At 35.4% G+C, this 230,479-nt stretch overlaps 8 protein-coding genes across 10 annotated transcripts; 7 read left to right on the top strand and 1 right to left on the bottom strand.

Moving 5' to 3' along the window:
* The first annotated feature begins 25,630 nt into the window (after positions 1–25,630).
* Positions 25,631–29,809, top strand: LOC121422957. The gene is made up of 4 exons (XM_041618206.1): positions 25,631–25,977; positions 26,114–26,329; positions 27,003–27,647; positions 28,331–29,809. Exons 1-4 carry the CDS (start codon positions 25,875–25,877, stop codon positions 28,441–28,443), a joined length of 1,077 nt encoding a protein of 358 aa, XP_041474140.1. The 5' UTR covers positions 25,631–25,874; the 3' UTR covers positions 28,444–29,809.
* A 462-nt stretch (positions 29,810–30,271) lies between these two features.
* Positions 30,272–32,405, top strand: LOC121423181. The gene has a single exon (XM_041618497.1). It carries the CDS (start codon positions 30,586–30,588, stop codon positions 32,398–32,400), a length of 1,815 nt encoding a protein of 604 aa, XP_041474431.1. The 5' UTR covers positions 30,272–30,585; the 3' UTR covers positions 32,401–32,405.
* A 4,146-nt stretch (positions 32,406–36,551) lies between these two features.
* Positions 36,552–42,312, top strand: LOC121423360. Its single transcript, XM_041618715.1, has 3 exons — positions 36,552–37,239; positions 40,093–40,401; positions 40,934–42,312. Exons 1-3 carry the CDS (start codon positions 37,056–37,058, stop codon positions 41,008–41,010), a joined length of 570 nt encoding a protein of 189 aa, XP_041474649.1. The 5' UTR covers positions 36,552–37,055; the 3' UTR covers positions 41,011–42,312.
* Positions 42,313–51,742: 9,430 nt separating this feature from the next.
* Positions 51,743–57,442, top strand: LOC121423273. Of its 2 annotated transcripts, XR_005971255.1 has the most exons (4): positions 51,743–52,045; positions 55,229–55,430; positions 56,076–56,441; positions 57,162–57,442. XR_005971255.1 is itself a non-coding variant. In XM_041618602.1 (3 exons), exons 2-3 carry the CDS (start codon positions 55,244–55,246, stop codon positions 56,369–56,371), a joined length of 483 nt encoding a protein of 160 aa, XP_041474536.1. In that variant the 5' UTR covers positions 51,743–52,045; positions 55,229–55,243; the 3' UTR covers positions 56,372–56,442. The 2 variants fall into 2 exon arrangements, 1 of the variants encoding a protein (XP_041474536.1); XM_041618602.1 differs by lacking the exon at positions 57,162–57,442 and having other exon boundaries at positions 56,076–56,442.
* Positions 57,443–64,308: 6,866 nt separating this feature from the next.
* On the bottom strand, positions 64,309–84,226 carry LOC121422347 (tetratricopeptide repeat protein 30A-like). 2 transcript variants are annotated; one of them, XM_041617335.1, is made up of 16 exons: positions 84,049–84,226; positions 82,432–82,497; positions 79,534–79,743; positions 78,651–78,707; positions 77,978–78,113; positions 77,256–77,264; positions 76,020–76,124; positions 75,197–75,325; positions 74,596–74,645; positions 73,580–73,732; positions 72,455–72,717; positions 71,594–71,801; positions 70,411–70,482; positions 67,451–67,633; positions 66,747–66,876; positions 64,309–66,034 (listed from the first exon to the last, which is right to left on the bottom strand). In XM_041617335.1, the coding sequence occupies exons 1-16, from the start codon at positions 84,100–84,102 to the stop codon at positions 65,910–65,912; spliced, it is 1,950 nt and encodes a 649-aa protein (XP_041473269.1). In that variant the 5' UTR covers positions 84,103–84,226; the 3' UTR covers positions 64,309–65,909. The 2 variants fall into 2 exon arrangements, with proteins under 2 accessions (XP_041473269.1, XP_041473270.1); XM_041617336.1 differs by lacking the exon at positions 77,256–77,264.
* A 5,441-nt stretch (positions 84,227–89,667) lies between these two features.
* Positions 89,668–105,229, top strand: LOC121422900 (glutathione hydrolase-like YwrD proenzyme). The gene is made up of 9 exons (XM_041618139.1): positions 89,668–89,834; positions 90,380–90,533; positions 92,892–93,045; positions 94,548–94,754; positions 96,516–96,756; positions 99,765–99,936; positions 100,736–100,898; positions 101,459–101,632; positions 104,484–105,229. Exons 1-9 carry the CDS (start codon positions 89,729–89,731, stop codon positions 104,814–104,816), a joined length of 1,704 nt encoding a protein of 567 aa, XP_041474073.1. The 5' UTR covers positions 89,668–89,728; the 3' UTR covers positions 104,817–105,229.
* A 10,227-nt stretch (positions 105,230–115,456) lies between these two features.
* Positions 115,457–136,287, top strand: LOC121422531 (eukaryotic translation initiation factor 3 subunit D-like). Its single transcript, XM_041617665.1, has 15 exons — positions 115,457–115,651; positions 122,589–122,634; positions 122,985–123,121; positions 123,930–124,079; positions 124,668–124,789; positions 125,861–125,993; positions 126,806–126,901; positions 128,649–128,697; positions 128,964–129,094; positions 130,699–130,781; positions 131,275–131,404; positions 131,958–132,100; positions 132,978–133,170; positions 134,192–134,282; positions 134,992–136,287. Exons 1-15 carry the CDS (start codon positions 115,526–115,528, stop codon positions 135,009–135,011), a joined length of 1,650 nt encoding a protein of 549 aa, XP_041473599.1. The 5' UTR covers positions 115,457–115,525; the 3' UTR covers positions 135,012–136,287.
* Positions 136,288–138,156: 1,869 nt separating this feature from the next.
* LOC121422362 (RAD50-interacting protein 1-like) lies at positions 138,157–196,544 on the top strand. Its single transcript, XM_041617354.1, has 13 exons — positions 138,157–138,377; positions 151,080–151,321; positions 154,279–154,509; positions 155,378–155,512; positions 172,735–172,891; positions 175,891–176,004; positions 176,714–176,939; positions 179,751–179,888; positions 180,502–180,701; positions 182,050–182,145; positions 184,458–184,612; positions 195,039–195,219; positions 196,393–196,544. Exons 1-13 carry the CDS (start codon positions 138,162–138,164, stop codon positions 196,513–196,515), a joined length of 2,214 nt encoding a protein of 737 aa, XP_041473288.1. The 5' UTR covers positions 138,157–138,161; the 3' UTR covers positions 196,516–196,544.
* Positions 196,545–230,479: the final 33,935 nt, after the last annotated feature.

Here is a 230,479-nt window from a genome sequence, read left to right as displayed (position 1 = left end):
TATTTTGTGAAAATAGTTATCTGCACGTTTAATATTCATTAGGTGGGCTGATGATGTCACATCCCCATTGTCTTTTTTTAAATGTTATTACATTAAATCAATACGTGTAAATGATGTGTTTCCCTTTTAATGAAATCAGTTGAAGCAATGAATATCTGATGCACTTAATATGTTGTCAATGCATTTTTTTCAGTTCTTGCTTGAAAAAGAATGTATAAAGCTAATTTCATATAATTAAATACAAAAGAACAAGTGGAGATATGACTTCACCTTGCTCACTGAATATTCATAAAGACATGCCTAGAACTGTTTCACCAAAATAATTCAAATCTTTAAAATGCCGAAACTATTCCTTATCCCATTCGGATCCAATGTATTGTTTGCCTGATTTTTATTTATCTCTTTAAATTATATTATTTTCAGCCCGGCTGGAGTACCCCTTTAATTGAATTGAATAAGTGGCATAATGAGCCATTTTTTTGTAAGGGCTGGATATTATACTATAGTAAAGTATTTATTTTCCGTATATTAAAAAAATGCAAAACGGATGGATAGCCCATTTTCAGTTTAGTCTACATGACTATACTGTTCTTTCATGGGTCCATATATACAAAGAAAAAAGTAAACACATATGGAACATAGACGGTAAATCAAACAGAATAACAAAAGTGACATGACATATGTTGTTCTAAGAAAAGATCATAAAATTAAATAGTTTGGCAAGAATTTACACTAAATATTTTATAAAATTGAATGAATTAGGCTGATACCACGTTATTGAAAAGGCTTTCACAAGGAGCAAGGAATAATAAAATAGGTACAATGATTCAAAATGAATATGTAATTATTGGAAACTGTCATCATAACACACAATTCTGGTGCACGCATACAATTTTAAGAGGACAAACAATATAAGAGTGTAAAAATATTGAAAGGAATTCAGGATAAAACTACAGATTGCATTGAGACAACATCAATATAAATATATAAAAACATGTATATACACTAATTGGAATCATATGAGGGGTAAAAAATAAAAAGTGAAAAGGATCATGGCTTATTAGACAACATTTATGAAAAGTTGTCAGCGTGCAAGCAAAAATTCTGACATAAGTATTATGATAAATTTTGACATATTCAGAAAATGTATTTCACCTTTCTCTCTTTTCAATTTCTTTTTTTCTTGGTCGTGATTTTTTTAGTCAGGAGCAAGCGCCCCAAGGCCAAGTTCTCCATATGCACGCCACTGAGTTGAATAAAGTTTATGTTGACTCCCCCCCCCCCCCCCGCCTTCATGGAAAAGGGACCAACGCTCAAAAACATCAAAATGATGAATCCTCCTGATATCATACTGCTCGCGCATATTCATTCATTCATTCATTCAATTGTATTTACTCTTATTTACAATGGCAATTTACAGGATTTATTAGGCAACAGGCCTAATAAACGAGCTGCTTTAATTTATGAGACGCCAATCATGTGAAAATTACATTATTATGTTGACGTATGTTTCGAAAACATATATTGTATGTGGTTATAATATTAAAATTTACTTTTCCTTCGGGACGAATACAATTTATAGGGAAAAGGTATACTCACAAACATCCACGTGTTCTGCTGGTCATTCATGCTACTGGTGGACAATTCGTCGCCATGATATATATCACAATATTAATGTACAGAAGCCTGCGCGAAAGCATATTCCCTCAGAGTTTCCCAGTGAGATAGTTCCCGCCACCACTGACAGTCACGTTACGCGCGAAAGTTATATCCGCGCATTCCGGGGTTATATCCCTGGGTGAACCCAGCTGGGTTCACCGTATAAAATACACACATACATGTGTTTAGAGGATGGAGAGCCAGAGAGAGAGAAAGCATGATGGATTGTTCAATGAAAATATTAATCCATATACTGTTCACATTATTGTAAGTTTGTGCCAGATGATCCAACCATCTTGGAGGATGGCAATATCCATATAGAGGAAAGTCATTCGTCTATAGATCTGGACGTCTTTATTTTGTCCAATATATGGTCCACGGTATGACCATAGACCAATAAATCATAATACAAATGTTCATTTCATCTACTTCAGACCTTGTAGTTTGAGCTAGGGGTTAAACCCTTGACCCATGGAGCTATTAGCCCCATTCTCAACCACTGCCAGGAGGACTGGACATGACTTGTGTCATGCAGAACATGGATATATAACTTCCACATCCAAGTAGGCAATATATGCAAGCATTGCCCGCCAGTAATAGTATTTTCATTAGAGATAATCAATACGCACCTTGTGAAGAGAAATGTACTTAAAAGAAAAAATATTAATTGATTAATGTTCAAATAATAACGCGTGAATTCATAATTTAATGCACTCAAAATGTTTTATTTTGCCTATTATTTTGCATTCTAAAAACGAAAAGTTCCTCTGCGGTCTTTTCGCTTTTGCAGTCAATCATGATATAATATTTTTTTGTTTCTATTTCATTTTATCTCGATTTTTAAGTATACATATTTTTTTTTATTTATTGTGAATATCAATCATTTCAGATTCTCATTATTCATATGTTACTGTGTACATAATATTGTGCACAATTAAGTCTATGACCGCAATCATGTTTCTTATTATCATTAACGGCTCCGTATATGAACTGTATGATTTCATTAACTTTAATAATATAACTTTGATCATGAACCGAACCATCCTGACATTCACTGGCGTGGATGTTAGCGGTGTGTGTGGAAGCGAGTGACATATTCTATTCTTCTTTTTTTTAATACTTCAAAACAGTTAAGTGTATATATATGATCAATGTCATTAATGAAACACTTATACGATAGGACAACAACATTTCCGACATATCTCTACAATTTTATTCATTTTATAGGGTAATTACATCATCTCTGCATAGTTTTAAAGATTGTTCAAACTCTGTCCTTTTCGCAATATTTTCCTTTTCATTTTAATCATCGTGATATTTCCAAGTTTTTTGTTTGAAGTTGTGGCCTGTAATGGCATAATCATTTCATAAGACATCCCTATACCCGATAACCATCGTCTAAATATCTCACCTCTAAAAAGTTAGGAAACTAGTTTTCATTTCAATTTTAGTTTTATTTTATTGTTCACATGGAAATTTGTTCTGCTCATTATATTAACATTTGTAATAATTACCTAATACTTAAATGATTCGACTTCAAAGAGCAATTTGTTTTTGTTTTTTATCCTTATTTGCCAACTGTGATGTAACAACTAATTTATATTTCGTTTTCCTATTCTTATTAGAGTTCAAGTCCACCTCAGAGCAATGTTGATTTGAATCAATAGAGAAAGATCAGACAAGCACAATGCTGAAAATGTTATCAAAATCTGATGTAAAATAAGAAAGTAATGACATTTCAAAGTTTCGCTTATTTTTAACAAAATAGTTATATGAACGAGCCAGTTACATCCAAATGAGAGAGTCGATGATGTCACTCACCCACTATTTATTTATTTTGTTTTATTGTTTGAATTATACAATATTTCACTTTTTACGAATTTGACGATTAGGACCTCCTTACCTGACGCACACAATGTTAAAATAATGGAACTCCACGTGTTCAGATAGGAATAAAACTTCATTCACATGACAATGATGAGAAAATAAAAAATATTTCATATTTCATATAACAAAATACAAAAGAAATAGTGAGTGAGTGATGTAATCAGTTCTTTATTTGCTTACCGACCGAGATGTGCATATAGGCCTAACTGATTTGTAAAATGAAGCGTAACTTTAAAATGTCATAACTTTCTTATTACATCCGATTTTGATCAAATATTCAGTGTTATGTTTGTTGAATTTTTTCTCTTTTTATTCAAATCAAGTTTTTGTTGGGGTGGACTTGTCCTTTAAGTTTTCGTTCTTCTTGCACTTACTTTCTTCTGTAATAATATGCACATTACTTTCTAAGCAATCTTCAAGGCTCACTCACTACGCTCGCTTACATACCCCTTGAACGACGTTTTAGATACTATTCTGCCTTTAGCTGCTAAAGATCTAATTTCCATAGCAATAGCCATCTGGAAAAAAAATCGAGAGAGGCCTTATCTGTTCACACGATATTAAATTCAGAAATGGTAGTATTATTGTTCACGGAGCCCCATATGCGTGTGATAAATACTGTAAACTACACATTACTTGAAATATGGTTTGGACAACATAGTTCTGTCCTTTGATGTAGTAATAATTGAAAACTGTTTCACTCGCCTAGTTCCCACATTGATTTATATCATTTACGCCATCAAATAAATAAAGGCACAATCTATCTGGGTCGAGGGGGGGGGGGGGAACTTTCCATCTCCTGCGATCAAACGAAGTAGGGAAACTCTTTCATGAAATTTGTAGACGTGTTTCGTAAACAATAAAATCTTGCTAGAAGTCAGTGCTAACAATAATGGAACCCCGCCTTGACCCCCTGACCCATGGTCTGCACGCTTTATGGTAGGTCTAGTATTAATAGCTCTATGGTCTGAGGCATTTATACTTTCTGGCAGGAGACGATTTTTTTACATGCTATACATGCATGGAGGGAAGGAGAGGGGGTGCAAATGGAGCTTCAAAGCTTACCACTTAATATTATACATCTCTTTCGGAACATAGCCTCTTGATTGTTATACCAGTGAGAAGAAAACAAAATAAAAAGAAAGTTGCATAACATACGAGAGAGGCAAAATAATTTTTCTATTAAAAAAATACTCCCTGCTAACATAAATAATTGTTTATAGCCTAAATGATTCGTAAAAAATATTTTTAGCCAACACGCCAAAAAAAGCAAATAAATTGTAATAACATTTGATGCAAATTTTATTAACATTACATCCAATAAAATCTTAGCGTTCAAAGTAGTGGTAATGAAATCGAAATTCTATCTTGTTCGAGCCTTTGTGTACGAGAACAAATTTATTTTGATAATGAAATTCATCCCTATAACCTCTAAATTATTGATTGTCCTACATAGTAAAAAAAATATATACAATGCTGTTTACTATACGAACCTTACAGTAATTGTGTAAAATGATCAAACAAGGGTTAGTGTTTTACTCTTAAGCAACAAAGTTTAATTTTCAATATCTTATCTTCAATAAATTAAACAGGATTGTTTAAATGGTTAAACAAATACTGCAAGGTTCATATAGTAAACAGCGTTGCATAAAGTCTTAAAACATACCCTTGTTTACTTTTGATAAATTTTCAATTTGATAATGTTCTAATAGCGTCCCTTTTCCTTTTGCACAAGTTTTCCTACTACATGTACAGTGCGACCCAGAAAAAACGAAACCGAGATTTAGCGATCATTTATCATTACTTAATCATAAATAAAATAGACAAATGACCTACCAATTTAAAGCTTAGAATCTCCTCTTTCATCTGATATTACTTAGATTATTTCTCAATCACGCATGAGTGAGCAAAAACAATTTGAAAAAAGGATACCAAAAACTCATTTGGCGGGGGGTATCTGGGTTTCAAAAAGAAAACCACATTTTTGAAAAGTTCAATATCTCCTCTTTAATTTGATACCTAAATTACAGAAAATGGTCAAGAAATAACAAAGTTCTGGTCATTTAAAATAAGGCTTGAATTTCAATAATTTCATAAAATGAAGAAGTTCTCCAGGCTGGCTTTCAAACTCACTCGACACTCTGTTTTGTTGAAGCTCAGTCATGCATTAAATCTTTTGTTCACCATGCGAAAGCTTCTGTGGGAAACCGGTGAAAACACGTTTATCTCATGAAATTATGGAAATACAAGCCTTATTTCAAATGACCAGAACTTTTTTATTTCTTGACCATTTTCTGTAATTTAGGCACCAAATTGAAGAGCAGATATTGAACTTTTCAGAAATGTGGTTTTCCTTTTGAAACCCAGATACCCCCGCCAAATGAGTTTTTGGTATCCTTTCTTCAAATTGTTTTTGCTCACTCATGCGTGAATAAGAAATAACCTAAGTAATATCAGATGAAAGAGGAGATTCTCAGCTTTAAATTGGTAGGTCATTTGTCTATTCTATTTATGATTAAGTTATGATAAATGATCGCTAAATCTCGGTTTCGTTTATTCTGGGACGCACTGTATAAAGATTCTGGAAACACACATTTTAAATTACTAAATATTATATCGAGCCTCGAGGAAAACGAGGCTGTTGCTAAAATCAAATGATAAGCTATGTACATTAGTTTCATGTCAAAGCTTTGTGAGTGCAGTGAGTGCCATTTCGGGAAAAAAATGTGCCCTTAACCCTCCCCCTTTTCAACTTCGCTCCACCACCCCTGGAATTCTGTGAGCTCTTATTAAGCCATACGGGCCAAATATGACTTTCCTTGTCTGATGACAGTTCACCGTTGATTTCCTTCAATTTAAAGGTACACATATGCAAAATGTTAGGAAAAATACTGTCCACACAAAAATTGATTTGAAATTTTTATCCAACTCTGGGTAGTTTTCAAACAAAGCACACATTATTGGTTTAAAACTACCCAGAATTTGATAAAGTTTTAACCAATTGTTGTGTGGACTGTATGTTGCCAAACAGTTTTGAGAGTGGGTTTTACAACACTTCTCAAACGCATGGTTTGACCGATGTAGATTACTGAAATTAAATTGTTAAATGCTGTAATTTGAATTAAATCATCTTGATCCATATCCCGTTATTGTATACCAATGCAGATTTTCTCTTGAATATGATCGACTGTATTTTGTTTAAATAATAATAATAACACATTGATATAAAGTCATTTTATATATACATGTACTATTTAATTTGTATTCAACTTTGATCCTGCCTCATTTAAACTATGGTATAACAGCATGGGGGAATTGTGCTGACTGCCTCCTGAACAGAATTTTACTTTTGCAGAAAAAGGCTATTCGTATTATTTGTCATGCTGATTTTCGTTCACACACTGACGAACTTTTCTATAAATATAATATTTTAAAGATTGGTGACTTGTATACAATCTCGGAAAACTCATGTATAGTTTAGATAAAAATGAACTTCCAAATATTTTTTATTCCATGTTTACTAAAAATGTCGATATTCATCATTATCCTACTAGGTCTGCCGGGCTCTTTCATCCACCAAGAGCTAGAACAATCCTCTTGAATAAAACATTTATTTTTACAGGTATCAAACTATGGAACTCCCTTATAGAATCATTACGTAACAAACCAACACATTTAAGTTTCGGTCGAGGGTTGAAGAAAATTTTTATCCTTCAGTATAAACCCCAGAACTCAAACATTTCTGTGTAAGCAGCTACCACCTCTTTTGTTCTTCTTCCCTTCTTATTTTCTTCCTTCTTATCTTTCTCCCTCTCCTCTCACATTTCTTTTTTCTCTCTCTCTTCCTGTCATCTTTATGTCTAGTTCTATTGCTTTTATAATCTTTCTGTCCGTCTATGTTTTGTAGTGTGTTTTGTTATGTTTCTTTTCCTTTTTTCTGCTGTCTTGTCCTGTTCTGTTTTGTTTTTTGTTTGTGTGTGTGCCGTTTTTGTTTTTGTCTTTGTTTTGTTTTTAGTATTCGTCCTCTCTTGTCCAAGTGATTGTCTGTTCAAACACTCCTGAACTTAGGTTTTTTTATTTATACAGCAGGGGCACGATATAACATTTTTTTCTGTTAATTGTAACTTATTTAGTAAACATAAAAAGCTTGACCCCACTGGTATTCTTTTTCATTGTACAAACCTTTTTAATTTACGAATTGAATTTCATCGATCAAATATATACTTTAACTATTTATTGCAGGGAACCCATACTAACAAGCTTTGCTTAAGCTTTGCTTTCCAGTGGGTTCCCTTTTTTCATTTCTGTATATGATATTTTTGTGTTATGCTTTACATTGTAACTTTTGTTAAATTTGGAATGAAAAAGAATAAATGCAATCAATCAATCATTTTTCGGTGCTCTTCCCACCAATTATTACCACTGCAACTTGGCTGTTATAGAGCTGTGGGATAACTTTGTATTCTTGATATTAAACAGATCATACTGGTGGAATTTTTTTTTAAATATATCTTACCAACCACAAACAAATACAAATTTCACAAATACAAATTCAATTTAAAAGGCTTCGGTTCATAAATAACTCCATCTGTATGGTGATGTGTTGTTCTAATAGGGAATACACGACTATGTTTGTGTTCTCTTTAATCCGTTTCAATTATGCAAATTAACTTTTAATGGATGTCATGTAAATTGTATAATATCCAGTTATCTCTATAATTCATATAAACAATCTTCACTTGATTTTTCTGTAAAATGTGCAAAGAATTCTAAATCATGTCAAGCCTGGCAATTCCAGCCTGCTGCTTCTACGGCTACGCCTGACACATCCCGCCTTGAGTTCCGGGGGAATTACAGTCCGGGTCGGGCATCATTCCTGCTGGATATTTTGAAAGATTTTATGCCATACGTAATATTTATGTTTTCTCCTTGTTTTCGATAAGATCCGTATAATTGTCCCGTTAACAATATAATCAAATGTCATTTCAACAGAGTTTTCGTTAAATTTGCTCCTCTGAAATTACATGCAACATGTTTGGGCCTATAAAATGAGGTCATTTTGAAAGCTGTAAAGAAAATCAACCTTTCTTCATGCAGCTTCTTAATCAAAGCACTCGCTATTCGATAAAAAGAAATTTTACAAGGCTGATTTTTTTATGCTGACTAATTAGACATATCAATAATTTATTTCATTATTTGCATGATTTTATTTGCATTTGATGATTTTTAAACAAATATTTCTGTTTTGAAATTTTACGCCCTCTATGGTTGAACATTGATTCAGTATGAATATTATAGAATTATTGTAACAGTTTTCTTTCTTAAAATAGTTTAAAAGTAACATGATTTTATACCATAATACAATGATATTATAGTGCATTCCTTTCCCATCTTTTTAAGACTGGATTCAATGTATAAAAACTTCTGAAATATGGTCATTTTGTGATGTTTGAAGTCAAAAGGCCTACTTTTTTCCATTACATTATGCATGTACTGGTAAAAGGGCGAATGGGATGTTTTTCCTTGTCTGATTATACTTCACTGTTGCTTTCTTTAAATTTACAGGTTCACACATGTACTGTAGTATAAACTTCTCAAACACACCCATGCATCAAACCAAAGTTTGACAGACTTCCCAAATGAAATTGTAAAATGCTATCATTATTTTGAATAAAAGTTAATAATCTTGATCCATATCCCCGTTATGGCATCGACCAGATCTTCTTTTGAATAGGACTGTATTTTTTATAATAATAACTAAAAATACACTCTTAAACTGTTGGGTAACAAACTGTCCACACAACAATTATTAAAAAAAATCAAATTCTGGGTAATTTTCAACCAGTACTGTAGTTTCACCCAAAGCACACATTATTGGTTTAAAACTACACAAAATTGATTTTTTTTAAACCAATTATCGTTGTGTGGACAGCATGTTGCCAAACATTCTAGGAGTGTGGGAAACATTCTAAATATCATATATTGCCAACCACCAACTATGTTTGACAACTGTTCGCTATTCAGGAACACCTTTCACAAATACAAATTTAATTTAAAAGACTTTGGTTCATTTAAAATAACTCCATCTGTATGACTGAATCTCTGATATATCGAGATCTTACATCAATACATTAATATATTATATACATTATATAGACATCTGCTTTATTTCTTAGATAGCCCTTAGCCTACACTTTGAGAACCACCTAAATGGAAGGGTCATGGTGATGTGTTGTTCTGATAGGGAATTACACGACTATGTTTGTGTTCTCTTGAATCTGTTTCAATGAATATGCAAATTAACTTTTAATGGATGTCATGTAAATTGTATAATATCCAGTTATCTCTATAATTCATATAAACAATCTTCACTTGATTTTTCTGTAAAATGTGCAAAGAATTCTAAATCATGTCAAGCCTGGCAATTCCAGCCTGCTGCTTCTACGGCTACGCCTGACACATCCCGCCTTGAGTTCCGGGGGAATTACAGTCCGGGTCGGGCATCATTCCTGCTGGATATTTTGAAAGATTTTATGCCATACGTAATATTTATGTTTTCTCCTTGTTTTCGATAAGATCCGTATGATTGTCCCGTTTAACAATATAATCAAATGTCATTTCAACAGGGTTTTCGTTAAATTTGCTCCTCTGAAATTACATGCAACATATCCAGGCCTGTATGAAAATGAGGTTATTTGAAAGCTGTAAGAAAATTAACCTTTCTCCAGCTTCTTATAACAAAGTATTCGCTATTCGATAAAAACAAATCGTGCAAGGTTGATTTGTTATTCTTATTGATTAGACAAATCAATAAATTATTTCATAATTTGTATGATTTTATTTGCATTTACTGATTTTTAAACAAATATGTCTGTTTTGAAATTTTACACATTCTATGGTTAAACATTGATTCAGTATGAATAAAATTGAAAGTAATATGCCTTTATACCATAATGCAATGATATTATAGTGTATTCCTTTTCCATCTTTTTAAGACCGAATACAATATATAAGAACTTCTGAAATATGGTCATTTTGTGATGTTTGAAGTCAAAGGCCTATACATTTTTCATTATAATTATGCATGTACTGGTAAAAGAGCGAATATGATGTTTTTCCTTGTCTAATTATACTTCACTAGTGCCTTCGTTCAATTTACAAGTTCACACATGTATATACACTTCTCAAACACGTAAAATGCATGCATTCAATCCAAAGTTTGACAGACTTCCCAAATGAAATTGTAAATTGCTATAATTTGAATAAAAGTTAATAATCTTGATCCATATCCCCATTATACAGCAGTATCAACCATATCTTCTTTTGAATAAGATTATTGTATTTTTTGTAATAATAACTAAAAATACGCTCGTAAAATGTTGGGTAACAAACTGTCCACACAATTGGCCAATAATAGTTTTCAACCGGTACTGTAGTTTTCACCCCAAAACTACACAATATTTAATACAGTTTTAACCAATTGTTGTGTTGCCAAACATTTTAGGAGTGTGGGAAACATTCTAGAATAACATGTCTTGCCAACCACCAACAATGTTTGCCGACTGTTTGCTATTCAGGCCCACCTTTCGCAAATTTGAATTCATTTAAAAGGCTTTCCGTTCAATTGAAATAACACCATCTGTATGACTGAATCTCTGAATTTATCGAGATCTACACATCCATCTCCTGTCTGTTTTGAAGTTTTTTAACCAAGTTATATAGAGGTTATTTCCAAGCCTCGCCTACACTCTAAATTACAGGGATTTAAAATAAGTCCACATGGACTGTAGTTAGGGACCAATCGAATTCCGGATTTAGTTTGAATCCTTAAGATTCATTTCTAAATCTCGAAAGATTTAAATTTAAATCATTTGAGATTTAAATTTAAATCATTTGAGATTTAAATTTAAGTCTTTGTGATTAAAACTAAGTCCAAAAATCGATTGGTCCCTAACTACAGTCCATCTGGACTTAATATTTTAAATCCCTGTAATTTAGAGTGTACATGGAAAAGTAAAAGTCCCGCATCTAGCTTGCAGCATGTATATGCCTTTCATAATCATGTTGAGCTCTTTTTTCTTCGTACTCGAGTTATATAAAGAATATCAAAACTAGAGCAGGTTAAAGTTTCAGAAAAAGTTCTAAAATTCAGAGCTTCAACGCCATTCGCGGGAAGGAGTATTTGCTCCCTTTGCACATTTTACAGACAGATCAAGTGAATGTTATTTATATGAATCACTGAGATATAAACTGGATACAATTTGCATAACATCCATTAAAAGTTAAATTTTTTTGCGTATTTGAAACGGATTAAAGAAAAAAGTGAACACAGTCGTTCACCCAAAGCACACATTATTGGTTTAAAACTACACAAAATTGAAAAAAAAAGTTTTAACCAGTTATTGTTGTGTGGACAGCATGTTGCCAAACATTTTAGGATTGTGGGAAACATTCTATATATCATATCTTGCCAACAACCAACAATGTTTGACAACTGTTTGCTATTCAGGCCCACCTTTCACAAATGTGAATTCATTTAAAAGGCTTTCGGTTCAATAATTAAAATAACTCCAAGCATCTGCATGATCTGTATATCACTGAATCTCTGAATTTATCGAGATCTTACATTTGAGAAACCCTATACGTTTGGAAGTGTGTCACGGTGATGTGTTGTTCTGATAGGGAATTACACGACTTTGATTGTTTCCTATTTTAATCCGTTTCAAATATGCAAATTAACTTTTAATGGATGTCATGCAAATTGCATAATATCCAGTTATCTCTGTAATTCATGTAGATAATCTTCACTTGATCTGTCTGTAAAATGTGCAGTGGGAGCAAATACTCCTTCCCGCGAATGGCGTTGAAGCTCTGAATTTTAGAACTTTCTCTGAAACTCTAACCTGCTCTATAGTTTTGATATTTTTATAAATTTATAACTCGATTACGAAGAAAAAAAAGAGCTCAACATAATAATGAACGGCATGATGCAAGCTAGATGCTGGACTTTTACTTTTCCATGCAGGCGAGGCATGGAAACCTCTGTAACTATAATTAAAACACTATTCAAAACAGACAGGAGATGGATGTGCAGCGATATAAAAAGTTTCATCACATATACATTTTCATGTAGCATGACTCGAATTAAATGCCTCCGCCCCTGTGAGCAGATACTTTGCTCAAAAATTGCTTGCTGAAAAGCGGAAGAAATAGTATTTTGGAACTCGGGGAGTGACGGAAGTGTTAATCCGCTCCGAACAGAAGAGCCGAAATTTTGTGTATTTATGTGCAATGAAAAAAATACTTTTCATACCCTTACATCGTGTATACTTTACAATTTCTGGCAAGATAGGGGAAAACTGAGTAGAAAAAAGGTGTGGGAACTAATGGAAACCAAAATTTATATGGAGAGAGAGAAGAATATAGGTTTTATTCTTTGGACAGAAAGAAAAAACACAAAGCCATATAGAGGACTGTGTATTAAACGTTTGTTCTATCATGTGCAAAGGGACCGTGTTCATTATTAGCTGCCATGGCATTTGAAGCTTCATATCCCAGAGCAACAAATAGACAAGGTTCTTATTCCCCGGTCTTATTCGCGTTTCACTGTTCATTTGAAATCATGATCATGTTCACAACTTTTACTATACATGGTGATCGGTCCAAACACACCCATCTTTCGAGACGGTGGCACCTTAGTCTACATGCAGACCCACATCTGCACCTCAGCTGATTCAACGAGTCTGCACAGCAGACTAGGTCTACTGAGGCTGCAGAAGATGGATGAGGCTGCAGAAGATGGATGAGGCTGCAGAAGATGGATGAAATGGCTCGCTTCGCTCGCCCTTTCAGGCTGGTTTGCTTCGCAAACCAGTAGCAGATCCCACCTCACGAGCCATTAGCTGCCATTCAGAGTCTGCATAGCAGACTAGTGGCACCTTTGTTTTCCCTCTGAAGTACCCATAAAAAGGCTAAGGGTTAAGGTCGAGAATAGTTTACCTACATCATGGACCCTACCACGTAATAGGTCCATGATGTGACCATAGAGCAATACATCGGGAACAACTTAAAGGTCTAGTCCACCTAAAAAATAGTGTAATTTGAATCAAAGAAAAATCAGACAAGAATAATGCTGACAATTACATCAAAATCGGATGTAGAATGAGAAAGTGGGGACATTTTAAAGTTTCGTTTATTTTTCACAAAATATAGTTATAGGGCCTATGCACAATTTAGTCACATGCAAATGACAAAATCGATGATGTCCCTCACCCTCACTCACCACTTCTATTGTGTTTTATTGTTTGAAATCTACAATATTTCAATCTTTACAGATTTGACAATAGCTCTATGCTGTGACTAACAATTATTTACCATGTCATTACCGAGTCATAAAAGGTTTATTGTTTGAACATGTTTCTTAATAAGAATAAACAAATCAATCACTCATTTCATCATTTGGATAATTTTATTTCCATTTATTGAAAGACGTTCAAGTGCTAATTGATGCCTCTCCATAGCCATAAGACACAATATGAACAGGCGCGATTCTAGACGAAAGTGTTTTTTTTATTTGGTGAGGGGGGGGGGGCGCTTAGTTGGGAAAATTTTGACGTTGGTTTACTCATTACACTGAAAATGACCTATTGCTGCTAGCCTTATACTGACCAAGAAGCTGTACACCCCCTCCATTAAAATATTTGTAATATGCGAGGGAGCGTAGCGACCGACAGACGAAAAAAAATCAAACTTTCAAAATGCTTGAGAACACCCTAATGGGTGTTAGGGCATTTAACGATAGGGGGGGGGGGGGCTGTGATTCATGGGACTGGTACGTTCATGATTTTTTTTAAGAGCGATATTCTCATATTTTAGAGCCCTTAAATGCAAAAAAATGTATTATACAGAATAAAGAAAGATATTGGGTTTTAATGTCAATGACACCCTTTTATTACGAGGGAATGTGGCAGGGTGACCAGATTTCACAACATGAAATACGGGACAATCGACAAAAAAGATAAAATAAAAGAAGGCTACACAGTTGTTAGACTTGTAACAAAATATAAAGGAGAAAAGAAAAAACGAAAGAAAGCGATAAATTGAGAAGAAAGAAAGAAAAAATGAAGGGGGAAATGAAGAAAAAAAATAAAGAAAAAGAACAAAAGAACGTTCGAATGAAAGAAGGCTGAAAGAAAGATTAAAAGAATGAAAAAAGGTTTCCGTCATTCTTTGATTTGAATATAGATTTGAATATAGAAAAAAAAGAAAAATAAAGGGAAGATGAATTAGAGTGTGAAAGAATAAATGAAAGAGCAAAAGAAAAAAAAAGAAAGTAAGAAAAAAGGAGGAGGAAAGAAAGAATTAAGGAAAGAAAAATGTTTCCTTCATTCTTTGAAAGAAAGAAACACACAAAGAAAGAAGATAAACAGGAAGGGGGAAGGAAGGAAGAAAGGAAGGAAGGTAAAGAAAGAATAAGGGAAAATAATTAAAAGGAAAAATAAAATAAAGAATGAAAGATAGAAAGGAGGAAAGAGAGGGAGGAAAGAATGAAGAGATAAGAAATTGAAAAAAGGAAGAAAATAATGGAAGGAGAAAAGAACGAAAAGAAAAAGAAGAGGAAGGGAGTAGGAAGCAAATAAAATTTTTAGGAATGAAAGAATAAGGATCTAAAACCCAACCCTAACCCAAGGGAAATTTAATAAAGAAGGCAGGAGGAAAGAAAGAAAAATGAACAGAGAGAAAGAGAGAGAAAGGATCAGGAAGAAAGATAGAGAATAGATGGAACAAAAAAGGGGCAGGCAGAAAGGATAGAAGGATGAAGAAAGAAGGATAGAAAATGAAGATAGAGTAAAATGTTCAAACTTCAAGCAAACAATGAAACAATCCAATCATCTTACAAAAATCATAGTGATATTTGATGTTTTAGAAATGAATAAAATTTCAAAGGGAAACATTGTCAAATTAAAAATTAAATGAAACATCGCGGTATCATACACAACAAGACTCAAAACGAACCTGAAACAATTAGATCTAATTAAAATGAAAACTCGATAAGTTTTTCCCCCGATTACATCTCCAAATCAGTAATCTGAGAATCCATTATACAATTATACAAAACTTCCGTCGATTTTGTGATTATTTTGGTATAGAAAATTGTTTATCATGTCATTGTTTGCACCATTGAGAATCTGCTCTGATCCTAAATGCCTATAACTAGTAGTTATCGATTTTATTGTTGTCTCTGCTTTGTCATCTGTTGGTTATTTCATGAAAATTCGTCACTTTCAAATGTTTAACTATATTTTGTTCAATATTCTGAAATACGGGACAAATAGATGTCCCGGGAAGGGTTTGTCGGGACGCCGGGACAAAGGAGCAAAATACGGGACGATCCCGGGAAATACGGGACGTCTGGTCACCCTGGAATGTGGTGACCAGGTAGAAACATTTTGAAGTGAAACCTTAATTGCATTTGGAGCACTTTATGAACATCCGAATACATCTGCAACATCGTTAAGTTACTTTAAATTGGATACTCAGCATGTATACAGGCTGCAAATGAATGCACCCCAATAATCACTGCCTTGTATACATAAGTCAACACGATCGAGTATTGTAGAAAATAGAATCAAATCATTCTACATGTTATGATGTTGCTTCTATCAGGAGGCCGCGCGATCTCATGAGACCGCGACGTTTGTAGAACGAGCTGACAAAGGTGTGAACATATAGGTATATTACAGGCAAAAATAAGTATGTCCCACTGTTTTTTCGCATGTTCTTACAATAACAAACCATGGTTTTTCATTTGCTTTCCTCGGATGAATAAAAGTTTTGGCATTGAAGATTATAGCTCTTTATTTTCAATTAGTCTCAAGCCAATTGCCAACTCGTCTATCATAACTATGATTTACCATCAGCCTTTCCACTATCCACATGGTCTAACTGCCAATGTTTCCACTCACCATATTAACCAGTTGGTTAAAAAGCCTGTAGTATTTTCAAAATCTTATCGCTTTCCATTTCTCAAATTTGCCCATCATCTTCGAGAGGACATCACCCTTGGATACAGGTTACCTCCACTCCTTAGCAATAAACATGCCAACAAGTGGTGACTCTCAAACACCGCTTACTCACCTGTGACTCATAAATTCTCTGAATTGGTACCCTCTCTCTCTCTCTCTCTCTCTCTTTGTTTACATTCTCCATCTCATTTGGGATGAAAAGTATTCCATGTACATGTACTTTCTTTTCTGGCACACTTCTCAAGGTTTCCTACTTTCGTAAACACGTGTTTTGAGAACGTCGTCAAATTACTTTATACCCCAGGCTTTATATTATGTGGATTTCCATCATCTCACTTGGAGCAAACTTCATCCACTTCATCTCACATACCAGTTATCGTACTACCCTTTTTCTCCGTCATTTCACTCAGAGAAAAATCCCAAATACCGCTTGTGCTAGTGAAGTTATTTTTTGGTAATCTGTGTGATCTTGTGTATATTTTATACACGTATAAATACAAATACTGGGATCGTGCAATAATAATTCGACACATTGAAGAATTGTCTGTCGGATTTCTCTACACGACGCATAAAGTCGGTAAGTGGAGATTGGCTTCCATTTCCGCTTCAAGCCAATTACTCCATATAGCACTTGGACTAAATAGTCATCGGCTTGGCCTTTAAAAGTCAAGGACACTTTCCCCTCAGTACACCGTTATTCAAAAGCAGAACTGAACCAAAGAAATATCAAGATTGCTTTCGTGATTCCGACCATGTTCCAACCACATACATTAAAAATTGTGCCACGCCCATCCACACCCTTTCGATCGGTCACTCTGCCAGCAGCCACTGCCCTGCAAATATGGTCAGTCCAGCATTCAGTGACTACTAAGTACTGAAGCTAATGAAATATGGAGAATAATACCAACCACGTTCCGCCAAAAGAGGCAAAAACAGTGCAATGCCCTGCCAAAGGAAAACTTATCCGGCACGGTAAGTGGATCAGTTATCATATTTTATGTTTGGGTGTGCGTATGGGTGTATGTGCGCGGGTGGTATGCCTTTAAAAGAAAACTTGCAAATTAACTACAAATAACAAAGCAGGAACTAGGGACATGTACATAATGGTGTCAAAAGACATAAAATATTGGAGAAGTGGATGATTGTAACAGAGTAGTTCTCCCGGAGACGCTACACATAAATTGTTATATTCCTTTACTGGCATACCTTGGGTTGCGGCATTGAAGGGGGGGGGGGGGGACCGGCAAAAATTCCAGGTATTTACTTTGACTGACCTATTAGGGACAGTGCCATTGAACGGATATGTATCTCACTCATCAAATAATGCGAGCGTGATGCGCAATCTCAAGTTTTGATATTCAGACCTAAAAAGGGACATTACAGCAATTTTTGTAATCACGATACGTACCTGTTTAGCTAAACAAATAATGCAAGCGCGAAGCGCGACCTGACATTTTCGTGTATGACCCCAAACAGAGACATTTGAGGAATACAGTTTAGGAATCCATTAAGAATATATAGGCCTACTGTATATCTAACCATAGCCATCTTATGCAAGTGCCAAGACCAAAAAAGGAAAGAGATAAGGGTGAAGTATGATATTTTATTTTCTGAATATTATGTCAAAATCTATCACAAAATTTGATCTTTTTTGTTTGCTCGCTTTGCTCCATCGCAACTTTTTTTAAAGATAATTTCTTTCCGATACGCCATATCTGACCCCCTCAAAAATTTTGCCTCATTAAAGGGGAAGTTCACCCTGAAGAAAACTTTGTTGTAAAAATAGTAAAAAATATTGGTGAAGGTTTGAGGAAAATCCGTTAAATAGTATAAGAAAGTTATTAGATTTCACAATTTTGGATTTGTGACGTCATAAACGAGCAGCTACCCCATGTGTTATATAATATAAAATGTATGAATTTCAAATTTTGTATGGTTCATGATGACTTAATTTTGTTTTCTTTTCATGATCGGGTGTGAAATGATTTGTCTATTGATATACAAAAGTTACAGTGAAAACCATTTTAAATTTTCTGAGAAAATGGCATTTCATTGATTTTTTACCATTCGCTATGTAGGAATGCTGCTGGCATATGACGTCACAAATCAAATAATTGAAATTCTAATAACTTTTTAATTATTTGATGATTTTTTCTCAAACCTTCGGCAATATTTTTTATCATTTTTTCTGCTATTTTTACAATAAACTTTTTGTCAGGGTGAACTTCCCCTTTAAACCACTGCCCGTTCATACCATGATATGACTGGTAAATTTTTGCCCCCCCCCCCCTCCACCAACGACGCCTGTTACGCCCCTGCACACAATGACCTAAATAGTTTGCAGGCACAGACCCTGATTGAAACTGATCAACAGGTGTGTCTCCACGCACAGACTAGCAAATACAAAACTTTCTGTTTCACACAAGGCATATAGGCTGCAAGTCATACCCTTTTATACTCGAGTAAGGGTTTGCACAGCAGACTATGTCGTAAAGGGCTTACACGTGATGAGATTTATCTTTACCTGTTTTTTTTTTGTAGAATCTGATCTAAAGTGGGCATGTTGAAGGTCGCACGCGCCCGATGATGTCGCTAATCACGGACCCTACTAGTATTTCAGGGGAATCCAACCCAAATACAAACGGTTTTGACTTAAAGAAAAAGAAAAATCAGACAAGTTGAAAGGGGAAAGTTGAATAGCGGACAAAGTGCTTCTCTAACTCCTTTACACCATTCTGTTTTATTTATTTTGCCCTTTCTACCACGACATTTTATGATCAACGCTGGATTCCCCTGTCCCTATTCAGGGGGGGGGGATATAGTCCCTCCATACTTACAAATGTTGGTGTATATGTAATAAACACACTCACACAAATCACACACTCAAATGGACCCCGCCCCCACATACAAATTATTTGACCCTGGGATTTGACCTATATTCATCGTCAGTTCTGCTCAAATCTCATCGCGTAATATTCGTAATATTAGTGCAACATAATGTTGAATTATTAATTTTTACCATGGATCCTATAGAACCATGATTTTACAAAAAGAAACCTCTGCAGATTATAAGTATGTTTAATTTTAGACATTCCCTAGACAGTCTCTTTTATTCAAACATCCTTTATCGATCGAATCTTGCCATATATACTCGGGTATAACGACCAAGAATTACCCTACTTAAAGGAATGGTCCGGGCTGAAAATATTTATATCTAACTAAATAAAGTGAAATTTTCAGTGCAATATGCTGAATATTTCATCAAAATCGGATAACAAATAACGAAGTTATTGAATTTTGAAGTTTATCAATATTTTGTGAAAACAGTTATATGCACATCGTCATGGGGTGGCCGATGATGTCACATCCCCACTTTCCCTTTTCCTTGTGTTATGACATGAGATCATAAGTGTTTCATTTTCCATGCATGTGTAAATGATGCATGTCTCTCATTTATGATAAAATAAGTTGCGGCAGTAAATAACTACATGTAATGAATTTAATCGGTTGTCCATCCAATTGTTTTAGTTCATGTTAGAAAATTTTTGAATAAACCTGATTTCATATAATAAAATTCAAAAGAAGAAGTGGGGATATGACATCATCAGCTTACCGAATGTTATAAAGACATGCCTAGAACTGTTTCACTGGAATAATGCAAATCTTTAAAATTCAATAACTTCGTTATTGTTATCCGATTTTGATGAAATTTTCAGCATTTTGCTTTGTGAATTTTACTTTATTTTTCAAGATATAAATATCTCCAGTCTGGATCATCCCTTTCACAATTTATTTTGAGAAAAAGTGTCGCCTGCCTGCAAAGAACTCTTACAACATTTACGTAGGACCCGTTTATACTCACTACGCCCCAATGCTTCCTGTCAATAGAACTAGCTTGTAGCTTGATCGTGCCCCCTTGATTAGATGCCTCCATTATTGTTGTTTCCTTCTTCTGTTGTATCATTTTCTCTCTTTTATTGAAGCCCCACCCCATTTATCCATGGCCATCTGCTAAAAAATTTCGTCCGTTTTATATTTGCGTTCATTTTGAGTGTTATAAGCCTCTCGCTCCTTTGCTGTTGATCTCATTTTAAACGCATTCATTCAATATGTCATATATGCCTAATTTCAGAATTGTTTAGTTTATCTTATGAAAATGTCGATATGAGATTATTGTATTGAGTTTGCTTTGCTATAACACGATGATTTGCATCTGTACGCTCATTAACTTTGTTGACTTTGTTTAAAATTGAAAATAAAACGAATAGGTGAAAACTGGGAGTAATAATTCTTTAGGGTGTTGTCTGAGCTAATGTTTCCTTTATTTTTTTATTCGCTGCGAATAATGATTGTTCAGCCACAGATGCGATGAACGCATGCAGTATGTACTTTACAAAGCAAAAATATACTTGGGTATACTTTGTATTTTTTTTGCATCTATTTTTTCAATTTACAAGAACTGAAGAAAAATCAACTGTAACTTTTAACCCTTTTTTGCCATTACGCTTTCTACAGGGATCTGTGGAAAATAGCACAGAACAGTAATTGATTTAAAATGTGATAAAGTTATAATAACATTTACAAATTCATGAAATATTATTGAAGTCATGCTGTGATATGATACTATTCGAAGACAATTATGATGAAGAGTTTTCCTAGTAAATTTCAGATATGAGAACAGCCACTATCTAACAGCACAATTTTCTTTCCTGTTCGACGGTGCCACAAAATTCTGGGCCTTTCAGATCCGTAGAAGTATAAAACAACACAAACGTGATACTGCCAAAGGATGCTGCAGAGCACCGTCTATCAAAAGCTCTTTTCAATTTGAAACTTATTCTAATAATTTTTTTATATCGGTTTTTATGTACAGTTCACTGCATAAGCCTGCACTTTTTTTTTAATTTCATGAAAGCCTGGGACTGAGATTAAGCGCACTAGTGGCCACGATCGAGAGGGAACGGATACTCCCTGTAGGATCGTAAATCCCATCAGCGAAGTGATTCGCTTGGGCCATTCAGGGCCAAACGGCCATTAAATTCTAGGTGTGGCCTTCGAGAGGATCATGAAAACTAACTTTTCTCTCGAAAATTTTGAGAGGAAAATCCGTTAAAAATGGTTCAAAATGAGACACTTTTTCGGGAGAAGTGGCTCTCGTTTTGTTGAGAGTAAAACGAGAGCAATTCCTGCTCGTGTTCATAGTGGGATAAAGTGAGAAAGAGAAAGGAAGGGGGATAGATAAAGAGGAGAGAGAGAGATAGAGAAAGAACGCGATACAGCTTCAGAAGTATTATCGGCCATATTTGTTGCTTCTGTTGAAGCATGGGCCTACTACTACATGTTTGAAGTTAGCCTATATACCGGTGAATCATTTCAGTGATTAGTTGTCACTTTGCGCATACACTTTCTTGTTCAGACACCTTATAATAATCGTCAGTGTGGATCAATTATTAGGGCAGTTCATTTTACAGGTTTACCATGGTTACAAGTGAGTTTTGACTTCAGTTTCGGTTTCGATTTGAGAGGCAAAGCAAAGTTCATATAAAATGCACAAGAACATTGCTAATTCATTATCATTTTAAAAGAGATGGATCCACGAGAAAGTACTATTTGTATAATGTAGGTCCATAAAAATGATGACTAAAATAAATTTTGAATATTACATCATTCCAAAAGGAAAAAAATTATATGAATAAAAATCATCCGAATTGCAAACGAAAGTTGCGTTTGGAGTCAGGGAAAGCAACCCTATTGTTTCCTTTCGGTCATGCATATAAAAGCCTACCCCCCTCCCCGATTTGTTTTTTTCCCTCCATTGCAGTTCATTCTACTTTTGCTTTATCAAGAGAAATGATTCATGAGCCGTACACAAGAACTATACTGACAATATTACAAAGACAAAAATAAATGTTCATGACGAGTTCGTACTTACTGAATCAGGCCTTCGATGGTTTCCCCCATCTTCAGTTTCCAACAATGATCAATATCTTCTGACCATTGAAAGACCCTGAGGTGCCCTAGTATAAGACATTTTCAGATGGAAGTAATGATCTTTTAAGTAGATATCACTGCTTTTTAAGTTAGTCCAGTGATCTGGAAATGGAAGAAAAATAAGATAAGACAAAATAAAAGGGATTATTTAAAATAACACAGCATTTTTTTTTTTTTTTACAAATTGTGTGTATTAAATCACTATGGTATTGATTAATTCTTTGTAATAGGCATCATCTTAGGTATTTAAAAAAAAACATTTGCAAAGACGTTCGCTCTCCTGTTTTATGTGCAAACGAGAGGTAACATGGAAACCATGAAATTGATAAAAAAGGACTTCGTGACGTCAAAAGCAAAAACTTGTTATTCAATCGAAAGATACAAATAAAGATACATACAGTAATCATATATGATAATTACCAAAACAAAAAATAGTTCCGTAATTATACAATAATATATTATATGAATCTACCTTTCTACCCTATACATTAGCGGACCGTGACCCGAGGAGACAAATGATTAGAGGGGCACTGTATTCAATGTGAACCCCCTTAGCTTCCCCAATAATGCGCTGCATATAGCTTTGCTCGCAATCTTTGTCGTGACTAGGGTTGGGGATCGAACCCACTACTTCCCGTTTAGAGGGCGGACACCTTACAGGCGCGGATCCAGGAGGGGGCCGAGCCGGCCCCGGCCCCCCTATTTTTTGACAACGTGCAGAAAAAGTGTACACTTTATCTCGATAGAACCTACGAAAAACAGAAAGAAAAGTAAGAAAGGGGTATTATACCCATGATGTGTAATTTACAGCCTCGTAACGGCCGGCCCGACCCCGAAAGTAAACAAGAAAAAGGTGAGGGAAAAATTGGAAAATAGACTATGTATAAATATTTTCGCTCGCGCTTCGCGCTCGCATTGCCCCTGTAATGAATCCCATTCAAGAGGATTAAATCACACTTCATATATCCAGTTCTGAAATCAATTTGCACACAATATTTTAGCTCGCACATCAAGCTTTCAATCTTTTGTTTGATTAACACACTTGTTATATCAAAATTTTTAGCTTGCGCTGCGCGCTCGCATTGTTTGATTTGTGAGATACATATCCTCTTTGGAAATTCTTTCCAAAATTTGTCAAAATTCTCCTTTATCATGTCAGTATATCAACATATTAAGCTCGTGCTTCGCGCTCGCATTTAATTGTTTGAGACACACAGCTTGTTCTTTATTAAATGAAAATGCGCTCAGACTGTCCAGTTTTTAGGTCGGAAGATTAAAACTTTTGAGCTCGCGCTTCGCATTCTCATTTAATTGGTGATCATGTATCCTATTCATTAATCACTAAAAACAGTCCCAATAGAGTCCCTTTCACATTACTATAATAAAATTTCGGCTCGCGCTTCGCGCTCGCATTGTTAGATACTTATCTTTATTCATGATTATTAAAACTGCTCAGAATCTTCAGTTCTAAGGACATAAAATATCAAAGAATTTTTAGCTTGCGCTTCCCGCTTGCATTATATATTAAGACCACATGAGATACATTTTCTTGTTTATAACAATAAAAGCTAACATATACTTAAAACTTCAGTCTTTAGTTATAGGTAGTTTAGTAATAGGACTACCCCCTGAAAAACCAACAAAAAAAATCAGATTATAGCGGCCAATCGAGAAAAATGTTGAAAATATTTTCGGCCCCCCCCCCCCCCATTGGCAAAAGCTGGATCCGCCCCTGCCTTACCACTGAGCCACCATGCACGGCTCAGGAGAATTTCCTCTCTATTGGACTTGTAAAATGTTTTTGATTAATACGTAACGAAGAAAGAACAAGTTAAATGTCTCTCCCAGTTCCATTGTCCACTGGAAATTCCATTGTCTACTGGAAATGAAGCGATCTCCCAAAGTGTATTTATTTTCACCATCTTTTATGGACAATGAAGTTATTTCAGCCTAAAGCCCCTTTTACACCTTCACGGATGCAACACGGATCATCACGGATCTCAGTCCGTGATGATCCGGGGTGCCAAATTTGTATTTTCCTAGCATTCCCGGAGTGAGTACGGAGTTAACTGGTTATTAACACGGATATGTACGGAAAAGTACGGAGTCTAGAAGGATAGACAAGGTAGCAATAGGGATCCTGTTTGATATGCTCCCGGAGCCAACACGGAATACCCGGATGATCACGGATGTTACTGGGTCTTCACACGGACCTTCACGGTTGCTCACATTCTGTACTGGGATATATCTTTCTAGAATGAAGTTTCGTTCCTTTTTTGCAGCATCTGGAGCATGCTCGTGCTTGGTTATGAATACGGACTATTGTTCATGTACGCAAACAATACAAATATTTGACCCCGGATAAAGCCGGTATCAACAAGGATCGCCCGGTTCTTACAAGGAGCCTCCCGGATGCATTCGGTAGCTACACGGATGTACAAGGAGGCTACAAGGATGAACACGGATGATTATCAGTCCGTGTACTCCGGGATGAAAAATTGAACATGTTCAGTTTTCTCCCGGACATGCCGGTACATCAAGGATTGCGCCGGATGAGTAGCCGGAGTGTACACGGTAGTCCCGGACTGTACACGGACGACCCCGGATTGACAATCCGGGATGATCCGTGTTGCTTCCGTGAAGGTGTGAAAGGGGCTTAACGCATAATCTGAATTTGTCTTATTCAAATCGTGAAGAGTGATCTCAACTGAAACTAAGATTGCTCAGCCAATTTAAAATAAAATGAATTGTATTTCATAACTTATAAGAATGTTCGTTCCAATTCCAAGCCGGTTTTTTTTTGGACGGTGTGTGTGGGTGTGTGCGTGAAGGAAGTGATTGTGTGTGTGGTGGTGGACCACTGGTTGTATGACCACACAATGAACAAAATACAAAATACACAATGAACATTTGGGGGCGAAAAGTCCCTTCCTGTCGGTATACGAATGTTTGCTTTGTTCTTAGAAATAAGTGTGTTAGCTACAGTAGACATCATAGATGTCTCACGTTTCTGTGTGTGAATTCCCTTCCCGTACTCTGTACTTTCCCTCATATCCAACGTTCGTGTAAACGGGTACAGGCGTGCATACTCGATTGTGATTGGTTGATACTGGTGCAAAGAAAATTTGTGTACTTAAGCTCGCCTGTACTTTGACTTCCCGCGTTTGTTTAATCATCCTTGTGTAATAGTGGTTGATTGGCTTAATCTGTGACAAGTTCGCTTTACGTCCGCTCGGTGAAATTCATTACTTATTTATGATTGGCTGAGATTCTTCATTGGATTGGAATGCATCGCACTGAAGCACGCCATTAATGTCTATTTCTCAATTGAGCTTGCATGGTCATACGAATTATCAGGTGTTTATAGTTCTGCTCGGTGCGTGCACGTGTCTCTGTAAAATGTTTATTATGCTAGGTATGTCCTTCTTGTTTTTAATAATTAACTGCATTTTTCACATGATAATTAAATAGGTTATTAAGCACCCTTTTCGCCTTCAATTTTCTAATTTGCCGACATTTTGTTTCCATTATTTTGTGTTTATTTCATGCAGGTGAAAAAGTACCATTCAAAATGGCCGTAATATCGTTCAAGCAACTCCTACCGGGCATGTTGATTTTCTTTAGTTTCTTGAAAATGTGTTCGTCAGCAGTGGAGAATTGTGAACAAGGAGAGTTCTTCAGCAATTTCTTTGGGGTGTGCTTTCCATGCTCAGAGTTCTGCCCAGGCGCAGAAGAGTGCCTAACATCATGTCCTAATACGCTTACTGGTGAGTTTCAAATTATTGGTTATTGATAAACACACACACACACACTCACACACAGCAAAAGCAGATGGTCTTGGGATGTGACACTTTGTGTTAAGAGGGTTATCTTCCGCTGTGCAAATATCTATGATCAAGCATGACGAAAATCTAATGGTAATTATTTCTCAAAAATGGCATAAACCTTCATAAGGCTATCAAAATTACTTTATAATTCCTATATGGGAATATGGGGGGGGGGTATGATTTGATTAACAGAATATATTTCCTTTGAATAAATTGTCTTAAATACACCTTTACTCTCATTCATTGACGTTTCATATAGAAAACATGGAGATCAAACTTTAATTAACATGATTAATCAAATCCAGTTCAGGGGATATTTTGATATGCCTTTCCTTGTTAAAAAAAAATAATCGCTTCACTGTTTTGCTCCACTAAAAATGTACTTTTACCACACAAAATTCTGAAGAGGCCAGTGGATAAATAAATATAATCAAAGACCATTAAAAATAAGATGGCCCTTCAAGATTTTGTTTCAACTGTTCCACAGACATGACAGATATAACAATTTTCAGCTTGTACCACAGCAACAACAGTTAAAAAGAAATGTCACCAGCATGTTTCATGGAGAGATGCTGAATCGCAATTTCCTTTCTTTTATTGTATTCTTATCCAGAATCGGACGTTTCGTCACCGGCGTTAACATTGGCTGTTAACACGACCCCTCAACCACAGTCCAGTGAGACAGTCCTACCTTCTACCAATTCAGTTCAACAATCCAGTAACTCAAAGGCAACACCAGGAATGGACATCACTTTCCCAAAGAGAGGCAAAGAACATAACGAACTTCCTTTCTGGCTTGTTCTAGGTATCTTCATTATTCTAACTGTCTTGAGTATTTTACTCTACTTTTGTCTACGTTATCATAAGGCAATGAAGATGCCGGAATTGTGCTGCTTCCGGTCTTCTAGTAGGTCAGCTGATATAGATATAGAGCTAGGTGAAATGACCATTACGACCAACCCCTTGGACATGTTGGACTTAGTCCAGCAATCCAACCCTGACGAGAATGGCCTTGTCCAAGTGCATTACGTGGATGAAGCAGGACCCTCAAGACAAAGCCTTATTTCCACAGAAGGTACTCAAGAGGTTGGCACTGGCTGTCCTGAGGTCCGCCCCTTCCAGTCGGCAACCGTGCAACCATCCGGTATAACTCCGGTACGGGAATGCGAAACACACAGAGGAGCACGTCCATCTGATCAGGGGTCTCATCAACAATCATCCTCCCAGAAAACTCCGGAGACCCACAGGAAAATAACCGGTGAGCAAATAGAGATACACATTTCACATTCAAATATACCAAAAATAGCACGAAATAAAAGGTATTCATGGTACTTGGGGAAATAAACTGACTTACATGTACCTCTCCATATTTCAAGTAATGCGATGTATTCTACATGATCATGATCGAAAGAGAAGCGACAATATCCCTGATAATAGTGCTACAAATTTCTATTTCAAACAGACGAAAAAGAATTTGATTTCAGTGCTCTTCAGAACGACATTTTTAAAAATATTATCCGATAGAAAACAGCAAAATTATGTTAGGTCTGAGAAAATGGCATTTTGTGGAACTTAAGACATGTTGAGGGGCTGTTCGTCACTCTCTAACTTCACATAGTCAATAAAAAAACATAACTCCATTATTCTTTGATGGATTTTCGTAACCTTCATTCTATTTTCGCATTTTTTTTCTTTTTATTAAACCAACTAATCATCAGGGTGAATTTCCCTTTTCGATACCGTCAAAACACATTGGCACGTGTAGGCATTTACACTCCAGGCAAAATGTGAAGATGTGTGTTTGTTGGGCTATAAAGCGTGTTATTTTGATACATGTGCTTCATAACAAAAGAAAATGTGATCAAGCTAGTGTTCACCTTTGTCATTATCGATAGACTATTATATGTTGAGTAAATGTTATTTTTCATCTTCCTGTTCCAGATGGTACAGATGGGGTGGTTACTATTGGAGCCTCTTGTTTCCATCCACCATGCAATATGGTTCAATATATCCAACGGAATCACCAATCGGAACATGCCAAAGACGGGGACTGACAGCATCCTAAAATGAGATGGCTTCTTGCGAGTTAGAAGCTGATAGTAGCACGTCGATGCTGAAGATGACCACGATGAAGACCGTGAAGAAGAATACAAGTGTTCAGGACATCGATCGAAAGAAAGAATTGTGTAATGAATAGCAACTATATATGGTATATCAATGGATAGTGATAAGCGAGTAATCAAAAGAAGGAGAGCGGCAAAGTATGCTTTTATTATAGATTATAATGATCAAATGAACAGAATCTGAACGTTTCTGTTTGGATAGATCTTATGTCCTTTCCTCTGAATGAAATAGGGGAATTTGGTAATCGAAAAGGACAATTGGTTACTGTACTATTGCTACTTTTGAAAAAAAAATCTGCATTGTTGTGTTGTGCACTGAAAGTCAACACGGTGGAAAGAATTTATCTGACCTACGAGCTGTCAAAGTCTGCTACATACGCCACATTTTTTTTTGTTAAAGAAGCTGTAAGACGTTATTATACCATTCATATTTGGGTGAGTTTTTGTGTTTTAAATGTTCTGTGCTCTGATGAGTAGAAATCACAATTATCTACCATTATAACGCAACATTACCCACAATCATGACAATGTCACTTTTACACCGTCGTCATGGTCGTAGCCGAGACGAAATCGACCAAATCTAGTTTCAGTTCACATTGTTCAAGAGACGGTGTTACCCAGTGATTACGATTTAGAAAAGGGAGAAAGGTGTTTGTGTGTGTGTGGGGGGGGGGGGGGATTTCATTCAATTCACTGAAGTTGGTAGGAGATTTAATTTGTAAATTGTGTACATAATGTTATTATTGTTATTATACAGAGAAATGTTTTGTATATTGTTGATTTACTGTCATCACGAATTTCCAGTGTGAATTTAATATTTTATTACGTTTTATTTGCTCATTAACATGTATTTTCAGTGTTCCCACATGAAAGTAATTACTATATGGCAAATTCGAAGGCAAGATAAATTAGTGGGCAGAAGCAGTCTGTATGACAATGTAAATAATTATTAATCAAGTGTGTTACAGAATTAGTGGAAAGTAATCCATAACTATGGGATCATCTACCAGCTGCAGCCAAGGCTGCCTCCTCTGTTGACCAGTTCAAGAAAACCAATAAATCCCATCTACTGTAAATTACTTAGATGAAAGTGCATTAAATTGACTAAGCTGTTCATTCTGAGGTGTTGAATTATTGTTTCAGTGGCCCAAACATGGAGTGGTGTGTGTGTAATGCTTTAAACCGAAAGGAAAATGCACTATATCAAAATAAAAATGTCTATTGGATTGTATAAGCTTAATGATTTATCTCTACATTACAACAATTACAATATTGCTAAAATATATGAATAAAAACATTAAGAATGCATTTATGGTATTCTGTTCGAGTTAAAGTATATTTTTGCTGGTGTGTAAACTGTAAACAGAAAAACAAGAGAAAAAAAGAGTTTGTTCATTAATATCTTTGCCTCTATTACGTAAAGAGAAGACATTGCCATTGTATCGAATCTGTGCTTGAAATGCCTTTAAATATCTTTAAAGGAGTATTCCGGGCTGAAATGTTTATATGTAAGCAAATGAAGAGCTCGCTTACGAAAGGGGTTAGGTCCATTTTTCATCAAATTTGATTTTTTTTTTCTCAATGTATAGATTTTTAGTAGCTCTATAAGATGATACCGTAGAAAAGTTGAAATTCCAATTAAAAATTGAACTAAATTGGCAAAGGAAATTCACTTTTTTTTCAAAAGGGGTTAGGTCCATTTCAGTTTAGTTGCAAAAGGGGATACTTCCACACAGATTTTTTTTTACTGCTGCTGAGAGCGCATGATTGCAGCACTCCTCCAGAGCTCTTAGAATTCTATTTCATTTTGTCAGTTATACTGCATCCTATGTTTTAAGATTGCAACCAACTGATAGAGACATATGCCAGGACTTTGGTAGACAATTTCTGGAACAAATCAGCGAAGTTGAAGTGAGTTATTTCATTGGAATATTTTTGATGACATTGACTTATCTTGTGACTGAGTCAGGAGGCCATGCTTGGATCATTTTATGCATGTATATACTCCTTACTTGAACTTAAATACAACAGAGGACTTGAATAGAGGACTAATCCTATTGCTCCTCCCACACAATGAGCTGCATTCATCTCCTCTTACTGGTAATAATAGGTCTTCCAGTTTATCTGAATGAACCCTGGACTTACAATGTTCAATCATTAAATCCTAACTTTGTTCAGCAGCCCCTCATTAGGAAGCACTTTCTTAAGAGAAGAATTCTGTACAATTCCAATAGCTATGCTTCCTTCCAGATTGAAGTACTGAAAGCTGGAGATATTCATAGGAACCCTGGGCCAACTGCTAATGTTAGTGAGGAATCTGTACACACTCATGCACAGCCTAAGTACAGTCGTGAGAGTCTAATTACTATCCAGAAGGACTGTAATAGACGGCTACCGCGTGATGTTTATTCTATCATTAAGTCCCTTGGACTTAATCGTCGGAGGGCAGCTCAGCAGACAAAGGCGCGAACTCAACTTAGAGTAACATGTACATCACCTCTTCAGACATCACATTATGACCATGATACACAACAGTCACTTGCTCTTTCTGCAACAGAAGCAGGCATTGCAGAATACCATATTCCTGTTGTCGAATTTATGCCGAGGCATAACCAGCCTATCGAACACTCAGGATGTCATAGCAGAGGTATCAGCAATCTTGTACAGATACCGCGATCCCACATCAATTCTGCTGGACAGGAGTCACTCACACTTTGCACTGCCAATTTCAGGTCATTAAGAAATAAGTCAGCAGCAGTTCTGGACTATGTTCGTGACAGTAAAGCCGATCTATACGCGATAACCGAAACATGGCTTACCGAGAATGACGCAGCAGTCATTAATGACATCGTCCCTCCAGGTTACAAATTCCTGCATCATCCACGGGCTTGTCGTCGAGGGGGAGGAACAGGTCTCCTTTACAAAGATACCATCGATGTTCATGAGGTAAAGGCTGGTGAAACGAAGTCATTTGAATTTGCTGTAAATAACATCACCTTTGGTTCATGCCAACTCAGAATTGTTAATCTCTACAGACCACCATACTCTGAGAATCACCGCATCCCAATTTCTACGTTCTTATCTGAATTCAGCGAGTTTATTCAACCACACCTGATGTCTAACATTCCAATAATTTTGACTGGGGACTATAACATTCATGTTGATGTTATTGATAATTATGACTCAAGATTGTTTCGAGATTTGTTAGAATCTCTTGGATGTGTTCAACGTGTTAAAGTAGCTACTCATGTATCAGGTCATACCTTAGATTTGATCATTACTCGACAGTCTGATGACATTGTTTTAGAGCCACCTTGGTCGGACTCCTTAGTGTCTGATCATATGTCCATTTTCTGTACCCTTAATGTTTGTAGAACTCCTTTGCCGGTGAATAAGGTGTCATATAGGAAGCTATCCAATGTTAGATTAGATGCACTTAATAATGACCTTGCCTCATCTGAACTTGGTTTAAATCCACCCGATTCTCTTGATGACCTAGCCTCATCATATGATTCTACCTTACGGTCTATCCTAGATAAACATGCCCCTATGTGCTTAAAGAGTGTTAATAGTCGTCCTAGAGTTCCATGGTTTACTGATGATATAAGGATGGAAAAGAAGAAGAAAAGAAAGGCTGAAAGGAAATGGAGAAAATCCAAATCTGTCTCTGACCTTAATGCTTTTAAGACAGCTAGAAATAGGACATTATACGTAATGAATAAGGCCCGTTCTAAGTATTACACTGATTGTATCACTGATAATAGCTCAAACCAAAAGAAACTCTTTGGCATAACAAAGTCCTTACTGAACATGACAAAGAGTGATCTTGTCATACCTCCTAGTGTTGACAACTATGATTTTGTTAATGGACTAGGAGACTTTTTTTAACAAAAAGTAGTAAAAATTCACTGTGATATTGAATCATTGTTACATGAAGAGCAGATTGGTGTTGATGGGCTGCAGAGATGCTTTTCTGCTTCTAACCAGCACGTACTCTCGAGCTTCAAGTTACTATCACTAAGTGATGTTAGGAAAATTGTTATGAACCTCAGCAAAAAATCATGTTCCCTCGATCCAATGCCAACAAGATTGGTTGTTGAGTGTCTAGATACCTTACTACCTGTGCTTACGAAAATCATAAATCTCTCATTACATGATGCCAAGTGTTATTCGGGTTGGAAGCTAGCGTTAGTTAGGCCTGTGCCAAAGAAACCTAATTCAGAAGTAAACTTCAATAACTTCAGGCCAATAAGTAACCTTCAATATGTGTCAAAGTTTGTTGAAGGGGCAGTCACTGCTCAAATTCAGGAACATCTCGATCGTAACAACCTCTTCCCCTTAACACAGTCAGCTTACAGGAAGTTTCACAGTACAGAAACAGCCCTACTAAAAGTCAAGAATGATTTACTAATGGCTATGAACCAACAGAAAGTTACCTTTTTAGTACTATTAGACCTTAGTGCTGCGTTCGACACTATTGACCATAGTTTACTTGCTGAAATATTGGAAACTGATTTTGGGATAACAGACTCTGCTTTGTCTTGGTTGCAGTCTTACCTTTCCGATAGGCAGCAACAAATATCAATTGGTGACATTACCTCAAAGAAATTTGATGTTAGATGGGGCATTCCCCAAGGGTCCAGGCTCGGACCTCTCCTTTTTTCCCTTTATTCTAGTAGGCTTTTTTCGGTTATCAAAGCATACTCTGAAAAAATATCTTATCACTGTTATGCAGATGACACTCAATTATACATTTCCTTCAGCCCAGTCAGGGAACAAGAACAGTCCTGTGTTTTGTCTCTTGAACACTGTCTACAGGAACTTCGTAGATGGATGTTGAGCAGTAAGTTGAAACTCAATGATAGCAAAACTGAGTTTCTTATTATTGGAACACCTAGACAAGTGTCTAAACTAAATATAGATTGCATAACAGTTGGAAATACTGTAGTAAAGCAGACCATGGTTGCAAAAAACCTTGGTGTCTGGTTTGACTCGCAGCTAAACATGGAAACCCACATATCCAAAACATGCAAAACTGCCTTTTATCATCTCTACAACTTACGTCATATCCGAAAATATTTAAGCAGCACATGTATTGATACACTGGTCCATGCATTTGTAACAAGCAAGTTGGATTATTGTAATGGACTACTTTTTGGCTTACCAGATTCTCAGATAAACAAATTACAGCGTGTTCAAAATGCATGTGCCAGACTCATTTGTAATTCGCCCAAATTTTCCCATGTAAGGCCCCTACTCATCCATCTACATTGGCTTCCAGTACGTCAGCGAATCAAATTCAAAATAATGCTCCTAACATATAAGATACTACATGACATGGCCCCCACCTATCTCAGTGAACTCCTTAAATTAAAATCACCCACCCAGTCTTACAGGCTTCGTAGTTCCCATGACACAATGCTCCTCAGTCTCCCAACATGTAAAACAAAGATCACACTAGGTGACCGTGCCTTTATCAGTGCTGCACCCAAACTCTGGAATAGTCTCCCTTCCTCAATAAGAAATGCATCCTCTGTCAACTTATTTAAAACCAAACTGAAATCCCACCTCTTTCAAGATAGTTTTTTAATAAGAAGTCACTTTTTCATGTTTTTGATTATGTATTTTGTAGAAATAATTAATCTTTACTTATTTTTCTTCGATTAATTTAGTGATCTAAATTTTTGCGTATCCTGTTAATAATTGTTTTTCTGCTTATCTGTTATGTATTGTAATGCGCAGTTGAGTATATCCAAATAGAAATTGCGCAATATAAATTTACAATTATTATTATTATTATCATTTTTTTTTTTTTGGAAAAGAATATTTAAAATATATGAAGACAGGTAGTTTTCTTTTATACCCAATTTATATTCTCATGGTAGAGCATTATGAAAATTTAGTTTCGCTTAAGAGAATTGCAATATGGGAGAATTTGAAGAAAAAATGAATTTCGTGGAGTGGACCTGACCCCTTTTGCAACCAAACCCTTCTGAAGAGCTCATTTGTCAAAAAGGGGTTGAGTCAATTTTTCATAAATTTTATTGTTTTCTGTCTCAAATCCTCTAAACTTTTAGTCACTCTGATGATACCAAAGAAAATTTGATATTCAAATGAAAACGTGAATAAAAGTTGCAAAGAAAAATCACTTATCTAATCAAAAGAGATTGGATTAATTTCAGTTTGCTTGCAAAAGGGGTTAGGTCCACAATGATATATTTTTTTAATATGTTGAAAAAAAAATGAAGACATGTAGATTTCTTTTATACCCAATTTTATGTTCACATATTAGGGTAGTACATTACGAAATTTAGTTTCTCATAAGAATATTGCAATAAGTGAGAATAAAAAATGTTTTTTTTTCTCGAAATGATCAAAAGCGGATCTTACCCATTTTCCAACCGAACTCGTCAAATAGAGTAAACTTTACCGAGCAAAATTCTGAGAATCTTTATCGAAATCTTATAAGAATAACAAAGACATTTAATTTTTTTTCAGTTAAAAAAAACAAAGTGCTAAATTCAGCCTTATTCTCGACGTTCTAGCAGAAGTATAGTAGTAATAACAGAATTAAAAAAAAGAGTAATAGCAGTAGTCGTATAGCTTTTTATTCAAATCAAGTTTGGTTTTTTTTGTGTGTGTGGATATGGCCGTTAGACTAATCCACATTTGAATAAGGTCAGTTTTATATTCAGATGAATAGAAAAGATTGGGAGGAAAAAATAATCCAAAAGGATAATAAATAAACCATCACACACACACACATACATCTTCATATACAACCTTAGACATTCCCCTTCAATCTGTTTCCCCTTTTTATTTAGCTTCATTGTCTTATATTAACAAAAGAAAACTTATTCTCTTCTTATAACATGTATAACGACTACTTATTTCGATCATTAACAAAAAAAAGAAACCAATGAAAAAAAAAACCCTGCACAATACATTTTCTTTTTCTTTTTTTTCTTTCTCTTCTTGCTTGCGGTTTGTTCTCTTTCTTTCTCTCTCTCTCTTGTCTTATGTGTCCCAACGTCATGCACAAATTTCATTTTAACACACGATGCGTAGTCAATAACATTAAAGGAAACCAAACCCCAAGAAGAGAAGTAATCTTATTGGAAAGAGTAAAATGAGAGGAACAATTTAAAAAAAGTTTCATCAAAATCGGTTATGAAATAAGCAAGTTATGGGAGTTTGAAAACTCTTGTTTTACTGTCTATGGGCATCCTCAAATTGGCAAACGTGCTTCAAAGTGGCTGATTTTGTGGACAACTCTCCATTTGTTTTGTACACAAATTTTCAGATTTTCGTCATTATGTTTCAAATTGCATCTTGCCTCCTTCTGAGCACAACATATGTCATGGGAAAATATAATCCACACCATATATGTTAAGGTCAGGAGGAGATAATATGAAATATGTAAAATAAAGGGGAAAATCTGAAAATATGTGTACAAAACAAATGGAGAGTTGTCCACAAAATCAGCCATTTTGAAGCATGTTTGCCAATTTGAGGATCCACATAGTAAGTACAACAAGACTTTTTAATCGTCCATAACTTACTTATTTCGTAACCAATTTTGATGAAACTTTTTTTAAATTGTTCATCTCATTTTAGTCTTTCCAATAAGATTACTTCTCTTCTTGGGGTTTGGTTTCCTTTAACGTCACGGAAAATTACTGATCTATGTGTGTCTGCATAGTACAGCATCGTTTTTTTTTATCCACGGCTGTTTCATTTTCTCAATGCCCCTGTGTCTTTTTTCCGCTTCCTTTCTTTCCCTCTCTCTCTCTCTCTCTCTTGTTCCCTTCCACTTTTTGATTTTATTTTATTCCGTCTCTGTTCTCATCTCCTTTTTACACCCCTATTAATTTTATGACATGTGCATTTTAAAATGAATGCAGTACTTTTCCATGGGAGATCACTTCATCTTCGTGAAAAGTTGTATATCATTGCGGGCTAGACGCCTCTATTCTACAATTTGGTTTGTCACTAACAAAGCCATTTTGGTCTTTCCGCCCCTTGCCCAGTTCCCCCTTTCCCTCACTTATCACATCGTACATGGATAATTGTAACGTTGTTACACAAAATTAAATATTAAGAATGTGAAAAATAAGCGAAACTTTAAAATGCCTTAACTTACTACTTAAACCCTGAATTTAACACTGATGTAAACAGCTTGATGTGAACTCTAAAGTAACAACTAGGAAAAAAGTAATATAACCAGTTGTCAGTGTATTATTTGGTTATATTACTTTTTCCCTTGATGTTGCTTTAGAGTTGTAACTCAAACGCGGTTTCAAGAGTAAAAATTGATGTAAAAAAACAAACACTTAAAATTCTTGGCACGATTCCAAATTAATATGCATGTACATTGAAATGCATAACGTAATGACTGAATAACTTGTAAATAGAGAACCAAAAAAAAAATGAAACTACGATACCTATTGTGTCCTTAAGCTCTGACAAAAGATCGGTTTTGTTTCAGTGATTTTAAGTGTCATGCATTATAACTAACACTTAGAAACATCACACGATATAAAATGGCGGTAGGAACTACACTATATTTTGTTCTCATCATTCTCATGGTGGGCGTTGTAAGTTCCTTGCCGGAAAACGAGCACGAAGTCGGTGTCCGTGGCTGTGGAAACAAGACGTGTGACGTCAATGAAATCTGCGATGAGGACAAAGGGGTCTGTTTGGATTGCGCAATCCATGATTGTCAAGGTAATTTTCCATAACTGTGTGTCTATTAAATGTGTATTTCTTTTGGGTTGGGTGGTATGTTTGTGTACAGCCTAACATTGCTGTGTTTTTTCGTACCTAAGTTCTCAACGTGATTTTGTTGAATTTTTGAGACCTTGTTTGTACTGTTGGTCAAAATCTAATGGCAAACTTTTACATTAATCCAGTCTATACATCCACCCTTTATGATAATTATGGCATAATTATAACTAACATAAAGAATGCATTTTACCCTTTGTTTGTGGAAAACATTTCTATTCACATCGGAATTTGTTACGACTAAGTTTATTAAGATATTTCTCTATATACGATATGGGAATATTGATGATTGGGTGTGTCATACGCATGCAATCAGCAAGGCGCAGAAAAAACACCATCAACCTCCACACAAACCACCCAACATAAACCGCCTCGCACTAAGATAAAGGGGAAGTTCACCCTGAAAATTAAGTTCATTGGAAAAATAGCAGAAAAAAAATATTGGTGAAGGTTTGAGAAAAAGTTATTCGAATTTTACTTTTTGGATTTGTGACTTCATAAGCGAGCAGCTGCCCTTAGGTTATGTAACATAAAATGCATAAATTTCAATTTTTCATGGTTCATGATGACTTATTATTTATTTTATTTTTTTAGCAACGGGTGTGAAATGATTTGTCTATTAATATACTGAAGGTACAGAAAAAACATTTTCATTTTTCTGAGAAATTGACATTTCATTGACTTTTTATTACCATATAATAATGTAGGAAAGCTGCTCGCAAATGACGTCACAAATCAAGCTTTTACTATTTGAATAACTTTTTTATTCTTTGATGGCTTTTTCTCAAACTTTCAGCAATATTAAAAAAAAATCACCTATTTTTACAACAAACTTTTCTTCAGGGTGAACTTTTCCTTTAAGAGTAAGTTTATCCTGACCAAAAGTTTATAGTGAAAAAACAGAAAAAGAAAGATTTAAAAAATATTGGTAAAGGTTAGAGGAAAATCCATACAAGTTTTAAAAATGTTTTTAGAACTGAAATGTGTTTGATTCGTGACGTTATCAGATAGAAGCTTCCCCATATTATATCACGTAGTAAAAATCAAACTGTCATTTTCTAAAAAAAAAGATATGTATATCTAATGGTTTTTATAGCCCCTTCAGTATATCAACACTGAGACAAATTATTTCACCCTTCTTCCTGAAGGATTTTTGAGTCATTACAAACAATTAATTTTTTTTTTTTGGGGGGGGGTCAGCACGTATATGACGTCACAAATCAACAATTTGATGTTCTTATAACTTTATAAATATTTGACGGTTTTTAATTTTCACAATTATATTTAATGCTTTTTCTGGTATTTTTACAAGAAACGTTTCTTCTTGGTGAACTTCCTTTAAGATTCACCACAAAACATGTAGAGTTCTTTTCAACTCTCATTTTACACGATGTTTGAACAATGCATTGTATTTGCCAGCAATGCAGACATGCCCCTGGATATCTTCTTTTTGGCATTAATTTTATGCTATAAATAATAATCAAATTATGGAATTTTCATTTCAAAATCACTTATTTCAAAATCTTGCTTTTGTGATGGAATATTCACAGCATAAGCATAGTAACACAAACCCAAAGCTCTACCCACATCTGTATCTAATCCAGTGTTTGATCCAGGGTGTCAACGTGCCCCCCCTTGAGAGTCGTAATGAAAAAAATTACCCAATTGTGCCCCCTTTTGAATGAAAGTCAGGACCCTTATTTTGCTTGTATTTTTAAGGTGAAAACCCTTCTTGTCTATTGTCAATAAATTGTCGAAATAAAGTTAAGAACGAAGTGACCATATTTTCTTGTTTTATTTTATTCGGGAAAATGTAGAAATATTAAATAAACCTGTTTTATTGTATAAGAAGTAAAAAGTCCCAGAAAATCATGGTATCGGAATAGCAGAAGACTGTGCCTATGTTTTTAAATGTTACACTGCCTGATTTATGTTGTAAAGTCATCGGATTATTATCAAATTACAGTTCGATTTGTCATGGATGAACAAAGTTTCGAAATTTGTTGAGATAATTCATGTTCATGTTGTGAAGGGACTCACTGTGAGACTACATTTTCTATAAAAAGCTGTTATGGGAGGTGCAGGATATTTTAAAGCAAAATTATAATGAAGGTTGAATAAAACCATACCAAAATGATGGTTAAAAGGAAATATGTTTCGTAGGCAAAGTATTGGGTAGAAAACATGTTTTATATTTTAAATTTGTATACAACGTTGTGTAAAAATTCATGCAACACTTGGCGTCATTTCATCTTACGGAAATGTATGTACTGTCTTGTGGGTAATACTGTTTGATAGGATATAAGGACCGGTATAAAAGAAAATGAATTAAAGAACGTATGGAAGTGAGAGTGTTGATTAAAAGAGACGTTTCTAATTACAACACTTTATGTGTTGATATTTGTTTTCCTCTTTTCCAGCCAACTGTCACATTTAAGGTCTACATGTTGTCTATGAATCAAAATCTGTACCAAGATGAATATCAAATGAAAACAAAATCAGGATTGACCTATCAGGTTCATATAAATCAAACTCGTTATTACATACACAGTTCAAAATGCAGTTTAAGGGTTTTTTTACAACGCTGTTTACTATATGAACCTTACAGTACAGTAGTTTCTTTAAAGGGTTAGAACAAGAGTATGCTATTTTTAACTACAAAGTTTAATTTTCATTATTTAATTCTCAATAAATTAAGTATGGTTGTTTAAACGACTACTGAAAGGTTCCTGCAGTAAAGAGCATTGTGTAAACAGATGTAAGTTTTGCAGATAAAAGTTATGTTTCTTTCCACAGGAAACAACGGTTTGAGCAATACTGATACAACTAGCGAACTTGATCAGACACCAATGGCCACCGAGATATCCGAAACACGGTGGCCATCCACTTCCCGCAAAATCGACAATACAACAAACATGACAAAGGAGCCGGAACTGAAGAAGGATGTTCATCTTCCCGCAACCCTTGCTCTATGTGGAGGCATCTTGGTGATCTGTGCGGGGGCGTACATCTACGTCTGCCATCCGCTCGGCTGTCGATCACAGAGGATCATGAGAGAACGAGAGGAGATGGCAGGAATTTATTCAAAAGGAATATACCAAAAAGGTAATTTTTTTTTCAAAATTAAAAAAGTATGAGCAGTCTCGGATATAAGCTGTCAAGGGGGGGTTGGACGATTTTTTCTTAAATTTTTTTAATGATTCGACGATGAAAAAAAATCAGTTTATCTTATTCCCAGAAAGACGCAATTTGCCTCCCCCTAAAAAGTATGAGAAGAAGTTTAAAGAAGAAGATGGTAATAGCAGAATAAACGCAGTCATATATGAGTAGGTTCGGATGTATAGATGGGGGGGGGGGTGGAGGAATTTTATCAATTTCTTAATAATCTTCTGACAATAAAAAAATATAAAAAAAGAAACCCAGATGATCATACTGTCATATAAAAAGGACGCAATTTACCTCACCAAAATGTGAGAACATAGACGAACAAAAGATGTTTGTTAGAAACATTACTTTGTTAAATAATATATTTTCCTTGTGTATTTCACCTGCGGTTTCTAAATATAGACATTTTGAAGATAAAAGTAAAATCTTAACGATATTCATTTTTCTTTTTCATATTATTTGATCTCTGCAGAAAACGATGAACCAGTGATGAAGGTCCCGCTACAGTATACCATGCAAACAGATGCCTACACAAAGTCAACAGTGTAATTAAACACAATGAATTTTCGATTACTCCCAAGACTACTTCTAACCTAGACAGGAATAAGACGTCTTTTTCTGGGATTTATTAACAATCTCTGACATTTTTAAGTGAGTGTAGCCAACGTAGTTCAGCGGAACAACTGTTGTTAAAGATACACAAGCTTTTGGTCTATTTTCAACTCACCCCAAAATTTTCCAGGAACGCTCACTCTTTGGGTGAATGTTCGAATGTCTTTGATTTCGATCGATATAGACCCCAGTTTATGAGCCATATTTTTTATGATTATGATACGGATTTCAAATATGAAATGAACATCGGTCTATCATTACAAATCACATGATCATTTTGAACATGTATATGCGGGTAGAGCAGATTAGTTTACATTCATTTCCTTTTACAAATGCAAGGAACTTTTGGAATTTTACATTGCAAGTAATAACTACCATGCAATCTTTTAATACAAATATAAATTTCAAACAATCTTAAATTTCCGTCTTTTCGCATCCAAAACTAAGATATGAAATGTAAAATGACAAAGTTCACTATGGTCCTTTCAGAGCCCTAGGAACGATTTTTGGTTGGGAGTGCTGGCTTGGAATGCAAATTTTACAAGCAAAAAGAGAAGTCTTCATTACAAATAAAGGTGATTTAGGTTAGATTAATACTTTTTAGCATACCTTAGATATTTTTATTGATTGATTGATTGATAACGAATTTTCAATTTCAGTTGTCAACAAAATTGCACAAAGTAAAGCAAGTCATGATTCATTATAATGAAATAGAATAAAATATATTGTATTATAAACCCAGTACAAAGAAATAAAACAGTTATTTTCTTTGGCGAACAAATCGTACACATAACAAGCACAAAGGACAAAAAAAAAGAAAAATAAAATCCCAACATGTTATTGGTGACCTTGATTTGCTACCCTTGTATTTGAACATACAGGCATCCATAGATATTTTCATTTTTTTTATTTCTGTATCCTTACTGGATAGAACACACGTGTACCACAGTGTGGAACACAATGTGATATCACCTTCACACTGATGAATTAAAGCATTTTAACAGTGTGAATCAGATACTCACAAAGTCAACCATGTGAACACACTGAACAGTCACACTGTCGAGGTGTCCACAGTGTGGAAATATCTTCACACTGTTGAATTTGAGCATTTTAACAGTGTGAATAATTTCACATAATACACTGTGTCAACACATTGTGTCACACTGTGTTTTTTCTCCAGCAGGGATATTTCAACCGTGCACGTATTGAATTCAAATTAAATCTTGATGTATAATATCATTCTTTTTCATTTTGTTCTTTTTCTACGTCTGTGGGCCTATGGAGGCCAGCATATATAAAGTTCGCACAAATAAAATAACGAGAGTTAGGTCTTATCCATATCATTCACCATGTTCATGAGCCTTTGGCGTCTAGTTTTACTCTAGACCTGTAAGCCAGTTCGTAGTTCCTTTCTGCGCATGAATGATCAAAAGATTCTACGCATGATCAGAAGAAGGTAATTTTGTACTAAAGTAACATGGTGCTTTAAAATCTAATGAGGTAAGCACCAACTTTGATGACTTGATTATTTATATATTCTTTTGAATTGTCGTTTTCATTTATATCCACAAAAAACAACAATGCTTCCACGAACGACTGGTATTTCACAGCTTGTCAAGTACATTGTGCAACATGCTAAGATATACATTCAAAGTAGGAATGCAACAAATACCTTCATTAAGTGTTTATTGGTGTGCTATTCTAGTCACCTGGTCTATTCAATTTCTTCATCCTGCTATGTAAGGCAAGCTTACGTAATATCTTGCTTTGAAATCTGCCTATCATGATGAAAGAAATGAAAGATCATTTGACCAAAATTGCCCATGAAGTAACTACGAACTGGTCTATTATTGGTTTAAATGTCAAATATGAGTCTGTTCTTGAAGACTATTATTCTATTGTGCCACCCGCCATACCATGCATTGTACGGTGGGTGGCAACGCCCAAACTCTTTATTGCAAAGAATTCTTTACAGAGAAATACAAATATCTAAAAAAAAAATGGGTCAACAGGACTGTAATGATATAGGGTAAAATGCATAATACAAAATATGTTTCAACAAAGGGTATTTTTTGAAACACCGCGGGCTTGTTAATGATGATAACAACAACAGCAGCAACAACAAGCAGTTGGATCTACCATGGACGTCCATGGATCTACATAGTGCATTTTGCAAGACGATACAAATCGCAGCTAATATTACCCTAGCCTCTTGTTGAGGCCCTGGCGGCTGCTTCCCAAGCGAAGCAGAGCACTACTAGAGTTTGACCACATAGAGCTGCAGATCTATTATGATCAGGCCACGGAGATTAATTGCACGATCAAACACCACTTTTCGGATCGGGGTGGCATGTACAATCACCCCCACACACTTTTCAAGAAAGAAACGATATTTCTTGAATCATCAAAGTTATTAATACTTCTTTTAATGAGTAGATTCATCTTTAAATGCAGTAAAAGTGCTTAAATTGGCGAGGTTTCCGTATTCTAAATACGCAAAATTTTTCACGCAATCGCTCGGCTCTCGCGTTCAATTTATTCTTACAAGAATTTGGCCGTGACAAATCCTTACGTTTAGGCCTAATTTAGACGTTGAAATATAACTTTGATCATAAAGCAATCAAAACATTCCTTAAATTTCATATCATTTCATTTATTTTCACTTCTAATAACTATTTATAATATGTTTTGCTCCATACATCTTCATACATATAAAAGAAGAAAAACATGTATATAAAATAATCAAGATAAATTCACCACGGGGGGGGGGGGTAGTCTTATACCCTATGCATTAAGTTTGGTGTACAATGAGTTACTGATGACATTGATCATAATAATCAATATCGTTAATGTAACACTTAGGCATGTATAAATATAGGACAGAAATATTTCCCACATATTTTTTATATGAATGACTTTAATATTGCAGTTTTCATGTTTTTAGTTTTTAATAAAATTATACCATCTAGTCTTTCAACATTTTTCAAATTGAATTCTGATGTTTAATATGCGAAAGCCATTAGATTTTCACTTGCCATTTGAGAGAACCAATACTGGTATCAATTCTATATTCTTTAAGGGTCCTAAAATTTGGAATGCATTACCTGATGACATTAAATTAAGTGTATCACTCAATTCTTTCAAACAATTATTTAAACAAAAATATTACTTATAAGATTATCAGGCTTTGTTTGTTCAAGTATCGTGTAGGGTTTGTCTTGGAATATTAATGATATATCATCTTTATTTTCTAGTTATTATGTTAAAATGTTCATTTTAGAATGTGTTTGTGCTTGCATTTTGGTGGCAGCACTGTATAAGACTTGATTCTTCTAAGCTGTCTCCACATTCTTATTTTGATATTTTGTTTATTACTGCATATTTATGTGTTTTTTATGAATGAAATAAATTGAAATTGAATTGAATATCTTTACAATTTTATTTATTTTTATAGGATACTTCCAATTACATTAATTAACGCGATAATGTAATACATACTTCAAATACGAATTTTGCTAAAAACTTTGAAAGTTGCATCAGCCCCTAATATAATCTTAATATCATGTTCTTCTTTTATATAATCTTTTCCTTTTCATTTGCGTTATTGTGCCATTTTTGCATTTTTGGAGCAGCATTATATTGTGGGATGTGATGGCCTTAAATCATTTATAAGACATTATCTCCGATAACCATGATCTCATTTTTTTTTTAAAATTCTCATCTCACCACTAACCATGAGTAAATGAGATTTCATTAAATATATCTCGACTGTTTAATCATTTTTGCTCTCTTTGATGAAAATTATATTTCTTTTCCCTTTTCTTTTTTTTTCTTGATTTCTTGATAAGTTGCCCTTGATATCCTCTGATTTATATGCAAATTATTTAAAAGCAACTTTGTCCAGGCTCTCTCATTCTCACTTGCCACATTTCTCCCCGAATTCCACACCCCTTGAATCACTTTTGTCATGTTTTTGGGCATCATTATGTCTTCCTTATACTGAAAATTTGCTCACTCGTTTCGTTTGCTCAGTAGTTTATATCACAACAAAACCATTGCAATAAAAGTCGTATTAGACCTGCACAGCAAAAACTGATATTAACCGGTGTACATAGAGGACCACACCATTTATTTTACACCGGTGTTAAATTGGTGGTGTTAGTTTAACACCTATAGGTGTTATTGCAACACCTTTGTTGTTACATTTACACTCTTTGGTGTTATGTTTAATCTCTAGGGTGTAATTTTAACACCTCAGTGTGTGGTCCTCCATTAACACCAATTGGTGTCAGTTTTAACACCGCAGTTTTTACAGTGTGTAATTGTCATCACCATAAGCATGATAAGTGATGAATGGCAATATATTACGTAAACGGTTATACACCCCCGTATACATACAGCCCGTTTATCATGTTTATGTGATAACTGCAGACTTAAAATACGTTTCTGGACACCATTATGTCTTCTATTTCCTGAAAATGTGCTCGCTCGCACGCGATACAAACTGCATCCATAGTTTATAATTATAGCCATCGAAAAAAAAGTCATAGGCCTTTAATGTAAAGATGATAGTATTATATACACGGTCAGTGGCGTACCGTGGGTCACGGCATTGGGTGGGGGGGGGGCACCAGCAAAAATTTCGGGTCACTTACGGAGCGCGCGAAGTGCGCTCAGTTGTCAGGTAATAGAGATATTTTAAGGACATGCAGTGCCATCGAACGAATGTGTATCTCACTGATTAAATAATGCGAGCGCGAAGCGCGAGCTTAAAATTTTTTATATTGAGGGCTAAAAATTGACATTATAAGCAAATTGTTTTGTAATCATGATACTTAACTGTCTCGTTAAACAAACAATGCGAGCGCGAAGCGCGAGCTAAAATTTTTGTATATACTGACCCTAAACAAGGAAATTTTAAGGATTATATTTTAGAATCCATTAAGAGTATAAATATCTCACCATAGTCATCTAATGCTAGTGCCATCCTTTGCTGATTTTGTAAGAATTACATCTAAACACAGTCATGAAGCGCCTTTTGTAGTCATGTAATCATGATTATCATACGTATCTTACTAATCAAATACTGCAAGCGCAAAAGCGCGAGCTGAACATTTAGGAAATATAGACCTGAAGAGGGGCATTCTAAGGGTTGTTTGTAGGAATTCTCTAAGACCCTACGTATTTGACTAACCAAATGATGCGAGTGCGAAGTGCGAGCTGAAATTTTTGTATATATTGACCCCAAAACATGGATATTTTAAGGACTAGTTACGAATCCATTAAGTCAGAGTATACATATCTCACCATAGTCATCTAATGCGAGTGCCAAGCGCTTGCTGATTTTGTTAGAATTACATCTTAACACATGGAGCACTTTTTGAAGTCATTGTAATCATGATTATCATACGCATCTCATTAATGAAATATACTGCGAGCGCGAAGTGCGAGCTGAAAATCTAGGAAATTCAGACATGGAGAGGGGCATTCCAAGGGTTGTTTGTAGGACTTCACTTAGACCCCACGTATTTCACTAACCAAATGATGCGAGCGCGAAGTGCGAGCTAAAATTTTTTGATATTCAGATCAGAAAAATTGACATTTTAAGGACTGATTTTAGGAGTTCATGAAGAGCAGAAATCTCACCAATCCACTCATGCGAACGTTAGCACGGACAGGAAATGTTTTATATTAAGACCTTAAAATAGGGCAATAACTTTCAGTAGTCATCAAAAAGAAGAATATATCACTACTCAAAACAATAATAACTCTAATTGCGAGGAAATATATTGTTTTGTTGTATATTGATTTGAAAACGGGAGGCTTTAGTACATCAGTTTTAATTGTCTCGTTAAAAAGTCTATGCGAGCACCACGAACAATGAAGACACAATTAAGCAAATAATGTTTCATAAAGTTGAGAAAATGCTTCTTATGTTATATAACATAATATAACACTATGATAAACAATTTCTTCTTTCCCCCACTACGTTTCTCTTCCCTTTTCCCCGATTTTTTTTTTGGCCAGCCGATTGGGGGGGGGGGCACGTGCCCCCCATGCCCCCCCCCCGTAGTTACGCCACTGTACACGGTTCTACCCCATGTTTTAGGTGTTCTCAAAAATTTGAAATTTCATGTCAACTTTGCTATTATCCGCCCACCCATGCACCCGATCGGACCGGATTTACGCCAGTGAGTTATATACAGAGCCCCAACGAGTGCTTCTGAGAGAGAACCACCTCTGTGTTTTTGTGTGGACTCTGTACACCGTGCTAACAAAAATGACATTTCGCAACGGCGCCAAAAACATTCCCCAAATATATTGCGAAATATCATACCTGTGCATTCCCTTGAGTTATTTAAAACACGGTAACTCTTTTTCTATACTTTAGATATGTTCACAAACTTACTTTACATGGTGTGGTCACGAACCTGCCGGCAGGGACAGAAGTCAAAACGCAGTGAAATTAATAATCCAAGAAGTAGTATAGGAATCCGCATATAATTATGCCTGTACCTGTACATTAGTATCAAACCGTACATAATGCACACCTCATTGAACATGTTTAAAATATCTATAAAAATGGCGTTCGGAATTTGATCATGTTAAAAGTCTACCCTTTAAAGGGATGATGTTTAATTAAAGCACAGTGTCATCGCCAATAACAAGCACTGTAAAAACGTTGTTTAACATTTCAAACACGTTGTTTAAGCCCGTCACTCAATCAGCTGTTGTGTAAATGTTTTCTAAACAAGTTGTTAAAAAGTTTAAACCGTTAAAAAAAGTTAAACCAATTTGTTGTTAGAGTGACGGCCAGGCTTAAACAACTTGCAGTTTGTTTTTGTTTTTTGTTTTTTCTACTATGAATGTGACAGTTGCTGTAATATATATTGCAACCTGTTTTACTGTATGTAAAAAAACCCAAACACGATGGATGAAATGAGTGTGTTTACGTTTGAGGATTATATATATATATACATTCAATGTTTATCAGTTATCTGACGAGGTATTGGTAAATTTTAATGCAATATTTTTGCCAATATAGGGTGAAACCTTGTAGAAATGAATTGTGCACTTGGTTCCTTTCCCCCACGACTTTTAATCAGATCAATAGCTTGAAAATATAGGCTATATATTAAACTGAAAGGAAAGGAATATCAGAGGGTGCGGAATGTTGTTACTACCGTCGCTGATATACAGTCCTTTTTCCTTAAATAGTTGCAAAAGGATAAGAAATATACAAATGTGTAATAATGTATTCAAATGTGTTGCAATTTCTCGTACAGACGAGTCATTTTTAGGCAGTAGTTTCTAAGTAAAATGATTTAAAGGTTAATAACAATTGGGTAATATTATATGACCAATAGAAAGAAGGGTCCTCAAATGAGACATACTCAGGTTAGAACTTTTTCAAAATAATGCCTACTATAGCAGGATGTGCAAAAGGAAATTTATAGACCCCTGTATAATAAAAAATGAAACAAAATAAAACAAAACAAAATCTCCGTATTAAAGTATGGCACATTCTCGGGCAAATGGAAATGCAAATAGAAAATAGCTTTAATTATTTGCAAAGTTTCATACCCCTTTGTTGTGTACTCACAAACGTAAAATGAACAATTCCGATATCGAGACAATTAAAAAATACTCACATTTTCATTTGTTAGAAACTTTTTTTTAATGTCTCTTACGAATGAGTTTCCAAATCTTATTCCACTAAGAAATAATTCTCAATTTCTCAGCGCACGCTGTGGATGAAATTTGTTATTTTTCCTACATGAATACAATTAATTAATTTTTATAGGTGTAGTCCGTGGATACATAAATGCTGGACGTGTTTCTTCCTCAAAATATGAACGAAACGTACCATTGTATCGATCCGAGAAAATATGAAAACGTTTAAGTCTTTTGATATGTTGTTGAATATACATTACAAAAATGAAATGAAACAAAATTAAATTATGGGGGATTATTTGACAAATGCTATAAATATATTTTCGTAAATTCAGGCTTTCTGCATCGCAATTTTTTATATATTGTTTGCAGCATACTGGTTGTTTTACATTTATGGTGTATATTTAGTTCAATCTGTGTCACTGGCAGGGTTAGCACGTTTTAAACGGTGTGTTTTAACAGACCCTTAAAAAACCCACACGTTTAAAACACCGCATAGACATGTGTGTTGTAAATATTCATGGATGTGAATTTTGATGTTTTTTTTTAATATTTTTATTTTTTAAGTGGTGTTTTATTTTCTTCTAACTAAAACTCTTTCTCAATACCACACATATTCACCTCTCATATACCCCCCCCCCCCTTTATTCTCTCCTCCATTGCTTTGTCATGTTCCTTTCCTCCCTGTTCAATTTTGTGCACATCAATCCATAAGAATATTCTCATTTCAACAAGCTTATCTGAATGTTCTGCTCACTTTTGGACAGGGAAAGAAACATTATTCAAAATTAGCTCAAATACATGTATTAGTTGTACCTGAATGACATTAAAGTGTTGCACAAGCATCATAATATTTTACAAATAGACTCAATCTTTAAAATTTACATTGTACTCTTGTTGTACACATGAAAGCAGATAAAACTTTGCACTTCGTAAAGATGAAAAAAGTACTTTAAACAGTTTAAGATAATCGCGAGCAAACCTTAACCCTATATTCTCAGGGGACCTTTACGACCCCCTCAAATATTTCTATGATAAATCTATAATACGACAGGGCCATGTCATATCGTTCATGACTATTTTGGGGATGTGTCTTTGGGTATGCAGTCATGATATAACAAATGTGCGTCTTAGACACTGAATTGCTCAAAAACATGATTTCATTTACAAATCCAATGTGAATTCTCGCCAAAAATTATCTGTTATTATTATTTGTATTTTTTTGGTAATGATTGGAAAAATTATTGACAGTAATTCCATTGAAAATAATCACAAAAAAATAAAGAAACGTACATAAGAAATATTTTAAGAAGGTTAAAAATATTTTTATACTGACTTTTTTCTAATATGCGTTTGATCAGACTTCCTCAATGAAAAAAATAATCAAAAATTTTATATATAGATTTGAACCTAAATTTGTATTTCATGCACTAAAATTGGCGTTATTAAATCAAATGGAATAAAGCATCAGTTTAATTAAACCCCAATGATTATGTCATTTTCTATACCATTGTGCAAATTTTTGCCCCCATTCCCCGGTTGATAAGACTAAAAAATATCCCAGGACTACTTGTAGATCTACATGTATGAGGATTTAACTTGTAAAGTTTTAACTAGGTGTTCTTTTTTTTAAGCATTCAATTTCCATGATTTAGTCATTTTGGGGAAAAATATTACCTTTCTATCGGAAATGCAGTTAAAAAGATTGAAGCCATCTCTTACTTACTCAAAAAATGTATTTAAGACATCAAGAGGTTAGATCATACTGTATATGATTTACAGGAAATTGTATAATTCGTTGGAAAAAAGCGTTAAAAACGTTTAAAAAGATAAAAAAAAACGTTTAATTTTTTTTTTTTTTTAATAAAAAACGTTTTTTTTCATCATAACCCTGGTCACTGGACTGAAAATTATTTTACTCTTTTTTGGGTTAGTAGTGTTATCAAAAACTTATTTATTTTTAATTTCATTGATTTATGAGGCATAAATTCACCCTCTTATCTTTTCTAATTTTCCTATAGGGGTTCAATTTTTTAATGTATTTTTTGTCTGTCTATGTGTCACGGTACACTCGTCACAACTCCATTGTATTGCTACATTTTTGAAATTGTATTAATGCTTTTATATTTCGAAATAAATTTTGAATTGAATTGAGTTAAAATGCTGTGTTCTGTCAATTGCTTATTTTTCGGAGAGGACTCTTTTGGACAGAAATTGATGTGACAACAGTGGAACGTAAAATTTGCTGCATTGTATGAGTGACCTACTACACAAAGACATCATTAATAAAGAGTTAAGTAGTAACAAAATACCGAATTAGGAGACAACAATTTTGGACCGAATTATTGGCACCCATATTTTGGGTCGAGTGATTAAAAAAACAACAACATAAAGATATCTGTAGCCTCTGGGATTTTCAGTTTTTACAAAATTGTATTTCAATATTTTGTAGAGATGGGATATAGAGAGAAGGGGTGGCATGATCAAACAAACACAAAACAAACAAAAAATAAAGGTGGATACAAGTAAGGCAAAAAATACAGCCTATATTTTGCATAAAGTACATTGTATAGTGGATTTTTTTTTCATTCACGCCATTACCATGATTACCGTGGATTAAAGCCAAGGTCACAGTGAAAAAGTTGTTCCCCGAATCAGTTATTGTTATTTTGCAATATAATAGTCTTTTCTACAAGAAAGATCGATATATTCCCGCGATTGCATTGATAATCTTTACAAGATTTAGATATGCAACCTAGTAATTCGCAATGATAAAGCGCTAGCCATTATTCTATATCTGAACAATATTTGGTAACCGCCACATAACATGGTATGCAACGATAGAAAGGAAACAATTCGTACGTGCAGGTTGCTGGTATAAAATGTTTACATTCGTTATATTACTTGTTTTATTCAAGGACAACATTTACTAAAAAGCTATATATTTCGAAATATTCTTGGGTTTGAATACAATTAAGAAAAAATTGCGAAATTGCAAGGATCCATGGCAGGATCAAAGCAAACATAAGCCAAACCGTAATGAATATTCATTATCGGCATCGAAGCCAGCCAAATACGTCACTCTACTCCACGTGAGCGAGACAGATATTTGTATACATATATCGATGCTGGGTGTATAGCGAAATCATTTGGGATGTACCCTTCTGCCTTATCATTACCTACTTATAGATACGGCACGACATTGTCCAAGTTTCCTTTCCAAGCTTCAAATGCAACGTGAATGTTCATCGTTTTACAAAGTTTATTCTTCAGGATTAGGCTAACAGTTTACAATTAGGTGAGTTGATTTTAAAATGATTTCTATATATAACGAGACAACGCGTTACAATTTCAAGCACAAATAGTGATGTGCAAAAATCATAAAGTCAATGATGTCACTCAGGACCAACCTGCATGATTGAACCATGAAAGCTTAAAATGGTGCACTCTTAAAAGGGTTGGGCAAAAAAGGCCCTATTGTTTTTTTTAACCATCACTGGACATCATACTGTCCACACAACTATTGGTTAAAATCTGTCCAAATTGGGTAATAAAAACTAATAATTGGGTAATAAATTTGCTCAATTTGATATATTGTGTATATTTACCAACATGAAACACAGTGTACAGTATTTGCCCAACATTTTAAGTGTGTGGTAATTCTACACAGTCAGGAAAGAATTACAAAACTTTGTTTCATTGGACATTGAGAAGAAAATTTGTATAGGCCTATCATATATATTTTTTAATTCATATAATAAAATACGACAGAAAAATAGTAGGTAGGTGTGGGGTCATCAGTCCCCACATTTGCATACCTTTTCAGCGAAAGTATAAAATGCCATAACTTCTTCAGGCCTTCATCTGATTTTGATGAAGTCATTGTAATGCATGTTAAATTTCTCTCTTTTTATTCAAATCATTTTTTTTATTGGGGTGGAATTTTTCCTATACTGTTGTATCGACCATCCATGGGGCTGCCCCTGGCCAAACTAAATCATCTTACTGGTCGATCGTATTTCAAGAAATGATTCCCATCCCATCATGGCATGGGCGGATATCCAAGGGGGGACAGGGGGACGCGTCCCCCTACCAAAAATAGTAGAGGGGACACAATATCGATTGTCCCCCCTAGTATTTCTTTCTTTTATAAATGTATTTTGGACTAAATGACCTTATATTTTGGGTGAAAACCTTTTTTATCCTTTTTTTTTTGCTTGTCAAATTTTCCAGAGTGAATAAAATAAGATGAGGTGGAGACTTGGAAATAAAAAGAATATTTTTTCATGTCAAATTTTCGCTCGCGATTCGCGCTCGCATTGCCTGTTTAATAGGTGATTGTTCAATATGGAGCTTAAATATCAAGTTTTTAAATCAATATACTTTACACATTTCACCTCGGAAATCGAACTTTCATTATTTTGTGTGATTTACAAACTGATTTTTAAAAAGTGCTCTGTACAAATGACAGCTTTATGGTCTGAATATTGACATTTTCTGCTCGCGCTGAGCGATCGCAAATTTCGATTTATGAAGTACCTATTTTCGTGCATTCCATTTAGTTTGAAAAAATATCCCCCTTTTTCAAGTCTGATTGTCAGAACGTATAAGATAGCGCTACTCGCTCGCATTTTGATCGGCGAGTTATATAATATGTCTTTATATGTCTCAATTGATTTTATGACAGTTTATCAAAGATTTTGGCTCGCGATTTGCGCTCGCATTAATGGTTGGAAAATATTTTAACTGATGCATTCTATTCATAATTAAAAATGTGCTTCAAATATCCAGTTTTCAGGCCAAAAGGCATTAATGAATAAGATATTGATCTAATGATGTCCCATTAGGCATTAATAAATAAGATATTAATTTAATGATGTCCCTTTTGTTTCATCTCGCGCGTAGCAAGAGGAATAGGAAGATAGTCATCATTTTCATATGGCATGTCCTAAGGATGTCCCGATCCTATGTAAAAACTCAAATAATAATGAAAAATATCAGCTCTTTATTAAGTGCGATCCATATACCTCACAATTTTCTCCAAAGTGCTTGAAATATACAGCTGAAATTGACTCTTTTTTTCCAGATCGGAATATCAAATAGTTTAAGCTCGCGCTTCGCGCTCGCTTTGATTTTTCATTATAAAAGATGTGTAGAATGCCTAGTTTCTAGGTCTAAATCTGAAACACGTGCATATTTATTCAGACATCTAACTTGTTCTCTATTTAAATCATTATCCAGTTTCAGATCACATTATCAAAAATTTTCTGCTCGCGCTTTGTGCTCGCATTATTAATGTAGAAAGATTCCCTATTACTCATCCTTTTTATGATTTACAAAACATGATATAGAGTGTCCCGCTTTTAGGTCTATATCTCGAATTTTTCTGCTTCCGCTTCGCTTGCATCAATCGTTTAGTTATATAACTACCCTGTTCACGATAACAAAATTGATTAAAATTTTCGATCCTTTTTGTAGAAATGTCAAAAATTTTCAGCTCGCGATTCGCGCTAGCATTACTTGATTGTTAAAATATGTAGCGCCTTCATGGCTAAGTGCAAGCGGTCCTTAACAAGTACCTTTTCGATCAGTGCAAATTAAACGTATATAAACATTTTCTGGCTGCACTTTGCACTCGCATTATTAACGCGAGGAAGACCCCCAATTACTCATCCTTTTCATGATTTACAAAACATGAATAGAGTGTCTCGTTCTTAGGTCTAAATCTCAAAATTTTCCGCTCGCGCTTCGCGTTCGCATTATATATACATATGTTTAATTTACAAAAAGTACTTACAATTTCCATTAATTCTTTAGGCAAAAATTTCCAAAAAAATTTCAGCTCGCGCTACGCGCTCGCATTATTTGATTGTTGAAATATGCAACATCTTCATGCCTATCTGCAGGCAGTCTTTAACAGGTACCTTTTCCATCAGTTCATTTCTGCTTGCACATTGCGTTCGTAGCAATTATTTAGCTGCATACACATATTTTGCAGAATAACAAACATTGCCGAAAATGTTCAAATGTTAGGAAAAATACATAAAATTTCCATACAAAAAAATTGCTCGCGCTTCGCGCTCGCATTATATCAATAAGAATTATGATGATGTTATATGTTTATGTTGATTTATAAGAATAAAGGTAAGAAGGGACCATGGGGACTACCCCTTCAATGACCAAACAAAAATCATCTTCGAGCTGCCGATCGGGGATTAATATATAGCTGGAATCTGCCCCTATGGTCCCCCTACCTTTCGGGACAGATTTCCGCCCATGCATCATGGTTTGAAATGTGTGCAGTAAAGAATGGATGAATCCTTTGCTGAACTGAAATAACAACCAGTTGTGGGGCAAGTACCGGAGGGGGGGGGGGCAACATCATTTTATTTTTTCTTGCCCAATTTGCAGTTTGATCAAACTGCAGAAGACCTACTGCAGATCTTTTTAACCTTAACACATATCTTCTAATTACGCACAGAGCAGAGCACACGAAATGCCGAAATTGGGATTGTTCGACTTAAGATTGGTGGTCGTGATCTCCATTGGTTTGGCGACGATCGCGAGTGCTCAGGTTGACAATTGCCTGGGCAAATGTGACGCCCATCCAACCTATTACTGCGACGCTTTCACTGGTGTTTGTAACCCATGCCATTCGGCGAACGACAGCCCAAAGTGCAAAGGTAATTCTAATGTTCTCTCTATGCCTCTCGTCTCAGTCACACCATCAAGGACTCGATATCGAGTAATATAGGCGATTCAAAATAACTCACAATGGTTATATCGGACTGACCGTTTTAATCGTGTGACTGTGACTGCAGAAATAAGCCGATCTAAACCCCAAAAGCAAAATGGCTGGCATTCATTCACTCTAAATTCTAAGCTCCAATGAACTCATTTCTCTTATTAAACAAAGTAGGCCATACACACGGCCTTTTAATTTTGGCGTTCTCTTGATTTATTATGTTCAAGCCAGGGGCGTCGATCCTGGGGGGGGGGGGCAGGGAGGGGGCGATCGCCCCACCAATAAAAATATTGGGGGAGGGGCAAAAATATCGTTTTGCCCCCCCCCCATAATTCCGCTGATGTGTAAAAATAAAACAAGATTGTAATGTTACACAGAAATCAGCAAGCGAGATTGAGATACCAACTTCTTCACCTATATATATATATATATATATATATATATATATAGGTGAAGAGAACAATGCCGAAATGCAGCATGACACCCATATCAATGATTCATAACTTGGGAGAAGAAAATAGATCATAGAATGACATGACTTTGTTACGAAAATGATTGTATGCCATGTGTTGTCTAAATCCAGGTCTTTTCAGGCCTTCGAAAACAACGACAGAAGAGGCCCTCAAAACCCGATCAGAGAGAGAGCGTGTGACAGTCAATCCAATAAGATCTATTAGGCCCAGGCCTGATAGCAAAGTGGATATAAATGATCCCGGAGAACATCGCCAAAACAACATCGATATCGACCTACCAGACCCTTCTCGCAAGGAGGAAAACCACACCAATATCCTAATCATAGTCGCCTCGGTAACGGTGGTCACACTCGGAGTAGGCGTGGTCATCGGGATGCATCGTCGGTCCCGTACACCGACTGCATAGCTGCGGCCGGGGACGACTACCACAGACTCTCAAGATGGCATGGAATTAAAAGAGCTTGCATGCGAGCAAGGTAATGGTAGGCCTATATGTATTGATGCTTATTATAGTTAATATAGTAAAAGACGACTAGACATTTAAACTCGGATGTAATAGGTTGGTTTGGATAAAAACAAGATTTTAATAGTGATTACGCCTCTAAAACAACAATGAAAACCATGCAATATAGCATATCACATTACAGAGGGGAGCTATGTGTTCGCATGCACCTTCACAATATACTTGCTGAAATCATGAATTTTGTTATTCGTTGATGGATTTTAGCTACAAGTTCATCAATGTTTCTTTCTTTATCTACTTTTATCAAAACAAACTTGACATGATGATAATTGGACTTACCCTTTAACACCCGTTGTGATTTATGCATTCCTATCTTGTATAACTAAAGTATTGCTTTGCGGTATCCATTCTTGTCAGTTTGTTCTCATGGCAGGCTGTCAGCCATGCACGACACGCTATACATTAATGATTTTATTGTTTTTCTTATTCATATATAGAAGAGATATCTTTGTTCATGTTGGATATGTTTCTTGATACACAATTTGCTGTCCCTGGCTTCAGAGAGAGAAAAAATAAGAAAATTTAAGGAGCATATATTCTGGTTAAAAAAAACACGGTATATGAATGACCACAAGGCCTTCAAAGATTCAAAATCAATCGACCTTTAAAGTAGAAGTTTTATTATGTTTTACATTTGATTAATATTTTATTTCTTTTCTGTATATTCTTGCAGGAGAAATCGGAGAAAAGGGAGGAGACATTCCAGAATGACCACTCTTTTTCTGCTCAAGAATATAAAGTACATCGGATCACCCCTCTCTTTTATATGTTATTATTAATTTCCCTTTTGAATGTAATATAAAGTACGTGTGTCCCAGAAAACAAAGAAACAGGATTCCCACAACTTATTTCGTCAAAGGCAAATTGATTATGATATTCCATTTACATCATCATACAGATTTTTTGTTCCTACACTTTTTGATAGCTAGTATGTGACGAACACTTCTCTCATTAACGAGCAAACGAGTTTGAAATGTTAATGTCAGAAACAGAATGCGCTGAAAAAATTGAATATTGGTTCGTGACACGACAACAGTGCTTATTCGACGATTGGCTCTTAAACATTTCTATTGTATTTTTTTGTTAAGCTTCTGTCACTGATCCCTGAAATGAGAGTAGATTCAGATTAACACGTGAGTTTCTAAAGCCAGCCTGACACTTGCACGATTTTGTGTCACGCATTGGCACGACTCAAGTCGTGCCAGTGCGCAAACTAGTCGTGAACTAGCGTGAAGTGTGCGTAAACACGTCGTGACTATGCGTGCCATGTCGGGACGAGAATTTTGAAATGTTCAAAATTTTGGTCACAACAGAATTTAGCGACCGGGTCGTGAACTATGCGCAAACTGTTCGTGAACTCGTCGGGACTATGCGGGAGGATGCGTACCAGTGCGTGGCAGTGCGCGTCATGCCACGACTGTCACGAATAGTTCACGAACAGCTCACGTCGTGTTCACGAATAGTTCAGCACGACACCGTCCGAATTGCGCAAACTCGTCGTGCCAATGCGGGAAGTGCGTAAACTATGCGCAAACTATGCATGAACTCGTCGTGCCAGTTCGTGTCAATGTGGACACTGACGGGCACGCATTCGTGAACTTGTCGTGAACAAGTCGTAAACAGTGCGGAAGCCTCCCAGTTCGTGCCCCAAAATGGCACGACTTGCCACGACAAAATCGTGACCAAAAGTCGTACAAGTGTCAGCCTGGCATCAGCAAATCGTTTCTGATTGGCCTCGATATTTATGTAATCTGCCATGCGTAAATGATTTACCAAACTGTTGGTCTCTTAAACATGAGATTCCAACCGGATTCCACTCTTTCTTCCCTTTTCTGTGGGACGCACTGTATCCTTTCGTTTGGTTGGTTAACCGTATCATTAATTGTTTTGTAATTGCTAATGTCGCAGTATCTATGTGTCGGTTATGTGTATGCGCTTCAAAACGTGTAATAATGTATTACCCCCCCCCCATGACTGGGTTTCCCAAAGGCGGTAAAAAATGAAGGGAAACATCCAACTGGATACCCGTTTGCTTCACCTGGGTAATTGAGTGCAGCACATTTTGGATGAAATTCTTGATGAATGAGACAAAGTATTTAAAGTTCCTACAATTCGATTTTGTTTCTGCTAGGAAGGGGCTGGACACGGGGGTACGAGTCCCCTCCCAAACGAGATTATTCAAGGTCGGAATAAAGTTCATGGTGAAAAGAAAAATAAACCCAGAAACCCCACGAGGAACTTCATCAATTAGCCTACATGTATGCCCATAGGCCCCCCAAAATTTATATATATATATATATATATATATATATATATATATATATATATATATATATATATATATATATATATATATATATATATATATATATATATACGTATATATTGAAAAGACTCATCTGATCTCAGCTCTGGTTACGGTTCTGTAATAAGCACTACGTCGGGGGCGTTTATATAGTAACTGCTTCTTAATTCATTCACCTTATCATATACATTTTGCAAATAAAAAATGAGGTGTTGTGTTTGCTACATTGCATTGAATTTGTAAAATAAGGCATTCATAAGGCATCGATTATAATATATAGTCCAATGTGCCGATTAGGCAATGCCGGAAATCCCGGGGGGCAGGGGGACGTGTCCCCTTCTCAAAATAATAGGGAGGAAAAATATCCCCCTACTATTTTGGGTCTTTTCTGATGGAAAGAAATACATCATTCAAAATCAAAATAAAACAATTTTTTGGACGAGATGACCTTACTTTTGGGGTGAAAACCACCTTTTTTTGCTTGTCAAATTTATTTAGGTCGAAATGACCTTACATTTGGGGTTTTGCTTGTCTGATTTTCCAGCTCCTTTACCTTTTGGGGAGATTTCCGCCCCTGCTATCAGGACGGCGTCGCACTGTATTACTTAAGCTCCAGCTGCATCCTACACTCTAAAAGCTGCGGTGTTAAACTGACACCAATTTGTGTTAATAGAGGACCACACCCTGAGGTGTTAAAATTACACCCTAGAGATTAAACATAACACCGAAGAGTGTAAATGTAACAACAAAAGGTGTTGTAATAACACCTATAGGTGTAAAACTAACACCACCAATTTAACACCGGTGTAAAATAACTGGTGTGGTCCTCTATGTACACCGGTTAACACCACAGTTTTTGCTGTGTATGTGTTCGTTGCATTCAAGGAATTAATCATGCTGGGTATCCATTCCATCTGACTTGAGTGCAGCAAAATGTGGATTGATTTCTTGCTAAAGGAAATTACGCCTTGGCAGGCCTGGGATTCGAACCCATGACTCCCTTTCAAAGGCAATAGTCAAAACCACCAGTACACACGGAGACTACAGAAAAAAATGCCATTAAAAATAAATGCATCGAGGCCTAGGCCTTGATATTCGCTTTCAAATCTAATGATAAAATCTGCCAAAAAATGCTGCCGGAGTTTTTATCTTTTTTTAAACCATGTCCACTTCTCTATCAATCCACTGAGCCTCAATGGCAAGTAACGATAAATGAAAAAAAAACAAAGCGTAAAGTATAGTACTTACATCGAATGATTCCCTTGACATGCCAACGTACGTGAACTTGGAATAACGAAGCTGAAAAAACCCCAAACCGTTTATAAATCTAGCGCCTTTTTAACCACGTGATCACCCCCTGAGAACATTCGGGATGGGTCACAGGTGACGAGTCACAATAGGCCGCTCAATATCAATGAATAAAAGCATGCATCCATGCTTTAGTTGGTATTGAGTCATGTGATTCCATTACAAAGTCCGGTGTTTTGTTTTATTTTTTTGTAATAATCTTTATCATTCACTTCAAATGAAATTCATACATATCATACGAAATAATATAACAAAATAATTGCATCTATGAATACACAAATCAAATGGCATTTATATAGACAAATTGAAAAATAAACATATCAGATAAATTGTTTCAGGACAGAGACATAATCCAAAATCATACAAAAATAACATTTTCAACGACTACTGTATGCAGCTAAAGCAATTGGACAATATGACATAACGTAACACCTAAGCAAACTGAATTAATGAATGTATTAATAATTCTCCCGTCTACGAGTCCACACACCCCTCCCCCATCCAACCGCTATATAAAAAACACCGAAGCTGAACAACTAACACACAAACAACAAACAGGAGAATTAAGATTAAAAAATACAAATAAAGGAGAGAGAGCGAGAAAGAAAAAAAAAACAGAAAAAGACTTCCCTCTCCCTTGATATACTGAATAATTGATTATTAAATTGATATGATTAAGTAATTGTTTTTTATCAGTTGTTTCCGTGAGACCAATAAGAATTTAATCCAAATTAGTTTTTTTTTTTAGAATTACGATGATAATACAAATTCATCGATGTCTTCAATAGTACATGCACCCGGAACATGCACTCGTGTCAAAACTAGGGTTATAATTTTCACATCTGCTTTTATATGCCCAAATGCTTAGTTTCTCTTTCTCTTTCCCTATAACAAATGCAGATCCGAGAAGGCATATAATAAGCTGTGATCACAGGGGAGGTCGAGGGAACGGGTGGATGTTAAACCCCCTTGGAAATTTGAATATTGTACTCCGGCCAATGAAAAAGATTGCCTCGAGAAAAAAATAATAAAAATGAAAAAAAAAGATATATAAACACAAATAGATATCCGTGATGAAACAATTTCAAGAAATATCCGTACTCTGCTTCAAATATTACACTCGGACACGATTATCCCCCTTATACTGTAATCTGATTTGCTGAATACATGGAATGGGTAGACCTACTTCCCTACTCTGTTATCTGAGTATGTAGGCCTATGAATATTGTTTTATCATAATGACCTACATCCATTCATGAAATTTCAATTCAATCCCGCAAGTTAATGTTTACGAAACTACAGATTGATACGTAAAGATTCATGCAACGATAAAAGAAGTTAATCGTGGTTTTTTTGGTCCATATCGGTCAGTGGGCCCGATGTCGTATTTTCCTAAAATAAGTACATTCTTCTTTCCTTGTCTCTGTTTCTTTTTTTTTAAATTAATTTTATGTTTTTCCTATCATTTCGTACAGTGTTTTATAACTTCTTAGTATAATTTCATTTTAAATGGGATATTTCATTTTGATGGGACTGCACTCAACACGGCTTTTCACCCAGCCCACATTACACACCTTACTTATACCTTGGTCACATTTGATTTATGGCGGCCGTACGGCGAGTCGACAACAGCCGTTTTATCAATTTCAATTCAAATCACCTATATGCAGTTGGTACAAAAAATGTTGAAACGGCTGTTTTCGACTCGCCGTACGGCCGCCCTAGAGAAAATGTGACCATGGTATTACTCTTTGTTCAGTACTTTGTTGCATCCAATAATTCTGTGTCAAGGTTATTCATTTGTATCTTATGATAAACAATCCACTGAGGACGTATGTATTTCTTTATGGAAATAAGGGTAATGAAAGGTTTTCTCCTTACAAGCAGATATAAGGTATTATAATTGAGGCGCTTCCCGCTGCATGGTGCTATTTTCTTTTTTTCATTTTTCAATCAATGTTTTGTATTCTTCAGAGGTGTAAACTATGCACATTAATATACAATTTAATAAGTACTACTTTTAAAACAATAAGAACTCAAGAAATTACTTAGCATTTATTGATTTTTATTAGCATGGTTTTGTTTATCATTTTGGTTTTTTTTTACATCTCTACTATACTTTGAAATTGTGTTACGTTAGTTTGATTTTGTTATCTGCTTTAATCAATGATTTTTATTTACTCTTTGGTATTCTTTGTCACATCCACAATTATAAATACTAAATATTTTTTAACGATCAATTTTTCTTAGGTATGCACGTTTCAACATGCCTAATGGCTTTTGGGTGAATGCCCCATTATCATTATTTTTTTCTCCATTGTCTATTGTCAAAACTATGTGCCGTTTTTTTTTATTAATAACACTGTGTTGCTGATGTTCTGTGGAATATATATAATATAGGTTTTTATTTAAAAACAATGTGCCAACTTTGTATGTATCTTGATGTATATATCACCACATGATATCTGATATGAATAAGGTATCAAAACATTACACATTTGTATGCATGAGTTTATGCTATTTTGATTTATGTACACGTTGTCACTTGTATAAAACTTGGACTTATTTATTATTGCAAATGTATGAAAAAGCAAATCAACGGAAGAGAATGAGGGCAGCGTTTGATTAACAGGATATTTACAGATCTTGTAGATTTACCAGAGCTCCATAACACAAAGCTTTGCGATAAATTGCAAGTATGAAAGAACCGCACTGATTGGTCCCTGGTCATTATTTAAAACTTAACGAGCATGTATCATTGATATTGATTGGTCATTTCATTTAGCGATTGATCGCTAGTCTTTGTGTTACGGAGCCCTGATGAAGAATAATACATAATTGTATCCTGACAATTTCCAATTACTTTTTAATTTTTAAATAGTTATTAACATTATTATATGAAATAAAAATGATTTTATGATTATGTATTCTTTGTTGGCTTTTACCGAGTTTAATATTTCTCCACCGAAATGGTATTATTTGGAGAAAGTCAGGGACGGATTTAAAAACTTGAAGCTCGGTTTGATCTATTAATGAAAGTATGAAACCTGTATACGTGTATAATCATAAGATATCCGAAATAAACAAGGTATCAAAGCATCAATGATTTCGTATTATATGATTCTTTCAGGCATTTCTGTCCTACTGGTGATTGTATGAAAATTTGATTGAAATAAAAATGCTTTAATGAACATAATCAGTACTATAAAAATTCCGTGAAAACGATTTAAAATAAGCTTCATTATCAAGATGGTGTTGCAGATGTGCCTTTCTATATTTTACCGAATTTTATTACCTACTTCTCAGCAAGTATTGATTTCCAAATCAAGTTTATTTATTTCCACAATCCAATAAAATGTTTTGGAGTAAGCTAGTGGAAAGTGATAAGAATCTCGTTTTTGAAATATCATCAAATAGTAGAAATTACGAGCTAGGTATTAAACAAAGGTGAATCATGTTTCTGTGTTGTTTTTCGCATACACTTATGAAAAATAAAGACGTGCAACCATGTCAATACCAATATTACATATAATACTGTGAGCGTTGTATCCCTCACGAAGATGTGAGGTTTGCATTAAAAATTTGTAGAACACTTGGAAATAAACTTTGTTGGAACTGCAATGCATTACCTCTGTCTCTTTTATTATATAATATATGTAAATACATGTTTCAACATTTTTCAAAATGAAATTATCCATGTATGATTTACATCTAACTTAGAATACAAGTATGTTTTCATGTAATCATTATGTTTATTGTCATGAAATGCAGAAAACTGATAGTACTTGTACTTTGTCACTGACATGTGGAAATAAAATCAATTCAAACTGTGTACTGCATCAAGTACAATGTTATTCTGCATAGACTAATGAACGCAGAACAGACAAATATAATGTTAATAATGAATTCAATTATTATTATGTCCGTTTTATATCAACAATTGAGGTCAGTGAACTTCTTACAGTGATAAATTATTTTACATGCTTCCAAATATTCTGGTTACTATTTGAATAAAATGATTGAATAATCCCTTAAACCTCTCTATATCTCCTGCTGCCATTATTTCTCCTTCTCTTTTACACCCCCCCCTACATTGACAATATCATTTATCAGTTTTGTTTCAAATTTTCTTATGATGTAGTATTTTTAACCATTCATGTATTGACTCAGACAAACTGAAATGAAACTGCTACCTGTATTGCATTGTGGCTTTTCGTATTTATTCCATATATCCATAATATATCGATAATATAACGATTCAAGGTAGTGTATTTAAAGCTCTTGAAAATAAATGGATTAAAAATATCTTTTTCTTTTGTTTTGTATTTTTCTAATCCACTAAGACAAAATTTACAAAATTGGTGAAAATTTTTCTGCGATTGATGTACAATTAATCACGAAAATCAAACTTATGATTAATTGCTAACCTTTGTATCACGGGACCCTGATCACTAATTTAGTCCATCGACACACGCTAAACATACTTTAAAAGAATTTCATTAAAATATAACCTCAAAATAAGTGAGGAATAACCCCATTTGATAGAACACATTCCAACTGCTATAAAACATATTGATGTCTAATTACATATCAGGGTTATGATTGAATTGTTCACAATGGAAATTATTTTGGTCAAAATATAAAGATGTACGCTGCAAACACAAAACATATAAGATGCACTAATATATCAGTCCATTAGTGAATGTGCATTGAAAAGTCCCAAATATTAAATTTTGGATATCAATTAATAATTCTTTACCTTCTTTAATGGCTGTTTGTCCAATTACAATAATACATTCAAATGACCTTTTTCATCCATATCAAAATCAGCCAGACCTCTGTGAGCTTTTATCATCAAACCTGTGATTTATGGTAACATTTCAAAAGCATGTTTATCTTATATCAATAATCATACACTCAATTATAATAACAGAAATCATTCACTACATGTACAATATAACCAAGTGAACATTACTGACTTTATATGCTGTTAGTATAATGCAAGAATTGAAGAATATCAGTTAACCTCTCTTTACAGATAAAATTTTAGGATAATTTATTTTCTGTATTAATACTTACATCAAAGGGTATAGTTTAAGAGTAGCTATTCATAACAAACAAGTTGATGAGAGACCATACACAATATTGGTCAGTTTGATTCCCTTTTAACTACTATCTCGTGAACGACATCCCTAGATTCTCCTGGACCCCGTCTTACAAAGTGTTACGGTTGATCCAATCAATCGTAACTATATGGAATCCAACAGTGTCATATTATTTTACAGGAAATTTGCAAAATGTCCTTTGTAAACAAAGGAGAACACACCAAGTTGTCAAGAAGCAAAGGAGAACACACCAAGTTGTCAAGAAGCAAATGAATTTAGGGATATACATTCATAACTAGAAAACTTTTGAACATGCATTTGATATGTTGACTTTGCTGGCTTTCCACAGTTGCGATTGATCGGATCAATCACAACTCATCGTAAGATGGGCCCCTAGTGTTTCAACAAAGAATAAATTCCTGGTCATTTTAATCAGTCAAATCACTCTTTTACAAGCAGGGAAATCCCTCTTATCAGGTTCAATTTGTTCCACCAGGCCCCAGAAGGGTGCATTGCGCTCTTTGACAGGTAAATTTTGCTGCATTCACATGTTTGCTGACAACGATCTGAATTCTGGGAATATAGGTTTTCAACTGAAGATTGCAATCAAAACAATAATCTGATTCAGCACCCGAGGTCGTTCATAAAGTCATTCGTATTTCATAAATAGCTTTATGAAACACCACGTTGACATCATTCTAATCTAAATGACCTCTTGAAGTAAGTGCTTGAGAAGCCTTGCCTCATACGTGACCGTGTTCTTTCCTTCATGTAGAGGGTCTTCCTCAAGGGGCTGCTCAACAATTGCCACTACATCTCTTCCATACACTGGTTAAATGAAAAATATAAAAGAAACAAGAAATTTTTCATTTAAAATTGATTCTTCAATGCAAAACATAAACAGATTAATCTCAGCATTGGTTCATGAATATGCAGCATATATAAGATAAAGGACATAAAACAAAGAAGTAATTCAATCCGCATGATAATTACACATTACTGGTAAATGTAAAGTTCTGTTACCAGGGCAACACAGTTCCCAACACATGGCCAAACCAATGTGTGAACCAAATTTCATGAGGATTGGTTGAAAACTGATGAAGTAGTTCGAACCGCAAGACCTAATTTTCGCCAAATGCTATGTTATTAACATGGCGACGCGATTTCCGACACATGGAAAAATATGTTTAGCAAATCTTTAGCAGAAGACCAAAGTGTGAGCCAAATTTCATAAAAATTGATTCAAAACTGAGGAAGTAGTTCAACCTGCAAGATTTGCAACGGACTGACCTCTTGACCAACCAGAAGCTGATTCTTATATACCCCTTTCGATCTTCGTTTGGCGGGGTCAATAAAACCAAATGAACTTGGCGCAGTCAAAATATTAGCTTCTGCCAATGTCAGCTCTGAAAGAAATTACACTTAACTTCTAAAATATTACAAAATTTCATGATCCAATAAGATCAGTCTCGTAATTATGCCTTCATGAACACAAAGCCAAGTTATAATTTATTTATTTTTGGAATGGGAATGTTCTTACCTTCACAGTGCTCCAGGAAGTGAATACATTCCTCGATGACAGCATCCCTCAACATGATCATATGCTTGGCCATGTTCTCTAGGAGACTCAGGAAACAACGCTTGGCATAGAACCAGGTGTCTGTACCCAACTGCAAAAGAAAGTAGATAGATAGTACAAATAATTAAGGAAATATCCTTCATCTTTAATACAGTATCTCACTAGGAGAGTACTTTTCATGTGGCTTTTTTTAATCTCACCATAACAAAAAAAAGATATGCCTTGATGTCAGACCTCAGTACATTTTTGGCCTCTCAAGATTTTTGATGAAATTATTTAACAAGTACAAGCTTGATCCTATTAGCTGTTCGTGAAATAGTAGGTCAATGTGGAATCAAGCTTACACCAATTTTTATACCAAGAAAGATTTAAATTACAAATTTTGATGTTTCGGATATTTTCAATGAGTAAATGTCACATTGCACAGCCAAGCTATGGCTGTGGACCGACTAGAGCTCTAAAAACCATAAAAATAAAAGCTATCATAGTAGATGTCTCTCTATAGAGAAAACCTTTCTTAAGTGGCAACAAACATGTATCCCATTTGAAAGGAATATGTGTTAAAGAACATGTCTGTACTGCCACCTATCAATAGTTGCTAAGTTTCCTTGGGTGGCCTCGATAGAGAAGTTTTTGATTGTCTCAAAGATGTCTTGCTTCCCTACCTTCTTCTGGTAAGGTTCCAAGCTCTTCATAACCCTTGAGATGCCAAACTCATAGTTTCCCTTGGCACAGTACAGGGTTCCTATCACAAGGTTTACGATACAAAGATGGTAGATCTTCTTATCAGGTTCATCATAAGCTATCTGCTCTTCCTCTTTCTCTATCTTTCTCATCAGCTCTTCAGCCTGTAAGAGAGTAAGCAAAAGGTTGTAATGGTCAGTCATACCTGCCAATCATGAAAACCCAACAGGGATGCCATTTAGAATTCATTTTTTTTTAAATTCTGAAAATAAACTGGAAGTTACCAATTTCATACACAAAAAGTGCTTTCTATGACTGGAAATAAGTCTGAAAATTCTGAATTCACACTTGAGTCTGAAAAGTGGCATCCCTAACCCAAGTAAGCGGGACACATGGGAAGGCAGCGGCTGAAAATTGAGATATTGCAGGGTTTTCTATACACTAGTACAGACAGATCAATTCTGTTTTAGAAAGAAAGAGATACAATTTTATGGTTGAAGCAGCTCTCATTTTACCAAAAAATTTCATGGATAAGAATGTTCTTCATTCAAAATACTACCAGGAAACCTTAAACAAAATCCAATGTATTTCACATAGTCAACAGAAAGTATGCTCACTAGTATTTCATTTTGCAATCAATAACACATTTGCAGATAAGATTTGATTGTTAAGAGTTTATTAAATGAAACACCCTCTGCTACAGAGGGGAAGTTTTCCCTAATAGGGCAATAACAAATACATGTATAACAAAAAAATAATTGCACACGGGATGGGAGAACCAAATATTTGCTTTAGTGTTCCTTGAATAGAGAAAGCATTTTGATTTCATAATAGTCTTGCTGAGTTAGGGTAACATTAAAGCAGTTTTGAGTACCATACTCGAGTGACATAAAGATCTGCACTCAATTGCAAACAACTCTGATTGGTTCAAGGTGAAAGTGATACACAACATATTGATGCAACAGCAATCTTGATTGGCCAGTGTCATTATGCAATTGATTACAAACCATCTAAGTGTTACAGGGCTGTTTCTTGATAAACAATCATTTTTTTGTGTGTGCACCATTCCTTATTTGGAAAGAGAGTTTTGTGGTTCAGAACTCTAACCAGAAAGATAAACAAAAAGTCCTTTTCAGGACTAAGCTACATGGTGTAACGGCAAAACTCTCTATTCAGTCTTAAGCCCCAGTCACATATAAACACGGATCCTCACGGATCAACACGGCAATACCGGCATGATCCGGGGAGGTCCGGGATAGTTTTGCCCCGGATGACTGTAAACACGGCATCAACACGGCAGCTTCACACGGATCTACACGGACCATGCCGGCAGAGCACGTCGTCAACACGGACCAACGCGTCAGCAACACGGACCAACCCGTCAGCTACACGGACCAACACGTCAGCAACACGGACCAACACGTCAGCGACAAGGACCAACACGGACCAACACGTCAGCTACACGGACCAACACGTCAGCTACACGGACCAACACGTCAGCTACACGGACCAACACGTCAGCTACACGGACCAACACGTCAGCAACACGGACCAACACGTCAGCTACAAGGACCAACACGTCAGCTACACGGACCAACACGTCAGCTCAAGGACCAACACGGCAGCTATATTGACCAGCACGGCAAATGAAAATCTGTTCATAACAATGAGCTGATATCTAATTATTTATTTATTTATCTATTTGTTCATTTTTTTCTCATCCTTGTCGCAAAATTATCATGTTGTGTTTAAAAATATATCAAAACTTCCTTAACCAGTAAAAACGCAGTTTTTTTTATACAACACAGTTTACTGTTTTAACAGTAGTTGTTAAATGTTAAGTACTTTAAATCTTGAACGACAAATGTAATTTCGATTTGATTTGATATCACTTCATTGAAATCACAATAAAGGAAAGAAATTTACAAAGTCTATACAAAACATAATAACAATTAAGATAGGCCCATGTTATGACGCATATTACTGTCGATGCAGGGCAGTAGTATAAAACTTAATGTACAATTTCGATGTAACAGGTGCATAACATATAACATATACATATTAAAAAAAATTAAAATGAAATGTGAAATAATAATAACAGACAAAGTAGTGGGTAAATATTAGGAAAAAAAGAGAAAAAAAATATTCATACATGCACTAAGTTTACAAATATTAGGTTGGGGCCAATCTCCAAAGCGTAAGAAAATATCCTGAATCATTTAATCATCCACTTGAATAAATTAAGCATGTTTGTGTCAACTGTTTAATAACTACTGAAAAGTTCATAAAGTAAATAGCGCTGTAATGATTTTGATGGGCAAAAAAAGAACACGGACTGCCAAGGATACTCCAGGCAGCCACACGGACCTACACGGCAGCTACACGGACCTACACGGACCATCCCGGATGGCTTTGCCAACACGGCAGTCCACGGATGACGCCGGATGTTTTTGACAGTCAAAAACTGCCGTGTTGGCCTCCCGGACGTTCAAGGACCAACACGGACCACCCCGGACCTCCAAGGATGCCCAAGGCGCCAACACGGATCTCTCCCCGGACCACCCCGGATCAGATCCGGGATGGTCCGGGGTGGTCCGGGCTCTATATGTGACTGGGGCTTTACCACCATGCAAACCTTCAAAGGTCACATAATTCCTTATTCAAGTAGTAAAAATCAAATATCTGAGAAAAGCAACAGACTTACAGGATGCTGCAAGAAAATGTTTCCAATCAAATTCAAATTACTGTTGGAATTTTACAATTGAGAGAATAATTAGAGCTCCAGCAAATCAGTTTACACTTCTTGTTGAAAAATGCAGATGAGTAATCAGTCACAAATTTGCAATTAGTTTCAAGATATGATAGGTTTGAGGACCCCAAATAGATTTGCAATCGATCATGAGTTTCCTGCAACACCCGACTAGACATTGTTAAAACTAACCTCTTCATTTGTTGTGTTCATGATGTAGGAGACACAGATGTTGGCGAGAACAATTGCACTCACACTCAATATCTAAAACAATGAAAGAAAATGCACATATCAATGACAGACAAAAAAAACAAGAGCATCATTGTATATAATAGTAAACCATATGTACAGTTGTGCTCAAAAGTTAGTGAATCCCACCACAAAAAGCAATGCCTTCATGCCGAGTGTTGAATGTGGACAACAACACTGCAATGTCTAGTGAGTCCAGAGAAAGAAACTTTATCGAATGTAATATCTAATCACCACTTTTCATTATGAAATATCTCAAACATGGCAGAACTTTAAATATGCTCATTTTCGGATGGGGTTCATTAACTTTGGAATACCACTGTTTGTACATCCTGATAGATGCATTACAAAATGTTGCCCATACAAAGGACATTCCATTTTTAATTTCATTTTATTGATTCATACCTCTGGCTGCTCAATAGATTTCCCTCTTCTTTGAATGTCAACCCCCCCCCCTAAAATAGTTCTATGAAATGAACATTTATATATTATTGATTTTTTCTACATCATAATAAAAAATCACAATAGTCAAACAAAATCCGGGCCATACATGAATGACAAGTTACATTTACCAGTGTAACTTAACGTATCTATGAATGTTCAGTTCTTTTATATATATATATATATATATATATATGTAACACTTCTTTATTTGTAATTTTTCTGTAATTATTCGCTATGGTTTAAATGAGAAATAAATGGAATGAAATTTGAATTGCTCGGAGCAAAGCTGTTGTAAACTTCCTAAACTTTGATACTGATGTCATAAATTATGAGACAGGTCCCGAAAATGAAAATCTTTGCATTGTTCGGTGTTCAAGGTCCTTTCATCGAAAACAAATCACACAAAACAAATACTCTCATGCTACTGCTATTACATGTACTTCATTTGCTGACTCAAGCCAGCCTTCTCTCATCTTCTCAAGCCTTGCCTACTCTTTAACTTTCCACTCCTGGTTTGCAGTCTTTTTAAGGACTACACTCATTTCGAAAAAAGAATACTCTACTTCGAAACCTCTACTCTCTTGCCTTTCCATTTCATATCCATTTCTATCCACTCTTATCTCAGTCCCTTCTGGACTTTACACATGGTGTATACGGTAAACCACTTCTGATAAATACTCACATTGTCGTAGTTCTTCTTGACGATTGGCTCGTAGAATCCAATGGCCTCCTTGTACTTGCCTTGCATGAAGAGAACATGGGAGACATTGAGCTTCCAGATCTCGTGCTCATTGCAGAACTCCACAGACTTGCGGAAGATCTTCTCCACCTGAGTGTAGTTCTCCATATCCCAGTAGATCTTAGCTTGCTGCATTAGAACAGGGATGTATCTGACAGGAAGAGATGAAATAGTTTAGTTCTTGAGTAGGGTCGTCACCAGGCACTTTTTAATGGTGGAAATTCTACTGCCTAACACCTTGCAAAAAGGGTTCAGGGGCACTCTAAGTCTGGTTGGTTTTTAGGACTAAACATCGGAAATAACACTTTCATCACAGTCTTTTCAGTGGGGAAATCAGTAACAGACACCCGGTGCAAGATTGCTCAAGCAATGGTTGTAAAGTTTGAGTGATGGAAGGTTGCAACCGCCACCGACTACCGAAGTGAAACATTTTTTCAAGAGTTATGGAGGGTTCCAACTGGAACCAAACACCATAGTGAAACACTTTACAAGATTGAAAAACTATACAATGAGGGACGATGCAAGTTACAAAAAATATACAAATCTAGGACACTTAATTGCTCTGTGGAGAAAATGCAGATTAAACTAAATAAATGTAAAAAACCTTTCACTATCCTTGATTTGTCTTTAGATGAATGGAGGTGAGAGCAATTAAAGCTTAATGAATCTTAATTGTTTTCAAATTCATTACAAAAATTACTTGTCTTTTGTAATCCAATATTTTTTCTTTAGTGTCCCATAAATTGCAAAGTAGTATTACCATGATCGCTACCAAGCTAGAAAACGCATTGAAAAACTACCTACCTCTCCAACCCTTCATCATACTCTATGACAGTCTTCTTGACGGAATCATCATCCCTGACCTGGCGAGATTCCTGAACCTGTTTGGTGAGCTTACGCAGCTGTTCGGTGTGTTTCGTCGCCATCTCGTCCAGCTTGCGATACGCCTCTTCCTTGGATGTTTGCATGGTGATGACAGCGTCCAGGAAATCATAGAGGTATTGAGTGAGGTATTTGAAGGTCAGATGAGCGTTCTCGGCTAGTACATCAGCAGCCAGGTCATAGTACTGCATGAATGGAGAAAGTCAAGAAAAATAACAATATATAATTACAGTAATGATAGCATGCTTTTATACAGTGCCTATAAATACATCACTTAATGAATAAATTCTAACAATACATGTGAAGAATTACAAACACATCCTTTTATTTCTGTCATTTTATTCAATGAAATGTGGTAAAAATGGATTCTGAAGTGTACAACTCTTTTGTTCTTTTCATGGTTTACTGTTTGCATGACATTTGCTCGGGGCTCAAATTTACTGTTGACTTTCAACATTCCTAAAACATCTCTGATTGAATTTTATATGCAATAGTTATCTCTATAGGAAAAGATTTTGTATAAATCATAATTGCCTATTAAAGTCAACATTAGGTGGAATAGTAAAATTGATTCACAATAAATAGTGTGTGTGTGTGGTATATAAAAGTCTTGAAGTATATTCCACAAGCCACCATATCAAACTACAACAGTTCACTGCAACTGTTGTTTGAAATTCTGTGTTCAATCATTGAGTCACAAGATGTAGAATCATCAGTTTGTGCATTTTGTGTCTGATACATCTTATAAAATTTCACTTTTTTGACAAGTATGGATAGTGTAAGGTTACACGACAATTGCTGCGATAGAAAACCTGAACATAAAGCCAAACATAAAACCGATCCTCCAAACCTAAATAAACCCTAATGCGTATCTTTACATTATTCTGAACCACTAATTCTATTACAATCCTAACTCTAACCCTATGCCCTATGCATACAGTATGTCGTGTCATCGAGTGTAGAGCAAAGTTTAAATTACTTGTCAGCGCTTGAACAAGTTTCATCCATCAGATATTGAATTATGAAAAAATTGAATGAATTTATTACCTCATATTTCACATAAAGTAGAAGCAAGTTGCCAAATGTCTCCGGTGGGAATGGATTTTGCTGAAGAAGGAATTGAAGTTTTTCAAATCCTTGTGTTGGTTGAGCTTCCATGTTCATGAGGGCCTGGTTGTGTAAGGTTACAGGGTCAAGCTCCTATTTTGAGGGAAAAAATAGTAATACAATACATATTGGATCAACTTTGTGTTCATCTTGGAAGTAAGTAGATTTAGGCATTATTTGCAGCTATTGTCCTTTTTAATGACCCTTTTAATGAATAAAATGAAAATGGCAAACAGGAAAAGAAATATATTTCAGATTGGATGAAGAGTTCAAATTGATTCCCATCCTGAATAAAATTGGATGAATTTCAGATGACGTACACTTTATTCATCTCGCATATTATGGCATTTGTTAAGATCAGAAGACGTACATGTGAATGAGCTCCAGAGTCTTGTGATATACTCAATTAGAAACAGCTTGTTCTCACTGCTAAATGGTGTGCACGAAGGCAATCCACTTGCACAATCACAGGTCATGTTTTAACTGAAAGGAGACTGCACTCTGCTGAAGCAATCTCTTCCAGGGTGGCCTTATTACCAGAATCCAATTCTAAGAAGTCAAACCCCCTTAGAGCTAAATAATCATACAAAACTCCAAAATGATCATGGGCAATTGATTTAGAATATACCTTCAATGTTGCAAGATACACCCAGTGAGCTCTACAGGAGAAAGCGCAGAGTAGTTTTTTTTTAAACAGATCTCAGTATCAGTGATGTGCCAAAAATAGATTGTTAAGACACACTAATAGTCATATGGGGAGCATTACATGAAGCTTAATAGTCAGTGACTTTTATTGACAATTGTTATAAGCTACAGAAATCCATGCATCTGTTTGGCTCAGAACAAATTAGTCACTGAAAATCACCTACTATTTGCTTCATGAAACAATCTATAGATGGAACAATATCAACTGCATTTAAAATAACTTTAAAGAGTGCTATTGTCATGATAAATACCTCTTCTGCTCTCGGCGGCATATCTGTCAGTGCTTCTTGGGATGCATCCACTGTAAATGAAGCAATAAATCATTAAAAACAGGAGTCTAACATCAACTGAAAATGATCGTAGATCACTTTATCATTTTGATCGTCACCATAAGTCTAACTGTGGGATTCCAATACATACCGAGCGTAACATAGAACAATCTTGCAGCGTACAGAAAGAGGTGAACATTCTTCATTTTTGGAGTAGTTTCCAACTAAATAAAAACAATCTCATGCAAATATGGAAAATAGATTCCATTAACTGAATATAAAAGATGTAAAATTTGAAATTTCAGCAACCCTTTGAGAGGTTTTTCCCCCTAGGTAGATGGTTGTCAAAATAGGAAAACATCTCCGATTTTAACATTCGTTTGAACAGCATTTAAATGTTTTGACTCAGCCCTAGTATGATGATTATTTGACTTTTTAAAACATGTTTTTCAGCAGGCTGTATTATACTTGTGGATGTGAAATACTTAGGACATGCACTTTGCAGCTCACTGTCTATATGCAGACGTTACACGACAACATGTAACAGAGCCTTTCCAAGAAATAGTCTGATAAGTATACTCACGGTTCTTAAGTTGGTACTCTATAGCAGCCTTGAGATTGAAAGCTTCTATGAGAGCAGTCTCGTGTAGGACCAGGGTGTTGCCAACACTACGCACATCAATGCCTTCAGTGGTCATTCCCACACTTAACTCTGTACCAATGAACAAATCAAACAAAATCCATTTCATTGAAAGGGATACGTTGACTTACTAAATGCTTGAAATAATGAATTTTCATGTTGTCTCATCATCATGTTCAGATAGATGAAAAAAAAATTAAGGACAGTAAAAATTTCAAAGCAAATATTTTAAACATTATGGCCCGTATTCTAAAGTCCGGTTTAACTTAAACTCAGGTTTAAAGTTGTGGTTTATGTATTGACAGCTAATTGTTACATAATCACTAACAGTAGAGACATACTTTCAGCTCATTCGGCTCTCAAATCATTCATAATTGTGTAGGAAGTATAAATAGATGTCTTCACCATCAATGAATACGGAAAGAGCACAGTAAACATAAGATACAACTTAATAAAAATGTTGATACTTTTGGCTTCCCATACTTAAACCACAACATTAAACCTGAGTTTAAGTTAAACCCGACTTCAGAATGTGGGCCTATTATTTTTAACTTAAAAGGCTGCTTATAAACAGTTCCTGAGGTAACCTAAATGGAGGGGAATAGGAATGGAGGTAAGGGGATGGGTCAGAAATATAAAGGTATAAAAATGCTGATTATTAGATAGATTTTTACTTTTCCATAATATGCTTTGTTTGCAAAACACATGTCTTACACAATTATCTAATTTCTTTATCTTTCCCGAGCTTTTTAAACATTTCCCTTACCTGGATGTTCTCGTATACCACGTTCAATGATCTCTGCAATGTTACGGAGAGCTGGGGCATACTGCTTCATACTGTAGTAACATAAGGCAATGTTGTATGCCAAATCTGGTTATCAAGAAACAAAAGGGGGAAAAATAATCATTATATCCATTCATGTATATTCACAGGGGCAAAGCCAATGGCACCAGAAAAGTGTAAGTATAGTGATGATGATTAAAATATTACCCCCCCCCTATAAAAATATTCTGACCAGCTCAGTGTGAAAATAAGTTGAATAAAAAAAGAGCAAAAAGAGAAACAAATTCATAATGGTTGGGCAGCAATCTATAAAAGATCAGCATGGTGGACATTTTCTTTAATAATTACTTAAGCATATAGTTACATATTATTTAGTGCATTATTACTGGTTGAACAGGTACACATAGTTGATCCACAGTTGAATCACCTATGCTGGCTGTTTCATGAAGGTTAGCTAATCAAATAGTTTTTAGAATCTACATTACATTCGCTTGTAAAAATAGCCATTGAAATGTCATTGATAGTCACGGGATGTAATAAACCCGTGAAAACAGCTTTCATTGCATCAAGAAAGGTGCACACTTCAAAAAGGTCAATAAGTCATCAAACCATTGATAATATACTATTTTTTGCATAATGTTTACATGTACATAAGAAAGGTACATGTACTACGCATATTGTCTAGACCTCTTTACTTTGATACCTTCTTAAATTACATCTTAATAGGAAAAAGAAGAATTTTGTTCAGATAACTTGTAACACATGACCTAATACGACCTTTGACCTTAACTAGCACCATCACAGATTCCCTCAGTCCACTAATATATCTCTATGCAATCTTAGTGCAATCTTAATACAATCAGAGCTTGGCAAGTCCAAGCTTTTTACATTGGTGACATCCCTGAAATTAGTCAACCAAAATAACTGCAAGATCAATTCACCAAATTCCTTTATGAATCAAAGAAGGAAGAAAGCATTCCCAGGTAGAGAAATAAATATCTTATAGTATGTAACCACATCAGGGGCAACTTTCACATAGAACTTATCATAATGTATTTTTGCCACTATGGTGACTAGCCTTCATTCTGATTGGCTGCTGAGCCCTTTTATCATGGTGATGTCTTTGTGAAACAGACCCCTGTTAAATGATCCACTCAAGTAACTACCAAGTGTATAATGAAAAGGATGCAAAGAAGTTTAAGTCATTAAAGAACTTACCAATACTCTCTATCCAATTAAAAATGAAAGAAGTTAAAGATTAAACACTTGATAAAAACAAAATCAATCTTATCAAAATATAGGATACGGTAATACCAAAACCTTGCAGTTTCACATATTTTAATGTAGGCATGAACACAGATTTTCTTTGCTTGAAAAAGATACATACATACATGTAAAACTGAGAAAAGCAAATATTCTACAAAGTCCTGCAATTCTGGTGCAACCTGGCCATTTCATGACATTAAATATCACCATCACATTAACAATTTGTCTAATATCTACTTGGTCTAATACATTTTAATCTACATGTACATGATAAAACAAACAGTTAATCACATCGTTTGGTAAAATACAAATTATTAGGAAAGTGCAAATATGAACATTTGGGCATAACACTAAAGTTGAATTACACTATGAGCAAGGATGTCACTGAGAATGGATTAAAAAGTCTGAAAATCATCTATAAATAATTATACGTTTGCTGCATGGAAAAGTTGCAAAGTTCTCTATGGAAAAAGTCTCAATTCAGACTTCAGTCTGAAAAGTGGAATCCCAGTGGGTATTTGACTAAAACAAGTGAAGTGTAGACCAAATGACAATGAGACAATATTGATAGTAGGCTGAATGGGTTTAGACCATGTAGTATTAGACCAACTGAAAGTAGACCAACTGCTTGTAAAGCATCTCTGGACCAATAAAAGCCGATGCGATAAACTCACCAGCTCTATAACCAAGTATCTGCATGGCTGCGGTGAACTTCTGACATGCTTGCTCGTAGCGACCTTCTTTGAAGAGTAGACATCCAAGGTTGACCTCTGTGTCGGGGTCATCGCTGGGACACTGCTCAACAAGACTCTGATGTCACCAAGAAAACAAATGCATGTGAAATATAGTTAACTACAGCTAAACCAATATCTAAACAAGTATAGGTCTACCTATCAATACTTAACAGTAAATACAACATAGATGTAATGTAAAGGAATTTAAATAATGTAATGTACGGTAGCCTATTAAATGAGGCAGTAGTTAACTTTTCAATTATAAATCTTGACTGAAATGATTTTCTGTTGGTGATGCTCAAAGAGACCCAGTTTATCTTTGGCTATATAGGTTTAGGTACATATAATTCACTGCCATATATAACAGTTACCATTACCTACAGTCCTTCTAAAAAGTTAGTGAGTGTATTCTTGATGGGAAAAGAACTGACATCTGACTGGAATGCTATGTTTATTTGCTAATTTCTCAGCAATGTCACAATTTCTTCCAGAATCCTTTGGCACACATTTTTATTCATACATGCAGACCCTTAAGTAAACATTCTATTGGATTGTGTAATAACTCAATTTGAAATTGTTACCATTGCTTCATTTAAGTTATCATGAACTATACCTTAGCTCCTGGCAGATCTTCTTCTCCATACTTTATAGCAGCTTGTAGCTTGGTGATCTGGTCAAATCAAAGGAATACAATCCAAGATAAAAATATAAATAACAAAAACACAAATTTACAAGAAAAAAAAAAGGAATCACTTCAGAAAGTATTTAAAAAGAGTATAATTTAATCACATTTTCTGTAGCTCTAGAATAAAATATCACTTGCAAATTTCAATAGAAATTCACTTCTGCATCATAACAACCATGTTAGTTTTGACAGCACAGATGAAAAGGATTTTTTTTTTTGGGGGGGGGAGGTAGGAAATAATTTTTTCAAAACTCCTCACAAAAGTAATCTCTAAAAGTTTGATATACATGTATATTCTTTTAAGTTAGAATTATGGTAGGAAAATTAATTGTAACAATTAGCTGACGAGACATGACATTTGCTCTGGGCTTAATTTTGTCCATGATATAACAGGGTAAGGGTTAGGGTTGCAATAGTGCTTTATGTTAGGTGTAGGGTTATGTTCAGGGTAGGGTATAGGCCTAGTGTTAAACCCAGGGTTGAAGGTGGTCGTCCGATTAGTGTGTGGAAGTTAGAGCGGAGCAACTGTCACCAGAGCAAATATCATGGAACCATTACAAGAAAATATTTGCAATCAATTGTAAGTTTGAGATGCATATTTCAGATGCAAATTCATAAGCGATATATTAACTTTAACTAAATCAAATCAATTGATACTTGTTTATGCATGCAAGTAATAGACAATCCATTGTGAATTTGCAATGACTCTTGATTTCTTGTGGGACCTAAAATTGATATGTGATCAATTGCAAATTTCTTGGGATCATTTGAGCTTTTTTTTTTGCAACACACAGTTATTCCCTAAAATCACCTTAGGCTGGTACTCCTGGTTTTCTACTTGAAACGTGGCCTTCATGGCCTCCGGATAGGCACAGGCATGGTAGAGGGCCTGGGCGTAGTACAGCCGGTAGTTATCAACCTCAGGAAAAAACTGACTCAGCTGCTCATAACACTCAGCTGCATTGGCATAGTCTTGGACATGAAAATAGCAATAGCCCAGCAGAGACAGAGCTGCACGGGACTGCAAACAAAGAATGACAAAATTGAGGATAAGTTTCATAGTTTTTTCCATTTCCTTATAAGCATTGTCTTTGAGGCACAGTTATGTCAGTAAATACTATGTGAACCAAAAAGTAAAACTGATTGTCCTTTGTACAGATCAAGGAATAATTTTCCTGATATTGCGTAGCAATTTGCTCCACATTTTTTCATACTGTCCTATGTAAAAAAAAAAAAAAAAATAAATATATATATATATATATGTATATGCAAAACATTACACTTTTTGTGTAGCACACTTTGTTTTACATAGGACAGTAAATAGCTTTCAGTTGAGAGCAGGAGCTGTAAAAACAACCAGAAGGGGAGGAGCCCCCTTTATTTTCCAAATCCGTGTATAAAAACTAAAAATTGGCCGTATGATTGTGATTTTTGCATTGTCAGCCTCCCCTTTCAAACCTATTCTGTGGCCACTGGAGAGTTTTTATCTTTTAACAAAAAGAAAACAATGTGAATCATATCAAATTTGTTAAGCAACATTATTCCCTGCAGATAATATATTTATAATAACTACAATGTATTCTAGGTGAGATTGGAATGAATAATTCTTAGTTACTTGGACCTTGGGCATACATGCATAGGCGGATCCAGCTTTTGGCGAAAGGGGGGGCGCACTGCCGAGCGGCGCACATATTTTTGCACTTCACCGGCGCCATAAAAGAAAATGTTGAAAAAGAAAAAGGGGTAATGCCTGACCCTGTCAAATCACGCACACGCACACACACACACATGCATATATATATATATATATGACTCATATCATATAGATATACATGACTCATGAGATAGAGACACATATTTCACCGACAAATTAATGCGAGCGCGAAGCGCGAGCTGAAATTTTTAAAGTATACTGACCTGAAAACAGGAAAAAGGTGCCTGTTTAGGACTGTTTGTAGTAACTCATGAGGAGGATACATATCTCACTACACAGATAATGCGAGTGCCGAGGGCGAGCTGAAATTTACTTATATTCTGACCAGAAAGCTTGATATTCTAAGCATTCTTGGTACCAATGATTAAGATGGGTATCTAAAAAAAATGCGAGCGCGAAGCGCGAGCTTAAAATTTTGATATTTCGATCTGAAAACATTACAGTTTAATGTACGTTTTAATTAAGAACAAGATTATATCCAACAAAAGATTATTGCAAATCGAAGCGGGAGTTCTTTTGAGGTTCAGAACTAAAAACGGGACATTCTATTCACCTATTTAATCATGAAAAGTATGGGGTTTTGCTACAGAAATGATGCGAGCGCGAAGCGCGAGCTGAAAATTTTTATGTTCCAATCTGATAATTTGAGCACGATTTTTAATAAAGAACGAGTTGTGTAGCTCAATCTCGTTTGCTGATTTCTGTGTAACATTACCATCTTATTGTTTTTGCACATGCGGAATTATTGGGGGAGGGCAAAACGATCATTCTTGACCGCGGCGCCGATCTAGATTTGGTTAGCAATAGGCCCTTCTTCATTATTCTACCGGCGCTTATTTATTGAAATCAGGGGACGCTGATCATTCTTGACCGGCGCCGATTTAAATTTAGGTGGCGCCGGTTAAGACAAAGGCAGCGCCGATTTGTCTTGACCGGCGCCGATTTAAACAAGTAGTACTGATTATTTTTACCGACGTTACGTAAGATTCAGGCAGCGGCAATCCATAATCGACTGGCGCCGATCTAGAACCAGGAGGCGCCGATTATTCTTGACTGGCGCCGATTTTTAACCAGGTGGTGCTGATTATTCTTGACCAGCCCCGATTTAGATATAGGTGGCGCTGATTATCCTTGATCGGCGCCGGTTAAGAACTCAGGCAGCGCCGATTTTTCTTTACCGGCGCCGATTTATAACCAGATGACGCCGATTGTTCTTGTCCAGCGTCGATTTAGATTTAGGTGGCTCTAATTATCCTTGATCGGCGCCGGTTAAGACTCTGGCAGTGCCGATTTTTATTGACTGGCGCCGATTTATAACTAAATAGCGCTGATTATTCTTGTCCGGCGCCGATTTAGATTAAGGTGGCGCTGATTATTCTTGATTGGCGCCAGAAAAAAATAAGGAAGATGATATGATTACGCTTTGCTGGGGATAGTCTTTCCTTTACTGTTGCTAATGTTATATCAGTGTATAATTTTTTTTAAGCAGCGCCTTTTCCCTTTCTTTCCTTTATTTTTAATTTTTCAAGCGGCGCCTTTTCTTTCTTTTACTTTTTTTTATTTTCTTTATTTTGAGCGGCGCCTTCGGCGCCGCTCAAATATTAGGGGGGGCGCGCGCACCCTGCGCACCCCCCCTGGATCCGCCGGTATACATGTGTAAATATCAAACTGAACAAACCTCCGAGATGGGAAGGGGGGAGGTAGGAGGAACAAACAAAAGGGGAATTTCTAAATAGAAAGGGAAAGAGACAAAGAAAGATGGAAAGGAACTAGGAAAATAAGAGGCAGAGGTAAGGTAAAAGAATAAGAACAGGGAATAGGAATGGACAAAAGGAAACAAAGATTTTTTTTTGAAAGAAAATTAAAGTATAAGATGAATGGAGAAGAAAATTGATAAGCAAAAAGATGAAAAGTGAACATAATAAGGAGAAAGGGGAATAGAATATAAGTGGAAGATGAAAAGGGATGAAGAAAAATAAAAGGATAAATTCTTACCCTTGGATGATTCTGTAATTCCTGAGAGAGGATGTGGATAGCATCTATATACTTCCCTTCTTTTATCTGAAAAGATATTAATCAAAATATATCGACTAAAGTTCTAAAGTTGGGTTTTACTTAGACCATGGGTTCATTACCATCCTGCCTGTGGGGAACCTACTGGTACATGTAAGACTATGGTATGACAGTGCTGTACACAGCACACAATTAAAAAAAACATTAAAATATCACTTTTGTGACCAAAAATACTAATTTCCATACAGTTGCAATTTATTTTTCACTAGTAACTTGGGAGTAATTTTTGTATTCACCAGAGCGCTCGAAAACTTGAAGTTTGGGCATGTTTTTTGTGTATCAGCAGTAGAGGCGCACGGCCAATATGGGAGACTCTCTCCAATAGGGGAGACAATCTCCCACATTGGAGACTTGCTTTGCAAAAGGACAAAAGAAACAACACCAACAAAAGCATGATTTTTTCCACCCAAAATTTTGTCTCACTGAGGTCAGAAGCCCATTTGTTTTGTGTGTGATTGACAACAAAAATCCTTATCAAAACAAAATTAGACGGTGAATTTTTAAAGTAGATGGTGAAAAGGTGTCATTTTTCATGAGGAATCTGCTTATCACATTTTTATTTGCCGCCAAGGTAATCCTTTTGCCGCAGATGTAAACAAAGGAAATTGGTCTCCAAAACTGGAGACTGTCTCTGAAATTGGATACCCAAATTCTTCACAAAAGTCTCTGATATTGGAGATAATCTCCCACGTTGGAGACAGTCTCCAATATTGGCCGTGCGCCTCTACTGATCAGTATGCCCTCTATTGGTGGAAAACAATATGGCAAGACAATTGTCATTTTTCAATCTCTATCTTTAATTAAGAAAAAATAATTTAACAAATTAAATTTATTTAACCAAGTTACTTATATGATGAATAGCTGTAATGGAAACTGACAGCGTCAAAAAAATCAAGAATTTTTCCCAAAGAAAAAGAGAAAATAAGCCAAACACTGCCTAAAACTTCAGAAAGAGCACTGTAGGAGTGTAGACTGGACATTCGCAGCAAGTCTTTTAGCAGAAGAGTGATTGATTGGAATATAGCCTCCCTGAAACTGAAAGTCTTGCCAACAACAGAATCATTTAGGCCCTAGATAAATATTGGTGGGATCATCGCTTTGATCTACCATGACTCCCACTCCATGTGTACAGAAATTAAATTCATCAGACTAAAATAGTAAGCCATTATAGGCCTGGCCCTAGACTAGTCTAGATTGAGTGAGTGACCGGGATTCCGGGAATACAGGCCACCGCCTTCTTCCTGTACCAGATGATGATGATTAGATCTAACAAGCATCATCAATCAGCAGCAGCATCATCAGCATGCGCATGATCAGTGAGTGACTCGAGTCTTGACCCCACTCATTCAATGAACAGGACCCTTTTGACTTTGTCTTTAGTTTAGGGCGGCTATTAATGCAGCGGTGCCCGAGCTGCGCTCAATCCCGCCGACCCGGGGCAGCTCGACAGCGACCTTCTCAACTCAACTTTCTCGCGTAGACTCTACCGAAGTCAGCTGTCGTGCTCTTCACTCCAGACTACACATTTGCAGTTCTTACCATCGTATATACTGTTGCTGTATACTCTCCATCTTTTATGTTTTGTGCTGCCATCTTCACAAAGAATGCGCAATGTTATTTTCCCTTTTAAAATGAAAGAAACGACAAAATTCGATAGCAGACGTCGCACGGTAACAGCGTTCTTTCACCAAGACGACGACGGAGATATGGAGGAATTTTTAAACTGCGCATGCGTCAGAAGTAAAGATAGAGGGCGTTTCTAATTCTCAGTTCTTATGCTAAAGTGTCTTAGATTTAGACTGAAATAGGAAACAAATATACATTTTTTTTGTTTATTTCTTTGATGTACAATGGCTTGAAGTATTACTTGGTGATATAGACAATATAAAACACAATGCTCTATTAAACCATGTAAAATGTGAAAAGGCAAAGAGAAAGGATACAATTGACTTGGGAGCTCAAAAAGGAAAAGGATTAGGAAAAGTTTAAAGGGATGGTCCATGCCGAAAGTATTTACAGTTTAATAAATAGAGTAAATTCACTGAGCAAAATGCCAAAAATTTCATCAAATCGGATAACAAATAACAAAGTTATTGAATTTTACGTTTAGCAATATTTTGTGAAAACAGTCGTCATGAATATTCATTAGGTTGGCTGATGATGTCACATCTCCACTTGTTCTTTAGTGTTTTGTCTTTTTTATATGAAAATAGGTTTGTTCATTTTTTTTCCTCCAAGAACTAAAAAAAAATTGGATGGACAACTGATTTAGTGTCTTAAATATTTATTGCTGCAACTTATTTCATTATAAGGAAGACATATTCATACAAGTATGAAATTATGAAAAAAAATATGATTTTATTTCATGTAATAAAATAAGAAAACGGAAAGTGGACATGTGACATCACGTTCGTTTTTATGCGCCACTCCAAGGCGCGGGGGGATCGGAAAGTTGTTTTGAGTGTTCACCCCCCAAAAAAATCATAATAATGATAATAAAACAAAATAAAAAAATAAACAAACAAATGAATAAGTAAATAAACAAACAAATAAATAAATAAATAAATTAAAATAAAATGATCAAATAAATTAATGTATGAATATATAAATATATATACTAGTAAACAAATAGACAAAAACAAAGCATCGCACCGTAAAAAGCATTACTTCGCAATAAAGCCCACACATAAATTGTATGTTTGTTTGTTTTTAGTTGTAAGATACACAGGCTAAAACTGGGATTTTTTCAGTTATACATTTCGTTGCTTCTACAATGCAATTTTTTAATTTTCCACACCAGTAAGGGCCTATATGCATTTTGATTTTTACTAACATGTTTTTGGAAATTCTTCCATCGAACATTAGTCATCACACAGTAAAAACGCTGATATATACAAGTTACAACATGCTGTTTACTACATAAGCCTTACAATAGTTGTTAAATGTGTTAAACAAGACTGATTAAAGTCTTACACAACAAAGTTTATGTTTTTGATATCTGATTCTCAATGAATTGATTGTTTAAGCTGTTTAGAAACTACTGTAAAGTAAACAGTGCAGTGTCAAATTACTGTGCATAACCCAAACATTCCTTGAAATAATTTTAGTAAGTGCATGATGTGTTGAAGAATGGACAAAATTAATTTAATCCATGACGCAATAATTGGGTTGACACTCTTTCGGTCTCTCTCAATATTGTAAAATATGCAGTGGCGTAGCTAGGATTTTTTTCCTGGGGGGGGGGGGCACTGGGGGATCCTTGCTTTTTCAGGGGGGCACCATTTTTTCTGATGTGTGTGTATGTGTCACAACGGGGCGGATTCGACTTTCCGGGGGCCCGAAATTATCTTCATTTATATTTTCCCTGATCAGTGACTTCTTAGTCTTATTCTTATACATAAACATGAAATAATCTAATAAGCCCTATAAAAAGTGCGAGCGCGAAGCGCGAGCGATTTTTTTTTTACTTTCATGTATTTTGTCCAGAAATTTAATATTCTGGGCAATGTTATGTGTGATCCTGAACAAGATTCTTATGTAACTAGGTGGTTACTGCGAACGCCAAGCTCGAGCAGAAATTTTAATCAACTGTTCTAGCATCATCGAAAAGGGACCTATGAAGACGGTTTATATTTCAATAATGCTAGCGCGAAGCGCGAGCAAATTTTTTTGGCATTCCGACCTAAGAAATGGTCATTCTAAGCACTTTTTGTATTAATAAATGGGATAGGTATATAACTAAACAATTGATGCGAGCGCGAAGCGCGAGAGGAAGAAAATTGAGATTTTAGACCTAAAAGCGGGACACTCTATTCATATTTTGTAAATCATAAATAGGTTATAGTTATGGGTAGATGTGAAACTTGATAATTTATCGCGCACGTTTTAAATTTAGACCTAGAATCTGGGCATTGTGAATACATTTGATTAATGGAACATTATGGAATACACGTAGACAATAGGAACTTGGCAAATCAAACGATTTGACCACGCAGCGTGAGCTTAAAATGCTGATGTAGACCATAAAACGGGCATATTACAAAGCACTTAATTTTGTAAATTAAAAATAATGAAAGCTCGATGTCCGAGCTAAAATATGTTTTGTATATTGACTTCAAAACTTGCTCCATGTATCAGCCTATTAGCAAGATATGACTCTCTCATCGAACAGGCAATTCTGGCGCGAAGCGCAAGCAAAAATTTTATATAGCAGCATGAAAGATTTGGTTTTGTTTTGCAAGTCTTCCCCTCACTTTATTTCATTCACTCGTCTTCCTCCTTATATTTTCCTCTCCTTTTTGCTTTTTCCTTTGTCTTCCTTCTTCTTTTCATTTTTTCTTTTCTTCTTTCTCCCTTTTTGCCTTTTTTTTCTCTGCCAATTTTTTCAGGGGGGCACCTGGGGGGAAACACCAAATCTCAGGAGGGGGAGCACGTGCCCCCAGGCCCCCCGTAGCTACGCCACTGAAAATATGAAATAAAAAAATAAGAAATGAAAAATAAAACAACCACCCTGTCCAGTGGCGTAGACAGGTCCTTAGACCTGGGGGGGATGATCCCTAGCTGGGTCATACTTTATATATATATATATATATATATATATATATATATATATATATATATATATATATACATATATATATATATATATATATATATATATATATATATATATATATATATATATATATACATATATGTATATATATATATATATATATATATATATACTTACAATATATATATTACAATATATACAATTATATATACTTACAATTACTTATATATATATATATATATATATATAATTAATATATAAATATAAAGAATGAAGGAGATAACGTACTCGATAAAAACAAAATATCATGGGCCAAAGCAGACGAGTTAAAGATAACAAAATAACACGATCTGCCTCATGGATTATCTCGTGTGTCTTTTAATCACTTTGCTTTCAGCAATAAACAGGGCATCCAGTAATAAACAAACTTCCTTGCACATTTTTCATGGCAGTAATCTTTTGTTTGATTAATGACAATGAGTAAAGATGATCATAAGAGAAATGTCATTTGTCGGATGTCTAGTTATCATCTTGGTCATGACAGTCCTGCTAAACATGATCTAGAATAACTAGTATTCCTTATTTTACTCTTTTAAAAGTAGCGATATTGTTAATGATCAAACGAATGAATCAACAACTAAAGGAATAAACAGCCAAATAACTAAAAAAATATCAATTACAATTATAGTAATAGGGGTAAAATAAAAAAAGCTCAACATTATATTTCTTATCCACGTGCAGATATGCGGACACTAAAATGATAAGCACACTCTGTTTAAAATTACCATGATTACAAAGGCTTGATTGAATTAAGTATGGAAATGAAATAAACCTCACCGGGTTGTCGGAAGTAAACTGTATAGATAGTAACTTGTTATAATTTCGATTCATTTCTTATTATGTACCTTGTAATGATGATTATGATAAAAACATAGGTAAGGAAATGTAACAGTTTATAACCTTCAAACCTAGAAGACTGCGCACGTACAGAAAGGGTTAAGTATAAAGTCCGTGGCCATGGAAGCCATATTGACTGGACTTGATACACCTTTAAGTAATTCCAAAATACATTGCGCCTCGACTTACTTCTTCTTGAAACTGGAAGACGTTTATTTTCACCCAATATAGTTATGCAAAACAGTCCTTAACAGTAAAGGATTATAATGCCCAACATGAAGGAAAAACAGGCATACTAATGCTTCATATGGCAGTATCAGGTAACACGCTCGAAAGGAACATACTTGCTAAGTTCCTATTCTCTTGAACGATTCAATAATCAGTACATAATATGTATAAGTACAAAAGTATGAACGCTAACTTAGACCATAAATTAATCTTATCCATGGATTGATTCAATCTGCCTTCGTGAATTAAGGCATGTCTATATATTGGATGATTCTACCTTCTTTGAAAAGCGCAAAGTACTCTGAAAAAAAATAGTGAAATAGTTCACTCTTTAAGGAGTGAATATATGAAAGAGTGAATATTGAGTGAAAAAAAACCTCGGATATCACTGAGGCTATCCAAAATTTGCACTTTCATTCCAAAATCATTCATTTACTAATTCGCTCCTTAGAGACTGAAAATTTTCACCTTTCCTTTGCAAAGTAGGGGTTGAGGACATGGCCAGCAGGGAAAAGGGTCAGTGTATGTGTATAGGTAATTTCTTATTAATTCGTTTGAACAGTGTTAATGTGTTATGAAAGCAATTGCTCTGAAAGGGAGTGATTAAGCGACACTTTCTTAAATCTTAATGAAATATTTTGAACTTATCTCCTTTGCAAATACATAATTATTATAAAGAAATGTACTGAAACTCTGAATAACGATCCTTAAATGTATATGACGATGCAAGACAGTTGTTATTACTTAAAACTTGCAAGTTGTAAATGCATATAAGATGATTGACTCTGAATAAAAGTCCAATTTTGATCATGTTTGTCATTGCTGTACGTTATGATTATTACTGCTATTATTATTGATTGATTTTAACTAGCATTCATTGCTTTATTACTGTATAGTTTCGCTTCTTCCCCCACAGAAACCTGGGGGGATGCATCCCCCCGCTATCTACGCCCCTGACCCTGTCGACAGTTTGCAGTCACGTACTTCTTTTTCTTCCATTTGCATGATTGGTGTAGTACTAGTATGAGAACGTATAAATCAAAAGGGGATTCCCGCGAGTCTATATGATGTGTGTTTGTATGTGATGACAGTGTGATTGTGTTTGGCATTGTGATTCAGTGAATTTTATTTCCTCAGTTCATGTCATCTGAACTTACATGAGAAAAACATTATAGCCTACAGTTAGAATAAGAACAATGATATGAATATTTACATTGTGGATGTGAGTGTGCCGTTCGTCCGTGGTACGCGTGCAGCGAAAGGGGGGGGGGGGATGGCGGTACTTTGTCTGTATTTATCATAGTTACATGATAATTCATACTCGTTGTGCAGTATATTGCTCTTTGATACTGCTATGTAAAGGAGCCCTGTAATATATAAGCTGTGCTGCATATATGCTCCATGCCATATCATTTCCGTCCAGTGATGTTCGGAATTGATAGTCATGATTGTGAATTATTGGTTTGTATATACTACTAGTTTGCTATATAAGGCATGATATTTCTACTTTGAGAGGGTTACCTATATAGACGTAGAAATATGGAAGCAGAGCAATACATGAACTTTAATTCCAGACGGTCGCCAGTTCTCGCTACCCGTGGATGTGTTGCGTCTAGTCAACCAATGGCTTCCAAATCAGGAGTTGGTGAGTTCACTTCAAGTTCATGCATGACTTTGTATGCCTATGTATCGTATGTCAGCCCATCATCAAGCAAATGTACACATCGTTTATTTACCTCTTTATTCAAGTTTTTGAGAGGGGGGGGGGGTCTGTATAGGGCATCCTTAGACCATGCTTATCCCCCCAGAAGGCCGGAGGTATACACAAGTTGGAGTTCATATACACGAGTGGACAAAGCGACCGAGCTGGTTGCGAGAGCACATTTTTGTTTAAATTGAAATTGAATGCTCTGGTGCAAATGGCAGCTGCGTGGCCAGCTGCAAGTTTAACCCTTGCTAATTCCATTATACAAGATTTTATCAAATTGACATTGTTCTGTTTAGCCATTTTCCTTTCCTGAAATTATCTTTATAATTTGTTTCGGATGGGAAATACTGTATAAAAATAAATTATGATCTGCATGATACAATAATATGCCAGAAAATATAGCCGATCCCAATCTGTTTTTATCTCTTTTTGAGATATATGAAAGCTCCTCAATCACTTATTTTATTTGTCATGTTCTTCAGACATTTTGGAAGCTGGAGGGAACGCCGCGGATGCTGCCGTTGCCATGGCAGCGGTCCTCAACGTTACCGACCCAGCCTCCACGGGAATAGGAGGGGACTGCTTCGCCCTCTTCTATGATGCTAGCTCAAATACTGTTAAAGGAATTAATGGCAGGTATAGTGCTCCATGTGCCCTAGTTTGTGCGTGTGTGGGAGTGTGTTTCTGTGGGTGAGGATATTTTTATGTTTCCGAAGCCCGCAACGGAACCCGTGTCATCTGGTGAAATATTTCATCTGCATTGACCTTTGTCATTGTATCATGAACAGCCAGTGGCGTAACTACGACTGGCAAAAAAGGGCGAAAAATTAAGAGGGAGAAAGAAAGAAAAACGTAATTAGGGAAAGAAATTAATGAATATTATGTTGTATTACTTTATATCATTTTTTATTTATACCATATATATTACAAAATAATTTTGCATAATTTTAAGGAACATTTTTTCTTAGGGCCTATGTGTTCATCATTCCTGGTGCTCGTATTGTTTGTTTTGTACTAAATATCCCGTATTCAAAAGATGGTTGCGCCCACTAAGTCACTAAAATTTAGTCGGTGCCCCCCCCCCCACCCATGCTGTGACCCAAGGTACGCCACTGTGTACAACGAAGATATCTTTCGATTATATGAGCATGTGTTTTATCGTGTGAGAGGGTGCGTGAAGATGTGGGTGTATTACTTGTGTGCGTGTGGGTGCATTTAGACATGCACACACATGGAATTTCCGTTGATCGATCTCCGGCCGTGGCAACCGGGGGGGGGGGCAGTCAAATCATATTGCTGTTCACACGCGTGATCAAACAAATGCGTTTAAAGGTTTTTTTTTCAGTTTATGAACGCGGGCCGCGCGTGCACTTGTTAAGGGTGTCAAAAACACCAATTTTCAAAATAGGGGTAGTTTTGAAAGACCAGTCAATGGTCAATCGCAGGGTCAAAGATATTTAGGGTATGTTCCCCCCCCCCTAGCTTTTCCCCAGGGTCACAATCTGGCGACTTGTTTAGTGGCCAAAATGACTATATAACGCTTTCGAAAAACTTGTTTAGGGGGTTATTTTGCACACAGAGAAAAGGTAATTTAGGAGGAAATGATTTGCCCCCCCCCCCCGCGAATGTACAGCAATATATTTGACGCCCCCCGGGTGGCACCTTTGCCCGCTAGCAAGGCATTTCATCGACAATGCTCTTTTATCCTTCATTCAAATAAATGGAAATGCTTTCCGCACTATTGGTTGTGCACTTGTTTAAAAAAATGTAGACGATGGGGATGTATATGATACATGTAAATACAGTATTGGTTAACATACGCTGACTATTTTATCATTCGTAATTAATTTGTTTGAACTGGGTTGCCAGAATTTTCTTCATACACCTTTCCTAATTTCGATACTGTACCCTTGACAAGTATTCCCTTAAATCCATCCCCTAAACCAGTAAAGTGATGTTTTAATTGTTATGTCACGGACATGATCACGGACGCTGTGTTAGGGCAAACGTACATTCCTTTATAAAGCATTTTACATATAGGCCCGAATTCACAAAGGTGGTTTCGTTTGAAACCATGGTTTCTGCAGAAACCACCTTTGTGAATTCGGGCCATAGTGTTTTTGACACCCTTATTACGTTACGTATGTAACTTGCCCACTCTTCGTTGCCAAAAAGAGATCCTTTTACGTGTTTCTTTTGACACGCATGGTATATCCACTCATCAATGGAAGTGGCCACTGGGCTCAAAGTGTATGGCTCTAAAACCTTGGCTTAGTAGATCCATGCTAAAACATAACTTGTTTTAGCCCCGATATAGGGCATACAAATTTTTGCCTTGTGTACATGGTGTGTAGCAGAATAGAGTGTATGTGATTACATATATGACCTTTAGCAATACGCAAGATCATGACCAATTATCTTGACATTTAGTCAATATTTACTTTCTTCTCTGTGAACATTTACATATGAATTTTTAAAATAGCTATTTTATGGACCTTGATCTTTGGAATTATACATTTTCATTTCTTTTTATCATGAAATATTAGTAGCCGAAAGAAATAGGCCTAAGGTCAAAATAAAGACGGAGAATGAGTGAAATCGCTCTTTGATATAGATATATAAACTCCTCAAATTTGTTTTTTGGAAATCTGAATTAATTCAAATTAATCAAATATAAATTAGTTTAAAGATAAAAACTATAGGTGTACTGTGCTGACATATACGATTTTCACTATGAACAAGATTAACAAATATCAGAATAAACATGAAAAGTCTTTGTGATTCTCTTCTTGTCATCACTCAGTTGTAGTTGCAACAGACCAGTGGCGGAACTGGGGGGGGGGGTAAAGGGTTTAACCCTTGACATCATAAACACTCTCACAAGTTCCTCCCGTATAATATACCACTACATTATAAAATCAAATAAAAACCTAACTTTGAATTGATAATCTTAATGTTTGTGCATTGTTTTCATTATTTCCTCACCTCTTACAGTGGGAGAAGTGCGATAGATGTATCTCTTGAGACTTATACTAATCTTGGTTTCAGTGATACTAACCGTCCTCCTCGATACCATGGTCTTCATGTCACTGTTCCGGGGGCAGCCGCTGGATGGGTAGATACTATCCAGACATTCGGCTCAAAGAAGGTAGGGATTTAACTCTATACTCTATATTATGTAAAGTCCCAAATATAGAATGTTTATTATATCATCTTTATTGTTATAATTTTTGTTGTTGTTGATGTTTTTATTATTTTTATTGTTATCATCTTTGTTATTATTACCATTATCATAATTTTTAGGTGATTTAATTTTGAACAATATTTCTTGTTTCGGTTACTTTTTTTTTCAGCACGTACGCTGAGATCATTATCTATATGACCTATTTTTTTGTATTGTCTCTCGATTTCCTCGGTTTGCCGGTGACCATTCTCCCTCCTCCCTCCCACCCCAGCGCCCCCGCTAACCAGCAGGCGCGGATCCAGGAGGGGCCGAGCCGGCCCCGCCCCCCCTATTTTTTGACAACCTGCAGAAAAAAAGTGTGCTCTTTATCTTGATAGAAACTACGAAAAACAGAAAGAAAAGTAAGAAAGAGGTATTATACCCATGATGTGTAATTTATGGCCTCGTAATGGCCGGCCCGAACCCGAAAGGAAACAAGAAAAAGGTGAGGGGAAGAATTGGAAAAAAGACAAAGATTTCGCTCGCGCTTCGCGCTCGCATTGCCTGTGTAATGAATCCCATTCAAGAGGATTAAATGACACTTTATATATCAAGTTCTGAAAGCAATTTGCACACAATATTTTAGCTCGCGTATCAAACTTTCATTATTTTGTTTGATTTACACAAATCGTTATATCAAAATTTTTGCTCGCGTTGTGCGCTCGCATTGTTTGATTTGTGAGATACCTATCCTCTTTGGAAATTCTTTCAAAAATTCGTCAAAATGCTCCTTTATCATGTCAGTATATTAAAAAATTAAGCTCGTGCTTCGTGCTCGCATTGTTTGAGACACACAGCTTGTTCTTTATTTAAATAAAAGACGCTTAGACTGTCGAGTTTTCAGGTCGGAATATCAAAAATTTTGAGCTCGCGCTTCGCACTCTCATTGTTTAATTGGTGATACTTATATCCTCTTCATTAATCACTAAAACAGTCCTAATTGAGTCCCTTTTCACGTTACTATAATAAAATTTCGGCTCGCGCTTCGCGCTCGCATTGTTTAGTTGGATACTTATCTTTGTTCATGATTATAAAAACTCCTCAGAATCTTCAGTTCTAAGGACATAAAATATCAAAGAATTTTAGATCGCGCTTCGCGCTCGCATTATATATTAAGACCACATAAGATACCTTATCTTGTTTATAACAATAAAAACTAACATATAATTAAAACTTAAGTCTTTAGTTAGGACTACCCCCTAAAAAACCAACAACAAAAAATCAGATTATAGCGGCCAATCGAGAAAAAATTTGATGAAAAATATTTTTCGCCCCCCCCCCCTATTGGCGAAAGCTGGATCCGCCCCTGACCAGGGCCATGGGCTCCGCCTGCCTTTCATTAAGTTTAAGTACAACCTCTTTGGTGTCACATGAGTAAATCTCCAGTATAGAAGTGATTAATATCAACCACGTCACCCTCTCTGCAGCTCACTTTACAACAAATACTGCAACCTGCCATTTCACTTGCCGAAGGAGGGTTTGCAGTGCACCCTATCTCTGCCAATCACTGGAAAGAGGGAGTCGATTCACTGCAGAGAGAGAGCAACCCCCATGGCCACACTATGCTCCGGGGGAAACGACCTCCAAGGACAGGAGATATAATGCGAATGCCACTATTGGCTAAAACATTCAAGGTAATAATAATCAATAGTAATGAATAATAATGATAATAATAATGATAATTATTATTATCATCATTATTATATTATTATTTGTCATGGTGCAATGCAAATGATTTAAATTACCACCACTGTCATCCTCATAGTAATAACAATAGAGCCTTCTCCGTAAGTACAAACCACCAATTCGGTCCCTAATCAAATACTCTAGGAGTGGGACGATCTCTTTTAGAGGGTGGATTATACCTCTTTGTGGAATTGAAATGAGTTCAGCCCCGAGTGGGACATTCAATCCAAATGCATTGGTCTCTAGTATCAGTCTGATGGGCATGAGATTCTTTTGCATGCAGAGAGCAGCGGCCGCGGAATGGTATTCAAAATGGGGGGGGGGGCTGACTATGCAAAAAAAAATCACCATAATATGGTAATTTTTACGTTTTTGTAAACGGTTTTGGAACACGTTTTGGAACGGTTTTGCCGCACCTGGAGAGTACACTCACATCTACTTTAGATCTCTCGATGATTCACACTGAATGATTGAAAACATAGATGCAGCAGCATAACAGAGAAGTTTCTAATACTATTCTCTGGGCTTAGTTCACATGTCAACAAGGTGATTGGTAGACCACATAGAAACTCAAACTCCACCCACACACCCTCGCCAACCCTCGTCCAATCACACAAAGGCATTCATTTGTATTTGTCTTCTTGTATATCTTCTTAACAGATTAAACCCCTACGGTATGTGTTTCATACAGCTGTTCGTAAGTTAAGAGCGACTTTAAGAACGACTGGTGATCCTTTCTTGTGGTAAATGGTATATTCATTGGTGATGGTTTAGCGCGTAAGAAAGGATCACCAGTCGTTCTTAAAGTCGCTCTTATCGAACGAACAGCTTTATGAAACGGGTGGTCTGACTGAACATGATTACTGGTTATTCTATATCTGACTTGAGCCTGTCATTTGATGGTCAACCTTTGGCTGCCATATAATTGCACCCCCATAAAAGGTGTTAAATTAAATCATTTCTGTGGTAAAAAGTGCGACATTACATACTTCTTTATTAATGAGTAATTGAATTAAGAACGATGATATAGAGTGGAGGGGCGACCCCTGTGTCATTTTAAGGGGTTACTTCTATAACTTTGCACTTGTTGCAGTTTTCTAGAAAGGCAGTTAGTTGAAAGCTTATGTAAAGTATCTCATTTGCGAATGAAAGAAACTTAGACATAGGGACGATGAAAATTATTGAAAGAAAGGAATTGGCCATACAACTAAATTTGTGAAAAAGTGAAATACTTCCCTTTTTTGCATTCGTGCACTTTCAAAGGATCTGGTTCCCCCATAGCATAATAATGTTAAATCATGAAAAAAATCGAACAAATACTATTTCAAACTGCAAACATGAGTCGATTTGGATGCATTTGCTATATTCAAAATGGTTTCATATACTAATCATATATAGCCATACAATATCCTTTAGAAACCATTGAATAAAGTGTCAGAGAATGACGACATGCCTAACAAATTGGTAAGTGCTCTTAAAAGACTCTTGTTGACGAAATCACACCCGCCAATTCTGTTTGATTTACCTTATATGTTATGCTCTTTCATATGTGTTTACTTTTTACTTTGTATTGTATATGGACCCCATGGAAGAACAGTGTAGTCATGTCGACTAAACTGAAAATGGGCTTTCCATCCGTTTTGCTTTTTTGTGTTTTTTATACGGAAAATAAATACTATTCTTTACTATATCGAACAATCTTCATTCAGACCCTTGCTGCCCGTGGTAAGAGAGGTTTCTACGAAGGTCCTGTAGCAGAGGCCATAGTTGATATCATCCAGTCTAATGGCGGCAGACTCTCATTGGCCGACCTTAAAGGTCACAGGTCAACCTTTGAAGATCCAATCAATACGAGTTATCATGGAGTACGTGTCTGGGAGCTTCCACCGAACGGCCAGGGAATAACCACCCTTATGGCTCTCAATATTCTTGAGGATTTTTATCTGAAAGGTACAAATACCGATATGTCATTGGAAATTCGCAAAAGTTGTATTTAACCTCATTTTATATTAATTTGCAAGTGTCATATCATAACCAATAGAGTACTGAAGTGATGACGTCAGTTGTCATGGTTCTAAACAAACGAACCCGGAGCATGATTCTCATATAAATGATAAAGGAGAAACTACCTGCTAACGGGTGATTCCATACGTGTCGTACGGGACATTTAGAGAACATTTGACAGTTTTTGACAAGAAAAAACAAAAAAATATTCCAGTAACTATAGGTGGTCATCAACTACTACCAGAGTGTAAGAAAAACCAAGACTTAACATGACTTGAATTCACATCCTGTATAATACAGATTAAAAATAGTAATGTGTCGTACGGACGCAGAAAAAGTGGCATTTTTAGAAACCTCAAGTTTGTACTCAAAAGTCTGTGAGTTGGGCAGATAAATTTCATAGAAACTGAACTCAAATTGACACTCAATTACCCAAGAACAAACACATTTATAAAAGAAAGCAAAATAAACATTCATGAATAAATAAAGGAAATTATAATTTTCGAGAACATTGTGGCGTACGGGACATTCAAAATGTGTCGTACGGGACATCTCTAAATTGAAGCCAAACTTTCTTACTTTATGTCACTTTGACTTCTTCAATCACATTATTTGGCTGATGGTAATGATAACCCTATCAAACTAAGACATTCATTAGGTTAGAAACCACTATTAGGTGAATATTTCTGTCAATATATCATAAACAAAATAATGTGTCGTACGGGACAATTGTGTGTCGTACAGGACACTTGTGTGTCGTACGGGACACTTGTGTGTCGTACGGGACACGTGTGTTGTACAGGCACTTGCGTGTTGTACTGGGCAGCCTGAATAAATAAACATGAACTTTTCATCAATCAGAAGGAGCTTTGCCCCTAAATTCTTGCTTATTTATGAAAAATCTTTTAATAGGTAGTCATTCAGGACAATACAATTAAGTAACCTCAATATATACAATTGGGAACAATATGTTATGATTTTTTTCATGATGGGAAATGTACAAGTGTTCACAGCATTTTACGAGCTGAAAAACTTCAGGTTTTGTGTGAAGTTATATTTTAGGGAATTAATTGATGATTTCCAAACACTAAACAATGAATGAATGAAACTTTGTGTAAATTATGGGGCTAAAATGTTATCATTTTTTAATAAAATGTATATCTACATGATATATGTCACAACTGTCACTTTTTTGCTTTTTTTAGTCAATTTTTTTTCTAAAGAAATGCGGTTCTACTTTTTCAAACCCATCTGCATTTCATGAAACCATATGGTTTGTCTTATTTTCCAGATTTTTTTTACAACTTGAAAAAAGTAAGGAGTTTCAATACTGTATTTAAAAAATAGTGATCATCAAGGGAAGTCCAAATAGATGATCATAATGATTGATATGTATTTTTTATACATCTTATAATAATTCCACATTAGCATGCAAGAGGAAGTAATCTTCTAGGCTAGGTTTGAAATGATTATAAAAGTTTTCTTTTCATGCTCAATGAAAAGAAATTAACCTGCTCTGATCAGTGAAAATCACCAGTTTAGCTGAAGGGATTCACAAAAGAATATTAAAGCCTACATGAAATCAATTAAAATGTTTAGAATCACCTATTTCATGTTCTATGGAGGTAAACAAAGTCCTTTTTCAGTTCACTTTATGTTAAATCAATTAAATGAATTTAAATATGCCTACTCTTTATGGTTTCTGAATCCAAATCCTGCAATTAAATGCATTATTATATTGTGTGTCGTACGGGACATGTCCCGTACGACACAGCGTGTGTCGTACGGGACAACTTTTAATAGGACAATAATTGAAAAATGAAGGGCAGTAATTAGATCCTTATGGGATAAATCGATCACCCATGGGTCAAACAAAGAGAAACTGATTTTATGAAATTGCATCATCAAAAATAAAATTGTAGGAAAAACTTTTGCATTGTCATGTGTCGTACGGGACATTGCCAAAAATAGGTTCGGAAAAATCAGGGCTGCCCCTATTATGGATCATGAAAATGTTGTAGATATTATTTGGAACCATCATTGATATATTATTCTATTGACCTGCAATATTTTCAATCTTCTCATGCTTTGCAAATAATTGTTTCAGGCGGAATTTGTACTTGACTATTCAATGAGCAAAATTATTGAAAATTTAAAATTCCATTGTTCTCCCCCCAAAAAACTATATCTGTCTTCACTTTTGGTTAAAACTCATAATTTTCATAAAATTTAGGTATCATAGTAAAATATTACACTATTTATGACTTATTGAAAGCATCTTGAAATTTATGATATTTTTGAAGTTCTAGTGTGGAATCGCCCTAACGGGATTTCATCGCTTGCATCCTCAGAATAATGGTTATTTTTGCCAATACAAATGTGTATATATAGACGATCGTCAGCTGCGACTCTGTTTAGAAGCAGACGGTTTGTTGTCATGACAGTGACGTCACACTTCGGTACTCTATTTGCATAAAAATGGCAAAACAAGGATGTAAATGGAAAGTTTTAACTTTATATTCACTTTTACTTTTTTTACTTTGACATTACATTTGGTTGTGCTTTGCACTTATTTTACTTTGCAACATTAAAAATACTTCATTCAGACAATAAAATTAGCAACCAACATTACTTACTCCCTTAAATGTATGGGATATAACGTATCCATTTTTTTTATTCTGCAATCCATTCAGTTTCCTTTTCGCTTAAAGTTACTTTTATTCATATTTTTGTATTCACATATACTTCTTTGTTACTTTCTTGTTTATTTCGCTTTATTTTACTTATATTTTGCTGTACCTTTCTATTTACATTCATGGACTTTAAACTAGTCAATATTTTTTATTTTGATTTGATTTTCTTTTTAAGACGGAAATAATCAAATTTGTTGATACAGTTTTTGATATTTTTTTTCTTAAATATAAATTTTCGTTTCCTCGTAACGTTTATTCCAGAAATGGGGCACGGCAGTCCAGAGTACCTTCATCACATAATCGAAGCATTAAAACTTAGTTTTGCTGACAGCTTAGAGTTTTGTGCAGATCCTTATAAGGAGAGAGTGCCAACTAAAGAGTTAATCTCAAAGACATATGCTTCCAGCCGGCGAAATCTCCTGGACCCAAAGAGGTAGGGGCATATGTAGGCCGCTACAGTTTCTTATAGTTAAAGAGCTTTTTTAACAATACATAAGAATTTATTTTGATCAATATAGAAAAAAGTAAAACAAGCATTTTCATCATAGGATGTAGAATGATAAATTAATTACATTTCAAATAGTATTTACAGGGCAGGTCAACCTAACGAAGTTGGTTTTGATCGATACAGAAAACAAAGGCAAACGAGAGAGACGTTGATGTGGATCTTTATTGTATTTTATTGTATGAAATAAAGAATATTTAGATTTTGGCAGATTTTACCCGTTAAAGAAAAACATCTTTCATTTTAAATCTTAGGACGTGCCATTTCAAGATCACTGAAATGATCAAAAATCATTTTTGGCGACTTATTATTGCTTTGGGGTGATAGGTAAATTATGGCATAACGGACGTTCTGCTCACGTGTGTCGTTGACAAATTACAGCTAAAAATAGTAATACATATTTGCTGTTCGTTGATAGATTTCCACTGAACTTTACACAATATCTACCTTTTTTATTTATAACCTATACATCACGGTAAACTTCTCTTAACCACTCAACTACATATGTTTTTAAAAGAGAGATAAAAGTCGTTTTCATATAACTAATAATATTATTATTATATGTTAATGATAATTGATCGAGAGGAAATGACACCAGAAATTCTTCTAATTTGGGCAATTACAAGGTTTTTGAATGAAATTAGACAGACATAGAATCTATGCTTGAAATAACTGAATTATTTGGATGATAATAAAATTTACTTATTTTGTACTGTGCCTTATACAGGGCCAGTAGTCTGGTAACTCAAGGAAATCCTTATCTTATCAGTGGGGATACAGTTTACTTGTCCGTGGTAGACAATGACGGCAATGCTTGCTCGTTCATCAATAGTAATTTCTTACGCTTCGGAACAGGCCTTATTCCCAAAGATTGTGGCTTTGCACTTCAGGTACGAGTACTTTATTTCTCTATCCTACGATATGCGTACGACATAAAAATTAATTTACAAAGGTATTTTATGTTGGGATTCCAATCTTATCCTACGATATATTATGTGTACGACCCTTATTTATCAGGTACGACGTATCCGATGGTCCTTTATCCATCCTAGGATATGTGGAAGACCCTTCTTTATCTGGTACGATATATTTAATTGGTTTGTCTCATTATTCCCATCCAACGATGTGCGTACCATACTTATATATTTACAGGTCTATTCCCATTCTACGATATGCATACGACATTAATTTATCATGGCACGACGTATCCGGTGGTCTTATCTTTCTTACGATCATATATAGACCATATTTAAATAATGCATTGAAGAACATTAATCATGTTAATGGTTGTACTCAAAATTATCCCAAACAAACTTTAGCCAGCAAATTCAAGCTAATAATATTGTCACACAATTATGTTTACCAAAAGCATAACTGTCCATCAAAATCCTAGAAGGTGTATTAATTATTATACCTGTAATTGTTTTTCCTATAATAATGCGTCATGCAGTGTCGAGGGATGAATTTCCGCTTAATGGAGGGACATTTGAACTGTATAGCAGGAGGTAAACGCCCCTATCATACAACCATTCCTTCTATGATTACCAGTGCAGAGGATAATAATCAACTTTTAGCAACTTTTGGTGTCATGGGAGGATTCATGCAACCACAGGGTCAAGTACAGGTGAGGATAGGGGCATATTGCTCCAGGGGACAATCGGAGGAAAGGTCGTAGTAGTAGCGCTCATCTGAAGAGAGTTACACCGACCTTCCTCCAACCAAGATACTCCTCCTTGTTTCCAGGGAGTATCTTTGTCGGAGTAACTCTGTCCAAATGGGCACTACTCCGACCTTTCCTCCGACTGGGCTCTCCCGACCAAAACAACCTACGTACACTGTAAAAACTGTGGTGTTAAAACTGACACCAATTGGTGTTAATAGAGGACCACACCCTGTGGTGTTAAAATAACACCCTATAGATTGAACATAACACCAAAGAGTGTAAATGTAACTACCATAGGTGTTTTAATAACACCTATAGGTGTAAAACTAACACCACAAATTTAACACCGGTGTCAAATAAGTGGTGTGGTCCTCTATGTACACCGGTTAACACCACAATTCTGGCTGTGTATGGGTCGTGATAAGATATATATCTCCGGAATATTAATCCATTGGGTGATTCCATACGTGTCGTACGGGACATTTAGAGAACATTTGACAGTTTTTGACAAGAAAAAACAAAAAAATATTCCAGTAACTATAGGTGGTCATCAACTACTACCAGAGTGTAAGAAAAACCAAGACTTAACATGACTTGAATTCACATCCTGTATAATACAGATTAAAAATAGTAATGTGTCGTACGGACGCAGAAAAAGTGGCATTTTTAGAAACCTCAAGTTTGTACTCAAAAGTCTGTGAGTTGGGCAGATAAATTTCATAGAAACTGAACTCAAATTGACACTCAATTACCCAAGAACAAACACATTTATAAAAGAAAGCAAAATAAACATTCATGAATAAATAAAGGAAATTATAATTTTCGAGAACATTGTGGCGTACGGGACATTCAAAATGTGTCGTACGGGACATCTCTAAATTGAAGCCAAACTTTCTTACTTTATGTCACTTTGACTTCTTCAATCACATTATTTGGCTGATGGTAATGATAACCCTATCAAACTAAGACATTCATTAGGTTAGAAACCACTATTAGGTGAATATTTCTGTCAATATATCATAAACAAAATAATGTGTCGTACGGGACAATTGTGTGTCGTACGGGACACTTGTGTGTCGTACGGGACACTTGTGTGTCGTACGGGACACGTGTGTTGTACAGGCACTTGCGTGTTGTACTGGGCAGCCTGAATAAATAAACATGAACTTTTCATCAATCAGAAGGAGCTTTGCCCCTAAATTCTTGCTTATTTATGAAAAATCTTTTAATAGGTAGTCATTCAGGACAATACAATTAAGTAACCTCAATATATACAATTGGGAACAATATGTTATTATTTTTTTCATGATGGGAAATGTACAAGTGTTCACAGCATTTTACGAGCTGAAAAACTTCAGGTTTTGTGTAAAGTTATATTTTAGGGAATTAATTGATGATTTCCAAACACTAAACAATGAATGAATGAAACTTTGTGTAAATTATGGGGCTAAAATGTTATCATTTTTTAATAAAATGTATATCTACATGATATATGTCACAACTGTCACTTTTTTTTGCTTTTTTTAGTCAATTTTTTTTCTAAAGAAATGCGGTTCTACTTTTTCAAACCCATCTGCATTTCATGAAACCATATGGTTTGTCTTATTTTCCAGATTTTTTTTTACAACTTGAAAAAAGTAAGGAGTTTCAATACTGTATTTAAAAAATAGTGATCATCAAGGGAAGTCCAAATAGATGATCATAATGATTGATATGTATTTTTTATACATCTTATAATAATTCCACATTAGCATGCAAGAGGAAGTAATCTTCTAGGCTAGGTTTGAAATGATTATAAAAGTTTTCTTTTCATGCTCAATGAAAAGAAATTAACCTGCTCTGATCAGTGAAAATCACCAGTTTAGCTGAAGGGATTCACAAAAGAATATTAAAGCCTACATGAAATCAATTAAAATGTTTAGAATCACCTATTTCATGTTCTATGGAGGTAAACAAAGTCCTTTTTCAGTTCACTTTATGTTAAATCAATTAAATGAATTTAAATATGCCTACTCTTTATGGTTTCTGAATCCAAATCCTGCAATTAAATGCATTATTATATTGTGTGTCGTACGGGACATGTCCCGTACGACACAGCGTGTGTCGTACGGGACAACTTTTAATAGGACAATAATTGAAAAATGAAGGGCAGTAATTAGATCCTTATGGGATAAATCGATCACCCATGGGTCAAACAAAGAGAAACTGATTTTATGAAATTGCATCATCAAAAATAAAATTGTAGGAAAAACTTTTGCATTGTCATGTGTCGTACGGGACATTGCCAAAAATAGGTTCGGAAAAATCAGGGCTGCCCCTATTATGGATCATGAAAATGTTGTAGATATTATTTGGAACCATCATTGATATATTATTCTATTGACCTGCAATATTTTCAATCTTCTCATGCTTTGCAAATAATTGTTTCAGGCGGAATTTGTACTTGACTATTCAATGAGCAAAATTATTGAAAATTTAAAATTCCATTGTTCTCCCCCCAAAAAACTATATCTGTCTTCACTTTTGGTTAAAACTCATAATTTTCATAAAATTTAGGTATCATAGTAAAATATTACACTATTTATGACTTATTGAAAGCATCTTGAAATTTATGATATTTTTGAAGTTCTAGTGTGGAATCGCCCCATTCATAATAGAACTGTACTCCGAATATAGGATCCCACGTTTGATCGGGACTTATGATTATGATATGATAAAAAGAATATTTGGAACAAAAGTGCACAATATTGATTATAAGAACTGTAAATTTTGAGAATAATTTGTTTCTTTGGTTATGTTGTTTGACTGGCAGGTACTTCTTAACATGGTAGAATTCGGCATGAACCCTCAGTTGGCGTTAGACAGCCCTCGTCTTTGCCTCAGAATCGATCAGCAAGCCAAGATGGGTCAAGATTTTGTTCATCTGGAAGAATCGTTCCCATCCTCGACCTTTGATGCGTTACGGTCAAAAGGTCATAAGGTCAAATCCATGTCGGGATTCGAGAGGGAGATGTTTGGGCGTGGTCAAGTCATAACAAAGGGAGATTGGTGGAGTGCCGAGATGCATTGTGGGGAAGGTGAAAGGTCACAGGTTTTGTGGGCGGGGTCTGACCCGAGAGGAGATGGCATGGCAGTAGGAATGTAGATAAAAAATTGTCTGTTCACCTCAGGAAAGTTTAAACAGTTCATAATGCAGAGATATGCAGAGTTATATAATGGTGGAATTAAGCTCCATATATATGCTCGATCGATGCATGATGCACACACTCTTGTTCACACCCTTGACTCTATCCTCAAGAAAAAGCCTCTCGACAAGACGTTTAAATCCATGTTAGTGTGAGAATATTTGAAGCAAAATTTTCTGTATCAATGTTTCATCATCATCTCCATAGCTTTCTTCCCCATTGTCACCATCGACTTCCTCATTATCATCTCCATCTTCATTATAATGAACTGATGTTTTCGTATATTAAAATATACATTCTAAAAAAGGTTTACACATTATTGGGTAAATGTGGTACATGCATGTTGTTGGGTAAAAAGATACCCAATATTTGGTAAATTTTACGCAATGTTGCATTGAAATTGAAAAAATACCTAGCAAATATGCATGTTCCCTTTTTACTCAATATTGGGTAAAAAATTTACTCAGTGTTTTTAGAGTGTACCCATTTTGCTGTATCAATGATTCGAATCATTAAATGAATGAGTTTGAATCTGTTGTCATTTTTTCAAGCAATCTCCTTGTGATGACAATCCTATTTTGCTAATTGTAAATGTTGTAATTGGTATAGTGGATTATTAATTTGATTGTGTCGAATTGTATGTGCTAGTGTGTGAGGGTGTATGAGACTGTGGGTATGTGAGGGTGGGTGAGGGTGAGTGTGTGTTTTGAATGATATTTTAGTATACTTTATATATAATTCATGCCAGAAGCAATAAACAATTTTGTTTGTTATGATATGAAAAATGTTTTTTTTTGTAAACGAATTAAATAAATGTATGGAGAAGAGAACAATAAATCAAATTAAATCAAATCAAATTCGACAAAATTCATAATGTGACTTTATTCATTCTGTGTACAATACTATGAAATAAAAAATCATCTCGTAAAGTTTTCAAGGAATTAAATTAACAGAATATGACCAGCCGTCCCCAAAACCAACAATAATTCGCCCAAAATGAATTTTCATTGAGCTTGAAGCGTTAAACTGATAATTTGTCAAAATTGGTCAAAAATAATCCTCACAGGTAGTTGATTAAATGCAGAAGTTTCTCTGGCGACTTATTATTACACTGCAGTGGTTTGAGGATGGCTGATTACTTTTCGACTGGTTCGGGTATCATTTTGGAGAAGGTGCCCCTCCCCTCTCGTAGAATATGCACGTTACCAATGTGTTTTATTTATCATTCTTACCATAACCGACGTTGAATACTGATAAGAGATTTCTGCATTTTATTGATGTTTTATTGTTTGGCGGACCAGCCTTAAACCTTACAGGGATGCTCAGGGCTGAAAATAATAAATTGTTGAAAGTCGTTAGCAAAACACAGAGGCAAGTTAGGGCAGCAATGATTTTACATTTTTATCGATTTAAAGGAGACTTAAAATCACATGGATTCCATACAATCAAGATTTTGAAAGCTGCCTCATCTCGATCCCAATATAACATTAAATATTATTCAAAATCTTTCCTTTCTGCAATATTTTCCTTTAATAATTTGCACCATTGTGCTATTTCCACGTTTTGGAAGGCTATAATGGAATGTGATGACCTTTATAATCATTTCATAAAGCATCCTCAGTCCTGATAATCATGATCCTATTTTTCCCCATAAATAGAATCAGTGATATGGTCTCTACCTGTTTGTATGGAATATTTTTTTCATTACTTTGCAATTTTGATCATCCCGTAATATTCATAATAATCGTTTTAATATAACTCTGGGCATTAAAAAAAAACAGTAAAATATACGTAGAGTACGAATTATAAGCATGATAGATGCAATAAAAGGGGACGGGGGGGGGGGGGTCGCCCTCGAAACTAATTTCTCATCAGAATAATGTCTTTTTTTTAATTTCACGTGTCATTTTTACCAATAGAAATGGGCTCGTTTTATATGAAGTGAAATGCCCTTTTGGAGTAACATTTTTTTTAATAATATGCGCATATTCCTATCTGTAGTTCGGATTATCTTTTCAGGGAATGTTTTCTTGAAAATGGAGCTCAGAGATTTTTTTTTCATTAATTTTCTTTTGTTGACGGGAAATTAAAGAAAGGCAAGTTTAGGTCCAAAGGGTTATTGAGTGTGATCCACACTGTGTGAACACGGCGGAGGAACTGAGGGCAGGGGCTCTTGTACCCGAAAATACTCCCATAGGAAAATCTCTTATTTTTCATAAAAATAATAAAGTAGTACTTGTTTTCCCTTTTTTTAAATTCTGGACATTTTCATCCCTGAAGTTGTTTCAATTCTATTTCTATGTGTTTCAAATTCCCCCCTTTTTTTTTATTAATGTACTTATTTCGATTATGAATTTGAAATAGCAGCTATGCAATATAGAGAAAATGTAAATTGGGTTAATCATTTTCATGGAGCATGTTATGCTAACTGGATTTAGCATCTCTCTTGCCCGGCCCCACTAGCCCTTTCACATAAAGGCAAACGGTGGCTTTTTTTTCTTATTCTGTTTGATTTATACTAGTATCCCTAAATTAGACCCCTAAGTAACCAATCTGGAATAAAATTATTGGAAATGGTTTTTCAACTGATTTGAGTAGGTATGGGTGTCAACATTTACCAAAAAAAGTTAGGAGGAATGCGGGTTGGGGAAAGTGCTTTTTTTCAAGGTCAAAGGTCAATGACCTTTTCCTATATACTGTATAATGGTATCTCTGAGATGGAAAGGCGCAGGTTGGTGATAATGGTGTCAAAATACACAAATTCTTACCAGAATATAAAATAAAATAAAATTAAGTACCAAGAATGCACATTCACTAATAAAATTCAAGGTCAAAGCCTTTCAAATGTCAATGACCTTTTTTTACATTATATACCATACTGTATAATGGTATCTCTGAGATGATAAAGTACAGGCTGGCGATCATGGTGTCAAAATGTACAGATTCTTACAAGAAGATAAAATAGAATGAATTCAAGTACTTATAATGGACAGTCACCAATAAAATTCAAGGTCAACGCTTTTAAAAGGTCTATGACCTTTTTACATTATATATAGCATATTGTATAATGGTATCTCTGAGATGGAAAGGCGCAGGTTGGTGATAATGGTGTCAAAATGCACCGATTCTTACCAGAAGATCAAATGAAAAAAAATTAAGTACCTAGAATGCACATTCACCCATAAAATTTAAGGCCAAAGGTCAATGACCTTTTATGCATTATATACCATATTACATAATGGTATCTCTAAGATAAAACGGCAAAGGTTGGTGTTCTTGTTCAAAATACACAGATTCTTACATGCAGGAAGATCAAATAACATTAAGCATCGAGAATTCACATTTACATTTAGAATTCAAAGACAAAGGTCAATGTCCTTTTTAACATAAGATAATGATAATGGTATCTCTGAGATAAAACACCGCAGGTTGGTGATCTTGGTGCCAAAATGCAAAGATTAATATTGTACAAGTAGATTAAACAACACGAAAGTCAGTATAAAGAATAAAGTTTCACCCTTGAATTCGAAGATCGAATAAAATATTGTATACATGTATCTGTATGACATAAAAATAACAAAAATTTATTCTAATTTTATTTTGTATAATGTAAATAAAGATGGCTAATTTGTAATGAAATCATGGAGGTTTCATAAATTCAGTCTAAAGTAATGAAGGTCATGCAGAATGTATTTAGGGGTCAGAGGTCAATGAAGTGGAAATTAAGTAAAAAGGGTTGATAACCAAATAACACTTCTTCATATACTGCGACGCATTGCCAAAAGCATTTAACAAAAATAAATGAAATCGAGTATATAATTTGAAATGATATTTATCTTAAGTAGCAGCATTTAATGCATCATAATATCTAAATTAATAGTCCAGTAGATATTTTTCATACCTGGAAAAGTTGTTAAGTACAAGGTTTTTTTGTTGATTTGCGTTCTAGATGGGTATTGAAGTAAATTCAGCTTGGTTGCCACCTTGGCAACCTTGAGCATTTTTTTAATTAGCCTAATTAGCATAATCATCTAATTAGCATATTACGATATGTAATATGCTACTTCTCTTAAACCAGAAGGATTAAAAAACATAAATAATGTCATTTTACTAAGAGGTCCTGTGACGGGGAATCGATTTATAGCAATAATTTAAATATTTAAGTTATGCAATTATCGTAATCAGCCTAATTAGCATAATGAGCTAATTAGCATAAGTGTAATATATACGTATTTGTGGATGTCTATCCAAAAAATGCCCAATATGTAGATAATGCATCTTTTTTAGGGTTTTCTATAGCGAGGAATTCATTTATGACATTATTTTTCAATTCTAACAAATGTAATTGCTGTAATTAACATAATTAGCGCAATGCACTAATTATCACATATACATGTAGTATATGTGTAATGCATATAAAAATATATATTTCTTTGTCATTTCATATCGAGAATGTCTGAAAACATGATTAATACAGCTACCCTATGCTTGTTTTCTATGGCGAGCAATTCATTTATGACATTATTTTTCCCTTCTTACCAATGTAATTGTCGTAATTAGCATAATTAGCATAATGCGCTAATTACCATATATGTGCAATATATATATATATGTACATAACCGGTGTGTTGGCTCAGTTGGTAGATCGTCCGTCTCACATCCGGGAGGTCGGGGGTTCAAACCCCGGCCGCATCAGACCAAAAGACGTTAAAAGATGGGCTGCTACCCTGTTTGACCTTCAACGATTGAAGGGATAGAGCCTCGTCGATCTGGCGCTGCACAGCGGCCGCCGGGCCCACGATCAATTGGGCAAAGCAAATTTTTGGAGTATTTCATTTCGTGTCTATTTCGAACAATAAATTATGGATTTATCTTATTTATCTTATCTTTATTCCTGTGTCATTTTATATCGAAAATACCAAATACATAAATAAAACAGCTATCCCATCTGGTTTTCTATGACGAGGAATTAATTTCTGACATTATTTTTTCCCCTTTTTGCCAATGTAATTTTCGTAATTAGTATAATTAGCATAATGCGCTAATTAACATATATGTGCAATACATATATTTATTTGTCATTTAATATTTAAAAAAAATGCCCGAATACATGAATAATACAGCTATCCCATGGTTTTCTATGACGAGGAATTCATTTCTGACATTATTTTTTACCTTTTTTACCAATGTAATTGTCGTAATCAGTATAATTAGCATAATGCGCTAATTAACATATATGTGCAATATATATATTCCTTTGTCATTTTATACTGAGTGAGAATTCCCGAAAACATAAATGATACAGCTATCCTAGATTCTTTTGTGACATTATCTTTTTCCTTTAAACAATGTTATTGTTTTAAATAGCTTAATAAGCATAATGCGCTAATTAATATATATTTGCAATAAATAGATATGTGTCAAAGTACTGTCTACATCGGCCTGAAAACATATATAATACAGCTCTTCTAATGTTTTCTATGTTGATGAATTCATTTATGACAGTAATTTTTCATTTTAATCAATGTCAATGCCTTAATTAGAATTACTGGCCCAATGCACTAATTAACATCTATGTGCAATCTATCAAGTATATATTTCTATGACAAGTGTGTTGGCTCAGTTGGTAGAGCGTCCGTCTCACAACCGGGAGGTCGGGGGTTCAAACCCCGGCCGCGTCAGACCAAAATAAGTTTAAAGATGGGAGTTGCTGCTACCCTGTTTGACGTTCAACGATTAAAGGGATAGAGCCTCGTCGATCTGGCCCTGCTCAGCGGCTGCCGGGCCCACGATCAATTGGGCAAAGCAAATTTTCGGAGTATTTCATTTCATGTCTATTTCGAACAATAAATTATGGATTTTCATTTTTTTATGTTAGTTTGTATCGAGTGTGCCTGAAAACATGAAAAATACAGCTATCCTATGGTTAGTGGTAATTAAATTACAGGTGCAATACATATATTTCGTTGTCACTGCAGTTATTGTCTCGCCTGCATAGCAGAGGGAAACTAGTTGCCGTTTTTCCGACAGTGGCGGCGAAGGCAGCGTCGTCAACATTGATATCATATAAACCAAGCAATGTCAATGTCATTATAACGTAGAAAGTATATGAAGCTAGTTCATGAAACTGGGACATAAAAGTAATCAAGCATTACTTATATCTTGCCTTAGTTTCAGGTCGCATGACTAAGGTCAATGGTCATTTACGGCCAATGAACTAAGATCTTGTTGGGGGAATACATATCGAAATCCTAACCAAGGATAAGTTTTTGAAATGTCGTCATAACCTAGAAAGTGTATGGACCTAGTTCACGAAACTTTAGGGTAATCAAGTAATACTGAATATTCTGTTTGAGTTTCAGGTCACATGACCTAGGTCAAAGGTCACTTAGCGTCAATGAACTTTGGCCATTTTGGGGGTATTTGTGGAATTGTGATAACTTTAAAAGTTAATGGATCCACATGTAGTTAATGAAACTTGGACATAAATGCAACCATGTAGGCCTATCCCTGTATATCCTGTGCGCATGTCAGGTCAAATGACCAAGATCAAAGGTAATGTAAGGTCAATGAACTTTGGCCATGTTAGGGGTATTTTTAACTTGGCATCATATGCTAGAAAGTTTATAGATCTAGTTCATGAAACATAAACATAATGGGTAATCAAGGATGAAGGGTTGTTTTGCACCCATGTTAGGTCATTTTATCATGGTCTAAGACCATTTTGGATCAATGGACATCATATGAATTGTTCTTACGTGAATATTTCATGCAATAGCTGTTCTGAAAGTCAAAACTGCTTCTATATAAAGTTGCGTAACGCAGACGAGACTGCCAGAGGGTTTCTACTTTGATTAGCTCATGCCAATTAAGCTAATTACACTATTAACATTGTTTAAAGTGAAATACGATATCATAAATGAATTCCTCATCATAGAAAACTATGAAATAGCTGTATTATTCATGTTTTCGGGCATTTTTTAAATATAAAATGACAAAGGAATATATATTTATTATGTTAATTAGCGCAGTATACTGATTGCACTAATTACACAATAACATTTGTATAAACAGGGAAAATAATGTCACAAAAGAATTCTTCATCATAGAAAACCATTGGATAGCTGTAATTGTTTATGTTTTCAGGCTTTCTCAATATAAAATGACAAAGGAATACATATATATATATATACATATATATATATATATATATTGCACAAATATGTTAATTAGCGCATTATGCTAATTACGAAAATTACATTGGTACAAGGTAAAAATAATGTCATAAGTGAATTCCTAGTCATAGGAAATCATCGGATAGCTGTATACTATTTACGTTTTCGGGCATTCTTGATAAAAAATGACAAAGGAATGTATATTTATATGTAAAATATTGCTCATAAGTTAATTAGCGGATTATGCTAATTACACTAATTAAAAAATAACATTTGTTGAACGGGAAAAATAATTTCACAAAAGAATTCCTCATAGAATAATATCATAAAATAGCTGTATTATTTATGTTTTCAGGCTGTTGTAGTACTTTGACAAATCTATATGTATATGTTAATTAGTGCATTAGGTTGATTATGCTAATTATGCTAATTACAGCGACTGCATTGGTTAAAATGGAAAAATAATGTCATAAATGAATTCCTCGCCATAGAAAACCATAGGATAGCTGTATTATTCATTTTTCAGGCATTCTCGATATGAAATGACAAAGAAATATGTATTTTATTTACATTACACACATATATGTTAATTAGTGCATTATGCTAATTATGCTAATTACAGCGATTACATTGGTTAAAATGGAAAAATAATGTCATAAATGAATTCCTCGCTATAGAAAACCATAAAACGGTTGTATTATTTACGTATTGGGAATTTTCTGGATAGACATCCACAAATACATATATACAGTGTATTACACTTATGCTAATTAGCTCATTATGCTAATTACGATAATTGCATAACTTAGATATTTAAAATATTATTATACATGGATTCAACGTCACAGGACCTCTTAGAATAATGATATTGTTTATGTTTTTAGTCTTTCTGGTTTAAGAGAACTAGTATATTACATATCGTACATATGCTAATTAGATAATTATGCTAATTAGGCTAATTAAAAAAATTGCTCAAGGTTGCCAAGGTGGCAACCAAGCTGAATTTACTTCAATACCCATCTAGAACACGAATCAACAAAAAAACCTTGTACTTAACAACTTTTCCGGGTCTTGTACATGGCCTATGAGACCGTCTACTGGACTACTAAGGTGGTCGTGTCTTCTCTCCAGCGATAGTCCACTCACCACAATGCTACAATAAATACTATAAACTATTAGCTTAATCTTATGAAAATGGATAGGATAGGTCTAACTCTCATGTCACAGCTAGCATCATCTGAGAGCATTTCCAAACAGCAGAGGGATGACGATGAAGATGAAATGAAGAACATACTTAGAGCTGTAACTTTTTTCATAGTAAATAGCATGTATGTCAACTTCAACAAAGATGAATTCCCGTATTATCATCAATTACCTCTCATTGCGAGCTGCCAGAATCTCTTGAAATGCTAATGCTGCAGGACAAAACTTCATATCTGCTCTCTAGCTGCCGTACGTCACCCATGATGCTATTTCTACGAGGTATCAATTTGTACAAGGATCATGTATTTGGTCCAGAACATCTGGTTGTTATCATGCACAAATTAGGCATATAATAATGATATTCAAAAGGAGATAAATGCTTACAAGTACACATCCATCGACCTAAAACAACTCCTACAGCCCCAATTCCAGTTCTTGAGGATCAAGCTGTGCAACATATCAGTAATAATATACATGTAGATCCTGGTCTGATATCCCTTGACAGAACATAAGACTTTCATTGAATGGGCCAGATCAAAGTCCTGAAAATGTCAGAAGGTTTTCAAGAGTTTGATTACTCTTTGCCAAAGTAGAGTCACCTAACTTCATTTACTATGACCAAAGCTGCAGCTATAATGATTGCCTTATTGTAATTTTTCATCATTGTCCCTGGCTATATGAAAATGTTCTTGGATGATGCCTATCCTTTCCATTTACAGATTAAGTTATAGTTTATAGAATTGATTGCAGCATTTGAGGCTTAATAGTGACCTATTGCTACATAGATATTAGTACCTTGAGTTAGATTTATAAAATGCATATCTAAATGCTGCTACTCTAGACAACATCGCCATTTCAAATTATATCATACATGAGTTCTTTTTACACTTTTGGCAATGCATTACTACAAAATATAATATTAAAAAGTGCTCTTTGATCTCAATTTCACATCGAACTTTTATTTTGACATCATCATTGGTCAAGGAATCAACTATTAAATTTCTGCTCATTTTCCAAGCAGGTCAATATTTTTCTCATCAGAATCACTTTATACCTACATGCCACAATCAAGTTATCGACCTATTTACTTAAATTCCCTGCCGTTATTGAAATAGTTGATTGACCTCTAACCCCTAAATATATTTTTCATGGCCATTATTTAGTTTTATTTCAGAGTCAAATCATTAAACAAGCAAGTTTTCATTACAAATAGCTATCTTTCTTTCTACTATTCACAAATAAAATGTGAATATAATGGATTAATTTCATTGGGGGAATCATGCATGGATATCTAAATATTTATTAACTTTTGACCTTTGACTTTGGATACCAAAGGCGAAGGATAATTCTTTATTATTGTTTTGTGCCATTTTATCTTCTTGCATAAATTGCTTTTTGACACCAATATCACCAACATGCAGCGTTTTATCTCAGAGATACCATTATACGATATATAGCCTATGTAAAAAGGTCATTGACCTTTGACCTTGAACTTTATGGATTAATATGCATTCTGGGTACTTGATTTCATTTTATTTGATCTTTCTGTAAGAACCTCTGCCTTTTGACGCCAAAATCACAAACCCGCGCCTTTTCATCTCAGAGATACCATTATACCATATGGTAAAAGGTAATTGACCTTTGAAACGCCTTGACCTTGAATTTCATTGGTGAAGGAGCATTGTATGCACTTGATTTTATTTCATTTGATCTTCTTGTAAGAATCTGTGCATTTTGACACCAAGATCACCAACCTGCGCCTTTTCATCTCAGAGACACCATTGTACCGTGTATGGTATATAATGTAAAAAAGGTCAATGACCTTTGAAAGGCTTTGACCTTGAATTTTTTTGTTTTATGTGCATTCTGGTTACTTAATTTTATTTTATTTTATATTCTGGTAAGAATTTGTGCATTTTGACACCATTATCACCAACCTGCGCCTTTCCATCTCAGATATACCATTATACAGCATATATGAAAAGGTCATTGACCTTTGACCTTGAAAAAAGCACTTTCCCCAACCCGTATTCCTCCTAACTTTTTTTTGGTAAATGTTGACACCCATACCTACTCAAATCAGTCAAAAAACCATTTCCAATAATTTTATTCCAGATGGTTACTAATTACGGGATACTATATACTATACCCCGAATTGAATAAATTGAAACACCGGCACTGGATTGTAATAGCGCCATCTCACGATCTATCGGGTAATTTAGTGTAATCTTGCTGTATTCCATGTGGACGACGAACCGGGAAAGAAGGACTCTCACCGAAAAATCATCAAAATGAGCGCCCGATTCATTCCTCCTGAGATACAGGATAATCCAACAGGATGGGGTCCTTGTACGATTCCAAAGCAATTCAAAGATATTCCATACCAACCATTTTCAAAGGGAGATCGCCTCGGAAAGGTAATTACTAATAATACTAACTTTGTAGTGCCAGGCCAGTGGAATACCTCTCCATTCATGTTCATTAGTTTCCCATATGTTGTGTACGTACCGGTACGGTACGGTTTATACTCACACACAGTAACTCCTTGGTCCTAGTTAAAAAAAAGAAGAGGCGCACTTCCATTCCATTATTCACGGTTTCACGGTAGGTATGTTGAAAAGCTCCAGCTGGAACATCACTCAACTTGGAGGAAATAGAGGTCGGCTAGAGAAGACCATCCTAATCCTAGTCAATCTGGAGACTTATCAAATTGTTATTAACAGAGTCAGATGCAGATATGCCAAGTTCAAAGACCAGCTATATGCGTGAGATTTTCTGTGAATCTGAGTGAGATCACAGACATTGTGTACAATGTATATATTATGGGGATAGGCTGTGATAGTTGCGTGAGACAGAGATTTGAGGGGATGAACAAGAGTCCAAAATGCTTGAGTCTCACGCATAATGCGTGAGACTTGGTCAGTAGAGGCGCACGGCCAATATGGGAGACTCTCTCCAATACTATAGGCTATAGCCTAGGGGAGACAATCTCCCACATTGGAGACTTGCTTTGCAAAAGGACAAAAGAAACAACACCAACAACACGGTTTTTTCCACCCAAAATTTTGTCTCGCTGAGGTCAGAAGCCCATTTGTTTTGTGTGTGGATGACAACAAAAATCCTTATCAAAACAAAAGTAGACGGTGAATTTTTAAAAGTGTAAATTTTCATGAGGAATCTGCTTATCACATTTTTATTTGCCGCCAAGGTAATCCTTTTGCCGCAAATGTAAACAAAGAAAATTAGTCTCCAAAACTGGAGACTGTCTCTGAAATTGGATACCCAAATTCTTTACTAAAGTCTCTGATATTGGAGATAATCTCCCACATTGGAGACAGTCTCCAATATTGGCCATGCGCCTCTACTGTTGGTAGCTCTGTATTAATTGTTTGTGAGCTGGCTGGTTATAATATGGGAGGGTTCACATAGGGTTGCAAAATTCCCGGGAATTTTCGTGGTGGAAACTTTCCATGGGAATAAACGGGAATTTATCGGGAATTTTGGGAATTTTCGGCAATTTTCGGGAATTTTCCAGAAATGTTGGGAATTTTCAAGAAAGGTTGGAAATTTTCAAAAAGTAGCAATTTTTTTATATTAATGTACAGGAATTGAACGGATTACCCTGGCAGATGATGCCTGATTATGCTTTGTAAGCAAGTTTCAAGCCAAATATTATGCTAAGACAGTCAGATAAGGCATAATTTCAATGAATTTCATGGAAAAGTTGAATTACTGTATTAGTGGCTGAATGGTACTTGCAATGGCAGTACATGTACACTGCAAATGCTTTACACAAGGGATATACATTGTTCATAGAACGATGTCTTAACTTTTTGCAGATGTTAAGATTCAATAACATTGTTGTTATAATTAGCATTATTATTATAATTTCATTATCATTACTTTATTTCTCATTTATTTCTGCATAACTGAAGTGAGAATTTGGTGCTGTTTGCAGCATTAATTTGATGAGTATAATACAGATTTCTGGTTCAAATAGCCCTCTTTAGAAATAAACATTTTGTTCATTATTTTCAAAATACTAGATCAAATTTAAATGAAACTGATATGACAACCCCCCCCCTCCTTCATTTTTTTCAGGGGTGCATGGATTGGGGCATCTCAGAAATAAATTCTGGGTAATTTGAAATTTGTCATTCCTGGACCTGATTTTTCCCATTTAAAGACTCAAGCCATTGCCATAGTCTGCTGTGCAAACCTAGCCTGAATGCACAGACCCTGATTGAAACTTTGATCAACAAGTGGGTCTCTACCCAAAGACTAGCACATAAAATCTTGCTGTTTCCTGAGCGAGAGGGCCTTCAGTACACAAGGCATGAGTAGGCTGCACATTCAGACCCTTAACTAATGTGAAGGCTTTGCACAGCAGACGAGCAAACCCTGCACTTGAGGACAGTGGTCTGAATATGCAGCCTAAGGTTTCTGCCAATGACTTGTGTACAGAAGGTCCTTGTGTTGAACAGAAAGTCGTATTCGTGCTAGTCTTGTGTGAAGACCCACTTGTGGATCAAAGTTTCAATAAGGGTCTGTGCGTGTAGACTACATGTAGGGGACAATGTTATTATATAATGGCAGGTTCTCACATAAAAATCCCCTTGACATTTAAAGAAAAATGAAAAATAGGTAATGCAAAGTTTTATTTTTTTTAATGTTGAATTGATAAGCTTCATTTTGTACATAATGCTCCATCATGTTACATAAATACATGTACATGTACTATATAAGGTATTGCATGTACAGTTTGATGAATACTTTAAACCTTGGGCAATTTAAAGAATGAAGAATAATTGACATACAAATGGAAAGTATAATATTTGAGGATATCAATTCATGATTTTGTATTTAAAACCAGAATTTATCACTTTTAATGAAAAAATGAAAATTCCCGAAAATTCCCAAAATTCCCGGCAGCTGAAAATTCCCGAAACTTTCCATGGAAATTTTCCAAAATTTCCGGAAAGTTTCCATCCCTTTGCAACCCTAGGTTCACCACAAAGTCCACAATATGGGGGACAATCTCTCTTATTATTGGAGACTTTGTAAAAGGGCATCTGTAAAAGAACAAAAGAAACAACACCAACAAAAGCATAATTTTTCCACCCAAAATTTTGTTTCACTGAGATCAGTAGACCAAAACTTAAAGCTTCGGTCTCTGTTATGTTGGTTGTTCCACTAAAGTGTTGCCATTGTTGGCTCCACTCACTCACCAAAAATACATACAGAGACCAAAGTTCTACCGCGATCTGTACAGGGGACTCAATGGCCATACAATGTATGTTTATTGTTAAGTTCGGGTGAAAACATGGAAGTGAAGTTGCTGGACAGCCGAAGTAAGTCACTGTTTTTTCCACTTTTATAAGTTTATTAGCTCATCCGGCCCGAAAAGGCCGAAGGGCCAAATGAGCTTATGAATATGATGGCATGCCGTGGCGTGGCATTCGTCTGTCGTCCGTCCACAATTTCATTTATGCATATATTTCAAAATTCACAAAAAAATGCTTCTACTTTATTTCCTGACCAATTTTGAATTTTTTGCTTCCATCTTCATGAGGTTCACCAAACTTCTACACAGAATATTGAAATTTTCACCAGAACAATTTTTATGCTAATTAATGCGAAATTAATTTATGCATATTTTTAAAAATTCACATAAAATCCCTTTTCTTCTGTAATTGTTGACTGATTTTGATTTTTTTCTTCCATCTGGTAGAACTTCATGAGGTTCACCAAACTTGTACACAGAATTTTGAAATTTTCAGTAGAAAATCATTTATGCTAATTTATGCGAAATTTATTCATAATTCACAGAAAATGCCTCTTCTTTATTTGTTGACAGATTTTGATTTTTTGTTTTCCATCTGGCAGAGTTGCATGAGGTTCACCAAACCTGTACACAAAATTAAAAAATTTTGTCTAGAAAATTATTTATGCTAATACATGCAAAATTTATTCGTAAATCACAAAAATTGTTGATTCTTCATTTGTTGATCAATTTCAATTTTGTTTTATATGATAGCTTGAGGTGGTGATACGAAATTTCAACACAGAATTTTGAAGCTCATTAAATATGCTGATTCATATTTCAAAACTTACAAAAATAACTTGTTTATTTGTTGATTGATTTTGATTATGTTGTTCCATAATGGTACATGAGGTTCACCAAGGTTCTACACGGAGTTAAAAAATTTTGACTAAAAGAATTATTTATGCTCAATTTATGTGAAATTTATTCATAGATCACAAAAAATGTTTCTATGTCATTTCTTCATCAATTTTAATTCTATATCCTCAATTTATATCACCAATATCAGACATTCATTTTTGAGGAGCGCGATCGCACTGTCGCTCTTACCGCGCTTCTAAAAAAAATAAGGAGAGCAAAAAATCATGCTCCTAAAAAAAAAATTGCTAAAATTTCACATTTTACATCTTTAAATCCATGAAATGGCCATCTATTTTCCATAATTCCTTGAAATCATTTTGATAATCTATCAGAAAAATGAAGAATACTCAACTCTTTCCCGACTTTGATTTGAATTTGAACTCAGTGATTATTGTAGTCCCATATATAGATTTTCATGGCAACACCATTGAAGTCTACATGTGGGACTACAATATTTACTGAGAGTAAGTTCAAATCAGTCGGGAAAGAGGTGAAGATTCTTAATTTTTCTGATAGTTTTCAACTAAATCAAAATAATTTCAAGGAATTATGGAAAATAGATGGCCATTTCATGGATTTAAAGATGTAAAATGTGAAATTTTAGCAATTTTTTTTTTGCAGAACTGAGTGTGATATTTTGTAAACTAGCCCAGGGCTAGTTTCACCACTGAATAATTAATAGCTACACAGCTATTGCATATATGATGCTACAAATATTCTACAATTTATCATACATGCATTGTATTAAATTGATTTGAGCTCCTCAAGGAGAGCGATTCTGAGGAGCTCAATTGAGCTAAAAAAAATAAGGAGAGCGATTTATTGAGCTCCATGAAATTATAAACGTGAAGGACTGCAATATAATTCACTACAGTGTCAACTGGGCTGAAATTTAAATTGTGTTAAATTTTGTTGCAAGATGCTGGATGAGCTCCACATCACTGATGTGCTAGTTATTTGCCGCCAAGCTAATCCTTTTGCTGCAAATGTAAAGAACGGAAATTTGTCTCCCTAACTGGAGTCTGTCACTGGAATTGGATTCCCAAAATTCTTTGCAAAAGTCTCTGGTATTGGAGATAATCTCCCTCATGAAAGTCAGTCTCCAATATTGGCCGTGCGCCTCTACTGATAGTGGGAGGCCGAGGTTAGCTTTAGGGTCTAAAGCAGTGTAGACTATAGGGTGGGTGGTCGGGTGTGCGGATACTTTATATTTTTGAAGCCTTCTTTTTTTGTCTTTGGATTCCACTAGAAATATGAATTCAATAAGTTGTAATCATCTTTTATATGCACATCCTGGCTGGTATGCAAATGAGGAGACTATGATGTCATCCACTCACTTTTTTCTTTTGTATTTTATTGTATGAAATATGAAATATTCTAATTTTCTCCTCATTGTCATTGATACAACGATTAATTCCTCGCTGAACATGTGGAATTATATATGATTCATTCAAGTTGGCCCTTATTGTCAAATCTATAAAAAATAAAATATTGTATAATTCAAACTATAAAAAACAAAAGAAATAGTGATTGATGGACAATATCGACTGACTCACCTAGTTATGCATATCACTGTTTTGTGAAAAATAAAGGAAACCTTTAAAATGTCACAAGTTTCTTATTTTACATCCGATTTTGATGAAATTTTTAGCACTATGCTAGTTTGATTTTTCTCTACTTATTCAAGGCAGGATTTTCCTGGGGGTGGACTTGACCTTTAAGGGGGGGGGGGATTAATTTGAAGTAAAGGTTTCAAGATGGATATTCACTGATCACTGACAGTCGTACACAGACTATCATACACAGACAGTCATACACAGTCATAAACAGACAGTCATACACAGACAGACTGCCAGACAATCTATAGAAATGCATGGTTTTAATTGCCTCACTCTCACTTTGATTTAGTAGCTGGCAATCGGCCTAATAATTCTGAAATGGTTTTCCATGTTCATAACCATGCATGACTGTGTGAGCCTTTTACCATCTGCAATTTTGTCTTGCACTATTGCAGTTTCTTATAAATCTGTTTAAATAATTTTAGAATTTCATGTTAAAACTTTAGATTTCAATTGCTTTAACATGGAATGAGTATTTCTGTGCTTTAAAGTACATGTAATTCTACCATCTGCAAGGGTAAAATATTTTGTTTTTCCAAAGCTTGTTTAAAATATATCTTCAGTTATAATTATATTTTTGAAGTGCAATTAAAGGTATTGTTTAACTTTGTGAGCAGCCGATTTAAAAAATTCTCAAACCAAGATGAAGCATGTTTACAAGTGCATGTATTAGAACTAATAAACCCTGAAAACAACCATTATTGAGAATGAAAAGCTAAAACTACAAGGCAAACACCGATTTTGTAAATAGGCGTCTTATAGACGCCTAAAGAGTACACATAAGTGTATGGGATGAAATTAAGATGGTGTTTCCGGTCACTTTATCTTTCAATTTTTGAAGCACTAAATAATTATTTTTGAACGCAATTTTTTCTGGGCTTCATTTTTGTAACATATCACAGACACAGGTGACAAGTGTGACCTTCTAGCTCAGATTTTTTTAAAGTCAAACCAATGTTAACCAATCACTTTAAAAGAAAAAGGGGGCCAGGTGCTTTGGAGAATAACCTTGCATTAAGAATGATTTTAATTGATGCACCTCAATATACATGTATGTACTGTAGACAGCTGAAATCCATCCGTTTGGAGGTTTTTTTTTTTTAATCTCAAAACTCTATCATATTATAAATTCTTCAGAGATGTTGTCTTTTACTAGATTCTCTCGATTTTTTTGGGGGGGACTTAAATCCTTCAGAAAGTTCATAGACCTGTATTTTGATAGAAAGTGTTTTACTAATGGTAAAAATCAAGAATTAAGTTTACGGGGGGCTTGAGTTCCCTGAACACTGTCGTTGAGAATGAGTGAAAATGAGTTTGAGTGGAGGAGGTGTAGCAAAGCTCAATGTAGTCCAATGAACAATCAACGGAACAGAGAATGACGCTTATTATCTTCTCCAGACTAGTTGGGCATCATGCCGTATATTTACCCCACTAACCTTGAACAAAAGTGAGTATTAATAATGAAATGTTTAATACCTAGAATGTTGTGATATGAATTAGGTGTCTCATAGTTTGCTTTTATTTTCTTCCTATTTTATGTTCTTTGTGCAGGTGTCAGACTGGACAGGAGCAACATACCAAGATAAACGCTATGTAGGTAAGCAAAGTATTCAAACTACTGGGTACTGCTAATACACCACAAGTGAGTTTTGTCATATTGGTGGCAACATATAAGGCCCTCTTCTGCGAAATGATTTAATGGTACCTTCCAGCATGTTCATAGTGGATTCATAGGTCCAGTCCACCTTAACAGAAGTAATAATTATCGGGGGAATCAAACTAACATATTATGAAGACAAAAACATTTAAATCAGAAGGAAGTTAAAATTAACATGCGTGCAAACATTGATGAAATGCAATCAAATACCTGATATGAAAATGATAAATCATGCATGCTGTTTCTTTTGTAATTATTATTTTTTTTGCAAATAAATTTTTTTTTTTCAGTCAAGTACAATTCGCAGTTTGGATCTGGTAACCAGTATACCTACGTTCACGAGCAGGATGAGTCCTCCTTCCAACTTGTTGATACTTCTAAGGTTCAGAAACCAATCTATATGAGGAACAGGATACGATTCAACCAGGTATTATCGTACATGTACAGTTGTTGTTGAGAGGTTATATGGCTCAGTGGATAATTGTCCAGACTTTGAATTACAAGGTCCGGTGTTCAAATCCCACCACAGCACCCATGTCCTGTGGCAACATGTTTTTCTACATTTGCCACTCTCTACTCAGACAGTAAATAAGGTACCTGGTAGCAAGGAATTCCTTGAATTCTCAAACATCTGATCAGGGTAGACTAAAGCCGTAGTAATAGTATGCAGCACTTAATAATATTGGATTAAGCACTATATAAATGTTGCATATAATTGTTTATTAATGATTGTTTTGAGCGATCAGTGGTAGTCCTCGAACTCTGGATTGCCAGAGTCACGATTCAGATCCCATCCTAAAGGTATTAAAATTATTCTATTTATTACCACTTGGCATTCTGGTTTTTAAGAGATATATGTAGACTGGTAAAGACTTTAAAGATGTTAGGGGCAGTAGTAGAAGACTAGAGGTCTAGGACCTCCCTGATATTCAACTTATGTGTTCAAAAAGAGAGAGGGGGAGGGGGGGGGGGGGATTAAACGAAAGACAACATTTGAAGAAAACTTCAGTTTTCAATTCTACCTGTTTCTGGTACATGTATGTGTAAAGTGGACTAACAACCTTGGAATTTTAGTCTTTCAAATTTGGCAATCAATAGTAAAGCAAAGATTTAGATGGTGGTTTCAGTAAATTCATGGTCTAAGTTCTTCCTGAGATAAGAATACAGGCCAACAATGATTATTAGCATTTGTTATATATTTGATTTTTCATTTGATATTTCTGTCTTCTTTTCAGCGTAACTTACGACGGGAAAGGGAGCGTCGTGAGCAGCGTGCTACCGCTGGGATGCAATCACTGACCAAAGCCCAGAAGGAGAGACAGAGGCAGGTCAGAAGGTTACAGAAACAGTATGGAGGACGTAGGTGGCCTGATAAGAATCAACACGTGAGTAATATGCAGGTTGAAATGTTTTAGCTTAAGAAAAAGATCTTATTACATAAAAAGCTTTTATATGTAGCTTAGGCAAGAAGATCATTTGAATGAGAGGAGCTTTATAGACAAGAAGATCATTTGAATGAGAGGAGCTTTATAGGCAAGAAGATCATTTGAATGAGAGGAGCTTTATAGGCAAGAAGATAATTTGAATGAGAGGAGCTTTATAGGCAAGAAGATCATTTGAATGAGAGGAGCTTTATAGGCAAGAAGATCATTTGAATGAGAGGAGCTTTATACATGTAGTTATACTGTAGTTCAGAGAAAGAGTATGATTATGTGTTGTAACTCATTAAACTCAGTTTAGAGCTATACAATATTTCCAAATACCCTTGATTTAGCTTCCATGCCCATGGGTCTTTCCACAAAACTGCTTTATTAGCATGTGTATGGATCTTAGCTGCGTTTCATCTCATTCGTGAATTATATCAATGAATTCAGTTGAATGCATTACTCTGGGTGTATTACAGTACTTGTACGTGTATTTCCTGTTTAACTGAGATTTGATTATTTTTTAAAAATTTTAAATTCATTGTATAGAACCAGATGAAGTCTCGCAGTGCATCCGTTCAGGTCCGCGGTGAATGGGGAGTGATAGAAGAATTGGATTTTCCTCGCCTCAACAAGCTACGTCTGCCCACTGTTGTAGATCCTGAAGACCTGTAAGTCTCATTCTCAGGGGTGTGAGAGGTCAGATTTTTATCTGATTTCAGATTTTTTTTGTTTTGATTTTCAGCTTAATTTCAGCTTTTTTTGGCTTTCCTCTGTACAAAAAGAATGGGAGCTCGTTCTATTTCAGACTTTTTCACCACTCAGCTTTTTCAGATCTTTTTGTTTTTGACCACTCACACCCCTACATTCTCAAGTTAATGCAATGATGCCATTATGAAGCTTTTGACAACAGGAACCAGGTGCCCATAACACAAAGCTTAGCAATGATCATACAATATTTTTCTACAACTGATTGCATTGACTACATTGTGCAATCGTAAAAATCAAGCGTGCGATTAATCGCTAACTATTGTGTTGGTTTCTGTTGTTATGAGTATAATCGGTCCATATTGATCTAGGCCCCGTTGCATAAAAGTTCCTATTACAGTAACTTTGCTATCCGAAAGTAACTACCATAATGACAGCCAATCAGAAGGACCAAGGAGAAGATATCAAGGATTTCAGGGAAGTTACCACTGAATGGCAAAGTTACTATGATAATAACCTTTACGCAACAAAAACAACTTTGCTTGCTATTAGTGATTCAACGAGCGACTGGTGATCCTTTCTCGTTGTAAGATACACACTAGACTTCCATTAGTGTTGATATAGTCCCTAAAAATGGGCCAACAGTCGTTCGTAAAGTCGCTTATGACTTACAAACAGCTTTATAAAACACCCACTCGGAAAATAGAAAATCCCATTTTGCTCTAGAATAAGTATGCATGAAGCTATACATCGTTTACAAACAGCTTTGTTACGTGACCCCCTAATATTTTTATTGCCATCAGATTGAGGTTTATATCAGATTCATGACCATGATAGGTAGCCTATATGTGTGACTTTTAATCATTTGATTCCCCATTCATTCTTAGTATCATATTAAACAATTACAGCAGATCAATTAAAGATTAATTGACTAATCTATTATGTTGACTGCTCTAATCATGTCAGTCACTCTTTGATTGTATCTAATATCTTCATATTGCCTTTCCTTTTCAATTTTCCTTTTCACTCTTCAGTGTCAAGTGTGGAGAACTGGAATACTATGACAAAATGTTTGATCGCATCACTACCAAGACTGAAAAGAGACTAGCAAGGGTCAATAGGTTGTTCCACAAGGTCACTACCACAGATGACCCCATCATCAGAAAGGTAGGTTGGAACGTTGAATGCCGTTCAGTAACTTTGTCCAGAATTTTTTTTTAATCTGAGATTCGGTGACTGATTATGTCATAATTGCAATCATTTAGGTGAAAAAGAAATGGCCAGAGTTTTTCTGGGTCAGCCAAGCAATCTACCAGCTGGGTGCTCACAGGCATTGTGTATGGCTGATTGCCTGCCCTTGTTTTCTCTCATTACATGGAACTACTGCTCCTCAATACAACGGTGGCTTGATAGATCCATACAGTCCCTCTTGTAACCCAAGGTCTGCTAGCTCATATTTACACACTAAACCACTAAATCATAACCTAAGGAGGGGGATCGATCATTTTAATATGCTGGACCATTCCTAGGGAATACACTCCCACAAGAGATCTTATGATATTTTTTGTCTTACCACTTTCAAAAATTCACTAAACACCTGGTTATTCATGCAAGTTTTTAAAATACAATTCTTCTCCCTCTTAAAATGGTTTCCATTTATTTTTTTCTTTTCTTTACTGGACCATGAGCATTCTTTGAGGATGAATATAGATATCCATATTATTTGTTGTGTTGTATGATATTTCCATTTTGTAAATAAAAGAGATTGGGAATGGGTATACCTTATCAGAAACAAAGTTGATTTATCCCTTTAAGTTTATATTTTTTCCCAATATATTTATTAAGTCAAACAAATATTATAAGACATTTATTGTTTTGTAAAAATCAGATTCTAGGGATACACAGATGAAAGTACCAAACTGCCAACTTTTTTTTTAATTTGGTAAATAATGAGCTTTTTATCATTTTTTTGTGTGTAGCTTGCCTCCAAGGGTAACGTGTTTGCTACAGACATCATCTTGGCCACTCTGATGTGCTGCCCTCGCTCTAATTATTCTTGGGATGTCATTGTACAGGTGAGGTTGAAAATCATGAATATTTGAACTGAAAGCACTGATTCTACAGAATGATGATATTTTTGATTTTTAGAACCTGATTTATACCATTTGTTTTTCATGTTTTATGACACTGTGAAATACTTTGTACAATGTACCCTACATGACTATCATGATTGTAGTGTTTGAAATGATGCTTTACAGAAAATGAATTAAAAGAATATAGGGATACATATATATTCACTTTGTTGAAATAAGGTACTTATGAGTTTTAAGAGCAGATTTTGTCTGTATCTTTGATTACTCAGAAGATTTGAAGGTGATTCAATAAAATTGGGAGGCACAAGGAAACGAATATTCATAATAGGTTTTTAGCAAATTGGAGGAACAGTTGGCAAATATGTATCATGTGATCAGAGATGTTACATCAGCTTTATGCATAGTAAATGAATAATCTTAAGTATGAAGGAGCTAGTTCATAGTTACGTCGATAACAAATTCTTCATGTGGTAGATAAGAATGTAAAATGACTCAGATGTGGTTGTTATTTCGATAAAGAAGTCTTTTTAAAAACGGGCATATTGAAGCTCTTTGACATGCATTCATTGGAGTAAAATGACATAAATGACAAGAATGCTAGAGCGCAACAATATATAATAGAAATGAAAGAGACAACAGATGCTAAACGATGAGCCGTAATTGGCTGATAGCATGAACGATAATAGAAACATTTGTAAACTGAAGCAAAGCAGCTAAAATAATGCAAGGGTAGGGGAAGGCGGGGTAAGTTGAGCATAGGGGCAAGTTGGGCCACCAGCCGCAGGCCAATAATGAATGAGTCAGACATTGTGGTGGTGTCATATATTGATGACCCATAGCATAACCCCTAACCCACCACATTGTTTCCAACTTTGAAACAAAAAGTATTTTTTTAGAGGGAAAAATGTGAATTTCAGCCAAAAAAGTAAAAAAGAGTGTGAAATAGATAAGTGCTTTATAAACACACACGTCTTTAAATATAATAAAGACATGATAACAACATTATTAGTCCAGGTATGGATCTTCATTCTTGTCATAGTCTTTTATATGATGGATGCATAATAAATGTGTGGATACAAAATTATCGCACTAAGTTCGGACTGGGGTAAGTTGAGCCAAACAGCATGGGGCAAGTTGAGCCATAGTAATTCCTATGGTAATGTATCTTAAAAAACAAACAAACCATAAAAATCGATTGAAATGCAGACTGAAAGGAGCAAATTTACATGACTGCTCTTTTTCTTTTACAGGATGTTAGTATTTATAGAGAATTAGCAAGTGAAAAGACTTAAAACAAAAAATTGACATGCTGGTTCTCCCCCATACATTTTTTACATAGTTTTTGTGGCTCAACTTACCCCAGAAGGTGGCTCAAACTTACCCCATATATGGGGCAAGTTGTGCCATTTGACATCGGTTTTTTCAAAGGTCACGATGACTTTCAGTGTTGGGGTAGAAATTTATATATAGGTGGAAAATATTTCAGAAGAATGAAATTTCAAAGCAAGGTACTTATTTCGACAAGATTATTAATCATATCAATTCTAACTTGCAAAAAGCAAAAACTGTCACAACTTACCCCGCCTTCCCCTATATTGCGATAGTAATTTGGTATTTCCAGCCTTGCATTCAGAAAACTAATCTAAATGAGAAGGTGATTGGGATTTTCCACTACTTATTTTTTACCACATTTTCACATGCCATATCAATGTTTTTTTTCTCTTTGTAGCATGTTGGTGGTAAGCTGTTCTTTGACAAGCGAGATGATTCAGAATTTGGTGAGTATTTCTATTTCTCCAAAACCTTATGATGATCATAAAGATGGATTACATGCAAGCTCATCCGGCCCAATAGGCCAAATGAGCTTATGCTGTGGCGTGGTGTCCGTCGTCTGATGTCTGTCCACAATTTCAAAATACTAATTTTCAGCCTCCACCCAGTAGGATTAGGGCTCACGAATGTCTGTTTAGATGGTTTGACAATGCCTAACTATTTGACATGATTATTGCCTAATTCTATGATACAACCCCTTTCACCCCTTTAGATCTACTGACAGTAAACGAGACTGCTATAGAACCACCACAAGATGAGGGAACACACATGAATTCACCCAGGAATCTCGGATTAGAAGCAACATTCATCAACCATAACTTCTCTCAGCAATGCCTCAAGATGGTAAGTGTTACCACCAAACATGCTATTTGACAACAGTTTGTTCCTGTTGTCTGTGTTCTAACATTTATTTGTACATGTAATCAATCAGTTGCAGATTTGCAATGCAATGCAATTGGGGAAGTGTTATTGACAAGCAATTGATTGCAAGCCTAGATGATTCATATTTCAAGATCAAGCTCAAATTCATAGACACCCATTGGACTTCCCATAGACTATCGCAAAGCCCCCTTTAGATTCCTAGTTTGGAATTTGTGTAAATCCAAATATCCCACTTTTGTTATACTTTTTTATTTTTCAATTTCAGGACTAAACAACCGAAAGAAAGTCACTTTCTGACATACAAACTTAAAATTGATTAAAGGTATTGTTTAACTTTGTGAGCAGCTGATTTAAAAAATTCTCAAACCAAGAAGAAACATGTGTACAAGTGCATGTATTAGAACTAATAAACCCTGAAAACAACCATTATTGAGAATGAAAAGCTAAAACTACAAGGCAAACCCTGATTTTGTAAATAGGCGTCTATAAGACGCCTAAATAGTATACATAAGTGTATGGGATGAAATTAAGATGGTGTTTCCGGTCACTTTATATTTCAATTTTTGAAGCACTAAATAATTATTTTCGAATGCAATTTTTTCTGGGCTTCATTTTTGTAACATATCACAGACACAGGTGACAAGTGTGAACTTCTAGCTCAGATTTTTTAAAAGTCAAACCAATGTTAACCAATCACTTTAAAAAGTGATAAAATTGAGGAAAATTTGGAGAATTACCTGTCTTGAAACAAACTGAGACATATTACATTGTTAGATATTTTGTAAACAATAACTAATTATAATACTCTGCCTATGATGTATAGTTATCCCTGTCTGAAATCAGGTCAAATCCTGATGTGCGGATAGCATTCAATTATCCTGAGGCAAACTCTGCTTTTATTCCGTTTAATTCTTTGATTCTTGATTAAACAGTCAAAATAGTGTAATAGGGTACTCTCCAAAACCAAAGTTTCCACCAGGATAGAAATCCTTGACTTGATCAGTTATTCATTTATATTAATCAATCTTATTCATTTGTTTGTTCATTTATTTAGTCAGTGAGATAGTTATTTAATTTATTTATTCATTCATTGAAATACATTTATTTAGTTACACTGAGCAAAAAACAATTGGTGAAAAGACTCACAATTTGACAATGAACATTAAGATTAAATGATGTGAGCATTGCAATTGCACAACCTGAATGTCCACAGTAAAATCAAGTTATCATGGCATGCCTCAAACACTTACATATCTGTAATAAACTAATATTAATATTATTATTGAAAAGAATTGCATAGTACATCTTAATCTACTGCTAATGATTTTGAGGTTAAGATTTGGATACATTCAATTAACTTCCTATCAAATTTACAGTGATTTTCTTTTCATTTTTTTGTATAATGCACATTGGAAAGTAGGCTGTGCATATGCTGGAGTCAAATTTCCTGTTGACTGCTGAACTGCTTATTTCCCAATAGATTTTATACAGGAATCACCCAGTTCCAGTAGACAAGGGGTTAATATGTACTTTATTTGTATTTGCTGTCTAATTATTTTCTTCAGGGAGGTGAGAAGTTTAAGTTTGAAGTGGAGAACCCTTTCATCCAAGATGAGGAGGAATCATTAGTTGCATCTGTTGCATACCGGTAAGATGTCACCCTTTTCAGTCATCGTTTTTCCTTCATATTTTGATAGAATCGTGAATTCTTAGCTCATGGGGTAATTTCATGATTTGATGCTGTTAATAAGTTATCTGTTGTTTTATGCATGATCGGTAAAATCCCTTCTCACAATAAATGACATCACCCTGCATATTCAAACTAGAACTTGAAACCAGATAACAATTTTTTTATTGGATTAGACTTCTGACTTTGAAACGGGGCTGTGGGTTCAAATCCCTGCCATGGCGTCATTTCCTTCAGCAGGAAATTGATCCACATTATGCTGCACTTGGTGAGGTAAATGGGTACCTAGTAGAATTAATTCCTTGAATACACTGTGTACAGCTGTTACAGTGATAGCTCGAGCTAAGGCTGGGATAATAAAACTAACTTATTATCTCAGCTTTGTGCTTATTACTATTACGTGTAGTATTTTTTTCAAAGGTTGAATTGTATTGTTTGTGTTCACATTTTGCAGGTATCGTAAGTGGAACATTGGGGATGATTTGAACGTGATAGTCCGATGTGAACATGATGGTGTAATGACAGGTTCGGGCGGAGAGACACAGTTCCTCAACATCAAGACTCTCAATGAATGGGATACCAAGGTAGGTTTGAACTCTATTTATTACCGGTAATTAATTCATTAATGAATTCCTTCATTTGTTCATTCATACATTCATTTATTCTTTAATTTGTTCTCTCACTCAATATTTAATTCATTAATTTGTTTATTCATTCATTCATATATTCATTTTATTCATGCATTCGTTTGTTCACTCATTCATTCACTTGTTCATTCGTTCATTCATTCGCTTTGTATTCATACATGCTCACAATGTCACAATATGAATACAATGTATTAGATCACAAAGGTGATTATGTAAAAGTATGTAACGTGAACAATGAAAGTACAGCTTTGAAATCTGTTCACCTTCATTTACAACATTGTTTATTTTGCGTAACATGTCTGCAGGATATATTACTTTTTTGTTTTATTATATTGTATTTCATGGATAGTTAAATTTCTAGCTTGTCATATATACATGTATAGAGGTTAGATACCACCGGTTATTATGGTTGTTGAGAGCTGGATAAACGAGTTCAGACTGTATTCAGAAAACAACTTAACCTGTTTCACTGAACCCTTTATGTTTACAGCAAAGCAGTGCAGAAGAATGGCGTCAGAAGCTTGATTCCCAACGAGGAGCAGTCCTTGCTACGGAGCTCAAGAACAACAGTTTCAAGCTTGCCAAGTGGACTGTGTGTTCTCTGCTTGCAGGGTCTAATTTCATCAAGTTTGGGTAAGTGTACCCATCAAGTTTATGTTAACAGTGATTGGATATATACTTTTGGATTCTATTACATTGGGTTGAGGATAGAGGATGCACTGAATCGGGTAAGGTGAAGGGTCGGTATAAAGGCAAATCCTGCAAATTTGAGGTGAATCTTCCCACCCTTGTTCATGGGAGCAAAACAGGATTTAAAACTTGGGATTTTCTAATATAATTGCTACTACTACTACCACTAACTTCAACCTGGATTGAAAATTAATTAATTGTTGCAGGAGCAAATGCTATGTTACCATATTTTTTTATAATAAAGGGGACATTTTGGCAATACATGCAAGATTCTTCTCCTCCTCATCAAGCTGAAGAGTAATAAAGTGTTAAAAAAATCAAAGAGTTTTCCATGTTACAGATAATCGTGACAAATGTAAAGAGGGGTAAACTAGGCTCCCCTCCCCCTGGCTAAAGGAAGCAAACTCTGTAGAATGAGTTTCTGAGTAAACGAGGAAACTGTGTCATTGTTGCATGTAGAAATATGTAGAGTTACTCGCTTTTGAAATGTCTTATTTCAGAAATTTGGGGCTATATAACACCAATTCCTTCAGCATCATGTAGAACATACAGAAAGAATCCAAAATCAAGAAAAAATAAATTTGGATAACATGAGAGTTGCTTTCTTTTGTTACTGGACAGTCATATACAGGATTAAGCTTGAGCCATCAAGCTGAACATCAGTTATTGACTTACTTTGCATCTCTTCAAGATATACTTTATTTAATGCACTCTACAGACAAGTGGAAAGTTATATCCAGATATAAAATTGACTGTAGATAAATGATTACCTACAGTGTATAGTAATGATATGAGAAATGTTGGGACTGTTTTTGCTTAGGTACGTGTCTCGTATCAACCCCCGTGATTCTGCCAAGCATGTGATCTTGGGATCGCAGCAGTTCAAGCCCAGCGAGTTAGCAGCACAGATCAATCTTAACATGGATAATGCATGGGGTATCCTGAGATGTATCGTTGACAAGTGCTTCCAGCTGAAAGAAGGAAAATATCTCATTCTCAAGGATCCAAACAAGGTAGGAAAACGGCTCTAAGATCCATTTCATTTGCCGATGTAAGTTCTTGAAACAATTAATGTGATGCGTGCTTTCAGGAATGTTTGCTTTTAAGAGCATTTTATAAAAAAATGTCTTTCAGTCCTACTCCAATATATCTTACATCTCATTTTTCACAATGGTCCTGCTTCGATTTGCCATTCTTTCATATCAATGACATCAGTCTTTCAATCATTGACTGCATTCTTCATAGTTTCATCCAGTTACATAGACCCAGCTGCATCCTGGAGTGAAAACAAAAAGAAAACATGGTATTCATTTGTTCCCCTTAACTCCTGATTTTTTTTTTACTGTAATATTTCCAAGTTTATCTTCCTAATATTCTTGAGTGACTAACACAGTCTGAGAAAACGTCTTGAAGTAGGGTAGGTTCCGCAGCGCTGTTTTAATATCACAAATCTAGAGGAACTTTTTATACAGGTCATGTTATACGATAGAGTGGTGTTGCACTCAGCTTATGCGACTTTGATTTCAAATTTGAAATGCAGACCTGTGTGTGATTTTAGAGGCCAAGATGACTGTAGCAAATAAATTCAACACTTTCCATAGAAGGAATCATGCGATCAATCACAAATATAAAATTGATTGTTGGGTATTTGACTGATGTTTTAAAGACTGAAACTGACTCCCATGTAGGGGCATGTATCTTAGCTCCCCCAAAAATGTATTTTTTTATTTTTAGGGGCTACTTTTCCCCCAACTTCTTCCTAAATCTGGAACATGTGATGAATGGGGATTTCCACAGCTCCCTTTTCTTAGTTTCCTGTTCACTTTGAGCATGTCGGGTGCTTTTAAAATACATGTGTAATTTTTTCTGATGTATCTTGCAACTTCCCCTCAGCCTTGGAGCTGTAGAGTATATGGAATACGATATTGGGGAATCAACAAAGAATATGTGTTAACTAAAAATCAGAATTTGATAGAACGTGATTCACCATGTTAAAGCCTCTTTTTATTCTTTCGTTTTGATTGATTCTTACAGCCGGTGATTCGTATCTATGACATCCCTGATAACACATTCAGCTCTGATGACGATGAAGAGGATGATGAGGAGGACGATGATGACGGTGATGGTAAGTAAGCTATTGAATCATTGACTACTGACTATAAATGTATTCAAGTCAACCACCTTGTTTTCCTTTGTGGTAAATATATTCACCCATAGCCTTTATTCTGAACTGCAATTCAATTTTGGATTGATTATGGATAGCTGAATGTAAGTTGTAAAAAAAATCTATTCAATTAAACATGCAGTGTACATCAAGCTTTAAAATTCTTGTTGGCTTTCCATAATTTCAGGTATTGTTGATTTTAGGTTGAGATACATTGTACTACAGAAGCTTTTTAGTTTGACTTGTAGAGATGGCGGGATAATTTTATTTTGCTATGTGGACGTAAGAACGTTATGTCAACGTACGTTATCTCGCCAACTATCTTGATAACTAGACTTATGAATAGTTGTATGTCAACACAATGAGATACATTATCTTGCAAAGTCGACTTATAATAGTTGATGTTTAAAAGTAAATGGTGAGATTTGATTTTATATCTGCAGTATACACACACCACATTCATTTGGAAACAAATCCAGTCCACAGCGTGGCTGACAACAGATCAACATCGACATGTGCGCAGGCTGTGGATATAAAGTTAAACCTCATGGCAAGATAATTATTTAACCATTCTGTCAAGTCAATGGCACTTGAATTCCTCCATAGTATACTTTCACACTATGTCAAACTTTGTAAATATTTTGTTTTGGTTTGTTTTTTTCTTCTACAGATGAAGGAGATGATGAGTAGAGTCATTGACTATGTCACACAAATCAAGTTCCTACATCATTGCCCGTCTACTATCTGGAATGGCCCCTATTTTTTCTGATTTTTGGTGCAACTTCTATCAGTTATTAGTAGATTAGATGAAATCTCCTGAATTAATATATATTATCTGAGATAAAGTTAGTAGCAGTTATTGCCTTGAGACTTACTCATGCCATTTAAACTACAGATTAGCAAAATGAAATGGGTAATGGTCATTGGTTATATCACACCCTATACTTCAGACATTTGAGTTAACAAGTTTCTCACCCCCCCACCCTTTCCCCCTCCCTCTCTTTACCCTCATTCTCCTTTCAAGATGTATTGAAGATCATTTTGCTTTGCAATTATGGTATACATTGTTGCAGTGATATGAATTTATATTACAGCATAGATTGCTGTTTCTGTTTCTATCCATAAAAAATTGTTTTTCATATCATTCCGATTCATATTTTGCAATGGTATGTAATATGATTTTGACCATTGCTACTTAATTGTCATATTTGTATCAAATATCCAGGTGGCTAAGGATTGAATCAATACAAATTGTTATGGGATTTTATTTCTTTAGTTGCAATCAATCATTGAATAATTTACTTTTTATGGGGGAAAATCTACTAATTTCATGTATATTGATAGAATGTCAATTATCAAATAGTTACCTATATTGACCTTACATAGCCATTATCCAAAATAAGTACACATTTATGATGGTATTGTCAATAAACTCAAATGCCCCCATTGCAATGCTTAAATATATTGAATAGGAGTTTTCAGTATACATACAGAAGACAGCTGTGACACTTTTCATGGCTAAAACTTGTTTCAGCGTCTGGTGGCTCTTTGTTATTATTATCTTCTTGTTCCATGATTGTACAATTTTATCATGTTGTCGAATTTGAGATGAATATGTATTTATTATGCATTATATACTAGTAATGCAGAAGTTGTATTTGGTGGTTCTAGTTTTTGAGATAACCATTGGATCATTCTGTTCTATTGCCCAGTCCAACCTCTCCCTGTAGGGATGCCTGTCTATAATGGTCACTCATTATGTACCTGCCTGAAAGACCAATTTCTTTTGCTTTTTTTCTCAGTTTTCTTTTATATACATGTACTGGATTTGCAAAGGGGGGGGGGGGGGGGTGTACAACAGGTAGGGAGGAGAGGGATGGGGTACCACTCAATTCTGGCATGATTACATTGAATTACAGAATATTTGGAATCTTATATTGACATTAAATCTTGTCGTCCTTCTCAACACAATTTTTTTTTTCTTCTTTTGTCTTTGAATATTTTCTTGCTGGTGGTGATGGTGACAACTCGGTGACACAACAGTTGCTCCTTCGACTACTGCTCTGGGTTTTATTATGTAGGTTTAGGGTTAGGTTTGCAATAGGCTTTTATGTTAAGTTTAGGGTAGGATGTAGTGTTACATCCAGGGTTGAAGTTAGTCATTTGATTAGTGTGTAGAATTTATAGCCGAGCAATTGTCGCCAGAGCAAATGTCATGGAAGCCAGAGATACACATGGTGATTATGATGAATACAGTACATGGGTGATGTTGATAATTATGAAGATAAGAATGAGCAAACAAAACGAGAGTCAATAAATTGATTAGTTGATGTCATTATATTAAGAGAGGGAGATGTTTGGATGAGATGGTGATGAAAAGGATGTTGAAGGTTGATGATCATGGTAATGATGACAATGATGGTGATGGTATGATGATGGTGGTAGGGGTTGTGATGATGACAATGATGATGATGATGATGAAAATGACGGTGGTGGTAATGATAGAAAGAATAATGATAATTGTGATGATAGTGATGAAAACGATGATGATGATAAAGATGATGATGCTGATAATGATGATGAACAAGAAAGAAAGATAGATGACAAATTAGTAGTTTGAAATTCATTATAGTCGGCCATTTGAATTTGCTGTACTAACCAGCTGCAATATAGAGTTATGTGATTCATAAAGCGGTACAATGATTGAAACCAGTGACCGAAATACATAGTCCTTTCCAGAAGTCGTTACATAATATGTGATAATTCAAGTCATCAAAAAGTTTATGTAAACACTAAAAAGAATATGAGTTAACGAAGTAAGAGAGTTTGAGGATTCGGTTTATTTTCATTTGGTCCAATGCTAATTCATCCAATTGCCAGCTCGTCTACTATGAGGAGTCTAGTAAGAATGAGTCACAATGTGAGAAACTTTCAATAGATAAACTGAACTTGTTTACAATGTAAACAAAAATTATGTAAGAAAAACAAATTTTTGATGCAGATGTATGTGCATATTATAGTATTAATATCACCTCACAATCCAAATTGTTAGCTGTAAAGTACTTATTATAATTTCTGATCATCATATGAGATAATATTTCAAGTTAAAATGCCCTGCATGTACATGTATATGTCATGCGATTTATTCATTTTTTGTTAGATAGGCCGAAGTGGAAGTGATAAATGGAGGAAGTGGGGACGGTGGGGGTAAGGTGTAGACTTCATCCAATTTAGCTTTGCAAAATATTCAGTTCTGACAGAGCGAGTACCACTCAGACGAAGGTGCCCCCAACCCCCAACTCGTCAATTATCCGCTGGATAGACATGGCAGGGGCGGATCCAGCTTTCACTAATGGGGGGGGGGGGGGGATCGGGGGGAAGGTGGCAATTTTTTTTCACGCATATTTTCACCAATTGCCCACTCAAATTTATTTTTGTTAGGTTCTTTAAGGGGTAGTCCTTGATCAGTCACTCATAAAAAAATAAATGTGAAATAAATAATCTCATTAGCCCTCTATTAGATTTTTGAAAATTTTTATATATTTTGACATGAAAATTTAACATTCTGTGCAACTTGAATGTTTGTGATCCTGAGCAAGATGCGTATTTATTTAAGTGCAAGCGCCAATTCGCGAGCGGGATCGGAAATTCTACATATTTCAACAATTAAAATAATGCCAGTGCGAGTTGAAAATTTCGACATTCAGAAATTTATTTTGACTCCTTTTTTATTAGAGTAAAGCCCCCCCCCCCCCCAGCCTTACTTTAATCTACTATATGTCTAACATGTTGGGCATATTGGGGCGCGGCGTAGCGAATCTGATGATCAGCTTCGAGCGCATGCGCGAGATACACGTTAAAAAAAAAGGATGCAGAAAAAACTTTGCGACAATGGCTGAGGAATCACATCAAGAATCGGGCTCATCATTGCCTGGATATTCGGATGAAATTCGTCGAATGATTGACATACAAATAGGAAATGATATAAAAAAGCTCTCTGTTACCGAAGATATGCTTAAAGATGCACTTGAGGAAAAGGCAAGGATAGAACAAGAGGTAAATTGTTCAGATCTGTTTATACCGTCCTTAGACAGTAGTCCCACACCCTCATAATTGACGTAGGCTAGCCTAGTCAGGAGCCGGAGCACTCAATCACACAATGAGTCAATCGACAATCGGCCGGAGCCCAGGAGTCGACCGTGCAAAACGAGGGGTACATGGGACTGGGTAAATTGGGGTCTCAAAAAAAACCTTGGCCATTCCATGCTTTTAGGAACTGGTCACCAAATTGAATTTGTGTGGCCATTCCGTGCGCGCTTTAGGAAACTGGACACTTATTTGAACCGGGATCTACCTTGATTTTCTAAAGAAATCCTCGCTTCAACAATTTTCAAAAGATCTGATGCGAAACCTTTTGTTCCCGATGCGAAACTCTCCACACAGAGCAGTCGCTTCTGGTTCCTTGCTCCTCACACAATATTCTATTGTTCGACTTTTACAGCGAGGGACGGTTTTTCAATCGACTTCTGAATTATTTCTATAGACTAGTCTTGAAAAAGGAAACTAAATTATGTGAATAGTTTGTATTTAATGGTGTCCTATTTCACGACTAAATTAAAGCTTGTTTACCCTTGTTAAATTATGATTTTGATTTGTATTTTGGTGTCCTATTTCACGACTAAATTAAGGCTTGTTAAACCTTGTTATTTGGTGGTTGGATGTCAATGAGAAATTACGTGGGGAAAGAGGTGTCCACTGTGTACAAGTCTACGGAGAGTTTCTCCGTGCGTTTCTACAGACTGGTGTCCTATTTCACAAGTAAATTAAGGCTTGCTAAACCTTGTTAACTAGTGTTTTTAGAGTGTTTTTGGTGTCCTATTTCACGACTATATTAAAGCTTGTTTACCCTTGTTAAATAATGATTTTCATTTGTATTTTGGTGTCCTATTTCACGACTAAATTAAGGCTTGTTAAACCTTGTTAATTGGTGGTTGGATGTCAATGAGAAGTTACGTGGGGAAATAGGTGTCCACTGTGTACAAGTCTATGGAGAGTTTCTCCGTGCGTTTCTACAGACTGGTGTCCTATTTCACGAGTAAATTAAGGCTTGCTAAACCTTGTTAACTAATGATTTTACTTTTAATTTTGGTGTCCTATTTGACGACTAGATAAAAGCTTGTTAACCCTTGTTAAATAATGATTTTAATTTATATTTTGGTGTCCAAATTCACGACTAAATTAAGGCTTGTTAAACCTTGTTAAATACTGTTTATTCGTGTTATTTATAGTTTACAATATAATGATAGCCTACTGTCTAAAGTGGCAGAGTGGTCTTGAAGAGGAGGGAAATGAGGGGTAGATGGAATATACAGGTTAATTACCATTTTGGTTTAACTATTTTTTTTGGGGGGGTGTCCTATTTCACGACTAGATTAAAGCTTGCTCATTCGTATTATTTATAGTTTGCGATATTAGGATAGCCTACTGTATAAAAGTGGCAGAGTGGTTTTGAAGAGGAGGGAAATGAGGGGTAGATGGAATATACAGGTTAATTACCATGATTACTTATATTGTTTTGACTGATTTTGGTGTCCTATTTCACGACTATATTAAAGCTTGTTTACTCTTGTTAAATTATGATTTTGATTTGTATTTTGGTTTCCTATTTCAACACTAAATTAAGGCTTGCTAATATGCTAATATGCACCTTATATTCATTCAATTGTCATTTGAAAGCATGCTCCACCAGAGCAAAGATCATGAAGTCAGCGAATTATTCACACTTCTAAGCAATCAGCACATAAGATTACCATCATTGACCAATGTTGCAGCAAAAAACATCAATGTCACTAATAAGAACATGAAATATTTAAAAAGTATATTTTCATTTTTAAAAGTTTAATCACATTTATTTATTTAATACCAAAAGTTCCCACTCATTGAACATGAATCACAAAAGTGATATGCTATAGCATTTATCAGACTATCAATTGTTGTCAAAAAGAGATTTTCAATATTGACCTTTCCATCAGAAATGATTGATATGATTATCTTGAACTTTCGAAACTCTTATTTATTACATATGATGCAAATTAATCCGTTATAAACATCACAACATTATTTGAGTGAAAATAGAATGCTTGTGCCTCGATCCAGCAAACTCGTAGGGCCAAATAACATCAAACCTATTCGCGAATCCCAAACATTGTATATGACTTTATACATTTGCCATCTTGACTTCCGTGATATACATGTAGGTCTATTAAGTTAGCAGTGGAAATACTGCTTGCAGGGTGTCGGTCTTGAAATATAAACAACAATGTTTTTGATTTATAAGGCTTGATTAGACTTTTAACGGACAAAATTATGTTTTCATTCATAATTAAAATTATCACGAGAAATACATACTACTCTATAGGTTGTGTTTTCAATTCAATAGCATACTGACTAAATAAAGCTTAGATTAAAGACTTCCCCGGGCACGCCGTCTCTATGCGACATTTAAAAAATGTGTACATTTCAGTGTCAATTACAACTCTGCGAATGTCAACACAGAGTCATGCAGCCCTATAGCAAAAGTGCAATCACACATAAATATTAGGATCCGTACACTGCAGTTTCACGTAAAGGAACGCCACATTGAATAATATTTTGGAAAAGATACAGAAATTATTTCACTATAAAAAAATTCACATATACGGCTTGCAAAATGTGCATGGAATCTTATTTCATTCTAATTTCTTTAAGAAAGAGTTATTGAGAAAATAATCATTTCCACTTTGGACTTTATAAAGGAAGAAAAAAATATTTCATGGAGTTAGGTATTCTTAATTATTTCAACAAGGATTGAAAAAGTTAGCTCGTGAAAAAGAATATTAAGAGAGTTTCTTACTGAAAATCACTGTCCGATGAGAATTCATATTGGAAGTCACATTTTCCGTAGCCAGGGCGTTCAGATGTCTTTGTTGCAATTGCCTTTCCCTTTTTGTCCACAGGGATGAAACCGGCTGGGTGGCATAGTGTATCGGTAGTTTTGTCCCGTTTTGCTGCCTTCTTTTTTCCTTTTGAGGACTTGCGACAGGGACTCATAATGTGACGCTTCATGGCCAGGCAAGGACGAGATGGACTTTTGGGTAGCAGGGTGATGACTTGCTCCTTAGAGGTTGATGGCATTCTAGACACTGGTCGCTGTCTCTCATGTTGCTCCATCGGCTCTGTTCGTGTTGGCTCATCTGATGGGATCTGCTCAATCTCAGGCTCGAATGCTCTAGTTATCCTATCTTCCTCTTGGTGAGCGTTCCAAGAGTAAAAAACCGGGTAGCGAACTTCTAGCGATGGTTTGCGGACCAGTGAATAGTACTCTTGGATGAGGGCGAAGAAGTTGCAGATACGATCCAACTTCTGACAAGCGACCCTATTTCGCCAGATCACCTCACAGAGATGCCCTTCGAAGTTGGAGAGACGAGTGCCATTCATCTGCTTGAAGTGGTCTTTCGCCAGTTTCCACGCTCCCTCAATCGTATTGGTGTGAACTTCCTTTACATCTCCAGTGTCGTCGTTCTTATACAGCTGTTTGAAGGTATGCTTATGCTCGACTGTGAAATGTTGATACCCCCTCCTGTTCAACGAGCTGTAGGCCCTCCATCCATCGCTGTATATCGTTGAGCCCTTGGTGACGTGACGCTCGTTGAGATGAATTAAGAGTGGCCTCGTTCCTTTCGTCCACGGGGTATATGATGATGCGATTCGAGGAGCGTTCAATCATCCCAAAAATCCACACCTTGACACCACGAGGATCCCCTCGGTTGAACTTGCACCTACGTCCGAATAGACTTTCATCGATCTCTACTTCCCCCGAAAATTGTTCCGGAAAGGTACCATAGTACAATTCGTTGACGAATCTGCAGCAAATGTCTCTCATAAAATTCGCCCAGTCCACTGCAGTACGTTTGTAGTCCATATCAGCGGTCACGGAACATCGATGGAGTGAAGAGGATAGTATCCATTCCCTGATAAAGACCAGGATTTCTCTGACATCGAAATGAGAGCCTTCAAAGATAGAGTTGTGATGGACGGAGTGGCTTGTAGAATGAGGCCAAGTGACCGATCCTCGACATCTCCAGATAACGCCACCTTTTTTTTTCGCATTAGTTACTTCTTTGCACCTCCTGGTGCAGACTGCACAGTTGACTGATGCAGCGAACTATACAAAGACTTGTCATCAAGACTGATTAAAAGGTTGTAGAAGTTGAATGGATTTTTCCAATGTTCGAATACCCCCGTCGAAGGGTCTGGAAGGGGCTTACTCCAAGACATGTTGGCAAAGTGATGATTTCCCTCCAATTTTCCCTTATTTATACCCTTGATTGCCGCCAAAAATATCATTAAGTGAAAAGAATTTGCATAATTATACTATTAACATAATAATAGGAATATTCTATTAAAAAAAGTAGGGGCACTTACCTCTGTTTAATAATATTTTGGTGTTCCATCCAAAAACTCGTAGCGCCCTGTCGATACATTCCACGCATAGAGTCGTTAGTTCCTTCCTCCTTCGAACAATCTAAACAACACTCTAAAGTGGTTGAAACTTGACCTTTCTCTAAAGCGTTGCCCAGTCTAAAAAATACATCAGGGTTAAGGCCATTAACAAAAACAAATGCTGCCACTAAGCATCTGTTCCAGTGTCTCAAATTGTTCGTCCAAAAACACCTCCTTGTATTGCGAGGCCATTTCCTAGCATCACCAATAATATCCTGTATATCGGTCCACAAATGATAGATTTCCTGATTTCTCGAAGTCATTCCGAATTTCATAGAATAATAAAAAACGATAAGGGCCTAATTATTATCAAGTTGCTAGATGACTTTTAACACCCCTATGATGTTTGTATTAGTTCCATGTCATAATCTCATATTTTCCATGAACCAATGGCATCACAGACAAGTTTTAGAGCATGCGCAAAATATAGCATTGAACTTTGTTACTATGCAAGACCTTTCCATTTTGATATTTCAATGGGGTTGTATATTGTAGACGTATTTTAGTTTCAAAGTGAATGCTTGATTGAAAATTAGACGAAATCATCCCCTCCCTTAATTCATGAAGCATACACTGTTTATGATGTCATTTTGTGCACATGTAGTCGAGAAGTGGCAGCAGACTTCCTTGCATTGATTGCACAATGCATTATCTAATCAGTAATTACCCTTTGTAAATTATGGTACATTCCATATTTTCTCATAGGGCAAAATATTGAGCATGCGTAGTGGAATAAATAAAAAGTTTTTTTTACTCTACTCGCAGTCATGTTAGTTGCATGCTGTGAATTTTAAGAGTAGATTGCACTGGATCTTGTAGTACTTTACTATCCAGAATCACTGAATGACACCTGCTCGCACTCTGCTCAGCGAGCTCATCACAAACCATGCCTTTTAAAACCATATGGAAGCTAGTCTACATGCACACACAACCCCCGTGGCACTCGCCCTACTATATACAGACGACCAAAGTGCGCGCCCCTGCGTAATCATTTCCATTATTTTTTTATACGAAGACACTTCTGTCAAATCAGCTTAGAATTAAAATGCACAAGGAAAGAGAGAGGGAGAGAGAGAGAGAGAGAGAGATGAAGATATGAATATTCTGAGAGGGAAACATACATTGCTAATGACCATTAACATGCTGCAAGTCGCCACCTTGACACTCATTCATTACAGGAATCACGGAGTTTGCATATTTATAATCAATTACTAGATAATATATGTGCGCATAAGAAGTGACTTTTGCCCAGTCAGATTGAGGCTGAGTACGAGCGTGAGTACACTCCATCTAGCCAGCTTGCCAATGCACGTAGTGTTTGCATGCGTGTGTAGTCTATCACAGTATTGAACTGGCAACATAGTTTCATTGCACCGGCATTGCACGCTGAGAATTTATTTGTAAATTACATGATCTTGTAGTTTACTCCATGACAGACAGCTATTTGGTATAGTTTGATTGATAGGTGCCCAAGGATACGCGTCCAAGAAAGTATTCCTCGTCTTGATATGATAGCCCTATATTAGCCAACACTTCATTCACTTGGCCCTGCATGCGACTGCGGCACCATTATGCGCATGTACAAACTCACTTCCGACCAATCAGCTTATAGGCCAGTACAATGCGTGCATGCATGCCACGCACGGCGAAAGGCACACACGATCTACGTTTTGGCTTCTCCGTAGATGTGAGAGATAGAGGGAGTGTGTGTATGGCCACGTGGGTAGAGTATCTACACATGGGCTAATAATATATCAATTGCTAGCATTTGTGCACTCGCAAACAATCAAACACTACTATCCACCCACTCGAAGCGCTCTATGGGCAATCGAGTTGACGAATTCGCAAAAGTCAGAATCATATGAATTGCGTGAAATAGGGCACAAAGTATATTGTAAAACAAAACAGTCCATCTACCCCTCATTTCCCTCCTCTTTAAGGCCGCTCTACCACATTTATCTTAATATGTTTTTATTTTTAACGAAAGACCAAACTTTAATCTAGTCGTGAAATAGGACACCAAAATCAGTCAAAACAATATCAGTAATCATGGTAATTAACCTGTATATTCCATCTACCCCTCATTTCCCTCCTCTTCAAAACCACTCTGCCACTTTTAGACAGTAGGCTATCCTAATATCGCAAACTATAAATAATACGAATGAGCAAGCTTTAATCCAGTCGTGAAAAAGGACACCCCCCAAAAAAAAAAATAGTTAAACCAAAACGGTAATTAACCTGTATATTCCATCTACCCCTCATTTCCCTCCTCTTCAAGACCACTCTGCCACTTTTAGACAGTAGGCTATCATTATATTGTAAACTAAAAATAACACGAATAAACAGTATTTAACAAGGTTTAACAAGCCTTAATTTAGTCGTGAATTAGGACACCAAAATATAAATTAAAATCATTATTTAACAAGGGTAAACAAGCTTTAATATAGTCGTCAAATAGGACACCAAAAACACTCAAAAAACACTAGTTAACAAGGTTTAGCAAGCCTTAATTTACTTGTGAAATAGGACACCAGTCTGTAGAAACGCACGGAGAAACTCTCCATAGACTTGTACACAGTGGACACCTATTTCCCCACGTAACTTCTCATTGACATCCAACCACCAATTAACAAGGTTTAACAAGCCTTAATTTAGTCGTGAAATAGGACACCAAAATATAAATTAAAATCATTATTTAACAAGGGTAAACAAGCTTTAATATAGTCGTGAAATAGGACACCAAAAACACTCTAAAAACACTAGTTAACAAGGTTTAGCAAGCCTTAATTTACTCGTGAAATAGGACACCAGTCTGTAGAAACGCACGGAGAAATTCTCCATAGACTTGTACACAGTGGATACCTCTTTCCACCCGTAACCCTCCCATAGAACCCTCTCCATACATGCGCACGAGCGACTAAATAAAGCTATATGATGAAATCATCGATCAGACGAGAGATTGAGAGCTAGAGTACAGGGAGACATATCGCGGCGAACCGAAACTGAGCCTTTAATAAAGGAGGACATGTTTTTCATTTGGTACATGTAAGTGTCCGGGGGAATTAGGAAACTGGACACCTGTTTCACGATAATGCCATTTGTGTACCTCCTTTCACCACGATATGCATGATATGTAAAGAAACTTCGCTTAGCGCTTATTCAGCGATTTTGAAATGAATTGATGCTAGTAGGCCTAGACAGGAATATCTGTCGTTTCTGGGGATTTATTCAACAATTTCTGACATTTTACTGTAATCCCCATTCACCGACAGAGTGTTCGTGTGAGCTCGCATATGTTATCACGTCCTCCCTTTTGTCAATGGACTGTCCACACTTTGATGTACTTGTACGCATCGAATTTACACTCTATAAAGGCTTAGTATAAACTACAAGCTTTCAATATTTGATATTCATTGATAAAATACTTTCAACGATATTGATGAAAAGGTATGAAAATTGTACTTTACCGATGTTTACTTGTCTTGGACACCGAAAAAACGATCAAAGTGGCAGCCAAAATATGAAATATTTACAAACGAATGGAGAGGGTGTCAACAATTTACGAATGTGATATTGATATTGCTTTCGACATTAATTATTATGCGATCTGCCCCATATGTGAGCTAAACCGCTATGATCGCTGATAGCAGACGACATTCGATATATCGAGACATTAAAATGTTAATGATGTCATTCAAAATGGCAACTTGCAAGAAAAACTGTCAGCTCAGGTGAAAATGTCTTAGATGAAAGATTTCTCGATCATCCAGAGGATTTTTATCAATAACTCCGGTCCAAGGTACGCAATTACTTGTATTTCCCTGATAATGGAAACCGGCATGAAACTGTAAATTTCTCTGAAAAACAGTTTTAAATCGTGACCTATAAAACGTTAGTTCACTTATACGTTGGCTGTACGTATGGGCCTCCAAGCTCTTCAGTCTATGTATTGGTGAGTGGAGCCAACGTAGTTCAGCGGAACAACCAAAATACAGAGACTGAAGCTTTTGGTCTATGATGCGAGAGGCTTTGTTGATGATGTGAAGCTCCTCACACAACTGGTTAACCAGCGTGTACAACTCTGTGGAGTTTTTCACGCTGGTTTTCCATTTTGTCGAGTAGAGAAAAGACGGTGTTGAAATCAATTTTTCTGATCTAACGTTAAGGCTTAAGCTCTTTGAAGAATTAGATTTAATTAGAATCAGCGCGCCAGCTGTGGTGAAGCAGTGAGCAAGCTCGAAAAGTTAGGTGGGTCATGTCTTGTCATGAAAAAATGTCCAGTGGAAATTAGGAAATGGTTCCTAATTTCACGATAATTAATGCAAAAATCTTAATGAAATATGAAAACAGAAAAAAGCCGCACAAAAAAAAAACATGCCGGTGTGCACGGGAAAATCAAGGCACCATGCATGCAACTCTCTCTATGAGCTGATCCTTCGACTTCTTTGGAGATTCCTGTAGTCTAGATAAAACACTTCCATGCAATTGCACAAAATCACGAAATCTTAAATCTAATCATAGTGTTCCATTTCAAACAAATACCGATCGATAAAAGTCCCTTTGAATTTGACTTTTTTAGCACCATGTTCCTCATATTTTCTTGCTCTTGACGACGCTGCCTGTACCATGGCGACAATATCAATTTTTTGGCCTAAAGAGGGTGCGCGATTTATATTCACATCAAAGACTCAACAAGGGAAAGGCAGCGACGTCAAGAGCAAGAAAATATAAGATTATTATTTTCGATGATTACACTTTTTTGCAATTAATTTAAAACGACTAATTTAACAATAAATAGAAAAAATCTGCATACCTTGAACGAAAACAGCAGTACAAGCTTTGTTCGCTCGTCAATAATACGGTCACCAAAGTCTATACAATTAAAAGATTGGACACTTCACTGACTTCGCATAATGCTTTGCATGTAAAATAGTTAAGGTGCCTAGTTTACATTACCACTAAATTTCCTTGTCGCTACAAATGCATGGTTGTCATTTGGAAAATGCAGCATAAAATGGATCAAGTATTGTATGACTTTCAACCAATCAAATGACGAGAATCTTTATATGAGTTGTATAACATAAAATCTTGAAAGGTGTGGCCATGTTTTACTGCTGCAATTCAACAGCCCCTGCCCTTCGTAAAGTAGGACAGCAATAATTTAGAAAGCTCTTGATTTTTCATAAATAATGCATAAGAAATAATCGTCAGCACCTGAAACATAATAAAAATTGCTTAAAAGTTATTGATCTTACTTGTTTGAAAGGATTAAAATAGGTCTCTAAAATGACCCGAGAATGTGTTGAAACTTATTACTTGAAATGAGCTTTCAAAATCTTCAAATTATTGACAGCAGGTTTTGTTGGATTTTGGAGCTAAATCTGATGTTTGAATCCAGCTGAAATCCAGCTGGATCACCACATTCACTACACAGGGGTACAATCACGGAGGGGGATATAGAATTCTTCTGCCCTGCCAATGTTGTAACCCGCAAGTGAAAACCCGAACCGTACCGTCCCGTATAATCCAATAATTTGCAAGCGGGACCCGCTGACCCGTCGGGTTTTAACCCGCAAGTCAATTTATCTTTGAAAAATGAAAAACATTATTTCTGCAATCCCCACACTAATCTATACAGGCTCAAATCAGGAAAATATATGTCTACTACTACCTAGCCTAGAGTGAATTTACTTACAATTTGCAAATTCGCCTTTTATTCCGGAGAGAAAATGTTTTTTTGGTGACTTTGTACCACGAAATGGGTCCGCTCTGATCTCGAAATTGAAAGCATTACGCAATTAACGCCTCGGATCGGAGCTAGCGAGCCGCAGCTCAGCGCGCTAGCTAGCCCAGGCTGCCCAGCAAGGATCGGCAGACGGCAATGTTGTTTTTCAGTCCAGGTCGGTCGACACTGCGACTCACAACAATCATAATTACAATATTCAATTCTATGGGACCTCGTCTATAAAGTAATCAAAATTGCAATAAATACCTGGATAATGATACAGTCAATTTTTTCTTCTCGTTTATCTCTATATTATTTCCTTCTGTTTTTGTATTTCATTCGATAATATGGCCGCTAAAACTCGATGTTCAGTTTCCGTCGCCCGCGTTATGAAATTTGGCCCGCGTTTGAAAATCAAATTCTGAAAATAAACTATTTGGATATCTAGATTCAAAACTGATTTAAAACATTAATATAAGCTTTTCAGTAAGACAATTACTTGTATATCTTGTAAATACCTGCAAATCTTTTCTTTCTTTCTTTTTTTGTGAATGGAATGACGCTGCATGCTCAACCATACCTCGAGGGATGTTCGTGCAGGCTCCACTCAACAACCGTAGAAGTGGTGGAGCCTGCACGAACATCGCTCGAGGTATGGTTGAGCTACCTCAATAAATCCCAAAGTCGCGTTGGTGAGTTATCATACGGCCTAGTACTCATCCAAAATAACTTATCTTATTTGCTAATTATAACTTAAAAATCATTTGTTTTATTTTTCCAGGGGATGAGTTAAATATCAGACAAAAAAAATCATCAAAGCTCAATCTGTTACAAGGCCGACGGGAGACTCACCCACGTACGCATTGGCGCTTGTGCTAGCTAGTCTGAGCTCTGTCTCTCTGCCAGAGCTCTGGGGGACAATTCGCTCTGTAAAGGCCTCAATGATGGTGATTTTCTGCTTCAGACAGAGTTTATATTTCGGGTATATTTTTCAAAACTGCCAATGAAGTTTGATGATTTCTTCATTGTCATGTATATTTAAGTTATTAATGAGTTCATTCTCACCAAATTTAGACTCCCCCATAGAGAAATACAATTTTCGTGGAGATCTGCGTTTTCAAAGAACTTCAGGAAAAGTAAGGGTATGTGGGCCTTTATTACATGGCCAAGTACTGGAATTAGATGGAGTAAAAATTAGATATTAAATTCATTTATATCAAGTTCAACTCACAGTCTCACCCACACAAACACACCCACATCCATGATTCTAGGCATGAAAAAAACTTTAAAAATCATACAATATTAAACAACAAGTAATAATTACTTTAATAAGTGAACAGGTATTCCTCAAAATACAAAAACGTAGCATTTGAAAAGAGCCCCTGAAATATTGCAAAAAAAATGAAAATGGAGCCCCCCCCCAAAAAAAAAATGATGAATTTTTCCCTGGCTTCAAGTTCCACGGAATAAAGTGCGTTAAAAGGTTACAAAAGGTCAAACTTTCATCTTCTGAAAAATAATGAATAATGAAATTGGTTCCTCATTATGAGCTGGAAAAAATGGGACGGGAAACTCAACATCGAGTTTCATTGGCCCATGCGGTTGCTTTTGACTGCGCTGCATAATTATGCACGCACTGGCGCTGGCATGGCCTTTGAAAGAGAGCAACTCGATCATGTTGAACTGTCTCAGACTCGGTCCTGTTCACTATTCACAAGACAAAAATACGCCGGCATTTTTAAAAGGAAATATCTACGTCTCTAAAAGAATCTGCCACGTAAGAAGCACATGATCTTAACTCAATTTTCACTGTGAATGTTTTTATTATGCGTCGTTTATTCTCCCTTTTTTTTCGCATGACGGTCTGCGGGTTTGAGAATGAACTCGGCCCGACCCGCAACCCGCGATCGGAGGCATACCGGCAGGTTAACCCGTACCGCAACGGGTGCGGGTTACAACATTGAATTCTTCTGCCCTGCCATAGACATAAACACTATGCATATACAAATTTGTGCACATCCGCGATAAGGCCATTTAGTGCTCTTTGATGATCTTAGACTCTACCTTCATTCGATATTGTGCATTGCACATTCAGAAGTCGTAGTGTGCGAGAGCTGCAGAGTTGTGGCTCTTACTAAGGCGGCCTACTCTAGATTGAGACCTAAATAGGTTGTGCAAGCTTCCCAACTTATATTACCTTACCCTTTTTAACAATTTGTTCTTCATGGGTTTGGCTCCCAGCCACAGTGTAATTTTCTTCAGAAAGAAATTGATGAACATTGTGCTGCACTCAACCCTGGTGAGATAAATGGGTACCTGACAGGAATTAATGCATTGAAACGCAGTGTGCGTAACAGCTACTTTGCTTATTATTCTGCATTACTCTAGAGCGGTTAGAGACTTTTGATATTGCAGTACATGTTAAGCGCTATATAAAGCAAGTTTAATTATTACTTTTATTATTATTCTACTTATTTTCCAACACTTCTCAGTTGTCCACAGCAAGCACTGAAGCCCCGTCAAGAATACAGAGTGCCCTCATTGAGGCCACTGCAGCTACAGAACGCTTGGATGACCTTGCGGCAGATTACAAACAAACCCGACGTCTGGTAACGAGTCATGTGACCCAGGCTGAGCCAATGGTAACACACCTAGTAGGTCTGACCAATCAAGTGCAGGAGTTGGAGAGGTGCATGGAATACTTAAAATGGATGGCTATGGTAGAAGAATTAAGGTGAGCTACCGTTCTGAAATTTGAGCTATGAGGTTCAACAGGAGCAGCCACCCCATATCCAACAATTATTCGCCAGGGAAGATTCTGTGTAAATAGCCAAAGTAGTTATTTGATCTTCAGAAAGCAAGAAGTAGAAAATCAGCTTTACAAGAAAGAGTAATTCCTCATCTTCCTACTGTCAAAATTTGAAGTTTTAAAGTTAGGTAAAAAACAAGATCTATCCAAAAGTTTCATCTGAAACCTTTTTTTTTTTTGGGGGGGGGGATTACTTGGAAGTTTCAGTGAGATTCCCCCAGTGTGCACAACTCATGCATGAGTTTATATTCCTTGAAGCTCTCACTTACATCTTTACATTCAGTCAATGTTGCGGGGGGGGGGGGGGTTATTGTTGATCAATTTTTACAAGTTACATCATTTTCAAGCTTAGGTTGTGCTTTTCCAATTCCAATAAAAATATCAAAATTCATTTTAGGCGACCTATTTGTGTTATGGGATGGCAGGTCAATCATGCTCATGATCTGCACAGGACAGCTCACGTGTAGATCTATATGTTATGTATACCGATTGAAGACCATTCTGCATATACTGCTTAGGAAACAGTGAGTGACATTGTAGAATTGTTTTCTCTGGGATATATTTTTACACCGTTGGACCCTACAATGAAAATATTGTTAGGGTTTTGTATACTGTCAAAACATTGGTACATGTAATTGAATATACAGTTATGTATGTAGAACATCAAATGATGTTGCTTGCATTCTTGGTGCATAAGCTTTTTTTAAGGACTTCACAAAACTTGACACGTTATAATGGAACTGAAATACAGTACCGGTATGTACTTATATCTGCCAACCTAGTGTATGTTATAAATGTTGCACCAGATCCACTATTTTTATTTTTCTTATTAGTAATTATTGTTACTTTTTATTGCACTTCAAACATCTAACTTAAGTCCAATTCAAACATCTGACTTTAGTGTTTTGGTAATTGGTAATGGTGGTGATTTTTATCTGATAAGAAAGCATGAATACTTGTAAGCAAGCAACCAGAGGACGGATGGCTTAAGGTCCTCTCCAAGGGACCTGGTAAGGAGGATTAATGCCTTTAATTAATACCAAAGGGCACTAGTGCACCACATGGGAATCGAACCAGACTCACCGGAATCCATATTTCCTGCTCTACCGACTGAGCTATCGTGCCTCCTAGTCCAATGTTATCAGATGGAAATCAAGTCAGATAATTAATGTGAAACTTTGTACAGTTCACTTAATTTTTCAGGCATTAATATCTTTATGACTCAGTAGTCTGTCTGTATTGGAAAGCTTTAGTTCTGCAATGCAACTTCCATGACACAACTTCTGTGGAAACATTTTGCAAGTACTATTTTGTGGACGAGGAAAGAAAAAAGATTGTTTTGTGCATAAGTATGGCGACCCCAGTCACCCCACATTTCTCAACGGTTCCATGCTAACTTATTCTAACAAAAGCTGGGCAGCGTACTGCATACATGAATCTTTCTTTGCACCTGAAATTAGGGTGCTGCTATCGAAAATTGTGTCTTCCAAAAATCTATTGAATTGTAAGTATGACACAAAATATTAGTTATACTAGTCATCATGGAAAGTGCATTGCGTATGTGAAGCTGCCTAAATTGTGACTTCTGTGATAAAGACCTTTCTCTCTTAGTTAATGAATTTCATCTTTCTTTCCCTTTTCTTTCTGTTCTTACTTATTTTTGAAAATCTCATTTTCATGACATCTTTGCAAACATTTTCTCATCAATTGGAACCTATCTGAAAGTACTTGTACATCTGCACTTCCTGCCTGCTCGAACATAATTATCTGTTTTCAAATGTTGTGATTTGGATGAAAATATTTTGAAATATTTTTCACACTAATTCATAATTCATATTCTTGTGTATTCATGCCAATGTGGGCAACCTATTCTACATGTACACTGTACATGATATTCGGATATTGCTTTTTTTCTCTTTTTGTGAAGTGGGCTTTTATCATATGTATGTACATGTATCTTGCTGTTTCTTCATTTGAAATATTTTTCATAATTTGATCATAATCCATGAATTAACTCATATTCTTCATTAAATGTTATCGTCATTTGCTCACTTTCATACTCTCTCTTTTCCTCTCTTTTTCTATCCCTTTCTCTTCCCCTTTTTCTATCTCTACCCCTTTCCTCTCTCTCTCTCTTTCTCTTTTTCCCTGTCCATCGTTTCTGCCTGCTTTCCTTCCATTTAAGCCACTACACCAATTCATAATTAATGTCATTGGCATCGCAATATATGATTTACTCATATCCTTCATTTGATAATTCATCCTGCTTGATACCCAAAATTATTTGGAGAATGAAATCAATTATTTTTCTTGCATTCACATGTCATTAAAAAACTAATTTTTAGTTATTTCCATACATTCTCTACATTTAATTTTCTCATTGGTCCCTTCTAAAATTTTGTCTGTCATATTTGACTAATGTTCAACTTTTGTTATACTTGCCAACTTCATCCCTTCATTCCAAAATTTTCACCCTCTAAAGGTATTTTTTTAACTCCATTTTTTTCCTCTCCATTATCATTTCATCTGCATGCATTGGAAATCCAATTGAAATCCTTTTTTTATGCATGGAATATATGGCACTCCGACTATACATGTTTGCTTCACTTGATCTGTCATATAATTTCTTCCATGTGTTTCGTTCACCGCCCTTCTCATTCATTCATTCATTCATTCTTTCATTCTTTCATTCATTCATTCATTCATTCATTCATCAAATGGTCAATCATATCACCCCTTCTTTCTTTCCTATCCTGCACCATCCATGTATCCATCCATTCACCCATCCATCCATCCATCCATCCACCTGTGTACATCTTCCACTCATCTTCTTCCTTCCATCCATCATCCACTATGCACTCTATCCTATGGTGACGTAACAGCACTGAAATCCAAGGATCTCTCCTGGTCAACTCAGCCCCATTTGCCTTGTTTCACAGCTCTGCAGTCCAGCAGTCCCTCTCTGCCAGTGCCATGCCCAGCGCGGTAGAACACTTTGCCAAACTAGCCAAGGTCAGCCATGCTCTTCAAGGGTCAGCGTGTTATAATCTGGTTGATTTTGTCGACAGGACCGTTCTCTTCTGGTACAAGATCTTAAAGGAAAAACTAGCAAGGTCAGTAGACAATTTTATATTTTTCAAGTCACTGCTCTGAGGGGGAGATGGGAAGGGGAGGGGTGGGGGGTTAGGGGATCTGATTCTACCCCATGATGAAGGTTTGATGAAACTTGCAATATTAAGAAGATTGTCGTGAATTATTTTTTTCTTGGAAGGGGAGTTTTATTTAATATGTGAAGGCATTTTTTTATAATAAATATTTTTTTGATAAATATGTGTACAGGATCTTTATTCATTTTACTGACTTTCATTAGGCCTACCATGCACACTTACAAATAGTGCTTGCCATTCAAACAAAAAAATGTCAGGATGAGGTTATTGTGGATTACCACTTCACATGCTTGGCACCTTAATAGCGAAGCTAAAGCTAGCATCTTTCATTCAGGAATAGTGATGCAAATAACTTATCACGCATCCTAACATTCATCATAAACCAAAAAATCTGGAATGCAGGAATGCTGCTGTGACAGAGACACTACATGTATAAAGGTGGTAAAGAACATTTCACAGCATCATTCCTGCATTCTGCATTCCATAAAGAATGTAACGCTTTCAGAGATAATACTGTTTGAAAGATGCGGCTCTGACATGGGTATACAGAGCATAACTTTCAAAGTAACCCATTCGTTTAGATTCAAGATTCATTTTATTTTGTCATAATCATAATGCACAGAGTTAAAACATGTATAATATGCTTGAACATAATATAATAAGATAATCATAAAATCAATATGAAACATGGTAAGGACCAAAAGAAAAGCTAAGTGCTTGTTGGGTATGACCCTTAAAAACAAAATAATACAGATTGCATCGTCCTTTGATTTATAATAGTAAAAATGATTACAATTTTGGTTTTTAAAAACAGTGAGTTTGAGGAGGTTTTGAAGCTACTTGGATGGCCCTTTGTGACATCAACGGCTCCTGTACCAGCAGCTAACCAGTCTGAACTCAGTGCAAAACTCAAGATATTGCTATCACAACTCATCAAGCTACAATTACCGTATCCATTTTCAAAATCTTACACTATCAGTATTTTTTTTTTATTTGGTATGTAGAGTATATTAAGTGAACTACTTCATTATTAGTTTTTAAATTCTGAATTTTGAGAATGCAAAATTGGGGTACATGTAATTGTGAGAATTTGGAGCATATATGCCATATCAAAACTACTGAATCTTGCTATAAATGAGTTGATTGCCATTTTATTGTATCCCCCGTACAGAGTTTGGAAGATAGTTATGGATTTTGCTTCGTCGCACTGCGTCCGCCGCCGCAGAGATTTCTTGCGAGCGCTCTACCAGCTTCATTTCTTCTCAGATTATCTTCAAATGTGGCATGACAGTCCATTATGATAAAGCAAAGCCGCATATTGATTTTGGTGTGGGCGGAGACAACGTTGTCATGGTAACGAGAGTATTTGTGGAATAGCAAAGATGTCTTTGTGAGTGCACTACCAGCTACATTTCTTCTCCGATCATCTTCAAATGTGGCATGACAGTCCATTATGGTAAAGCAAAGCCGCCTATTGATTTTGGTGCGGAGACATGATTGCCAGGGTTGCCCGCCGAGCATCTCTAGTTTTTAAAATTGACTGAACAATAATTTGTTTGAAGTCATGATCAGTGTGTGCTTTTGATAAATTCTTCACTGATGTTTCAGCATTTTCTTCAACTAAAAAGTAAGAAGTAGTTTTAAATAACCTATTTGACTTTTAGATGACCACTTTTGTTTGGAGATACCTAAAGTTGAGACTAATCTGCTTTAACTACTTAAATTGGCAACTTTAGTTGTAATGAATGAATATAAAAAATATAAAATGAATATATGGTTTCCTCAGTGTCATGAACCAGTATATAGTAGTAATTTTAAACAATAATTACGTAGGCATTGCATTGCGAATTAGAAAGTGAAGAATCCCTTCAGAAAAGCTATAATTAGGGTGTGGCACAACATTCATCACTGGAAATGGTATACTTTTTTTCAGTACAATTGTTTCTTTAAAAAAAATGTAAACTTATCTTTGTAAAATCATGAAATCTTACCTCAAAATCAATAATTCTGATGATCACTTACACATAAATGCATATGTGGTACAGTGTGTTAATATTGCTTCGAAAAATACCTGACATTTGATGGAATTCCATGCTTATTTTGCTAATTTCTCAGCAATTACGTACTTTCTTCCAGAGCTATTTGGCACAAATTTATTATGTATACATACAAATACTTTGGTGGTAATTTCATTAGAATTTGTTCAAACTCTTTTTGAGATCGAATAGCACAACTGGTATTTATCTTTAATAGCAACTAAGAACATATTCCAGTCGTTCGTAAAATTATGCATACCTTTAATACTAATGACTTTGAATTTTTGATACACCCTCTCAGTTTATATTGACTTGCTTTAAAACAGTCTAATACCATAGGGGCTAAGGTCTGCTATTTTGTGTTATTGCTGTTTAGTTCACACCAACTTGGTCTAATACCTCCTTAGACTTTACTTTTAGTCTACTCATTTAGTCTAAATGCCCATACATGTGTGGTCTTATTTCAACTTTGTGTTCTTATTGTTTTGCACTTCATCAAACGATAATTTGAGTCATAAACAAATCATCTAATCATATAGACTAAAGTGTCAAATCAAATGGATATTTGATGAAATGAGTACAGCCTAATTGGAAATTAGACAAAGTGGTAAATGGGCTGAATGGCAATTAGACCAAGATAAACCAGGATAATAAACATTGTACAATGTGAGCAAACAGATTTCAGCACTGTGGACTATAGAAAAACCATTGATTTGAGTTAAATTGACTATTATTTTGCAGAATACATATTTCAGACATGATCACTTATTCTATTTCTCAATAGAATCTCCCTCTTTGTGATTTTTTTCTTTTCTATCCTTGTCTCAACTTTCTCCACAATGTATAGATTTGTCTTTGTCTCACCTGCGAAGCAGAGTGAGACCATAGGCACTGCTTTTCTAACGGCGCTGCGGCATCAACACCAAATCTTAATGGAAGGTTAAGTTTTTTAAATGACTTCATAACTTAGATAGCATATGGACATAGTTCATGAAACTTGGACATAAGGTCAATTAAGTATTACTGAACATCCTGTTTGAGTTTCAGGTCACATGACCAAGGTCAAAGGTCATTTTGATAGGGTCAATGGACTTAGACCATGTTGGGAATCAACATCAAAATCTTAACCTAAGGTTAAGTTTTTGAAATGTCATCATGACTTACAAAGTATATGGACCTAGTTCATGAAACTTGAACATCAGGTTAATCAAGTATTACTGAACATTTTGACGGAGATTCAAGTAATATGACCATGGTAAAACATCATTTAGGGTCAATGAACTTTGGCCAAGTTGGGGGCATCTGTTGAATTACCATCATAACTTTGAAGTGTTATTGTTCTAATTCATAAAACTTGGACATAAGAGTAATCAAGTATCACTGAACATCCTGTGCGAATATTAGGTCACAACCAAGGTCTATGATCTTTGGCTATGTTGGGGGTATCTGTTAAATTACCATCATAACTTTGAAAGTTTATGGATCTGATTCATGAAACTTGGTCATAAGAGTAATCAAGTATCACTGAACATCCTGTGCGAGTTTCAGGTCACTTGACCAAGGTCAAAGGTCAATGGACTTTGGTCATGTTGGGAGTATTTGTTGAATAACCATCATAACTCTGAAAGTGTATGGATGTATTTCATAAAACTTGGACATAAGAGTAAACAAGTATCACTAGACATCTCATGCGAGTTTCAGGTCACATGACCAAAGTCAGGGGTCATTGAACCTTGGCCATTTTTGAGGTAATTATTAGATTGCTGTCATAACTTTCAAAGTTTATAGATACCGTTTATAAAATGTGGATATAGGGGTAATCAATTATCACTGACAAGTCTATAAGTGCTGCTTTTCAGACAGCTGTCAACACTGAAATCTTGACCAAGGTTAATAGTTTTTTAAATACTACCATAACTTAAAAACTTTATGGACCTAATTTCATGAAACTTTGACGTACGGGTAACCAAGTACATGTTTCACTGTTGAGGTTACATTTCCAAGGTCAAATGTCATTCAGGGTCAATGAACTGAGACCATGTTTGGTGGATCAACATCAAAATTTTGACCAAGGTTATATTTATATTGAAATATCATTACTTCAAAGTATATGAATCAAGTTTATGGAACTTCAACATATGCATTATCAAGTATCATTGATCACCTTGCCTGAGTTTCAACCTGTCTTTGGATCGAGTTTATGAAACTTGGACATAAGCGTAATCAAGTATCACTGATCACCTTGCCTGAGTTTCAACCTGTCATGTCACATGATGAAAGTCAATAGTCACTCATAGTCAAGGAAGTTTGACCATATTGGATTATTTGTTGAAATGCCTTCATAAATTTGAAAGTTTATGGATGTTGTTCATGAAACTTGGACATAAGGGTAATAGAATATAAAGTTGATTTTTCTTTCAGTTATGTGGGTTTTCATGTGAAGTATCTGTAACTGAGGTAAAAGACTGACTTGAAGTCAGCAATAGCTCCTGTGCAATGTGACTTATTGGAGAAGCCAGTCGCTTCCTTTCTTTCTCCCTCCCTCTTTTTATTAGCTTGATCACTTACAGATACTGAGACTTGCTTTGTTAACATGAAGGTTCAGGAAAGAGTTAAGTAGATGGAATGGCAATGTAGTATTGTGAATTACAAATGCATATTTTGAGTCTGAGAGTGAAGTGGATTTCAATTCATTAAAATATGTTTTTATGTGAAGTTTCTTTAGCCGAGGTAAAAGACTGACTTTGAAGTCAGCAATAGCTCCTATGCAATATGACTTATTGGAGTAGCCAGTCTCTTCCATTATTTTCTCTCTTTCTCTTTTTCTCTCTCTTTATTACCTTGATCAGTTACAGGTACTGAGAAGGTTCAGTAAAGAAATAAGTATGTGGAAACGAAATGTTGTTTTTTTTAATGGCAAATTATGTATATTTTTATCTAAGAGTGAAGTGGATTTGAACTCATAAAATGATTTTCTTTATATTTGTGAAGTATCTTTAACTGAGGTAAAAGACTGACTTTGAAGTCAGCAGTAACTCCTATCTCTCTTTATTACCTTAATCGGTTACAGAATCTCAAGTTTGTTTTGCTAACTTCAAGGCTCAGAAAAGAAACAATTGCATGGAAGTGAATTGTTTCCTGAATTCCAAACATATTTAATGTATTTTATTCTGCAAGTGAAGTGGATTTTATGAAGTATCTTTTACTGAGGTAAAAGACTGACTTTGAGGTCACCAAGAGCTCCTATGCTATGTGACATATAGGAGTACATGTAGCTAGTCTCTTCCATTCTTTCACTATTTTTCTCTCTATATATCTCTCTATTTCTCTTTCTTTATTACCTCAATCGGTTACAGATACTGAGCAAAGGTTTAAACATAAAGGTTAAGAAAAGAAATAAGTACATGTACATGGAAATAATATTTTGTTCTGTGAATTGCAAATTATATATTTTTAGTTTAAAGAGTTAAATGGCTCATAAAAACATGTATTTATATGTGAAGAATCTGTAACTGAGGTAAAAGACTGACTTTGATGTCAGCAATAGCTCCTATGGAATGTGACTTATTGGAGTAGTCAGTCTTTTCATTTCTTTCTCTTTCTCTGTTTCTCTTTCTTTAATTACCACAATCGGTTACAGATCCTGAGAAAAGGTTTGCTAATTCAAAGGTTCAGGAAAGAAGTACATGGAATCGGAATATTGTGTGAATTCTGAACACTTATTTTTAGTCTTAGAGTGAATTTGATTTGAACTCATTAAATTATGTATTTATGTGAAGTGTCTTTAACTGAGGTAAAAGACTAACTTTGAAGTCAGCAAGAGCTCCTATGCAATGTGACTTATTGGAGTAGCCAGTCTCTTCCATTCTTTCACTATTTTTCTCTCTCTGAATCTCTTTCTTTATTACCTCGATTGGTTACAGATACTGAGCAATGCTTTAAACATAAATGTTAAGAAAAGAAATAAGTACATATACATGGAAATAGAGTTTGTTCTCTGAATTGCAAATTGTATATTTTTAGTTTAAAGAATGAAGTGGCTCTTAAATCTTAAAATCATGTATTTCATATGTGAAGTATCTTTAACTGAGGTAAAAGACTGACTTTGAAGTCAGCAATAGCTCCTATGCTATGTGACTTATTGGAGTGGCCAGTTTCTTAATTTCTTTCTTTTGATTTCTCTTTCTTTATTACCTCGATCAGTTACAGATACTGAGCAAAGCTTTAAACATAAAGGTTAAGAAGAGAAATAACGATATGTACATGGAAATAAAATTTGTTCTGTGAATTGCAAATGTATATTTTTAGTTTAAAGAGTGATGTGGCTCTTAAATCTTAAAATCATGCATATCATATGTGAAGTATCTTTAAAGGTCAAGTCCACCCCGGAAAAATGTTGTTTTAAATCAATAGAGAAAAATGAGACAAGCACAGTTCTGAAAATTTCATCAAAATCGGATGTAAAATAAGAAAGTTATGACATTTCAAAGTTTCGCTTATTTTCAACAAAATAGTTATATGAACGAGCCAGTTACATCCAAATGAGAGAGTCGATGATGTCACTCACTCACTATTTCTTTTGTTTTTTATTGTTTGAATTATACAATAATTTAATTTTTACGAATTTGACGATTAGGACCTCCTTGCCTGAAAGCACAAAATGTTAAAATAATGGAATTCCACGTGTTCAGGGAGGAATGAAACTTCATTTCACATGACAATGACGAGAAAATAAAAATATTTCATATAATGGAATACAAAAGAAATAGTGAATGAGTGATGTCATCAACTCTCTCATTTGGATGTAACTGGCTCGTTCATATAACTATTTTGTTGAAAATAAGCGAAACTTTAAAATGCTATAACTTTCTTATTTTACATCCAATTTTGATGAAATTTTCAGTGTTATGTGTGTTGGATTTTTCTCTTTTTATTAAAATCAACTTTTTGTTGGAGTGGACTTGTCCTTTAACTGAGGTGAAAGACTGACTTTGAGGTCAGCAAGAACTCTTAATATGCTATGTGTCTTATGGAGTGGCCAGTCTCCTAATTTCTTTCTCTCTTTCTCTTTCTTTAATTACCTCAATCAGTTACAGATACTGAGAAAAGCTTTTCCAACTCAGAGGTTCAGGAAAGAAGTACATGGAATCGGAATATTGTTGTGTGAATTCTGAACGCATATTTTTAGTCTGAGAGTGAATTTGATTTAACTCACTGAATGATGTATTTATGTGAAGTATCTTTAACTAAGGTAAAAGACTGACTTTGAAATCAGCATTTAGCCCCTTTGCAATGTGACTTATTGGAGTGGCCAGTCTCTTCTTTCTCCTTCCCTCTTTTTATCTCAATTTCTTTCTCTCTAGTACCGCTTTCAGTTACAGATACTGAGAAAAGCTTTGCTAACTCAGAGGCTCAGGATAGAAATAAACATGGAAATGATTTTGTTTGTGAATTCTGAACATATATTTTTGGTCTGAGAGTGAAGTGGGTTTTAACTCATAAAATTATGTATTTCATATTTGTGAAGTATCTTTAACTGGGGTAAAAGTCTGACTTTGAAGTCAGCAATAGCTCCAATGCAATATGACTTACTGGAGTAGCCATTCTCTTCCTTTCTTTCTCCTTCCCTCTCTTTTTCTCTCAATTTCTTTCTATTACCTCGTCCAGTTACAGATACTGAGAAAAGCTTTGCTAACTCAAAGGTTCAGGAAAGAAATAATAAGTACATGGAAATGATTTGTTTTGTGAATTCTGAACATATATTTTTGGTCTGAGAGTGAAGTGGGTTTAACTCATAAAATTATGTATTTCATATGTGAAGTGTCTTTAACTGAGGTAAAAGACTGACTTTTGAAGTCAGCAATAGCTCCTATGCGATGTTACTTATTGGAGTAGCCAGTCTGTTCATTTCTTTCTTTCTCTCCATTTCTCTCTATCTCTCCTTTTCTCTTTCTTTATTACCTCAATCAGTTACAGATACTGAGCAAAGCTTTAAACATAAAGGTTAAGAAGAGAAATAACTATATGTACATGGAAATAAAATTTGTTCTGTGAATTCCAAATTGTATATTTTTAGTTTAAAGAGTGAAGTGGCTCTCAAATCTTAATATCATGTATTTGATATTTGTGAAGTATCTTTAACTGAGGTAAAAGACTGACTTTGAAGTCAGCAAGAGCTCCTATGCTATGTGAGTTATTGGAGTAGCCAGTCTCTTCCATTCTTTCACTATTTTTCTCCCTATTTCTCTTTCTTTATTACCTCGATCAGTTACAGATACTGAGAAAAGCTTTAAACATAAAGGTTAAGAAGAGAAATAACTATATGTACATGGAAATAAAATTTGTTCTGTGAATTCCAAATTGTACATTTTTAGTTTAAAGAGTGAAGTGGCTCTCAAATCTTAATATCATGTATTTCATATTTGTGAAGTATCTTTAACTGAGGTAAAAGACTGACTTTGAAGTCAGCAAGAGCTCCTATGCTATGTGACTTATTGGAGTAGCCAGTCTCTTCCATTCTTTCTCCCTATTTCTCTTTCTTTATTACCTCGATCAGTTACAGATACTGAGAAAAGCTTTAAACATAAAGGTTAAGAAGAGAAATAACTATATGTACATGGAAATAAAATTTGTTCTGTGAATTCCAAATTGTACATTTTTAGTTTAAAGAGTGAAGTGGCTCTCAAATCTTAATATCATGTATTTCATATTTGTGAAGTATCTTTAACTGAGGTAAAAGACTGACTTTGAAGTCAGCAAGAGCTCCTATGCTATGTGACTTATTGGAATGGCCAGTCTCTTAATTTCTTTCTCTCTTTCTCTTTCTTTAATTACCTCAATCAGTTACAGATACTGAGAAAAGCTTTGCTAACTCAAAGGTTCAGGAAAGAAGTACATGGAATCGGAATATTGTTGTGTGAATTCTGAAGGCATATTTTTAGTCTGAGAGTGAATTTGATTTTAACTCACTAAATAATGTATTTATTTGAAGTATCTTTAACTGAGGTAAAAGACTGACTTTGAAGTCAGCAATAGCTCCAATGCAATATGACTTACTGGAGTAGCCATTCTCTTCCTTTCTTTCTCCTTCCCTCTCTTTTTCTCTCAATTTCTTTCTATTACCTCGTCCAGTTACAGATACTGAGAAAAGCTTTGCTAACTCAAAGGTTTAGGAAAGAAGTAATAAGTACATGGAAATGATTTTGTTTTGTTAATTCTAAACATATATTTTTGGTTTTAGTGTGAAGTGGGTCTTTAACTCATTAATTTACGTATTTCATATTTGTGAAGTATCTTTAACTGAGGTAAAAGTCTGACTTTGAAGTCAGCAAGAGCTCCTATGCTATGTGAGTTATTGGAGTAGCCCGTCTCTTATCTTTCTCCTTCCCTCTCCTTTTCTCTCAATTTCTTTCTATTACCTCGTTCGGTTACAGATACTGAGAAAAGCTTTGATAACTCAAAGGTTCAGGAAAGAAATAAGTTTATGGAAATTTTGTTTTGTGAATTTTGAACATATATTTTTGGTCTGAGAGTGAAGTGAGTTTTAACTCATAAAATTAAGTAATTCTTGTGAAGTATCTTTAACTGAGGTAAAAGACTGACTTTGAAGTCAGCAAGAGTTCCTATGCTATGTGAGTTATTGGAGTAGCCAATCTCGTCCATTCTTTAACTATTTTTCTCCCTATTTCTCATTCTTTATTACCTTGATCAGTTACAGATACTGAGCAAAGCTTTAAACATAAAGGTTAAGAAGAGAAATAACTATACAGTATGTACATGGAAATAAAATTTGTTCTGTGAATTGCAAATTGTATATTTTTAGTTTAAAGAGTGAAGTGGCTCTTAAATCTTAAAATAATGTATTTCTTACGTGAAGTATCTTTAACTGAGGTAAAAGACTGACTTTGAAGTCAGCAATAGCTCCTATGCAATATGACTTATTGGAGTAGCCATTCTCTTCCTTTCTTTCTCCCCTCTCTTTTTCTCTCAATTTCTTTCTATTACCTCGTCCAGTTACAGATACTGAGAAAAGCTTTGCTAACTCAAAGGTTTAGGAAAGAAGTAATAAGTACATGGAAATGATTTTGTTTTGTTAATTCTAAACATATATTTTTGGTTTTAGTGTGAAGTGGGTCTTTAACTCATTAAATTATGTATTTCATATTTGTAAAGTATCTTTCATGAAGGTAAAAGTCTGACTTTGAAGTCAGCAAGAGCTCCTTTGCTATGTGAGTTATTGGAGTGGCCAGTCTCTTCATTTCTTTCTCATTCCCTCTCTTTTTCTCTCAATTTCTTTCTCTCTATTACCCTGTTTGGTTACAGATACTGAGAAAAGCTTTGATAACTCAAAGGTTCAGGAAAGAAATAAGTTTATGGAAATTTTGTTTGGTATATTTTTGGTCTGAGAGTGAAGTGGGTTTTAACTCATAAAATTAAGTAATTCATATTTGTGAAGTATCTTTAACTGAGGTAAAAGACTGACTTTGAAGTCAGCAATAGCTCCTATGCAATGTGACTTATTGGAGTGGCCAGTCTCTTCCATTCTTTCTCCCTATTTCTCTTTCTTTATTACCTCGATCAGTTACAGATACTGAGAAAAGCTTTAAACATAAAGGTTAAGAAGAGAAATAACTATATGTACATGGAAATAAAATTTGTTCTGTGAATTGCAAATTGTATATTTTTAGTTTAAAGAGTGAAGTGGCTCTTAAATCTTAAAATAATGTATTTCTTACGTGAAGTATCTTTAACTGAGGTAAAAGACTGACTTTGAAGTCAGCAATAGCTCCTATGCAATGTGACTTATTGGAGTGGCCAGTTTCTTCCATTCTTTCTCTCTGTTTCTCTTTCTTTAATTACCTCGATCAGTTACAGATACTGAGAAAAGCTTTGCTAACTCAAAGGTTCAGGAAAGAAGTACATGGAATCGGAATATCGTTGTGGGAATTCTGAACGCATATTTTTAGTCTGAGAGTGAATTTGATTTTAACTCATTAAATTGTTATGTGAAGTGTCTTTAACTGAGGTAAAAGACTGACTTTGAAATCAGCATTTAGCTCCTTTGCAATGTGACTTATTGGAGTGGCCAGTCTCTTCTTTTCTTTCTCCTTCTCTTTTTCTCTCTATTTCTTTCTCTCAGTTACCTCGTTTAGTTACAGATACTGAGAAAAGTTTTGCTTACTCAAAGGTTCAGGAAAGAAATAAGTTCATGGAAATTTTGTTTTGTTAATTTTGAATCATATATTTTTGGTCTGAGAGTGAAGTGGGTTTTAACTCATAAAATTATGTATTTCATATTTGTGAAGTATCTTTAACTGAGGTAAAAGACTGACTTTGAAGTCAGCAAGAGCTCCTATGCTATGTGAGTTATTGGAGTAGCCAGTCTCTTCCATTCTTTAACTATTTTTCTCTCTATTTCTCTTTCTTTATTACCTCGATCCGTTACAGATACTGAGCAAAGCTTTAAACATAAAGGTTAAGAAAAGAAATAAGTATATGTGCATGGAAATAAAATTTGTTCTGTGAATTGCAAATTGTATATTTTTATTTTAAAGAGTGAAGTGGCTCTTAAATCTTAAAATAATGTATTTCTTACGTGAAGTATCTTTAACTGAGGTAAAAGACTGACTTTGAAGTCAGCAATAGCTCCTATGCAATGTGACTTATTGGAGTGGCCAGTTTCTTCCATTCTTTCTCTCTGTTTCTCTTTCTTTAATTACCTCGATCAGTTACAGATACTGAGAAAAGCTTTGCTAACTCAAAGGTTCAGGAAAGAAGTACATGGAATCGGAATATCGTTGTGGGAATTCTGAACGCATATTTTTAGTCTGAGAGTGAATTTGATTTTAACTCATTAAATTGTTATGTGAAGTGTCTTTAACTGAGGTAAAAGACTGACTTTGAAATCAGCATTTAGCTCCTTTGCAATGTGACTTATTGGAGTGGCCAGTCTCTTCTTTTCTTTCTCCTTCTCTTTTTCTCTCTATTTCTTTCTCTCAGTTACCTCGTTTAGTTACAGATACTGAGAAAAGTTTTGCTTACTCAAAGGTTCAGGAAAGAAATAAGTTCATGGAAATTTTGTTTTGTTAATTTTGAATCATATATTTTTGGTCTGAGAGTGAAGTGGGTTTTAACTCATAAAATTATGTATTTCATATTTGTGAAGTATCTTTAACTGAGGTAAAAGACTGACTTTGAAGTCAGCAAGAGCTCCTATGCTATGTGAGTTATTGGAGTAGCCAGTCTCTTCCATTCTTTAACTATTTTTCTCTCTATTTCTCTTTCTTTATTACCTCGATCCGTTACAGATACTGAGCAAAGCTTTAAACATAAAGGTTAAGAAAAGAAATAAGTATATGTGCATGGAAATAAAATTTGTTCTGTGAATTGCAAATTGTATATTTTTATTTTAAAGAGTGAAGTGGCTCTTAAATCTTAAAATAATGTATTTCTTACGTGAAGTATCTTTAACTGAGGTAAAAGACTGACTTTGAAGTCAGCAATAGCTCCTATGCAATGTGACTTATTGGAGTGGCCAGTTTCTTCCATTCTTTCTCTCTGTTTCTCTTTCTTTAATTACCTCGATCAGTTACAGATACTGAGAAAAGCTTTGCTAACTCAAAGGTTCAGGAAAGAAGTACATGGAATCGGAATATTGTTGTGTGAATTCTGAAGGCATATTTTTAGTCTGAGAGTGAATTTGATTTTAACTCACTAAATAATGTATTTATTTGAAGTATCTTTAACTGAGGTAAAAGACTGACTTTGAAATCAGCATTAGCTCCTTTGCAATGTGACTTATTGGAGTAGCCATTCTCTTCCTTTCTTTCTCCCCTCTCTTTTTCTCTCAATTTCTTTCTATTACCTCGTTCAGTTACAGATACTGAGAAAAGCTTTGCTAACTCAAAGGTTTAGGAAAGAAATAATAAGTACATGGAAATGATTTTGTTTTGTGAATTCTGAACATATATTTTTGGTTTTAGTGTGAAGTGGGTCTTTAACTCATTAAATTATGTATTTCATATTTGTGAAGTATCTTTAACTGAGGTAAAAGACTGACTTTGAAGTCAGCAAGAGCTCCTATGCTATGTGAGTTATTGGAGTGGCCAGTCTCTTCCTTTCTTTCTCCTTCCCTCTCCTTTTCTCTCAATTTCTTTCTCTCTATTACCCCGTTCTGTTACAGATACTGAGAAACGCTTTGATAACTCAAAGGTTCAGGAAAGAAATTAGTTCTTGGAAATTTTGTTTTGTGAATTTTGAACATATATTTTTTGTCTGAGAGTGAAGTGGGTTTTAACTCATAAAATTATGTATTTCATATTTGTGAAGTATCTTTAACTGAGGTAAAAGACTGACTTTGAAGTCAGCAAGAGCTCCTATGCTATGTGAGTTATTGGAGTAGCCAGTCTCTTCCATTCTTTCACTATTTTCTCCCTTTTTCTCTTTCTTTATTACCTCGATCGGTTATAGATACTGAGCAAAGCTTTAAACATAAAGGTTAAGATGAGAAATAAGTATATGTACATGGGAATAAAATTTGTTCTTTGAATTGCAAATTGTATATTTTCAGTTTAAAGAGTTAAGTGGCTCTTAAATCTTAAAATGTATTTCTTATGTGAAGTATCTTTAACTGAGGTAAAAGACTGACTTAGAAGTCAGCAATAGCTCCTATGCAATGTGACTTATTGGAGTGGCCAGTCTCTTCCTTTTTTTCTCCTTCCCTCTCTTTTTCTCTCAATTTCTTTCTATTACCTCGTTCAGTTACAGATACTGAGAAAAGCTTTGCTAACTCAAAGGTTCAGGAAAGAAATAATAAGTACATGGAAATGATTTTGTTTTGTGAATTCTGAACATATATTTTTGGTTTTAGTGTGAAGTGGGTCTTTAACTCATTAAATTATGTATTTCATATTTGTAAAGTATCTTTCATGGAGGTAAAAGTCTGACTTTGAAGTCAGCAAGAGCTCCTTTGCTATGTGAGTTATTGGAGTGGCCAGTCTCTTCATTTCTTTCTCATTCCCTCTCTTTTTCTCTCAATTTCTTTCTCTCTATTACCCTGTTCGGTTACAGATACTGAGAAAAGCTTTGATAACTCAAAGGTTCAGGAAAGAAATAAGTTTATGGAAATTTTGTGTGGTATATTTTTGGTCTGAGAGTGAAGTGGGTTTTAACTCATAAAATTATGTAATTCATATTTGTGAAGTATCTTTAACTGAGGTAAAAGACTGACTTTGAAGTCAGCAATAGCTCCTATGCAATGTGACTTATTGGAGTGGCCAGTCTCTTCCATTCTTTCTCTCTATTTCTCTTTCTTTAATTACCTCGATCAGTTACAGATACTGAGAAAAGCTTTAAACATAAAGGTTAAGAAGAGAAATAACTATATGTACATGGAAATAAAATTTGTTCTGTGAATTGCAAATTGTATATTTTTAGTTTAAAGAGTGAAGTGGCTCTTAAATCTTAAAATAATGTATTTCTTACGTGAAGTATCTTTAACTGAGGTAAAAGACTGACTTTGAAGTCAGCAATAGCTCCTATGCAATGTGACTTATTGGAGTAGCCAGTCTCTTCCATTCTTTCTCTCTGTTTCTCTTTCTTTTATTACCTCGATCAGTTACAGATACTGAGAAAAGCTTTGCTAACTCAAAGGTTCAGGAAAGAAGTACATGGAATCGGAATATTGTTGTGTGAATTCTGAAGGCATATTTTTAGTCTGAGAGTGAAGTGGGTTTTAACTCATAAAGTTATGAATTTTATATTTGTGAAGCATCTTTAACTGAGGTAAAAGACTTACTTTGAATTCAGCAGTAACTCCTATCTCTCTTTATTGCCTTAATAGGTTACAGATTCTAAAGTTTGCTTTGCTAATTTCAAGGCTCAGAAAAGAAACAATTCCATGAAAGTGGATTGTTTCCTGAATTCCAAACATATAAATGTATTTTATTCTGCAAGTGAAGTGGATTTTATGAAGTATCTTTAACTGAGGTAAAAGACTGACTTTGAAGTCCGCAATAGCTCCTATGCAATGAGACTTATTGGAGTGGCCAGTCTCTTCCTTTCTTTCACTCTTTTTCTTTTTCTCTCTCTTTATTACCTTGATCAGTTATGGATATTACTGAGAAGGTTCAGGAAAGAAATAAATATGTGGAAACAGAATGTTGTTTGAATTGCAAATTATCTATATTTTTAGTCTAAGAATGTAGTGGATCTTAAATTGTAAAATCATGTTTTCATGTGAAGTATCTTTAACTGAGGTAAAAGACTGACTTCGAAGTCAGCAATAGCTCCTATGCAATGTGACTTATTGGAGTAGCCATTCTCTCCCTTTCTTTCTCTCCTTTACTCTCTATTTCTTTCTTTTTACTACCTTGATCAGTTACAGATGCTAAAAAAAGCTTAGATAACATTAAGGTTCAGGAAAGAATTAAGTTCATGGAAACGGAACATTATTCTTTTAATTCCAAATGTATATTTTTAGTCTATTAGTGAAGTTGATCTTAACGTATAAAATTGTGTTTTTTTTAAGTATCTTTAACTGAGGTAAGAGACTGACTTTGAAATCAGCAAAACCTCTAAGGTATAACATGACATTGCAGTACATGTAGCCAGTTTCTTCCTTTCTTTACCTTTCTTTTATCTCCCTTTTACCTTGATCAGTTACAAATACTGAAGTCTGCTTTGCTAACTTAAAGGTTCAGGAAAGAAATAGGTTACTGGAATTTGAACGTTGTTTTCAAACGGTGGCGGTGACAAGGGAGGTGGAGTCGTCAACATTGAAATCTTAACCAAGATTAAGTTCTTGAAATATCATAACTTAGAAAGAACAAGGACTTATTTAGGCCTAATGAATCCTGGATATAGGGTATTTGAGTATCACTGACAATCCTACCTGAGTTTTAGGCCAATGACCAAGGCCGTATAAGTCATTTAGGTTCAACGAATTTAATAGTAATATGTTGGGGGAATCAAAATTGAAATCTTACCCAAGGTTAGGTTTTTGATATGTCATCATATATTGGATATATATATTGGCCTAGTTCATGAACTTTGACATAAAAGTAATTATCAGTGAATATCCTGCATGAGATTCAGGTTACATGAGCAAGGTCACTTGGGACAATCATGTTTGGAAATATTTATTCAATTGCCATAATAACTTTAACTTTATGGATCTACAGTGTGTAGTTTATGAAACACGGACATGCGGATAATCAAGTATCACTGACCATCTTGCACAGTCTTAGGTCAAATGATCAAGGTCATAGGTCGTGTAGGGTCAATGGACATAGTATTTTATTATCATGCAACTGGTGTTGTTTAAACATAATTTCAGTTGTTTTCAAAGTCAGCACTGCTGCAATATATGTCCATGTATTGCAGGCAAGACTGTCAGAGGCATTCTACTTGTAATGACAGCATAACTTAGAAAGTATGTAGACCTAGTTCGTGAAACTTAGCCATAATAAGGTTAATCAAGTATTACTGAACATCCTGCCTGATTTTCAGGACACATGGCCAAGGTTAAAGGTCATTTAGGGTGAATGAACTTAGACCATGTTGGAGGAATCAACATCAAAATCTTAACCTAAAGTTAAGTTTTTGAAATGTCATCATAACTTAAAACATATATGGACCAAGTTCATGAAACTTGAAAGTTTGTGGATCTGATTCATGAAACTTGGACCAGGGAAGTAACACTTTCCTGCTTGGACATAAGAGTAATCAAGTATCACTGAACTTCCTGTGTGAGTTTCGGGTCACATGACTAATGTCAAAGGTCAAAGAACTTTGACAATGTTGGGGGTATTGAATAACCATCATAATTCTGATCGTGTATGAATCTAGTTCATAAACTTGGACATAAGAGTAGTAATCAAGTATAACTGAGCATCCTATGCGAGTGTCAGGTCACATGACCCAAGTCAAAGTTCATTTAAGGTCATTGAACTTTGGCCATTTTGGAGGTAATTATTAGAATGCTGTCATTACTTTCAAAGTTTATCGATATAGTTTATGAAATGTGGATATAGGGGTAATCAAGTATCACTGACAAGTCTTGGTCGCATGATCAAGGTCAAATGTCATTTATTGTCAATGAACGTAGTATGGTATGAATCTTATGAATGGTGTTTTTTGTGAATAATTACTTCATCATAGTTTTGAAAGTCAGCACTGCTGCTATATTGAATCGTGTGATGCAGGTGAGACTGCCAGAGGCGCTCCACTTGTTGGAATTTCAATGCTTGTGTTATGTTTATCATCACCATATAGTACACTTTTTTTCTTTTAACTTGGTTATAACCTATTTTGTAATGTAGGAGGCTGCACTTTACAAGCTCCGCTTTTTAGCAGCCTCCTCCATTTTCAACCTGATTTGTAATAATCTTGAATATAATTTTCTGTACAGGTATAATTGAAATATGTTTGTTATTTATATATGTCAACATGTACCGAAGAAACTGTAATTGTTGAAAATGGAAATAAACGAATGAAATGAAATGAAATGTGTTCCCTATAAATATATGATAACTCTGTAGTGCAATATGCCAATACATTGAATTATACACTATTATCATTATTTCACTCCATGTATTGAGATTTGCAATATCACACTATGAATTTATGATTACATTGTAACCATTGTTTGTATCAGTCTCCCGACTGTTTCAACAAGGATTTTTTTTTTTTTTTTGCAATAAACCGAAATGAATATGAATCTACATGTACATGTATGTAGGATTAGAACAAATAGAAAGTAGACAAAGCGGATGTAGACCAAGTGGCAATTTACTAACTTTGGCTACAGCAAGGCCCCCGTCTTACAAAGAGTTACAATTGATCCAATAAATAAAATAAATAAAACTCTGGAAATCAATCAGGATCATAATTTTTTCTACAGGAAATTTGCACAATGTCTCCTGTAAACAAAGTAGAACACACCAAATTGTCAAGAAATCAATGAATTAATGGATATACATTCATATCTAGAATTTTTTTTAACAAACACATTTTATATGTTGACTTTGCTGACTTTCCATAGATGCGATTGATCGGTTCAATCGCAACTCTTTGTAAGACGGGCCCCCAGATATCAATCATTGAGCAATAGTGTCCTTGACTTGAATGACCACAGGGAAGGTTTGGCAGCTGAAGATAAGACATCCCAAGATTACCTCATCATTCCAGGATCGACTCCTCTACTCTTACCTCTACAGTTACTCCTACAACCACTCAAGAAACGATTTAAATATCACTTCTATGGCAAGAAACTCACCAACAGCATCGATAAGGTGAATATGATAGACAGTGGTGCTCAAAAGTTAGTGAACCCCACCAGAAAATGAACACATCTAAAGTGTTCTGCCATGTTTTAGATAATAATTGCTGGTTTGTCAAGCGCTTTTTGATTGAGGATACAAAGCGCTGCTATTATACAAGCTGTGCTGCCATATAGGCACATTCATGGAATTTCAATTACGTACCCATTCACCTCACCTGGGTTGAGTACAGCACAATGTGGGTAAATTTCTTGCTGAAGGAAAACATGTCATGGCTGGGAATCAAACCCACGTCCCTCATATTGAAAAACAAGAGTCATAACCATTAGACCACAACGTCCCCACCATTGTAAAGTCAGATGACAAAATATTACAAACAAGTTTGTTTCTCTTGGCTCGTCGAACATTGTAGTGTTGTTGTCTACATGTACGTTCAACACCCACCAGGATGGGGTGCATTTTATGGTGGGGCTCACTTACTTTTGAGCACAACTGTATAGCATTTATTGAGAGCACTGAAAAGGTGCACTAAATACATATATTCCCCTTTGTTTAGCCCCCAGCTACTCCTTCCACTCCTCATGACAGTCAAGAACACTTTAACAGGCTTGTTACATTGAAGTGCAATGAAGATCCATTTAATTTGACACTCCAGTACCCATACTGAGCAATAATCTTCTTAAAGGACAAGTACACCCCAACATAAAAAGTGGAATTTGATGGAAAGAGAAAATTCAGACAAACACTGACTATTTCATCAAAATCGGATGTAAAATGAAAAAGTTATGACATTTCAAAATTTTGCTTAATTTTATTAAACATTTTTATGCACATCCTGGTCGGTTGCTAGTGAAGGAACTGATAACGTCACCCATCACTATTTCTTGTAGTATTTGATTATGTGAAATAAGGTTTTATCCATCCTTGAATAAAAAGGGATTAAGATGATTGCAACCGATTATGATTCAATGAAGTACTTTATTTCAAATCTGCAAAAATTGAAATATTCTATAATTCAGAAAACAAAATACAACAGAAATAGTGAGTGAAGACATCATCGACTCTCTCATTTGCGTATCACTGTGATGTCCATATAATACTGGTACTATGGATTTGGCCGCGCCCGCCACTGCCGCCGCAGAGATTTCCATGTGAGCGCTCTATCAGCTGCATTTCTTCTCTGATCATCTTCAAATTTGGCATGAAGGTCGAGTATGGTAAAGCAAAGCCACCTATCGATTTTGGTGTTGGCGGAGACCTCGTTGCCATGGAAACAAGAGTTTTTGTGGAAATAGCAGAGATGTCCTTGTGAGCGCTTTAATACTAGCTGTATTTTTTTCTCTGATCTTCTTCAAATCTGGCATGAAGATCTAGTATGGTAAAGCGAAGCCGCCTATTGATTTCAGTGTGGGTGGAGAAATCGTTGCCATGGTAACAAGAGTTTTTGTGGAATAGCAGAGATTTCCTTGTGAGCTCTCTATCAGCTGCATTTCTTCTCAAAATATCTTCAAATTTGTCATTATGGTAAAGCAAAGCCGCCTAATGATTTTGTTGGAGTGGGTGGAGACATGGTTGCCGTGGTAACCATATTTTTGTCAAAAATTTGGTAAAACCTGTAACTTTTGCTTTTTTTCCAGTTTGTCATAACAGTTGTCACACAGAAGCAATAAATAAGGGGAAGCGAAGACGCTATTGGTGGGGGGGGGTCTTAGGGTTAGGTTTACAAAATGTATCCAGATTACTCTGACCATAATTGTATTCCCCAACAGGTGATACTGGACAATACTTTAAGTTCTGCAGAGTCATGCTGCTACATCCTATTATTGTCATCAAGTTTGGTACCCACAAGCAAAACGTGGGAGAGTCATTGTCGCCATGATAATTGTAATTATTTGTCAAATTTCTGTGTGAGCTCTATATGTCACAATGACGGATTCAATTCATTTCAATTCAAAATCGTTTATTAAAAATACTTTCTTTGCAGCAAAAGCCGAATTGCAAAAGTTTACATTTCAAACAAAATCATCAATAACAAGGTAAAAATAAATTTCAATATTGGCATATATATAACATATAAGTATATCATAAATAAATTTAAATCGATGCTCACTGATCAAATAGGAAAATATGCAAAATACATGTAAATATACCTAATGTGTTACAATGATCATTTTAGATTTTCTCGCTTATAAGAAATATGTCAATTCAAACCCGATATTAGATTGTAAAAAATAATACAAGAATATGGGTTTAAGTGAGTGTGTTTGTAAAGAGAGACATATAGAGCTGAGAGATGGAATGTGAGATGTAGAAGAAAAAGAGAAAAGCAATAAAAAGGAAGGGAGAGGGAGATACAGTAGAAGAAAAAAAAGCGAAAGAGAATAGGGAGGAGAGAGAGAGGCTATGCTGAATGGTGTCCTAATGATTTGTGTGACAAATGGCAAGGCATGATAACTAAGAATTATAGAAATTACATGCATATAATGTTCACATTTATTAGATAAGAATAAACTTATACGAACTGAGATTAGTGGATACAGGAAATGAATTAGAAAGCAGATAGGAATAGAAATAGTGGAAGAGAGGCAGAGAGAGAAGAGAAGAAATTGATGGTGGAAGGAAAACAGAGAGAAAAGGGCGAAGAAGCAATAAGGTCACATTTTTTCATACATACTGCAATAATACATATTTTGGCAATTTTTGTGATTTCAATTTAATGAAATCACAATGACGTGGTAGGTTCGGGGGATACATGTGCTTGGCCGCGCGACCCGCCGAGCATCTCTAGTTGTTTTGTGAATAATAAGCGAAACTTAATTAAAAATTCATAGTTTTTTATTTGGCGTTTAGTTTTGATGAATATTTCAGTGTTGGATTATTAGATTTGTCTCTTATGTATCAAAATCTACTTTTTGTTGAGGTGAAATTGATCTTTAGATATTCACATGAAGTGCTATCATATTATAGATCTCAGTCAGTCCTGATATATTATCTTTTTCTATTGATTTCAGCCTGAGTGGTATTTCACCCAGATATTGAATTGGATCAGAGACCATTCAGAGTTTCTTCAGAATAATATTCAACCGATATTAGATGAAGACAAAACACTCAACATAGAGGCAAGGGTAAGTTATTCTTAATCTCAGGGTATAGACAAGTAAGACATTTGTTATTACCATGTAAGACATAGGTCTGAGTAATGTCATTTGACATTTCATTTACCCCTTTTGACAAGCTAAAGAAGGAGTGGTCTTTAAAAATTGTTTTTATTGCCTTCTAACAAAAGTCAATTGTATCTTTTGTCTAAAATAGCTGGCTCTAAAGTGCTATCCAAATGAATGGCACATGCAAGATTGCAATAGCCTTGTTAGCATAAAGGATAAATCTAGATAATTCTTCTACAACACTATTAGATTTATCAGACATGCCTTTGAAACTGGTGAATTTCAAATTCACTCTAGAATATATCTGATTATGTTAATAAAATTCAGATGGACTATTAAATACATGTATAGCATTCATTCCCTGAAGGCATCTGCTTTTGTTGATAATAATAAATGATAATAAATTTTTCAGGAGACGCAAATACTTTTGCCAAGTAGGGGTTGAAAGTCCTTATTTTTTACTCTGGGTAATGTTGTGTCTCCCTTATTAAAGGCTAGTCCATAAAATGTTTTCAATTTTAGCTTAATCTGCTTTTAATCATTTAAAGATAGTTAAGAACTTCCATTTTATCTTATGTAGACTGTGTCTAAATTCTAAAAGCTGATAATCTCGACATGTTTTTAGTGTGCTCTCTTTATTAATGGTCCAAACTTTTTATTTTTATTTCAGACTGAGTTTACTCGAGGCCTCCTTCACATAGTGGCTGCCAAACTCAAACATGACATTCCAGAGCTTCTATTTGATGATCAGTTACTGTGCCACACCATTGATGAATTATTGTTATTTGACAAAGAACTACGGAACTCTTATCACTATCCACACAGCCAACCTGGATGCTTGCATATACTCACTGAGCAGGCCTGCTTTGATAAATGGATCGCTATAGAGAGACAGTGTAAGTAAAGGCCACCACACACCTTACGACCCGACTGGTCGCCGACTGGCTTGCGACTGGGTGAGGGGAGACGTGACGTCACAGCGCTTGTCAGCTTCAGAGTCGCAGACCGGTCAGAGACAAGTCGCAAGGAAAATCGGAAGGATTTGACATGCCGAATCCTTATGACTGGATCGCAAGCTCAATCCAACCCCCAGCCAATCAGACAGCAGAGTTGCATAACGCGTATTATGATAAACAACGTGCATACGCAGTAGTAAGCGCAATTTCTCTGATGCTATGCCAAAAAGCAAAAAGCGCATGCTTGAGTCGCAGATCGGATCGCGAGGTGTGTGGTGTTGAGGCTTATGACTGCCTTGCGACTCATCTCCCCTCACTCAGTCGCAAGCCAGTCGGCGATCGGTCGAGTCGTAAGGTGTGTGGTGGCCTTAAGAGTGACAGGGAAGGTCAAAGTGGGTGGTGTATAGGTGTCTTGTTCTGTAGTATATCAAACATCAATGTTCATATTTCAGATACTTTGTTGATGATTCGAGTGTAAAGGGTGGTTTCAGGGGCATTTTTTCCCCATCATATCGCTTGTTGAAGTTGGCACATTAATGAGATTGATTATCCAGTTAAATGGGATGTGATGTGAGTTGTTATCAAGTGATTATATTTGGTTGCAGAACGCATGAATTTGGTGGTGTTCCTGAAACATTTGTGGAAGATGCGTTTCTGGGATTTAATCCCCTTTTCCACTAAGCCGCTCTCGCCACAATTTTGCAGTTTTCTCAGATCGGGAAGGACCGGGTGATGAACTGATCTGAACACAATACGAAGTTAGAACTCTGTATGCTGTATTTATGACTAACACATTCTTGATCCACTCTTGCTACGATAATTGCGGTTAGGAAATAAGGGTGTCGGAGGCTGGATTTACATTTTTAGGGCGACATACTATGCTGAATGTGAGATGTAACCAATGTTATATGATCTGTTTATGCTGTATTTACACTATGAGCGATCTTAACAATATAATCACACAATATCCCGTCTAGAGAGCTGAAAAGTGCCCAATGTGCCCATAAATACCCCAATTCCATTGCCGATCCAGAGTTATTGGCAGAAGTTATGGACCTACAGGATGTTCTTTGTGTACATACTTTAACGTTTGTTTCCTTCCTTTTGTAAATGATTTAATTTGCTCTAGAAGTCCAACCATGTCTTCCTCCTCTGGAGGGAAGTAGACTTTGTTGGTTGGTTCTTCATGGGTCTGATTTGTAAGGAGTAGTTCTTTGAGTTTATCCCTGGCCTTGTCAGTTACTGGTTTGCCATTTGCAGGTTGTAGTTGCAGTTTTCAAAGTGTTTCTTACATGGACCATGGTGGTAGTCTTCTCAGTTTGGTTCAGAACTAATTTTTCTTATACATGTACATAATGCTTGGCTGTATAGTATGCTTTTGAGACAGATATGGGTTGCAAGGAAAGGATAATAGGTAGGCGTGTGAAGTTCCATCCCAACTTGGTTCTTGTGTAATATGAGTGATACCTCAAGGAATTGTGTCTGAAGGTGAGATGAATTTGATGGAGTGATGAAGACTCTTCATTTTCTCTTGTAAATTTTCTTCAAGTATTCTCGACCCATTCCACAGAGAAAACATATCATCAATGTATGTCTTCCATGATTTGGAGTTGATAGGTGGATTTAGCATTTCTTGTATAGGTCAGGGCGGACATATATGTACGTCTCTGGGACAAAGTGCCAGTGAAAAAAATTAATAAACCACTGTACCTACTTCCTTTCATGCAATGTTTTTAATGGCAGAGTCAGTTGCTACATGTACATGTAGCAAGGAAGCAAGAGACCTGGATATTGGAAAGTCCTGCATATCTATGTCAACCTACATAATCCAATATGTTGGCGTATGACTGGGCTGCAGGGGTGCCCATGACAGTACCTTCCACCTGGAAGTAATGTTTGTCATTGAATTGGAAGTTGTTGAGTTTTAAGATTAGTTCTAGCAATCTGATGAGTTGGTTGATAGGTGGGTTTTGGTTTTGTCGTGAGTTCAGTGCTTTCTGACAGGCTTTGATGCCTTCACCATGGGGTATATTTGGACAGATGGAGGTTGCTTCAGCTGTTGCAAAGATGGTTCTTGTGGAGATTTCGTTCTGATTAAAAAAAATGTATATAGTGAAAACTAATGTTGTTAGATATAATCATCTAACATTTTATCCACTTCTTTCTTCAGATATACCCGAGGAAGGCCTTTCACATGACAATACATAATAACATTAAAGCCAACTATGACTTTGATAACTTTCTATTATTAATGCATCTTCTCTAATATACATGCATATATATTTTTATCACAATAGACACATAGCATCATAGTTAAAATGCACATTAACTCATATGTAAAAAAATTACAAATTTGCCCTCCACAAATATATTCGAAACACACATGAAAAAAAATGTTTTATAAAGTAAATGAAAAATGTTATTGTTTTGATAGTTATAAACTTTTAGTCATATCCAAATTTGAAGAGACATAATAATATTCACAATTGCTGTATATACAAACATTGCAAGACAGATATTTCAAGTACGATGAATATAAAGATGACAAAGACAACACTCGGAGGGATCGACTGAGGCTTGTATGATGTACAGTAGATGCGTCCTTGATTAGAATTAAGGCAATGTAAATTAACATTTATTTTTATCAATTCATATTGTAATTATTCAGGGATAAATTACCTAAAGAAATTATATGTACATTATGCACAAATAACAACATAAGCTGGCTTTATTCTTTATTTTTTCTTGTAGTTGCTGGTCAGAAGCTTGACACTCTGTTCTCTTCATCATCGGCATGGGAGTCGCAGTATAAGGATATGATGGAAGCAGATGAATCAAAGGTTCCAGAATGTGTAGAATCATTCATGACATTATTACTTGTAATAACAGGTGAGATCATCATTCAAAATCTGTAGAACAGTCAAGCCTTTTTTTAAATCTTGCATTTATTTACCCAGAGAATCCTATGAGGCAATTCCATGTATTTATGTCTAGAAACCCACTATATGTGGGACTGGCCGGAATTTTTTCTGTCTGATTTTCAGATCAGGGCTTGAAGTAAGAATTCAATGGGTCAAGGCCATTTTTAAAAAGAGCACTTTAAAGGAAAGAAAGGTGGTGCTCACTTTAAGGGGGCATCCAAGCCAATTTAAAAAGGTCATCAATAGTAAAATTTTTAATACCAGTAAAAGATAATTATTGATTGATAATTAAACTTTACTGGATAAATCATAATATTCATGGATTAAGCAAACTTTTACTACAGGGCGCCAAGGCCAGAGGCAAAAATGGCATATTATATTGGTCTTAAGTCTACATATATTTCGAAGGGCATCAAGGCCATTTCTGGGGGCATGCATGACTTTGGATGCTTTTGCAATTCTTCAAATCTAATAATCGTGATTTTGAAAGGACTTTATATATTCCACCATATCAATCATCACAGATTCTTTCACTATTTTGAGATTTTAAAGATTTTAATTATTTTTTTGTTCATTTTCAGAGCGGTACAAGGTGCTACCATCTCCATCCCACCATCTAAGGTTCCTTGATCTTCAAATTGACCTCTTGGATGACTTCCGGGTCAGATTACTACAGGTCATGCGCCAGGAAGCATCCAATCCGCTAGGAGATCACTACGCCTCCATCTTGAACGGTGTTCATTATATCATCACGGTGCTCGGGGAATGGTCAGAGCAAGTGGTAGGTCTTACTTCAGTTTTGTATCATTCCATTTTCTATTCAACACAAAAGCAGTTAATTCATGCCATAATGCAGGTAACGGAGAAGATCATACAAATAATGATTATGATTAAATAATTACAACAAAAATAAAAGTATTGCTCATTATTGCCAAATCTACTCTGTAGAGTGATTTAAGCTGCACCGCAAGTGATGATGGATGGTCAAACTACCCTCCTGTCTCCTGACTTTTAAACAATCCTATAACAAGATTCTTAGTATGTGGAATATAATACAAGATAATTAGTTCATCGTACATACCATGAACAGTATGCAAACCAAAGAAATCAATATACTGTATACAATTAAAGATTTTTGTATCAATAAAAGACAACCACATTAATGTGTATATAGAAAAAGATAATGGCCTGTATTCTGAAGTCAGTTTTAACTTATACCATGGTCTAACTCTGTGCTGAAATTATGGGAAGCCAAAGTCTCAAAATTTTTATTAAGATGATATTTCTTATTTTCACTGTGCTCTTTCCTAATTGATCGATGATGAGCATCTATTTATACTTCCTAGACAATTATGAATATTTTGAGAGCCAAATGAGCTGAAATAGGATATCTCAACTGTTAGTGATTTGTGTAACAATTGGCTATCCATACTTAAACCACAATTTTAAACCTGAGTTTAAGTTAAACCCGACTTCAGAATACGGGCCAATTAATTTAATGTACATACTTCGAGCAGGATAATAACCAATCACTGAGGGGACCATAGTTTCACCAAACCTGATTTAAGGTTGTGTGTATTTGGTTTACACATTAATCAGTCATCGCTATAAGCACCACCCATCAAGCTGAAGATTGTTTTGAATTATCTACGGCTCAAGTTACTATTGCCGGCTTGTGACGTCAGGTGTTGGGATCCATGAATTTCTGCCCACTTTTGTGAAGTTGATTGGAACTATCTCTATATAGTTACATGACAGGGTTTAGTCCAATTACATGTACCTGTTCAGATTATTGTTATGACAGACGTAATATCCACACATGCAGTGAACAGTTAGATAACCATCAAAATCAAATATAGAGTAATAGAATTATGATAACAACATGAAGTATTGTTAAAAGAACATTAATAGCAAAGTTGCATTGGATCTGGCGCGGATCCAGCCGGGTTTATAGATACAATATTTTTAGGAGGCCCCCAAAATGGTATTGTGTCTAATCGGGCCGGGTCTGCGCTTGCATTGGAGGCACAGATCAAAATGCAAATGATTGAACTTTTTTTATTCATTATGTCTTGATGTAAGGAAATCAAACAGATTTAAACCACCTCTCTTTATCTTTTTTTTTTCAGTTCTTTCTTCAGCTACAGTACTTTGGGAAGGAGCAATCTCGTATGGAAAGTCTTAATGCTCAGCTAGCAGAAGGGAAGTCACCTAGCTTACCGACAGTAAGTGACACATCTTGGCCCTGTCTTGCAAAGAAATGGAAATCCATCAGTGTCATAATTTTGTCTATATGAAATGTGCAAAATGTCCTTTGTAAACAAAGGAGAACACACCAAACTGTCAAGAAATCAATGAATTTACAATGTATGGATATACATTCATATCTAGAAAAAATTTTGAGCAAGCATGCATTGAATAGGTTGACTTTGCTGGCTTTCCATAGTTGCAATTGATCGGATCAATCGCAACTCTTTGTAAGAAGGGCCCCTGGGACCCATAACACAAAGCGTAGTGACTGCTCACACATTCAACTTTTTTTTCACAACACAACACATATTTATCAATGCAATCAATCATAAAAATTAATTCTATGATTAATTGCTAATCCTTGTGTTACACGGCACTAATTTTCATCATCATTGAAGGGTCTTTGAAAAAGACTCATGTTGATATACTGATTTATTATCAGATGTTATATGAGGTGCTTTTTATTTTATAATATTATTTACCTCTTTGGCATATAATTGATATTTTTAGATTGCTTCTTTAATTATTTGTAGATTTAGATTATGACATCAAATAATAGGTATGTGTAAATGTTTTGTATGTACATGTAGGAATGATTTTTATAAGGTGTAAAATTTAGGATGATGTAAAATACAACATAAGAGTGTGGTAAATGGATATTGGACTTTTAAAGTGTATAGGCAGGGGACTTGTTCCATGAAGAAAGAAATGAAGAAAATGTAACAAAGCAATTAAAACAGAAACACTTATTGCTGCTAGGTTTAGTTTATCCTTTCTTTCATTGGTAAATATTTCATGAAGCATCGTGTTGGTTACTTTCACTGACTAATTTGCATCCAGCCAATCAGAGGGCTGGATTTTGTTAGATTTCAGTGAAAGTCATTACATCGTCGTTTCATGAAACACTCCCCTTAGGTACATGTACTGTACTGTTACACAGAGCTTAGTGTTTGATTGTAAGTTTAATTGGTTTTTGCTATTGCACAATAAAGTCGGCAGTGTGATCAATCGCTACATGTATCTTTGTGTAACTGGTGTCCTTTTAGAGTTGTAACTGACTCTAACATAGGGGAGGGGATTGAACTGTTGCTTCATCAGTACGGCTATTGCTTTCACAGAAACCTGTAGGCATATGTAGGGTAATCAAATTTAGCTGAGACTTTCCTCTAAGGGAATGTAATGTAAGCCATGTTGTGTCTGGTTTCACTGGCTTTTTAGAACCTGCTGTGATTATTTCCAACATGCGCTCAGTTGCTATGGCTTTCAATTCCTTGTTATTGTCAATTTTTACCACGTTAAAGGAGATAATATCGATGTTTTTCATATTGATCTTCTGATAAAAAAGTAATCAGGTCTGAAAATACCTTTGGAACTATTATTTACAACTATACATGTAGTTCTCACTTCTCTTTTTTGCTGTTTTGCGTCAAATATTCTCACAAAAATCTACCTGAACTTCTCATTGAAGTTTAAACATAGAAGTATTGGCATTCAATTATATGGACTTTTCAGATGTCCGCTCTTTTACTAGATATTAAATACATTTTGATTTAAAACTACATGTGTGTTATACCTGTATCTGGCAAAATGTCATTACAATTTCAAAAACATTTATTTTTTCATATACAGTTGTGCTGGAAAGTTAGCGAACCCCACAAAAAAATTAACTGCTTCATGCTCATTGTTGAATGTAGAAAACAACACTACAATGTTTGGTGAGCCCAGAGAAACAAACTGTATTGGATGTAATGTTTTATCACCTGACTTCACAATTGAAATTCTAAATCATGGCAGAACTTGAACACGTAAAATATGTTTATTTTCTGGTGTTTTTTTTTATTTTCTGGTATTTTCTTATTTACATGTTTTGGTATTTTCAGTTATTCAAACTTTGGATACTTCAAAATACTGCCTCTTGCATTTTTTTCTTTAACCACTAACATTACTTCCATTTTACAATCCTTTTCTTGGCTCCCTGAAAAGCAATGTATTATTTTCAAGGTCCTTATGTTCCTTCACTATCAGTTCTCTTCTCTTCTTACATCCAAAGTTTCCAATCAACTCATTCTCTAGGTTATGGAACAGCCTTCCTGAAGAAATAAAAATTTGTTTAACTTTCAAGAAACACCAAAATATTTGTATTCATTTCTTAATTTCCTCTAACATGTACTTGAAAAGTGATTTGATCAGTTTACAGAGTAGATTTTGCATGGTAAAATTCCAATTATCATTGTTATTTTTATTATTTTTTTTATCATTGATAACTCTTCTTCGTCACCCTTTACAGTTACTTGATGGCAGCCCAACTGAAGCCCTCTCAGGAACAGTCTTTGATGAAATCCTCTCTTTATTTGAACTTCTATGCCAAGATATGTGCTCTACAATAGAGAAGAGAGTCGTCAATGAAATCAAAGACAAGGCCAGAGCTTATCAGAAAGAAAAGTAAGAATATTGTGTTTATTGTTTCTGTTTAGAAATAGAAGGTTTTGATTTGATTTTTTACTAAGAACGAGCACAACCCCCCCCCAAAAAAAAAAGAAAAATGGTATAGAATGAAAGGAAATACTTCCTCTGAATTGTAGTCTATTTGGCATATGTAGGGATACTAATAATGAATACAACACAAATGTTTGAATTATTTGAAAGGATGACCACTTCGAGAATATCGAGATTCACACTACTCGTTTATATCGACCTTAACTCCCGTAGTGATTTTGGTGTATAGTATGTACATGTAGACAAGACATGGGTGAAAATGAGATAGGAATGAGATGATAGAGAGAGTGAAATTGATGAATAGGAGGTCCCATGGCATTTGCTCTAGCGACAAGTGCTCTAAAGGAAAATCTGTATGTTAAAGCTTGTGGATAGCTTTGGTAAATCCACCAAAATGCACCTATCACTATTCCAATTCATTGCTAGCTAATATGAATGGATATGCCCTATAACAGTTATGATGTGGAGGATATGAAATGAAAATGTGTTTTACAGGATAATACATGGAAATTTAATTTGATCGGGTCACCCGATCAAATTAAAATATCTGTGTGTTTTTGTCTTTCAATTAAATCCTATTCCAAATCATGGAATGGGCTGAAACTTTCAAGATATGTTCTTTGTCTGTAACTTTTGGATATCTAATCACTAAATTTATAAGATAAGTGCTTGAATGCCCATTTTTTAAATTTAAAACAAGCATCGCCGAGAGAGGGTGCTATATATCCAAGATTTGAATATTTGAAATTTTCTCAGAGAAGTGCGGTTGGAAAAATATCTAACGGTCTCTACGCTTCAGTAAGACTGTCATATTAGATTATATTCGATTATCAATCACATTATTGACCCTTTACCAAAGCTATACACAGGCTTTAAGCCAAACAAAACCTAACCTTCAAAACTAAATACCCCCGTAATCCTAGTCTTTATATCATTTTGAACCAAAAAACTCTGTTACAATCCTGACACTAACCCTATGCCCTCTGAGACATTGAGACTTGAGCAAATGTCGCAGGAGCGTATGTTGTGGGAGCATATGTCGTGTCGCCGAATATGAAGAGTATGGAGGATTTGATGCAGGTGTTTAGCTTGGAAGAAGCTGTGGACTGTTGGGCATAGGCAAATGGGTGTATGTTGGCATGGGCATGACTTCTGAGCAGCTTCTGAGCAGCTGAAGAAGGATTTATTAGGAGAGGAGAGGTGGGTGATTCAAAGATGAGTGGCCAAAGAAGACATTGGAGAAGTATGTGGGGGAGGAGAGTAGGTATACTTGACCAAAATACGGCAGTACTTTTTTTTTTTCTTCTTTTTTTTTAAACAAAATCATAATTTATTGAGAAAAATCAGCTCTATTTCTCTATTTCATAAAATGTACATAAATATGGTTATTAGATATATGTAATTTCAGGTAACTTGTTTTTATTTCAATCATTTTGTTAAAACCAGGGTGAAGATATGCACATGTGTCAATGTTTCTTTTTTCATCTGCAAGAGCAGTGCGCATTTTAGCTTGCATGCAGCTTGAGCGGCGCGATGAGCGAGTGCGCCAAGCATTTTATTATGATATACACTCTTTTTGGAAAAAAGCCATTTTTTTTTATCACAGAATACAGTTTTTCATTCCCAGAGGTTGGCAGGTCTGGGTAGAGGATGAAGAATGCACCCACTCATGCAAAATATATGGAAGGGCTCAGGACAATTGATGGGAGAGGGAGAGGAATCTAGCCATCTCTTTTTAATGCAGGAAAAAAAAAACATATTACAGACTGCTGGAGAAAAATGAGATTTTTAGTGTGGGATTTATCCAAGTTTATGATCTTACAATCTTGGAATAAAAGGAAAATCACTTCCATTATTATTCTACTCCTTTTTATGCATCTGCCCACTGTAGGTGATGCTGGAGGCAATATGATTCTGGGTCATCCATCTGTCCATGGTTTTTTTTTCTCATGATAGGACCGTGTGACGGATTGACTTCATGTTTGAATCATGTATGCATATGAGAGTGACATTTTTGGTGCGGAAGTCAAAGGTTTATAGGTCATACACCTTAAAGAAACCCTGCCCAACATTTTCAGTGACCATTCTGACATACAAATTTTGTGTACCGCGTCGCACGCTGACTTGTTACTTGCAAGTCTTGTGCATCCTTCAAGGTCAAATTTGTGACCGGGCACCCCACCCCCAATTATGCAACTTCATTCATTCTAAGTGTGTGTCAGACCAAAAATTGCTTCAAAACAGGATTTGTGTACAAAATCATGACTCTTTGTTAAGATGAGCATTTCATTGGGACTGGTCGTATGTTTTATCCGGCAAGTCATGTTTTATCCGATAGTTACCATAGTAATATTGCTTTTCAGCCAATTGAAATCAAGGGAGGTTGTTGGATCTGACATCTTGTCGGACGAAAAATGTTGATGAATTGCTTCCCAGAGTAACTCCTTATCACATCCCCCCTCCCCCCCACTTTGGGTTGGATTAAATTATCCAGGATACCATACCATTGCATGCTACTCAATGCGGAACCCAGAGTATGAATTTTAGGTCGTGCTCAAGGAAAAATCCTCCTATTTTCGCTGGTAATAATAATAGGCATTTTTATAGTGGCATCTTTCTTGAAATTTTCTGTTCCAAGGTGCATTGTTATCATTATTATTTCCCCAGCTTTAGGAACTTGAGCTGCCTTCCAGCACTCAGTGCATTCACCTCACCTGGGTTTGAGTGCAGCTCAAAGTTGGAAAATTTCTTGCTAATTATTCAAAGGAAAACACGCCATGGCTGGGATTCAAACCCACGTCCCTCTGATTTAAAGACAAGAGAAGTCGTAACCACTAGACCATGGCGCCCCCATGCCGCTGATGATGTGAATACACTTCTGAATTATGAGATAAAGGCCGAAGGTGGCATTTAATCGGCAACAAGTCTTGAAAAAACTTTGGCAAATTGGAAACACCGCTAGCTTGCATTATAGGATATATTATGTCCCTAGGGTTTATCGTCCATTAGTTAAATGTGGTCATCAAGATATCTCCGCCTTGAGAGCGGTAGTGAAAATAGATACACTTTCTGTGGTAATTCAGCCATGACATTGTTTTAACCACAAAGAATATGTCCTCAAATAAATGACAGGACAGAGTGCAACAGAGTACAGATTTCAATGTTTTATTTATCGATTTGAAATAATGATCAGAAACATATCTTTGTTTTTGATATCCTTTTTTTTTCTCTTGTGTCAATTTACACACAATACAAGTTGTTGGATTTCTGGCTTGTATTGATGCAATAGATGTAGATTTTGTGAATATTTGTAATAAAGAATATCATCCCCGGAAGTGGGAGAGTGATGTAATCTTTAAAAAGGAACTCATTACTTTATGAAATGATATTGTCATTTTTTTCAGGTCCAAAAACTTGAATTACAAAATATTACTGTGGAAATCATGATATCAAAGTATCTTTTTAAATAGTGCATACTGAAAATTCTGTATGCACTATTTAAAACAAAACAGAAAACGGGAGACTCCATGTTATATTAGAGAGTTTTTGCATTGAGACGCAGAACACTTTAGAAAATGCTTTGGAAATTCCCCATCAAATGACAGTGAACAGCCAGAAAGTTTTTGTCGAAAATTGTTGAACTGGGACATAAGTTTTGGAGCTGACGAAAAATTGAAAATTTGTGGTTTGTGCAGGATCCAGGACGAAACGGCTGTTTTGATTCATCAATTTACAGGAAAGACTTCTTAGTTGCTCTTTGTCTTGAACGGCATTCGACTACCGGTATACATTTCCTCTATTCCTGAAAGCATCCTGCGTACTGGTGCAAAATCTCCGTAATATTTGAAAGTTAAACCAAATTAGTGCTTGGTCAAAACTTGGGCACTCTTATGTTTCCTTTAATCTATAATGCATACATTTAGTAGCAAGATAGTATACGCCTCTTCTCCTCTATAGTCATGCATAAAGCACACTCATAAAGAGTGGAATAGTGTTATATTCACAATTAGAATGCACTTGTATCAAACAAGTAGTATAGTTTGAAGCTTACGTTCACTCCTTTCAATTTTTAGCTCATCCGGCCCAAAGGGCCAAATTAGCTTATGCCGTGGCGTTCGTCGTCTGTCCACAATTTCAAAATGCTTCTTCTTTGCCATTTCAAGTCTGATGATTTCAATTCTGTTTGCTTTATATGATAGCACTAGGTGGGGGATTCAAAACTTCTATACAAATAATTTTGAAATTCATGAAATATGCTATTTATGTGCATTTTTCAAAATTCACAAAAAATGTTTCTTCTTCTTTATTTGTTGTCCGATTTTGAATTTTTTGCTTCCATCTGGTAGAGCTTCATGTGATGCACCAAACTTTTACACAGAATTTTGAAATTTTGACCAGAACAATTTTTGTCTCACCTGCGAAGCAAAGTGAGACTATAGGCGCCGCTTTTCCGACGGCGGCGGCAACGGCGGTGGCGGCGTCAACATCAAATCTTAACCTGAGGTTAAGTTTTTGAAATGACGTCATAACTTAGAAAGTATATGGACCTAGTTAATAAAACTTGGCCATAAGGTTAATCAAGTATTACTGAACATCCTATTAGAGTTTCATGTCACATGACCAAGGTCAAAGGTCATTTAGGGTCAATGAACTTAGACCATGTTGGAGGAATCAACATCGAAATCTTAACCTGAGGTTAAGTTTTTGAAATGTCATCATAACTTAGAAAATATATGGACCTAGTTCATGAAACTTGGACATTAGGTTAATCAAGTATCACTGAACATCCTACATGAGTTTCACGTCACATGACCAAGGTCAAAGGTCATTTAGGCTCAATGAACTTTGGCCGAATTGGGGATATCTGTTGAATTCCCATCATAACTTTGAAAGTTTATGGATCTGATTCATGAAACTTGGACACAATAGTAATCAAGCATCACTGAAAATTTTGTGCAAGTTTCAGGTCTCATGATAAAGGTCAAAGGTCATTTAGGGTCAATGAACTTTTGCCGAATCAGGGGTATCTGTTGAATTACCATCATAACTTTGAAAGTTTATTGGTCTAGTTCATTAAACTTGGACATTAGAGTAATCAAGTATCACTAAACATCCTGTGCGCGTTTCAGGTCACATGACCAAGGTCAAAGGTCAATGAACTTTGGCCGAATTGGGTGTATCTGTTGAATTACCATCATAACTTTGAAAGTTTATGGATCTGATTCATGGAACTTGTACATAAGAGTAATCAAGTATCACTGAACATCCTGTTCCAGTTTCAGGTCACATGATCAAGGTCAAAGGTCATGTAAGGTCAATGAACTTTGGCCATGTCGGGGTTTTTTGTTGAATAACCATCATATCTCTCTAAGTTTATTGGTCTAGTTCATAAAAAGTGGACATAAGAGTAACCATGTATCACTGAACATCTTGTGCGAGTTAGAGGAGTATTCAAAGTCAGCACTGCTGCTATATTGAACCGCGTGATGCAGGTGAGACGGCCAGAGGCATTCCACTTGTTATGCTTATTTATGCGTATTTTTAAAAATTCACATAAAATGCTTTTTCTTCTTCAATTGTTGACTGATTTTGATTTTTTTCTTCCATCTGGTAGAACGTCATGAGGTTCACCAAACTTCTACACAGAATTTTGAAATTCTCAGTAGAAAATTGTTTATGCTAATTTATGCAAAATTTATTCATAAATCACAGAAAATGCCTCTTCTTTATTTGTTGACAGATTTTGATTTTTTTCTTCCATCTGGTAGAGCTGCATGAGGTACACCAAACTTGTACACAAAATTTTGAAATTTTGTCTAGAAATTTATTTGCGCTAATTTATGCAAAATTTATTCATAAAATCACAAAAAAGTTTTTTCTTCTTCATTTGTTGATTAATTTCAATTTTGTTTGGTTTATATGATAGCTCGAGGTGGTGATACAAAATTTCAATACAGAATTTTGAAACTCATTGAATATGCTAATTTATTCCTATATTTTCAAAACTCACAAAAATTGTTTATTTTTTGATTGATTTAGATTATTTTTGTTTTATCTGAGAGCTACATGATGTTCACCAAGGTTCTACACAGAGTTTAGTCATTTGGACTAGAAAATTATTTATGCTTAATTTATATGAAATTTATTCATAGCTCACGAAAAAATGCTTCTGTCATTTCTTCATCAATTTCAATTCTACAGAGTGAGTCAGAAAAAATGTCCCACTTTTGTAAAGTTGAATTGTTTAAAATATGAATATTTAATCATTAGTTTCATGATATGTCTTGATAGAGGTATCCTCCAAGTACATTCAGGTACCATTTTCATTTGATCCCGTGCACGCATGACTGAACATCGGACAATCTTTAGAAGACTGTCAGATCTCACTTGCGCCAAGTTACTGGGTGATGAATAAAATAGTGTTTTAGACAAAGACAGTCAGACAGACAGACTGGCATGCTCACACACACACACACACCCACACACACACACACAACACACATGGTATAGCTGGTTCATAATTTTCTCTTTTCTGATTAAGCATTGATTTTTAGCAAGATCGCTGAATGTTTAAGTGACAATTCCCGACAATCTTTCCCTTTAAAACACATTCACTACCACCATCATATCATCATCATCATCCTCATTGTCATCATCTTGATCTTGATCTTCATCATCATCATCAAGTGCACATAAATCCAATATGCTGGTTATGTCTTTTGTTGGTTAACAATGAGAGTTTACAATGGATGTCTGTGTTTTTGTTGCACTTGCCTATAAAAGGGCTTGCCTGATTTGGCAGCAGTCACTTGAGCCTCTTTTTACAGTAGCAAAAGTACAGGAATCATGGTTCTTCCTCAATTCACACCACAACATAGGTCATTTATGGTCCCAAAGTATGCAAGGACTCAGAGTGTAGCAGTTGTTTTGCAAGGGTTTCGCCGCCGTTACCCAGATGTTTGGTGTCCCAGCAGTTGTTTGTGTTTTTATTCACCGACTCTTGCAGTTGTGTGCTTGTGTGTGTGTGTGTGCGTGTGCTTGTGGGTGCATGTTTGAGTGGGTGTGCGTGTGTTTCAGTCTGTCGGACTGTCTTTGTTCAAAAGAGTGTTTTATTCCCCACCCTGTAACTTGGCGCAAGTGAGATCTGACAGTCTTCTAAAAATTGTCCGCTGTTCAGTCATGCGTGCAGGGGATCAAATGAAAAAGGTACCTGAATGTACTGGGAGGATACCTCTATCAAGAAATATCATGAAACTAATGATTAAATATTCATATTTTAAACAATTCAACTTTACAAAAGTGGGACATTTTTTCTGACTCACTCTGTTTATCCTCTATTTATGTCACCAATATAATTCACTACAGTGTCAACTAGGCTGAAAATGAAATAGTGTTAAATTCGTTGCGAGATGCCGGATGAGCTCCACATCATTGATCTGCTAGTTCTTTCTCAAATTGAATATTTGGCCACAGGACGCTTTTGAAACAGGATAGAAATACTAGTCAATTGACATTGATTTGATATTATTCCTCAAGCTTAAAAAAAGATACTTTTAATGGTGGCCAACCAAGTCACAAAAACTTAAGTACAAATTGTAATCCATTCATGCAATATTGAAAATATTCTTCTTGCTTCCAGGAGTATGTGGATAGTATGACATCAGGTTGTTATTGTTTGGGATACATTATACCATTGCCCAAGGAAATTCCATATTGTGGTTACATGTACATTGCTTATGACATGTATGATGTTTTTCTGTGTCTTATGAAAGTGGAGTCATTAATGTGCATACCTCATACATGTACATTTTAAAATCCAACTCAATTCATTTTTATTTCTATAATAAAAAAATACATAGACGAGGGGTGACTGAAAGTTTTGAGCCTAACATAGAAAGGATTATGATAAAAGTCTAAATTTGGGCCATAAAATATTTCACACTTCTTAATTCTACCCACCTAATGACAAGAAAAAATACATGTGGTGGGTCATAGGAAGCACATAATCGCTTGTATAAATTAGCTCGAAACAAAAATCAAATAAATGTAGAATTAGCACAAAAAATAACAATACAATCATCATATGATAAAGAAAAATAGTAAAGTAACACCCACCCCCTTACCTGATTCATTTACCTGATTCATTTGGCACACATTTTTTATTCATACATTCAAACACTTGGGTGGTCATTTATTGGATTCTGTTCAAACTCATTTTGAGATTGTTACCACTACTGGTATTCATCTTTAATGTATGCAGTGTTCTGGAACATGATGTTAAGATGTTGATAGTGACCTTGTTTAATTCAGTGAGTAGACTCCAATTGAAAGGGGTATAGAATTTGAATGTTTCAGCCATTTTGAAATGAAAGGTTTTTGAAAATGTGGATCATAAAGCTCTTTGAATAGAGCAATTCATATGCTGGTAATTGTATATTTTTTTACTCCCACATTTCATACAATGAATCATTCATGAAGGCCACTTCCTTGAAAGCATTAGTGGTCAATGTATGTATGCCTGGGGGATGCCGGCTCGAACTGTAATCATGTTACAGTATAAACTATTAAACAATGTATGCTTTTGTCTATGTTCTAGCAAATTCACTTATAAAGTGATAGATGCACATAATTATCTTTATTGCATTTAGAGCATATACAAGTAATCATCCTTATTGCTTTTAATGATAAATTATAAGGCTCATAGGGGGGGTCTCAGAAAACTGCACATTACCTAGAGTTTGCCTTTCTGTATTTTAAACAAACTAAAATTGGATTCTTGCTGAGCGTTCTGGAAATAATGAGAAGCAAATAAATGCAGTCGTAATTTGCTCTCCAGATCCCATTTTTCAAAACAAAAAATAACGCTTGATAATGGACTATATACCGTGTTGCCTCCCAACTCTGAATATTACCATCGGAATTATCACAAGCACCCTCCATGAATAATTTAAAATCAACCTTGAAAAATATCAATTCTAATACTTGCAAGCAGATAACAACCTGTTTTAGTGCACTAAACTTATTGCTCATCAAATGATTATATTTTTAATTGCATTGTTATTTTCTTGCACACTTCATGTCATCAGAAGTCTCAAAGAGCTCTTCAATAATGCTCTGTAATTTCTGCAAACTGAATAGCTTTAGCAGTGCACTGTTAAAATGCTTTGACTTAAAGGCATAATTTCCTCTATGCTTTGTGTACATGTACCTCATTTAGGTCAAGTGCAACATATGTTGCAGTTACATTTCCCCTACTGCGGCCGTACGGTGAGTCGAAAACAGCCATTTTATTCATTTTTATTAAAACCATCTTCATGTACATGTATATATGTAGCTGGTAAATTTTTATTTTTAAACAGCTGTTTTCGACTCACCGTATAGCCACCAAAGGGGAAATGTGACTGCGCCATTACTCTTGGTGATTTTTTTTTTCCCTTTGTATTTTTTTTGGGGGGGGTTGGGAGAGTGGGTTAATGGTTGGGGATCAAGATTAAAGGAGTGATGTAGGGTATGATCTTATTTTTCTAGATTTTTATTTTTATTTTGAGAATCCCATAAGTTTCATCCCCATCAGAGTATTCATAAAGTTGATTGTGATTTATAATTGACATTGTGCAGTAGTACCCCCGATCATGTTCTTTATAGTCAAGGGAAAGAGACACGAGAATGTACATGTAAATCAGTGATCAATGACATGTATTTCAAGTATCACATCCATGAAATAGATGTGGGTTGATGAACCATCTTTCCATGTTTATTTGTGTCTTATTCCTTTAGGAGTGATGATATTCATTCCCTTTCAAGTGCATACCCACTGGAATTGGCTATAATGAGAAATGTCTCGGTTGCCGTGAAATAACTCTTTTCACATAGATCAGATTTTTAGCAGGTCTTGTGCTTCAGTGAGAGAAAGAAAGAGAGATTAGTATAGAGAAGTGGAGGATATTTACATTATATTGGATGGCTCAGAATGGAAGACCAGAAATATTCCAAGAGTTTGGGAAAATATTCTACGAACCCTCTCCCCCCCCTAATATTTCTGTTGATATCTTTTTTTTTCTTGTCAATTTTGTTTCCTGCATCCGCCCTAAATTCAGGTGGACCCCCCCCCCCCTAAAATTTGTGGCTTCCGCCGCCAATGCAGACAATGTCCCATATGAACATTTCCATGTATCATTTCAAATACATGTATGAACTCTAAGATCTGAATAGGTTAACTTTTTGCACATGAAAGAATACCTTTGCTGGGATAAAAAGATAAAAGAATTCATTTAATAATCCTTGCTCTGAACCTTTCAAATCAGTCTGACATGCAGAAAAGGACTATATTATTTTTTATCACAATTTCATACATCTGTTTATATTTTAATAGGTGGTTTTCTATGCCCTCACCAAAGGATTTCATCGTTCCAGCTCTGTCTATGACAGCTTGTGATATGCTGCAGAGTCTGAAAGAAAGACTACATCTGTTGAGAGAGCAGCTTTCACCCACTCTCTTTGATAGGCTATGGCAGGATATCTCAGGCAAGCTCAACAAGTTTTTATTTCAAGAGGTGAGCTTTTTTCTCTTATTCAGGCAATGTTCAATGTATATAGTTGAAATCTTCTCAGATCTAAGGATTAATTTCCATATAATCATGTTTGCTTTTATTTAATGAATCTTTTACTGATTATATATAATTCCTATAAGATATACTTCGTTCTTTTTAATGAGGGAAAACACCCATGCACATCTACCATAATTCCTTTAGATTTTCCACTCTAGCTGTGTGTAAATGATTTAATGATTATATATAATTCCTATAAGATATACTTCGTTCTTTTAAATGAGGGAAAACACCCATGCACATCAACATAATTCCTTTAGATTTTTCACTCTATATGATGACAACAAAGTTGAATTTGTGAAATTGGTTGAATTCAGACTCATTTTGTTTTTTATTTAGCTGTCTGTTCCCAATAAACTTGGTTCAACTCAAATAGTCAACTAGGGGTTTGTTCACAATATATATTCAGAGGTCATCTTGACTAACCAGTTTAATAAAAATTGATCAACTCAGATTCAGTTTGATATGACTAGGGGTCTTTTAATAATATTACATATAATTTGTATAGCGTCTTTTCCATTTTGATTAACTGCTCAAGGCGCTTAAGAGAGTAAGACATAAAAGTAAAGAGAACTAAGAGAAGTACAAAAAAGGGCAAATTTAAAAATGAGGAAAAATGACTGTCTTCAAACCTAGTACCTGCTGGTGAACAAAAGCAATTTTAGGTTGCCCTTAAAGGATGTTGCAGAGTTTGAGTTCTTCAGCTCCTGTGGTAGTGAATTCCACAGGGCTGGTCCGGCATGAGCAAAGGCTCGATCGCCCCAGGATTTTTTAGATAGTGGGATATGCAAGAGATTGGGATGATCGCAGTGTGCGTGCAGGTTGATAGTTGTGTATAAGAGATTTGTTGTAATCGGGTGCGGATCCATTGATATGATAAACCAAAAGTTGAATTTTGAAAACTATGCGATCCTTTATGGGCAACCAATGGAGGTCTTTAAGAACAGGAGTGATGTGATCATGTTTATTTGACAGAGAAACAATGCGAGCTGCTGAATTCTGAAGTTTTTGAAGTCGGGTAATTTTGGAGTTATATTTTGACTAACCAACCCAATTATGAAGGATCAGATCAGATTCATATTTATTTGAAAAATGTGCCTGTTCCCATTTTATCCATAGGTTATTTTGACTAACCAGTTCAATGAAGGTGGATCAACCCAACTTCATTTTGATATGACAAGGGGTCTATTCCCACTGTTTGGAGAATTCACACAGCGGCCAGAGAACTTCTTTAAAGAGTAAGTCCTGCTACAGTCATTTTGTCTTAAGAGAGAAAATGTGTTCTGACTCCCGGGCCCCGTCTTACAAAGAGTTGCGATTATTATTATTATTATTATTATTTGTTTGGCGTCACCTGTGCCTGGGAGGCGAAAAGCGAACTGAATCACTCTGACCCGCAGGTCTCTCCTCCCGATATAACTGATTGGGGGGAGTGCAGGTGGACCACTACACCGGGGTTTCCCCCTACTCTTATACGAATAGTGCAGTGGGTTCTTAACATGCAAAGGTGGTGACTCTCCTCTACACGGGGCCTCCATTCCATTGATTAATCCAATCAATTGCAACTATGGAAAGCCAGCAAAGTCACCATATAAAATGCATGATTATTTTTCAAATAATTCTATATATATGAATGTATGTCCATAAATTCATTGATTTCTTGACAATTTGGCGTGATCTCCTTCGTTTGCAAAGGACATTTTGCAAATTTCCTGGAGAAAAATGATGACACTGATGAATTTCCATAGTTACGATTGATTTGATCAATCATAACTCTTTGTAAGACGGGCCCCAGGATAACAAAGTAATGTTTAAAATAATATCCATGATGATGCAATGAGTGGCCAAGCAGTCTTCATATTTCTCCTTTTTTCCCCAAAAAAGTATGAAAGACTGCCAAGTTCTTTTTTGCACTTTCTCTGAAATGCTCAAATTTTACACAAATTTTTATCTTGTAATGCACATTTATGTCTATCAAAAAGTCTGATATTGCTGTATTTAGTATGGTTTTTCAAATATTTTATACTGCCGTATGATTTTACACGCATTGGAGTACAAAATATTTTATTTAATTCGCAGATGTTGGCAGGTCTAGACTTGAATTATATATTAGATTACTTTAATGCTTTTTTTGTTTCACATGAAATAGAATGCTTGGAAATGTTGATATTTGAAAAGAAAGGATTGAATCTGCATTTTTTTTATAAAACATGATCTAGGTTTTGTAAAAAACCCTATTTCCGGATATAACCATTGCAATAATAATGATTAAAATGGATAAAGAAGACTGGCCAAATAAGAATTCTACAATTGTTTAAATCATTTATTTGTAATATTATTGAGCTTGACTAGTGCTCTACATTATTAAGATATTTCTATTTGCTCATGGCTTTTTGCAAATATTTAATTGACTTGTGTATATGCAAGTCATACATTGTTGCACTTCCCCAAAAATAAATCTTAACTTTGAATTCCGCTTTAGATATTGCACCTTGAAAGGTGAAGGAAAACAATGTTTAAATTGAATTCAAGATTGACATTTGAAGGCTGTATTAGGTTTATAAAGTGTTTCACATTTGGAGAGTAATCCTTGATATGGGGATTTGATTATTGCATTGCTTGTGACATTGGGTGTTGTTCAAGTATGGATTTATTATTAAGGGAAACCTTGTGAACCTGAAGACAGGAAGAGTGAGAAAGAATAAGGAACAGGGAGACAGAGAGGGGTCGAAGCGGACAGAGGGGGGGGGGGGGGGGTGGAGGAGTGAGAGAGAGAGAGAGTGTTAGGCAGAGAGAGCATTCAGGGAGACATGACATGAACTACTATTAGGTCCATATACTTTCTAAGCTATGTTGACATTTGGTTAAGGTTTTGATGTTGTTCCCCAACATGGTCTAAGTTCATTGACCCAAAATGACCTTTGACCTTGGTCATGTGACCTGGTTAAGGTTTCAATGTTGACGAGCACTATCGCTGCTGCCTCCGCCGGAAAAGTGGCACCTATAGTCTCCCTCTGCTATGCAACAGATAAAAGTCATTTTCATATATGATACAAAAAGACATTTGAAAGAGATCAAAAGAAAGAGAGAGATAGAGGTGGGGAGATGAGGATATGGGGAATGTATATCATATATATGTATAATCAATAAATGAATAATGAATGATACTTCACATTTCTCTCAAATAAAATAAAGAATGAAGTGACATACAGACAGACAAGTTCATGGTTAGGATAGAAAAAGAAACTGAGAGAGGGGTTACTGGAGGGAGAGACAGAGAGAGAGAGATACAAGAAAAGAGAAACTGAGAATGTATAGAAGCAGAGACAGATAGACTGAATATTGTTTTAAACTATATGTAGTTTTCAATTATTTTGGGAGTTCTACTTGTACACCATAAGCCAGGGGTGTGAGAGTTCAGATTTTTATCTGATTTCAAATTTTTGTTTTGTTTTGATTTTCAGCTTAATTTAAGCTTTTTTTGCTTTCCTCTGTACAAAAAGAATGAGAGCTCGTTCTATTTGAGACTTTTTCACCACTCCTCAGCTTTTTTCAGATCTTTTTGTTTATGACCACTCAAATCCCTGCCATAAGCTTTCAACACTAGCAAAATTAAGATCCCAGATATGAATAATTGAATATCATGATGGTTGTAGATTCAATTGTGTTTAACTGTCACAACTAGGCTTTTGGGTGTTTGTGTGGTCTAACACAATACCAAATAAATGTACTTTCAATTAAATCTCCACAAAAAATATTTTGAATTGGTTCAGAGTTCTAGATTAGATTGAACTTTTTAGAAAGGGGAAGTTCACCCCGACCATATTTGGTTTTGATAAAAGCAGAAAAATTAGAGCCAAATGTTGGTGAAGGTTGATGAAAGTGTATCAAAGAATGTTGAATAGAGTTATGTTGGGGTTTTTTTTATACATATGTTCGCAGCTCCCCCAAATATATAACATAACTTCCCTAAATTTTTTTTTAAATTTGAACATGATGAATGGAAATATTTTTGTTAAAGAAGAGGGTACGAAATGATGTGGGTAATGGTATATCCACTGTGCAAAGTAAAATTTCTACTCTTATTGAAACTAATTAATTTTTATCAGGGTGAATTTTCCCCTTGAAGTCTGCCTTTCAAAAGCAACCCCCAAAGAAAATGATTAAATTAGAAAATAGGGGATCCACAACATAGTTGATTTTATTAGAACCAGAATTCACAACATAGTTGATTTTATTAGAACCAGAATTCTCTTCAGTTTCTTGCAAAATAAAACCTACCCATAATTCCAAATCCTCCTCTTGAGCCAGTTGGCAACTGCCCTATCTCTATTTGATATAGACTTTTCATTAAAGCTTGATTAAAGTGGGAAATGTCCTAAAGTTTAAAATGTGATTTCATACAAGTATCATTTGAATTCTTAAGTCAAATAACATTTTTGTAAAGCAGCTATTTTAACTCATTAGTTATGTTAAATAAAACATGAATAAATAAATAAATAAATCACTATTTTTTGTACATTTTTTTTTAAATAAACAAATTCAGTTCTGATGAGCTAAACAATAAATTTAAACCCACCTGACCACATACCAAAATAGGGTAAAAAAGGAAAAGGTTCGGTTTATGGCCAACATTTCTAATGCATGACAATTGTTATATTATGCTTGGATGTTGTACGACCAGGCAAACTGCCCCTGAATTTGAATTGTGCTTCGCTAATAGTAGCTATGTATTAAATCAACAGAACATATTGAATTCATGAACAGGAAATAATTCCCAACTTTAAGACATTATTATCTGGCAATTAAATTTCATTACAGAAAGAGCTGTGAACTCCAATAAATCATAATCCAACTCTGCTTTATTTAGTGTCTTTATTCTCAACCTTTTCCCTTGCTTGTGTTTAAACAACATCTTTTTTCAAATAAACATTTCACATTTTCAAATATCAACAATTCAATACAAACAATAATAGATGATCAGATTTCCATAGATAAGCATAAATAAATATCCTTGTAAAATATGAAATGTATACATAATCAAGCGTAAAAGCAAAGCTTGTTGGTTGAAGGCTCCTACAAATATGCAGTGAGAGTCTCATAAAAAATATCAATATGACAAGAAAGAGTAGGAGAGTATATAAAAAACAAAAGAATGAGACACGAATACATTTGTAATGAAACAAATGTACATTCAACAGATTTTAATTGGAACCTTAAAGAGCATGCACCTAACATTTTCATAAGGGTGGGTGTTGGGGAGGAAGGGAGGTGAATACCAGTGAATCATTTGCATGTTCATCCTTGTTGAACGCCAAGACTAAAAAAACGAATGATATTTTTTGTTTGCACCTTCATCTTACCGCGTGCCAAAACATGCATATTTTTTGCTCCCAATCCAAATGATTGACATTGCTTGCATGACATGCTCACAATGTAGCATTGCCTCTTCTAATGTGCCAACCTAATTTAGAAACCACTGACACAACAATATGGCATGCATTGTGCCGCCGGCCAGTAAATTTTAAATTACTCAGTCGTTTTAAAATCAAATGATGAAGTTTTAAATACATGGACAATGTGTCTATAAAGCACTGCATACTTTAACCCTAACTTTAACATAGATACCATGATCGGGCACTTATGCATTTAAAACAATATCTTCCTGATTAGTACTCATTTACTGTACATGTATGTGGATGGAGAGTGGCAAATGCAGATAAATGCCTTGCCTGAGGATGCAAGTATCGCTGTGGGATTTGAACCTTGGACCATGCGCTTGAAAGTCTGGATAATTATCCACTAGGCCACAACATTCTAAATTCAGTGAAGAATCGAGTGCACACTACAAATCTATGATCTTGCCAGTTCAAAATCTAGTCAACTATTGCTTGGAGCCAAATTTGATTTGGCCGACAGAAGCCTTTTGGAAATGTGACGTCAATTGGCTTCCTATTGAAGCAATTTTAATGATATTTGTTGAGGTAAACTATTTCACACATTTCAGATGTAAGGATTTGAGTGTTATAGATTTTCAATCTGTGAAGAATTTCACATTCATGTACTTCATAATGATGTGGCTTGATCATAGTTTTATTATCACGTTTTAAGAACGTTCTTTGAAATATCTTCAATTACCTAGCAAGTTTATCTCCCTATGCATTAATTAGATTGGTCACTAAATGAAAAAAATCCCACAGCACCATTACATTCTGGTTTGAAAAAAATAAACAAAGCAAACAATATTCATCAATTGACATTTGTAGAAAGTGATAAAATGCACAATAATGTGGAAACTATATGTAACGTCCATATGACTTAACTTTGCAAGCAGATCCCTGTTTTAGATTTCAAGTTAAAATTCTGTTTGCTATTAAACATTTTTCAAACGAGCAGAATGTTAATATATCCACCTGCTCTAAAATTCAAATTTCATTGACTACTTTCACTTGAAGTTTAAATATTTTTTTCCTTTCATGAAAGTAGCTCACTAGGTACCGGTAACTTTGTTTTACCAGAAATGGTATTAAAAGGAATGGAGGATTTCTACATACAGAATATGAATCAATAAAGATCATACTTTCATGAAGGTCACTGACATGTACTGAATTTACGTTCACTTAATTCTGCTCTCCAAAGGCTTCTATAATAAAGGGGATGTTATATTACCACGCATCATGATGATATTGTAATGCATGGATGCATGTGGAAGGCATTACTTCTTTGAATTTGGAAATCTTTTGATTAGATGGCTCTCCTCTTAAGGTTTTAAAAAGTAAGATCATGCACTGTAGGTGGATTTTAGGAAAGGAAATTGCATGGATATGCTGACATGATATTTTCTACCGAACACGTGAGTGTACTTGATGATAGTTTGATCTTGAACATCTTGTAGCACACATGGCAATGGATTTACATTGGCCATGGCATACATCTAACACGGCAACGTGATGATTGACTGCGTGTCACATCATATTTATCACAAAATGAAACAAGACTAAAAAATACTTAAAGGACAAGTCCACCCCAACAAAAAATTGATATGAATAAAAAGAGAAAAATCCAACAAGCATAGTTTTGAAAATTTCATCAAAATCAGATGTACAATAAGAAAGTTATGACATTTTAAAGTTTCGCTTAATTTCCCAAAACAGTAATATGCACATCCTGGCTGGTATGCAAATGAGGAGACTATGATGTCATCCACTCACTATTTCTTTTGTATTTTATTATGATAATATATTCTAATTTTTTCCTCATTGTCAAGTGATACAACGATTAATTCCTCCCTGAACATGTGGAATTAGCATTGTTATGGTTCAGTCAAGTTGGTCCTTATTTTCAAATCTATTAAAAATGAATATTGTATAATTCAAACAATAAAAAAAAATAGTGAGTGATAGACATCATCGACTGAGTCACCTAGTTGTGCATATCATTGTTTTGTGAAAAAATAAGCGAAACTTTAAAATGTCATATAACTTTTTTATTTTATTTTACATCCGATTTTAATGAAATTTTCAGCACTATGCTAGTTTTGTTTTTCTCTATTTATTCAAATCAGCATTTTCGTGGGGTGGACTTTAAACATGGGCTTGCTGACATCCATAAAGCCAAAACACACACACATTTTTTTTATTTTGTTTTAACACCAAGTCTATGCTGGAAGAAAAAAATATTGGGTAGATATAATGTACATGTAGCCATGATGTTTGGTATTGAAATACACAGGTGTGTTCATGTAATTATATAATGTAAAGAAATGTGTTTATTTGAACTGATGTATTTTACCTATTGTGCATATTTACACTTTTCAACAAATATCAAGTATGTGTTTGCTCAATATATCACCTAACATTTTATCAATGGAACTCTAGTCCTTTTTTTATTGGCAGTCTGTCACATATTAGTAATTGAGGGACGGGGGGTGGGAGTAGTAATGAGAAGAAGAAGAGAAAATATAACAAATTCTTTCCCAATTATAGATATTCATATCTTTCTATATTTAGTATATATAGTTCTATGTAATTTTATCAAAACAGTGGCTAATAGTAATAAAAATTCAGTACACATAATTAGAGTTCATGTTTCTCTTTGATAAATACAAAAGTTTATTATCATACCCAAGTAAGGACACAATTTGTCATGTTTTAAGCTTGATTGCAGTGGTCAGAAAAGTGTATGTGTGTGTGTGAGAGATTACAGAGCATCCCAGAAGAGCAATTAGAACAAGTTATATAGTTATTTATAACTTTGCTATATTTAGATTATTATGATATTATTAATTAAAATATCATGTATTAAAATAGTTGAGCCATAGTCAATTCACAGTACATCTTTCATGACTTAGATAATTCATGTATGAATAAGAATCATCAAGTTACACCAGATAAAAGAGGAGACTCTAAGCATTACAATGATAGATCATTTGTCTATTTTGTGATTTAGCTATGATCAATCATTAAAGGAAACCAAAACCCAAGAAGAGAAGCAATTATATTGGAAAGAGTAAAATGAGAGGAACAATTTAAAAAAAGTTTCATCAAAATCGGTTATGAAATAGGCAAGTTATGGACGTTTAAAAAGTCTACTTTCAGTGGGGATCCTCAAATTGGCAAACGTGCTTCAAAGTGGCTGATTTTGTGGACAACTCTCCATTTGTTTTGTACACAAATTTTCAGATTTTCATCATTAGGTGGTCTGTCGTTGACAGATCACCTCTTAATTTCGTCAGAATTTTCTTATTATTTTAATTTATTTATTTTTTTTACGGATTTTCTTGTCGCCAAGTTATCTCAAAATGGACTTGGTCAATTTCATTGAATTTCATGTCATCTATAGGATCTATCATGGACACGTCAAAATAAGCTTTTCAAGGTCATCAGGTCATGATGACGTCATCTAGGCGCCATTTTGTAAAATCACATTATCAATCATATCTCCATTATCAATTATCAAAAATCAATCAAATTAACATCACATCAACTTCAGGTCAAAGGTCATCAAAGGTCACCTGAAGGTCACGAAGCATGCGTACGCGCGTGTCAAAATTTCAAAATGCTCAAAATCACTTTTTGACCAAAGTAGAGTACGTTTCAGGTCTTTTAAGCATTTTAAAATTTTGCGCACGCGCACACATGCGCGCGCACACTTCCACGCGTAATGCCTTAACACAACGCATCTTTGCATTGATAATAAAATTCTGAACAATTTGATACCTTGATCAACCTTCTACGACCATTAATGACGAAATTAACACCCGTTGAAGTTTGCAGCACGTGTGCGCGCGAGCTCTCACTATAGGCCATATATGTGCAAGAACATGCCTATTGAAAATTTACTGTAGCTCCTTAAATAGATCGTTGACCCCCAATTTTTTTTTCATATATTGATAGAGTGTTAGTTATAGATTTGATTTCATGATTTCACAATTGTCCCTCAATCTGTACATGACGTCATCAAAATGGCGCCTAAACTAAATATTTCATTTTTTCAAAAATGACGTCATCAAATTTATGCAAATTTAGTTGTAACTTCTCGAATATAGATCGCTTTTCGCCCAGATTCCGATATGTTTTAGTTTAGAATGTACTCTTTCTCCTCAGTTAATTAATTTTCGTTTTGAGAAACGCATCATTGCGTAAAACAGAGATGAAAAGAGGCATGTCATTTTTCCTTATTTTGTGTGTAATGTCTATGGCAGATGACTTTTTGTCAAAACTAGATTCGACATTCCTCTATTTCGTGAGCGATATCTCCATTTTTTCTTGTCACTTTTCCCTGAGCTTTTAGTATGATGTAGCTGAGATCCTAAGCTTTCACAAGTGTTCCCTCCATTTTTTTATCAGATGCCGGGATCATGCCTGTTTTTCACTTGCAAAATTGGAATTGTAATTCTCAAAATTGCATACGTGTAATCTCTATGGGGAATATCGTGGCTCAATGGATAACGCATTTGACTTGCTTTCTCGAGGGCGGAGGTTTGAGTCCTGGGGTAAACAAGATGATTTTTTTCCCCCTTTTTTTTCTTTTTACCACCTCGTACATGATCCTTTATGATAATTTAAAGGTACAAAAGTTAAAATTTAGCAAGATAAAACAGATTATATTTACTTTTTTTCATATCACATGTATTGTCATACATCAAAGAGACCCTTTTACAGTGCTTTATCATCTCCTGTCTTTCACAAGTATTCTATCCATAATGAACATTCAGTTGTCATCATGAAGATCACATTGATCTGCATGAACATGGTAATAGTGATCATGATGGCAAGAATAAAGACAGACCACCTAATTCGTTCGCATGACGAATTAAAATCTAGTTATCTTTCAAATTACATCTTGCCTCCTGAGCACAACATATGTCATGGGAAAATATAACTCACACCACATATTACAAGGTCAGGAGGAGATAATGTGAAATATGTAAAATAAAGGGGAAAATCTGAAAATTTGTGTACAAAACAAATGGAGAGTTGTCCACAAAATCAGCCATTTTGAAGCACGTTTGCCAATTTGGGGAACCCCATGAATGTACAAGACTTTTTAAACGTCCATAACTTGCTTATTTCATAACCGATTTTGATGAAACTTTTTTTAAATTGTTCCTCTCATTTTACGCTTTCCAATAAGAATGCTTCTCTTCATGGGTTTTGGTTTCCTTTAATGATTCTTGGTCTTCATTTTTTTTGTGGGATGCAAAGTAAGAAAAGAAGCCAGTGAGAGAAAAAGAGATAAGAAGGGAAAAGTTAAACAAATTTAGATGTGAAAATCGAGAGAGACATGGGGAGAGATAGTGCTTGTGTATATAGATCATGAGAAAAGATAGCTGAGTGAAATAGGGAAAGCAAATAGAACATGATAAATAACTGCACTCCTAAACTAGGTTAAAATGGTATCAATATCAGAAGACTACAGGTATTCATTTCATTCGATACAAATCAAAAAATGCTACAATCCATATTCCTGTAATAGTGTGTCAAAATCAATTTCATGTCTTTTTTTCGAGCTAGCGTCATACTGGTACAATTATAGATCAAAGGAAAATGAAATTTATAGCTTTGTTTTTAGTAATTTGAGATACAATGGGTGACCTGATTGACCCTCTTAGCACTGTATGGAAGTTGAATTTTTTTCTGATCTGAAATTAAATAATCAGCATTGATGAGAGCATCACATCATGTAGCCAAGTATGCACAAATGTGTGATTTTTGAAGTTATTACTTCTTCTTCTACTACTACTAATAATTTGATGATAATGATGATGATAATAGTAATGATAATACACAACATTCAAATACAATGTTTGTAATTACTGCATACTATTACCCAAGCCTAAGCTCTGCTACATGTACTATTATCAAGCACTTGAGCATTCAAGGAATTTGCTGGTATTGGGTACTTGATTGGAGAGTGGCAAATGTAGATAAATGCCGTGCCAAAGAATGCGAGTGCTGCGGTGGAATTTAAACCCTGGACATTGTTGTTCAAAGTGTGGAGGCTTATCCACTGTGCCACAATACCTCTACATAGGGCAAACTTAATAAACACACAGTGGCAAACACCAGGATTTTTAAATGGGGTGGGGAGGGGGGCAAGTAGAGGGCAAAAAGGGTGTATATTTACTATTTGTCTTAATTTTTCCCCCAAATTTTTTTTTTGGGGGTTGGCCAATGGAGATCCCCCAACCCCCTATTGGTGTCTCCACCTCTTATACAGAACAGAAGAACAAGAGTTATAGATCAATCCTTTAAAATCACGTGATTTGCAGGTGATGATTAAGTCGTCTGTTTAGACCTCTCAAATTCTGATAAATTTGCACCAAGTGTTTAACCGTTTATATGTGAATGTTGCACTTGTGCACAATACAATTAAATTGAACGATCATAATAATGACTTTTCTCCTTCACCTTTATTCAGGAGACACTAATAAATAGCAAGTGTGCTTTAGTAACATCAATAGAAAAGTTTCCATTTTCATTACGGCAACAAGGATAGCAAATTTGAAAAATGTGAAAAGAACAATCATCATTATTATCCACTCAAAGTAAATTCAATGCATAAAGAGTTACATGTAGGAGTATGAAATATCAAGGCCATCCGGCTGCTGAGTTGTAGCTTTGTTTAGTAATGACAAAATGCACTGTCTTTAAAAGTTCATTTTTTGCAGTTTGACAATCCATCATGATCCTCAATTCTTTCCAAAAGTATTTGAATTTCAGTGAACGGTAGGAAAAACTACAATGAAGAAAAAATGGGCCATGTTAACACCACCTCATGATTGAACATTAACTGATCCACAATATGTTACAATCATTGAATACGGTTTTGCTGCATCTATTTGGTGATGACAGACAGTTTTCGTGGAGATTAAACCTCAGAATGCATACTGTATGATGTACATGTCTATGATGAGATGGTTTTGGTGGTTTCTCTGGAATTGTAACACAAGAACAGACTTAATTTGTGGCTCTGTTAAAAAAAAGCCATTCTCATCACACATTCTACACACCTTTTGATAATAAAAATTGGAAAATGCATTGTATGGAAAGAAAACATCAAGGCTTCTTTCATAATGTTTCTGTTCTCTCTTCTTCTGTCCATTTTTTGTACTGTCCTCCCCCCCCCCTCTCTGTTCATTTCTTCCATTGAACTCATTTCTTACCCTTTTTCTCCTTAAGGCCTGGTCACACCGCCCGAGCATTGTTGGAGCGGTCGTAGAGCGGAGGAAAAAATCACCACCGCTCGCTACCGTCATCATTTTCGATTTTGTTTTTTTGTTTCTTTTTTAATTTCTGTTTCCGATTTTTCCCCAAATTTGTTAGCGAAATTCGACCCTCCCTCCCTACTGCTCCACGACCGCTCCAACAACGCTCGGGCGGTGTGACCAGGGGACCGTTTCATCAACATTTTCATCCGACAAGTTGTCAGATCTGACATCTTTCCTTGATTGTGATTGGCTGAGAGGTACTGTTACTATAGTAACTGTCGGATAAAATGGGACTTGTCGGATAAAACGTCTGACAAGTCCTTTCATGAAACGCTCCCCAGGCCTTTAACTAGTGGATATTTGTAGAGAAATGCATCATGCCTTTATTCTATTCCTAGTTCTAATTTCCTCTGTCATACTCTATCCTCCTCTTCTCTTTCATCTTTCTCCTTCTATCAGTGTTTTGGTCATGTATCCGTATCAAATTCTCTACAGAGGACTATTTTTCTCTTATCTCTGGAGGATACATTACAATCTCTAATTGCTATCCTCTAGGTCCGACATGTCTCCTTCTCGCGAATATGCGGTTTCACAGAGTCAGATGTGAATGAACTTGGGCATTGCAAGAAATTTGCAATGAATCATATTTCTGTTTTTAGGTCAAAAAATATTTTCAACAAAATTATATTTAATGGATATTTTTCAGGTCAAACTCTACCCCCCCCCAAAAAAAAAGAAGTTCGAAGGCCTAAAATCTGATGAATGTGTACAAAGTGATTGTACAAATCATGTTTATCCAAAAGTGTTCACCAGAAAAAGTCAAACATTAAACTAGGGAATTCCCTGATTAAACCAATCAATTATTCAGAAATATTGCAGTATCCATGGAAAGTATTTTCAAATTTTATTATTGCTGTTTTAAATTGTCGGAGATGAAATTGGGAGGGCACACCCCATCGGCATGTAGCTAGGAAGTCCAGAGAGAGATGCTAAATTGTTATTCTAAGTAATGTTTGTACCTTATGTATTTTGTAATGGATAGATCTATTGTAAAATTAAAATGAAGTGTTACTATTACTATCATTATAAGTATCATTATTATTGTTGTTGTTGTTATTGTAATCATTATTTACCCAGGCTGGCCACATCAGTTAAGATGCTGAAAATATGATCAGCATCCTTTCATGCTGCATAGTTAATTTTCTCCCATAGTGAAAAATTATTCATAACATGTTTTGTTGGTACAGGATTTTGAAGTGAATATCATGCTATTATTTTACATTTTATTTTATCTTAATTTGGATATCTTGTCAGGTAATATGTTTCATAATTATTCCTTATGTCTTAACTTTACCATTTTTAGATACTAATGTATGATGATGAAAATGCGCGATAACTCAGTCGGTAGAGTGGGGGGGGGGTGTCCTATTTCATTCCAGTGACCTGGGTTTGATTCCCAGTTGGTGCGCTCTTGGTCTTTGGCATTTAAATCCTCATTACAAGCTCCCTCGAAGAGAGGACCGTAGGTCCTCTGGTTGCTTGCTCACAGTCGGGTAAAAATCACTACCACTACCATGTATCATTGGTAAGTTAGTTTTCAAAGAAGAGACTAATACCCCTTTCATAAACCCAGTTATGCGGCTAATAGCAGCATAATTTGGTCGTGAAATTGGAGGAGGACCAGAGTTATCTGCATTATTTTGATGCTGCAATTATCCGCATAATAGCAGCATCGGGATCAGATTTTGACTTTATGAACGCATTTCCAAAGTAATGCGGATAATTGCCATGGTGCGGTCACACGGTCACCCTTTTCCAACGCAACCCCATCGGAGGGGGTGTGTGCAGTTGCCATGACAATTATCCGCCTTTTTCAGGTCGGGCGCTCTTAAAAAAAGAAGGTGCGGAGTATTTTTGGAGTTTGTGAATGCAATTTTTATTGAATTATCCGCATTACTCTTAAGCGGCTAATTGGAGGATGGGTTTATGAAAGTGGTATAAGAAATCCAACTTTTGCTATGCACAGGAAAAAACATAATTTTCCCCCATTTCTTCTGCACATGCCCCTTGAGTACAATAACTAGGTTTGATTTTCGTCTCTTCACAGGACACATCTTGTTAGAATAAGAGTGCAGTATCACAAAATCATAGTAATTCACTGATGCCTCCAGATCACACCCTCTTGTCAAATGTCTCATCCAACAGGTTATGTTAACTTGATTTAAAGTTGTTATGTCTTGGGTCATTCTCTCTCTCTCTTCCTCTCTCTCTCTCCTTCTTTCCTCAGCTGTCCATAGACTAGGTCCGTGGTCTGTCTGTCTGTCTCTCTTTCTATTCTTTTTCGTGTCCTCTGCCCCCTTCCCCTCTCTCTTGCTCTAGTTACCTATCCACACATGTACCTACATATTTTCATATTCACCTTCTTGGACCCTTCAAATTTCACCTTTTAATCTTTATGCCTTCTTCAAGCAGATCTGTTAATGCTATTCCAACATTATTATTCATAAAAGTGCCCCAACCCCTCGCCCCTAAAAAAAAAAGATTTTTTTTTTTTAGAATAATATATTTTAACAGTTGACTTGTTTATCACAGTGATGCTTTATTAGTGTCCCGTCTTTCATTTGGTGCAACTTATATATATATTTATTTACACATTAGCAAGTAAAATAAAAATGAAGAAAGTAAAACAAAATTTTCATTCGTTGAATGGTACCTGAATTTCAAAGAGAGAAGATTCACTTGTCACAAAAGTTTCATATCTGCTACTGAATACCTCAATCAAAGAAAAATAACCAAGGAATAACAAAGTCTTGTTTCTTTAAGATAATGCTTGAATCGCCTTAATTTTATTAAATGATGTCATGAAAGGCTGTAGTGTTATTATCCTAAATACTCACGGCTCTCTTTGGTTTACAATCAACCACGCATTTTCTCTTGTTCTCTATCATCTATGCTATCACTATAGTCATAAATAAGTGAAATTTAATCCCACTCACATCTTTACAAGTCTTAATTCTGAAAACAAAGTTGGGGGATTGTTATTCTATATTACTGCAGCCTGAAGTGAAAAATAACAAACAAGCTATTTTGGGAATGTAATTCACCAATGAAAGTCAGATAAGGAATCCCTCGTAAATATAGACGTTGACCGATTTGGAAATAACTGGGGGAGATATAGACCGATTTGGAAATAATTGGGGGATTTTTCTCAATTTCCATTTTTTGCATTTCTACTTCAGTTACTCTGATTGCTTTATTTCTGGTAATATCTTATCTAAAAGTGAATTCTCTCTTGCCCCCTGAGTTTTTTCTTTCTGTTTATTACGCCATACATTGGCATCCCATCATCTTCTATAGTATATTGAAAAGAAGTAAAACAAATTCATGAAAAAATAAAAGGAATGTAAAAAATTCAACTGCCATATCAACTTTGTATGATTGGAATTTTAGATGATTCACTTAATTGGCCGTTTATCAAAACTTTAGATGTGCCTGAAAGCAAGAAGCTATTAAAAACATACAATAGCTGGGAAAGTGTGCCCTGTATTAACATGAAGTGATCCGTGAATAGGATCTACACTGCGCCTAATCTACTACAGATATTAAGTGGATGACACCTTTATAGCAATTGTTTCCCAATGAACTGCTCGCAGAAATGGGCACTCAATTTTACATGATGCTTAATTTGATTAAAATTGTAATTGGCAAATGGCTGATTAAATGGGTCAATAATTCAATATATCAGTACTCTAGCAAATTGTGTTATGTATTGGGATGCTAATAGCAATATCAATCACCCTGCCCATCATTGAGACACCTTTCGTCTGTGCGCCATGTGTGTGGGTGTAGGTGCGTGGGTTTGTTTTAAATGTTGATTGGTTCAGACCTACAAGGATTCTCAGTCAGGGATAGAGCCTATATAGTTAAAGCATTATTTTCCAAAAAACAAACTACTATTTCTTTAGCATGCAATAATTAATTAATGGTAATGGGTTTTAAAGTAAAAATTAATTTGCTGCAGTCAAAAGAATCCGATGACAGATGTAATTTTTCAAGAAATAATGTGATCTTTTAATAGCTAAATTTTGGTGTGGCCCAGTTTCTATTCGTCTTCTTCTTTTCCACTCTCTATGCTCTGTCTAATCTGAGATATATATTCGGGATAGCAGGTAGGCCTAATAAAACTTGTTTAGGTTTGTAGGAACCTTTAGCATGGGGGGGGGGGTCCCCCCGCCCCTCACCTCACAGAATTATGAAGACCTTTATGTTATACTTGTCAAGAAGATTTTGCCTCTCCTGACACCATTTGTCACGTATACCACTGGTTTGAACATGATAAGTGAGATTTCATGAGTGTGAATGTACCTTGCATCGAAAGTGGTTTAAGTTGCCTCTTTGCTTTCCGCTAATCCACAAAGACTTAGTTTGATCCTTGGATGTGTTAGGGACAGCTGAATTGACTTAGCTGTACGTTCACTTCTCCCCTTTCCATCGTACCATCCTCTATAGATCCTTCCATAGCCTGTTTCAACATGCCAAGATTTCCCCATTCACACGAAATAAAAAATACACTCATTTTAGGGTCTCTCTGATGTAACTTAAACTAAAGTCAGTGTTGAAATTATGAGAAGCCAAAAATGTCAAAGGTTTTGTTTATATTGCACATTTCTTGTGTTTGATTAAGTTCTATGTCAATGCCTAAATTGTGTAGATAATTATTTTATTGTTTTTCTCATTATGGTTGTGAATATATGGAGTGCCAAATTAGCTGATAAATTGAACTTCTACTCATTGATATCTGTGTCATGATTGGTATCGATTGTTAAATCACAAACTTGCATCACAGTTTAAATTAACCCTGTTTTTAGAAGTCAGGCCATGGAATCTAAGGGTGTGTTTATGCTTCCATTGCGAGGACAGAATCAGCGATTTCAAACGTCGATTCAAAACGCCGATCGTAAACGTGGTTCTGGGAGTGCTGTTTATGCTTAACTTTTCAGAGCAAATCATGATCTCCAGCTGGCTTCGCATCGTTAAGCGAGGTCAAATTGGGCACGCCTTTTTTCGAAAGTTTTTTATTTTTCCGATTGTTGTTTTTACGTAGAGATAACAAGGAGCAATACGACTATATTTGCCCGCGGATTTTCATCTCACCGGAAGCATGTACCAAATGACGTCATTTAAACACGTTTACGATCGTGGTTCTGTTTATACTTCCCCAGAAAGCCTGATTCTGGTCAAACGACGTTTACAAACGCACCTTTTTGTGAGTTTACAATCAGCGTTTTGAAACAGCGTTTAAATGAAAGTAAGCATGGACGCAACCGTGTTTTGGACTAATCACGTTTGGAAACGCTGATTCTGGCCTGAAAAGTGGAAGCATAAACACGGCCTAACTCCCATCAAATTTCGAAAATGTTTCATGATGAAAGACTGCGTGGATAACCTTTCAAAATTTAGTTAATTTGAATACTTCATGCATTGTGATTGTTTTTGGTAATATTGAATAATGAAAGACAAAATAATAATGTTTATGTGATGTTTCTGACTTGAGAGGAACATGGATGGAATGGCACCAGCATGAAACCTGTTGAAGATTTCTCATGACACTCTGAAATTAAGGACAATTTCATCATTGTAATTTCATGATTTTTAACCAAGTACTATGAAGCTTCTGGAAATAGACTTAAGATTTTTTTCCTGAATCTGCATCATTGAATAATGAATGGGAATTTGAAGAAAAAAATTATATTTTCAAGGTCTATTTTGAAAATTGTTGGAAGTAAATGTTTAATTGTTCAAGTGCTAACATGTGTATGGTTGACCTGACTGTATGTGGAGGTTGGGGACATGACCTATAAATACATTTGCTCTATATGAGAATGTGTTCCCAATGTGTCAGACATGATGAAAGATTGCTAAAGACTTTGCCAGGATTTATTATCTTAGTGTTTCATCCTGTTCTCTTATTGGGTGTGTGTGGAGTAGATAAAGAAGATGAAAAAAGTACTCTTTCATATACAACATGAAATTCCAGCCCCCCCCCCCCCAAAAAAAAAGGGTCTACATACATGTATATCCAGTACACATTGCAATGTTGAAGAAGAATTATATTATTATGGCTGAGTTTGTTCGTGTTGATTGATGAAACAGAGAAAGAAAGAATGGCAGTTACAAACATTAAGATAAACAAGGAAAATGATTCAAAAGGAGGGGACGTACTTAGAACAGAGGAAGCATGAGGGGAAAAGAGAATTGAATGAAGAGAAAGGATAATAAAAAAATAATGAGAAGGGAAAGAAATAGAAAAGGAGGAGGATGACGACAAGGTGAAGAAGAAGAAAAGGATGAAGAGAAGAGGAGGAGGAGAATAAGAAGAAGAAGAAGGAGGAGGAGAAAGGAGGAGGAGAAGCAGAAGAAGGAGGAGTAGAAGGAAAAGGAGTAGTAGAAGAAGAAGAAAGAGAAGGAAGAAAAGGAGGAGTAGAAGAAGGAAAAGGAGTAGTAGAAGAAGAAGAAAGAGAAGGAGGAATAGGAGGAGTAGAAGTAGCAGAAGGAGGAGGAGGAGTAGAAGAAGGAAAAGGAGTAGTAGAAGAAGGAGATGAAACAAAAGTAGGAGGAGCAGGAGGAGGAATCATAATGATAGGAGAAGGAGAAGAAAGTTCAGTTCTTCACTCTGAAAGGAAGCCTTGGAGCATTTGAATTACAGTATGTGAGACAATAAACTTTTCATTATAAATCTACACACCAAATACATACAGCCAAATTATGCCTCAAGGCTGTAACATAATATGAATTCAATATAAACTCTTAAAGAGTTTGCAGTCTGTTTTAAAAGCTGCTTAAATATTGCCGCTTATTACTGTATAATGACAGGTCAACAGGAAAGAGTATGTCTTTAATAATGAAAGATTTCAGCTGTCCATGTGCAAGATTCTTTCTTTTTGAAAATTTATGTCTCAAGAAAGCAAAAAATAAAACATTTGTTTGCAGAGTCACCTGATCCTCTACTCATGATTTTCTATGAATTTCAGTCTGTTTTTCATTTTTTTTCTAAAATCAGAACAATATAAGCAGTTCTTCAGGAAGTCGACCACAGTCACACTAATACATGGAATTCATGTGGTTGTGGGCAAAGACTTCAAATTTTGGTTTGATGCATGAATGCCCAACAAAAATTACTGTGCCATATTTTGCTACTTTCAAACCAACAACATAGGAAAAAATTGTGAGCAGATAATTAAAACAATGATATGCATGTATAAGGATACAAGATATTTATTTTGTCTTCGCAAACATGATTACAAAGAAATTTGCTTTCCACTTGTGTAATATTACATTAGATTAGACATGCATGAACAAAATAAAACAAAGAAATAATAAGTTTATGTCAGGTATGAAGCAAATACAATAAAAGGAACATTTGCAAAAGTTTGAGTCGTCCAGAATACTTATCATAATTATTATCATTCAAATATTATAAATTATTATTAACATTATTATTATTGTTATCATCATCACTACTATTACTTTTATATGATCATTACTATTGTCTCACCTGCGAAGCAGAGTGAGACTATAGGCGCCGCTTTTCCGATGGCGGCGGCCTCAACATCAAATCTTAACCTGAGGTTAAGTTTTTGAAATGACGTCATAACTTGGACCTAGTTAATAAAACTTGGCCATAAGGTTAATCAATTATTACTGAGCACCCTATTAGAGTTTCATGTCACATGACCAAGGTCAAAGGTCATTTAGGGTCAATGAACTTAGACCATGTTGGAGGAATCAACATCGAAATCTTAACCTGAGGTTAAGTTTTTGAAATGTCATCATAACTTAGAAAATATATGGACCTAGTTCATGAAACTTGGACATAAGGTTAATCAAGTATCACTGAACATCCTGCATGAGTTTCACGTCACATGACCAAGGTCAAAGGTCATTTAGGGTCAATGAACTTTGGCCGAATTGGAGATATCTGTTGAATTCCCATCATAACTTTGAAAGTTTATGGATCTGATTCATGAAACTTAAACATAATAGTAATCAAGCATCACTGAACATTTTGTGCAAGTTTCAGGTCTCATGATTAAGGTCAAAGGTCATTTAGGGACAATGAACTTTGGCCGAATTGGGGGTATCTGTTGAATTACCATCATAACTTTGAAAGTTTATTGGTCTAGTTCATTAAACTTGAATATTAGAGTAATCAAGTATCACTGAACATCCTGTGCGCGTTTCAGGTCACATGACCAAGGTCAAAGGTCAATGAACTTTGGCCAAATTGGGTGTATGTGTTGAATTACCATCATAACTTTAAAAGTTTATGGATCTGATTCATGAAACTTGTACATAAGAGTAATCAAGTATCACTGAACATCCTGTGCGAGTTTCAGGTCACATGATCAAGGTCAAAGGTCATGTAAGGTCAATGAACTGTGGCCATGTTGGGTTTTTTGTTGAATAACCATCATATCTCTGTAAGTTTATTGGTCTAGTTCATAAAAAGTGGACATAAGAGTAACCATGTATCACTGAACATCTTTTACATGACTACCTACTAGTGCTTTATTATTTATTACATGTAGGTATCACAAAACAAATTGAAGTTCCTCATTCCTTTGAACAGCAATTTGTGAAAATAGAATTTTCTAGCATGGAACTGCCCAATACACATTTTACTTGGGCATTAGAATAATTATTCACTCTTGTTATCTACCTTACAAATGATCTCAATACCCTCGGCTATACCTTAGACATGATAGACCTCATTTTAAGGTACCTTGTACATATATATTCTTACCAATGAACCCAATGATGTGCATTATCTATATACTATCTAATGAAGATATTAACTTAGTCTGTTTCAGGTCAGTAGTCAATTGTGTGTCGTTTACAAGGGAATGATTCATGAAAATAAATGAAGTAAAGTATTCCATTCATTCAGGTAGTAACTATATAATAAGCAAAGCATGCTAAATTGATCAACAGTAATCTTTATAAGTACTTGAAACAAGCAAAAAATACTTTGCAATTTCGGTGAAACTTTCAAGCAGTCTGCAAAGTTGTGGAAAAAAACCTTCTATCTTGTTTTGGTTAAACTTTCCAACTTCAAATTTTGACAATGTGAGAAAGAAGAATTACACATTCATTAGCTAATTTTCAAATTTTTGCTTTTTGAAGACCGAATTCTTTTTTTTGGGGGGGGGGTGACTGGTCACAGAATACACTTTGAATAATGCAATTAATGAGAAAGAGGATTCCCCAATTATTTTGGGTCTGGTTTTGTCTTGAAAGTGCACCAAAATATTAGCAACAGAGCACAATGCAACAGTATTTGCTCATCAGGCATGTGCCTTTGTCACACACATGCACAAAAGACACCCAGGTACAAGTGCATTCACACGATCCATTTATTATTTTTTCAAGTGTGTGTCTTTTCATGTATTTTACAATATGATACAAGAGACTAAATGACTAATTTTTTACTAGCCATGGGTTTTCATATAGCTCAATGAAACCAGACAACTATTGTCTGTTCGTAGACTTTGTATTTATCTTTAGATAATAGAATCAGCCTGAATAACAACTGCTCAGTGATACATGAAATCTGATACATGACTTGGCATGAATACTGTGAGGTAAACACTGATGTCCTTAAGCTAGGAAATAAGTTGTCATTGAAAGTGCATCTAACACCATCTGAGGCAGTAAACAAGCCCCAAAAATCTCCGTTATGATCGCCTAGACATTGCTTAAAGTCAGTGCCGGCTAATAGTGAATATTGGAAGCTTTAAAGACCAAATACGCTATCTTGAATAGAAGCCCAATTAAGTCCGGAACTACTCAATCTATCTTGAATATGTATCCAGAATGCATCATTTTGATCTTTTAATCTACATTCTTACAGTATGTCTCCATCTGAATGCTAATGAATTACGTCCTTTGTTTTGCAAAAATTGAACAGACTGATTTTTCCCCAGTTTTTACTAGTTTGTGAAATTAGACACCATTCATCTGCTGTTTTCTAAACATTCTCCACTCCGTGGGGAACATTTTAATGAGGCTTATGTCATATGTTTTTGCATCCTACCAGGTGTGTGTTTCATAAAGCTGTTCGTAAATGTATGCACGACTGGAACATGATGTTAGGTGCTAAGTGAGCTACATAGGAACAGTGTGGCACAAGAAAGGTCACCAGTCGTGCGTAACTTAGAACAGCTTTATGAAACATTCACCTGGTACCCATTGAACACCTGGGTGGAGAGTGGCAGAGGATTAATGCCATGCCAACCTTAGGTCGACATGGAGGTTAAATTCTACAGCAGCCTCTGTATGTGCAGATCTCTTTTCAGTTCAGTTCAGTTCATTTATTTATTCATTTCTAAAAAAAGGCATTGAGTACAGATATATACATAGAAAAAAACACATTCAAATATATACATCAGTATTTAAAAATGTAAACATGCAAAATACTACTAAAATAAATACAATGATATTCATGCATAATTAGGCCTGTGTATACAGTAATAATATGAGAAACGAAAAGGAGGACTTAAAATAAAGCCAAAAGTGGCCTTGTGAGTTAAAGTCTCCTAAGAATAATAAATGCTATTTTGGAGGCTACTTAGTATATACAATAATCAAAGCATGTATGACAACTTAGGTTACAAAAGTAAGTGGATTAAGAAACGGACATACGGTATAAAATATGAAAAAAAAAAAAATTATGGCAAATCGTCTAGAATATTGTAACATAGCTGCAAAATTAGGAATATTTAGAATAAAAGTATTGTTTTAATTTTCTTTTAAAGAGGGAAAGAGACTTGCATGTGCGAACAAATTTCGGAATAGAATTCCAGATTGTAGAGTGAGTCTCTGCATACAAATTGGACGATATACCAAAGCAAAGTAAGAATGGCGAGAGAAATCGCCTTTGTCATAAGAAAGCAGTTCCAGGTACACCTGAAAGAAAAAAAAGATCCTGCAGCTTTCATAAAGTATCGCCCTTTCTGAGGAAAACACAGAGACCTGCAGGGTTGGAATCTAATTATTGACTTTCCACGGGCTATTTAGGAAATTGGATATACCTCTAGAAATCCTCTGCACAGATCAAGAGCATTCATGGTCTGACATAAGATAAATTAAACACTGCATTTATTGATTTTGTTCCATATTTTCTACCTCCAACGATCTCCTTTTTTTTGCTCTGATTGTTGATTGCTCAGAACAATTATAAAATTTAATCCAATATTGCATTTTAAGTTGAACAGTTTCTTCTCTCGAGGGATTTCCTGTAATTAGAATGTTTCTGTGGCTCTTGATGTTCTACACTGTAAAAACACTTAAAATTTTAAGCAGGTTGTTTTAGCCTGTCACGCTAACAACTACTGTTTAAACCTTTTAAACAACTGTTTTTACTTTTTAAACAACCCTTTAAATGTGTTGTTTAAACAGTTTAAACAATTACAGAAAAGTTAACTTGTTGTTAGAGTGACAGGCTTAAACAAAGTGCCCTTTTTTTTTACTGTGTATGACACTCATTTCCTTATGCCAAGCAAATAGAAGTTCATAGTTCCATATCCTCTATCTGGAGACTCACATATAAGATTGCATCTACAAGCTTATTAATTAAATTTTCATCATCTTCTATATTGTAAAAGATGTATGCCACCATGACAAATACCTATATATAACTGATGAGATTCTTTCTCAAAATGCCTGAAATACTTTTCTGTTGATATGGAGATGAATTTGAATACTTTTTTCATCGATAAAGTATTGGATTGTATTCAACTTTCAATTGGAATGAACAAGACTATTTTATATCTTCCTTTACATAATTGATTTGTCAATTTACTTGTCTGTGTTCTCATTACCAATTGTCACTAACTTTCCATTATATTGTGTTTTCAGAAATTATGTTATTGAAGAATACAAAACCTACTTCCAAGAGAAGAAAAGTTGTTTTTCTCAAGAGCATATGGCCATAACGTTTAGTTGTCACAATGATTTATAATGGAAGAGGCTTGCAATTCCCAATCCAGGTTTGCCTGAGGGACGTTCTATTATTTAGATAAAGTGGATATTATTGCATAAAATTGGATGGTTTGGAAGAGATCTGTGTGAAGAAGTGGGGGTGATGGGGAGACAAAGAGAATTAGATAATAGAAACTGAACAAGGATTGTAAGATAAATATACTTACTGGAAAATAGATAAATAAAGAAATTTGGCTGTGGGTTGAGGCATTTGACAGGGGTCAAATCATTATATAGATGACATGATTTAATTTCTTCATTTTTTGTTGCTCCTTTTTTCCCCTTCCTCCCTTTATTCCTATTTTTCTGCTTTTTTCTTTCTTTTTTTGGTTATTTCTTGCAAAAAAGTCACTGGGTATGTACATGTGTGTGTAGGGGGAGGGGCAGTTGTCCCCATGCCCCCTCAAGCACCGCATTAGGGTAAGCATCATGAGTTTTTATTTTTTTATTTTTAAGGGTATGCTATAGCTTAGAGGGACTAGGGGTAAGGCTTAGATTCCCTCTTATTGTAATGAATGTTAATCACTGAGTAGCCTAGATGGGTCTATTTAGCTTTTGCTGCTCCCTCACATCCCATTCAATAGTCAATACCTTATGTAATTTGTTATTTTTGTTTTTGTCATTCTACAATATTCATTATTCCATTACTATGGAATCATATTGATTGATTTGATCTCGATGTATTATATCTTGTATGTTTTTTAGAGATGTGAAATATATTAATTGGATTTGGGAAAGATAATTGGGTTTCTAATTTTGGAAAAACTATATAACAGTTTAAAGGCAGATGTGTGCATACACAGCTACATGTACTGTACTTGATATCCAGAGTATGCAGTGGCGGACCATGACCTGGTGTAGACAGAGGGGCACAGCATTGTTCACAAAAAATACAGTGCCCATCCAATCATTGTCTCCTCTTGGTCACAGTCTGCCACTAAGAGTATGCATATTGCAAAAGGGGAAAAACAAGTATTGCTCTATTGACAGCAGGAAGAGTAAGACTTTTCCCTCTGAGCCAAGTCTGGTATTTCACAAAACATGGTTTTGCCTACTAGGATGAGAAAATTACTAGTAGTAAACATCTGCACCATCCTCTGGGTTCCTAGATAATAATGATAATAATAATTAGCATTTATATAGCGCTTTATCAATCTAGGACTGTTCAAAGCGCTTCAGAATTTTTACCCGGCCACTGGATTCATAGCATTCCAAGCAGCCTGTTAGGCACACACTTGCTAAACCAACCACAATGATGGTTGTTTCCTACTGGTACCCAATAAGCACCTGGGTGAAAGTGGTAAAGTGTGCATTGACGCCTTGCCAAAGGACGCTAGGCCATGGTGGGATTCAACACACAACCCTCTGATTACAAGGCTAGAGTCAGAACCGCCAGTAGCGGACCGTGACCCGGAGGAGACAAAGCATTGGGGGGGGCACTGCATTGTCTGTGAACAATGCTGTGCCCCCCCCATGCTTTATCTCCTCTGGGTCACGGTCCGCCACTGGGAACTGCTACACCACCTTCAATGGTTTGTGGCATTGGCTTGGAATGACTGGGAGTGAGAGTTGGCAGAATAATGGTAAACATCACTCTCCCTTGCCATCTTTGGCTGCTAAATAGTAGGTGGCACTTGCCCGGTCCGTGGTACAATAAAGGTAAATATTGTTACCCTCTGAGAGTTCCTTTGACTTTACAATGGTTGTGGCACTTTCCTGAATTTGAGGGAGGGAGTCAGAACATAGGGTAATACATTCCACCCTCCAATTCAATAGTTCTAACACTTGAATTGCCTGCAAAGAGTGGGATGAGAGAGGGTAAAGAATAATTGAGGGAGATACTGTTACCCTCAATGCCATCTTTTTACTTCAGGGTGGTGGTGGAAATTGACTCAGAAACATGAAAGATGAGAGGGGGTAGAACAGACATAAACATCTTCACCCTCTTATGCCATCTTTCAACATCCAAATGTTGGTGGTAATTGCCTGGATATTCAGGAGGGGGGGGGGGGGTAAAAAGGCAAAAAGAGAGATAATTTCTGTTTTCTGTCTGATACAACTTTTGACTTGTTTTCACGAGGGTTTTTTGTTGGGGGGGGGTTGCACTTGCCTTGATCAGGGAGGATGGGAGAGGGTACAAGAACAGAGATGAACATCTTCACCCTCTCATGCCATCCATTGGTGTCCAGGGTGGTTTGTGGCACATGCTCTGAAAGGGGTTACTGTGGGGCTGATTGAGAGTATGAAGAATTTAATGTAACTCTCTTAAACACCTTTTGACTCCAAAGTGGCTTGTCTCTTGCTTGGAGTGGGGAAAGATGGGAAAGAATGTGATAACACTAATGTCATTACCCTCTGATTTGGTCTAGTCTACAGATGTAGACCCACATCTACAGTGTGTGTACCTCAGCTGATTCAACGAGTCTACATAGCAGACTAGGTCTACTGAGGCTGCAGAATTTTCGCTCGCCCTTTCAGGCTGGTTTGCTTCGCAAACCAGTAGCAGATCCCACCTCATGAGCCATTGAGAGTCTGTTTGTGGCACTTGCCTCGCTGGGGAAGGGGGTGTGAGAGCATAAAATAGACAGTGACCCTCTGACTTTCTGATTTGGTCCTCTACAATCTTTATGGCACGAGTTTGGAGCATGCTTGGAGTGAGGGGACTGAGAAAGGTAATACAGGTGAATAATTTCGCCATCCATTACAATCTTTTGACTTTGAGCAGTGAATTTTGGAAAGGCCTGAAACCAGACAAAGGGCAGGTTTGCATTGCATCCTTGTGAAAGGATGCTCTACAGGGAGTGGAGAATGTGCGTACATATTCTTTGTTTTGGCAAGCCTTAGCCAGGATTTGATGATCCTGGGTAATTAATGTATCTGCCAACATGCAGAGTCCCATCTCCGGATTATCATTACACTCTCACAATCTTTTGACCAACCTAACTGTTTAATCAGCTTTTGGTTAATAAATTATCTTTTCGTGCAACATGCCATTTTGATTTATTCGATAGAATTAGCAGGCTTGTATGTTGATTAACCTCCTCTGTTAAAAGGAATTTTAATCCTTTTCCAGTTCCGATAAACTGGGGGTCTTGAAGGCAAAACACAGTTCGTGTTTACGTTTTAAATGTTCATCCTTTAATTTCATCTGGCTTTGCCTGATGTATAAGGGGGTGGGAGAGGAGATATAGCAAACATCCTCCCTCCCTTGTGACTGCCATGGTTGAAGGCACTTGTCTGTGTCTTGGGGATGGGGGAAGAACAGAAGTAAACAAGTTCACCCTGTTTCCTCCAGAGAATCCATTGTCAAACATCCACCAGACTTAAACAGCTGTTCCACTGAATGGTTACTACCCCATCCAGGCATCTAACCATGGAAAAGATCAAAGTTTCCATAGAAATTGAGAGACTAATCATGAAATGGATGATGACATTTAAAGCAAATTGAAGGCAAGCCATGCTTTTGGCATAATTGTAGGGGAGACACAAAGAAGTTCAGTAGTATTTGAAATGTCAAATGATGTCAGCCTCCTCCTCACAAATCTATTCACAATGGATCATGAATTTTACCAATTTTGCTACCGTTCACAATCTCAAAGAATCTCAACATAGAAGTATTGATAAAATGTTATCTTTAAATCTTGATTGAAAATGACACTGCCTCCAGAATGCCAGACTTATTATTGTGACATCAGGCTCTTTGTTTTGCACACATATATCCTTTAAAATGACAAAAGTTGTCTGAATGTGCAACTTGAAGAGATGAGTCAACTATACAACTCAAGGAATATGAGAGACTTTAATCGAATTTCAACCTCTTATCTCTTAAATAAGTAGAGTGATTGTGATAATGATAGGAAGAAAATGAATGAGAATATAACAAATTTCAATATACATCTGATGATTATGTTGTAAAAGGTTAGAAATTATGACTGTGGTTCAGTTTAAATCATTTGTAAAATGTCTTCATACTAAGATTGATTCAAACCCAACAATTATTTTGTGAAAGATAGGCTAGAATAAAGTAATAGTAATTGCGGTTGATTTTAAATCATTTATCACCCGATTTTAAGTAAGATTGATTCATATACACCTGACACTGATCAATCAAGCTTGTGAATCATTTTAATTCACTTAACAGTGGACTTCTCACTTCATAGGAATGAAGAAATACAATCTGCATTAGTAAGTCATTCACGTAGGAGTAGAGTATTAGATGTGATTACATTAGGGATAATGTGTGAGATGGATTGATGGTAGTTGTTCATCACTTTTATATGGACAGGGACCTATTTAGAGATTTCACCTTGATCCAAGGACTCGTTAATCTTCAGCTACGCTATGTGCATTGAATCCATCAACTCCTTTTCTTGTCACAAAATATCAAGTTAAGCAATGTCTTTGTTTCAAAGTTATATTGTCATAAAGCAGTTAATATAAATTAGGCCTATACTTTATTATCAATCTCATGTTTCAATATTACAAATGTGTTATTACTATCATATTTATCATTCATAGTACAGTGTATATATAATTATTATCATTCTTATTTTATAAAATCAAGTGATTTTAAGGTAAAAACTCATGGGTTTTATGTCACAGTTAGTGATGACATTCTAAAAAGACATGGTTTCTTTTGTTTATTCACTTAATGATTTTACTTGATTTTAACTTGATATTGTTGATCGCCAAGCATGTGGGCGTTGTGGCGTGCGCCTGTAATCCAAGCTATGTGGGGAAGTTACAAATTGATGCAGAGGTTCGAGCCATGGTCACGTCTTTCGGATGGTGACATTAAAGGTCGGTCCCAGACGTAAATAATCATATGTGATTGATACACGTCTGACAAAACTCAAATACTCACACACATGTGGTTGATATAGTTCACTAAATGTTTTTAGATCTTATTAATTTTTAGCCCAATGGCTATCTATACATGCTTTGACAGTAACAGGGTTGGTTCCCCGGATGCAATGTTGGTGTTTAATGAAGTCATGAAAAATAAAGAACCATAGTAATGCTGGTTGACAAAAATCCATTTAAAGGGAAATAACATGTTGACTTTTCAAATTCTAATTTTATTGCTGTCACAGCATCATGCAAGCACCTCCCTGTTATGTTTTGTGAATCCATAAATGCTACATTCTGAAAAAATTGAAAAGTTTTAGTTTTACCTGTCCATTCTGTATCATCAGACTCCTGATTTTATTTGCTCTGCTAAGAAAAGAATACTTTCATGCCTGCTTTCAGTCTTCATGAACCATTACAAAAATGGCAATTTATGGAATTATAAATTCCATAAAATATATGAGACAGCTGTTGCATTGATTTTATGACATCAAAAATTAAATTTAGGATGTTTCTCATCTTTTTTTAATGAATTTTTGTCATGCATTTAGAGATATTTTTCATAGAATTTTTTATTTTATAAAAAAGAAAAGATAATCGTGGGAGTGAACTTCCTCTTCAACTTCAAGTTGCCTCCCCCATTTGAAGCTTCTTCTTTGAAATAACATTTTGAGAGATTTCATTATTGATTGTCAACAGCTCCTAGGCTATATCAAAATGAACTATAAATGTTATGACACAATTATCAATAATATTATTGAAAGGTCTCCTGGGGATGATCTAGTCAGCCATTTACTTGTCATAGTCAAACGCTGGATGCAATGGTTATTATAACTTATCCGCTTACATTAAATAAAAAGTTCCACAGATGATACATTTGAAACCTTTTTTTTGTTTTGTTTTTTGTGTACTATTTCTGAAGAAGGATAAGAAATGTGTTCATCTTAGGCAGGCTCCTCTAAATGTACAATGATTATTCTAACTGCTTGCCATGTTCACAGAACACTGAATAGACTCTGTTAAAGATTTATTAGAAGCAAAAAGAAGTTAGATTAATGATTTTGTTAACTTTCAACTGCCTACCAACTGAGGGTTTGCATTTCTTTGTGATCTTCAATTTAAAGATAAATTAGTGATTTTTTTACCATTAATATATGCGCTCATGCTATTTTAAAATGCAACTTTGTTATCATTGAGGATTTTGACAAAGGATAATACACTTGTTGTGAAATCCCTCTTATATCATCATCATCATTTCTTTCCTTCCTGACTCTCGCGATATTCCATCCTCTCATTCCTTTCAGTCATGAGCATCTTCCTATTTAGACCAAATAAATGCTTTCTTGGAACTTGAAACTGATCTATGCAGACCATTTTTATAGCGTAATCTAATTTTAAATGAATTGAGTGAGAAGTACATGTACTGTGATATGCTTGTTGTCAATGTTATACGAAATATATCACTGGTTACTGTGTAAGATCTGATGTAAGATAAGATGATAAAAGCTGAAGATTCTTGTACAACAGATTACATTACACGCCTCCTATCAATGTAGCTAATAGAGTGCTTTTCTGTAATGCTTAGATTACATCACCAAGAAGTCTTTTTGCTCTCAAATTTCATGAACAGTCCTTTTGGGGTCCAAATATTTAGTAGATATATAAGCTGCAGGGTTTTGGCCCTTTTAAGGGCGTTATTTTAGTCAGAATCTGTACATTGTTTTTTTTTATTATTATTCAAAGGATGGTGCTTGAGGACCACACCTAAATTCTTGAAAGTACATCGCAATGTCTATAATCAAAATACTAATAAATGGGTGTTAAACTAACACAAGAACTCATCACTGGTGTTAACTATTTGATGTGGTCCACTCTAACCACTTGTGGTGTAGTTTTTAACACTGCTGTTTTAGTAGTGTTAACATACAGTGGGTGATTTCAAGTATGGTGTTGAAATCTGGTGTTCATGTTGTCACAACACCAACACCAGGCTCAATACCATACTTGAAATAAGGCTGGTATTGGGATTGACCTCGGAAAATATGACATATTTCTGGAAGTTGGTGTTGAATTCCGTCTGCTGAATCCAGCACTGCGGCTGGCGTTGACGATCTATGTGCAATTTCCCCATTTTTTCACCAACACCAACCTCCAGGGATTGAAAAAAAATCATGATTTCAAGTTCAGTGTTGGTGTTGGTAATCTCAAGCTCGTGAACAGGTGGCGAACATGATGAAACATCCCCGTAAAATTAGCCTTTACAATTAAGATTAGTACAAATCATTTGAGCTTTATATATTTTGATGAATTATGTTCACTCTTTTGAATTCTTGAATTAAAGCATTGGTATTCTGTACAATGAAAATTTAATACATTTCTCTCTGATTTCATTTTTGTTGCGAGACTTCTCGCGTGGTGTTGATGATTTAGTAGCACAGCGCAAAGGCGTGAGGTCATGTGCTATCGATAACGCAATCAGTATCATTCCTCTGGACCCAGCTTGGTGTTGGAGCTCGGTTCAGCGACCTTTTTTACGTTCTCAAACCAACACCGAACTTGAAATCACCCAGTGTATTCTGAAGTATGAGAGCAAGTCATGTGTCATTGTTGAGTGCTGATCAGCACCTTTGAGTTGGAATGATTTCTTTTGTACACCTTATCAGCTCTGGCAATAAAAGAAGCAAGATGTGGGAGATTGGCAATCATCTTCATGTTACCATGACGATGGAGAACAGTGGGAGGGCATCTAATGGGAGAAGTTTTCTATGGAGATTGCCCAGTAGGATTCAAGAAATGGGTTAATCTCTGCCGGGTCTTAAATGCAGGTGTTCCATCCTTGTGCTCTCCTTGAAGCAAGTCAAGAAGCTAGGATCTGTTAGTCTTCAGTAGGGCTGAATTTGTTTTACTTAAACCTAACAAAGTATGTCAGTGATCCTATGCAAATTGTGCGGCTCAAACATTTTCCATTGGTTTCTGAGCAATTTCATCACATGGGAATGATGGTTGCCATGGCAAATTGGTGTCTGTGTCAGTCTCAGAATTGTGTTCCAGATAAAAAGCACAGAGTATGTAGCAATATTTCAAAATTCAGGTGAACAATTTTTTTAACACTATGCTTATGAAACTGTGGTAAGCCATACCACCTCACAAGTTTAAATACAAACCCAGCCTGCTAAAATGCAATAATAATGAAACAGAAATATAGCCACCAGACAACAGGAGAGAGAGAGAGAGAATATTACTTTGTGCATAGATGTTATGGTGGCCGTGGGTTTGTATGGCTCATGTGTGAAATGGAAATAGAGAGACACAGATTGAAAAAATAAACAAATGAAATGATAGAGGTTTAATTCCAACCTGAAATAATAGCAGCCTGTTTGACACCTTGGGAGACGAACCTAGCTGAGAAATATGTCAAGGTTGTTTACGCTTCTCTCTCTCGCACACACATTCTAATCTGTCTAATTACCTATCAATTTGGATGTAATTCTAGACTATAGTGAGAGAAACAGATTTCAGTCTAAGCATGTGACTCATCAGATTCTCAATTCTTAAATCTGACCAAGGAAAATTAAGTAGATACAACCTTTTTGATGTAACAAGATGACCAATTACATTAAATTAAATATTTATGACTTTTTTGTTTAAAACTGATAAACTAGAGACTCAAATGAATATTTATGTTCAAGTTTCATCCTCAGAAAGAACAAATTTTGTATTCACATTTTATTTTCACAAGTGTTATTTTGAGAATCAATAAATTTATTAATTTGATTTTACTCTTCTTGATGAACTTGCATGTATTTTGTGAGTATGATGGACTGAATTGTAACTAAAATGTGGAACTTAGAATGTTATTGCATTTGATGATATAATTACCTTTGAAATAAAGCAAAAGTGATATTGATAAACTATCTCTCTCTCACACACTTTCTTTTACCCCTTCCTTACCCTATCTTTCTCTGTTTCTCTCTATCTCACACTTCTTTTGTCCTCTCCTTTTATTACCCCTGTCTCCTTTCCTCTCACCCTGTCTTACATTTTCTGTCTTGTTCTCTTTTTCACTGTGTCTTCCTTTCTCTCTCTGTCACTCTGTCACTTCCCTTAAAATACATCTCTGTTTCTTTCACTGTACAGTGTAAAGGAAGCTTGTCTGCTGCTCAACTTAAAGCGAGGATCTGCCCTGCTCCTACAGGAGTCCATACAGCTCCAACAGGAGAAATCCCATGGATCTTCTGTTGCCATGCCAACTGCCGAAGCTTCCCTCAATGATGTAGGTGTGTACCGGTTATCGCCCAAGACGGCCGGAAGAGTGCTGGCGCTGAGGAACGATTGGTTGAAGACATGAGCTGGCTCATGATACAGGATGTGAAGCTGTGATAATCAAGTAAAACTGACCTTCAAGGCAAGAGGAAGAAAGTCACATATCGATGATAATTATGAAAGATAAAAACAATGATTCCATGAGAAAATCTGTAAAGCCAAGATTAATTGTCTCTTCATCACTGTAAATCTAGATCATGGTTACATAAACTAAACTTTGTGAAATCATGAAATCATGGAAAAAGAAAACACAATCACACCATAAAAAATAAGCACATGTGAGAACAGTGTAATATTATTTCTTGGAAAAAGACAACATCATACTTGAATTTCATGCATAATTCAATCAAGTAAAACTGACCTTCAAGGCAAGAGGAAGAAAGTCACATATCGATAATTATGAAAGATAAACAAACATAGTTACATAGAACAATGATTCCATGAGAAAATCTGTAAAGCCAAGATTAATTGTCTCTTCATCACTGTAAATCTAGATCTGGTATCGCCACAGTTACATAAACTAAACTTTGTGAAATCATGGAAAAAGAAAACACAATCACACTGAAGATTACCATCATAAATAAGCACATGTGGGAACAGTATAATATTATTGCTTGGAAAAAAGACAACATCGTGCTTGAATTTCATGCTTGTTTTCAAATTTCTCAGTAGTTGCATAAAATCCTTTGGCACCTAGTTTTATTTATACATACAGAGGCGCGATAGCTCAGTCGGTAGAGCGGGGGTTTCGGATTCTGGTGATCCAGGTTTGATTCCTACTTGGTGCGCTAGTGCCCTTTAAGGAATTAATTCTCTTTGCCAGGTCCCTTGCAGAGAACCTTAAGCCATCAGTCCTCTGGTTGCTTGCTTACAAGTATTCATGCTTTCTTAGCAATCAGGTAAAAAAAAAATCACCACCATTTTACATCTGGTAGGTCATTATATTGGATTCTGTACAATCAATTTTTTTTTCCACAATCAGCATTTTTCTTCAAGAATCCTCTGCTGTGGATAAGATGATAATGCGATTTTTCAATTTCTTTTCATGGTATTCTTCAGATGCCCAAACATTCAAAATATGACCCCCAAAAATGACTGAATTCCTTTCATATTTATAGTGCATGGGACTCATATTAAATTGAAGGTGATTTTCTTACATGTTGATGATTTTGAAATCTTACAACTTATGCTTATGCTTCTTAAAACCATATACAAATTTGCCATGAACAATCATTTCCAGAGAGAGCCAATTACTATCATGCTATCATAGTGTGTTTTGATGTA

The sequence above is a fragment of the Lytechinus variegatus genome, chromosome 10 (assembly GCF_018143015.1).
Source record: "Lytechinus variegatus isolate NC3 chromosome 10, Lvar_3.0, whole genome shotgun sequence".
Classification (NCBI taxonomy): domain Eukaryota; kingdom Metazoa; phylum Echinodermata; class Echinoidea; order Temnopleuroida; family Toxopneustidae; genus Lytechinus; species Lytechinus variegatus.
The sequence above is the reverse complement of the archived record's forward strand: the minus strand, read 5'-3'. Positions and strand labels throughout refer to the sequence as shown.

What these genes read in the sequence shown, in the direction of transcription:
- LOC121423273 (XM_041618602.1), top strand. Translation starts at nt 55,244, where the DNA reads ATGCCGAAATTGGGATTGTTCGACTTAAGATTGGTGGTCGTGATCTCC. An exon ending in CGACAGCCCAAAGTGCAAAG is followed by an intron (nt 55,431 to 56,075) that starts GTAATTCTAATG and finishes GTCTAAATCCAG; the next exon opens with GTCTTTTCAGGCCTTCGAAA.
- LOC121423181 (XM_041618497.1), top strand. Translation starts at nt 30,586, where the DNA reads ATGAGCTGCATTCATCTCCTCTTACTGGTAATAATAGGTCTTCCAGTT.
- LOC121422900 (XM_041618139.1), top strand. Translation starts at nt 89,729, where the DNA reads ATGGAAGCAGAGCAATACATGAACTTTAATTCCAGACGGTCGCCAGTT. An exon ending in GTTAAAGGAATTAATGGCAG is followed by an intron (nt 90,534 to 92,891) that starts GTATAGTGCTCC and finishes CACCTCTTACAG; the next exon opens with TGGGAGAAGTGCGATAGATG. An exon ending in AATCTCCTGGACCCAAAGAG is followed by an intron (nt 99,937 to 100,735) that starts GTAGGGGCATAT and finishes TGCCTTATACAG; the next exon opens with GGCCAGTAGTCTGGTAACTC.
- LOC121422347 (XM_041617335.1), bottom strand. Translation starts at nt 84,102, where the DNA reads ATGGCAGCACAAAACATAAAAGATGGAGAGTATACAGCAACAGTATAT. An exon ending in TGGTATACGAGAACATCCAG is followed by an intron (nt 75,326 to 76,019) that starts GTAAGGGAAATG and finishes TCATTGGTACAG; the next exon opens with AGTTAAGTGTGGGAATGACC. An exon ending in TACTTTATGTGAAATATGAG is followed by an intron (nt 72,718 to 73,579) that starts GTAATAAATTCA and finishes CCATTCATGCAG; the next exon opens with TACTATGACCTGGCTGCTGA.
- LOC121422531 (XM_041617665.1), top strand. Translation starts at nt 115,526, where the DNA reads ATGAGCGCCCGATTCATTCCTCCTGAGATACAGGATAATCCAACAGGA. An exon ending in GCGAGATGATTCAGAATTTG is followed by an intron (nt 128,698 to 128,963) that starts GTGAGTATTTCT and finishes TCACCCCTTTAG; the next exon opens with ATCTACTGACAGTAAACGAG. An exon ending in TCTAATTTCATCAAGTTTGG is followed by an intron (nt 132,101 to 132,977) that starts GTAAGTGTACCC and finishes GTTTTTGCTTAG; the next exon opens with GTACGTGTCTCGTATCAACC.
- LOC121422957 (XM_041618206.1), top strand. Translation starts at nt 25,875, where the DNA reads ATGTCTATTTCTCAATTGAGCTTGCATGGTCATACGAATTATCAGGTG. An exon ending in TAAAATGTTTATTATGCTAG is followed by an intron (nt 25,978 to 26,113) that starts GTATGTCCTTCT and finishes TATTTCATGCAG; the next exon opens with GTGAAAAAGTACCATTCAAA. An exon ending in ATGTCCTAATACGCTTACTG is followed by an intron (nt 26,330 to 27,002) that starts GTGAGTTTCAAA and finishes ATTCTTATCCAG; the next exon opens with AATCGGACGTTTCGTCACCG.
- LOC121422362 (XM_041617354.1), top strand. Translation starts at nt 138,162, where the DNA reads ATGCGCGAGATACACGTTAAAAAAAAAGGATGCAGAAAAAACTTTGCG. An exon ending in AGGCAAGGATAGAACAAGAG is followed by an intron (nt 138,378 to 151,079) that starts GTAAATTGTTCA and finishes AACACTTCTCAG; the next exon opens with TTGTCCACAGCAAGCACTGA. An exon ending in ACAAGTTTTTATTTCAAGAG is followed by an intron (nt 195,220 to 196,392) that starts GTGAGCTTTTTT and finishes TTTTATCCATAG; the next exon opens with GTTATTTTGACTAACCAGTT.
- LOC121423360 (XM_041618715.1), top strand. Translation starts at nt 37,056, where the DNA reads ATGGCGGTAGGAACTACACTATATTTTGTTCTCATCATTCTCATGGTG. An exon ending in CGCAATCCATGATTGTCAAG is followed by an intron (nt 37,240 to 40,092) that starts GTAATTTTCCAT and finishes TTCTTTCCACAG; the next exon opens with GAAACAACGGTTTGAGCAAT. An exon ending in AAAAGGAATATACCAAAAAG is followed by an intron (nt 40,402 to 40,933) that starts GTAATTTTTTTT and finishes TGATCTCTGCAG; the next exon opens with AAAACGATGAACCAGTGATG.